This window comes from Mirounga angustirostris, unplaced genomic scaffold (genome assembly GCF_029215605.1).
Source record: "Mirounga angustirostris isolate CCGP_5_RB_7025 unplaced genomic scaffold, mMirAng1.0.hap1 SCAF_5, whole genome shotgun sequence".
Lineage (NCBI taxonomy): Eukaryota > Metazoa > Chordata > Mammalia > Carnivora > Phocidae > Mirounga > Mirounga angustirostris.
Window position 1 is genome coordinate 169205028 of NW_026991713.1, and position 288358 is coordinate 169493385.

A 288358-nucleotide genomic window follows, 5' to 3' on the forward strand; every position below is an offset into this window, starting at 1 on the left:
ATCCAACAGTACATTAAAAGGATTATTCACCATGACCAAGTGGGATTTATCCCTGGGCTGCAAGGTTGGTTCAACATCCGCAAATCAATCAATGTGATACAGTACATTAACAAAGGAAAGAACAAGAATCATATGATCCTCTCAATAGATGCAGAAAAAGCTTTTGACAAAGTACAGCATCCTTTCTTGATCAAAACTCTTCAGAGTATAGGGATAGAGGGTACATACCTCAATATCATAAAAGCCATCTATGAAAAACCTACAGCAAATATTATTCTCAATGGGGAAAAACTGAGAGCTTTCCCCCTAAGGTCAGGAACGCGGCAGGGATGTCCACTATCACCACTGCTATTCAACATAGTATTGGAAGTCCTAGCCACAGCAATCAGACAACAAAAAGAAATCAAAGGCATCCAAATTGGCAAAGAAGAAGTCAAACTCTCACTCTTTGCAGATGATATGATACTTTATGTGGAAAACCCAAAAGACTCCACCCCAAAACTGCTAGAACTCATACAGGAATTCAGTAAAGTGGCAGGATATAAAATCAATGCACAGAAGTCAGTGGCATTCCTATACACCAACAACAAGACAGAAGAAAGAGAAATTAAGGAGTCGATCCCATTTACAATTGCACCCAAAACCATAAGATACCTAGGAATAAATCTAACCAAAGAGACAAAGGATCTGTACTCAGAAAACTATAAAATACTCATGAAAGAAATTGAGGAAGACACAAAGAAATGGAAAAACGTTCCATGCTCATGGATTGGAAGAACAAATATTGTGAAGATGTCAATGCTACCTAGAGCAATCTACACATTCAATGCAATCCCCATCAAAATACCATCCACTTTTTTCAAAGAAATGGAACAAATAATCCTAAAATTTGTATGGAACCAGAAAAGACCCCGCATAGCCAGAGGAATATTGAAAAAGAAAAGCAAAGCCGGTGGCATCACAATTCCGGACTTCAAGCTCTATTACAAAGCTGTCATCATCAAGACAGCATGGTACTGGCACAAAAACAGACACATAGATCAATGGAACAGAATAGAGAGCCCAGAAATGGACCCTCAACTCTATGGTCAACTAATCTTCGACAAAGCAGGAAAGAATGTCCAATGGAACAAAGACAGTCTCTTCAACAAATGGTGTTGGGAAAATTGGATAGACACATGCAGAAGAATGAAACTGGACCACTTCCTTACACCACACACAAAAATAGACTCCAAATGGTTGAAAGACCTCAATGTGAGACAGGAGTCCATCAAAATCCTAAAGGAGAACACAGGCAACAACCTCTTTGACCTCAGCCGAAGCAACTTCTTCCTAGAAACATCGCCAAAGGCAAGGGAAGCAAGGGCAAAAATGAACTATTGGGACTTCATCAAGATAAAAAGCTTTTGCAAAGCAAAGGAAACAGTCAACAAAACCAAAAGACAACCGACAGAATGGGAGAAGATATTTGCAAATGACATATCAGATAAAGGGCTAGTATCCAAAATCTATAAAGAACTCATCAAACTCAACACCCAAAGAACAAAGAATCCAATTAAGAAATGGGCAGAAGACATGAACAGACATTTTTCCAAAGAAGACATCCAAATGGCCAACAGACACATGAAAAAGTGCTCAATATCACTCGGCATCAGGGAAATCCAAATCAAAACCTCAATGAGATATCACCTCACACCAGTCAGAATGGCTAAAATTAACAAGTCAGGAAACGACAGATGTTGGCGGGGATGCGGAGAAAGGGGAACCCTCCTACACTGTTGGTGGGAATGCAAACTGGTGCAGCCACTCTGGAAAACTGTATGGAGGTTCCTCAAAAAGTTGAAAATAGAGCTACCATATGATCCAGCAATTGCACTACTGGGTATTTACCCCAAAGATACAAAAGTAGGGATCCGAAGGGGTACGTGCACCCCGATGTTTATAGCAGCAATGTCCACAATAGCCAAACTGTGGAAAGAGCCAAGATGTCCATCGACAGATGAATGGATAAAGAAGATGTGGTATATATATACAATGGAATATTATGCAGCCATCAAAAGGAATGAGATCTTGCCATTTGCAACGACGTGGATGGAACTGGAGGGTATTATGTTGAGTGAAATAAGTCAAACAGAGAAAGACATGTATCATATGATCTCACTGATATGAGGAATTCTTAATCGCAGGAAACAAACTGAGTGTTGTTGGAGTGGGGGGTGGGATGGGAGGGATGGGGGGACTGGGTGATAGACAATGGGGAGTGTATGTGCTCTGGTAAGCGCTGTGAATTGTGCAAGACTGTTGAATCTCAGATCTGTACCTCTGAAACAAATAATGCAATATATGTTAAGAAAAAAAAAAAAGAAGAAGAAGAAGAAGGTAGCGGGAGGGGAAGAATGAAGTGGGGGAAATCGGAGGGGTAGACGAACCATGAGAGATGATGGACTCTGAAAAACAAACAGGGTTCTAGAGGGGAGGGGGGTGGGAGGATGGGTTAGCCTGGTGGTGGGTATTTAGGAGGGCACATTCTGCATGGAGCACTGGGTGTTGTGCACAAACAATGAATCATGGAACACTTCATCTAAAACTAATGTTGTAATGTAAGGGGATTAACATAAGAATAAAAAAAATTAAAAAAAAAAAAATACGTCTGCCAACTCTTCCATGGTCTTCTGATTTCCCTCCCCCTGAATATGGATTGTATATGTCTGGCACAGAAAACACACAATTGACACTAAGTGACTTCCCAGGCCAGATTCAAAAAGTCAATATAGTCTCTACCTGTCTCTCTCTCTTTCTCTGAGGATATTTATCCTTGAAACACAGCCACCATGTTTTGAGGAAGCCTGGGCCATATGTAGAGGTCACGTATAGGTGTGTTCAGCCCACAGCCATCACCAGCCACCAGTAGGTGAGTGAGCAGCCTCTTGATGATCCCAGCCCCAACCCTCCCGCCGCTCCCCACCACCCCCCCGGGGGATGGGGGACACCAACTGGGACAGCCACAAGCTGTCCCTGCCAAGCCTGGCATACATAGCAGATTCAAGAGCAAAACAAATGTTATTGCTTCAGTCCCTGAGTCTTGGGATTGTTGGTTACATAACAATGGATAATTGGAAAAAGATGCTTCATTCTCATTGTGTACGCAGGTCACCCTGGAAACCCCATCTTGGAATAAAGTGGGATGCTAGCAAGGGAAACAGGGTATGATGGCAGGGGAAGCCTTCATGTCCCTCTCCAAGGATCTCATCCTGTACTGTGATCTTCTTGGGGGCTTTGGGATCTTATCCTCTACAACCTGACTTGAGCTCCAAACTATCGTGCCACCTTAAAACCATATGTGTTCTCCCCTTCATGAATAGCATCTATGTGTTCAAACAAAATGAGCATCTAAATCACACAAACCTTTCCTTTCAAATGGGGAAAGGGGTCACTTTTTTTACTAGGTCTCAATTCTAAGGTGTTGTAAATGAAAAAGCAAATAAGCAAGCAAACTTTCTAGAAATGGCGACTCTCTCCAGGCCATCTTCTCTTTAAGTTAGGAAAAAGCAGGGGGTGAGGTCAAGTCCATTCTGTTAACAAGACTTTAACTTAGCCCTTAAAGAAGGTGGGGTTCATTTCTAGGAAAAAAGAAAAAGAAAGAAAGTGGAGTGCAGGCAGGGCAGGCTTCTCTGCCCTCTGCTTCTTAGCAACTGTAATTAACTCTCTTCTGTCTGACTATCAGGCTTTTCAGAGACAGGATGAGAGGAGAAGGCAGGCTGCCAGTCTATGCTCAGGACAGAAGGAAGGGGTCTTAGTAATTCAAAAGCCCTCAGCGGTCCCAGAGAGAAAGTTATAAGAAGGAGAAGGCTTCCTGGAGCCTGAGGCTCAGTGGAAAAGAAGCAGCCAACTCTCCATAATATAAACATGCAGGATATGTAATCCTCAGTCGAGCCTCCCTGCCTGTTAGTGATTCTTCAAGTTTCCCCTTGACTCATTTGAAGTAATTGGCACATTGTTTGCAAGCTCATGTTGGCCAGACTATGGGTTCCTCCAAAGTGGAGATAATAGCCTGTCTGTGTCATGTCCCCTTCTCCCAGCACAGAACCCAACACAGATCTACATAGACATGTGTAATAGTTAATTTTAGGCATCAACTTGGCTGAGCCTCAGGATACCTAGACATTTGATCAGCATTATTCTGGGCATGTCTGGGAGGGTGTTTCTGATTGAGATGAACACTTGAATCAGGGGATTTTGAGAAAAGCAGACAGGCCTCCCCAGTGTGGGTGGGCCTCATCTAAGCAGTTGAGGACTTAAGCAAACAAAAAAGCTGACCATCCACAAGAAAGAAAGAACTCCTCCTTGCTTGACTGCCTTGAGCTGAGACATTGGTTCTTCCCTGCCTTTGGACTCAAACTGAAATATTGGCTCTTTCTGGGTCTTGACCCAGACAGACTAGAAGTACACTGTCTACTCTCTTGGGCCTCTAGTTGGCCAACTACAGATATTGGGACTTGTCAGCTTCCATAATCACATGAGCCAATGCCTTATTCTATCTATCTATCAGTCTATCTATCTATCTATCCTATTGGATAGGATAGATTCTGTTTCTCCTGAAAACTCTAACACAACAAGAAATTAAGGTTTGCTAAAAAAAAAGGGGGTGGGGGGAGGGATGAACAAAGAAATGAATGAATGAACACAAATCAAACTTCTAATCATGTACAGTGTGGTTCTAATTTAATCTTTAAATCTCACAGAAATGGAACTTAATTGGAAGGTTAGTTTAGGGTTTGACTTGAATTGGGATATAACTGGGTAAGGAGCATTCAGAGAGGAAGAAAAAAGAAATCAGAATAACTTGAGTTAAATTATTCTGTACTGTTGGATTAAATGTCCAGAACAGATTCATACTGGTTCCTGAAACTCAGAGGTTCTGAGAATGTTCCAAATGAGAACAACCCTGAGACATACTCGGGCAAACACCGCACATACAAGATGCCATTTGCAGAAAGCATGGAATAGAGCCATATGCCCAGATATATTTCTGTCTTTGTGTATTTCTGAGATTCAAAGAGGCAACTGTGGACTCCCTCCTTGACCAAATTTTTGGGGAGCTCCTTTGAGCTCTCTTTTCCTTCACCTACCTTCCTTGGCCCACTGAGCCCAGTTCAGCCAGAATCCCCACGCCCTTGTTACTAACCAAGTTCATCCTAGTCATTTTCCACAGGCTGCCTGTCATAAGTCCCCAGCTGCCCTTACCATATTTGGTGTTGAGTTCAATCTCTCTCCCTATTGCAATAGTCTTGAATAAAGTCTTCCTTGCCTATTTAACTCTGGCCAGTATAGTTTTTCTTTGATGCAACCCAGAGTATTGGGCAGAACATTGGCCAGGAAATCATATGTGGTCAGTGTTGGCACGGACCCCTCAACAACTGACCAGCACAAGAGAGTAGCTGGCTTGAGATGCAGGATGGCATCTCAGCTAAGAGATGAGCTAAAGTCTTGGAGACCTACAAATGGGGATCTGATTCCCTCCTTGCTACGGTCTGAGTGTTGTGCCTCCCCCAAATTCATATGTTGAAGTCCTAATTCCCATCATGATGGCATTAGGAGGTGGGGACCCTGGAAGGTGATTAGGTCGTGAGGGTGGAGTCCTCATAAATTGCATTAGTTCCCTTATAAAAGAGACCCCAGTGAGCTCCCTTGACCCTTTTGCCAATGAGAAGACAGCCATTTACAAACCAAGAAGGGGGTTCTCAGCAGACACCGAATCTGCTGGTACTTTGACTTGGGACTTCCTGCCTCCAGAACCATGAGAAATAAATTTCCATTGTTTATAAGGCACCCAGACCATGGTACTTTTTTAGGGCAGCCCAAACGGACAAAGATGCTTCTCCTCTTACTGCCCCCTCTGGCTTTCAGCATGTTACTTATCTCTCTGGGTTTCTGTTTTCTCACCTGTAAAACAGATACAATGATAGTACCTCTGTAGGGTTTTTATGAGAAGATAAGTTAATATTTGTAAATATTAGAACATTGTCTTGCACATATCAGAGTTATATTTTTAATTAGCCACCTCTCAGCACTGGTCTTTTCCAAAAAGTGGGATGGGAGGTGGGGAAGGGGCAGACTTTATTCCTCTGTGTTGTATCATTGTTATAATGAGTATATATTATGATAAGGATGGGAGGAAGGAAGGAAGGAAGGAAGGAAGGAAGGAAGGAAGGAAGGAAGGAAGGAAGGAAGGAAGGACAGGAGGGAGGACAGAACACATTTGAACGTCAATCCTCAGCTACTCTATGAAGACATATCACTTTCCACCTGCCCTTTCGACCAGAGAGGAAGTTTGTCCCATCTGAATGGAAGTTTCAGCCCTTAAATGAATTTGGCGAGTGTCTGAATGATAGTGCCCAGTCTCCCTCTCTTGTAAATCAAAGCCAGGGAATAATTCTAACGGTGCATAAACAGAAAATATGAAAATTAATGCTTGCAGGAACCTTATTTAATTTTCCTGTAAGCCGATTTCCTTGACATTTATGCTGTATGTTTTGTGCAGTTGTGTGGGGCTCCCCTCCTTTATATTTTGTTTTCTGTTTTCTTTTTCCTTTTGGCTGTTTCATCAAGTCTAGTTATATGTACATTTATCTCTAAAATGACCTTCCTTTCTTGAAACGCATGTCCTTCTGTTTGTAATAAAAGGTCATAAACTTGTCGGGCCCATCAAAGCCATTACTAAGGCAATACACTACAGGATTGCAATTATTAACCTCTGGATAAACAGGCAGGCAGGGAAGATGGATGGAGAAGGATAAGGCTTGTGTTTATACACATTTATCTTTAGTAATTAGCCATCTGGGGGAAACCGCAAATACAGGCAACAGAAATTGATTTATCTTCAAATAATAAGTTTTGCTTTACAACAAGGTCTAAAAGTGGATCCTCTCAAGTGCTAATTTTGTATGTCACTTGCATGCTTTAAGGATGAAAGTAGTAATTACCAGGGCTTTCATATGCAAAAGGAAGGTGCTGAGGATTGGGCTGGCTTCATGGAGGAGAAAAAAGGATATGTTTCCCAGAGGCTTGCCAGTTAACGGAGGCTTTCTTAGGTTCTTAAAGGCTGGTCACTAGAGGGCTGTATCTCCCCGGAGGTCCAGGGCCATCCAAGCCCCATCAGCTGCAGACTCATGGTCTGGAGCTGGAGGATCACTGGCTCCTTGAGGGCTCCTCTGGCCATGAGCTAACCTTTCCCCAGGGATGCTAAGGTTCATGGCCAGGAGAGTGGCCAAGTCAACACCTGCGCCAAGTGAGACAGGGTTCTTCAGCAGACCAAGCCAGAGATGGAGGGATCAAGATGCCCTGTGTCTTGTTTCCACTGCTGGCTCAATACCTAAGGGCTTAGTAGCTACATTTGCAACCCGGCCAAAGGCCCTTCTGTTCCAGAAAGTAACAGCCCAGACCAGAGGGATATTTGTCTGGGTGATTTCACTTTCCTTCATCATTAACCCTCAGGGAAGCGCCTGTTTTTAATTAGCTGTGGTTCAAAACCATCCATCCAGGCTTGCACGTGGCACCCTCTGAATTTATTCAAAGACAAAGGAAAACAGAGTGGAATACTCTGGAGAGGCCCCGTCGACATCCATCTGCTGCAGCTGTGCGTTCTCCCATTAAACTCTTCTCATAAATAGCACTGGACCCCGCAGTCTTTCACCAAATGTTTTTTGAACTGTTTTTATTAATAACAAATTGGAATTAGTTGCTGTCTGAAATCGGCCCTGCATGATCCCACCTGTGAACCCCTTCGGCAAGAGGTAGAGCCACCCTACACCTAACACCTGTCCACTTGCTATGTGTGATGCGGGGCGCTGCCCCCAACCAACCACCTCTCGGTGGTTGACTACGATGGAGCTGACTCAAGTGGTCGTAAGAGGATGGGCTGTACCCCCAGGGGCCAGGTGCAAATCTCACCTCTGCCCCTTGGTCTTACTTTGCTAATGTAAAATGGAGATGTTACCAGTTCCTATCCCATAGCACTGTTGTAGGTGATGAAGCTAGATTATGGGCAGGACTTCTCTACCCACCGCCACAGACAACCCAGTCCTAAGACTCCGGCCCATTGAGCTCTGCAATGTGCTCACTGTGAGATACAAGGAAGGACCATGTTTCTGAGCTCCAATTATGATGATAAGAATGTGATTTTTTTTATTAAGGTATAATTGACATACAATATTCTATTAGCTTCAGGTGTATATCACAGTGACTTGATATTTTTACACATTATGAAATGATCCCCACGGTAAGTCTAGTTACCATCTGTCACCATACAAAGTTATTGCAATATTATTGACTATATTCCCTATGGTATAATTACATTTAATGAAAAATAAATAAAATACTTATAGAAAGCTCTCAGCCAGTACTTCCCTTCTTCTCCTGGTAACAGAAACTTGAAGTTATCATGGGCTTATGGCTGCCCAGCTACATAATTCCCAGCTGTTACTCAATTATCACCAGTGGGGGCACATGGGTGGCTCTGTTGGTTGATCATCCAACTCTTGGTTTCAGGCTCAGGTCATAATCTCAGGGTCATTAGATCGAGCCCCACGTCAGGCTCCATACTCAGCATGGAGTCTGCTTGAAATTCTTTCCCCTCCCTCCCTCCCCTTCTGCTCATCCCCCTCCACTTGCAAGTGCTCTCTCTCTAAAATAAATAAATAAAATATCTTTTTAAAAATTATCAATGAAACATGACCTGAAGTGCCACATCACCACCTGAAAAAGAAATCATTGTCCTTCACAGACTCTCCCCTTCCAGGGACTGGAACATGGTGACCCAACTTTGGTCACGCTGGTGAGCACCATATTTGAGGGGATTGCCGAGCACAAGAGAGAAGGAGCTAAAGACCCTGTATGACTTCACGAGGCAGAGCTCCTTGCTCTCCCTCTCCCACCCACTTACTTCAGGACTGTTATTTGAGAAACAGAAAAAAACCTCATTTCTCTCTTCTTTTTTTTTTTTTTAAGATTTTTATTTATTTATTTGACAGAGAGCGACACAGCGAGAGAGGGAACACAAGCGGGGGAGTGGGAGAGGGAGAAGCAGGCTTCCCGCAGAGCAGGGAGCCCAATGCGGGGCTCGATCCCAGGACCCTGGGATCATGACCCGAGCTTAAGGCAGACACTTAACGACTGAGCCACCCAGGCGCCCCTCATTTCTCTCTTCTTGAAGTCATGGTAGTTCTGGGCTTCTCTGTTACAACTGCTTGGTTCGTATTTTGACTAATACATGGGCAAGGATGGTCAGCAGAGGAAATGGTCTGTGGGACCCCACCCTCCAGCCGCTTTAATTATCCCCAGAGGAAATGTCCCTCCCTTACTCCTTTCACTTCCCATCACCCACTTGTCATCATGCTTCATTCTCTTCCTTTATGGTATCATAAAGTCAGTTGATTTCACTCAAAAATGTGTTCTACTTATGCACAAACATTTCTTATTTGTCCTCTTCTTTCTTCTCGTTTCCTTCATTGCTATCCCTGCTCAGCTTAAAGTCAATTTCTCTGGCTCATTTGCTTTTTCTTTCTTTTTCTTTCTTTTCCTACATCTCATTCATACTGACTGCCTTACCCCTTTCCATCACAGTAGCTCATTTTCTGTCTGTTTTATAAGACAAAGCCAGAGGCAATTAAAGCCAATAAGAGTGAAAAACAATGAGGGCAATGCACCCATAATAAGAAATCAAGGAACTGTGTACTGGACACAGCAATAGCTCACAGACTTGTACTGACAGGAAGGCACTGGAAGACCCTCAGATGATAATTTCCTAATAGGACATCAGTGGCCATAGGGAAATGACACCAGGACACAGTCACAGGACAGGCTACATAGGTAATACCTGGAATGAAAACACAGGTCCTTTGACTTCTGGTCAAGTCTGGAGTTCTCCAGCATGTGCCGTGGCTCTGCTAACCCAGACAGTTTCTTCTCATTCTAAGTACTCTTCTGTGGAAACTCACTTCCCCTTAAGACAGAGGTCCAAACAACTTGTTCTATATTGTGCCTTAGACCAGGTCTCAAAACCATGCCAGTCGAGCTATTCTGAACTGGGCAGGGACTTCATTGCCTGTCAGAATATCCACTCTTACCTCTTTTCGACCCCAGCCCTGATTGAGTCCCTAGCTGGTGGAAGTTCTTTGAAGGCTTCTTGACCATCCGCCTTTAGCACAGTGCTGAGAAAATGGTATAAATATAAACTCAATAAAGACTTATCGAGGGACGCCTGGGTGGCTCAGTTGGTTGAGCGACTGCCTTCAGCTCAGGTCATGATCCTGGAGTCCCGGGATCGAGTCCTGCATCGGGCTCCCTGCTCGGCAGGGAGTCTGCTTCTCCCTCTGACCCTCCTCCCTCTCCTGCTCTCTGTCTCTCATTCTCTCTCTCTCAAATAAATAAATAAAATCTTAAAAAAAAAAAAAAGACTTATCGATTGATTTTTAGTTCCTACAGAGAACTTTCCTTGGCTGGTTTCTGTAACTTCCCTGCTTCTCTTGCGCACTTGCCTTCTGCCCCCACCCCAGCCAAGGCCTTTTGAATTCCCACTTCCTGCTGAGTACACAACCAGCAAGTTCTCTTTCCTCCTGACTCATGAACCCCCCTCTTTGCCATCCATGCTACATGACTCAGCACTTTCTCATACAGTCAAGAATCATTGGCTGCTTCCCTTTCATGAAGCCGGCTTCTTCCACTAGGCCATAAGCTGCTTCCCTTTGTGAATGATATGATCAGACATGCCTCTGAGTTGGAACACTAACATGACTTACCAACCGGTCTTAGACATGAGGGACCATTTCCCCACAGTGGTGTCCCCCCTCCACCTCCTGTTTGAAGCTGCTTCACCTTCTCCATGCAGGACACACTCCAAGTAGTGGTCAACTACAAGAGTTCCTACCCATCATCTCTGCCCCACAGAGCCGAGCAGAGCACTCTTCAGTACTCTGAATCCCCTGGTGGTCTACTCCAATGGGTGTCATATTTGTAGCCAGAAATTTTCCTTCCTTACATAATCCTGTATTGAATATTCTCAAAGACCATCTGAAAGGTGGGTCTTCATACCCAGAGGAATGCTCTTTATGACATTTTTACCTCCAAACAGTTGTCAGCCTAAAGCTACACATTTTCTTTGATAAGTACTATTTTTAATTTGCTTTCTTAGGTTAGAGAAATGGGAATGTAAAGGATATAAAGAAGATAGATAGATGATAGATAGATAGATGATAGATAGATAGATAGATAGATAGATAGATAGATAGATAGATAGATAGACAGGCAGAGATAGGTAGGTAGATAGATGATGGATAAATAGATTGATGGATGGATAGGTAGGTAAGTAGGTAGATACATACATACATATCTACATAGGTAGATAAGCAGATAGAAAGGTAGATAGACAGATGGAGGACAGATAGATATGCAAATAGACAGATAGATACATAGATGGGTAGGTAGATAGATAGATAGATAGATAGATAGATAGATAGATAAATAGATAGAAATATCAAGCATTCTAGGCCATCCAGCCATGAAGGCAATGTGAGGAAAACTCCTGACTCTCAGTGAGACCATGTTCCTGCCTTAGGGGCTTAGCTGGCTCCTGACGGGGCCCCGAGCACCACCCCGCTCAACCTTGTGAGGAACTGTTTGCAGAAGCTGAGAACTTGCTGTGATTGCCACAGAGGACAGGGCACATACGAGCCTTTGATTCTACTTCCAGAACAGAAACCTGAGCTTTACTGTCACGCTCACCGCCCCCCAACTCCATACTACACAGGTGGTGAATACCTGCAGCCCCATCTCATGTCCAGCTGCCTAAGTGGGGTCTACAGTGTATCATTCACAATCTGGTCAGGAGAAAGAACCATGCCAGTCATCTGGCAGAGAGAGCCAAGTACTAGCTTTGAATTGGCAACCAAAAGAGCAAGAAGAACATTACAGGTTTTGGCAATGCAAGCAAATACAAAACTATCACCATCACTCAGGCTGGAGGAGCCCAAAGAGGAGGGTGGAATTATTCAGACTTAGAATCTTGAGGGAAAGACCTATGGAGTCAGGTCTTAGCCCCTGGAGAAAGGATGCTGCTCAGCCATTGCTGGTATCTTGGGGGCTGGGGGCTGAGGGGCTGGGGGGGCAGCTCTCTAGAGCTCCTTGTGAGCAGCGCTTCACAGTCAGCTTGAGAACAAGTGTGGCTTGCAGAGGCTGATTGCAAGCATCACAAAGCAGAGTTAAGAAGGTAGAGCTTATTGCTGAGACCCAGCAGCTTCCTAGCTGGCACACCTGGGGAGCCGGCGATTCCTAATCCCCCGCAGCCATTTCCCACAAGGGTTTTTCAAAGTTCTTTGGGATAAGAAAACCAAAAGGTCATCTACTTGGAACACAAAAGTTGAAACCGGAGATAATGAACTTTGCCAAGTTGAACAGATGAGCAGAGAACTAGAAAAAACGAGGTCAAAGAACACAGTGCTGGATTTGGGCAAGAACAGAGTGTGAGGGCACAAGACCATGGCCATGAGTGGGCTCGGGGGGGGTGTGTCTCCCTGCTCCTGACAAATAGACAACTGAGCTGGTTTAGGCAGAGGATCAGAACAGACACCTTTGACTAAGGCCTCAGACCATATCCCTCCTGGGCTCCAGTTCCTTCCTCCATCAAATGAAGACGTTAGCCAAATGAGTCCTTTTAGCACCAACATTTATAACTCCATTTCTTTGTCCTCCAGCACCTGCCCTAGAAAGTAACTGGCAGGTCTGTGTGGTTCTCTGAAGTTTCAATTCTTCCTTCCAGGAGTTATAAATATTCCATGAAACCTGTCTACGTGCAGACACAGGGACCAGGAGGGATCCCTCTGAGAAGTGCCTGGACATGATTTCAAAAAGTAGAAAGTATTAGGAAATAGAGTGAACTCCTTTGCATGACAAAAATGGAGGTTCCCAGAGATTTCAGGGCCTCTGTGAAACTGCTTGATCTGTAGGGGAAGGAGGCAATAAGGGGGTGTGAAGAGAGGAAGTCACATCGCTACATTTAATAATTTTCCTACAAATCCAATAAAGCAGCATCTGTAGAGGACCTCCAGGGTGCTAGGCAGGCAAGGGAGTCAAGGACACAATTTCTGATCTGAAGGACATTGGTATCTAGCTCATTTGCTCATTCAGCAAATGTTTGTTGAGCCCCTGCCCTAGTTAGGAACTGATTTAGTTTGAGAGGACACAAGCGGGACTGACAGTGTTCTGTCTTCCTAGAACTTAGGACTAGTAGGAAAGACATGGGGAATACACTGCAAGGAGATACATATACAAATAAATTAATCCCTAATGGGAAATTCTGATAAGTGGTAATAAGAAAACAAATAGAGGGAAATATATTAGGGCGGAAGGTTGCTTTAAATAAAACCCACAGGGAAGTTCTCGCTGGGAGGAGCTGTTTAATCTGGACACCTGCACGGTAGAAGGCAGGGAGGGTGAAGGGAGACTGTTCCAGGCAGAGCAAGCAACACACACAAGAGGCCAGAAGGTGGGCGCCTGGGTGGCTCAGTTGGTTAAGCGACTGCTTTGGCTCAGGTCATGATCCTGGAGTCCCGGGATCGAGTCCCACATCGGGCTCCCTGCTCAGCAGGGGGTCTGCTTCTCCCTCTGCCCTCTTCCCTCTCGTGCTCTCTGTCTCTCATTCTCTCTCTCTCAAATAAATAAATAAAATCTTTAAAAAAAAAAAAAAAGAGGCCAGAAGGTACACAAAGTTGACCTGTTTGAGGACCTAAAGGAGGCCATTGGCCAGGGCATCATGAGCAAGAGGAGAGAGGGGAATGAGGACAAGCTGAAGAGGAAGGTAGGACCCAGATCAATCTGTTGTGCTTTATATATTAAGGAGATTATACTCAGGCTGCTGGAGGAGAACAGATGGTAGAGGCAGGGAGATCAGCAAGAAGACTGGGCCATAAAAGAGATTTTAGCGGCTCGGATTACAGGGGAGCTGGAGAGAAATGGATGAAATAAAGATAGATTTTGAAAGAAATGAACTTGCCCGTGGGCAGCACGGGGAAACGTGAGAAATCAAAGCAAATTCGAGGTTTCTTCGAGAACAAGGTTCGGGAAGAAGCTACGCATACACGAGGTGGTTATCGAGAGATTTATGTATGTTCAAAATAACAAGACAGATACTGAAGGTAGACAGTGGATAATTGATTTCCACCTGCACAGTGACTGTAGGAAGGGCTGTCCGTTACCAAAACACGGAGGGTTCCAAGGATTGTTTCCTGGCAGATATGAGCGAGGGTGTGGATGAGGATTGGGATGGTTTGGGAGGAGAGAGGGATGTATTCCAGGCATGAACAGAAGTGCAAAGTGATACAGAGGGGATGGTGAGTGAACACGTTTTCCAAGAATGCAGCGTTGAAGCAGGAAGAAATGGGGAAGGCAAATGGAGCTGATGTCCCATGTTGCCCCAGCTTGGAGAAAGTTCGCTTCTACCGGGTGCCATCCGAACACGCTGTCTGCTTGGGAGCTGATGTGCGTCCTAGGCAGTTACAGAGCATGGTGTCCACCCTGAGCTGTCGGGGTGGGCTGAGCAATATCCAGAGGCACAAAGAGGTATCATTCCTGCTGGCCAATCCGTGAGTGATGTTGATGGCTGACCTAGTAAAGGCCAATGAGCAGGGCAGCTAATGTGGATTTGTGGTCAGTGGTTAGAGCTCGCTGAAGTGGACGGCAGGGGTGGGGCCCCCACCGGCTCCCCAGTGCGCAGGCGCGATGCTCCTTCCTCGGGGACTGGGCCATTCCTTACACTGTCTCCTCGTCTATATGGGACTCTAAGGAGTCCGGAGCTGGGTGTCCAACTCTCCTCCCCACCCTCCTCTCCATCTTCAAGGCCAAGAGCTGACAGGCTAACTCCTGTCTTTGTATTTTTTAAATGGCTATAAAAATTGAAAGAAGAAGAATGTTTTGTAACACATGAAAATTATATGAATTGCAATTTCAGCGTCCATAAAATTCTGTGTGAACACAGCCGCTTGCTCATTTACATGTCATCTACGTCTATCTTCACATGATGATGCTACAGTTAAGTACTAGCAACAGTGGCCACAGGGCCTACAGAGCCTAACACATGTACTATCTAGACTTTTACAGAAAAAAAATTTGATGGCCCTTGTTTTAAGCAAAGGACAGCGCTTGCTGAATAAGAGGAAGGTCCGTAAGTGCAAAAGGAAAGTACATCAGAAACTTAGCATCAGAACTGCGCTAAGGAATTATTTGGATTTGATTCATCATTACTAGGAAACTACACGCAGTTCTGAGCTTTGGGTGGCTTGGCAAAATGGTACTTTATGCATGTCAATTTGGATTTATGCACAATGTATTTGGCATCATATCAGAAGGAGGAAAATTTATTTTTTTAAAAAAACCACCTGCTAGAGGGGCACCTGGGTGACTCAGTTGGTTGAGCATCCGACCCTTGATTTTGGCTCAGGTCATGATCTCAGGGTCCTGGGATCAAGCCCCGGGTCGGGCTCCACACTCAACCCAGTTGAGTCTTATTTAAAATTTCAATCTCTGGGGTAAATACCCAGTAGCGCAATTGCTGGGTCATAGGGTAGCTCTATTTTTCACTGTTGAGAAACCTCCACACTGTTTTCCAAAGTGGCTGTACCAACTTGCATTTCCACTAACAGTGTAAGAGGGTTCCCCTTTCTCCACATCCTCTCCAACATTTGATGCTTCTTTCCTTGTCAATTTTTGCCATTCTAACTGGTGTAAGGTGGTATCTCAATGTGGTTTTGATTTGAATTTCCCTGATGGCTAATGATATTGAACATTTTTTCATGTGCCTGTTAGCCATTCGTATGTCTTCTTTGGAGAAGTGTCTGTTCATATCTTCTGCCCATTTTTTGACTTGATTATTTGTTTTTTGGGTGTTGAGTTTGAGAAGTTCTTTATAGATCATGGATACCAGCTCTTTATCTGTAGTGTCCTTTACCCCCAAAGATACAGATGTAGTGAAAAGAATGAGCAATGCACCCCAATGTTCATAGAGCAATGTCCACAATAGCCAAACTATGGAAGGAGCTGAGATGTCCTTCAACGGGCAAATGGATAAAGAAGATGTGGTCCATATGTACAATGGAATATGACTCAGCCATCAGAAAGGATGAATACCCACCATTTGCACTGACATGGATGGAACTGGAGAGGATTATGCTAAGTGAAATAAGTCAAGCAGAGAAAGACAATTATCATATGGTTTCACTTATATGTGGAACATAAGGAATAGCATGGAGGACATTAGGAGAAGGAGGGGAAAAATGAAGGGGGGGAATCAAAGGGGGAGACGAACCATGAGAGACTATGGACTCGAGGAAACAAACTGAAGGTTTGGGGGGGTGGGGAGATGGGTGAGCCCAGTGGTGGGTATTAAGGAGGGCACCTGTTGCATGGAGCACTGGGTGTTATACGCAAACAATGAATCATGGAACACTGCATCAAAAACTAATGATGTACTGTATGGCGATGAGCATAACATAAGAAAATTAAAAAATATATTTTTAAGATTAAAAACTAAATAAAATTTCAACCTCATATCCACTTCAAAGCTTCTCACCTTCCCCCACAGCATGATCTGCTAGTTCTCTCCTCCTCACCTTCTTCCCACTCTGTCTTCAGGCTCTTCTGTGGTTTGGGTGGGACTGGAGGTGGTGTGGGTGGAGATGTGTGGGAAAGGAGCAAAGATCTCTGTGCCTAGGTCTAGTCCTTCCTTGGCCATTGGTGGCTAGCTTGTGATGTCATCTATGGAGCAGGAGTCCAATCATTGGCTTTCTCACAGAGCACAGGTGTGGTTTCACTGGAAGGCCCTTTGCACTCCCCACAATGCACACCTCCCCAGTGTGGGCAATGCACGCTCTACGTGACATCTTATGGTTCTTCCTCAGCTTGTTTCCCCCTCCCTGGTTATCCTGGCCATTTCCCACTGGTCGGGAGACACCCGTGGCCCCTACAATAGCCTTGGGCTTTGCCTCCATGTCCTCTCATGTTGGGGCTTCCTCGTCTTGGCTTCTACTTGTCTACTGGTTCTCTGAGCAATTCCACCTCCCTCATGGGGCCCCAGGAACTCTTGAGGACCTCCTAGACACCTTGCTGGGGGTGTTGGGGGGGGTTCTAAGGACCTGTCCTCAGACTTGACACTCTAGAAACCATCCTTCAGCATTTCAAGTGAGACCCTTTTGTCATGACACATGATTCCAGCACAATAAGGATGGCAGCTGATGGACAGTGATTAATGGTAGTTGGGGAAAGAGGACTGGTTTAAGACCTTGAAATTCCATCAGGCTACCTCCAGGGAAGCAAGGAGCAAATCCCCTTACTTAAGGACCTCCACAAGCTTCTCTGATTGTTTCTACCTCCTGTCTCCCTTCTCGCCAGTGTTTCAACTATTAGAGGAGACAAGAGGTAATTCTGGGGAGTAGGGGGGTTGGGTAATGAATGCTTACCTTTTTCTTCCTCTTTCTCTTCCTTGGTAGAATCCCTTTCTGCTTTCCCTTCCTATCCAGCTGGGTGTTCCCTTACATCCTTCCCTCCTCCTCTTTTTCTCTGGCTTTATGGTCTAGTGTTAATGGTGTCAAGTTGAAAAGGATAATACCAGATTTACCAAGACAGGATTTCAAAACGTATCATCCCATGATAGTGCTATCTAAGGCTAGCTTTCTACACCAGTGCCGTCAGAAAGAAATGTGGAAAATGGGGGGCAGCAGGTTGTAGATCAAGGAAATAAGCTAGGACCAGGGGAACCGGGATAGACCTGAGGCCAGACTTGGGAACAGGTGCCTGAGGAGTGGGACAAGGTGGAGGACAGGACTAAGTGCTAATCCTCAGGGCAAGGTGGAGGCAGCAAGAATCTGCATTGTGAGGTATATTCAGGGCATGACAGGGCCTTCAAGTGAGTTATCCAAGCCCTAAAATGTCAGGCACATGGAGAAGGTTAAAGCAAGAACTAATACAAGAATGCAAAGAAATGAACCATGCAGTGGGAACCTCAAGAACGGTGTCCCTGTAATGCTCATCCAACATTGACTGTGTGCCTCTGGTTGTACCTGATTAGCCTCCATATTTACCCATTACAATCCTGGAGTCTAGATAAGCAGGATGATGGAGTTGGTGTGAAATGCCCTTTCTGCTGGGAGAACAAAGCATTCATGTGCCAGGAGCTGCCTGGGTTCTGCATGTGAGCATGGTGGGGGTAATGGCCCAACCTCCAGCTGAGCCATTGGGCCATCCTGCTCTTCCTCCTTACATCACTGTGCCTTGCATCCCATCTGTCCATGGCCTCCTTCCAGGGCTTCTCTGCTCTTACTCAGTCTTTGGCTTGGCTCAGGCACCTACCCTGGCCCAAAACCCCACCTCTAATCCAAGTCTTCTCCACAAAGATAGTCTGTTCTAACACCAGGTGTTGAACCCAGAGTCATCAAAAAAAGAAAAACAAAAGTCAAATCTCAATTGGCAAACTCCACAGAAGAATGTAGAGGGAATACATAACACATTTTAGGAAGATTCATATTTAAAATGATTTTCTCTTTTGATTTGGACTTTATTTATCTAATTCAGTTGAGTGGAATACCTCTTTCCACGGCCACCTGAACTAAATGAGTTGTTTCTGTGGTTGGAAGAAAACATACACAGGCACCAAGTATTTGAAAAATTATAAAGTTGTTAGCTTTGCCCCACATGGAGAACATTTATTTTCTCTAGACGTTTCAGCCAAGTTTATCCCAAATCCAAAGAATGACTTAATTTGTAACTAGAAAAAATGTAAAAATTTTTATCAGAAAGAACTCTCCATGTAGCAAAAACCACATTCTCTTAAGGATATTAATATACCCCCTCCGGGGGCCCTCTAACATCTTTAGCAGCATCTTCTGATTGCTGTCAAATACTTATTAACCACACTTTTTCTTGAAGGGCTATTCTTGGATATGATTTTGTCCAATTATTTTGAGAAAAGTATTAGATTTGCCTCTCGGTACTTTTTTCCCTGAGTGGAGATTAGGGAACTGCATTGGGAAATAATATTGATTTATCCAAATGGATTTGTTTTGCAAGGTGAAAATAATCCCATAATAGTGCCGTGTAAATATGGATGAACAATTGACCATATAATTAACTACCCATACTTTTTGCTGCATCTGGTTTGTTACTAAATGTGTCTTCTGATAAATCCTCATTATAACTCAGTGCATTGTGCAGTAGGCAAGGAGTTCTCAGGATGCTCCTTTTGCATTTCCTTCAAAATCAGAAAGACATCAGGAAATGAAGATAGTGGAAGAGAGCATCTCCGTATCCCAGGGACCCATTCCACTGTGCCACCTTTCAGTCCGTGTGGAAGCTCCTTGCTCTGCCAGGCATTTCAGTTGACCTCTACCAATCTCATCTTGTTTCGCTGTGCGTTCTGTCCAACCACCTCCTCCTCTCTGCTGATTTATAGCACCAATTATGGACCAGTAACACTCTTCAGACCCAGGATGTGGGAGACCTAACAAGGGCTTTGAAATCAGATCTGAATTTAAATCTTATAATTATTACCTTCTGACTGTATGACCTTTGGCAAATGTAGTGTCCCCCAAAGTAGGAACCTCATTCCCCTCGTAGATTTGTGCCTCCTAACCCCACTGGTAAGGTCAGTTTGTCCTTTATTATCGATATTAACTTCGAGCAATTGATTTAAGGTGGAACCCATCAGGTTTCTCCACTTTCTATAAAGTGAATTATTTTTCCTGGTTAATTAATTCATAGACGTTAAGGGATACTTTGAGACTTTGTAAATATCTCGTTTCCCCATCAAACTTAGAGCTTACTTTTAGCATCCATTAATTTGTAACTAAATTAAGTTATTATTCCAACGATTTTCCATCTCATTCTTTCTATATGTATTAGTTGGGTTTGTACTGTAAGAAAGAGCTTTATCTTGTTTGTTTATTATCATTGTGGGTTGGTGGATTCTGATTTTATTCAATTCGCTGCTCCTTCTGTCCCAGATTCGGCCAGTGGGAGTTCCTTCTGGCTGGCACCTGTGTCCTCATCGCTTTTTGAAAAACTTCTTTTTTTTTTCCCTTACCCTCTTGTGCCAGGAGTTCCTCCTGTACTTTTCTTGCTCTGGGTCTGGAATCAGATACTTCTCTCAAGGTCCAGCTGTATGAGTATGAAAACCTTGAGCTTCCCTTCTTCTAGGTAATCACCTCTTCCTCAAGCCCTACATGTTCTTCTCCAGGAAGGCAAGTGAGTCCCATCAACTGTGGACCAGACAGCTGAAGTTTGATCAGAATTTGGCCACTTGGGAGCTGCGCGACTTTGGGCAAGCCCCTACATGCTGCGTTTGACTTCCTCATCTAAGAAATGAGAGTAGGAATAACTCCATGGTGTCGCTAAAGGTAATAGAGAGAATATTTTTTGAAGCATTGAGATGCAGCTTTTAGCTTTGAAAGGGCTTTGACAATCTCAGGGGCTGGGTGGCTCAGTCGGTTAAGTGCCCAACTCTTGATTTAGGCTCAGGTCATGATCCCAGGGTCGTGAGATCGAGCCTCGCATCAGGCTCTTGCTGAGTGTGGAGCCTGCTTAAGATTCTCTCTCCCTCTAAAAAACATAAAAAGGTAAATTAAAGGGCTCTGATGATTTCAGTACATGCACCAATAAGGAATGCCTTGAATGCTTCTTGGCTATAGATCTCAATGAGTTTCTCTGCTCACAATCAGTCCAGCCATTTACAAATGTGATATTTTCTTAAAACTTTTTCTGTATTCACTACACGAGATATTTGCTGATACATAGGGAGTCAGACAACTTTGACAAATGTGCTAGATAAGGCACGCAGGTCAACGACGACACTCCCTCTTTGTCATTTGCTATCTGATGCTACAGCGGGATAAGCTCAACCCTTGGCAAGATCCAGGTTGCTCAAGAATACTGGCATATTTACCGCCCCAAGCACCCCCAACCTTTCGGTTGTTTTCTTTCATATTAGGAATGTCCACACTGAGGAGTCAGGGACTTCACATAGAACCTGTGAGTCCTCCACTCCCTCCCATGCAGGGAGTCCCTGCAGGGAGTCCTGAGATCCTTCCACATGATGACTAAGGCAGGAGCAGGCTCCAGGCACCTGCAGGAAAGCGGGGACCGGCTTTCCTTTACAGACATGGGGATAGTGTCTTACCAGGGTGGTGCATTAGGCAGAACCCACTCAGAGCCGGGCAGAGTTGGGGTCAAGCCCTGCACCCCCTCTTATCTCAAGCATCCCTCAGTTCCCTAATCTATAAAATGGGAATATTTGCTGTGTGACGGGGCTTCCCAGATTTGAAACGGTTAAGTTCTTGGCACAAAGTAAATGTACAACAAATGAAGCTAAGACTGTTCTCATCTGATGAGAAACAAATGTCTTGAAGAAAGAAAGCTCTGCCCTTTTATATTGATCTACTCAAAATGCCATCGTATCTATAAATGCAAACGAGAAGCTAAGTGTTCTAGCAGTGGCAAGACATCGAGGTCAACCCCAATAATCGATGAAGAACCCAAGTTGGCCAAAGAAGCCCCCCTTATCTTTGCCCTTTGGTTTTCCAAATCGCCAGTGCAGATCCTTCTGTTTCCTCATTCAGGTGTTCTGGAGTTGGCACCAAAAAATAAAATAAAATAAAATAGAAGTGTAATAAAACAATTCTTTGAGACAAGTTTAGAGAGAAGCTTTCCCAGAAGACAGGATCCTGGCTTGGAGTCACATAAAGTGTGTGCTTTGTCAATAACACAAGGAGCAAAGGCATGAATGAATTTTATTTTGTTGGACAAGCAGTTCGGAATACAGATAAGGCCAGGCGAGCCGCTAAACTCTTAAATAAATGTTTTAGCACTATCTAGAAAGAAAGACTGCAATTGATTCCAATCTTTTGTGACAGAAAATCAGTTCGTTTAAAACTCCCGGGGCAGCAAACAGTAACAAAAATGTCCTGTTTCTAATAAGAGTCGGAAAGGGTTGCAAAATAAAACATTGTCAGTGGAAACCTACAGGCTGCAATTAACATGCACAAAATTTCCCCAGATGCCTTCCTTCTCCGTCCCTCATGTCTCAAAGAAAGGGGGGAAAAAAAAAACAAGCTTACTGTGATTTGTAATTTTATAAAACGATATTTTCTAATTATCCATAGGGCCTTTCAATATTTCCAAAGACACAGAAGAGAGATTTTAATCTCAAACAAGGCCAAGTTGGATTGCAAGGATCGTACTAACATCCCAGCCGTGATTGCTACTGAGGTTTTAGGATGTGAGAGGATTTTATTTTATTTAAACAGCTTAACACTTTCTAAGATCTGTGTATACCCAACATCTGCTGGATTTGGGGTTCTCTGAGCGAGCGTGCATCAGAGCACCTGGAGAACTCATAAAAATGCAGATGTCTGGGCTCTGCCCCCAGAATTTGACTCAGGAGGTCTGGGTGCGGCTTGAGAAGTTGCATTTCTTGCAAGTTTCCAGGTGATGCTGAGGCTGCTGGTCTTAGGGAAGCCACTTCGAGAACCACCACAGCAGCATTAAGAATCACAGGCTACTTTCACTGAAAAGGATAAGAATTGACCACCAGAAACAATAATGTAGAAGACAGGATAATGTTTCTTTCATTACCAGCTTCTATATTGGATCGTCCTTTTTGTTCCTTAGGATAGAGTTGAACTATCTCATCCAATGTCTTATAAGTGCGGTTATTGGTTTTCTAAGAGCCTGTCCACCTGCTCTCTAGACTCTCTGGTCCCCAGGGACCACACCGACGGCTTTGACATCCAGCATCTAACCATGCCTCAGCCCTGCTCAAACACCCTCAGTGGTTGGGTATTGCCTGTGGAATACGATGAAGGCTCCCAAGCATGACACTCAAAGCTATCCTCCATCAAGACCCGACACCTTGCTGGGCTCACTTCCCTTCTGACCTTCCCACCAACTTACAGAAGCTGCCATGCCCCTGCTAGATGGAGGCTCAACATGCCCCCGGCTAGCGCTTAACCTCGCCAAGCCCGAGTATCAGAGTAAGTAGGTGAATAAAACTGTACCAAATCCAAAGCAGGGTGTTTGTCACAAACTATCCCAACTTAAATCCTTTGAACGCTTATTCACTCAGATCTACATGTTCCAGAATAGGGCCACAGACAGCAGCTCCGTGTGGGGTCCCGGGTTCCAAAGATGAGATGGTTGGCTGTCCCTTCCTAAACATCTCCCTTTGAGAAGCCTCCCTGCCACCATGTGCTGACTCTCTTGCCGTGGCAAGTGATAAATCTAGCTTTGTTCCTTGCAGGGACATTCCTAGTTGTCTTTGGCTGTTGGCCAACACCAGTAGGTAGGGTTATTCTTGCTCAAATGGAATAAAATAAATCAGAGTAAGGTGTGATTGTCACAATGGGATGGTAATGTGATTGGTTAGGAGTCCATGCACACAGTCAGTTATAGATTTAAAGTTTCTTGAGTGACAAAGGTATGGCGATGTACAGAGATGTACCCACCGCTTGTTCCCAGATGGAGATAGAGTGCCCCACACGCCAGCATTCCCACGAGAATCAGACCTGTAGATCATACCACTTACTCTGTGTGAGGATTCGCAGTTGGGAAGAACTTTCTATGCCCTCTTGAACTCCTGAGCTCCTTCCCACCTGATCACCTAACAGTGGCAGATATGCACCTATTAGCCTGCCTGCCCCCCATATGCAAGTCACTGAAGCCTCCCCTCCCCAGATCCTGAATAATTATTGAGGGTGAGTGAAGCAGAAGCCAGTTTCCCAGGCATAGCCTTCCCCAGCACACTCTGGGTTCTGAGCTATGTGAGGTCCATTCCTATAATATACCAAATCCTTAGTACAATGCCTAGCACATAGTAGAAGCTCAATAAATTTTGTTACCACTCCTCATCCTAAAATCCCACCATCTTCTAAGAGCCACTCAATTGGCATCTCATGAAATGAAACCTCCATCCCCACCCCAAAAGCACACAGGAAACTCTCCCTTCTTGAGAGTTAATTGCAGACACCCAATGCTGAGTGGATGGCTCCCATACCCCATTTCACTCTCTGGGGACTTGACTTCCACCATGACTGCTAACCCCTTGACTCAAGACCCTGCCTCACCCATGTTTGCACTTCACATTGTGCCTGACATGGACCCTGCAGCTCAGAGACCCTAGTCATTTTATGGCAGACATTGTTGTGTAATTTTAGAGCCCAAATGCGATGCCTTGAGTTATGCATTCAGTTAACCAGAAGCAGTTTACTACCTTTATCCTAAATAGAATCCACTAAAACCAACAAGGACAGATTTCATAAAATCAAAAATTGGGCAGGCGTTCCCCTTTCCCTCTCAACAGGCTTCTCAAATACTCGCAGTTGCATGAGCTTTTTATACCTTTTATTTTTTTTTACGTAGAAATAAACTAGTGGGTTCCTCTAGCCTTGAAAATAAATTTGCTGAAGGCTTAAATCCACTGACCCTAATAAATTTCTTTTCTCCAAGGAGTGATATTCATAGTGGAGATAATTGCTGATAACCCTAAGTGATTCACTTCTGTACAACGTCTGGAAGGTGGTAGTAGGTGATATTTCAATTTTTGCAAACCCAGGACTAAGATCACAGAATGGTTTTATTTTTTCAAGTGTTCCTCTGTGTCAAGCCATGGGTCAAATGCCATATTCTGGCACTCCAAATAAAATTTAAATCACGGGCATTAATTATTGTAACAAGATGCAGATGGGGCACCTGGGTGGCTCAGATGGTTAAGCGTCTGCCTTCGGCTCAGGTCATGATCCCAGGGTCCTGGGATGGAGTCCCGCATCGGGCTCCCTGCTAGGCGGGGAGCCTGCTTCTCCCTCTGCCTCTGCCTCTCTCTCTTTCTCTCTCTCTGACTCTCATGTAAAAAAAACAAAACAAAACAAAAAAAACAAAAAAAACAAGATGCAGATGTTAATTTCCTGAAACGGTTTAAGGCTTTCACTTCACAAAGTTCAGAGCTGTGTTATAGAAGAAGGAGCTCAACATTCGGTGTTAGGAGATGACAGTCCCCAGCAATGAAAGCATAGACAAGTGACTTATTTTTCCATCCCTTCAAAATAGAGGGGATAATAATAGGCACCTCACATGGTTCTTCTAGGAATTAAATACCCTGAGAATGCTTACTAAGCTGTAGAGCACTTCATAAAAGTGAATTACTGTTGAAGCTATTCATAGAGACATCATATGTCAGAGCAGGAGAGGTGCTCAGAGACCATCTCATCCAGAACATGGTGGTTACACTAGAGGAAATTGAGCCCAGGGTGGCAGTTACTTGTTTGAGAGTACAAGGGTCAAAAGACTATCTTATCCCTCTTTCCACAACAGAAATGAACACAAAGCTAACTCACCAGAAGCCAAATATTCATCCTTTACTAATATTTCTAATCCAGGGACACTGTTTGGGGTTCAATGCTGTATCCCCCCCAAAAATATGTTGGAGTCCTTAACCCCAGTCCCTTAGGATGTGATGTTACCTGGAGACAGGGTCTTTATAGAAGTGATCAAGTTGAGATGAGGTCATTAGAATGAGCCCTAATCTCAACAACTAGTGTCTTTATGAAAATGGGAGGTTGGCCACAGAGACAGGCACACATGCATAGAGAAGGACACGTGAACATGAAGGCAGAGACAGGGTGATGTGTCAATGAGCCAAGGAATGCCAAAGATAGTCAGCAAACCACCAGAACCTAGGAGAGAGACATGGAACAGACTCTCCCTCACTGCCCTCAGAAAGAAACAACCCTGTGGACACTTTGACCTCAGACTTCCAGCCTCCAGAACTGTAAGACTACAAATGTCTCTTTTCTAAGCCACTCAGTTGGTGGTACTTTTTTATAGCAACCCTTGCAAACTAATATAAACACCATGTTCTTTAATGCATGAACTTGATATAAATGTTCATTGCACTTGGGGCGTTTTGAAAAAAAGCTTTATCTCCAAAACAAATTTTAATACCCTTCCTCTCATTTTATCTTCACAAGATGCCTATGAGGTAAATAGTACTAATATTCCAGCTTTATAGATATTTCTCATATGAATCATTTATATTCTGCTGCATACAGAACATATTTGGAGGGGACAAAATAAAGGTTTTATTACAAGTAAAACACAAAGTAATTCTTAAATTAAAAAATAAAGAAAAACCTAACTTCACAAAAGAAATGGGGTAGGGATTAAATCATGAGGACAGATATATAGCATCAGAAAAATCGCAAGAACTGATCACAGGTGACAGATTTCAGTTCCAGGAATTAAGGCCAAAGGGGAAAGAACAAAGTGTTATAATAATAACTATAGCCCAAAGTAGCATTTCAGTTCTTTTTGAAGATTTATTTATTTATTTGAGAGAGAGAGGAGGGACAGAGACAGAGAGAGAAACAGACTCCCCACTTGAACGTGGAGCCCAACATGGGGCTAGATCTCACAAACCTGAGATCACGACCTAAGCCAAAATCAAGAGTCAGATGCTCAACAACTGAGCTACCCAGGCACCCCTCAGCTCTTTTTGGATTATCTTATTTACTTCTCATAAGATCTTTGCACTCCATGTTATTAAGATCCCCATTTTACAGATAAAGAAACTGAGAACTAGATTATGTAGTTTTCCCAAGACCATAGAACTAGTAAGTGGTGGCTCCTAGATTACTCAGGCTAACTCCAGTGTAATGGCTGGACTGTCCTCTTAATGGTGGTGTTATGGCACTTCCATGGGCAAGACAAGGTTCTTCTAACTTGACCCTGAGTTAAATGGGTCATGAGTCCTTATATAAGGGACATGGAACACCACCAAGAATAAAGCCAATCACAGTCCTACCTAAAACGCCCAGATATTTTACCTTAATTTATCTACAGCAAACACTCACTGAACACCTGCCACGTGTTTGGTGCGTTGTGGGTATTCAACACAATGTGTCAACTGTAAAAGGCAGAATGATCACAAGTGTGCTGTACAGGGGCTATCAGGAGGTAAATGAACATGTCCTCTTTCCCAAGAGAGTAAGAAAGAAAAACAGGAAGAAAGTAATTTGGCCGCAGTGGACTGAGTGCATTCATAAATGCATGTGCTAAGAACAGGGGTGTCTTGGGCGCCTGGGTGGCTTAGTTGGTTGGGCAACTGCCTTCGGCTCAGGTCATGATCCTGGAGTCCCGGGATCGAGTCCCGCATCGGGCTCCCTGCTCGGCAGGGAGTCTGCTTCTCCCTCTGACCCTCCTCCCTCTCATGCTCTCTGTCTCTCATTCTCTCTCTCAAATAAATAAATAAAATCTTTAAAAAAAATTATAAAATATTCCATATCCAGACAGAATATATATAATGCAAAAGGATTAAGAAAAAAATAAAATGACCATCCATGTACTTACCACCGAGCTTAAGAAACAGATTATTACTGGGCGCCTGGGTGGCTCAGTTGGTTAAGCAACTGCCTTCGGCTCAGGTCATGATCCTGGAGTCCCGGGATCGAGTCCCGCATCGGGCTCCCTGCTCGGCGGGGAGTCTGCTTCTCCCTCTGACCCTCCCCCCTCTCATGTACTCTCTCTCATTCTCACTCTCTCAAATAAATAAATAAATCTTTAAAAAAAAAAAAAAAAGAACAGGAGTGTCTCGAAGGACAGGATGACCCATTAAAACCACCGAAGAGGGCTGGGTTCAGAAGACGAGCAGGTGTTCAACTGTGAGCTTTCAGAAGGTGGCACAGTCGAGGAGGAGGGAAGAGAATGAGAAGATGCCTGGAGAGAGAAGAAATACAGCAAGGATGGGACACCTAATGATAGCAGCCAGTGGAAATTAAGGGGGGGCCGGAGACGCCAACTGAAGGCAGGCAGGGTCATACCAAGAAGGGTTTTCTATGACATACAGCTACCTAAACATTCCTGAGGATGATTTTCCGTAAATTCTCTGGAAAAAAAAAAAAAAGAAGTGGCAGAATTCAGTCCTCCTGCTGATTAGCTTCCTATCACTGCCATAACAAATCATCAACTTAGTGACATACAACAATATGAATTTATTATCTGACCAATCTTGAGGTCAGGAATCCAACATGGGTCTCCCTGGGCTAAAGTCACAGTGTCCTCAAGGTTGCATTCCTTTCTGGAGGCTTTAGGGGAGAACCCATCCCCTTGTCTTCTCCAGTTCTTGAGGCTGTTCATATTCTTTGGCTCGTAGCCCCTTCTCCCATTGTCAAAGAAGGCAACATCAGGCCAAGTCCTGCTCCCGTTTTCACCTCTTTTGTTCTCTCTCTCTGCTTCCCTTTTCCACATTTAAGGACCCCTGTGATTACATTGGACCCACTCAGATAACCCAAGAGAATCTCTGCAGCTCAAGGTCAACTGGTTGGCAACCTTAATTCTATCTGCACCCTTCGCCATGCAACGTAACGTAGCTGCAGGTTCTGGGGATTTGGATAATAGACATCTTCCAGGGGGAGGGGGGTATTATTCTGCATACAGCACCTGCTAAATCTCAGAAAAGGAATTTTTGTCTCTCTGGGTCATGTTCCAGAGATCTCCCAGTTCTAGTGAAATCAATCCATTTTGCCTTTCATGGGGCACATGTTTTGCCTCTAAAGTTGTTAGTTGGCTAATTACTGCCAAGATCTTAAAAAATCCGCATGGCAGTGTGCTTTTTGAGAAAACGTCCCTAGAAGGAATTTCTAAGCCAGCTCTTTTTACATGCTATAAACCAGGGACACAATAACTGGTTAGTCACAGACTCAGTCCTACCAGTTTTGCTGAATAAACAGTTTATTTCAATGCACAAAGCTATCCCACACATCAGCCATCTGTAACTCCAAAGTGATGCAGTTTTATGGGAACTCAATTTGGATTTGCCCACCAAGGTCAGTGTTCTCCAGCCAAGGCAAAAGAATGGAGAAAATGACGTCCCAAAGGTTCTTACTTATCAGCAAACATCTTCACTTCTAATCCAGAACAACACTGCATCTGACCAATTGAATGATTTCCTTTTCGATTTGCTATCAATTCGCTTTAACAGTCCCAGTGAATTCCAAGAGAAAAAAACCTGTAATTTAATCTTTACTAAGATACCAGACAACATGTTAGTGATACTAATACTGGAATTAGAAATTTGGATTTCTCTTTCTTCTCTAGGATGGGTGCCAATTGGCTGGCAAGTAGACCTGGCAGGCAGAGGTGCCCAGCTCAGGCAAGGTAACTTGACAAAGAGAAGAGATGGCCTTTAAATGCAGAACTTAGGGCGCCTGAGTGGCTCAGTCATTAAGCGTCTGCCTTCGGCTCAGGTCATGATCCTGGGGTCCTGGGATCGAGTCCCACATCAGGCTCCCTGCTCGGCGGGAAGCCTGCTCTCCCTCTCCCGCTCCCACTGCTTGTGTTCCTGCTCTCGCTCTCTGTCTCTGTCAAATAAATAAATAAAATCTTTAAAAAATAATAAAAAAATAAAAATAAATAAATGCAGAACTTAGGCGGTGCCTGGGTGGCTCAGTGGGTTAAGCACACGACTCTTGATTTCGGCTGAGATCATGATCTCAGGGTCCTGAGATCTAGCCCTGCAACAGGCTCCGTGCTTAGTGGGGAGTCTGCTTGAAGATTCTCTCTCTCTCCCTCTCCCTCTGCCCCTCCACTCATTCACACGTGCACACGCGCACTCTCTCAAATAAATAAATAGACCTTTTTATAAAAATAAATGCAGAACTTCGTCCCACACACTCAAGATTAAGGGCAAGTTTATGTGCAGGGAGATAGTATAATGATATAAAAAAAGAGTACATCAGAAGGATGGAAATAAATCTCTGATTACCTTAGATTCAGCTTTCATTATAATTCAACTTGAAGTCAGAAGCTATGAGAATTTTTTTTGGCAAACATTTTAGTGAAATTTAGTAAGCTTTGGAATGTGAGCGCTTTTAAGAGATCCAAGTACTGAATTAATAACTTGTTAGATACATTACAGAGATTTGGTGCATATTTACATAACATTCACCATAAAGTTTACCTTAAATCTCTACCTATTCTCTATCATGTCACCATAAAGGTGAGCATATAAATTCATTGGTTAAGAAGAGTAGGATTTTCCTGCAATATTAAAATGTTGGTTTTAATATTCCCAAAGACTTTTGATTTATGGCCTTTATCAGCGTATGAATGTTTGTTGTAGGCGACTTCAATTGTTGAGATAATTGTCTGTTCTCTCGAAGTTGTAAACTGTATTTACCATAAGGGGTCAATCTGCTCATCAGCCTTGTGATAATTAATTTACCAACCATGACCTGGCTGACCTAGCTCTAATTAACTCTACCAGTAAGAACAATGGTGCAAATCTTCTAAAAATTAGAGAATGGCAAAAGGCCATCATCCTTGCAAATAATTATTTTACATGTAAAATAAAGTGACTCTTTATTTTATGGTGGTTCTCAGACTCTTGTATATTAAAACCATCTGGGGAGGATTTAAGAAAACAAAGTCCAGGGTGCCTGGGTGGTTCAGTCGGTTAAGTGTCTGACTACGGCTCAGGTCACGATCTCAGAGTCCTGGGAAGAGTCCTGGGTCAGGCTCCATGCTTAGCAGGGAGTCTGCTTGTCCCTCTGCCCTCCCCCTACTCGTGCTCACTTTCTCTCTCTCTCAAATAGTAAATAAAATCTTAAAAAAGAAAGAAAGAGAGAGAAAGAAAGAAAAGAAGAAAGAAAAAGAAAGAAAGAGAGAAGGAAGGAAAGAAAGAAAGAAAGAAAGAAAGAAAGAAAGAAAGAAAGAAAGAAAGGAAGGAAGAAAGAAAGAAAGAAGAGAGAGAGAAAAGAAAGTCTAGGTTACAGCCCAGAGCAAGTTTTCAGAATCTTCAGGTGGGCTTCAGGTATAGCTAGTGGTAAATCTCCCCAGGTGATTCCAATATGCACCAAGTTTGACTGGTATGTGAACATCAATATCAACTGTTATTGTTATTAAGCATGTTAGATCCAGAATCCTGGGCCACACCTCATTTCTACTGAAACAAAATCTGCATTTAACCACATCCTCAGGTGGTTCTTTTTTTTTTTAAGATTTTATTTATTTATTTTAGAGATAGAGACCATGAGCAGGGGGAGGAGAAGAGGGAGAAGGACAAGCAGACTCCATGCTGAGCCCAACATGGGGTTCGATCCTACGACCCTGAGATCATGATTGAGCTGAAATCAAGAGTTGACACCTAACCAACTGAGCCACCCAGGCATCCCCCAGATCGTTCTTAAGCACATAAAAATTTGAGGAGCACTGAACTTTGCCCCAATGCAGACTCTCAACTGAGCAAGAATACCTGAAACCTAGCAATGAATCTGATGCTAATCAGTTATGCAGGTTTGACCAATTCATTGACCCTCCTTGAGCCTTAGTTCTTGACGTGTGAAATGATGAGATTGGGATTGGGCAAGATCACATCTAATGTTTTGTGCACCCCTGAAATTCTAGGATCTTATTAAGTCACTCGGCTGCTCTGTATTCTATGTGCGTATAGACTGCTCCACCATTTTCAACTCAGGGCATTTAGATGTACCAGCCTATTCACCCATTGGCACATGAGCTAGTTGGGAGGCATTTCCTTCTAATGGTATCTGGGCATACACTATGGAGTTTTCATGGAGCCACAGGTGATTTTCTGGAACAAGACCATGGAATTTTCAACATAATGTGCTTTCCTTGCGGGCACACTTTCAAATAAAAGTGATAACATTCAAATATTATGGCTTGATTAAGGATATGATTGTCCCCACAGAGCTTCTTTATACAATCTCTCTCCTTCCTTATCATTTCAGTCTTGCTATTTCAAAAGGTGCCTCCCAGAAGCATCACTAGTGTGTTGTCTTGGAGACACAGTCTGGCTTCAGAAGATGCCCTCCCTGAGCCCACCCCTTCCCCAGCTGCCCTTGGCAGTAAACACTGCAAGAAAATGAGACTCAAGAGAGCCAGATTTTTGTCTTGGACTTGCCATTGTCTGGCTACGTGACCTTGAGAACTTGACTGACAATATCTGTACCTCTTTCCCCCTCTACAATCAGATTAGAGTACATGGACTCCTTTTCTAACATATTGAATCTGTGCTTATTCTCTATGTATACCGCCCCATATATATATATGGAATTATACATATATATACACATATATACATATATATGTATAATTCCTTATGATTCCTGTTTTCAGAATGGGCAGAGGACCAAGTTGATTTTCTAGGTAGAATTTAGACTCCTTAGGTTTTGCCTGTGGTTTGCAGAACCTCCTGTCTCTTCCAAAATTTAAAGAAGATGATAGTATCTTGATTCCGGGACACAGGCTAATTTAAGCAGAAAAGGAATTAATTGGAAAGCTGTTTAGTGTTCCCACAATGAAGACCTCAGGAAGCCTCCAGTGTTGACGGAGGGGGGGCAGTCTGACAGTGTGACAGGAGCAGGTGTCCCAGGAATGTGAACTATATGCTCATGCAACTGACCTTTGCCTTTAGGACCTACTTGGGCTTGGTCTCAAATACCACTGAACGGTGAATGCTCTTTAATCAATCAGGATAATCAGTGCTAGCTGCTATTGCAAAGAGCTCCCAAACCTTGGTAGTTTTATGCAACAATAGTGTATTTCTCATTCACATTCCAGTCTGAAGTGGGTTGGATGCCTCTCTTCCCATTAATGTCACACGGATCTGGGCACCTCCCATTTACAGCACAACCCATGTTGGAGTCCTTTACTCCCAGCCCCATCGACAGCGGAAATACACACATGGAATGTGATATTGTTACATCTTACCGCGCACATTGCTTCCACCCCCTACATGGCTCTAACCTAACTAAAAAGCGCTGTCAAATATAATCTACTTGATGCTCAAAAAAAAAAAAAAGAAGAAGAAGAAGAAGGAGAGGGAAGCATCTGGGCACAGCGCTTCTGAACATGCCTAATTTGTGGCTAAGTGGATTAGTTAATACCCAGTTCATTATGGGCAATTGAGGTCACATCATCGCTCAAAGCCTCATGGGCAAGAATTCAGTGTCCACTCAAGAACCATTAACAAGTTAAGAACTGTTTTCTCCAAATGTTAATTGATGGAAAGGACACAGCCTCCTCTGGTTTCTCTTATCTAATTGCCACAGACTGTATAAGGACCTTCAAGTTTATAAAGGAACAAAGACAGCTGTTCGCACTTCATCCAAGAAAACGTTCTCTTGTTCTGAATCCCATTTTAAACCCTGTAACTTTGGGGACTGAGTGGTAAAAGGCAGGACCCACACACTCAAATATAGCATTCTCTCTCTTTCTCTTAGCAGGAAGGGGCTCACCATAAACCACCCCAAATTTCTGGCCAGTGGCAAGCTCCAGTATTCTGTAGATTTATCTCACATCTTGCGAAATACGTGTCTTAACCCAGACATAATAATTTATTTTGCCCTGTTTATGTGTCAGACACAGTTCTAACTACATATATTAACTCCTTCAAGCATTGCAAAAACCCAGTGAGGACCTGTCTGTGGTGATTGCCATTTTACAGATGAGGATACTGAGAATCAGGGAGCTTAAGGTAACTTGCCAAATTCCCACACTGAGGTTCAAGTGTGGGTGGTGGCATTCCAACCGGCACTCACTCTACTCTACTCTTTCCCTAAAGTAGCTAGTGCATTTGCTCTTTCCCATGCTCTGGTCCCATTCATCAACATATTGAAATAGAATGGCTTTGTTTGGGGAGGTTTTTCTGTTTGTTTTATTTTTATTCTTTTTTGGTCTTGTAGAATTAGAATGATAAGGTTGCCACTACCTGAGATGAGGAAGGAGGATAAGTCAAAAACTTACTTCTGAACATATGAAATTTGAGATCCTTATAAGACATCCAAGTAGAGATACCAAGCGGACAGTTGGATATACCAGGCTGGATTTTGGGGAGATTGCTCAGTTAGATTTGGGATAGTTAGCATGTAGGTAGTATTTAAAATCATGAGACTCAGGACACCTGGGTGGCGCAGACAGTTAAGCGTCCAACCTGGTTTCGGCTCAGATCATGATCTCAGGGTCATGAGATGGAGCCCCGGGATGGGCTCTGGGCTCAGCATGGAGTCCGCTTGAGATTCTCTCCCTGTCCCTCTACCCCTCGCCCTGCCCATGCTCTCTCTAAATAAATAAGTAAAATCTTTAAAAAAGAATAAAATAAGATAAAATCATGAGACTCAATAAAATGCTGACATAAGACGATGTCGAGGTTAAGACAGTGAAGGTGTATGGCTGTCACTGCCAAATTAATACAACTTCCGTCCTTATTAAGAACAAAATCATCAAGTACAGATTCATATTGATTTCCAGGAGCTATATTAATTTGTTCCAGGAAAGAAACCATATCTAAATTAGCAGCTTTCATTGGAGTCACACTGATTACATTTATGATAGTCTAGCATCATTCTCTACAAGCCCTCACCAAAAGCCCACATGGAATAGAAAATTAAATAGATACACCAAATAAATATTTCCTTTGCATCTAATAGACTTTTGATAGTGACACCAATCTCCATGATACTCATAACAATGTTTTGTGCTAAACTCTTTTAGGGGCACCTGGGTGACTCAGTCATTAAGTGTCTGACTTCAACTCAGTTCATGATATCAGGGTCCTGGGATTGAGCCCCATGTTGGGCTCTGTACTCAATGGGGAGTCTGCTTCTCCCTGTCCCTCTGCTCCTTCCAACACTCATCCTCTCTCTCAAATAAATAAATAAAATCTTTAAAAGTAAATAAACTCTTTTAGCATGCAGAGTGAGATTTTGGGACTTCTACTTGGTGTTCCTACTATGAAAGTCTTTCCATCAAAGACCCACAAGACAATAAAGGAATTCTGATAACTCTTGAGTCTTTCTTCTAACTAAATATTCAGAAACTGAGAAATTAACCATGGGATGAGTTTGGGATCCCACAAATTTCATCTGTGGAGTAGATTTGGGTAAAATCTCTACTGATGACACAATTCTGGTAGGTTGGTATTGGATTGGTATAAAATGGTATTCTGAGTCCTCAGAAAGCATCCAGTAATCCCCCCTGGAGAGGGATATGTTCATTTCCTCAGGTCACCACGGCCTTAGGAATAACCATTAACTGCTTTGCAAAAAGCTGAAATACAAATTCACAGTATTTACTTGTTAGGTTACCCCATGGGTTTCAAGGGCATCTGCCCCTATTTCAAGGGACTCTGCCTCTCTGGACTGACCCCTGTGTGAGAAGTTAGTAGGAAATTTTATTATAACCCTATCGTGGTGACTTAAGTCAAGCTTCTGCTCAAGAAATCTGGAGGAGTGGTTCTTTTTTGGTCTTTTGGCTAATACAGATTAAGTCCCTTGGCTGGTTTTCTCTTCAGTTGCCCACTGACGAAGACCTCTGCCATCAGACCTTTCTGAACACCGCAAAGCCCTATTGTCTGGTGCAATAACCACCACCATTTTGCCTCTGGACGTTAAGTGCTGTTGCTGGTCTACCCCAATCCTAGATCCTCCATTTCCCCATTCCCTATTGGATCAGGAAGTTCAATTTAATTGTAACATTTCACCCCAGCATCCTCAACCTACTAAACTTTTTTCAAAATTGTTAGGATTCCCCTTACCAATGTATGTCAGAAGATCTTAATGAGGAAGCTTTATTGTGGGTCTTAAAAACTATGGCCGGAAGTGAAAGACTAAATCTCACATCATAAATACCTTCCAGCATGTATTTCTCCCAAAGAAATATATTTCTGCACTGTACCAAGTCATTCCCTGTGTCTTAACTATCTAGGATAGGCTAAATTTAGATTTAGGTAAGCAAAGTACTAGACTTACTCCCAGATGCTCAAGCTGGTACACTGAATATGGAATCACTAAGGACACTTAACATAAATTCAACCTAATCTGAAAATATGACCCCACCTTGGTTGATGGCCCTCAGAGTTCACATATTTTGCCACTACTAATTAGCAAAATTCTACTTGATGTGTAAGCCTTGTCCTCCTGATTTTGATTTTGTAGTGGACCCCTAGGAACTCTCTGGGAATGTAAGGTATGGGAAACTTGACTTCCTGCGATGAGTAGTCATGGGGACTGTCTGCTGCTCCTGACCGGGGCCACATGAGAGTCCTGGTGAGGACAGATTTTTAGGATCAAACACTGAGTGCAGTTTTCTGAGAGTCTAACCTGATGGTTGCAAAAGATAAGAGATTCTTTGAACATGATAATCACAAAAACTAGGTGTTCAGCCCACAACTTGAGTAGAAAATTTAGGAATCTGATATTATTATTCTTTCTTTATTTTGTCATATTAGAAGCAGCCACTACCTTGAAACCTTTGAATCCTTCATGCTTCCTCTATTGCATTTGAACAATTCACTACTCCCCAAATCCTGACCCCTGATGGACACTTGGTTTCAGGTAGCCACACACAATAATTTTTATCAGATTCATTGATGTATAGTTGACATGTGACAAACTGCGCATATCCAAAGTGTACAATTTGATAAGTTTTGAAATACGATAAAACCATCACTACAATCCAGATAATGAGTATATCCATCATCCCCAAAAGTTTTAAATAAATGTTTGAATTTGTAAGGAACTACCTACCTATTTTCCACAAGGGTGGTCCCATTTTACATTCCCCACTCCCCACCCTGCCCCACAGAATGTGAACATTCCAAGTCTTCTACCTGCCTGCCAACAAAGAATTTGATAATTAACAACTCAAGATGAACATAGCTCCAGACCTGCAAAGACTAGAAAATACAACTAATTGGGGCACCTGGGTGGCTCAGTTGTTAAGCGGCTGCCTTCGGCTCAGGTCATGATCCCAGGGTCCTGGGATAGAGCCCCGCATCAGGCTCCCTGCTCCGCGGAAGGCCTGCTTCTCCCTCTCCCTCTGCCCCTGCTTGTGTTCCCTCTCTCGCTGTGTTTCTCTCTCTGTCAAATAAATTTAAAAAAAGAAAAAAAAATACAACTAATCTCTGGGAATATAATACAATAATTATTTTTTTAAAGGGAGGCAAGGCAGAGAGTAGGTGGTTTATGAAGAAAGGAAAAGAGGTGGTAAAGATCTTTTCTGGGTCTCATTTTACCATGATCTGTGTCAGTTTTCCAGAGTTCATATTTGGAATACGCAAGTGGGCAAAGATTTCTCTTTAAGAGGTTAGTTACCACTCTATATTTCAACATACCTGGGAGTAGAGTCCTTATGTTTGCTGCCTACTTTCTCAGACACTGGCACTGACAATACCCCAGGCTTCTTGCAAGTTTTAAAAATTGGCGTTGGCAACCATATCACCAGATCTCAATGAAAATGGCTTTCTTCTCCAGTTTTATATTCAAAAGCTCTTGGTTTCAATCTCTTTGCTAAGACTTGTGCTCCAAGCATCTCAGTACTGAAATTAGCATAAGCTTTGTCTAGTGGTTTCTTGTGAGCAGGATTTTTTTCTGTCCTGTGTTACGCTAGCCATTGTCACTGCCTCTTAATATGGAATTGCTTGGGACAAGTGAATCTGCCTCTTCAGAAATATCTGCCCCTGTTCACACATTTCTTAGCTACAAAATCCCTCTCAGGGGTCTTTGAACTTAAGCTGAAGTCTGTACCACTAAGGGCTGGGTGAGTGCCATTTCTCTCTCCTGGAGTCTTCAAAGGGAGAGAGGAGGAAGGAAGGAAGGAAGGAAGGAAGGAAGGAAGGAAGGAAGGAAGGAAGGAAGGAAGGAAGGAAGGGAGGGAGGGAGGAAACAGAACATCACAGGCCTTGAGTAATATTTACTAGTCTTGTAAAAAATCTAGAGATTTTTTTTCAGCTGCTCTCATTAACTCTTAGAAAGCTCAGCTGAATTTCTAACAATTTAACGTATCTAAAATTTGCTTTTTCTCCCTCTATTGTACATAGGGTGAGCTTGGTTTAATGAATCCAAATGCCCTTTTCATTCCTTTACCTTTGCTCTTCATCCTGGATATTTGTGTATGTGTGTTTTAAATTAAATTTATAGTAAAACTGACATTGTGTAGCCAAACTCATTCAGTGCTATGAATTTTTTTTATGTCTATATTTGTGTAACTACCACATCCAGGACATAGAACAGTTCCAACACCCAAAAAAGTAGAGTTCACCGTCATGCTGTCCCTTCACACTCATGCCTACCCACCACAATTACCCACCCCACCCCACCCCACCCCAATGACTGATCTGCTCTCTCTTGCTATAGTTTGCCTTGTCTAGGCTGTCATTTCAGTGAAATCATATGGTATGGAGCATTAGAGATTGGCTTCTTTGGGTAAGCATAATGTCTTTGAGATTTATCTACATTGTTGCACTTATCAATAGTTCATTCATTTTCATTACTGAGTAATACTCCAGTGCATGGATTTGTCACAGTTTGTTTCTCCATAAACCCACTGAAGCTTATCTGGGTTGTTTCTGGGTTCTGGTGATTATGAATATGGCTGCTATAAACACCAGAGGACAAGTTTTGTGCAAAGACACAGTGGATTTCTCTAGGGTCAATACCTGAGAGTGGGACCACTGTATTATATAGGAAATGTATGTCTCTGTTTATTGAGATCTTCTTTGATGCCTTGGATAGCATATATCTCATGATGAGATGAGTGCCCTCTAAGAAGAGCAAGAGACACCAGGATCCATTCTCTCTTCTCCATGTGAGAACACAGAAGGAAGGCAGCTGGGTACTGTAAGCAGAAAGAACTCTCACCAGAACCCAACCATGCTGGCACCCTGATCTTGGACAGCCTCCAGACAGCGAGAAATAAATTTTTTCACGTAAACCACTCAGTCTGTGGTATTTTTATTATAGCAGCTCAAGCTGACTAAGACACAGAGATTAGCCCTTCCACAGTGAGAATTCTCTCTTGGCCCTACATGCCACTCAAAATACCTAGAAGAGAACAGACTTTGGCACAGGTGAAATGGTACTGTCTCTTGGGTTGGAATGAAGCTCACTAATTCACAGTGCAATCGACAGTTTAGAGTGCTGTCTGAGAAAAATAATAACCACCAGATATTTCCAAACTACCAGCTTCTAAAATGATGCAACCCTTGCCTCAGCCTTGTCTGCAGCAGATCAAAGCCAAAGTGCATTAACATGTATATCATGGCCTCCATGGATCAGCTTTGATGGGTCCAAGGGGTCTGCATTTCTTAAGGTCTGCTCTGCCTGTATAATAACATCAGTCGTTTTCCTCTGAACACAGCATACAATGAGCTGCAAGGTCAATTCCCCCCACATTAGCCCTGCTTGCTCCAGACGAAGGTGGAAAGCCCTCAACTCTAGTCAAGCTGACTACTCACTCCATTTACCATACTCCTATTTATTTCACAAATGTCTTAGTCCCATGACTTAGGATATTGGGTTGTTTTGAAAGCCCATGATCGGTATCATTTTGGAAGGGATTTTTCTTTGTTTTTTCCCCTTCCAGATTCCAGAACCAATTGAGAGCCAAACCCAAGAATTAGGCAGCTGAAGATCAAAATATTTTTCTTTATTACTGACAAAGCTGTTAGGCTAAACATGCCTCCTCCCTTGGTGAGGACAGAGAGGGTAGGAGTGAGCTGTAAAGTGAGGGGATGCAGAGGGACCAAGACAAGACTGCCGGGCTATCCACCAGAGCAGGATAAAAATGGATGTGCCTTTTCCCATGACAGTAATGTGTCTTGCCCTGGCTTCTGGCGGGAGAGTAGGGGGACAGAAAGTTTCTGATCCACCCTCTATGGCATCCACAAAGAGAAATAGGATTCTATCCCCTTGTAAGACTCACAATGGAAACGTATTTAGAAAAACTAAACAGAACAGGGCAAAATGTCAACCGCAGAAAGTCAGTTGTCCACCCCAAGGAAGAACATGTTTCAAGTCCTCTTCAAAGTATGTCTTCTTCATCCTAAATATGCTCTTTTGATAAATTCCTCTCTGTGTCTTTGCATTTGTATGTCCTGACTTCTGCTCTGAACTGCTGCCTGACCCAGGTGGTGGTCCACAGCTCAATGCAGGTCAAAGCTAGCAATGAGTATCCTGGCCCTTATTACACACAAATAGAGGATACTTGGAAGAAAGCCTTCCAAGATGTAATATTAATCACACAGGGCTCTAATATTAAAATAGAGCTAGCAGTGGGTGGGACAAAAACTTCCAACTTTTTCTCTCTTCCATTCACTGCTAGGGAAGTGGCATTATCTTAAGCTAAGGTGGCTTCGACTGGCCAAACATCTGTTTAATAGTTTATTTTTTGTCCTTTTATTTCTCAAATTGTCCTTCTATCTGCAGCATTCCCCAGATAAGACCCTGGGCCAGAGACTTAAAAGCTTCATTTGACTTACTTTTTTAAGGCACATGCCAAGTTCACCTACAGTTTTATGCATTTTCAGGATAGAACAAAGGCTCCTGAAGGTGGTCACCAAAAAAAACCTCTAACAGGGCTTTTGCTATAAGGTTCATGTGACAAGAAGAGAATTAAACTTATCTTATTTTTGCTTGGAAAACCCTGTGAAAGTCTCTCCCTCAGATTTAGGCTTGAACTAAAAGTTGTCTGACTCCCAATAATTAATGCCAAGATTTAGAGGGCCAGTGAGGGCACCTGGGTGGCTCAGTCTGTTAAGCATCTGCCTTCGGCTCAGGTCATGATCCCAGGGTCCTGGGACCAAGTCCCTCATCAGGCTCTCTGCTCAGCGGGGAGTATGCTTCTCTTTCTCCTTCTGCCCCTCCCCCTTGCTTGTGCACGCTCTCCCTCTCGCTTTCTCTCTCTCACTCTCTCTCAAATAAATAAATAAAATCTTAAAAAAAAAAAAAAAAGGCCAGTGAGCTTTGTCTTAAGGGTCCAGGAATACTCGGGGGTTCTTGATGAGATTGATTATAACTCAGTCCTAGTGCCCTGCCCCTCACTCTGGACATTGTGTTCCTTGTACTGCCTTCCCCATCTGGCTCAAAGAAAAGTAGGTCAGGAAGTCAAATTTGCAGGGCCACATTACAATGAAGATAGTACTGCTACCAGGAATGGTAGACCAACTTTTGGTTATGGTAAATTTTACAAGTTGGATAACAACATATTTTTTGGAAGTACTAGAGAGCAAAGAATTTCCTGGTCAAGGGGAGACAGACTTTGCATTTGGGGCTACTTTTCCCTTGAGCACCTTTGTCAATTCCTAAAGGAAAGCTGAGAAGATATATTGTGCTTTTGAGAGACTCCAGGCACAAGGGACAGGGATTGGAGTATAGGACCCCCTCCCGTCTCCCTGCCCTGGGGGGCTGACTGGCTTATTTTGGTTTGAAATCCTCAAACGAATTTACAGTAGTCCCCCTTATCCACTGTTTTGCTTTCTAGGCTTTGAGTTACCCACAGTCACCCGTGGTCCAGAGTCAGATGATCCTCCTGACTACCATGAGAGGGTCAATAGTAGCCTCACGCTATGTCATGATGCCTACGTCACTCACCTCACTTCACCTCATCACGTGTTTTATCATCTCACATCATTACAAGAAAGGCAGGTACATACCACAAGATACTTTGAGAAAGAGACCACGTTCACGTAAATTTTATGACAGTATATTGTTATAATTGCTCTATTCTATTGTTAGTTGTTGTTGATTTTACTTTGCCTAAAAATAAGTGAAGCTTTATCCTACGTGTGTACATATAGGAAAAAACAGAGTATAAATATACGGTTTGGTACTATCTTGGGTTTCAGACATCCACTGGGGGTCTTAGAACATAACCCCCAGGGATAAGGGGGGACAAGTGTATCTCAGTCCTGGAATTTGGTGATCACTGACTTTAGGGTGAAGCACAAGAACAATGCCATGTAACTCAGAAGCAGGGTAAATGGAATTCATGTATCTTCCCATGGTCCAGGGAGGAAGTAAAAGTACCTAATCTCTTGGGCAACTATTAGAAGAGTAAAAGAGAATATCTCTTCCAAGGTTATTGGGTTTAGAGTTTTGGGGTAGTTTGTTTCTCAGCAATAGACAACAAGAACAATGCCTTCTCAAAAGTCCTTTTCTGTGTCGTATTCTTTTGCTAGGGCTGCCATCATGAAACACCACAGACTGGGTGGTTTAAACACAGAAATTTCTTTCTCACAGCTCTGGAGGCTAAAGGCCAATGTCAAGATGTTGGTGGGCTTGGTTTCTCCTGAGGCTTCCCTCCTTGGCTTGCCAATGGCCATCTTCTTGATATGTTCTCACCTGGTCTTTTTCTCTGTATACACATTCACCCCCAGTATCTTTCCTTTCTCTCTTTTTTTAAGATTTTATTTTATTCATTTTAGAGAGAGAAAGTGTGAGTGGGGAGGGCAGAGGGAGAGCGAGAAAGAACCTGAAGCAGACTCCGTGCTGAGCACAGAGCCTGATGCAGGGCTCCATCCCACGATGGTGAGATCATGACCTGAGCCAAAACCAAGAGTTGGATGCTCAACTGACCGAGCCACCCAGGTCTCCACCCCTGGTATCTTTCCATGTGTACAAATTCCCTCTCCTTATTAGGACATCAATTAGATTAGATAAGGACCCACCCCTAATGGTTTTATTTTAACTTACTCACCTCTTTATAGACGTTCTCTCCAAATATGATTACATTCTGATGTACTGGGTATTAGGATTTCAGTGTACGAATTTGAGGGACATACAATTCATCCTATACCATGTAGTTTAAGCGGAGATTCAAGATGGAGTAAAACAATATGCGTGCATTTGAGGTACCATTTTTTTTCCCGAGGAGTCCACTGGTTTGTTTTTCAGCATTATGAACTCAGTGCCCATGTGTCCGTGGTTTCAAAACAACAAATAAAAATATAATAAGCCCCTTTAAAATGGCTTTTAAGCCCAGTTCATTTTATCCTTTATATAGAATGGAGCATCTGTTTAATGAACACCAAGCAGAAGGCAGGAAATATGGTATACAAGATGAAAAGGGAAGTTTGCCCATAAATCATGTTAGTAGAACCAGTTTTTTAAACAATGCATAAGGGGCAAATAATGTTTATAGTCATTCTGGAATCACAGATTTGGGAAAATTGCCCAGTAAAAGCACTGCAAATCTCAGTTCCCCTATCAGGAAATAAGGGGCCCTCCAGGTGATTGTATGTGATTCCTAGTAGGCCAATTTATGAGCACTATCACTAAAGTCAATTATTTGATGTTACGTGTTTGTATTTCTGTTTCAGTTGCCCATGTCTACAAATAAACCACCCCAAGACTTAGTGGCTTAAAGCATTAATGATCACTTAATATCTTTCAGTTGTGTGGGTTCACTGGGAAGTTCTTCTGCTGGTCTGGCTTGTACTCTCTTATGTGATTGCAGTCAGATGGTCACTAGGCTTGGAATCATCTGGGGGCTTGACTGGGATAGCCCTTCCTCTCCATAGGGCTCTCCTAATGGTCTGAACTCTTTAAGTTAGCTAAAACTTCAATATGTCAGTTCAGAGATCCCCAAAATTGCAGATACAGAAGTTGCCTGAGCTCAGATATCACAGAACATGACTTCTACTGCCTTCAGTTGGTAAAACAAGCCATTGGTCAGTGTTAATTCAATACAGGAGGAGACCGCACTAGGGTGTGGCCACCAGGAGCTGCCATCTTTGGAAACTGGGTGCCATAGATTCCCTCTGGATATATCGGGTAAGTTACTTCTCTGAGCTTGGACATGGCAATAGCCTCCCTGCTTCTACACTTGCCCTTCTTCAGTCTGTTCTCCTCTGAAGGCAGTGGTTTTTTTATAACAATTTTATTATGATGTAATTTGCGTACCATAATATTGACCCTTTTAGAGTATGCAATTCACTGGTTTTTAGTATGTGAACAGACTGGTGCAACCATCACCACTGTCTCATTGTAGATCAATTTCATCTACCCTAAAAGAAACAGCATACCCATTAGCTGTCACTCCCCAACCCTCTCCAAAGTCTGACAACCTCTCCCTCCCTGCCTCGATGAATTTGCCCATATCGAACATTTCAGATAAATGGAATTATACATAAGTGCTCTTTTGTGTGCTGGCCTCTTTCACTTAGTATAATGTTTTCAAGGTTCGTCCATGTTATAGCATATACCAGTACTTCATTCTTTTAAATGGCTGAATTAATCTACTCTATGGACAGACCACATTTTGTTCATCCATTAATCAGTTGATGGACAGTTATGTTGTTTTCACTTTTGAGCCATTATGAATAATGCTGCTCTGAATATTCGTGAACAAATTTTTGTGTGAACATATGTCTTCATTTCTCTTGGGTATACACCCAGGAGTAGAATTGCTGGGTCATATGTTAATTCTATGTGTAGCTTTTTGAGGAACTGCCAAGCTGTTTTCTCTAGCAGCTGCACCATTTCACATTCCCACCAGCAATGTATAAGGGTTCCAATTTCTCCATATCCTGCCCAACACTTGTTATTTTCTGCCATTTCCTTTCTCGAATGACTAACGATATTGAGCATCTTTTCATGGGCTTATTGGCCAATGTATATCTTCTTTGGAGAAATGTCTATTCGGGTTCTTTGTCCATATTTTAATTGTGTTATTTGTCTTTATTGTGGAATTTTAAGAGTTCTTTATGTATTTTGGATATAAATCCTTTATCAAATGTATAACTTGGAATTCTTTTTTCCATTTGTGTGGCTGTCTTTTCATTTTCCTGATGGTGTCCTTTGAAGCACAAATGTTTTCTTTTGTTGTTTTTGATGTTATATCTAAGAAACCATTGCCTAACCCAAGGTCACAAAAATTTAATCCTATGTTTTCTTTGAGAGATTTTAGTATAATCTCTTATATTTAAGTCTATATTCCCTCCCACTAATTTTTGTGCATAGTGTAGAGATCTAGCTTCATTATTTCATAAATGGACATCCAATTTTCCCACCACCATTTGTTGAAAAAATGATTATTTCCCTTGTTGGATGGTCTTGGCACCCTTGGTGAGTTTATTTTTGAATGTTCAGTTCTACTCCATTCATCTATGTTTTTATGCTAGTACTGCATTTCTTATTGATATAAATTTATAGTAGTTTTGAAATAAGGAAGTGAGCCCTCCAACTTTGATCTTCTTCTTGGAGATTTGTTTTGTTTTGTTCTAGAATGGGTCCTTTACATTTCCATATGAACTTTAGGTTCAGTCTGTTAATCTATGCAGAAATGGAAGCTGGAATTTTGATAGGAATTATATTGAATCTGTAGATCAGTTTGGGGAGTACTGTCATCTTAGTAATATTACATCTTTCAAGCCATGGATATGGGATTTCTCTCTACTTATTTAGGTCTTTTTAAATTTCTTCCAACTGTGTTCTGTTATTTTCAGTGAACAAGTCTTGAACCTCTGTAATAAAGAATCTGACTCCATTTTTTTGATGTTTGACCATTGACAGCTTATAAACCTTATGCTGTCCTCTCTCCCTTCTGTCCCACATCTATCTGATCAAGGTGATGAGAAAACCTTTATTTCCTTTAGTTCTGGTGGAAAGCTCAAACCATGTGCAGGAATACTCACCCTACTTCTACTCCTAAGCACTATGAAAATTCAACCCAGACCCCTTTCCCAGCTCTAAAGCCATTTTCAGACCAGCTTGGGTAACTTGCTTTGTTCTTCCTGGAAAGCTTCATTGTGTGAACCTTTGCATAATCTCTGGTGCCTATGTGGCATCATCAGTCTTAGCATCTGAACCAGATTTTGGATGGGGGACCCATCCTGCCTCTGCAGAGTGCTCGCAACTTCATTGGTCCAGTTGATTTCTAAATATATTGTATGCTATTAAAAATGCAATTGTTTTCTAATTTCATTTTCAGATATTTCACTGTTAGCAGAGAAAAATAAAATGATTTTTGCACATTGGTCTTATATCCTACAATATACTCATGAACTCATTTATTAGTTGTCATAGTTTTTGAGTGGATTCTCTAGGATTTTCTATATAAAAGATTATGTCATCTGCAAATAGAAATAGTTTTACTTCTTCTTTTTCAAAATGGGTGTCTTTTACTTTTTCTTGTCTAATTATCCTGGCTACAACTTCTAGTGCAATGTTGAGTAGAGTGGCAAGAGCAGAACATCCTTGTCTTTTACTGATCTTAGAGGGAAAGCATCCAATCTTTCCCCTTTAGGTAGAATGTTACCTTTGGGGTTTTTACAGATGTCCTTTATCAGGTGCAGCAAGTTCTCTTCCATTCCTGCTTTGTTGAATGTTCTCAATGATAAAAGGATGGTAGATTTTGTCAAATGATTTTTCTGCATCTATTGAGATGATCATATGGGTTTTTAAAATTTTATACATATGGTATATTGCATTATATAATATATTACATTATATAGTACATTACATAATTTTGGAAGTTAAACCAACTTAGCTACTTGGGAAAAATCCCACTTGGTCATAATGTATAATTATTTATGTATATACAGATGTAGTTTGCTAAATTTGGGGGGAGATTTTTGCATCCATATTCATAAGAGCTATTGGTCTGTTGTTCTCTTTTCTTGTGATGTCTTTAGTTTTGCTGTCAGGGTAATAGCAGCCTCACAGAAAGAGTCAGGAAGAGACCCCTCTTCTTCTTTTCTTTGGAAAAGTTTATGGAAGATTAGTGATTTTTTTGTTTTGTTTTGTTTTTGTTTGTAATGTTTAGTAGAGTTCACCATCTGGTCCTTGACTTTTCTTTGCAGGAAGTTTTTCTTATTACGGTCTCAATCTCTTTGCTTGCTATAGGTCTATTGAAATGTCCTAAGTTTCTATTTCTTCTTGAGTCAGTTTTGGTACATGGCCTTTCCAGGAATTTGTCCCTTTCCTCTAGGTCATATAATTGATTAGCACACAATTGTTCATCATATTACCTTATAGGCCTTCTTTATTTCTGTAAGGTTGGTAATGATGTCCCCATCTTATTACCAGTTTTAGTAATTTGAGCTTTCCCTTTTTTATTATAGTCAATCCAGCTAAATGTTTGTCCATTTTGCTGATCTTTTCAAAGAACCAACTTTTTATTTTGTTGCTTTCTCTATTGTTTTTCTATTCTTTATTTCATTTACTTCTGCTGTAGATTATTAATTAGATATCTGTATTGCTTTTTTTTTTTTTTTTTAAAGTAGACTCCATGCAGTGTGGAGCCCAGTGCAGGGCTTGAACTCATGACCCTGAAATCAAGGCCTGAGCTGAGATCAAGAACAGACACTTAACCAACTGAGCCACCTAGGCATCCCTGTATTTGATTTTTTATGTAAGCATTTACAGCTATAAATTTTCCTCTAGTCACTGCTTTTGGCACAAGCTACAATTTCAGATATGTTGTACTATCATTTTCATTTATCTCAAAGTATCTTCTGATTTCCCCCTGTGACTTCTTTAATATGTTTGGTTACTTAGTTATTTAATTTCCACATATTTGTGAATTTCTCAAATTTCCTTCTGTTATTGATTTCTAATTTCATTTATTGTGGTTGGAGAACATACTTTGTATGATTCCAACCCTTTAAAAATTGTTTAGACTTGTTTTATGCCCTAACATACAGCCTATCCTGAGAATGTTCTCTATGCCTTGAGAAGAATGAGTATTCTGGTGTTGTTAGGTAGAAAGTTCTAGATAGCTGAGATGATTGTTCAGGTTTTCTCTTTTTTTGTTGATCTTCTGTCTAGTTGTTTTATCCATTATCAAAAGTGAGGCATTCAGATCTCCCACTCTTATTGTTAAAATATCTATCTTTCCCTCTAATTCTCTCAGTTCTGGCTTCATGTATTTGGGGTTCTATTGTTAGGTGAATGAATGTTTGTAAGTGCTATATCTTCCTGATGGGTTGAACTTTTAATAATTATAAAATGTCCTTGTTTGGGCACCTGGGTGGCTCAGTCGTTAAGCAGCTGCCTTCGGCTCGGGTCGTGATCCCAGAGTCCTGGGATCGAGTCCCACATCGGGCTCCCTGCTCAGCGGGGAGCCTGCTTCTCCCTCTCCCACTCCCCCTGCTGTGTTCCTGCTCTCGCTGTCTCTGTCTCTGTCAAATAAATAAATAAAATCTTTAAAAAATAAATAAATAAATAAATAAATAAATAAAATTAAATTAAATTAAATTAAATTAAATTAAATTAAATTAAGTTAAATTAAATTAAAATGTCCTTGTTTGTCTCTAGCAACAATTTTTGTCTTAAAATCTGTTTTATCTGATATCAGTATAACCATCCCAGCCCTCTTTGGTTACTGTTTATGTGGTATATCTTTTTCCATCCTTTTGCTTTCAACCTATTTGTATCTTTGAATCTAAAATGTGTTTCTTGACAGTAGACAAGTTGCTACCATGGGCTGGGGAGTAGGAGAAATAAGGGGAGGTTGGTAAAAGGGTACAAACTTTCAGCTATAAGATAAATAAGATATAAAGATCTAATATAAAACATGGTGATTATTGTTGATAAGATTGCATTGTATAATTGAAAATTGCTGGAGGAGAATTTAAATGTTCTGAAAAAGAAAGAAAGAGAGAGAGATATGTTTTAATTAACTAGATGAAGGGAGTCATTTCACAATGTATACGCAAATCAAATTGCCACCATGTACACTTTAAATATCTTACAATTTTATTTGTCAATTATGCCTCAATAAAGCTGAAATTTACAATTTTATTTGTCAATTATACTTCAATAAAGCTGAAATTTAAAAAAATAATAATAAAGTATGTCTCTTATAGATAGCATATAGTAGGATCATAGTTTTAATCCATTCAGGGCAGTGATTTTTCTCTGTTTTTGACAATATCTGCAGTACCTAAGAGAGTATCAGGCACTTAATAGGAGCTCAATGGATTTCTTTTGAATGAATGAGTCTTTATATGTGAAATGGGGTGACATGTCCTTTTCTCACTGCTTTCCAGTTATGGGGGTCATCATCACTGCAGTTGTCTCTTTAAAATCTTAACATTGCGGGGAGAGGAAGTTGCCTGGGTGGCTCTGTTGGGTAAGCATCCAACTCTTGATTTTGGTTCAGGTCGTGATCTCAGGGTCATGGGATCAAGCCCTGCCTTGGTCTCTGTGCTCGGTGTGGAACCTGCTTGTCCCTCTCCCTCTGCCTCTTCCCCCCCATCTCTCTCTCTCAGATAAATAAATAAACCCTTTAAAAATAAATAAATAAAATAAAATCTTAACATGGTATGTAAATGTAAGAAAATGTAAGAAAATGGTGAAATCTTGTTCAACCTTAAGCCCGAGACCAAGTTCCAGAACTCTGCTGAATCATGTTTATCAGGCAGAATAGATATGTTTAAAATCTAACAGATACAGAAGTTATGCCTGGACTTGTCCCTCACTCCCCAACTGGCCCCAGGTAAACTCAGTCATCCATCTTTCTTCTTCCCTTAGGTGTACTTTCTCTGATTTTTCTTTTCTTCTATGAAGCCAGGTTCAGAATTACTACAAGGATATGTCCTTAACAAGCTCCAAGCCAGTCCCCAACAAGGAATTCTGATTCTTACTCTCATGCCTACTGTAGTGTATTTCATTATCCTGAAGATTAGAATAGGAACCAAGGCACTGGGAGAGACCCAACTTGGGTCTTGATCCAAAATCACAAGTTCCAGCTTAGTTTTTCAGAAATTCTCTCAAAGGGTGTTGAGCACTACCCTCACCAAGAAGTTAGTTCTAGAATGCTTTAGCACCCCTTACTGGTTCTCCCAACTCTCCTTTTGACTCTGTAAATAATCACCTCATTAAATGCTCCTTAGAAAGTCTGTAGAGGGTGTTCCTGCCTGGACCCTGGATGAAAAAGCCCCAGCTCCAAATCTCACTTGATTTTCTCCTTTTGCCCCTCAGGTCTGGTCAAATGCTGTCTCAGTATTGCTGTTCTCTGGGTGTCTCATTAGCTCTTATCACTCCCTCAATCTTGTTTATAGTCCTTGGTTTATATATGGAATTTTATCTCCCTATGACTTTCCTATACTGACCATGAGACCAGGATCATCACAGAAGCAATCCATTCCAGGCTTTCTCTGCTGCTTGAAATCTGGCCAAGAGATGACTTCACCACCACTTCTTACCTAATAGCTATTGGAAGAACAAATGTATCAATGTTCCTCTTATAGCAAGACACCTGGAAATAGCGGTCCCTACTCACAGTCTGTAATTTTTCCTCATCCTAAACCCTGCCTGCCAACCAGGTGTTCACTCCCACCATCTCACAGACCCTTCTTTTGTCAACATCACCAATGACCTCCATGTTGCTAACCACATAGACTAATTCTGTCATTTTCTGACTTGACCATCATCAGGATTTAACAGATATGGTCACCCCCTCCTCCTCAAAAGACTTTTCCATGTATAACTTCTAAACAATGGAGTGCCCCAGGGCTCAGTCCTTCAACTTCTTTTCTTCTCCAATTATATTTATTCCCTCAGTGGTCTTATCCAGTCTCATGGGGTATATACCATCTGCATGGTATATAGCTCCAGCCTGGAGTTCCAGTTGCCTATATCTACCTTCTCAACACTCCCATTTAGGTCTCTAATTGACATCTCAAGCCAAACTCCTCATTTTCCCTATTTCAGTAAGTGGCAAATCCACTTCATATGCTTGGACTAAAAAACTAGGACATCATCTTTGGCTCTGCGGTCTCTCCTACCCCAAAACTAATCCATCAGCAAATCTCCTCACATCTACCTTCAAAATATATTCAGAATCTGACCACTTCTCACTACTCTGGTGCAAGTCATCAGCATACAAAAATGCTCTTGCAAAAAAGAAAAAAGAAAGTCCTTTTTCACAGTGTCCCTCTGGCTAACATGGTTAGTTCTGTCTCATTTTTTTAGTCTCAGATCTCTTTAGGGAAGTCTCCAGTGGCCCACCCATCTAAGTCTCCATTGGCCTACTCCATTGACCCATCCATCTAAGGTTGCCTTGACTTCTCCTCTCACTTCTTTGGCCATTACAACATTTTATTGCCTTCCTCTTTCTTATCACTCTGTAAAAATTATATTTTCTATGTTTATGAGTTTGTTTTCTTCTTCATTCCTCTAACTGTATGTACACCTTCTAGACTGAAGTGCCCAGAGCCTAGCACAGCACCCACCATATGGTGACCATCAATAAAAATTTATTGAGTTATCAAATGAATGATCTTTAAGGCCCTCTTGTACTCAAAAATGCTATAATTAGTGTAATAATGTGTACTTGGTGATTTTCTTAAACCTTATGGTGCAGTTGTGGGAAGGACATGATATAATAATATGATAAAAAGTAGTCTGTAAGCTATGAAACATTATCTAAATAGAAGGAGATGTTTTTGTTAATAAGTATTGAAGGCTTCCTAAAATGAGTGTCTTTTCTGAAGAAGCAGGACCCTTATTTATAGCATTTTCCTGGCCAAGACAATCTCACAAAGTGTCACAATGTGGGCACCCTAGATTAAGGGCAATGGTTGCTTTGGCTTTACTGTGTGAGCTAGGAATGTCAAAGCATATATAAAACACTTAGCATGGGGGAGCCCCTACTAAATGGAACTGTAAGCTTCCTTTGCTTTGCCAGTGGTCCCCAAAGTGTGCTGAGCAACTCCCCAGGAGCCCTATAACCACATATTCCAATGTCAAATGCATGGAGAAATTGTCTTAGTTCAAACTTTTTTACCTAGGCATCTAAGGTCTCCATTTTTTTGTGCGCATCTTGGGTAAAAGAGAAAATGCATGTGCATAGTATAAAGTATGATTGTATGTGGCTTTTTTCTTCTGTTTCTAATTTTAAGAAAAGCTCCTCTTTTATAGGCTAACTCTGGGTAAGGCTGAGGCAACAATAAAAGGGAGAAATGCTTTCTTTTGTTTTAAAATTTTTACTCTGTTTAGCCTTAGAATTTTCCAGACCTTTCCAGTAAACACGTGTGCCCAGTGAGACATTTTAGATGTGGTTTCGTCATACCCCTTGGGCCCTGTCCAACCATCCATCCACCCACATTCTCTCTCCTGGTCCATTGACCACACTCCATATGCTAAACATCTCAGTAGCATCCACACACCTCTCTCTCTTCACCCCTCCAGCAAAACTGGTAAAGGAGAGCAAGAGAATGTGAGCACCTTGATACAAGATTCATCCTTGGTGTCATGTATTTTGACTCAGGGGCAAATATGGTGAACAGTAAATTATATCCAGCCATCCAGTAGGATTTCAGCCATGATAGCTCTCTGAGAAGACAAAGATTTTGAGGCAAAGGGTGATGAAGGGGGTGTGTGTTTCTTCCTCACTTGTGAAAGCTAAAGCTATTTTTTTTCTTAAATCTCAGTCTTTACCCACAGGTATCTGGAGCAATCCCTGCCATCTCATAAGCCATACACTTAGTCCTGCAAAGCACCTTTTCCCAAAATGTGTTCCAGGGACCATGAGAGATACAAGGTGGTCTCTTATAGAAAGGATTCATGGTCAAATAAGCTAGATGCTCTGCATATCATAGACTCTTGCAGGAGATAATCAATGTGCATTAGCATAGAGAAGCCTCTGAGACTTCCTGCAAAGGAAAAAAATCACCTAATTTCTTTAATTCTGTATTTCCTCAATTTATTTGTATCACAGAAGCCTTTTTTCAAATGATACTTATCACCTCTTAGAACCAGTGTCTATGGAATACCTTTTGGGAAACACTGTTGTAGGCTGATTCTTGGATTTGTGAACAAATCCAATTAACCTTATTTCAGACCTTGAGAATCTGAGGAAGAGCTAATGGGTGTTGCTTTTTTTTTTTTTTTTTTTTTTTTACCAAATTGTTTCTTGCAGAGTGACTCTGCACCAAATTATACCAGAAGGGCAAATGCTCCCATAAACAACAGAGCAGAAACCTTCACCAAAGCCTCAACACTCATGTTGAAGAAACATGATGTTCTTAACATTAGAATTGCAGATATTTTCTCTCAAGTGCATCCCAACCATATAACTTTACACTTAGGGAAGCACCTCTCGGTGAACTACATAACAGTTTCCAAATTCAGTTACAGAATTAATCACTTTCTCTATTTTAAAGGGGGAGATTTTTAAGAAAGCAAAGGTGTTTATTTTGAAAACAAATATGAAATCAAATGTCCTCGGAAAGGAAATAATTGAGAGGAGCTCTAAAGTCTGAGTAGAAGATAATAGATGAAGGGGAGAAGGACATTCTGGGAGGAGAAACGTGTACAAAGGTAAAAATGTGGGCAGTGCAGCCAGCTATGTTTGGAATGGGAATGAGGCTGTAAAGGAGGCAGATGCTAAACCATGGAAGGTTCTTTGTGCTAAGTTAGTAGATTCAGACACTTTGCTATAAAGCAAGGGATATTTTTGAGGAATATTTTCAGAGTGGGATGTGACCTGACTTACATTTTAAAGCCATCACTCTGCTGTCTGGTAAATGGAAGGTTGGGATGGAAGAGATGCCAACTGAAATAAGGAAGACAAGTGAGGAAGCTACTGCACTAATCCATGCACTAGTCCATGGCAAGAAATGACAAAGGCTTAAATTTAAAAGGTGGCAGAAAGGATATGGAGAGGAAGTGACAGATATGAATGATGATGAGGAGTAATTAACTGGCAGAGGGATGAGGAGATGTGTACTAACTCCAGTGAATGATGACCATATTGGCTCATCTTTCTGTCTGTGGGTCACTGTAAGATCTGTGAACTGAGGGCTAGGAGATCCAATGTTTGTTCCCATGTTGCCATTGCTTACTTCTTTGAGCTTGACCATTCACTTCTCTAGGTTCAGTTTATTTGGCAAAGTAAGATAGAGGGGCTGATTCCCAAGCCTAATATCCTGGGAATTCATTCTATTTTAATTATGGCCTCCATAAAGTTAAAAATCATCATACACTTTCCATGATCTGCCTTATCTATATATTGCTCTGATTCTCTATTGCTCCCTAAAAACCTAACAACCACCCCAAAATATAGTGGCATAAAGCAATTTATTATTATTTCTCATGGTTCTATAGGTTGACTGGGCTGAGTAGGGGATTCTCACTTGGTTTTCTCAAGCCGAGGCTGTAGTCATCTGAAGCCTCAGCTAGGATGAATATCCAAGATGGCGCCTCACATGGCTGGCAATCAGTGCTGGCCATCAACTGGCAGCTCAGGAAGAGCTAGCTGCCGGTGTGCCTACACATGACCACTCTATGTGGCTTGGGCTTAATACAGAATGGTAAGGAGGTCCCAAAAGAAGCATCAAGAGCAAATTTTCCAGGAGACCCAGGCAAACACTCCAAGCCTTTGAAGTCCTAGAATGCCATATTGGTTGCATTTCTTTGGTCAAGCAAGTCACTATAACCAGCCTAAATCTAAGGGGAGAAGAATTAGACTCCACTTACTGTTGACAAAATGGCAAAGTCACAGTATAAAAGAACATGTGAGAAGTGAAATATTGTTGCTATTTTTAGAAAATCTAATCTATCATATAGGTATTTGAAAACATTCCCAATTTTTCCTATTACCTTCATAAGAGTATAGACCTTTGCTTTTTTAAAAAATCATCTGTATATGTCCCCCCCTTCCCTTTGTTCACTATCCACTCCCTGTCCCACTCTATGTCAAGAAGAATGTCTTACATGTGCCAGAGAGTTAATGGATTTTGTTTGTCAGTGGATTTTGTTTCTTTCAGGAGAACAAAGAGCAAATACGTTCTCATAAAATTATTTTAGGTGTGTAGACAAACCCTTATCTCAATATTTGGACCTGTAACTATAGGTCAAGTCTTATTATTTTGTTCCCTCTATCTGATATAACCCTCTTTATACATCTGCCACCAGAAATCTACCCCCTGCAATGCCTTGACATAACACCTACTGTTTATTAATATTAGTATGTACCAAGGAGTGTACAAAGTGTTTTATCTAAATTACTTCCTTGGAGCTATTGGATGACTCCCAAAAAGATTATATTCTCACTGAGGACCAGAACTCATCTGATTCTGGTATTTGTATGTTGGTTTGAACCACACTATTGGGGGCGGGGGGGACCTGAAGACCATTTACTGCAACTTTTCAAATCTCTTAATGTCCTTCCAGGTTGTGTCATTGAACATTTGCTTGTCTTACTGTGAGCATGCAAAAATACTATTTTGGGTTCTGTTTTTTCATTTGGAAACATATACACTGCTGTGTATGGTGACCAGCTACTAAGATGGATCCAGTGAATCTGCCTGCTAGTATTTGTGCACTGGTGTAGTCTCTTCTTCATTGTCTCATAGTTTGTGTGATCAATAGAGTATGGAAGAATGACAGTGTGTGACTTCTAAGGCTAGGTCATAAGAGGCACTGTGGCCTCTAACCTGGCCTATTGGGCCACTCACCCCAGGGAAATCCAGCAACCATGTTGCAAGGAGAGCCAAGTAGCCCTATGGAGAAACCCACATAGAAAAGAATCAAGCCCACCTGCCAATGGCATCACTAACTTGTCAGTCATGTGAGTGAGCCACCTTGAAAGTAGACCCTTCAACCCCAGTCAGATCTGGGGAGTCTTAAAAAATAGCCAGGTTGAGCCACACCCTGGAGACTCTGAGCATCCCAGGAGGTCTGCCTGGTAGAGGAAGTGGGCCCCCCTCAGAGAGAGTCCACGTGAGTATATCATGAGAACAGGAGCCAGACAGATGCATTTGATGTTCCCAGAGACCATGGCCTGAATCAGGAGGGAGTCCAGTGTTGGAGGTTCTCAAATAAATTCTTTCTGAGAAAGAAGCAGAGTTTGGTCATCCGCTCTACAGAAAGCACCAGCAACAGAATCATTAGGACTATTCTTTCTCCTACTCCCTCCCCCAAGGTAGTCTAAAAACACACCCAACACTGCATTTGGGAAAAGGGTCTTTGTATATGTGATTAAGTTAAGGATCTTGAGATGGGAGAGTATCCTGGATAATCCAGATAGCCCTAAATGCCATGACCTGTGTCCTCATAAGAAGGGGACAGGGACAGAGGAACAATTACACACAGAAGAGGCAAAGGCAGTATGACCACAGAGGTAGCCAGAAGCCAAAGAACACAGCCTCAGAAGCTGACAAAGACAAGGATCAGATTCTGCCCCAGACCTTTGCAGGGAATATGGCTCTGCTGACACTTTGATTTCAGACTTTGGGTCTCCAGAACTGTGAAAGAATAAATATGCATTGTTTTAAACCACTAAGCCTGTGGTAATTTGTTACAGCAGCCACAGGAAACTAATACACTCCCCCTGGCCAACCCTGGATGGGTCATAATTTTTAACAACGTAGAGTCAGAGTCAGAGTAGAAGGGGACAAGCAACATAGTAGCTCTTACATCACAGTGTCCTGCCGCCTTTCAAGCCTAGCTCAGGCCTGTGCTGGGAGAAGGAGACAATTTCATGGCCTTCACATTGTGAGGATTTGAAATCTGACATAAGGAAGTTTTTATTTGGGACAGACTAGACTTTTTAGATACCTAAAGGTAAGGCTGAAACATGCAAGTGCAAATCCATGAAATTGATTGGCCAACAATATTATCCATGGGCAGGCAGAAGGAAGGAAGTAGGATGACTGATAGTTAAATAATAATAGCAATAAGATAGATAGATAGATAGATAGATGATAGATAGATAGATAGATAGATAGATAGATAGATAGATAGATGATAGATAGATAGATAGATGATAGATAGATAGATAGATAGATAGATGATAGATAGATAGATAGATGATAGATAGATAGATAGATAGATGATAGATAGATAGATAGATGATAGATAGATAGATAGATAGATAGATAGATGATAGATAGATAGATAGATAGATGATAGATAGATAGATAGATAGATAGATAGATAGATAGATGATAGATAGATAGATAGATAGATGATAGATAGATAGATAGATAGATAGATGATAGATAGATAGATAGATAGATAGATAGATAGATGATAGATAGATAGATAGATAGATGATAGATAGATAGATAGATAGATGATAGATAGATAGATAGATAGATAGATGATAGATAGATAGATAGATAGATGATAGATGATAGATAGATAGATAGATAGATGATAGATAGATAGATAGATAGATGATAGATAGATAGATAGATAGATGATAGATAGATAGATAGATAGATAGATAGATAGATAGATAGATGATAGATAGATAGATAGATAGATCGATCGATCGATCCCATGTCAGTACCTGGGATGCAAGCACCTAAATGCAAGAATGGCAGAAATACGGTGTATGGGTTGACAACATAGAGCGGAGGCCAATGCCCCTGTGCTGTCCCAAGAGTGACTACCTCTGTCCATGAGCTGCATCCGTTGGACCCATCATGAAAAAAAAGATGGCAATAGCTTTCATTTGAGCACCTAATCCACACTAGTCCTATCATTAGTTCTAATCCTCACAATCACCATGCAAGGTGGATATTTCATCCCATTTTACAGATGACGAAATGGTGGGTCTACTTGCTTAAGTATACTTACATGGCAGGTGAGGAACAAAGCTCTGGAGCCCTTGCTGTCCTGCTCCTGACACCAAAACATGTGGTCCCTTGTCCATTCTATAGTCTAACCCCATGTGCCTCTGGGTCTACAGGTGACTTTATATACAGGTGAGTCTGCAATAAAATTTATATTATAGGAGCCAGCACTCAAGAATTAGAAACCTGCCCTATGGAATATGCCCTTAATTAGGCCAGCACCTGTTATTTACTGACGTGGTTTATTTTCTCAGCAACATGCATGAGTTCAGGAAAGCATCTTTGCAAATATTCTATGAAATAGACTGATTGCTGCTAAGTAGGTTCTCTTAACATGAAAGAGGGAAATGACTGACCTCTTTTGAGTTCTGATAAAGTATGGTGGTGGGGAAAATATGTGCAATGAAGCACAAAATTGGTTTTATGGTCAGCTTTGCTGGAGAGGTGGCGTAAGGCCTGGGGCATTTTGGGAAGGGTGGGGGTTTTATGCAGAATGAGTGGAACTCTAGGTCAGCGGGGGTCCATTCTATGGATGCCCGGTTGTTCCATCTTGGCCAAATGGCTTCATCTTCTCACACAATCACACGATCCTGAAATTTGGGGGTACACCTCTTTTTCCATTCTTTTTTATCCTCCTTATAAAATTCAGGCTTGTTAACGGACCTCCTAAATACCTTAGATCTTTTCTCTCCAGGCCCTCTGGAGCTGCCCTGGCTCAGGCTTCCTTCATCCTTCACCTGGACCTTGTAATGCATCACCTTCCAACCCACAGGGCTGCCTCCAGCACCTCACCCTCCCCTCCTCATGCACCTGTCCCTCCATCAAGGAAGCAGTTCTCAAACTGAGGTAAAGAAGAACCACCCAGAAAGCTTGTCTCAGTCAGTTTGGGCTACCATAACAAAATACCATAAGCCAAGTAGCTTAGACAACAGGGACGTATTACTCACATTTCTGGAGGCTAAAAGTCTAAAATCAAGGTACCAGCATGGTCAGTTTCTGATGAGAACTCTCTTCCTGGCTTGAAGTCGGCCACCTTCTGTGTCCTTACTTGTCTATTCTTATGAGGGCACTAATCTCGTGATGGGGCTCCACCCTTATGATCTCATCTAACCCTAATATCTCTCAAAGGCTTTACTTCCAAATACCATCCTATCAGAGATCAGGACTTTAACATGAATTTCAGGGTGGGGTGGGGGACACGATTCAGTTCATAGTAGCTCATGAAACTGTTGATGTCTGGATCCCATACCGGAAAATATGATTCATTAGGCCTGTGGTGGGTTTAGGAACCCACATTTTATCAAGTATCCTATTATAACTGGAAACATGAGGTCTGCAGACAAGAGTTCTTAAAAAGCACACTTCAGCTTCTCACCTGGGCTCTCTTCTGCAATCACCTTGGAGCTTTGAAAAATCATCAGTGCTAGGCCCTGCCCCAGATCAATTAAATAAGGATCTCTGGGTGTGGGGTCAGGACAACAACATTTCTTCAAAGGTCTCACTAAGTGATTTCAGGGGGGAGATGCATCACTCTGGTCCAAGACTTCACAAAGAATGAGATCACAAAGGTCAACTGATTGTGCCCTCACTCTGTCTAACACACTTCAATGACACCCCATCACTGACAGCAGTGGTTTTCAAATGGTGGGTCATGACTTAACAGTGAGACTCCAAATCACAGTAGGTTGCCAGCAGCTTTTTTTTTTTAATGGAAGGATAAAAAAAAAATTTTTTTTTAAATTAAGTGCATAGAGTGGAGCAAAAGTAACTATCATTTTGTGAAACATGGCGTCACTTTATTGTTAAATCATTGCACCTGCTATTTCTTCTGCCTTCTGTCCACCTGATATTCATCCTTCAGAACATGACTGAGGCATCTCATTTGTCTGAAGCCTTCCCTCTCCCCTGCACTCAGTCATCGTTCCCTCCATGCTTATGTAGGTCTTCTCATGCCACTCTAATATACACTTCTCATCGTAACCACTTAGGGATATGGCCGTTTCTTTCTTTGGGAGACCGCCTTTGAAGGTAAGAACTGGGTCCTGCACATTTTATATGCTCAACCCAAAGCTCATCATCTAATGCTGATCAGTTAATGCTTCCAGTATTAGGGTTCTCCAGAGAAACAGAACAAATAGGAGATTATAATAGGAGATATTAAATCTATTGAAAAATACCACTCAATTTTTAGAATGAAGATAGATATAGATAGATGGTAGACAGATAAATCTCTTAGTGATTCTGTCTCTCTAGAGAACTCTAGAGAAATATAGATATAGACATAAAAATACACTTATTAGTACCTTATTATTAGTTCTGTTTCTCTAGAGAACTCTCACTAATACAACAGGGTATACTTGTTTTGTTCACTGATGAGTCCCAAGTGGCACCTCATATGTGGTCAGTGAATGTGCTAAGTGATTATATGAATTAAGAAAATTTAAGTTATGGGCGCCTGGGTGGCTCAGTTGGTTAAGCAACTGCCTTCGGCTCAGGTCATGATCCTGGAGTCCCGGGATCAAGTCCCGCATCGGGCTCCCTGCTCAGCGAGGAGCCTGCTTCTCCCTCTGACCCTCCCCGCTCTCATGTACTCTCTCTCATTCTCGCTCTCTCAAATAAATAAATAAATCTTTTAAAAAAAAGAAAGAAAATTTAAGTTATACTTGTTGCAGTCTTGGACAGCTTGTTAGAAGTCTCTGAGCTCCTGTCTCCTGAGCTGTAAATGACTTTAATTCTTCCTATTGAGGACAAAAGCAGGTGATGCATATAAGTATGGTGCCCAGCACACACAGAAGTGATTAGTTTTATGGTTGATATTTCTGTCACTGTTAATCTACCAGTGGTCAGTCTTAATTTCACAGCCCAGACACCATGATGGTTCCTTCTTTTTCAGCCACTCTCCCTTAGTCACGTTTTTTAAAAAGATTTTATTTATTTATTTGACAGAGAGAGACACAATGAGAGAGGGAACATAGCAGGGGGAGTGGGAGAGGGAGAAGCAGGCTCCCCGCGGAGCAGGGAACCCGATGCGGGGCTCGATCCCAGGACCCTGGGATCATGACCTGAGCCGAAGGCAGACACTTAACGACTGAGCCATCCAGGCGCCCCTCTCCCTTAGTCACTTATCAAAAAGAAACAATACTTAATGGTGTAACTACAATTCACCTAATGACTGCTTTATAGCCTCTGTACTATTTTACTTGAAAGCTTTATTTCCAAATGTAGATTCAATAAATGAATTTCAGGTGCATCACTGAAATGATACAGAGAGAAGTCCTGAAAGTCTTCTAGAGATATGGGAAATAGGCATTAATAATGAAGTATCTCATTATTACTAAATATTGGTAAAAAAAATTTTATTAACGCTATTCTTATTAACTGGTTGATGTGTTTTAGTCTGGTAAAGGAAAAAATTTTACAAAGGCTCATTGAGGTCCTCTTTCCTATATCCTTATTTTTCTGAAAGGATATATTTATTTGATCATGAATTTTTCTACCACAATTTCTAGGATCCTAACCTCTGCAGTTGAACAGGAATTACTATATTAACTTTTTGAAAAAGAGATATCAACAGAATTCAGAGACTGATATATGAAACCCGAATGCCAAGTCACTAATTTTTTCAAAGATTTATCTATTTATAAGAGCGAAAAAGAGAGAGAGAACGAGTGGGAGGAGGAGCAGAGGGAGAGAATCCCTAAGCAGACTCCTCACTGAGCATGGAGCCCGATGCCAGGCTGGACCCCACAACCCATGAGATTACGACCTGAGCCAAAACCAAGATTCAGATGATCAATTGACTAAGTCACCCAGGGGCCCCCCGATTCACTAATTTTTAGAGAGGAAATAGTGAGCCTCACATTATCATCATTGTCTCCTACTAAAGAAAAACTCAAACATTGTCTCCTAAAGAAAAAGCAATGTTGATTTGCTTTATAGTCTTGGGTCTTTTTGCTCTAATAATTATAGTGGGAGCTAGACTTAGCAACTCACGTATGTGCACACACACATTCTTCTTTTCAGCTACTATTCCTCTCCCTTCCAACACACACACCCTTGGTATTTTGAGTGACTTACCTCTCTAATGGTTAGTCAGTTTTACTTGCTGTCACATGTACTTTTCAAAAGTAACATTCCTTTTCAAGAGTTCTCACTCCTATCTAGTCGATGGTGTTCTGAATTATGCCCTCCGGGCCTTTCAGCAGAAAGGGCTCTTGGTGAAAAAATGCTAGAGTTTTTAGATCTCAGAATGTCTTTGTGCAGCTTTCACAAATGAATGACAGTTTGACTGGATACTGCAGTCGAGGTCTTACCCTGATCCCTTCAGAATACTCAAGATGTCAACCCAGTGACTTTTGCAATTGACTGGAGTGGAGAATTTACTTCTTACCCTTCCCCCTGCTTGGAAAATGTTCCCCAAGAAGTTTAAATGTTTTGATGGTTTTCACTTATTAACTTTAACTAGAAAAAAGTAAGCTTCTAAAAACTCTCCAGGCTTGTTTCTTTCTTTAAGTTCTGAGAAGCTTTATTTGTGTCTACCATCGATTACCGTAAATTCAACATGATTTCAATTAACTGGCCAACAAGGTAATTTTTGGAAACTTAACAAGTGCATTCTAAAGTCGATCTGGAAAAGTGAATGTAAAGAAAAGCTCAAAGATGGAGATTAATCAAGACAAGAATCTCCCTTCCAGTGATCAACATATCCTAAAAGGTACATGAAGTAGAAGGTAATGTTTCAAGAATAGACAAATAGGTCAGTGAACTGGAAAAGACAGTTCACAGACAGACCCATGTGTATGGAGGAATTAAGTAAATGTACATTATGGAGAAAGAAAAAATATTCAACAAAGGATTTGGGGGGGATTTAAAAATGTCTTGAAACCTCCCCCATATACCACACACACTTAAAAAAATATTCTGAATAGGGGCGCCTGGGTGGCTCAGTCGTTAAGCATCTGCCTTCGGCTCAGGTCATGATCCCGGGGTCCTGGGATCGAGCCCCGCTTCGGGCTCCCCGCTCTTTGGGAAGCCTGCTTCTCCCTCTCCCACTCCCCCTGCTTGTGTTCCCTCTCTCGCTGTGTCTCTCTCTGTTAAATAAATAAATAAATTCTTAAAAAAAAAATATTCGGAATAGATTGAAGACAAAAACATTAAAAAATATTGATGTAATGTATGGGGATTAACATAAGAATAAAAAAACTAAAAAAAAACATTAAAAAATAAATAGGTAGTATAATATTGTTGTGTATTCTTTTTTTTTTTTTTAAAGATTTTATTTATTTATTTGACAGAGAGAGGCACAGCGAGAGAGGGAACACAAGCAGGGGGAGTGGGAGAGGGAGAAGCAGGCTTCCCGCTGAGCAGGGAACCCAATGCGGGGCTCGATCCCAGGACCCCGGGATCATGACCTGAGCTGAAGGCAGCCACCCAACCGACTGAGCCACCCAGGTGCCCTGTATTTTTCTATATAAGAATTTAAAATTCCCTAGGAAAGACACCCCAAACTCAAAGAACAGATTTGGAGAAGGCATATAATAGGCAGCATATAATACACAAACGATTAACATTCACAGCATCACGTTCTTTAATATAGTTGAAATAGATCTGGGGAAGGAAAAGAAGATAAACTCAGGAGCTGAATCTACCATCTTGATATAGAAATATGGTTAAAACTGTTGATGACGTCCTCAAAGAAGGAGTGGACTTGGCTTAGGGAAAGGGGACTATAATCCTTACTAAGCATCTGTGGACAGCCAGTGTCCATCACCTTCACCACTACAGTATTCTGACATGCCCAAGTAGTCCAGATTTCTAAGAACTGAGCTCAGTGGGGTTTCCTGCAATGGTTCCTATTTCAATGTACCCACTGCTCCAAACAGAGCTATGTTCAAGTTCCTAGACCCAAGTTCTAGAAGAAGATATTAAGGTTACTATCTATTTTCTCAACCAGACCCTTTTTAATCTAGCCTCAACTAAGTAGATGTACCTCTGCCTTAGCCTTTTTCCATGACCATGGCCCTGTTTTCCCTGTTCCATAGTCTCAAACTCAATTGCAAGGTGTCTTTGTTTGATTCTCTTAGTTATCTTTCTTTGAGGACCTCTGGACTTGATTTTCCTCTACCCAGAACCCTCTTTCCTGTTTTCCTTGTCCGGGTAACTCTTACTCATCAGACCTATGCTTATTTGTCTTCTTCAGAAACCATATGTGTCTTCATTCACCATGATTTACCCAGTGCCTAAGATAGTTCCTGGCATATGTGAGGTGTCAATAAATATTTCTTGAATAATATAATATAATATAATATAATATAATATAATATAATATAATATAATATATAAAAATGTTACAAGTCTGTAAGGAAGAAATGCATAGAACCCAGTACAAAAATGGCCAGGGCCTATGATCTACTCATAGGAAATAAAATATGAATCAGGTATAAGGAATCAGGTGCTGCCATATGTTATAAATAAAAGTTCTATGTCAGGATAACTTTGGAGGGAGAGATTTTGGTACTGTCAAAGTAAAAACCGTACACACCCTTTGGTCCAGCAATTCTACTTCTCCATGTGAATATGCTTTCATGTGCACAAAGGTATTCATTCTACCATTGTATAAAATAGCCAAGAATTCAAAATGGTTCTGGAATCCATCCAAGGAGGAACCGTAAGTATGACAAGTCTAATTTCTAGGTCACAGCACAGGTGATTTTCTTTAAAGATGTGAATTCAGAAACTCAGTCTATCTCTAAGTTGTGGCTCTACCATCTTAGAGTCCTCTGCTTCCACTATATGGGTGGAAGATGGCATGAGATATTTGATGACCGGCCTGGAAGTGACCTCCATCACTTGTGCACACGTTCCATTGACAAGAACTTAGTCACATGATCTCATCTCAATGCAAGAGGATCTGCTTTCTTCCCATGTACACAGGAGAAAAAATGAAAAAGTTAATCTGGAAATAGTTTCAAGGTCATTTGCTAAAGTGCCAAATGTAAACTTCAGAAAAGCATGAAGGGAATGATTTCCTATTTTTGAAATTGCAATGGGTACGTTCTGACCCTTATGTAATATTCAACATTGTTATAAGTGTAACAGGATATTGAATCGGATTTTTCCTGTGACCCCAGAATGAATAATCAAGGATCAAAATTATAGTCAAAGTGGCTTTAACATTCCCATATTCTAAAGAGAACTGTACCCAAGTACCATCTTGCCACCCTAGTCATCCAGAATCCACTCGAATATAGTTTAAATAAGGAGGAGAGTGGGGAAAGAGAGTCGTTGGCATCTTGAGAGGAGCAGTAGTTATGCCAAGAAGCTTTTCCTTCTTTCCCTGGGATTACTCCAGTGGAGGAACTCCCAGAGCTGCTGGGTGCCCTCTAAAATTGGATCTTGGCATCTCATGTTCCAGCCATGTGCATGTTGAGCTGAAGAACTCACATGTCATTCAGGTGCTCTCATCAGAACAAAGAGAAGCATGTTGAGGAGTCCTTGGAGAGCTTGTCATGAGTCCCTAGATTTTGGGGGGCCATGTAAAATGAAGATATTCCTCTTCCAGAGATTTCTCAGGGCAAGAGACTCACAAGCACAAAAGAAAACTGTAGAGCAGTGTACCTGGAAGAAAAGGGTGGGCAGATGGAGAGAGTCATCCACACTCCAGCTATCTCATCTTGAGATGAGAACTCCATTTATGAGACTAGTGGTTACACCAGCAGTTGTAACCAGAAAAAGTCTGAAATCTACTTGCATCTATCCTACTTGCATTGAGATGAGATCATGTGACTAAGTTCTTGTCAATGGAACGTGTGCACAAGTGATGGAGGTCACTTCCAGGCCGGTCATCAAATATCTCATGCCATCTTCCACCCATATAGTGGAAGCAGAGGACTCTAAGATGGTAGAGCCACAACTTAGAGATAGACTGAGTTTCTGAATTCACATCTTTAAAGAAAATCACCTGTGCTGTGACCTAGAAATTAGACTTGTCATATTTACGGTTCCTCCTTGGATGGATTCCAGAACCATTTTGAATTCTTGGCTATTTTATACAATGGTAGAATGAATACCTTTGTGCACATGAAAGCATATTCACATGCAGAAGTAGAATCACTCCATCCAGGAAGACCTCCCTGGATCCTGCAGCACCTCACAAGGGAGCCCCATGGTTGGAGGAGAGGACAGAAGCGGTAGGACTGCCCTGTGGTTGCCAGGACAGCAAGACAATATCTTGTAGAAGAGGTTGGATGCTCAGATGGCTGGAGGGCAAAAGGAGATGCCCATTTGGGAGTCCATGGTGAAATCTGTCTTCAGGTGAAGTTGAACATGGCCTCAAGAGAACCCCATTTATGAGACTAGTGGTTACACCAGCAGTTGTAACCAGAAAAAGTCTGAAATCTACTAATTACTTCCTCAATCTTCTTTTCCTTCCCTTAACCAAGTGGGGGATGTGGGTCATAAGGGAAAATGGGGGAGGTGGCTTATCTCAGGGCTAGACTATTCTTCTCCAATTTCTGCCCACTCTGAACCATTAGAGGCACAAGGGGAGAATTTAGAATTGAAGTCAAGTTTGAGGTTGAAGTTTTGAAGTAGACTGGATGTTCCATAATCAAAACTGACTAAGAAGTTATTGGATTTGCCTGAGATGCTCTTTAAAGACAAGAATGGGTGATTTGACAGCTCATGGTTGATTAGAAACAGTTTCATCTTTACACCCCACTGAAGCATACCCCCTCCACAATGAAGTAAACTTTAATTACTTTTTGAATTAAAAGAATGGAGTTAAAAACCTATATTTTGGTGATGTTGTCTGCTTATTAAATTTATCTGGAGTTGAGTAACTATTTTTAATCTCTCTCTCTCTCTCTTTTTTTTTTAACTTTGGAGCATTCTTTGTTTATATCCTTGATTATTAATTCTGCCCCATTTGCTTTGTCTTCTTCTCTTTTTATAATTCTCTCTGTGACAGGTTGGAGTTCCCTGTTCTATCTGCTACCCCCATCACTTTCCATTCTTTTTCTGTTAATTTTTTACATGATGTCTTTTTCTTGCCTCTGACTTTTATATGGCTAATATGATTTTCTGCCACATCAGTTCCATCTTTTACTGCTTCAAAAATGATCTGATTTGGGTTATTGCACTTTTCATCATAGATTGATTCTGTATATTAATGCAACACCTCTAGTAGATTCCCGAACATTTAAAGCACTTCTTGAATTATAACTGAGAGGTCTATTTTACAGGTTAGGATTACTTGGATCTGAATCCCAACTGCCACTTGAAGAGCGTGTGACCTTATAATCACGGGGCAAAGATAAACCAGATAATTGTGAATTCAGTGGAATATGTCCCATCATAGCAGGAAGAAACTGGCAGGTTGCATTTAAAGGGCCAGAGGTGGGGAGGAACCATATACAGGTTCGATGTGATGGAAGTGGGGGTGTCTGGGTTTGTGTGCTAAGACATGAGGTCAAAAGGGGTTAAATCATGGGGTGCCTGAGTTGCTCAGTCGGTTAAGCATCTCTTGATTTTGGCTCAGGTCATGATCTCAGGGTTGTGAGATTGAGCCCCGTGTTGGGCTCTGCACTGGGCATGGAGCGGGCTTGGGGTTCTCTCTTTCCATCTCCCTCTTCCCCTCCACTACCCTCTCTAAAAAAATGGGGGTGGTGTTAGATCATGACTCACTTGTATGCTTGAATTGGGTATCCAGGATACTATCCTGCAGACATGTACTTCTTAAGTACACACTCCCAGAACTATGGCATAGTGTGTAGGGGAACAGGAAACCTCAGGAGATCCTTGCCACACTTCCCTGGATGGTCAATATTAATTCATGTAAGGGAAACACTATCTAATTTAATGTATTTTATTTTATTATTTTATTTTTTAGAAAGGAAGAAATGAAACTGTCTTTTATTTAAGTTTATTTATTTAAGTAATCTCTACACCCAATGTGGGGCTCAAACTCGTGACCCCGAGATCAAGAGCTGCATGCACTTCCGACTGAGCCAGACAGCCACCCCAAAACTGTCTTTATTTGTAGAAAACACAATTGTTTACATGGAACAACCTAAAGAATACTAATACTGATACTAATAAAAACTACTAGAACTATTCAGCAAAGTCACAGGAACACAGGGTGATATACAGAAAAATAGGTATTTCTGTATACTAACAGCAAACTATTGGACAATGAAAGAGTTTAAAATTCTATTGACAGTAATATCAAAAGACCTAACCACTTTTTAAAATATATATTCTTTTTCCATTAAAGTATAGTTAACACACAGTGTTATATGAATCTCAGGTGTACAATATAGTGATTCACCAATTCTATACATTACTTGGTGCTCATCGAGATCAGTGTCCTCTTAATCCCCTTTATCTATTTCACCCTTACTGAGCATTTACCCAAAGAAAATGAGAACTCTAATTCGAAAAAATATGTGCACCCCTATATTTATTGCAGCATTACTATCTACAATAGCCAGGAGATGGAAGCAACCCAAGTGTCCATCCATAGATGAATGGATAAAGATGTGGTGTGGTGTATACACACATGCTATGGAATATTACTTGGTCATTAAAAATAACGAGATCTTGCCATTTGTAACCGCATGGATGGAGCTGGAGGGTATAAGGCTAAGTGAAAAAAGTCAGCCAGAGTAAGACAAATACCACATGATCTCACTCATATGTGGAATTTAAGAAACAAAACAAAAGAACAAAGAAAAAAAGAGGCAAACAAACAAAACAATCAGACTCTTAAGTACAGAGAACAAACTGGCGGTGGCCAGAGGGGAGGTGGCTGGGAGAAAAATACCATTTTAAATTAAAACAAACATACACTACGGTAGAGAATGCAAAATCAAAATAAAATTCTAAGGTATGCCTAGAATCTATGCAAGTAGATGTTACCTTTAGTGGCCCCTCTGGGACCACATTGACTCTTAGATGCCTTTTGGGACAGCAGGTAGGAAAAGCCATCTATCTGCTCCCTGACAACCTCTAAGTGTAGACTCTACTGGTTGGAAGAAAGGCTTCTTCTCAATCCCTTCCCACAGAAGCCTTGAGGGGCCACACATCCCCCTCCCCCTCCAAGCAAGGGAAAGTGCTCTGATGAGGTGGTCTTACTGTAAAAACATCCCAGCTCTTCAGAAACCACTGTCCCAAACAGAGATAAACTAAAGACAGTGCTCCCCACAAACACTGATGTATTTTCCATTTATGCAGTCCAGAGCGCAGTGGTCGGCACTGTCCTCCGCCTCCAGTGATTAATGGCCTGGCCCCAGCTAGGGTCCAAAAAGAAAGAGCCAGAGGAAGCAGATGCAATGGGTTTTATATTATCATGACTGCAACAAACTCATTCTGTGGTGTCAGTGCTGACTGCAGGGTTCTGATTATGAAATATGATGCATGTTGAATTTAATGACTTTCTGTGCCCTTCTGGTGAGTTCACTGCTTTCCAATGTCATTTTCTCTTCTCATCTGAGTGGTAATAAAAGGAATATCATTGACTGTGGTAGCTTGTAACCACTGTGTGTTTTACAATAAATTTCATTTCAGGACCTTTCTCCCCAGGAGAGAAGTGCATGGCCAGACGGATTATTGTGAGGCAGGCTCTGGGATCCTGGTCCCCAGGATGATAGGGAATGAGATGGAGCTGCCCTTTTGTAGGGAATTATTCCCTAAGAACACTCATTTTTCAAGCAATTATATACCAACGGTCAGTTTGGACCAGGGGGAAAATGACAAAACACAGACTCTAAAGCAAAAATGACTATCACCCAACCAAAATCAATGCAGAATGGACAGGTCTAATCTCTTAATATGTTCAGGAAAGGGAAGGGGAGAAGGTCAGCTCAGAACTGGGAAGACAGTCCCACAAGCCCTGTTCTTTCTGTGTATGTTCAAGCTGACCTTTTGTCATTATCCCATGGAAAAGTCATCTCCACGTAGGAATAATAAGAAGAAAAGTAATATTTAATGAGAGACAACTGTGTACCAGACCCATGCCAGGCACTCGAAGGCACAATGTCACCTACTCTCACAGTGCTCTTGGGAATCACGTCTTATCACCCCCAATTTGTAAATAAAGAAATATGGGCTAGACATAATTCCCAGGGTCACAGAGCCAGGGTCCAGCTCCAGCTCATCTGATTCCCAGAAGTGGGTCCCCTGGACCAGAAGCACCAACCTCATGTAGGAGTTTGCTAGAGACACAGAACCTCAGATTCCCACCCAGTCATGCATATGGACATGTGAGAAGCATGCCATGGGTACCAAGTAATGAAGCTGGACGGCAGACCAAAAGTTTCCTGACCCTTGGGCCAACCAGGACAAACTTACCTCTTCGCTGTGAGAGGGTCTTCCGGGCAATGTTGCATTAACCATCAGGATCTTCATTGCACTGCTTGTCCAGCTGAGAGTGGCATTGTTGGGGACAGTGCTCCTCACACTTCAGAGGGTCCGGCAATTTCCTGGGTAGCTGGTTTAAGGACAGACTCCTTAGCTCTGCATTGTGTGAGCCAGGTTCTCCAGACAAACAGAACTAACAGGATGTGCATACATACAGAAAGAGATTTATTTGAAGGAATAGGCTCATGCAATTAGGGAAGCTGATAAGTCCAAAATCTGCAGGGCCAGCCACCAGGCTGAAAACCAGAGAAGAGCAGATGTTGTGGTTCAAGTTCAAAGGCAGAATCTTCTGGCAGAATCCCCTCTTGCTCAGGGGAGGTCAGTCTTCATTCTGGTAAAGGCTTCCCTTGATTGGATGATGCCCACCCACATTAGGGAGGTCACGCTGCTTTACTCGAAGTGCCCTGATTACATCTCATCCAAAAGCACCCTCAGAAACATCCAGAAGAACGTTTGACCCCGTGTCTGGGCAGTATAACCCTACCAAGTTGAGACATAGAATTAACCATGACATGTATTGCCACGGTAGCTGCAGAAATCTGCAAGTGTGAAAAAGTGACACTGTACCAGCATTTGGGCTTGATACCAGACTATCATTATTGATTTAGTAATTATTTAAATTATTCACATATTAAAGGATTACTTAATAACTATCACAGTTATGAAGAGCAAGAGTTATCAGGGCGAAGGGTACACAAGACCGCACTGTACTATCTTTGCAACTTTCTGTGCATCTAAAGTTATTTCCAATTTTTTTTTTTAATAATTTTTTTAAATACTACAGATCCCTGCTCATTTGCAACTGCTCCTTGCCCTTTCTTTGCGTAAGGATTCTGGTCCACTTGATCTGTTAGTAATTCAGATGCAGGGAGGCTGGGCTGCTGTTGACCACATTGTGAGAATGGTCTCCATGGGTGACATGATTTCCCCTGGGGAGGGTCGGGGGGTACTGTGGTTCAATCTATGTGACCAGGAGCTACGTGATAGCACTTTTCCCACCTTAGAGAAAAATGTTAAGAATGGCTGATTAGTGGGGCGCCTGGGTGGCTCAGTTGGTTAAGCGACTGCCTTCAGCTCAGGTCATGATCCTGGAGTCCCAGGATCGAGTCCCGCATCGGGCTCCCTGCTCGGCGGGGAGTCTGCTTCTCCCTCTGACCCTCCCCCCTCTCCTCTCATGAGCGCTCTCTCTCTCAAATAAATAAATAAAATCTTTAAAAAAAAAAAAAAAGAATGGCTGATTAGGAGGGAATTTGGTGCTGAAATTGAAGCAATAATCCTTCATGATTTTTGGCTTATGGTGTCGTTCAGTGTTAGATAACGAAGGGGCAGTAGAGGTCATCTGTCCCAAGTACCCATAGGGCAGATGAAGAAAAGACTCAGCCCCTTCAGCCACGTCCCAGTTTGAGTCACCTGTCCAGGCACTCACATGGATAACAGCAAAGTCCGGACAACAAACAGAGTTCTGGGATTCTCAGGGCCCAAGCCAGCCAATTACAACTTCAGTTATAGGTTTTATAGGACTTCCCACACCTGGACGTGCTTTATTCTCTCAGAAATCCTCCACCCACCATAGGGAGGCAGCCACTAACAAGGCCATTTACACATGCAGAGACTGAGGTTGGGGGCAGCTTTCCCAAAGCTTCTCCATGAGACAGTGGACTTGGCTGGGTGCTCTATCTGCCCCCAGAAAGTGAACTAACAAAACTTAAATCCCGCAGCCCCAGACTTACTAACTCCAAGACCATCCCCAAATATGAAGTGCAGACATCCCAGGGCATTGTGCTAACTCTGCCAGGAAAATCCTCAGCCCCATTAGTGTTCTAACCCTACCCCAGGCTCTAGTTGTGTTCACTGGGGGGGAAATCTCATTGTGGTTCCAGTTTGCTCATTTTAAAGGGAGAGCCCTTGGACTCAAAAGTTAAAGATTTGGGGCTTGTTTTGTTTTTTTTCCCCTCAATCTGCTCTGTACAGCCTGGGCTTTGGAAATGTTCACAGATCAAGATAATTGCCAGTAATTTTCTGGTATTTGCCAAAATATCCGTGCTTGTATGATAAAGATACAGGTGACAGAAAGCAAATTTCATCAAGTTGCCATCCCAGCAACTTGGGGACACTTTACCCCAAGCCCTATCCCTTCTTCCCCACACTTAAGTCATTATAGATTCCAGTGGATTCTACTTTTAATATGTGCCTGAAATGCATGCTTACCTCTGGATCCCTGTAGCCCCTGCCAGAGCTCAGGACCCTCCTCATTGTCTGCATTTTTACCTGTGGCTAAAATACAGTCTCACCATGTTCTAATTCCACATCCAAACCACTGCCAGAGTGATTTTTTGCTATAGTATCACTCCCCTACTTAAACTCATTCATCCCTTCAAAAGGGAATCAGAATACCCTAGCTGGAATTCCAGGTCATCCTTGGACTGGCATCTCCAACCTCATTGCTCTGGTTAACTCCTGGTTATCCCTTTAAACCTGGTATTCATACCCCTAGGAAGACTTTGTGTTCCCCCTAAGACTGAGTTAGTAAGTTGTACTGTATTCCATAGCATCCTGTAGATTCCATTGGCATCCATGCCTCCCCCTATCCTCCAGGTGGTAAGTTCTCTGGGGGAGGCCATTCATCCATACGTCAATAGAGTCATGTACAAGGTCAAAACTGCATTGGCTATGCCAGCTATCCCATCATAAGAAAATGGAACAACGTCTTGACATGGAAATTGCCAAGGGATTCAAATAAGAACATGACGGGGTAAGAGATAGGCAGGCATTCAACAACTATTCACAAGTGACCCCCCACCCATATCAACCTTCATGCTGGGAGATGGAAGTAAAATGATAACACCACCACCTCTGACAAATTCTTGCCCAAACTCCAACTTGAATCACACCAAGCCTCAGAAATAGCTACCAGTTTGCAAGACATTGAGGAGACAGAATAACTTTAACAACACCACTGGGATGCAGTTAGAGAAGTCTGGAATGCAGAAAATTCTAGAGGGCAAATGACTTGGATTAGCCATAGAATAAATTGCAGAAAGAGGGAAAGAGGGAACCTATAGATGAAAAAAAGCTTCAAAGACCTATCAATCAAACACAATCCATGGCCCTTGAGTAGATCTTGCTCAACAAGCCAACTGTATAAAAGATATTTATGAGAAAATCGGAGTTTATTCATTGAAAGGATATTTTATAACCTTAAAAAACAACTGTTAATTTTGTAAGATGCCACATTGGCATTATGGTTATGTATTTTTAAAAATACGCATATATACTGACACATTTGTAGGTATCGGGGAGGGCAGTATAGATGAAAAATGATTGGCCGTAAACTAATGATCACTGAAGCTGGGGAATGGATATTTGAGGTTCGTTGCTATTCTTTCTACTCTTGTATGTTTGAGTTTTTGCAGAACAAGTTAAAAACAGTGAACACAAAAGATGCCCCTGTTAGCATGTTATTTACAATTACAATAACAGACACTAATAAATAATTACAAATGAGTTATTTACAGTTGGGATAAGGCCAGAGATACTTACAACCTGTGATGTATTAGTATTGAATTCCATTTAAGGGCTATAGAAAATGCTTTCTCGGGGTGCCTAGGTCGCTCAGTCATTAAGCGTCTGCCTTCAGCTCAGGTCATGATCGTAGGGGATTGAGCCCCACATCGGGCTCCTGCTCAGCAGGAAGCCTGCTTCTCCCTCTCCCACTCCCCCTGCTTGTGTTCCCTCTCTTGCTGTGTCTCTGTCAAATAAATAAATAAAATCTTAAAAAAAAAGAAAAAAAGAAAAATTTCTTCTGCTAAGATATTCAAAAAAAAGAAAATGCTTTCTCAACATTTTGTTTTGCTAAGATCAGCAGTATACAGAGGTCAGGGCTAAAGCTCTTCCCATTCATTGTCAAAATCCATGTGGGCATGTCCATAAAGATTTGGTTTTCTTTCCAAGGTTTGGGGTAAAATCTAGGGTCAGCAAGTGCCAGGAGTCCGGGTATAATATAGGTCCCAAAGCCTATGTTTGGAAGGGATTCAGCGACTTGTAAAAACTGATTGCAATGCATCCCAATTATTATTGCTTGTGTGATATTTTACAAGCAAAATCTTACTGAGCCTACCTAACTACTGAGATTTAAGAATGGTCTGACTGAATACATTAGAGTGAATTCGTAACAGTATTCCCCGTGCCTCGCATTTCTCTTGAAGCCTATAGTGGGTGACAAGAAGGGGGAGGCTTACAACTGATTTGCTGGATCTGTTTAAACCTCCTCTATCCCCCATTTATCTCTGCCTCTGCCCCTTGTCATCCATGTACCTAGATGGCACTTATGGCCATCACAAGCTGTTGTCATGCCAAGTTGTGATTTCATAGGCATTTTCTTTTCCTCATTCACTCTGCTGGAGAATAAATTTTAATAAGGACAAGGAGAGACGAGGAACTTTTGAACAGGGGATCTGCCTCTCTGTTGCACAGACGTGAGATTGATGCCACAAACATTTCTATTAGGAATGACGGAACGGCAAAGATTGCCAAAGTCAAGGTGGTCATGTATAAAGCAACTACAATCTGCAATAACAAATACATATGAGAGGGATGCTAAATATCATTAAATTATATAATTTAGAGATTAAATATGGTCTCTTCTTGCTTCTTTCTAATAAACTCTATCTGATCCCATTTTTACCAAAAAATAGAAGTTTAAAAAAATGACAACTCCTATTAAAAGATAAAATACAATATTTGCAAATTAGGTTGGCCATATGTCTTTACTTCCCTTAAAATAACAATTTATTACATCTTTGACTTCATTACTCACCATGAGGCATGTGTTTATGAATATCATCACAAAACATAAAAATCTAAAGTACTGTTTCCTTCCTTGGGTAGGGGGAGTACATCATCAGATCTGGTGTGCATTAAGCACACAGAGTTGCTCATGGTCCAGTAAACCTAAGCGTCAGCAGAAGAAAGTTTGAGAGGCAAAAAGCAACAGTTACAAAATACTCTGCTGCAGAAGGAGAGCTGCCCTGACTCACCGCACTTCTACAAACCAACATCCAGGGCGTGGCAGCGAGCAGAGTGCATTTAAAACTATAACACTTAGGGGTGCCTGGGTGGCTCAGTCAGTTAAGCATCTGCCCTTGGCTCAGGTCATGATCCCAGTGTCCTGGGATCAAGCCCCGAGTCAGGCTCCCTGCTTGGTGGGAAGCCTGCTTCTCCCTCTCCCTCTGCCCGCCACTCCTTCTGCTTGTGTTCTCTCTCTGTCAAGTAAATAAAATCTTTTTAAAAAGTAAAAATAAATAAAACTGTAGCACTGCTTGGTAAATGGCACCTTGCAGACATCCTAGGTTTGTGGAGAGAAAGTTCTGGGCTGAAAGACGTCAGTGGAAGGGAACGACATTTAAAGACACAGTAAAATCAGAAATACATACTAACATGAAAATCTATGGAAGCAAGTGAGGAGAAACACTGAAGATAATTCGGGTCAGAGAAAATTGGAAAAGGAATCAAAATTATAACAGGTATTTACTGAAGTCCAACCCACAAAATGGAGGAAGCAAAAACTGCTTCAGTGGCAAAAGACTTTCGCTCCCCAGTTGCCTGATGCACATTGAATTGTTCTAAAAGCAGAGTGTGTAAGAAATCCATTTGTTTTTCCTCCTACCCTATCTCCTTGCACCATCCATCAAACCTCTTTGCTGTTCAGTCACTCCTAATAGACACATTTGTGGCAATAATCTCACTTCTGTTCAACATAGAGGTAGATCCTCTGTTCAAAGGCTCCTCATCTCTCTTTCTCCTTATTAAAATGTATTCCTAAGTTGAGTGAACAAGAAAAGGACATGCCTCTCACCCAACTTCCTTCTACCTCAGGGCCTTTGCACTTGCTGCCCCCTTTTCTTGGATGGATACACCTTCCTTTTGCATGGCTGGCTTCTTCTCACCCTTCAGGCCATCAGACCCTCCCTGTTTCCTGTGTCATCCTATATCCCCACATCATTTCTTTCACAACACTTACCAGAATTTTGTCATGTTTAATTCACTTTGAATTGCCTGTCTCCCTCACCATACTCCATGAGAGCAGAACAGTTCAATCTTAATACATAAAATGACTTTAGTATCCAGTTCAGGAGAAAAAAAAGTTTGCTGAAAGAATAAATGAATGGTCCTCATTCAGTTGACTCCTACAAGAAAGAGAGAGAGGGAAGCCTACATAATTAATATGACTACACAGGTAAGACTCAGAGGAGCTCTGATTTGATTTATTTATTTTTGAGAGAGGGGCAGAGGAGGGAGGAGGGGCAGAGGGATAATCTTAAACCGGCTTCATGCCCAGTGCAGAGCTCAATCTCTTGACCCTAAGATCATGACCTGAGCCAAAATCAAGAGTCGGAGGCTTCACTGACTGAGCCAACCTGGAGCCCCAGGAAACTGTTCCTTTTACATTAGGGGCAATGGTGACTAGGAAATGTTATGTCTCTTGTAAATGTAATTTTGGGATTATCTTAAATATCTTTCTTTAAATCTATTTCTTCTTGACTACTAACAGTGAAACCCAAAAGAAACACCAAGAGAGGTCATGTGTCTAGTTTAGAGATAATCTAAATTATGTGCCTATTCCAAGAACACTATGGTGGGGGCGGGGAGGGTGGATGTCAAAGATAAAAAATGAGTGCTTTGAACAGAGGAGACCAGACTAAGTCAATTCATAGGCTCCAGAGGGAGTGAAGAAATATGCCAATTAAATGTTTGTAAATAAACGAATAATGTTGGACCTATCCATCAGTGACTCTCTATTAAATAACAGCTACACTTCTCAACATGAGTGACACCAAAGAAGAAAATGAGATCAACTCTCTTCTCAACGAATATATAGCTAGTTATAGCAAGAAGAGAAATAGGTAGCAAACACCAAAAAACAATCCAAGGTACTATGGAACTAAGTGGAAAATGGGTGTTAGTAAAAACACCTGCCACTGTGGGGAGGGGCAATTGGAAATGGTTACATGGAAGTCATGCCAATTACCCTAAGTCTGGGTCAAAGAGTAAGTTTGGGAAAGCAGAGAAAAGTAAGAGGCATTTCCAGGACAAGAAATGTGCAAACACAGCCACACATATGGTAGTTTTGCAGAGCTGGTGGGAAGGATTTGGGTGGGAGGAAATCGGACTAAAGAAGCTGGAAGAGCTTCCACTGACCAGATGGAGTTGAGGGGGTTTTGGAATATAGGTGAGGTTTGGTGGGGTGGGGTCCAGAGCCGACGACCAAGAAAGAATTCTTGAGATGGCTTTGGTGCAAAATGGTGGTTTAATAAAGCACAGGGACAGGACCCGTGGGCAGAAAGAGCTGCTGCACTGGGTTTGTGAGGGGTGGCTGATTATATACTATGGGGTTGGGGGAGGTAAGGAAAAGGGAGGTTTTCAAAAGGATTTTCCTATGTTAAAGAAGACGCTCAGGATACTGGAGGCCTCGCCATTGTCAAGTTAAGGTTGTTTTTCCCTCTAGCAAGGCATTAACATTAAGATAGTTGGGAGCTTCCTGGAGGAACATTACACTCTGCCTGCTTCAACTATCTGTCAATGGACTGCAGGTTATAAGGACATTTAATTGTATCTACATTTCCTTCTGGAAGCTAGGTTATTGATAGAAATGCTTTGTTCTTGTAGATTGCTAAGACATTTGTAAACTGAGGGAGACTCAGGTCTTGTAGGATTGTGATCTCTATAAGTTAAGTATTGTTTTTCCTTTCCTTAGCTTTAGGGCAGCCAGGAGTGCATGAGGAATGTCATATATATCCCTTGGGGGGGGGGTGTTGTGGGGTGTCAGCTTCTGCTTTGTCCTCAGCTTGCCTTCTGTTCCCTCACCATTTCCCCCCTGAACAATTTTGACCCTTAAATCTTTAAGGTTGTTGAAGGTGGCAGGTCTCTTTTTCTGTAACATCTTCCTGCTGAATAGGGGCGTAGCGATGTCCCTACCTATGGGTCAATATTGGTCAGTTGGGGAATGTATAGGGGAGTTAAGAAAGGGGAGGCAACTGGATCCAACACGGTCAACATAGATGAACCTCCTTGAGTAGAAAGGATTATCTATCAGCTGGAAGTTATGGCAGTGAAGGAGTCTTGACCCTAGGAAAGGAGACACTGGAAAAAGACAAAATAAGGTTAATATTGTAACTGAGAAAGAGAAGTCTGAATAAAAGACCTTTGATAGTTGACCTTTGATAATTTTTCTCCAGCGCAAGAGTTTAAAGCAAAGAATGTCTGGATTAGGAGAAATCTTGAAGTTCATCTATGCTAACACTTGAGTCTCTTCTACAACTTCCTCTCCTCTCATCTCACTATTTCTAGAATGTGGACAAAAGAAAAAGGATAGATGTAACTCTTAAAACTCTGGAGAAAGCCTCAGGAGAAAGATCTCCTGGCTAAAGCTACGATCCCAATAACCTCGGAAAAACAAATTACAAATCAGATTTAGGAATCATTTCTTCCAACAGTTTAATTTTACAAGTAAGCTGGCTTTCACAAGGACTCCCAAAGGCCACACAGCTGGCAGAGCTCCCCCCTGGACCCAGGTGTTCCGTCACCCAACCCAGCTCTCTCCCTTGACCAAGACTTCCCTGGCTCTGTTTTGTGCGTACTCCATTTCTCTTGCTATGCATGAAAAATGCTAATAACCTTCTCTCTCCAAACATCCTTTCCCCAAGGAATAATAGATCCTGGGAAGAGAGAGGTTTGCCATCTTGGAGGGACATTATCATTTTTATACAAATGCTAAAACAGTTCTGAGCTCTCAGCCTGGACTAAACTACCTTCATCTGGACTAAACTACCTTACCTGTGTCTCACACCTGGGGGAGCTTGGTTTAGAAAAAAAAAAAAATCGAGTGGGATCCATTTCAAGTGTTCTATCTTAAGCCTCTCAGTTCGCACTCAATTTGTTTTATCACATAGTGATAGGAATTAAAGGCCTTCACTACAGTTTAGGCAGCTTGCCAATACCTATTTTATAGCAATAAAATATGTACAAATTAAAGAATCTCATGTGGAAAATTCATTCAACAGCCTCAAAAGCCAAATGAATGGTAATTACTTTGAACACAATGTGGCAGCAATCAAGCACGATTGGATCATGCTTTTAAATGTACGTCTACGTTTTAAGAACTAAGATAATTATGAATTATGAAAATAACTAACAGAGACAATGGCATAGCAAAGCTGTTGTTTATGAAACATGAAAGGGACATTTTCAGAGGAGTAGGGGGAAGGAGTCATTCTCTGCACCTGCCAGGGAATATTGAATATGACACAGTGAAAAGTACAAAACCGGGATGGGCTTCTCCTCCCGGCTCTCTCACATGGGGATTGCTACTGCTGAGCTCCAGGGTTTGCCAAGGATGAAAGCGAGGGTGGGGGAACATCGAAGTTTCCAGACCCACTTCCCACACAGTGTGGGATTCAATACACATCCATCATTGCACTCATCACAGTTTTAATAACACCGGGTTATGCCTAGAAACACAGATGAAAATGTTCTCTGGATGATCATTTGCCAAACCCCTTTCTCTAAATACAATTATTCTGAGAAACATCTCTTAGAATGGAGAGAGATGAGACAGGGCTTCTTTTGCCAGTCTCCTAAGACGTAGATCCTAAGGAAGTCACTTAACCTCTCTGCTCCTCAATTTTCCCAATTTGAATGTTATGGGTTTGGCCAATGGACCCCCGATGCATCAGATGTCTGTGTTACAGGTAGTTGGTGTCCCCTGGAGCAGTGAAGGACGTGGCCATGGGCAGTGAGCCAGGGAGACTTTGAGGGGCAGAGCATACCAGGAGCGGGAAGGAACAAGGTCACAAGACATGGGTGTGTCTGAAGCACTTGAGGAAGAGTGAAGAGGCCAGAGTGGCTGGGGTGAATGAGGGAAAGAACAAGAGATGAGATCAGGGATCAAGGCCAGATCACGTTGAGCCTTGAAAGCTATTGTATGTTGGTTTTTACCCTGAGCAAAATGGGAAGTTTGATTGGATCATGAGCACAGGAATTGTGTGATCTGACTTCATGTTTTCCCAGGATCCATCTGACTTGTGGAGTGAGAATAGATGGGAGGGGAGTAAAAGGAGAAACGGGGAGGCCAGTTAGGAGTCTGTGATAATCCAGGTAAGAAACCAAGTTACCAAGGCAATAGTTTTGCAGATGGTGATAAATGGTCAGATTCTCGATTCTACTGGGGAAGGCAAGGGGAGGGGCACTGGGTAAGATTTGGGGCTAAGTCCTACCTACCGGTCATATGACTGAGAATCCAAATAACCTCCAAGATTAATGTCATTCCCCATGGCTACAGATGTTGGTGATTCAGTCCTGAATTCACAGCCCTGACATCTTTCGCTTGAATTTCTAACTTTCCAATCAACCTTCAAGTGCCTGCACATTAGTCAGGTTCAGTTTCAGTATTTTGAATTTCTCTACCAATAACAAGAGCCCACTCTCAGACGACAAATGGCTTATCACGGAATTTTACTGAAACAATGTAAAAGAGACTATCTTTTCAGAGACCTGCTGTCGTAGGCTGGGTTCTCTCAAGAAAGCAAACCCTGAGATGGGGGCTGGTTGCAGGCAGTTTATTTTGGGGACGTGATCCCGGGGAACGGGAGTGAAATCTTGAAAAGTCAGAGAAGGAAGTGGTATCCATCAGGGTTCTCTGAAGAAATAGAATCCACCTATCGCTTATCTATCTATCCGTCAAGAGATTTATTTTAAGGAATTGGCTGGTGCAATTGTGGGGCTGGCAAGTCTGAAACCCATAAGACAGGCCAACGGGATGGAAAGTTGGACAGGATTTGCTACTGCAGTTTTGAGGAAGAACTTCTTCTTTGGGAAACCAATTTCAACCAATTAGATGAGGCCCACCCACATGACCAAGGGCAACTGTTTTTACTGTTTTTACTTAAAGTCAACTAAGTATAGATGTTAACCACATCCACAAAATACTTCCACAGCAACACCTGGATTAATGTTTGATTACATAATGGGGTATCATAACCTAGCCAAGTTGGCACAGAAGACCAAAAATCACAGAAGTTATGGCAGAATATTTGCAAAAAATATTCTCCATTATTTCCTTCACTGTATCTATGTTCTTCTGCAATGAGACGTTGTGGCTCCTCTCATCAAAGAGCTTGAGTGTATTTTCGCCATCCCTTGAATCTGGACTAACCTCAGAATTGGGTTTGACCAACTGAATGTGTGAGAAGTGACATTGTGCCAGTTCTAGCCTAGACATCAACAGGTTTTGTACTCTTCCTTCCTGTTCTCTTTGGGAATCCGTAACCTCCATGTGAAGAAGCCCAGGATGGCCGGCTGGAGGACAAAAAACCACAATGACATCCCAGCAAAGGCCACTCCAGAATATCCCAGATGTGTGAGCAAGCCCAGCTGAGATCAGCCCAGCCTGGCCCAGTTAATCAGAATTATCCAACTGATGCATAGATTTAGAGCCAGATGAGTGGGTTTTTTTTTTTTAAGATTTTATTTATTTATTTGAGGGAGAGAGAGAGAGCACAAGTTTGGAGGAGTGGCAGAGGGAGAGAGAGAAGAAGAACAGGGAGCCCAGTGTGGGGCTCAATCCTAGGACCCTGGGATCATGACCTGAGCTGAAAGCAGACACTTAACCAATTGAGCCACCCAGGCAGCCCCCAAATGAATGGTTTTTTATCTTAAATGAGCAAAGTTTGGAATGGTTTGTTATATGGCAAAAGCTACCTAATACAAAAAGCAAGTCAAGGCAAGGGTGAGTTATCCAGCCAGTCACTGCTATGGGAAATTGGAGGTCAATCCTACTGGAACCCTCTGAGGAGCTGTGTAGAATGATCTCCGGGACTGTTTATCTGAGAGTCACTGGTCCACTTCCTCCATGGTCAAGGATTGCTCCATAGGATGTTAGTGTACTCACTTTCAGACTGCACATGCATCAGTATGTACAGGATCCCCGCATGGGTCCCATGCTGCAGCATCAAAGAAGCCCTTGATCAGAAAATAAGACACACGGGGCACACCTGAGTCAAGGTACTATATGTTTACATATTTTGGCAAGTTGGATTTCTGTAACAATGGTTGGAGCAAAAGATGGGCTTAGGGGATGTGAAGTGGGGCACATGGGATGCCTGGTGGAGTCCATTGTTTGCATGACTATGATCTGTTCAAGCTCACCATTAAGTTTGAGCCAGAATTGTTCAAGGTGATGAATGGCTGATAGCAATCTCCACAAAGCACATCTTATAGCAGATTAATGGACTAAACTAAGATCTCTGCTACTACAATTGGCCTTGAGGGCACAATAGATACTCATATCTCTTACCTACTACTCTTCTAGATCTTCTTCACTTTGGCCAACACTTAAGCAAGTCTAGGATGCTTACTAATGGGTGACCCAGATCTTCTGCAAAGGGTCTGGGTTCTAATTTGCTTGGCCTTTCCTGAACTGTGTTGTTGCACTTGCCCATTTCTAGTTATCCTTGGGCATGGAAGCACCAAGAGGAACCTTACTGATTACTTTCTATCCTGGTTGTGTAGCCACATCCCAAATTCCTCATGGTAATCAGGAAAATTATCTCTCCTAAAATAATAACTCCTTTCTTTGTCTACTGGGTCCCACAACTGAAGAGGCCAATATGACCAGGTAGAAGTCATAGTCCCAAGTTCAACGGAATTCTTCCCATGTCCCCTGGTGGAAGGCTTCCCTCCTTGGAGACTAAGACCTCTATTCCAGCAGGGCCTAAGGTTTCAGGCGTAAGAAGAATACATCTTTTTTAGGTGTGTTACTAGTTGTGGTGGTGAGAGGAACCAGACCTACTTCCACTGCTTAGTTCCCGACCAAGAATTGGATTGTAGTTTATATGACATATTGGCTATCGGTTCAATGCATATAATGCATCCTGCAGGACAAGTGCCCCAACCCCAGGATTTTTGGAGGAGGATTTTTGCCTCCTGAGCTGGCTCATTTACTGAGACTTTAAGACACCATTCCCTTAGTACATTGTGGCTGCTTTGGGTTGGTGTGGTCTATGATAGGACCAGTAGATCCTGTGGTTACGCACTCTTAGTCACACCTCTTTGGTCACAAAATAGCTCCCTTGAAGCCATGTGGTGGATGATCCCATGTCAGTAAATCAGCCATTTTTATGGTAGCACTGGCTACCATACTGGAACCAAACACAGGGAAGATAGACCATATCTGGAATGAGTGACAATTCAAATAAAGATAAAAAGCCCTCATCTGTAGGATGGAAGACCAACTTAACAACCTGCCACCAAATGGCTGGTTGGTCTCCTAATGGATGGCACCATGATGAATGCTCAGTCAATCTATGCTGCTAGTGAGTTGGGTATTCAGCAATGGCAGTAGCTAGATCAGTCTTGGGCCCATGTATAACCTCCATCCCTTCTTCCATGACCATTGTTTTAACCCATTATACAGACAGCAAAGTAGCCTGGGAGAGAGAATGGCCAACCTCCATCAGTGAACCATCCTATCTACCTGGTCACTGAGTGCTGTGTAGAATATGCTCTCTGGTGAGCATTAAAACAAAACACAAAAATCAGCCCACTTTGTGTTTGTTCCAATTAGTTTACCCACTTGTCTCTGCCTTAAACTTCCTTTTCTCTGCTCTTTCAGTCTTGTCCCCTTTCATGCCTCTGACCAACCAGACAAGCCATTCACCTCTGCCAGGAGGACAAGGACAGTGACAAAGTGCACTAGTCACAGCTCTGCCCCCTTGGAAGTATCTGCTTTATGTCTTTCAGGGATGCTCTGGTGTGTGACCATCCATTTCCATGATCATGAATGTATTCAGTATTATCATTCATATATTCATACATGTTAACACAACATGTAATTATACATGTTTATGTATAATTATATAGCTATATTGATTATAATTTATTGATCTATGAAATACACTATACATAATGTGTATAATTTATGATATGCATGTTATATAATTATATAGTATGTTATAGTATGTCATAATTATATAATTACATACAACTATATATTATATATATTACTATATATTTACATATAACATTAGCATGTTAAATGTATTAACCCATCGCTGAACCATGGCTGAATTTCTCCTCTATCAGCTGATCAGATGGAACACCATGAATCCATTAGTATAAGTTCAAGGAGAAGCATTAGTCCTAGAGAGGTACTTAACATCCAAGTCTAGACCATCTGTTCGTGTTTCTTATTTGTGCCCTTGGGAATTGTTCAGACCTAGTTCTAAATGTCCCATTTCCATCATACAATAAGCTGTTGCTTTGCCTACTCAATTATGACTCAAATATATTTGAGGATCCCTAGCTAACAGTGGGCAACTTTGTCCTCATAGTCCCATGACGGCCCATGGGTGTTCAGTCTCTCCTAAGGCACACCATGCCAGGAGATGATTTTTCAAACAGCAAGCAGTTCTCTGCCACAGAAGGCATGGCCTCGCTTCAGAATGCTTTGGAGTCCAAGGGGTCTGCACTCTGACTCTCCAGTTTAGATTTGTGGGTATCTCTAATAGCATCAGACCTGCTGGGGGATACGGCCTTAGCAGCAAGATATCTGTCCACACAGCCTAGTCCTGCTGCAGAATTCATCTCTTTTCTTGGCCCAGCTCCTCTTACGATTTGTCCCAGTGCATATATGCCAAGTCTTGCAATTCTTCGGGTGAGTATGTCATTTCCTTCCAGAGTTGGGAGGGGGGTGGCTGCATCCTACTGTAGCCTGCCCCTTGTTATTTTTCTGGAGTCAATGGCAGGATGAAGGGATGGGTCATGAGGTGAATGAGCCTCATCTTGCAAAGTGACTGCTTCATGTGAGCTCTTTGCAGACCTCCAGACAAGGAGAAATTGTTCTTCTCTATCAAGGGAGAGAACTACTTCTGCTGACCTGACAGATCAGGAAAACCCAGTTTCAAGATTCTCAGGCCACCAACAAAAGTCCCCATCCCTGCTCTCAGGGTACCAATACTTCATTAGTAAGGCCCTCATTTGCTGGGAGAGACTTATCAAGGCTCTGCATCCAGTTTTTTTCTATCTTGGTTCTCCTGAAAATTGAATCCTGAGCCTCATTTTCAGCACAGATTGTTCAGTAACTAAGAGACATGAGAGCTCTTCCACGGAGCTTCCACAGAGACTTTCTGACATCCACAATGTGCCCTGAGTCTTCATTCTGTTTCTTCGAGGCTTCGAAATCTGTTAACAGGAGGCAGCCAACTCCAGAAGCTCTGTCCTGACTGTTGTCCCATACACGTCAAACTCCCCTGCTTGAGTTAAGCCCATGCTTCACTTGCCACACACCTCCTCTTGATCCACCATCACTGGGAATCTCAGTCACCGTGAGACTTTTGCAGACCAGGGGTCTCAACACCCCACTTTCCCAGCAGTGGGGTCTGCCTTGCCATCTGATGGATTAGTGAGAGGTCCAATTTCCAAATCCCATCCTAAGAGTGTGCTTTCTAGGGATGATTCTGGTCTCAGTTGTTGTGCATGCATTCCTCCAGAGAGCACATCCTCATATGGCCGATGTCCAGGTAAGGTTTGGTTTGGTTTGGGTTTGAAGGGACTCAGAAGTAGAGGACTGGAAAAGTACCTCAAGAAAGCAGGGAAAGCAGCTAGGGAGGTATGTTCATGAGCTGGTCACTTCAGAGGGCACCTAGACCTTGGTCCCTCTGAGAGCCTCTTGGTCACATAACATGTCCACCAGTCGGGCAGAGGAGGGGAGCATTGACCCAACAGTGGACTTGTATCTCCCATCAACAGGGGCTGGCCCAGAGGACAATAATTCCCTCACATTTGGAATCTGAGCATGTTTGATCCTGGGAAGTTTCCCACAGGTATTCCACTCCATGGACTCTGAGAAAATCTGAAACAGAAAGATTGATTCATAGTTCAGTTGAGACAAGGAGTTGTCAGACCACCTATGTGTGGAGCTAGATTTTGGCAGCAATGGCTAAGGTAAATGTGGGCCAAGAGGGGTGAGGTGAGACACATCTACTCTGTGTGAATGGAGTGTAGAAGAAAGACCATGATCTTCTCAGAGCCTCTACTTTCACATATGCAAAATGGGGTTGTCAATCAATATCTTCCTACTATGGGCAACCAGGCTCAATCCCATGGGAGCCCCTAGGAAAACCATATGAATTCACCTCATAAGTTTCCCATTGAGCGATGTGGAAGTTGGACTGTGTATTCACCAACCTCCTTCACTCATAGGCTGAGAGTTGCTCCTAGGGACTCCTGACTCTTCCAGCATGTTCATGAACTCAAGAGCCGAGCATAGTCTTATAGCAGGAGAACCCTCTCAGGCAGAGAGATACCTAGCCAATGGTGGTCCACCAACAGGTAAGTGACCTCCAGTGTGGGCCAAGCACTGGGCCCCAGCAATGTTTCTACGAGTATCTCTGCCTCTTCAAACACTGGGGGGGCAGGGCAAGGGGCCGGGTCAATTGGGATGGTTGGTTCTCAGAAATCACTGTGTCTTCCAAATCCTTTATTAATAACCCCCAACATCAGTGAGCATCTTGTAAAACTCTCTTCCCATAAAGACATCTCTGGAGCACCCCTCGAGTGTGTCACAATTTTGTTTTTGAACACATGCATACCCTCTTCATTCTCCCACTCCTGGGCCAGCAGAAGTTTTGAGATTTCATAAAACTACCACCTGAAGCTTTTGTGGAGGGAGCTACAAAGTCAATGCTCTGATTGCCGAGAAAGAACAGACATGCTGTACAGACATTATCTTAGAGCCATTACAAAAGATCTCTTCCTGCTTTATTAAAAGTGGCAGACAATGCCAAAGCACTGGAGCGCAGGGCCAAGGAGCTTGCAAGGGCAATCCGCGCTCCGTTCAGTGCTAATAGGCGACAAGTTCTGATATTCCAGGAATTTCTAATTTGTGCCTGCTTTCACGTTCCCAGAGCAGATACCCAAATTGATTCTGCCTACTTCAGGCTCAATGTGTGAAAGCGCTGACTGACAGAAACACCTAAGGGTAATGCGTCTGCCAAGTGATTGGTTAAACAGCTATTCATTTTGAAATATATCTTCGAGAAGCAGAATAACAGAGGGCCACTGTAGTGTGCGGCCCATTAATTATAGAGTTGACAAGAAAATTACCCTTCAGATCAACATTAGGAGACTCGGCTGGATGGGGGTTTGGGGACGGAGGGAGAACAACATTCAACAGGGTTACCCACACAGCACGCTGAGGAACCCCCCCACCTAGGGGAGGAGTGCGTTGGGATCTATAGCGGAATAAGCATTGGTGTGAATCCTGTCTGGGTGATTTAGGGGAATTTATCAAACCCGCTTAAGCCTCGTGGTCCCTCGCCCTAGAACGGGGATGACCAGAGCAGCCTCAAGGGCAGCTATGCAGAGCAAATGAGAATCCAGGTGAAGCACCTGAGCTGTGAGGATGCTTGCTCAGCACGCATCTGCTTCCTTCCACCCCCATGGTTGCTCCGCACTTTCTGTACCTGCTCCTTCAGCCAGACCCAGCAGCTCGCCCAGAGCCCTGGGGCCTAGCGGGGGGCATTAGGAGTACCTGCCCCTCTAGAAAGTGGGGTCTGGACACTATCTGCTGCTCTGTAGCCTGGGTCTGAATTTCTGGAGGGAACTGAGTGTTGGTGTCCATGAGCCATCGGATTACAGCTTCTCACCCCTATCAACCAGCCAGGCTGCCTGGCCCATCTCGGAGTTCCCGGCTGCCTCCTGGGTCTGACCCCTCCCCCCTCCCTCCAGGACTGCTCCTGGGTGTGAAACCCAGTTCCTCCCATCCACAGGGGCTCTAGATCTAGGTGGATCTAAGACAAGGAAATTGGAAGGAAGCATAACGAAAAGAGCCAGTGACAAGAGTACAAGCTCTTACCCCCCACCGCCCCCGGGGCTGCAAGGACAGGAGGAGGAGTGGGCTTACCAGAACCCAGAAAGAGAGAGAGGGCTGATTGACTGGACCGTGGCATTTTGTGCAGCGATGCGGGCAGGCTGTGGCAACCTCGCAGGAAGGGAGCTAGGAGATTCAAGTCCTGAGCCCCCTGCCCCTGCCACCAGGGGCTGAGCTCAACCAGAATACAGAGGCTGAGGAAGCCTGTGGCTGCGGTCCAAACAGGTCATCCTCTGGGGCACAGAGAGAGCAGGGCAGAGGAGAGGGGAGCAGTGACTGGAAGGCAGGCAACACTCAGTCCCACACCACACCTGGATGTGACTTTGAGCCTCGACTGGTCACATTGAACCTGAGGCTGTCAGGATCCCTGGGAAATAATGGACCTTCCTTGGATGCTGCCACAGGTTCTCTCAGCCCCACTTGTGCCTCCAGTGGCTACTTTGGTGAGCACTTTTATTTGAGCCGATGTCCCCCAGCTTCAAGCAGATACAATGACACAGCTCTTTGCTGTCATCACCAGTGTGTACCCCTCACTTCCTGGTTGATACTGGCCTGAGGCCACAGCATGGGACACCTGCAGGAATCCTCTTCAGTCCCTTCACCCAGGCAGATGATATTGCTCCCTGCTCAAGATTTTAAGCTCCCAGACCTGATGATCAGAACTCCCTAAATGCCCCAACCGATCCAATCTATAGTAACTGGCATCCAGGCAGGAAACAGGTGACATACTCAAACTGGGAAATCTGAAGAGTTGCATAAAGGATTTATTTGCACAGGTACCAGCTGTTCCTGTCCCTAGATCTGGGGATCAAGCACCATCTTCCATGGTGGCAGCCAACTCCATCACTCAACCTTGAGCTTGTTTTCCATCCTTCTGCATGAGTCCCTCACTCCTATTCCATGCCAACATTGCCCAGATAAACTACCTGCACTCAAGCCTTTGTCTTCAAATCTGTTTCTCAGGTCGGGAAGTACCCAAACTAAAAGGCATTGGTTCTCAAGTGTGATTCTAGGGCTTCCAGAAAGTCCAGCCATTTTGGAACCCATTAGTTCTTCTGTTAGTTCTCAGAGCCCACCTCTCTCTCTACCCTCATGCTCTTGGGAGCACCTGGGATGCATGGTCATTCTCTGACTGCTGTGCTCTGACCTATCCCTGAAATAGCCCTTCTGTCTCATCCCCAGCTCTTGGATCCATCTTTCTGCCCCAGCTCCTGGAAACCATCATGTACATACTCTCCTTGCCCCCTGGGAACCAAGAGAGGTTCTGTCTGGGTTGGAGGCAACAGGTGACTTAGGAGACTATGGGAAGGCCTGTCAAAAGACAGTAACAGTGGGATGATGGGAGATAAAGGGAGTTGAGGAATATCAAGGAGGTGGAAGACTAGGATTTCATGATTGCAGAGGGCATGGGAAAGACAAAGGCAACAGTGGGTCCATGTTCCCTTCTTCCTTGGGCAGCTGGGTCGATGGAGTACCATTTGTGAGACCCTAGCCTATGAGAGAATTTCCTAGCTAGAAGGTTCTAGTAATTCCAGTCATCCTAGATTCTCTCCCTGCCAAATGTTCACCTCTTTATATATCCTCTACATATATGCAGCCAGGTTCCCTCTGACAGTTTGGTTATAGAACTCTATTTATAGGCTAAAATTTATTCTCTTTCAATTGAACAAACCCAAATTAGAATTTTAAAAATTCAGCTTTGCCAAGAAACCTGTAACACACCAACTTATAATGAAGACTTGGAGGAGTTACAGCGTAGCTTGCCTGGAAGTCTGCTAGGCATGAAGCTCCTTGCTTTCTCTTCTGGGCACTGCAGAGGACTTTATTGTTGCCTCTTAGTTTTCTGGAATTAGGCGATTACCTCATCTTTGGCCTTCTGAGTCCCGAGAAGATGGGACATACCAGCCTCGTTCATGGCCCTAATCCAACCACGGGTGGTGCCCACACCCAGACCTACCATGATAGCCAGAGCCTAAGAGGGGGAAGGTCAATCTGGATGTGTTCAAATATACACTCTGGAACTGCTTATGGGAAAAGCTCATGGCAAAGGCAACAAAGACAAAATCCTGGATGATCATTGCAAACAAGGGTGAAGCAAAATGGAAGCAGCCCGTGCAGCTGGGAAAGCAACCTCCCAAAGCTGCTGAGTGGACAGCTTGGGAGACGAGAGGAGGGGTGAAGGTGTCCAAGAATAGATTGGGTGGCGAGGGGAAGGATCGTTCTTAGGACAGATGTCAGGTTCCAGTGGCAAATGTCTTTTCCATGCAATATTCTGGAAAAGCCCATGAGTGAATATTGGTTCATCCTATTTGAGAAGAATGAAACCTTTCAAAATTAGCAGGAGAGCGAGGCTTGTTTACTGAGTGCTGACTACGGACCAGGCATTGTGCAAGACGCTGGAGTGGCACGTTTTATTCAATCCTCATCAACCTTAAAGTAAAGGATATCTCCCCCATGTATCAAGCAAGGAAATTAGAGCCTGAAGAAATCAAATTACTTTGCTGGCCGAGCTAGGATGTAAGCTTCCTGGTTTCTAAAGCCCCTGTGATTTCTATTAGTGCATTCTAATTTTTCTAGATGGATTTTGCTTCTGTCTGCCTCTTGTAATGCTGAAGGGCTATTCTCTGTCACACAGTGGCTTGTCCTGGGGATGAGAAATCTGGCTCTCAAGAATGAAAGCAAGAGACAGTGAGGAAACTGGGACTGAATGGGACAAGAGCTAAGCCCAGACCCACCTCGGACCTCTGTGGGGTCCAGGGTAAGAGAACAAATGGAGGCCTCGTGCCACTCAGAAAAAATATTAACAAGTTATAAGCCAAGCTAACAGAGTGCTCAATAATAAAATGGGTTCTCTCACGCATTTGTTTTTTGACAAATAGACCTTCACAGCAACCTGAAGAGCCACACAGGAATGTAGAATTCTTGGCTTTTGCTCTGTTCCGTGCTCAGTGTGGCACTGTGGAACCCTTCGCCCCCTAACCCCCTCCCCTGGCTCCCTTCTTTCCATCCCAAGTTGTATCCCGCTGTGCAACAGGCCTCACACACTCATACATGTCCAAACTCTTCCCACACCCCACGTGGAGAACTACCTCTGGCTAAGCCTCAAGCCCAGAGAGGTGCAGCATGTAGGGGAGAAACCCACGAAGGCCCTGGAAACAGGTTCATAACTGGTGGGGCAAAAAAAAATTCTTGCATCTCAAGTATCTGGAGAAAGGTCTAGAGGGGAAAGGTATGGGTTCTAGGTGGGCACATCCCCTTGGCCTGGTAGTTTCTTGCCCCAAGGGGATGCCCTGGCTGGAAGATCACCTTAGTGGGACTCTCTAAAATGTGTGAGCCAGGGCGGAAGCCACTCGCCGGGGTCTAAGACCAGTACTGCCTGGATTATCCAATATGCACAGCAGCACAAAAGGATCAATGAGCTCCAGGATGGTTCAGGCAGGAGCTCCACAAAGGGGTTCAAACCAGCAGGCAGGGCAGGTTGCCAAACAAGGACAAAAAGCGGTCCCTCCCCTCGTAGTGGGACCATTCTGGGATCAGGAAACAAGAGAGAGGAGGTTTCAGCCCCTGCAGTGAGCGGCAGTCTAAGACCAGGGCAGGCATACTTTAGAGCTCCAGTCCCAGGGCAGACTGAAGGGTAGATGGAGAAAGGCAGAACTCCCTTATTTCTGCATAAACCCACACAGCCAGGCCAGCGTCAGGCAGTACCAGAAGGACAGGAAACAGCAAGCAGCAGGCCCCTGTCACCCTGGCAGGCCTGAGACTGCTGGTCAACTTTCACCCTGGCTGGGGCTGGCTCAGAAACACACGGAGTCTGGTCCCCAGTGTGGAAGACACCGAGATTCTAATCAGGGGAGACAGGGAAAGCAGGAGCTGATCATTTCCCCATTAAGAGAGACAGACAGCGCATGCTGGGAGAAGGGCAGGGATGGAGGCTTCTCCTGCCTGCTGACTGGGACTCCCCCAAAGTCAGTTTCAACCGAGGGAAAAAGAGTGTGCTGCCCATGGCCAGTCTAGAGATCTACCATGGAAGCTTCTGGATGCTCTATTAGATCTGAAATCACTGACTGGGGGGCTGGGAGAGTAAGGGGTCAGCAGTTTTGTTTAAAGGATGGTCTTCGTTGTTCATGTGTTGGGGACCCACAGGACTCTGGTACTCCTACTATGTACACCCTCTCCCTAAACACATGTTCATTTTTAAAAAGAAAACAATTTCTGCTAGCATTTCATTCCATAGGTATTTACCTTTGGCTGTTTATTTGGGATAAGAAAGCCTCTCTTTGGATTGTTGTACAAATTTTTAAAAATTAGATAACATCACTATTTTGGTCTTCCTCGAACCTAGGATTCAAGTATTGTCAGAGAAAGAGCATGAGATTCGGACTTAAGGGAGCTCAAGTCATAGCTCTGGCTTTACTGTGAAACTACGTTATATGTTCACAAATGTTATTTAATTCCTTTGGCCTCAGCTTCCTGGTTTATCAAGAGCAATAGTAAAAAACAAACAAACAAAAAGACACATATTGGACTTACCCAACTCAAAGGAGGTTTGAGGCTCCCATGAGATAAAGTGGAAACCAAAGAATGTTCAAGGTAACATGATGTTGTGCCAAGAACATTACTTTAGGATGAGACAGACCAGAGATTGAATTTTGGCTTTGCCATTTACTAACGTGTAATCCTGGGCAAGTTTCCTAAGAAACTTGGCTTTTGGTTTCTTCGTCTGTAAAATGCTAGTCATGATACTTATTTCAAAGGGTCTCATAAAGATTTTGGTGAGATAATTGTGGAAGAAACTAATGCAGTCCTTTCCATATGGTAGATCCTTAAAAATATAAATTGCCTTTGTTATTTATAGAATAAAACACTATTCTAATAGTGGGGTCTAATTAAGCCTGAATAATTGACTTGGACCATTTCTCTTTCCAATCCCTCTAAAATAAAACTAAAGGAAAGAAAAGTTATCAAATCCAAGGATGCTATAATAATTGGAGGAGACCTCTGGATGCCACTTTCAATGACGGATGGAACACCTAGGCCAGAGAAGACTTGAACCACACAATAAACCAACCATACCTAACTGACATCTATAGGCCACTCTTCCCACCAACAGCAGAAAGCAATTCTCAAGTGCACAAGGAACATTCTCCAGGAAAGACCATGTGTCAAGCACAAAACAAGTCGAAATAAACTAAAAAAGACTGAAAGCATACAAAGTATCTTCTCTGACTGTAATGGAATGAAACTAGAAATTAACAGCAGAAAGAAACTGAAAATTCACAAATATGTGAAAACTAACACATGGATCTAAGAGCAAATCACAAGGGAAATTGGGAAATAATTAGAGATGAATGGAAACAAAACAAAAAAATACAATATATTAAAACTAATGGGTTGCAGTACATGTAGTGAGTACACAGAGGGAAATAGCTATCAATGCTACATTTAAAAATCGATACGCTAACTTTACAACATCAGAAACTAGAGAAAGAGGAGCAAAATAAACCCAACACTAGCAGAAGGAAGGAAATAATCAATAGAGCAGAGATGAGTAAAATCAAGAATAGGAAAACAACAGAGAGAATTGGTGAAACCCAAAGTCGATTCTTTCAAAAGATTAACAAAGCTGACAAATGCTTAGCTAGCCTGACAAAGAGAACGAGAGAGAGAAGATGCAAATATCCAAATCCAAAGATGAAAGAAGGGACATTACTACTGATCTTATGGAAATAAGAAGTATGATAGACAATGCTATCAGCAATTATACATCAACAAATTGGGTACCTGAGATGAAATGGACAGGTTCCTAGAAACATACAAATGATCTAAACTGACTTAACAAGAAATAGAGAATTTCAATAGATCTATAAAAAGAGATTGAATCAGTAGTAGTCAAAAGCAATTCCACTCCTAGGGCACGTTCTGCATGGAGCACTGGGTGTTATGCACAAACAATGAATCATGGAACACTTCATCTAAAACTAATGATGTAATGTATGGGGATTAACATAAGAATAAAAAAAAAAAGCAATTCCACTCCTAGATAATATCCAAAAGAGTTGGAAACAGGGACTCAAACAGGTATTGTGTGCCAATACTCATTGCAGCTTTATTCACAGCAGTCAAAAAGTGGAAGCCACGTGAATGAATGGATGAACAAAAAAGTGGTCTATCCACAATGAAGTATCACTCAACCATAAAAAGGAACAAAGTTCTATTGCACACTACAACAGTGATGGACCCTGAAAACATTATACTAAGTGAAATAAACCAGCCACAAAATGACAAATATTGTATGATTCCCACTAATGCAAAGTAACCAAAACAGGCAAACCCATAGGGACAAACTTGTGAAGATAGACAAATTCATGAGGAATTCTTGCTTCATGGGTACAGAGTTTTTGTTTGGGATGATGAAAATTTTTGGAAACAGTTGATGGGGATGGTTGCACAACATCATGATGCCATCGATGATGCTGAGTTGTACAATTAAAATGGTTAAAATGGCAAGTTGTATGTGAGGCATATTTCATCACAATCAAAAATCAAGAAGAAAAAAAAAAAAAACAAGGACAAGGAGAATTTAGAGGAAACATGTCTAGACAGAAGAGTTCAACAGCTTTCTGGAAGAACGGAGGGGATGGCATAATAATGAAAATACCAAGATGAAATAAACTCAGGATCCTCAAAGGAGAATACTGGGGAAAATGAGCTGACTGATCATCCTTTGGAGCTCTGAGTAGGCTCAGCAGCAGGTGCAAAGAAGGCAGCTACCAGGTGTGGGGCTGATGATAGCTAGGTTGGTTGAAATTCAGTGCACAGAGCAGGTACCTTCCCAAACTTACTGTGGATAAGTAACTATTTCTCCAAACAGAAAACAGAAAGCTTATTCTCTGGAGGAACCAAAATAGAGTAATTCCAAATTTAGGGGCATGACATAGGGTGGAGAACATGAATGAAATGTAGGACTAAAAGTGGGAAATTAAGTGAAAGTCCACAAAATAAATATGGGTCACCAAGCCTCTATTTCCTGGCCTTCTCACTGCCCCCCTACAACTAGCCAATGGTACTCAAGACTAAAGATTAGAGGACTCTTCTCTTGAGACACAGAATAGCCTCAGAGACAAGAAGTCAACATACTAACATTTGAGAGGAGTCATCACAGCTTGATCCCCCAACTCAGAATCCCCCAACCACAGGATTTCATTCAGCTCTTTAAAATCACTTTTAAATATGCATGGGATTTTAAGGATCTCCAAACTACTAATTATTAATTAAACATGAAAGAGGGACAACAAAGCACACAAGCAGATTAAAATGGAACCTGAAGGAAATGAAAATAAAGCTAAATACAAAAAATTGTCCCCAAAATCTGTCTTCAGAGGGAGAAAAGAAGATACAGCAGTCATGAAAGGAGTACAGGAAGCTATGAAAAAGGAACAGTCAGAAAGCAAGAAAGATCTCTTATGAAGTATATTTATTAACATTAAAATTTTACAAAGAATTTTACCATTTGCTCACTGACCTTGAAACTACGACTACCCTCAGGTCATTTTGGAGTCCTTGTGTCAAAGAGACTAGTAAACAAAAGAGTAACTCCATGTGAAGTCATAATTAACCCTAATTACCGAGAGGCTCTAGAGTTAGAGAGAGAGAGAGGGAGAAGTATATCTGGAACTCAAGGGATTCACTGGGGCATTCCTCACAGATGTCATGCCCGGTGAGCATGGCAAATTGATAAGGACATGTTTAGTGATCAATAACAGAACCAAGAAAGGCAAAGCAACTCAGGGCTCAGACCCCTCAGGAATAATGATCTAGGTCAACCCAACAACAATCAACCTAAACCAAGTGGAATTTCGGCTAATGGTGAGGGAAATCTCAAAAGGATGATGTAGGAGAAAGATGATAAACATTAAACATGATCCTCAGAGTACTGCCGCAGTGGAACCTATAGGTTATTAGAGTTATAATTTAAAAAAAAAATTGTATTATGTCTTTTTGAAACTGGCCAGCTGCCATCTTAAAGAAGATCATGTGATGAATTGGGCTTAATGAAGGGCTTGAATAGATCTGGATGGTGCAAGAATAGGCTGTATCCACTACTTCTGTGCATCATTGCCAAACTTTCAGTCCTAACTCTCGTTCCAGCTGCTACTGGGGCAACCACTTCTGAACAGTGGGCTTCCGGAGTGCACCTGGATAGCCCCTCACCCCAACTGCACACCACATACCCCTCGCTTCCTATCCTCCGGCTCCTCTGATGCCATGGCATGAAATGGCTATGGGAACCATGGTGTTTACATATGCACAACCAGCAAATAAAGAGGAATAAATTCCACAAGGACACCCGTAACCAATGAAAGATGGGAGCTGATGGATGGATTCATGTTTCTCCCTTTTGTCCTCCATATAAACTCCACACGAGGTTCTGGCAAGATGGAGCACCAGTCCCTCATAGCATTGGCCAACCCAACAGCGTATCTTGATATTGTCTTTCCTTGGGTCATTATTCCACTCTCCCTATCCCTCACTCTTGTTCCCTGGAACAGTCTCAACCACCTAAACGTATATTTTTGTCTCAGCCTCTGCTTTGAGAGAAAATCCAACTTAATACAAATCCAGAATATCTTACCCAGCCAATGAGCAAAAAATATAAAACTATAATGAAGACATTTTCAGACATGTGATGGCAAGAGAAAGAAAGAAGGAAGGAAGAAAGGGAGGAAGAGTAGGAGGGAGGGAAGAAAGAAAGAAGGAAGGAAACAAAGAAACAAAGAGTTCTAGCCAGTCAAGAAAGGGGGGAAAGAAAAAAAGTCTTAGGATCTGGGAAAACTAAATCCAATACAAAAACTTCACCAAGGGAATTTCCAGGATAACATCATGCAGCCAATTCAGAGAACAGGCACTGAAGATTGAACTTTCAGGAGAGATAACTCAAAAGGGGGAAAAACAATTGAGAGATTTCACATGTGTGAGCATTTGACGAGATTGACAGGTCTGATGGTAACGTTCAAAGATGTATATAGAAAACAATGTAAATGAAAAATAAAGTTAATTATTTATTCCCCCACATTTCTAAGAAAGGAAATGTAAGCATAGTAAAAGTATGGCCCACTTGTGAACAATATTTAGACAGCCATAATAATATAAATGTTGTGATTGATTTTTCTAAACAGGTAGCTGAATCGGTAGGCTAGGGAAGGAAAGTTTTGTGTGCAGGGAGGAAGCATGAAAAAGATCTAATTCATCATTTACCGCAAGAATTAAAAAAAACAACAGAACATATTTAAACTAATAAATCAACAAGAAGCAGTAAAAAACACATGTATTCAGTGAATGCACCCGTGTCCACAACTGGGAGCGCGCTCAGTCCGTGATGAGGGTATAAACACGAGATGCTTTTATTTTTCTCCTCTGATCTCTGCCTTCAACTGCGCTATATTGAATTTCATCTTCCCTTCACTTAATAACCTCTTGGCCAGGCCCCACAGCTTTCTGATCCTTTTAAGAAAGGTGTGAAATGTCCAATCCACCTTCCTTCATTTCAACACTGCAATCTCAGATCCTGTTGAAAGCTCTCCTTCTCCCCCATCTTGGGCTGAGGCTCAGCCAAAGAACTCAATGCATGTTGGCCATTTCAGCCCCCTCCTGTTTGGTCAGGAAGTGGGGATCGGAGTAAAGGGGCAAACATCTCTATGTCGACCTGATATTGCTAATGTCACCTCCTAGTTAACCCTGGCTCATCTTAGTGCTCAACCACATGGCAAGATTTTTGGTGCTGATTTCCCTCCTAGAGCACCCATATGACTTTTTTGAAGGGCCTTCCGGAACCTTCCCCAGGTTTACCTCTTCGGACCCCACCTAACCACACATCCTGGCCTCTCGCTGCAACTATCCCTCCCAGCAGAGTGTCAACAAAATGGCTCAAGCTTGGCTAACTTCCCCAGCACCCCCTTGGTCTGTAAGAAATCCTGCATCCTTACCATGATTTCGCCAAGGCAAAAGCCTTTGAGAGTTTTTGGTGTTCTGCCCATCGAGGCTGGAGTGGAAAAGGAACAGCAAGGCCATTGAGAGGTCAAGACCTCTCAAGAGCCAGACCACCTGAGATAGAAACCCATCTCTGCCGTCGGTCAGAATGGCTTCCCCTGCCTAATCCTTAGTGACCTCATCTGTAAAACAGCAGGATTTCTTAAGGTCGCTACGATAGTTAAATGAGTCAATGGATCTAAGGAGTTTAAAACAGGACCTGGGACAAGCATTATCTGTTCTGATTATTTCTGCCACATGTTAGTAAGAGCTTGGGAGATTAGTCTCGCCATCCTGTCAATTCTCATTAGACTGTGGGAGTTCTTAGCACCTGTTATTTTCAGCTTTGAAGCCATAGCTGCAATTTGGGGATGAAAGCAAAAATCTATTTATCGTCCAGCTATACGTATTATTCAGAAATATGGAGATAAATACTGGAAGAAGTAGCTAAAAGAATGGACAGTGATTGCCTCTAGAGAGCAAGATAGGGGGTTGATAAAGCCCTGCAGAGGACTGAAGTGACTTCTACAAGCCCTTTGAGGGCTATTTGGTATTTGAAAAACTAGACGCGTGCATTACCTTGATAAAAATTAACTCTTAATTTTTAAAGAAGGAAACACTCTGAGAGTGTAGAAAAAGAAGTCCGTGTATTAATTAGCATCTCTTTTGTTTTGATCCTATCTTAAGAATGTCATGACAAACTTGGAAAAAATGGTAGCTATCACCCAAGGCTGTCACCAAATCGGGACTGGAAAATTTGTGTGTAAACAGTGCAAAGCAAAAAAACACAAAACCCGTACGTGCCTCTTTAACTCTTTTTTTTCTTTCCTTCTTTTTTCTTTCATAAGCAAAAGGAGCACATCCTCCCATTTTTATTGAACAAAACACTCTAAGACTAAATGTTCAGTAGATCGGTACAGTATTTCTTGATAGACTCTCAGATTTCTGACCAGATCTGGGATTCTATTGTAGTAGCACTGATTGGTTTTAGGCGGTTCATTACTTCATGAGTTACCTGTCACCTTCCTTTTCATGCATGATGGTGTATTCTGTATATTTGATCAGAGACCTTTGGGAAACTGGGTGAGTTCTTCCTATGGCAGGAAGGCCTCCATAACTTTCGTAAATGAATGAATGAATGAATCACTAACTTCTTACTAAACATCCAATGTGTGCGTGCAAGATCAAGGGTTTACAAATGCGAAAGACCCAAGAGACGCTAACAGGCATTTTTTGTCCTTGAGGCCTGTCAGTTAAAGGAGCAATCAGGCTGAATCTGGACCATGTTGCTAGAGCAGTTAGAGCAAAGGGTCGAGAAGTACCCACCCTGGCCAAGGGACCATGGGCTTATTTCATAAGAACAAACACTGGCAACTGGCATTTGCTCAGTACTTCGCTGTTTCCAAATACTTTCCAAAACTCGCCTCACTGTCATAACAGGCCCGTAGGGTAGGTATCATCACCTCCATTTTAGGTACGGAGCATCCTACCCCTGTAGGATCAAGTAGGTCAAGGGGCATGAAGGCATGGGCTCCTGCATGTGGGGGCAGAAAGCAGCTAAGGCAAAGCGGGGCCAGATCCCTGCCTCATTGTCCAGAGCTCTTCCCTTCCGTGCAATCTCTTAGCTGTCCAGGGTGTAGGTACAGAATTACTCCAAGCACCCCAGCCCACCCCAGATGGGTGGAGTGACAGGTTTTGTGGTATAACTTCAGGACACATGTAGTTGAGGTCAGAAGACTCAGCCCCACCTCTAGCACTAATTTGTCATCTGACCTTGGGCTAGTCACTTCTCCTACTCCAGATCTCATGTCTAAGACCAGGGCTTAAGTCAGCAGATCAGGGGCGCCTGAGTGGCTCAGTCGTTAAGCATCTGCCTTCGGCTCAGGTCACGATCCCAGGGTCCTGGGATCGAGTCCCGCATCGGGCTCCCTGCTCGGCGGGAAGCCTGCTTCTCCCTCTCCCACTCGCCCTGCTTGTGTTCCCTCTCTCGCCGTCTCTCTCTCTCTGTCAAATAAATAAATAAAATCTTAAAAAAAAAAAAAAGTCAGCAGCATCAGAGAGGTGCCTTTCAGCATAGAGGATTGGAATCCCATAGAACTCAATCACTGGGAGGCAGCATGGTTTGAAGATTCCAGGAGCTGACAGACCTGGCATGGACTTCTGGCCCTACAACTTTTTTTTTTTTAAAGATTTTTATTTATTCATTTGAGACACAGAGATAGAGAGAGAGAGAGAGAGAGAGAGAGCATGAGCAGGGAAAGAGGCAGAGGGAGAAGCAGGCTCCCCGCTGAGCCAGGAGCCCAATGTGGGGCTCGATCCCAGGACCCTGGGATCATGACCCAAGCCAAAGTCAGATGCTTAACCATCTGAGCCACCCAGGCACCCCATGGCCCTACAACTTTCTGTGTGTATGGCTGTGAGCGACTCACAGGTATTCTTATCTGGAAAATAGAGAGTGTATATGAAAAGCTATATGCTAAGTGCCTGGCTCTTATGAAGTATTAAACAGCGATCACTCCTTCTCCACCCCCATCTGTTTTAGAGCTCATTTTCTGCTCAGGCTTCACATGGCTTAACTCAAAGAAATGGCTCTCTAATGGTGGAATCTGAGGGGCAGTTATAGGCAAAAGGGGAACGCTGTGGGACAGATTCATCCGGTCATGTCCCAAACAGTTGAGTCAAGGTAAGTCCTTGTACCACCCCACAATGGACTGAAGTCATAACCTCCCCATCTTTCCCCTCCGGGTGCCCGGACCCACCCTGGCAGGCAATCCAGACAGAATTGGCTGAGCCACAGCCCCACCCCCTACCTATCCCAGTAAGGTTCATTGTGCTCTGGCTTTGTGCAACCAGCTGCATATCTGAAGATGCCAACTGTCTGTTCCCTCACAGCTGAAGGGAGAATCCAAATGTGGGATGATCACAATCGGAGCGGCTGTGGGATAGCGGGGAGCCCGCTGGTGCTATGTGGGGGCTCACTTACCCAGCCCACCTGAGTGAGCGTGGAAGAAAAGAGCAGCCAGACAGTTCATGTTCTGCTGGACCCTGCAGACTCCACATCAGAGCAATTCATTCTGCTTGTCTGGGACCAGGGATGGAATCTTGTAATCTGCCTCCGGAGCCGGGAAAGTGGCAGAGAAGGACTTCACACCTCAAGCACTCCGCAGTTTGTTTTTCTGTTAAAAATGATAAGTGACTTCAACACATGGAAAAGTACAGAACATGACCAGAACAGCACTGCGCTCGCCACAGAACTTAAACAGGTGTGAACATTTTGCCATGTTTGATTCAGTTTTTTGGGGGTTTTTTTTTGCTAAAGAAATAAGCCATGGCATTCACATCTAAAAATCCCCAACCCCCCTTCTCCTCTCAGAAGTAGCAAATGCCTTAGCTTCCGTATGAAGCATAATTCCTTTGTACGTGCTTTTACTACACTGTGTAAATCTGGAAACAACCCAGATATCCAGCCTCAGTAGATTGAATGGATTCTTTTTACTATATTCACACAAGGGAAATCCAAATGAGCAAGGGGCAGCTAGATACATGATCATGGAAGAATACTCCTAATATAATGTTAAGCAAGAAAAGCAAGGCTAGAAAGAATATGTATAATTTACTTTCATTTAAATAAAGTTCATAAGCAAGCAAAACTAGTTTTTTTTTTTTTTTCTTTAGGGTTATATACACAGGAAGTCAGGCTACTGGTTATCTGTACAAGGACGGAAGGGGCTGGATTGTATTAGAAAGGGATACACGGGTGCTTCTGGGGTGCTGGCTCTTAGATTACACAGTGGTTCACTTTATAACAATTGAATTATAAATAGATATGCATTTTGTGTACTTTCTTCAATGCATGGTTCACAATAAAAGTGTCCAAAATACCCTGCTTTTGTGGGTTTTAAAACTGCACAATAATGATGTTAAATTGTGCACTTTTCCATCAGTTATATGCACTTTTGCAGCCTGTTTTTATTCACATTTATGATCTTCTGCTTTATCCGGTTTGACACATGTCAATCCAATTCATTCCTTTTCATTGCTGCCGAGCGTCAGAAGCATTAGCCACAGGTTAACTTTTCCATTCCCCACCTGAGCACCAGTTAGGTCAGGTCCACGTTTTGTGATTGAAACAGTCCAGTAGAGGATATTTTGTACTTTGCTCCCCACGCACAAATGTGAGGATTTCTACTAGAGTCAAGCGGACTTGAAATTGCTGCATCCTGAGACATTTATATCTTTGACTCTGTTAGAAACTGTCAACTTACTCCTGGAAGTAATTGTAACATTTCACACATTCAGAAGAACTCTGACTCTCTACGACCACCCCATTATTTGGTGTTACCAGACTTCTTAGCCTCTGCATGTATGCTGAGCATGCATTCCCCCACTCCCCCGAGATGCAATCTCTTGCTGTTCTAATTTGCATCTCCCTAATTTTTAGGGACACTGAGCATCTTTTCATGTGTCCTTTGGCATTTCTGGCATTCTCTTTTATGAATGATCTGCTCTTATCCCTTGCCCATTTTCTGTAGAGCTGTTTGTCTTTTTCTAATTGATATGCAGGAGTTCTTTATATATTCTGAGTACTAATCCTTCAATGCTATTATGAATTGCAAAGACCTTCTCCCAGTCTGTGGCATGTCTTTGTACCTCCTTACAAATAATATGGCAAGAAGCTGAGATGAGATGAACCACTTAGTTAAGAAGGGCAGCTTTCTGAGTCAAACTATCTGGTCTCTTATCTTGGTCCAGTCACCTATAAACTAGCCACTTGGCATTGGGAAAATTATATGATTTCTCTGTGCCTTGGCATCCTCGTCTTTAGAATAATATACTTTATGTTATATTCATATAAACATATATATGTTTATGTATATATTCTAATAATTAGAATTAAATGAGATAATATGTGCAAAACACTTGGAACAGAAAGAGACAATTTGAAAAATAGTAGCTATTTTTATGGTGTCTGTTATCACAGACATTTAAAATGTTGATGAAGCCAATTTTATCAGTCTCCTTTTATGATGTTTTCCTTTTCCATCCGATTTAAGATATCCTTTCCTACACCAGGTCATCGAGATTTCCCCCAGATGTTCTTCTAAGGGCTTTATGGTTTTGGTTTTTTTCCATGTAGGTCTTTCATCCGTATAGACTTTATTGGAGGTATTTATGTGTGGTAGGGAAGTAATATGATGTCTCCTTTAGGGCTGGCCATTGGTCCCAGTACAACTTATTGAATGGCTGGGTCTGGCTAAGGGACAATAGAGACACATTTGGTTTAGTTCAATGGGACATATATACATAGTCTACAGTGACTTTCTCTAACCATCCTGGCTTTCAAGAATAATGCCCACTGCACACAGCCAGCTCCCCTGGATCCTGACACAGCATCAGATGCAGGAACAAGGTATGGAACACACGTGTGCAAGGTTTTTCTTACATCAGGCAGGTAATAATGTGAATGGAGCGTTCAGTTCGCATTGATGGCCGATCAAAAGTGGAAATGCTGTCATGTTAGGAATTCACTCAATGATACTGTGCCTACAATTACACACACACCCCACACTTATGTTTTCTGATGAGATTCATGCCAAATTGAATATATTCGAATCTGTGTGTTTGTAGGTCACAGACCTGTCGTGAGACTGCAAACAGCAAGTGCAGCTGTGGGAGTCACGTGTTTCCTGCAGTCCAATTATCAGTAATTAAAGACAAGGTTCCATCTGACTAGGGGAATTAGCTTTCCATCCTCCCTTCGGAAAATACAATGAAAGCACTGTTATACAAAGAGGTGATCAAAAAGTATGCAGCCAAAAAATGTAGAAAAAAATGTATAAGGATTTGTCAAGCCATTTGTTAATGACAATATATTGATATTTTTCTGAGTTTTGTGGGTTTTGTAGTGTTTTTCAGGGCTTTGCAATGTGTAATTTGTCAGATTTCTTGTCTTCTTAAAAGCTTTTACTTTCGGGCGCCTGGGTGGCTCAGTTGGTTAAGCGACTGCCTTCGGCTCAGGTCATGGTCCTGGAGTCCCGGGATCGAGTCCCGCATCAGGCTCCCTGCTCGGCGGGGAGTCTGCTTCTCCCTCTGACCCTCCTCCCTCTCATGCTCTCTGTCTCTCATTCTCTCTGTCTCAAATGAATAAATAAAATCTTTAAAAAAAAAAAAAAAGCTTTTACTTTCACATCTGATTTTGTAATCTTTTCTGAGACACCCCCACCCCCCCACCGCCTAGTGTTTCAACTTCGGGGCTCTCAAAACCTGGATCTGTCCCTGCTAGTACATTCATGTTTTCAAAGAAATTAGATTATTGGAGAGAGTTCTCTTTCTCTGTGGCTTTCCAGATGATAAAACAGAAAACCAGAAAGGTAGATCCATTTGCCTCAGGTCACACAGCAAGGTAGTGGTGGGGTCAGGACCAGAACCTGCGCCTCTGAGATAGATTCTTTGCTTTCTCTCATGAGGTGCCTTGTGCACCATGCTCTCCCCATCCCCTCACTGGCCCCAGGACTACTGCATGGCACCCATTCTAATGGGTTGATTCTGAGTGTGCGTTACAATGTGATCCCATATCTCAGCCCCTGGAGTCAGACTTTCCTCATCCGTTCTCTCTCCCAGAGGAAAGGTTCATGATTTCCTCGGTGTATTTCTCTGCCCCCTCTCAGGAAACGTTCTGTTATTTGTGCTCCCTGACCAACTGACCTTTCCACTCCAGCAGGTCACAAAATACCATGTTCTCTCTCTCCAATGCAAGTGTCATTCGCTTGTCATTCGCTGCTTAAAATACTTCAAAGGCCCCCTGTGGCCACAGAATAAAGCCAGAATTCTCTGGCATGATGTGGGCCAGCTCAGCTTCCCAGCCTAACCTTTGACCACTGCCCATTCATTCATTCACTCACCTGTCAATCAGTCATCTCTATGTCTTTTCCTGAGTTCTCTCTAAAGTTCCCCCAAATATGCCTGCTTTACCCAACATCCGCAGATGGCGAAATGGAGTCTCAGAGAAATCAGGGGACTTGCTCAAGTGTAGTGAACACCCTCAATTTCCTACATAGCACTGATTCCACCTTTTCTTCTTCCCAGAACAATCTTGATCTTGTTAAAGTAACTAGCCTTCATCCACACAGCCGCCGCTCCCAGCTCTAGGTCTGCAGGGATAGCAATTAGTCGAAGCAAAGGTTGACAAACTTTCTGCAAAGAAGCAGAAAGAGAACGTTTCAGGCTTGTGGGCCGCGTGGTATCTGTTGCAAATTCTCAGCCACAGTGTCAAAAAACCACAAATGATACATAAACCCATAGGTGTGTCTGTGCTCCAGTAGAACTTTATTTACGAACACTGACATTTGCATTTCATAATTTCATTTGCCATAAAATATTATTCTTTTGGGGTTTTTTTTCCCCAGCCATTTAAAATGTAAAAACTTCTCTTAGCTCACTGACCATACAAAAGCAGCTGGTGAGCTGGATTCGGTCCTGCAGACTGTGGTTTGCCATCCCCTAATCTAAGCCATTCCGTGTGTGTTCTCTTGGCGATGTCGGGGAAGACACACCACCTAAGGGGACCTGGTCCCAGCCAAAGACTCTTAGAGGGTGAATAACCTTACAGAACTAAGCTTCCAGAGGATTACAGAAGGTGGGGATTGTGGGAGGGATCGAAGCAGGTGCCTCTGTTGCTGTGGTTTTGCCACCCATCCACTAAGATCACAAATCCGAGGCCTCTCACGAAGACTGATTCCCTGGTTCCAGTCTCTAACCAGGGTCCTTAATCTCCCTCCCAAGGCTGCAGTTGGCACAGGTGAAGATTGGCACTCAACTTTGGTACTACATCTCTGGAGTCTTCATTCAGAGATCAGATGGAGTCCTTCTGGGATTTCAGGCTTGGTTCTCTGCCCTCTATAGGAACAGAGAGTGATCTGACCTGCTCCCTCCTGGCCCACTAGGAATGGTGGCCGGCCCCAGGAGACAGGGCCTGGGACTCCTGCAGAAAAGACCCAAATCTTACCAGAAGGAAGAGATAGAGGTGCTTCTGATATACTGTACGATTTTCCAATATTGATTTTGATTCAAGAGACCAATTAAAATTACCTACTCCAATCAGTCGCCATACTTACCTGTTCGATAATGTGTCTAAATTCATTAACCGTTTTTGTTTTACCCATATTTCATCTTAAAGTTTAATTTTATCTACACATCCACTTCATTTTCCTTATGCAAATAATGGTTTTATGACTATATTAGCAATATCGCTCATTACCATCCTTTGCAAAGCCAGGAGGGAATTTGCCACTTTGGAGAATATCCAGTCCTTTTCATTGGAGAGTTTGTGTAAAGGCGACATTGACGAGATCATTTGCAGTCACCAATCAAGTGACAAGCATAACTGTGACACAGAAGCTCTACTCAGGAAAAAGCCCACCGCTGGAAGTGTCCTCTTCACCCTTCCCAGAGCTGAGCTCAGGCTTAAAAAGTCCTGGTGGCAAAAGGAAAAATTTCCTGGGACGCTAGAGTTCACCACTGACATTTCCTTCTTGGTAAAGTGAAAACAGTCAGTGACACCAAAAGTATGTTCAGGAGACATTAAATATTGAACATCTCCAAAGGGCTGGGGGGAGTCCAGTGCATTTCACATGGCAAACTGCCTCCCAAGATCAATCTTTCCATTATCTGGGCACCTTGCTAAAGACCGTTTTCTGGTGCTTTCTGCAAGAATTATTCATTGAAACGTTAGTCTGTCTCTCTCCCCACCCAGTGGGATTCTCCAGAATGTTCTTAGGGAGGGTGGTATTGAGTGAAGACATCACCGCGAGGCCAAAAAGATGACCCAAAATACCAGAATTGGGGAAGAAGAGCTGGAGGGTCTCAGCCTCACAGAGAAAAGGAAAGAACTCACATTTGAGCCCTTGAGAATGTGCCCAGGGTTGTTTCAAATGCTCTGCCTACTCTGTCTCAGGTAAATCACGTCTCAAGACTGCAACCTTGTTAGCATCATCCCAGGCTTATAAAATGAGAAGATTAAGACTCAAGGAAGTATCCAGTGTGATGGATTACAGACCATGTCAGTAAGCACGTGACATGCCATCGTGCGGGATTTCATTAATCCTCGCAAAGGAACTATGAGATGGGTATTAACCCCATTTCACAGATATGAAAACTGAGGCTCGGAGACACAGCTCCAGTCCTCGAAACCCGCAGGTAGCAGAGTTGGACTGTACTTCACACTTGTCTGACTTCCCAAGCCCTGTGCCCTCAGCAGGGACACAATGCTAGACGGTCTGCCTCCAGCCCAGGCCCTCGCCCAGTGCGCAGGAACTGCTCGGTGAGGCCGTGAAGGGACGAAGCCATGGGACACACAGCTGGAGGGCAGAGCGAGTCGGAATGTCAGGAGCCATTATGAGCCGTCAGGCACCTTTGCAAATTGAAAGCATCCTGCTGGTCAGATTTTCTTTTCCCTTTTTCTCTTTTTTAATTTTTATTTTTGGCGTAGAATTAGCAAACTCGTAAATTATTTCAAGTGCATATGTGGGATGATTTGATCCACATAGACACTGGGGAGGGATTCCCCCCACTGAGTTAATTAACACAGACACCACCTCCTCTATTTACCAATTTACCTTTGTGTGTGTGTGTGTGTGAGAGAGAGAGAGAGAGAACATCAGAGCTCTGGTCTCTCAGCCCAGGTCAGATTTTCAGAGTCTGCAAAAGGGCAGCCACCAGAGAGGCCAAGGGAACTGAGGGTGAGGGACCTGAGCGGGCAAAGCCCCCGCAAGGCATTGGCCACAGAGGACAACAAATTCTTCCCCTGCAATTTGCTCTTGTCACCTGTCCTCATGCAGCCTCCCCCGCATTAATCTGCCGGTGACAGTTCAGCCCCGAGCTGACACTCATCCCACGCTCGTGTGACAGGCATTCTGCAAAGCCCTTTCCACACCGTGTCTCCTGTCTCCTCAACAACATTTTTTGGGGGGAGGGTGATGTTGAGAAGGTATTTTCAAGGTAGGTGTGCAGGCCAGAGGGACACCGTCTTGAGTGAGCCTCGTGGCCTGAGCTGCCACTGCCATGGAAACAGAGCTGAAAACACACCCAGTTATCCAACAAAGACATTTTCCAATAAACGCGCCCCTGGCTGTGATTCAAACTGATCTTACGAAGGGAAGAGAAAAGGGCCTGGGGGAGTGGGTGAGCTTGCGTTGTCTGTGAGCTTAGTCTCATGGCTCAGGGCATGATGGACTTCTTGCAAAGAGCTCAGGTTTGCAAGGCTGACAATGCGGTGTGGGTCACGCATAGATGCTCCCTTACACATCCACGTGCACACACACAGTGTCCCCTGTGTGAAGAGCTCGGGACTAAGGTGGGATCTCGTTCCACTCCTGTCTCTGCGGATGTGAGTTTGGACACATCCCTTTCCCGCTACCTCTCTGTATCCTCGCCTTGAGTTGGTCTTCTTGGGAGATGTGAGCGGAGGCTTCCGGTTGGCCCAACAACACTGGGGAAGGGAAAAGGAGCCCTGAGGATATTTGCTGGGCCAGGACCGAGGACGCTACTTATCTGGCAATAGGAAATGAAGGTTTGCCCTGCCCCAAATGCTAATGGGTATCCAGGTTTAAAAAAAAAAAGCTCTTGGCCGTCTGTTCCTGAGGTTCCCCATTCCAGACAAAGTAAGTTCAAGGCTTCTGCGTTCCGCTCAAAGGCTGGAGTAGAGGAGACTTGGCCAGGAGACAGCAGAGGGGCCAACCAGGCCCACAGTGTCAGTACAAGTCCCCCCTGCTGTCTATCAGGCTCTGCCCACCTGTGCCCTCCAGAGCTGGCCCCTCACACCTGTCCTGATCGGCTTCTGCTGGGGGCTCCCACTGCCAGCCTGACCCCACCCAGACCCGGACCCGGACCGGCTCCTTCTCTTTCCTGACAAGGACTGCATGGTCCATGGTGCGTGTGCTTCCTTTGAAATTCCCTAATTATGCGAATTTTATAACTGTAGCTCCTATAAGAGTCTGTGTTGCTCATGGTAAAATGAGGCTGGCAAGATGTTCTGGAATCGTACTCAGAGGGGTGAGTGGAGGTCCTTCCCTGTGACACTCCCACACGGGAACATGAAAGTCTCTCTCCCTTCCCGTTGTATTGCATCAGGTGTGGAAGCTAAGACTTGAGGGCAGCGGGGGCAGGGCCCTGAGGTCATACACATCCAGCAGGTCAGGGTAACATTCTCGGCTCCATGGAACACGTGAGTGTGTTTGCCATTCCCGCGCTAGGGGGTCAGTCCTTTCCAACCTCGAAAGTGAGGTCCAGCCTAAAGCAGGAAGAAAGTCACAAAACAATCCGCCAGGCAGCGGTGACGGGGCACCCCTCATCTGGGGAGGACGAGCCCGAGAGGAGGGCAAGGGCGAAGGGGTCCCACCCAGGCCGGGTAGTCTGCCTCTGGGACAAGCAAGTTGTCTAGAACTGGATCAGCAGGCTACTCAAGTCAAGGTTCTCACTGACAAGACCCACTTTGTTCTGGTATCAAACGCCGCCTGATAATGGACACCGGGGCTCGCAGGGTCAAGGTTGGAGGCTCTGTGGCCATGGCATTCTAGAACAGATCCTGCTACCTACAAACCACTCCTCCGCTACATGCTGGGGACCCCAATCCCGGGCCCTATTCAGCTGCCTTGGAATGCCGGACACCCTTTCCCACCCTCACCATGAATCAATTCTGCAAAAAGCCTCCTCCCTCGGGTCACCGCCTGCTCCAGAGCTCTTGGGCAATCACCTCTGGTCTGCATCACGGTGCCCTAGTTGTGAGGGAGACTGGGAAAAAAGGAATCCTGGCTTCTGTCTCGGGAGGCAAGACTCAAAAGCTTGGAAAGATCCTGACATAACAAGGGTGTTCAAAAGATGCCTGGACAGCCCAGGATGCATATCTAGCCTGGGGACTCATGTGGACGGTGTCGGGGGCACACAGCCCAGGACGCACGTCTAGCCTGGGGACTCACATGGACGGCGTGGAGGGCACAACACAATTAGGACAGGGGGCCAGGTCGGGCGGCTTCCTGTTCTCTTCGTTCAGCGGTCCCTGCCCAACACCATGGCCACTTTAAACGGACTAGTTTCTGGGGTCCCCTGTCGCTTCCCACTGGCCCCTGTCCACAGAACCACCCTTTGGGACTGTGGCTCTTATCTTCCAAGCACAGACATCCGCCACCTTCTTAGGCTGAAACTGAGGTGAAATTCACATCACAGAGAACAAACCACTATGAAGTGTTTATTCATTGATCTGTAACACATTCACATTGTGGTGCAACCATCACCCCCAAAGGAGACCCCGGATCACTCACTTGTCACTCTGCCCCACTCCCCCATCTTCTGCTGGCCTCTGGCAACCACTAATCAGCTTTCTGTCTCTATGGGTTTAGCTACTGGGGATATTTCATGTAAGTGGAATCACACACTAGGGGCCCTTTAGCTTCTGGCCTCTATCACTTGAGGTAATGTTTTGGAGGCCCATCCATGTTGTAGTAGCCATTTGTGTGTTGATACATTGTATCAGCTTCCTGGGGTTGCTTTAAAAAGCATTGCAGGCAGTCGGACCATGGGCCAAAGCCAAAATGCATGGTTTCACAGCTCTGGAAAGCAAAGCAGCAAGCTGGAAGTCCAGGTGTGAGCAGGGGTGGTTTCTTTTGAGGGTGGGGAGGAGAATCTGATCCAGGCCTCTCTCCCTGGCTTGCAAATGGCCATACTCGCCCTGTGTCTTCATATCAGCTCCTTCTCTGTGTGTCTCTCTCTGTGTCCAAATCTCCCCTCTTTATAAGGACACCAGTCACACAGGATTACACCCCATCCTAATGACCTCCTTTTAACTTGGTTCCCCCTTTAAAGACCCTGTGTCCAAATACAGTCACATTCTGAGGTGCTGAGGGTTAGGACTCAAAACATACGAATTTTGGGAGGACGTCATTCAACCCATGACACATTTGTTCACTGAAGATTAGGGGAAACAAAGACTCTCCAAATATTGTTAGCACAGAGAAGTCTGGTAGATTTGCATCCTGTGATGGCTTGAACTTGGCTTTTGGTCATTATCAGAAGCCTGACACTCTCTCCATTGTCCTGTGCTCTTGAGGTCAGTCACCTGTCTACGTCTTGGAGTTCCTTTTCAGATCACAACAGGGGAACAGAGTTCTCTGTGAAAGGCTCATTCTTCTGGCTCTTGGGTGCCACCTCTTGCACACAAAGAATATGCTTTTATATTTCAAGGGCCTTCAGACACCTGCTAGGGCAGCATGCCCACTTCAGCCCCCACCAACCCCAGGACCATTGCATATGCCCTAACTCTTGACTTTCCCTCCCTCTCTCCCAATCTTCAGAGGCCTGATCTACCACCAAGTCATAATGGGGGTTAACAAGTTTAATCAAATCAACTAATCTTTGATGTTGGTTGGCCCTTCCAAGAAAACTGGAGGTCTTTCCCCAGATAAAATGTTCGTAAAGAACATGATAATGCCAGGGATCCTGGGGCCTGGAGGGAGGTGCGGCATCAAGTCCTGGCAGCTGGTCCTCCCACATCCCCCTTGCCAGGATAACGTGATGTACACATCTCTTTCTTTTTCTTTCTCTTCTGCAAGCACTGGAGTCAGACTGGCTGAATGATAAGGGACCTCGGTCCAGTGGAAGAGACCAGGGACCCCACCTTGTAAGACACGACTTACAGTTAAATTATCAGCACTTGTGTATTGCACCTTGCTTACCTAGGATTGGAAATTTGGAATGTGACATGTAGTATAAAATCAGTATGTGGATATTTTGTTTTGTTTTGTTTTTTTTAAAGATTTATTTATTTATTTGAGAGAGCGAGAATGAGAGAGAATACATGAGAGGGGGGAGGGTCAGAGGGAGAAGCAGACTCCCTGCCGAGCAGGGAGCCCGATGCGGGACTCGATCCCGGGACTCCAGGATCATGACCTGAGCCAAAGGCAGTTGCTTAACCAACTGAGCCACCCAGGCGCCCATATTTTGTTTTTTGATACACTCTGATATGAGGGAATCTGAAATGTTTTATCAAAATAAAGCTTAAAATCTTACTTTAAAAAAAAATGGTATGTGAGTGGCCAGCCATGTTCCACTCCCTGGCCTTAGTCTACCCATTTGCTAAATGGGGCTAATTCTACCCATCCTACTCATCTTACCAGGCACTTGGGATAATGAATGAGATATCACTCAAAACATAAAAGGCAATGCAAATATGAAGGGTTTTTTTTTTCCCTCCCCTACTGTTGATTCATTTCGTACTGGAAAAAAAAAAAAAATATATATATATATATATATCTCCAACATAGCTTCACACAGAGGTGGGGCCTCAGGGAATGTTCTCTGAGCTCACCAGCCTTTTCTGACCTCACCCAAACAATTTTTCCTGCTTCCATGGAAGAAAATCCAACGCTTCATTGAGTGAATTAACCTCAGATGTTAGCAGTGATTTCTTCATAGCTATAGGGAGGCTGCCCGGGTTATGTCAAAGTACAACTCAGCGAGGGAGGCCAAAAGCCAATCTATTGGAAAAGCAATCTGGATTTATCTGAAAAAGAGATTTATCCTTCCAAGAGCAGGGAACAGAGCAAGGGATGGGTGAGAGCTCCCCGATCACTTACTTCTCTTTTAACCTTTGAACTGTGAGTCTGTGTTACATCGTTCCGAGTTCAGAGGGGTTGAGGCCACTTCCATGCAAAACAGTGTACCGTGTACAGTAAAACAGATGAAGTGGAAGAAAGGTGTTCACCAGGACTGCATCGGGCAATTGCCTGTGCTCGTGAGATGAGCCGGCCCTGTTTCCACATGCTTCCATATGCTACATTAACTTTGCCTCCAAGTAAGGTTTTTACTCAGACAGTGAAATAATTGTTCTCCTAACAACATGTGACAACAGGGAAATGCCTGGTATTCATAGTGACACATTCTAATCCATCCTAATGTGTAAAGTGAGTGATCCCTACAGGATGTGGCAAATCTTAAAGGTGCCATCCCTCCCCAATCCGAAGCCGGACTTAATCTGTGTTACACATTAGGGCTCCGATGCTGGAGAGATCATTTACTCTTGCCTGTGTGCGGGAACCGTGAGCACTTCCAACTATACTGATCACGCTGACTACATGAAAGAGGGAAGGTGCTCGAAGGGTTGCAGGGGAAGAGAACCGTTCTGGTTATTGTTCCCCTATAACTTCCTCCCGCACACTTTCCATCTGGTTTGACTGGCGAGTAGCCCACTTGCTCTTCTCAAAACTCGCTTTGCCAGTGGATAATACTCTGGGGAGCTCATCTGCAGTCTGGTCAAGATGTGGGGATGCCACTGGTCCAAGCCAGGACATTTGAACTCATCTAAGGAAAGGGAAAGAGAATAGTTTCAAGATGTCTTACATTGTGCAAGGGCGGGGCGGGGGGGGTTCCCATTTCCGGCCCTTCTGACAACCATGTGATGTAGATTGGGTTCCAGCCTGTGCGAACAGTGAACACTGGGTTCCATCCTGGCCTCTGAAGGGCCAGTGACCACAGCTCCCTGGGCCCTGCGCTCAGATGGTCAGCTCTGGGTGGGACCTGGGAGTCTGCATTTGTAGCAAGTTCCCAGGTCATGCTGCTGTTGCCATGGGGTGACAAGCTCTCACAGGGATTACTGTCTCCATTTTGTGTTGGAAGGCATGGAGACACAGGACCCCATCATAAGCCTGATAACCTGCACCCCCTGCTCCGGCCCCAGAGAATCTGGCTTCTCCTCAGCTACAGGCCTCAAGTTCTTCCTTGGCAGTCCAAAATTTCTCTTCTAGATGGAGGAAGCAGAAATCAGATGGGGACCACGACATCTGTCTCTCTCCCATCCATCTTCAGCACTGCTGAAGCAGGGGCCCTGCCTGTCTTTGACCCTTCATCTGCTCTAATTATCATCTAAAAACCCCTCTTGCATTTTCCTCTGCTTCTCTGGCAGCTCCTGATATGTGGGGCTTTGGCTTCCATGACATTTCACCTGCAGATCCACCCTGATTCACGTGCCGTCATTTCCCTCTTCTGGACGTACTGGTTTTACACCTGAGCTCAGCAGACGGTTTTCTTACAAAGGTCCCCCTTACCGCCTCTTCGGAGCTTCGGAAAATTGTGCATTCAGTGCTCAGGCGCCCTGCTGAAGCCATTCAACCTCTCATAACGGTACTGATGATTTTTCTGAGCCTTTTGATACCCAGTAGGGCCTGTACTGCCTCCCTCCTCGCCTTGGTTGCCACAAACACACGCTGTTCCTCTTTATCCTCAGGACTCCCTGTCTCCTCTGTCTCACCTACCAAGTCTGTGCTGTCGGTTGGGGTCGAGCCCAGAGTAGCAATTTCCTCTCACTGCCCTTTCTAGCCTCTGGGAAACGATATTGGCCGACCCGTCAAAATATGTCAGAGCCTTTGGATTTTATCTGAGGGACCTCCCGGTTGATGTCAGTGTGGGCTGGAAATATATTCGGTCACTCCTGCATTTTGACTCTGGGCCAGCTGGGGCATTCCTGTGCCTCTGATCTCCTCTCCCCAATTCCTTCCAGAATGCTTCCACCCACACAAGGGAACATGCAACCAGAGAGAGGTGACCTGGGTGCATACAGCCACTCCAACTTCCCCAGATAGAATTAATGTCTTTCTATTTAAAAAGTCACTTGGGGGACGCCTGGGTGGCTCAGTTGGTTAAGCATCTGCCTTTGGCTCAGGTCATGATCTTAGGGTCCTGGGATCGACCCCAGCATCAGGCTCCCTGCTCAGCATGGAATCTGCTTGTCCCTCTGCCCCTCCCTCCTCATGCTCTCTCTCTCTCTCTCCCCTACAGAAAGATAAATAAAATCTTAAAAAAAAAAAAAAAGTAACTTGGTGAAATTTTAAAATTATAATTCTGAGAAATTAAATATAATAGATATTCCATATAGTACACTGGGTTGTAGCGTTTTTCCCTAGTGAGTCTTGTAAAACACCACCTCCCACTAGATACTCATGAGCCATTTTCCCTTCCAAGACTCTATTGTCTGCATAACGGAATCTACTGCACGATGCTCAGAACCACAAGCTTTTATGTTATTGGTTTTTTCCCTAATCAAATTAAGGTAGGTTTTGAAGACTCTTGGCAAGATTGCTTAGACACAGATGTCAGCTCTTAATAGGCCCCTGCTCTTCCATAGGGTCATACTGGAGTTGTACCCACGACCTACAGTGGAACACCCTGACCTGCAAAACAAGCCCCCCACCCCAAGAGGGTCCTGGGCCCTCAGCTGTGACCCCCCCAACCTCTCAACCCAAGGTCTTCTGCCTGGGGAGTGTTCCGAGAGCCCTGGCCCCTGAGTCGGCGATGGGAGGAGGGTACCTGATGTCCCCAGTCATTGGGGTGGATAGGAGATCAAGCTGCCCATACATTCTGGGGCATGCTCTGGTCCACTGTGGTTGCCTCTGAGACACTCTTGGTCCAAATACACATGGTATTGCTCAGGCCAGAACACAGAGGCCCCAAGACTCAGAATACCCATGTGCCAGGCTTCACAGGTCCTTCTTTTGGGTGCCTGTGACCTTGGTGTTTGAGATCAATCCCTAAGCATCCCTGTGCTACAGCTTTGAGGCTCCTTTCCACCTTGAAGTGCCACGTGGGAACACCCCCTTTACATCCTCCATTGATCTCACAAACCACTCTGTTCCTGACTTCAGATATCCCCACTCTTCAGGCTCCATTTTTGTGACAATCCAGCTGTGTTCTTCTATGAGCCAAAAAATAGGAGACTTAAGATAAGAGTTTACTCCTTGGAGCAAGCCCAGAGCATCAAGTCACAAAGCTCAACTTGCCCTCTTAAGAAGGAAGGGACGGGGAGCCCTCTCTTTCTTCAATAACCGCCCCCCCAAAATGAGGCAGCATCACTATCTCATTCTGTGTGCCAGGATCCTGGGCTTCTGCCTAAACACCACCATCCCCCCACCGACCCCGGCACCAGCCACCTTCCAGCCAGTCCCTGGATGACATCCATGCAGAGAGAAAGGGATATCAGGTCATGCCAATGTTCAGCGTCTCTGAGCCATGGCTGGGGGCATGCATATTATGCACCAAGCCCTGGGACAGAGGTCTTGTCCACTACCCCTTTCTGGCATTCCACCTGGGGGAGCCTTCCCTTACACCGCTCCCGCCTCAACCCAAGGCAACCATCTATGTGGCTAAGGGGTGATGAAGAGCTATTCTTATCTGATCCAACCCACATCCAAATTCTTTACCCTCCCCTTAGCACAGCCAAGCAAACTTCCAGGCCTGTAGTTGATTCCAATTCCCTTTTGTAATGGAGTTATTCATATTAATCTCTCATGCTTGTGAAAATTAATGAGGGGAAATCTCATTTAGAACAGAGTTGGGAGGCCAGCAGGAGGAGCTCCCATGCACTGCCACTCAAGGTCAACTGCAAAGCCAACAGGAAGAGACTACTTTCAAGCTGAGGCTACTTTACCACCCCAGCAGGAGGAAGAAAGGCTTTCTCCTCTCCCAGCAACAGCCCAGCCAATGACAGACTGTCACCACTCAGCCAATGAGAAACCACTACACTCTGAGCTCCCTGTTTCCTCCAATGGACTTGTTTTAACAAGCCTCCTCAACGTCCCTCTCTTCTATAAAAAAGCCGGCCTCTGGTTTGTTGGATGGACTTGCCTGTGGTTTTTCCATAGCTTGTTCGTCTCTGATTGCAGTTCTTTGCTATTCTCAAATATACCCATTTTTGCTGGTAACCTAACTTTTTCAGGTTAGCATGCTGTCTGAATATCCATGAAGTCATGCCCTAACACCAGATCTTCCGTTCCTTAGGAGGGAATGTGACCAGCTCTTCCTTCATCCCTCCCTGCCCTACACAGGCACGCACACAGAAGATGTGTAGAAGACATGCAATAACTATTTTGATTTTCATTCTATTATCTGACAATAATCCACGTTTGTGCCTAGGAAGGTCCTACTTGTTCCTACCTCCCGGAACAATGACCATACACTCTGGGGTTGTGCCACACCTTGCATGTTCTGGGTCTTTTCTCTTCTTTCCTCCTCATCAGGTCAGTGCTTTAGCTCTTTGCTTACCTGCCCCTGAAAGAATCGGAATGAGTGTCACATGGCCCCATGGAAGAGTGCCTCACAATTAGAACTCACCAGGGGTGTGGAGAGAAGAGAATTGGAGCAAAAGCTGCATGCAGGTCCTGGGGAGTGACTGCTGAATGGGTGCAGAGTTTCAGTTTTGCAAGAAGGGACGTCTGGAGATGGATGGTGATGGCTACCCAACAGTATGAATGCACTCAAGACCGAGGAACTGCATGCTTAAAATGGTTAACGTGGTGAGTTTTATGTTACGTATATTTTACCCCAATAAAATTAATAAATAAGGCTCTGGGAAGATTTCTCAGCGTGACAACCCAGCCCTGCCCCCAGACGTGGGGGCTGGGAGCAAGAAATGCTCCATCGTGAAACGTTTTAATAAAGGATGCTAAATTATATGCTGCTGGTATTAATAGCAATCAGGCTCATAGAACATGGGATCTAATGGCTCATAAATGAGATGCAAGTTCATTTTTCCAGACCCACTGTAATAAACTAATTATTTTGGAACTCTCCAATTATGCATTTTTCAAAAAGCCGAATTGCATTAAAAACATGTTATGGCTTTATAGATCTTGTCTGTAGGGAGAGGAGGAGATCCATCTGTTCTACAAGTGCCCAGGGAGAGGGAGACAGACAGAGAGACAGACAGTCACAGGCGATGGATAAAGGATAAGCAAGCTGCCACATGACAAATGTAGTGAAGGAAGACAAAGAGCTGTCAGTTTCCTCATCAATTACGGCCGGCCACTAACCCAGGAGAGAGCAAATTGCCACAACCATCAGAGGTGGCTCTGTTAGAATTATGGGGCTTGAGATCTCCACTGATTTATTCAGTGCCTGGGGTACAGAAGGGTGTCTGTTGCTTTGGGATTAAGATTTCTCTGCTCAAAGCTCAGGGATAGCCTGTCGATGTCAGAAACACTCTAGCTCTGTATCTCTAGGTAGGAGTGGGTGTGTGACACCCCAGAGGACGTTGACATGCCCCCCGAGGCCCAGGGTGGAGCTCCAGGGAGGGGGCTGACATGCCACAAACTCTCAGATGAGGAAAGGGAGGGCCTCTAAGGGATGAAACGTTCCCAAGCATTTCTGAAGGGCCCACATGCCCACCTGGTTACCTGCATGGCCAGTTGGCTTTAAATCCCAGCTCTGCTGCTCTCATTCCACGGGACTGCCTCCCATATTGCTTTGCCATTGGGGTGAGAGGTGGGGTGGCTTGAGGTTTATTCTTTTTATAGGAAATATTCTATGCTCTTTGTAGAGTAACGGATATGACCACTTCACAACCATAGGATGCATAAGGTTGGTCCCATTGCTTTTATTTTTTTCCAGGGAATAACTGAGCCTCTTCACGTTTAACTGGCAGGACACCTCTTTTTTCCTCTTGAGGCTTCTCTCCCTCCAAATTGTCCAGAATGGGAGAATCTGATTTCTGCACTCAGGAGGAATTTGTACTGGAGTCTCTGCCTTATCTCCTTCTCTCCTTGCACGCATCCGTGGGTTGGGGCTGGTGGCCCCTGCGTGGTGCCTGATTGAGAGCAGAAACTGCCACCAAAGTTGTTGAGCAACCATTTCAATTTCACCGGGAAGAAGGTTCTTTCCATGGCCAAGAGCCCTGAATGTGGGCACCCAGGGGCATCGACCCTGTTGCTCCCTTCTCTAGTTCCCACACTTCAGTGGCTCTCAGGACTTGTCATTCTCCACCCTCGAAACCAGTGTTGGATTCTCTAGTGTTTCTCCCACTCCTCAGGAAGAAGCCCAGTCATGGAGTCAAAGGCAATCTTTCTAAAGGAGAATCCTTCAATGAAGCTAAGGGGCCCACAGAATCTTCTGGAAACCAGGAGGTATGGGCAATTTGCTGACATCACACTCTAGGAGAGAGGAAAACCCCATGAATTCTGTGTCGGTTGGACAGAGCACACCCACCCCATCCACAGATCACCAACATTCTGCCAAATGTCCTTCTTCGCTTTTTCTCTGTCCCCTATGTAGAGCTTGTGCCAAAACCTCGTTTCTCCGATTCCAAAATACACATTTTTCTGTTTTCATAAGATGTTAACATTTCTAAAATTCAGATGTGTATGTTTAATTGATCCATGCAGACATTCTCTGAAATTATTATCACATCCATACATTGTTTTCATGAGAGGAATTAGGGGAATAAATCAAATAAATATTTTCAAGCACATGAATAAATATTTACTTCACTTCACCAAATTGGGACCATAACACTCATATATAGTTTGCATCCCACTTTCCTTTACTTGTTATTATATCATGAACATATTTATTATCACTAAATATTCTTCAAACTCATGATATCAGGACTTCTATTCAAAACAAACTATTATACAGATGTGTCTCAGTTTAATTGCCCACTTGCCTGTTGTTGGACATTAAAATTGATTTTTTTCAGAATCTATGTTATGAATATTCTTATATATGTCCCTCTTGGTAAATATTGTCGAAATACTGCCCAAAGACCTTTTATTTCTTTTCAGGCACACGACTTTACTTCTTTCTCTACATCTGTGCCAGCTTTGTGTATTATCATTTAAAAACAACAATTTTGATAATTTAATAGCCCAGAACTACCTGATTTCCATTTGCACTTCAGTCATTATGAGGATGGTTGCAGACTGTTTTCTTTTTTTTTAATTTAAATTCAATTAATTAATACATAGTGTACTATGAGTTTAGTGATTCATCAGTTGCACACCCAGTGCTCATTACATTAGACTGTTTTCCAACCCAACGTATCCCCTCCTTTGTAAGCTGCCAGGTCTTGCCCTTTGTCCATTGACCTTTTCATATCCTAGTGCTTTTCTTAACACAGGTGCGAATATGTACAAAGAAGCCCCCTGACGTACCACCATCGTAAATGAATAAACAGGCAGTTAGAAGTAAGGGTGGTGAATTCTATCTCCCGCAGCAGGATGGCCCCTAGCATGCTGAGACTGATCCCGTATCTCTAGCAGCCCAATAAATATTCAATGAATGAATTAATTAAAAGTAATAACAACGGTCTTCTAATGTCATATTGACGGCAAGTATTTTCCAGTTTATTTGCCTTTAAATATGTTTACCTTCACACACATAGGCTCTTTCTCATCTCCCCTTGTACCACTTCTACTCGGTGGATGTCTTCCCCATCCACAGCTGCGTTCCGTGGTCAACTTCATTTTCAGCTCGCTTTCCCACTCTTCGCTGTTTTACGTTTTTCTTTCTCGTATTCTGAATGGAAGCCAAGCAGCTGGACGGGCCCCAACGATGGCTCTTTTGAACCAAATGCTTAGGTAAACAGTCCCCTGCACCAGGAAGGGCACCTGAGGAGGTGGTTTTTATTGACCTGCATGTTTTCTGGCATCTGCTGCCTGCTGGACTTCTAGAGAGAATAATTTTTTTTTTCTTTTGAGAATCCTATTTTATTTATTTTTTTGAATTTTATTTTATTATGTTATGTTAATCACCATACATTACATCATTAGTTTTTGATGCAGTGTTCCATGATTCATTGTTTGCGTATAACACCCAGTGCTCCATTCAATACGTGCCCTCTTTAATACCCATCACCAGGCTAACCCATCCCCCCCACCTGCCTCCCCTCTAGAATCCTCAGTCTGTTTCTCAGAGTCCATAGTCTAGAGAGAGTAATTTTTAACAGCAGGCTGAGCTCCCTCTGCCCGGAAGGATGTTATAAACACCAGTCCTCGGCTCGCGGTATGAGGCTTCCCATGAAATCAGTTCATTTTTCTTCCCCCATCTGAGAAGCAAGCCAAAAGGGGCTTTATTTACAAAGGTTAAACATTCCTTTAATCGGATTGCTGGCATTTAAGCCCGGAGCTCCCTCCCCCGCCCCTCAGTCCTTCTCCTCCATACCTGGAGAAGTGCCTAACAGAAATGTCCAGGGAAAATTTCATTTTAATGAAGAGGAGATGAGACAGGTCCCTTTGGAGACTTACATTACACTTGAAGCTACTACAAACTAATGCATTGAATCGCAGAAGGGTCCCCAGCCACCTGGTTGTGGAGCAGAAGAAACGTGAGAACTCTCTAAAGTGGGGAGGAGCAGGATTTGGAACATGCCTGTCCTGTTCTCCAAGAAGCGTTGTTTCGTGTACTGAGAAAAAGATTCTTTTCCAATGCACGCACAGCATCTGACCATCCGAAATCGGTCACAAGGTCTTGTGTGGACATAGAGAACACCCACAGGAGACAGAACCAAATTTCAGTCCACGCCCGGCCACTGGCTAGCAAGTAGCAACAGGCATGCCACACCCTCACCAGACCTTGGGTAACACCGTGAAAGTGAGTCCTATGTCCCCTCCCATCTCTGACACTCTGTGCCTCCTGTCTGCCTATCTCAGTCAAGCTGATAGTGTCCATGGAGGGTCAGGGATGATGTAGGCAGAGGAAGGGCACAGGATAAATCAAGAGATGTGCACCGTTATGTATGTCCTCTATGAGACTATTGTGTCCACTCAAAAAGTCAAGAGCCTAAATCCCTTGTGTCCATGCTAACTGTAAGGGGTACAGCTCTTTCATATTGGGGTCAGCTGTTGATTCTTTAGGATGAAGGAAGAGGAACAAAGCCTAAAGAAATTTTGCCTCAGAAGAAAATTAAAACAAAACACACGGTCATCTGGGTGGCTCAGTCGGTTAGGCGACCGACTCTTGGTTTCGGCTCAGGTCATGATCTCAAGGTCATGAGATCGAGCCCCATGCCAGGCTCCACACTCTGTGGGGAGTCTGCTTGGGATTCTCTCTCTCTCCCTTTCCCTCAAGCCCCTCCTCCCTTACTCTCTTAATTGATTAATTAATTAGCCACAAAAGAATACATGCTTAGTAAGCACTGGTTTGGGTCAGGCACGTATGTACACATAATATTGCCCATATTCTACAGATGTAGAAACTATATTCTCCTCCCTCCCGATGGACTTTATGCTTCGTGGAGGCTAGATCTCTTCCATCGTTGAGTTCAAATGTGCTCCCTACATCCATCAGGATCCTAACAGTGACAGAAGGCAAGATCTGCTGGGGTTTTGAAGAGACTTTAATGAAGAGCTTCTTTGGAGAGGTGTGGGCAGTGTTAGGACACCAGCCAAGGATGTTGGGGCAACACCACTGGGCTTAAAAAAGCAAGAGGAAGAAGAGCATTATGTGAGGCTAGCTGAGATCTTGAGTTGGTCACAGAAGAGTAGCCATAGAGGAGAATAGAGCAGGGTGGAAAGACAAGGAAGAATGCCTGTGCATCTCACCACACACGCTCCCATTCCCTGCCTGTGCCTTCCGTTCACCAGATATAACAGGCAGGCCCATGGCCCAGGAGACCTGGTGAGAGATCACCCTGCCTTCCAGAGGCATCAGCATTCTGGGACACAGAGCTGAGCAGAGATAGGCATGGAAAAAACCCGGAGGCAAAGTGAGAAGAATCAACACACTTCAATCTTTTCACTACGTGTCTCAGCCTTAACCCCACCCTGTACTCCAAAGGTCACTTAAGAACAGCAAGGGCAATGCAAGATGGTAGACCAGAATTGACTACCCCAAGAACCAGTTTCACTTCTCATTCAAAGCATCTCAATTATACCCAATTATTTTAAGAGTTGTCTTAAAGCCTTATTGCTTAGGAGCTTATCAGCAATATGCCACTGGGCTGACTTTAAATAGATAAAATGTAACCTAAAAGGCCTGCCACATTTATTTCCCATCTGCAGATTTTCTAACACCTTCACTTTGCTCATCTCCCTGTCCCCCCAGATTTTCAATGGCCTCACAGAAACTTGGCTGGCTAGATCCCATCCCCAAACGTGTGTCATGGACAAACACCATGAAATAGCTTCATTATGGCCATATTTGCGTATCTTTCCACTCTCCCTTCAAGTCTATTGGCCCAAGGTCCACAATTCTACTTTATCTCTCTCCATCACCTCCAGCTCATCCCCATACCCATTCCTATTTTCCCAGTGTAGATCTTGAATGTTATGGAGAAGGCAATCCGACTCACATCGTGGACTCAGAACTGTGAAAAATGCAAAAGACCGTCTTGTCTAACTGCCCATCTGAAACATGGGTCTCCCATGCAAGAGCATCCCTTGCTTGAGCTCCAGCAGTTCTACACTGTGATTTCTCCATTGAGATTCATCAGAAGTACTATAGACCTTCCCTGTATGCCCCAGATAATTAGAATAGCAGATGTAGACAAGGTTATAAGGTCCAGCTGTCTAAGCATTACAGTCTAGACCTGTTTCAGAGACTCCTCCTCCTTGGGGCCCCACTTGAAACTGACAATCAAGTGGGTTACCTAGTGAATGGGTCAGAATAGCTTCCCCAAACGTGTCATAGATAATCTCCAAAAGCCAAAAAGGCCCATTAAGTGTGTATCTCTTTCTTCTTCCTGGTGAGCAATGTAACATGCAGCAAGTTACCTCTCACTTGAAAAAATATATATACCGACCACTCCTGGACCACTTGAAACCTAGAAACTTTATGTGGCAGATCCCTGAATTTTCATGGGATTTATCTTCCATCCTCTGACATATGGGTGTTGTACTGAGGCAGTGGTGGTCAAACTTCCCCATGCACTAAAATCACACCAAGAGTGCTTCTTAAAACCCAGATGGCTACATCTACTCCAAGAGATTTGGATCAAATAGTTCTGAGATGTAGTCTGATAATTGGCTTTTCTAGCAAGTTCCCCGGTGCTGCTGCCCGGGACCACACTTCGAGGGTCAACATACTAACCCATCAAAGGTGCCTATTGATTCTTAGTCACCAGATCCTGTTAGCCCAATCTCACCAATGTAAAGCACAAATGTGACGTTCTGGCGTGTATCAAAACAATCAGGATTCCTCCAGATGGCTAGGTCAGTGAACAGAAGCATCAACACCGGTCCGAGGTAAAAGCATGAAGGTATGCTGTTATCCCCATCATGTGAAGGCAATTAACTTATTTTTACTGACAAGGCTAGAAAAATAAAACTTTTGTAGGTCAATAGGCTTTTGTAGGCTGTGTACCAGATGCAGGGTGGAAGAGAAGGGGAAATATATTGATTCGCTCCAGTAACAGTACTATATCTGAAACACCCACTTCGATTGGAATTTCCACCTTGTTGTGTTAATGATAAAACCCTGTCAGTCTCCCATATCCACACACCTTCTACACAGGCCAAAGACGAATTACTACCCTGCACCTGTCAAATCTTTTATGATGGCAGTAACCTCTGCTACACCCCCCAACATTACAATGTTATATGCATTTAGTGGTATGTAACATTATCACACCATGCATCATATAGATGTTATATGTAATAATATATACTATATAATGTGATTATATAAACATACATATACATTCCATACATATGCATATATATTAAATTGTATATTACAATGATTGTTTGTGTATATATATTACCAATCAGAATATGCTCTTCTGTGCCTGGCTCCTGGCTTCTTTTGTTTACATGATCATAATATTGATCCAACACTTATATATATAGCTATTATATATAGTTATATATGCAAATATATAATAGTATAAATAAGTATCATATACAGTTTTATGTATATACATATACAATTTATTCTTTTTATTGTTGAATAATATATGATAAACCACAATTATTACAACTATTTTCCTATAGATGAACATTTGGGTTATTATAAATTTTGGCTATTATGAAAAAATGCTGCCATGAATATTCTTAAATTTCGTATATATATATGAAGTTGGAAAAATTAAGCTACGGTGATAAAAATCAGCAGTGGCTGCCTCTGGGATTTGGGGATTGATGGGCAGGAGGCATAAGAAACTTTCCCGGAGGTGATAACATGAAATTCATTAAGCTGTATCCTCAATATTTATGCATTTCACTATATATAAATTTTACTTGAATTTTTAAAAATATAAACATAAAAAGGATTAAAAATGGGATAAAGACAAGGCCACTACTTTCTTATTTGTCGCATTTGCATGAGCTAGATGAAGTGTTCCCTCTGGGAAGATGTAAGCCTGTGGGCATATGGCTTAACTATGAGTGAACAGTGCCTTTGTACAAATTAGCAAAAAAAGATCTCTTCCTTCTGGTGATGGCTGAGCATGGCTTGGATTTAAGTTCCCACTCGCTCGACCTACACACCTGTATGCAGCAACCCTGGGTAAAAGAGTGGTAAATGCATGTGCCTGATGGCCCATAATTTCTGCCATGAGGGCATCAATACCAGGGTGCAAACACCTCAACTCACAGTGGTCATCTGGTTGTGTGGCCAGAGGCCTGGCTGCAGATGATGAGCACCCCTCGGTCATCCTCTCTTAAAGCCCAATTCTGGTGCCCTGGACCAGATGACTCTCATCTTCAGGCTTATGGATAATATTAGCACATAGCTAATATCTAGACATCATTTGGCCCCACAATTTATAGAAACTAAAAGGAGAAGAATAGACCTTTTGATTGGTCTCTGTCTCTTCTTATCCTAGAATTTATCATTTCTATTTTATAAAAAAGTGTTTTTTTAGTCCAGCTCAACAAGGAGAGACAGCCCATCATTTGGTACATGCTAATATTTGCAACACGTATTTCAACCGACAAAATATCGAGTGTTTTGTTTTATCTTAGGGGGCAAAAAATCTCCCCTTAATTTGATCCAATGTATTCATCTCACAAACCACACCAAAGCTTACAAAGTCCTACCTCTGGGCATGGAAAGAGTCAGAACAGCTGACTCTTTCAGAACAGCTGAAAGAGTAAATAGTTGCTGAAAGAACAACACATAATTTGAAGTTTTTCCCGCATTCTATTATTATTATTCTATTATAGTGATATAAAGGGAAGCTCATATTAGTAGAATTACAGTCAACCAATCATTTGCAGAAGATAAAGTGGCAAGTTGGAAATGAGTCAAGCACTCATATATTATGTGGCAAACCTAATTCCATGTTAACCGAATTGTGTATCTATGTTAAATTACTCTATCGTGTGTTTGTTTCCCACTTTGGGGCTTTCCTTGTAACAGAAGGTAGAACAGGCTGGTTGAACAATCCACTCAGTGACCGTGGTAATTCTCATGCAGCCCACCTACCTACTGCTTTCAATTATTACCTCGTCCTTGAAATTTACATCAACTATTTCCCAGTTCTTATTGATCTTGATGTTATCACTAAATAATTAACTGCTTTGGGTAGGACACTTCTAAATTTCCTCCTTTGCTCGATGTTTTAAGGGCTCATCTTGTGACTCCACTGCCTTGATGTGGGATAGCTGGCTGGATTGAAGGAATCTGGCTCGTTGATTGATCCTGAATGGTGATGACAAGTTTGGTTCTAGCAAGGGGCATTTAACATCTGTGCTCTACGATGTTCAATGTGGCCAGGAAGGACAATTCTTCAAAATAGAAACCCTAAACCTAAGACATACATCAAGACAGATGGTTGAGGGTGTATGGTAGGACAAGTAGACAGTTCATGCATCAGTGCCTCAGTGGACCTGAATTTCTTCATCAATACAATGGATGGGAAAGTTGGCCCCTCACTGCTTCCTCTTCAATAAAATTTCAGTGAATCAAACATTTCTCTCTCAGACCCAATCCTGAATCGACTCAATTCTTATTTATAAAACTTATTCATCTCAAATATAAAATTAATGCATGCTCACTTTAGGAAAAAAAAGTCAAGGAAGAAAAATAAACAAAAATTTTAAATCATCCACTACCCCAAATTAATTACTGTTAATCATTTTGTATAGTTTTCTTTCAGGTACTTAAAACATTTTTTTATTGATTCCTTCTCTAAATATTGTTTGATACCTTTTGATTCCTAATTAATATATTCTGAATATCTTTGTTGTCTATAAATGTTTCCTAAATCATTATTTACTTGCATTGTCCAATCATAGAATGTAGAACTTATTTAATCAGTCTGTATTATGGAATACTCATCTGCTTTCAATTTTTTTGGAAATATAAATAACACTGAAATGTAAATGTCTATAATAAAGGTTTTTCATATAGCTTTAATTATTTCCTTAAAAACAAAAATCTAGAAATGAAATTCTGGATCTGCATCTGTATGTATATATATATATATTTTTTTAATTTTATTATGTTATGTTAGTCACCATACAATACATCATTAGTTTTTGATGTGGTGATCCACGATCCATTGTTTGCGTATAACACCTAGTGCTCCATGCAGTACGTGCCCTCCTTAATACCCATCACTGGGCTAACCAATCCCCCCTCCCCCATCCCCTCTAAAACCCTGTTTGTTTCTCAGAGTCCATAGTCTCTCATGGTTCATCTCTCCCTCCGATTCCCCCCTTTCATTTTTCCTTTCCTTCTCCTAATGTCCTCCATGGTATTCATGTTCCACAAATAAGTGAAACCATATGATAATTGACTTTCTCTGCTTGACTTATTTCACTTAGCATAATCTCCTCCAGTCCCATCCATGTTGATGTAAAAGTTGGGTATTCATCCTTTCTGATGGCTGAGTAATATTCCATTGTATATATGGACCACATCTTCTTTATCCATTCATCTGTTGAAGGGCATCTAGGCTCTTTCAGTTTGGCTATTGCGGACATTGCTGCTATGCATCTGTATATTTTTAAGACATTTAAATATTCTATCAAATTACCATCTAGAAAGATTACACTCCCAGCATTGGGTTGAACTGCCCAGATACATCTAGTCTCACAATCTTAGAGTGTGACCATGTGAATTTTTAAATCTTTGCCAAATTGATGAAAAGAAAAGAGCATCTCAATGCTTTATTTTGCAGCCTTTGATTATAAATAATGTTGGGCATTTTTTTCATATGTTGATTTGAGAGCATTGTTCTGTTAAGAACAATTTCATTGCATTTATTCTCTATTTTGTTTTATTCTCCTTCTTAATAAACAGTTCTGTTCCCCAAGCTGCTATAAAACACCTTTTTTCCCTTTGTAGTAAGTGCTTTATTTTCATATCCTTAATTAAAGAAGAGACAGAAACAAGACGTGAATCAGTGTGGTCCTCACAGGCAAACTGGGCCAACTGTGTGTGTTTCAGTTCCTTGGAAGTCAAGCTGCTAGAAGGCTGGTGGTCTCTGGGAAGGGGCGCTGGCCCAAGGAACCTCCGAGGCAATCCTGATTCCTCAACTTCCCCACAACTGTTCTTCCAGAAGCCCACAGTGACCTCTTAATTGTCAGATCCCAAATCTCCTTCCCTAGCTTCTTAGACCCTCTGCAGAAATTGCTCTCCACTGTTCTCAATCAGCCTTCCTTCTCTTGGCTTCTCTGAGATTGATCACCTCTGCTTTTCCAGATATTGCCTTAATTACTCTTTCTCCACCTGCTCCACCAGCTCCTCTGTTCATTCACCCCACACTTCTCTCCTCCCACCTGCATGTGTTTCCTAGGGCTACTTGGACAAAGTACCATGAACCAGGTGGCGGTCCCAGTTCTTGGAGGCTAGAAGTTCAAAATCAAAGGGTTGGCATGGCCAGACTCCATCTCATGGCCCTAAGGAAGAATCCTTCCCTGCCTGTTCTAGTTTTTGGTGTTTGAGGCATTCCTTGGTATTCTCTGGCCGGTAGCTTCATCCCTACAGTCACATGTCCATGTCAAGGCACATCATCTTCCCCATGTGTGTCTCTCTGTGTCCAAATTTCCCCCTTTTCTAATGACGTATTGGATTTGAGATAAGTAAGTGCTGATGCAAATTCAATAATTCCTAAAACTCCCAGAAATAGAGAAACTAACCCAAATGCTTTGCAAATTCAGAATTTGGGTATTTCTTTGATAAATAAGTCACTTAATATTATTGGTTTAATAAAACAGCTATGTCTTCTGAGTTACCACATGTATGTGGCCAATGTGCAGAATGAAAGTTTTAAGTATGGAATTTTCAACAACACTTCTGTTTTATAAAATCTGTCATAAAACAGTTTTCAGAACCTTTTCGGTAAATCACAACTGAATTGTAGAAAGTCTATGAAAAATTGTGAAAAAGGAATCTTTTCTCATAAGTTCGACCCAGCTATGACTGGATGGACTTATCTATAAGGTTTTTTTTGTATGAACTTTAGTATCAATACTGATGTAAAACTAGAGTTTGGTTTTCTATCTGTTAAAACAACCAAGTTTTCTTGGACTATTGGTCTGCTCTTAATAAGAGATTGTAGGAGGTTTTCCTTTACCTTTTGTGTAATCTGCTTTGAAAACAAAGATTCTGTGTCTCATCAGAATGATCTCCTGTGTTCATGTTGACTTTACCATGTCCTTGCGTATATAAAAAGAACAGTATTCTCACTTTTAAAAAAGTTTTTTTTTTTTAATTACAATGTTACCACCTATAGTTACTTTGGAAACCTTTTATTGTTACTTTGGTGAACTAAGTAGCTATATATTGTTTCACAGTGACCTATGATTCTATTTAGTGAAGAGTTCAAGCCTTTTGGTATTTCCAACAACTTTTCCGAAATCAAATCCTAAGTGAAATCTTCTTGCTTTCCAACTGAGTTTGATATTTCCCAGAGGGTCCCTGGAAAACCTAAAAGGCTTTCTTTTTGCACCTCATAAAATGAGAAATGTAAAAAAATAATTGAGTTTATTTAATATGTTCAATTGCATGATAAACATTGTCAAATAAGAACTGCTTATCCTTCCCTAGGTTATATTTATATGGGTAAATGCTATTAATATAAGTATTTCAGAGATTGTATCAAGTTCCTAAAAATATGTCAGTGTCCTCGTTCTCTGTTTGTCCTGATGGTGTTTTGCCTGGTATTAGACAAAAATAAATATAATACCATCAATCATAAATCTGGTTATTATTTTAAACCATGGCCTGTCACAGAAACAACCAAATTTCCTTATCAGTCATGTCATTTTTATCATGAACTCTCATCAGATCTTTAATCGTGGACATTTTAAGTCTTTTGTCATCCACAAGAGTTTTGTGTTTTACTCTGATTCTTCTTCAAAAGCATCTGCAATCAGCTATAGGCCAGAGTGCTTCACCTTCATCAAAAAACAACTAGCTCAGAGACCCATGGAAAGGACTGTGAGATATTCTGGGGTCCAGGCATTGTGAGATAACTAAGATTATACCACTGGGTTGAGTAAGGATTTCCAGAACTCTGGTGGACAAGCAGAAGTGGTTCATAAGATGGCTAACCTACGATCAAGCAGAAAAAGAATTAATTACATGGGATTGAAAGAACCAGTAAAGCATGATTATGATTTCTCTATGGCTTTTGTTTGCTTTGTTTTTGTTCCTTTAATGTTCTATTTTGTGAATATAAGGAACTCTTTTCCCTTTTCTCTGGAACTATCTAAAACTCACAGAGACTTAGCTGATTCTTGTTTTGTAAACAGAAATGAAACATCTATCCTTTTCTCCTTGCCTGATCCCTCCAGAATTTTGAAACTCTTATTGTGTATTCTTATTTTCAGGGCAATACAATTATTTATATGAGTTCAATAAGAATCTGTCTTCCTTGTAACTGAACATGACTGGAAACATTGGTTTTGTAACCAAGGCTTTGACTGCAGTGTTATACTTGAGAATGATGTGTACAGAATCAGATGGGACCAGACAGTTTTAAAGAACTAAGATTGACTTTGAAAATTCAGCCAATGCTTACAAAGTTCTTCTGGGGAAACTGGCCTGATATCGAGCTTACAGAGTTCCCAGCCTCACAGGTGAGCAAGGAAGGTCACTTCCTGGCCAGCATAGGAAATTAAGGATATTTTGAGACCTTGAGAAAATAAATGAACCCAAATGCATAGGTCCTGTATGTGAGGTCTGATGGTGAATTCTTGGCTTGGCCTCCTAACTTCAAGAGGCTTCTAGAAATCTAATCTGAAATTTCTTATGGAAAGTCCCAGCAAACTAAACCTTAAAATATCTATGTGGTCAATTACCACTCTTGTTGCACTTATGTAAATTATCAGGCCAAATCTAATGAGACCAGACTTATTCTGTCAACAAGAATAACTTTACTTTGGTTACCTTTGATCAGAAAGGGGGGTGACAGTAAAACAAAATTTTAGGCTTCAGTGGAAAATCATAGCACATCCTTGTGGGTTATTAGAGTCCGGATCTCCATTTCTGATGACTGGCTCCTCATGGCAGAAGCAGGTGAGCTACAAAGGTCTATTGTCTCCACCCTCTCCACTGTGCAGTAAAATGGACACTCATTGAACAAAGCATCAACCTTGGCCCTTTTCAGAATCTGGACCCATCTTTATCTTGTCCATGTCATGCTCTTCCTATTTCTCTGTTCTTTTATTTACCTAGTCCCAGATTCTGGACGTATGTCCTGTTGCCAGGCCAATACTTGTCTCTTGACATGATGAAAACTTGACATCTTTTGACCCACTCACATATGCACTAAGGGAGGCCTAACCAGTTTATATGACTTCTCTTATTTATTTGAAAAAAATTAAAAGTCACCGGATTTTTCTAAGAGACAGACAGAAAGGATGCGTTTGTGGGCCCACCAGAAACTCACCTCATCTGAGATGACATTTAGCAGAGGTGCTGGAATATGTTCAATTCACTCAGGATGTTGTATAGAATCAGCCGGATGACACATGCTTTTTGGTGAGTATTTTGTTCCCTTCCCAAAATAGACACAGGCTTTGGAGAAGCCCCAAAGTCCTTCTTCTTGGCTCCAACCCCACACTTTCCACCTGCCTACTCTGTCACCTTTAGACCTTAAAAACAAAACAAAACAAAACAAAACAAAAAACCCTAAAGCATAATGACTAATTCCTGGTTGCAGTCAATCTTAACCTTTTAAAGATTAAGTTTCATATACATTCTCAAGCGCCAGAGTTTTTGCAAGCATCATAGGAAAGATGAGAAGGTATATACTAATTTTTAAGCATAAACAAGTTTGGGGGCTGAAAAAAAATCTTTCCAAAGTTATCACAAATTTGTCCACCCCCAAAACTGTGTGACTGGGAAAAATTACCTCTTTTACATTGTCACAGTATGTGAGAATATCTAGCCCTGGTTGGGTGTTATGGAATATTTCTTATAGTGGATGGTACCCCACCCTATGTTGCATGTTCTGCTCAACATTGCACTCCAGAAAGAATGGAAATGGTATGCACCCTCAGCTGTAGGAAAGAACAATTTCATACTTTGATTCAGATTAGGCCGCATGCATATACAGAATTCAAGAAACACTGTGTGGTAGCATGCTTTTTGAAAACTTTGCCTTAGTGAGTCCCATCAGGTTCTAGACTAGACGTTAGTGCCACTACAAGGCTAACAGGGTTGAAATGGGGGAGTGTCTAGGAGCCATGCACAGGCCAGAGGGAACCAGGGTATAAGGGGACTCAGGAGGTAGTTCATATAGTCATTGTTTTCCAAATAAAGCGTTTCAAAGATTTGATGTGGTTTCATTTGGGGAAGGGGATGCGTTTTTTAGTTCAGTAAGTTTGAAACATACTAAGTTACATAAAGATGCAGAGGCCTGGCAGAAAGGTTTTTATTCTCCTTTTATTTCCTATTATAAAAGAAAATTTGCATTGGACCTATTAAACAGACAAGGAAGACTTTATTAGAGACTATTGCAAATAGGGGAGAGAAATTGAACTCCACTCTGAAAACAACAAGGAAAGCTGAGGGATTCTAGCTAAAAGGCAGGGTAGGAGAAAGGATGAAAGGTTACCAAGAGGAATTGGGTTAGGTATGGAGGGTGGAGAGGAGAGGTATAAATTGAATACCACGGGTGGGGGGGAGGGGTGCTTAGCTGGGTATCGAGGTTCAGAGAACTCTTGCTAAAATTGTCCTCAGCAGACCAAGAACTAAGCCTAATCCAGGACAGAGCTCAGAGGAGCCTGACCAATGTTAAGTCAAGAAGGGAGTCCTAGTCACTATAAACCATAATGCCAAGTAATATCCAGCTCCACATACAAAGCCTCTCCTTATACCTGAAGGTGAGAGTTAATTATCTGAATGGTCTGAGGCATGAGGCTGATCTTTAGGAGAGAATAACAGAGAGATGCTTATCATCTGCACTAATTACTAATTTTGTAGGCACTAAATTCAGGATAGAGTCTCCCCCCGGGGAAGAAGGAAGGGGGACAATGTGTTCCAGGAGCATTTTGAAAAGCTTCAATAATTTTGCTTTAATTTTTCATCTCTATGGGGGATACATGAATACATATTAAATTATTCTCTATACCTCATATGTTTGGCATATTTCATCATTTTACAAATTAGGATAACACAGTGTTGTTTAAGGGCAATTATAAGGGCTAAGCACAAGGTGAAGTAAATAAAATAGGCCTGGAAACCAGAAAATGCTATAGAGAAGTGATGGTAATCTATTTGGAGCTGGATAGATACTTTGGAGTTTACTAGATAGATAAAGGGAAAGAAGATGTCCCAGCCCTGTGAATGGCCAGAGTATGCATGAAGCAAAGTACACAAAGTATCCAGAAATAGCAGAAAAATCTCTCCTTTTTCTTCACAGCTTTCTAAAATAGAACCATATACTTTTAGTGGAAAGGGACCATGCTTTACCTCTTTGTATCCACAGCACCTATCCCAATGTCTGTTAGTCGATATCTGTGGAATAGCATTGATTGTAGGATTTAGCATGGCACACAGTAGCTACTCAACAAATCAATCCATTGATTCAAAGCAATACAAAACAATGGGAATCTGGGATACAACCTGAAAACCACAGAGCCAGAAAACATAAGACACAGAGGCCATCTTGCCAAATCCCTCCTTTCCCAGATGAAGAACAGGAAGCCCTATGAGGTTAAGTGGCCTACCTCAAGCTACAGATCACATCAGAGGCACAGCCGGGCTGAGACTAAGGCTACGGATTCACTTCATATGCTGTTTCCCCTAAAACACGTGCTCTGGCCTCCCTACACACCATGTGACCAAGATGGAGTCAGTAAATGGTTTTGTCCCAAATGCTCACGCTAGAAATGTTGATTCCAAGAAGATTCCATGAGCCTGAATTATACTTCTTTCCAGTGTGAAGGAGGCCAGTAAGGGGACCCTGTTGTCAAGGAGTCCTGTTCAGAGCTCGGTGGGAGGGTGTGGGATGTACCTTTGAGCCTGTCTCTCCCATTCTTGTTGCTCTGTTTTTGTAATACCAAAAAATTACAGTGTACCAGATTCTGTCAACTGCTGTTGCTTACCAGATTCCCTTAAAAGTATGTAACATTTTTAAACCATTGTTTTTAAAAAGCCACTTTAAAACATGACATTTATTAGTCTTTATATTAAGATAAACTATAAAGTTATCCCCAATATAGATGTTACCCTTTGATTTAGATTCCAACTTGAGTAAATGAGGCAAGGAACATTAAAAGCGGAGCGGCTTTTAGGACCCACTGGGTAATGCTAGAATTTGTGGCAAGCTAAAAACCGGCAGAACATATGTGATCCAGTCCTGGTTAATCACATTTGGGGCCCAATTAAACCTTTCCCACCTTGCTCCAGTTTCTACCTGGGCCCCGGTGAAGGGACCACGGCAGATGAAATTGCCGTCTGCAGAAGGAAATTCCAGCTGAGGCTGGTGAGGACAGGTTCACTGCTCATTAACCGGGCTCTTTGCAGATTCTGAAGGACAAGGAAGAACCAAGCCAGGGTGAAGCCCATGATAGGAGACTCAAGCCCCCAAGAGATGCTCTGTGTTCTGTCTTCCTGCGAACCAGAACCTTCACCTCCCGCTGAGCATGTGGCAAGGGTCCTCACGCCTGGAAGGGCAGACAAGCTCTATGGGTCCATGAGTTGGGATAAGGAATAACTTGAGCCTTTTTTAGGGAACCATGTCATTCTTCTATGATCTTTATTAAGTCCAGTTGCCACCATACCACCGATGTGTGGAAATCTGTGCCACCTTCTCAATAGATGAATGGATAAAAAGATACTGTGCGTGCGCACACACACACACATGGGAACATTTCTCAGCCACAAAAAAGAATGACATCTCGCCATTTGCAACAACATGGATGGATCTGGAAGGTATGAAGCTAAGTGAAATAAGCCAGTCAGAGAAAGACAAATACCACACGATCTCACTCCTACGAGGAATTTAAGAAACAGAACAAACATACAAGAAGACAAATGCAAAGGCAGACTCTAAAATACAGAGAGAAAACGTGATTGCCAGAGGGGAGTGGGATGCGAGAAATAGATAAAGGGAACAAGAGTACATTTACCATGGTGAACCCTGAGAAACGTACAGAATGGTTGAATCACTATATTGTCCACCTGAAACTAATATAAAGCTGGATGTTAATTATAGTTGAATAAAAATTGTTAATTAAATAATTTTTTTTTATTTTAAAAAAGTCTGCGGTACCTTTTTCTTTCAAATTTATTGAGAGGGGCATCCAGAATATTGACCTCGGTCTCCTTTGGAGTGACTTTCTGAGGTTACCACACTCAAAGAGTCTGGGTAAGGATTACTTAATGCTTCTTCCCTTGGAGGAAGTGATCCCTTTGGTCAAGCTGATGTACCTTTAAAGTGTTTGGTTTAGGGCGCCTGGGTGACTCAGTTGGTTAAGCGACTGCCTTCGGCTCAGGTCATGATCCTGGAGTCCCGGGATCGAGTCCCGCATCAGGCTCCCTGCTCGGCGGGGAGTCTGCTTCTCCCTCTGACCCTCCTCCCTCTCATGCTCTCTGTCTCTCATTCTCTCTGTCTCAAATAAATAAATAAAATCTTTTTTTTAAAAAAAAAGTGTTTGGTTTAATAAGACAGGGATGAGGGGATGTCTGCAGGGGTGCCAGAGGAAAGATCCATCAGGACTGAGAGCAAGAGAGTCATTATCAAGAGGTATGCTTCTCTATGGGGCCCATGAGCTTTAGCTAGGGGTGCCCCTTGAGAAAGAAACAGAGCATAGGAGAGAAGAAACATCTGCTACCAGGCTGTCCACAGGAGTTGGTGCAAAACAGGGGAGCTCGAGGGAAAATGGACCTGGGGTCCCCTGAGCAGAGCCACTGGTGACCGCATGACAGCCCTCCTCTCTTCTCCTCTAGTTCAGACCCATTCAAACTGAATCAGGAAGAGCTCATCAGCCATCGGAGGCCCCTGTCTGTCAGGATGGCCCTCGAGGCTCAGCTTCCCACAGCACCTCTGCATCTGAGGCCCATCCGTTTCTCGCTGGGTGACTCACAACCAGATGAATGCCTTTTCTTCGTTCATTCCTTCAATAGATCTCTATCGAGACCCTTCTGTGCTGCCACAGCCTCATCCGAAGCCCTGGGGCTTTGAAAAAAGTCCTCGCCCTCAAGGAAATTACATCCTGCTTGGGGTGGGAGCTAGATCATATGCGGATAAATAAGTAATAATCCTGGATAGTGAAAACCTGTAGAGAGAAATACATACGGTGGCATGATGGGGAACAACTCAGGGAGGGTTGGCCTTTTTTATGGTGAAAGTCAGAGCAAGCCATATCGAGGAAGGAACTCTGGAGCGGAGAATTAAGGCATGAAAAAGGAGTAGTCATGTGAAAAACGAAGGTCAGGGCCCTAGGCACAGAGATCCACAGATTGAGATCTGCACATGTGGGAGAGTGTGATGGGCACACACAAAGGAGCCCGGGTGGCTGGAGCAAAGTGAGCAAGGGCAAGAGAGGGCTGGAGACGGGGCCGGAAGCTTCTGAGCCGGGCGGGCACGCAGTCTGCAGTTACATATAAGTGTGGGCAAAGCCAGGGCACGGTTTTAAGCAGAGCACTGATGTGATCCAGCTTCGATTCCAAGAGCCTCATTCCATGTGAACAGTGGGTGGGCAGGGACGAGATTAGGGACAGAGAAGCCAGTTCGGAGGCCACTGTGGTAAACGATCTCAGACGTGGTGGGATTCGGGCGAGCGTGATGGCAGCCAAGGGGGAGATGAGCAGCTGCAGGGGAAATGTGTTACGGAGGCAGATCAGGGCTAATTGGGTGTGTGGATGAGGGAAGGAGGGATTTGGGCTTTGAGCAGTTGAAGAGCTGGTGGTGGCATCCACTGAGATGGGGGGCATCAGGCGAGTCACCCACAGATGTAGGCATTTGTGGGTGCAGAAAGAGGTGGGACGTGTGGGTGGTTTTCCTGAAGGGAGGTCTTCCTTTAGACAGGTTGAGTTTGAGATGTCCTAGGCATGCCACTGAAATGTCAAGCAGGCATCTGGCCGTCCATCCAGAGTTTGGGGAGATATCCAGCTCCGCTCCCTGTGTCTGCATTCGTATTCTGTTAGCCTCCCTCAAAGGAGACAGAAAGGTGTCACAAACAGGATCTCAGCCTGCCAACAAAGAAATGGGGATTTGAAATCTCCTTTGGACCAGGGATTTCATCCCTCTGAAGTCCTCTTGTTTTGGAGATCCAAAAGGTTAGGTCGTAACAGGCACACAACACATGTTAGCTTCTTTCTCTTCCCTCTTCTTGCCCACGCCACTGCCCCCACCCCCAGCTCCCCCAGTTACTACCCAGGTCTGGGGGCTTCCTGGTTCCGAAAAGTTTCCAAATGAGGCTGGGGTTTTGTTCTTAAATAGGGAGTCATTTGCCAGATCTTGACTGCTCATGGAAACCGCTTTCGAATCCCCAAAACCTTAGCTTAGAGCCACTTGCTGGCTGAAGGAAATCCCCTGTAGATACTCACGTGCTTCTTGGCTTTGAGGCTGCAGCTGAGTTAGCACCCGAGCCCCTGACCCACCCAAATGGATGTGTCTCCTGCTAGGTCTGGACCCTTCCCTACTCTGCCCTGTATTCTTGGCCTGAACGATCTTGCCTTCCTCACTCCTCTCAAGATAACTGCAAGAGGTTGCTGACTCGTCTCCCTGTCTGTGCTCTCCACCAGACGTATCTGTTGTGAAACAGAGCACTATCTATGTCACTATGTTTCCTTCCACAGAAACATCCACCGGCTCCATTCTGCTCACAAAAATAAACACAGGGTCACCCTGGCATCTTAAGCAATGCGCAAATGTCTCTGGCTTACCTTTATGAACTTCTCTTGGTCCCCTACTTTACATATATATCCATATTTTCTCTGTGACATTCTCCAACTCTTTGCCTCAGGACCCCTTTGTATTTTTAAAAATTACTGAGGACCCCAAGACACTTTTGTTTATGTGAGCTATAACTTTAATTGGTAACTACATTATACAGTGCAACCAGCAACATTGGAATTTTTGTTTTAAGATTTATTTATTTATTTATTTGGGGCGGGGGGGACAGAAGGAGAGGGAGAGAGAGAATCCCAAGCAGACTCCCCTCTGAGCACAGAGTCGGACACAGGGCTCCATCCCAGGACCCAGAGACCATGACTTGAGCCGGTATTAAGAGTCAGACGCTCAACTGAGTGAGCCTCCCAGGTTCCCCCGACATTGGAATTTTTGCAAATTTCTAGTATCTGGCTTAATGAAAGACTACTAAGTCTCCATATCTGCTTCTTCACTCCAATGTTATTTGGTTTAAATTACACGTAGAAAATCCAGCTTCCCCGGGGGAAATCGGAGGGGTAGACGAACCATGAGAGACGATGGACTCTGAAAAACAAACAGGGTTCTAGAGGGGAGGGGGGTGGGAGGATGGGTTAGCCTGGTGGTGGGTATTGAGGAGGGCACATTCTGCATGGAGCACTGGGTGTTGTGCACAAACAATGAATCATGGAACACTTCATCTAAAACTAATGTTGTAATGTAAGGGGATTAACATAAGAATAAAAAAATTAAAAACAAACAAAAAAAAAAGAAAATCCAGCTTCCCACAAACATGCAAGTGGAAAAAGACAGGCCTTCAGGGACCTCCAGAAAGGGTCTTGGAGACCAAGAGGAATCAGTGGACCCACCTTAAGAGCCAGGGTTCCGGGTAAACCAGGCTCTTCCCAATTCTCTGAATAAGCCCCTGAATTCCCTGCTTCCGTGCGGAGCCCACTCCTGTGATCTCTCCTCTTCCTTATTAACCTGTCAAAAGCTTAGTCTAGACCCAGGTCAGATGTTTTTACAACCGACTGAAGAAGCCACAAGGCCCATGAAGAGCCAGCAGAGCCACGTTAGGTAGGCATGGCACTTGGGACGATGCCCCCAGAGTGTCCCCCTGGAGGGCTGACATTCTCTCTGCACTCCCGCCCCACCAACTTCCCATGCCAGAGCAGGTGGTGTGAGCAGCTGTCTCTGAGGGCTTCTAGAAAATTGTCTTAGTCTGCTAGGGCTGCCATAACAAAATGCCACAGATTGGGTCACTTAAACAACAAATGTTTATTTTCTCGCAGTCCTGGAGTCTGGAAGTCTGAGGTCAAGGTGTGGGCAGGGTTGTTTTCTTCTGACGCCCATCTCCTTGGTTTGCAGGTGTCCACCTTCTCGCTGTGTCCTCACATGACCTTTTCTTGGTGTGTGCACACCCCTGGTGTCTCTTCCTCTTCTTATAAGGACAGCAGTCCTGTTGGGTTAGGCACCCCACGCTTATGACCTCATGTAACCTGATTACCTCTTTAAAAGCTCCATCGCCAAGCACAGGCATCCTGGGGATTAGGGTTTCCACCTCTGAGCTTGGGGCGGGGGACATAATCCAGTCTGCTCAAAGCAGCCATCTCTCACCATCACCCTCCTCTGTGTCTCAAAATTATTTTCAGCAATAATTTACAAAACCAAATGAGAATAAGGTGTGGGAAAAAAATTCTGACAGTAAAAATTTTCTTTTGGTGATCCTTGTATATTTAACCAAAACAGTAAAAAGTATAAAACATATCACAATATGAAAAGGGGAAGAGGGGGTGCCTGGGTGGCTCAGTCGTTAAGCGTCTGCCTTCGGCTCAGGTCATGATCCCAGGGTCCTGGGATCGAGCCCCGCATCGGGCTCCCTGCTCGGCGGGAAGCCTGCTTCTCCCTCTCCGCCTCCCCCTGCTTGTGTTCCTGCTCTCACTGTCTCTCTCTCTGTCAAATAAATAAATAAAATCTTAAAAAAAAAGAAAAGAAAAGGGGGAAGAGGAATGTGCTGACATGCTTTAATTATATTAACATGTTTTTCGTTAAAAGAGGGGGAAAAAACCTGAAGACATACCTGGAATGAAGGACTGAAGTAATAAATTTTGTTTCTTCATCTTTGTAATCACCCAGCACCTTTTATTTCAAATCATTAGATTTAAACAATTCAATTGTCTTCTTTTCTTTTAATTCCAGTGTAGTTAATATACAGTGTAATATTCGTTTCAGGTGTATAATATAGTGATTCAACTCTTCCATACAACACCCGTTTCCCATCGTGACAAGTGCGCTCCTGAATCCCCATCACGTGTTTCCCCTGTCCCATTCATCCACCTCCCCTCCAGTAACCATCAGTGTATTCTCTGTAGTTAAGAGTCTGTTTCTTGGTTTTCCTCTCTTTCTCTTTTTTCCCCCTTTGCTCATTTGTTTTGTTTCTTAAATTCCACATATGAGTGAGATCATATGGATTTGTCTTTCTCTGACTGACTTACTTCACTTAGCCTCATACTCTCTAGATCCATCCACGTCATTGCAAGTGGCAAGATTTCATTCTTTCTTTATGGCTGACTAATACTTAATTCTTATTTCAAATAATTTTTACTTAAATCCCTAGACTGAAATGGTTTAAGCAATCCCTGTTGAAATGCAGGGATATGTAATAGGGAGGAATGAACTTCACTGGAAGCAAGTTCAAATGATTGCCAAACCCATGAGAAAGTCCCTTTCAGGAGCAATGTGTGCAATTGATTTCATGTGTTTTGAGACATTCTCTGATATGACTGGCCATTCTCTGATATGACTTCCATTTAGAGATAATCTTCAATAGAAGATGAACAATAGTGATAGGCTAACTTGCAGCTTATGTCTATATTATGTATTACATTGTTACAGCTCAGAAGTTACTGAAACAATGGGTTCAAACTTAGATGCTACAAAAGATTTTGGGGGAGGAGCATTTTGTCACTGACATTATTTAGACTTGCCCATGCATTGCAATACTAAGAAGCCGACCTACTTTTAGTCCGTTTTATTGCTGTTGTTAAATTACCAACTTTTAGCCTGTTTTATTACTGTTGTTAAATTCTCTATGGACAATAAGTTTCCTTATTGCTTTCACTCAAGGTGGACCTCCCACTGCCCTGTCCTTGATGCACCTCCATCTGCCCCTTAGTTCATCCCAAGTGTAAGCAGAGATCCGCCTGTGCCCCAAAGGAGCCTCAGACAGGGGTGCGTCTGGGTGCACATAGGAGGTTGTGGGGTCTGAGAGAACGCAGGTGTCTCTTCATGCACACTGGCATTGCAGAAGGGAGGGGTACACACAGGGTGTTATCCGTTCTTCCTGGCCAGATCCACAGGCTAAGGTGTGAGCACGATGCAGAGGGACTGTGGACAGAAGCTTAAGAGGGTATTCCACCGGCGACATGGCCAACCACAAGAGTTCAATCGCGTTGTTACTGAGGTCCCAGGTGAAGAGTGGAACCCAAGGAGGAGTACGTGCTCCCCCCTGAGCACAGAGCCCCCGGCTGCTGCGGCACTTCAAGGCATCTTTGGCAGCGCCCAGAAGCAGCGTCCTCTGCACAGAAAGGGTGTCTCCTGGGGAATGCCAACATCTGTAGCAACGACAAGATTCCTTCTGTGGAGTTCACGGAGAATGATGATGGAGAACGTTCACAAGTGCTCCTTCCAGGCTCCAGGGGTAAGTTTTGCTGGGAACTAAGGAAAGACTCAAGAGAAATGCGGGTTCGGCTCCATTTCTGCATCAGGCGTAGTTCTTGGCTTTCCCAGAGTCACTTCAAGTGTTTCCTCCAAATGCACCTGCTCAGTACGAGGTATGAGACAGGGAGTGTGTCTTTAAGTTGGGGAGAAGAGCACGCCTGGCTCCAGAGCACAAGGCTTAAGGTCATGGAGCACCAGTGCAGACAGCAAGGTCTCTGGAGCTGCCCAGACCTCCAGGGCTGGTCCTGTGCCATCCATATGCCCCTTCCACTTCCAGACCGCTCCTTGCCAGGAGAAGGAACTGCCCGCATTCACTCCTGTTCTGGAAGCCCCGCTCTGCTGCCTTAGGGACCACCTTGCCCACACCCCCCCAGCTTTGCTCCTGCTCTAGTTCTCATTTCATGCCCGGCTCATTTCCACCCCAACCCTGCTTCTCAACCCTGCTAGAAACCAACAATTCTTTCCCATCTGATGCACCAAATCAGAGCTGCCAGCACCCTGAACTTCACTAACTAGGGTAACCTAACCAGAAAAGCTCTTCCACCTTGCCCCGGAGAGAAAGGCTTTTTCTAGGAGGCTCCTAGAAACTGCCAACTGCCTCCAGGTCCTCTGGCTCCTTTCTTGTGGCTCTGTCCTATTCCTGTAGCATAACTGACAAAGTTATGGGGCTTGGAGAGATCGGTTCTGGCATATCCTGCTCCCTGAGTAGCCTTCAGCAAGCTGGTAACCCTGTGGGACCCTCAGTTTCCTCCAGTTTCTAACTGTGATGACCCTGTCCTCCCCACCCGTCTGCCAGGAGAGTGGACAAGACCGTGCACGTCTAGGGCCTGGTGCAGGGTTGCGGTGCATAGCTCCTGGGCCAGGACACGTGCCCCCTGTGCTCACGCTCACTGGCAGGGGGCCAAGCTGGCCCTAGCTTTCCTTTCTGTCTGCCAGGGCACCTCTGGGCTCCTGCTCAAAGCACACATCTGGATCTTGGACTCCTGTCATCATCATTCCCTTATCCGGTCAGGAAACATTGCCTGGGCCCCAGCCATGTGACCAGGCAAGCATTTGGGCACCAGTGTCCCAGCAAAGAGTGACACACGGTCCTAATTCTCAGAAAGCTTACCCTCTGGCAGCGGAAGACAGATGTGGAAGTGGAACCAGGGGCCCTGATGGAAGCACGTGTTAGCAGCCCCCATCCCCCGCAGCAACCCTTCTGGGTCTAACCCCCCTCTGCCACTCTCTAGTCCCGGGCATGCGCAGTAACCTCCTGAGTCTCAGCTTACCCCTATTTAAAGTGGGGGTGCTCTCAGTTTACAAAATCATGCAAGTTCCTAACAGCAGCCTGCAGTGAGGGTTGAATCTAGCTCTAATTTGTTCCAAAACAAGCCCTGAAGGGTTTCTCAGTTCCAAGCAATCAGTTAAAATATCTGAAAGAACCATTTCCCCTAAAACAAAACACAACACAACAAAACACATAAGCTCCACTGGAAAACCATGTTAGCATTTGCTCAGGGTGGCTTGCTGGAGGCTCCCCAGCCTGCTCCCTTCCCGGAGGTGCTGGGAGGAGGGGCGCTCCTTTGTAGACCCAGCTCCAGGCAGCCTGCGCTCAGGGCTGTGTGCTTGGAACAAATTGTTCTGTTTGAATCCAGTGACTCCACCTAAACATCCTGATATATGAGCTCCCAAAGCTTTCCGCTCCTTCTGGGCAGGGAGCAGGGAGGAGGTTGAAGGAATAAAATCACCTCTAATCGGGGATTACAGATTCCCAGGGCTTCTTAACAGTGGGGCCTTCAACATACAGAGAAACAGGAAGGAAAGACGCTGGGTACCTCCATTCCGAGAAGAGGGGAAATGGCCATGCCCTTCTGAGCAAAGCAAGCAGAGGGACACCTGGTCCCTCTCCAGAGGTGGGAAATACTAAGGAGGGGAAGAAGGGGTCACTTCCCGAGTGCTTTTCTACATTCTGGGCAGCCAAGCCCTTCCAACACACCTCATTTAAAATTCACAGTATCCCAGAAGGCGAGTCTTATGTGGGTTGTCCCAAGTTATATAGATATAAGTGAAGGAACCAGGATTCCAAAACCAAAAGCCTTTATTTTCACCCTAGTTCCCACTGTCTCCTCATGAGGTCTCAGAGAGAGAGGCAAGGGGTACATCTCATGATGCATTGGGGTCACAGACCGCTGGTTACTCTGGGATATCCCTTCAAACCCCCAAGTGGCTGTAGTCGACCCTTTATTTGACTCGGCAAGGCCACCAACCTAGCACATCAGACCTTGGGGTCATCACCTTTGGTCCCCTCCATTTACGAGAGGAGGTGCCACCTCTGTTCACCAGAAACTGCCCACTCCCCCCACCCCACCCCCACAGCCTTATATGTCACCTCCTCCCTGTGCTTTAAAGTAATCAGATGTATCTATTAATTAGTCATCATTATTGACTTGACACCCTGCTGTCATTTAAATAAACTCAGTGAAATTAATGAGGCCTCTAATAATAGGCAGTCTTCTCGTGCTAGTTATTTTCTGGAGAACAAATTCATTGTTAACATAAATAGCAATATTAATCACACCAAAGATCAATATTTGTGCGGGATGTGAGCTCTGGAGCTTAAGAGAAAGGACACTCCAGCACGTGGATGTTGGGAGAAGTCCTGAGACTGGCCGGAGGAGAAGGTGGGCTTGCCTAAGGGTGGGGGTGAGGTGAACGGTCCCCAAATGCAGGAAAGAGTGTGTGCAAGAACTGGAGGTGACAGTGGGACGCCGGGTGCCTTCAGCTCAGATCATGATCCCAGGGTCCTGGGATCGAGTCCCGCATCGGGCTCCTTGCTCAGCAGGGAGCCTGCTTCTCCCTCTGCCTGCAGCTCCCCCTGCTTGTACTCTCGCTCACTCTCTCTCGCCTATGCTCTCTCTAGCAAATAAATAAATAAAATCAAAAAAAAAAAAGAACTGGAGGTGACAGTAACTGAAGTTATCTCGCATGCTTCTGTGGTCCAAGCACTAATTCAAATTCAGAGACACTAAAGAGCCTGCATTGTCTTTGCTGCCCCTCCTCCCCGCTGCCACTGCATGAACTGACCCCTTTGTCCCCGTAGACCCCACCATCCAATAAAGCCGTCTCAGTGAGCACCTTCTCTCCACACGCCCTCCCCACACTCTGCTCACGGCTGTGCTTCTGTTTATGCTCCCACCATCCTGAGGGGGCTGCCCCCATCCAGTCAGCCCCTCCAATCCAGCCTCCATACCAGAGCCCAGACCATTGTTCCCCTGTGAAGGCGCTTTCCAGTGGTTCCCACCACCTAGAGTACTGCCCGAGTTCTAGAAGTTTCTAGAATGCAAGTTCCTTTCCTGGAGTTCAAACCTTCCAAATCATAATTGTCATTATCTCCCCAACCCCCATCTCACATGCTCAACATGGTAGGAACTCTGCCCCCACCTAGCATTTCAGCTATGGCACACCCCCTGGGGGACCCTTCCTGCGCCCCTGTTTAGAGCCCCTCCTCTGCTCCATGACTCCTGGGCTTCCTGCTTTACGGTTCCATCATCCTGATCATAATTTTCAACTTATGAGTCTTTCTTAGTCCCTGAACTCAACGTCTTGGGGCGTGGCATTTGTCTGATTCATTTCAGGCTCCACAAAGCCCAGTGGTCCATAAATGTTTGATGAAGGAGAAGGAGATGTTTGATGTGGGAGAGACTGAGGAATCAGCAAGCAGATGAACAGGGACAGGATCTCAGTTACAAATCCAAAGCTAGGGTGAGGGGCGGGGGGGCACATGGTGCTGCCTATGAGGGTCTTGGAGGCAGTTTACTTTTTTCAATAAGTGGACTGATTGCAGACTAAGGATGCTATAAAGAAGGGGTCGAGAGAAACAGGCAAAAGCGGACACTCCTGCATCCAGAAGAGCAAGTACTACTTTTTTTATTAAAAGATTTTATTTGTTTATTTGAGAGAGAGAGCAAGCACAAGCAGGGGGAGTGGCAGAGGGAGAGGGAGAAGCAGGCTCCCCATTGAGTGGAGAGCCAGACATGGGGCTCTATCCAAAGACCCTGAAATCATAACCTGAGAGAAGGCAGATGCCTAACCGACTGAGCCACCCAGGTGCCCCCGGCAAGTACTACCATTGCTGGCTTGGGATGGAGCTTGAGGGCATGTGGAAAAATTACCAACTGCATTTGACTCAAGGTTTCAAGCTCTTCATGAAAGGGGAATCCAAAAGGGTGAAAGTAAGCGAACCTGAGCTGTGTCCAGAAGATATATTTCTGGAGTTCCCAATGGGTGAGCAATGGCGATTACCATTGAGGGAAGGACAGCCAGGTTCCCTGCAACCCTCCAGAGGAGCCTTGCTGAAAGTTTAGCCTCTTCTTCTCTGAGGGATGTTGGGACACTCATGGAGGGGGGTGTTTTTCTGCTGAGCAAATCACGTGTGCATGCATGAATTGTCATGTCTCCTAGGAAATGTGTAGCTCTTCCCATGTATACTGGGAGATTCTAGGCTCCAAGCACGGAACACTGGGGAGGCTTAAGGTCTCCCCAGGATGCAGAGAGGTGGGGGATCCCATTGCCCAGCACTGAGCAAGCTCTGAAGCCACATACACATCAGCACTTCTCAGAGATTCATGGGAAGGTGCCTGGCCTGGTAACTATGGGGTACTCTTTCCTCAACATCCAAAGACAGACTACTAAGCCCCTGCCATGTACCAGGCGCTGAACTAAGGGCTACACCTTGAAAAGCGCTTCTTACTCTGATGAGGTTTTTTTTTTAAGATTTTATTTATTTATTTACCAGAGAGAGAGAAAGAAAGAGAGAGAGAGAGCAGAAGCAGGGGGAGTGGCAGAGGGAGAGGCAGGCTCCCCGCTGAGTGGGGAGCCGATGTGGAGCTCGATCCCAGGACCCTGGGATCATGACCTGAGCTGAAGGCAGACACTTAACGACTAAGCCACACAGGCGTCCCCTCTGATAAGTTTCTAAAATGTATCAGTTCACCTTCGATGAGATCTCAGGAAGCATGACTTGAGAAAGAACCAAAGAGTTGGTGTGCTGGTCTGGAATGTTCTCTCTTAAAGAACTGGCAGCCTCTCTTCTCCTTCACAGGAAGCGGGCTAATACGAGACCAGGGATTCTTTTCCAGCACAAAAAGGAAAGCGTGTGAGCTAATACTTTATTTGAGTTGAGAATCCAAAATCTCTCCCCCCAAGTAGAAGGCTTAATGCCCCAGGGAAATGAAATTGCATCAATATTCAAAGATGGCACAGTATTTCCTCAAGTTTCATAATGGTACTAAAGTAAGCTATGCAACCAATTAATTAGCAAGAGGCATGTGATAATAATGGAGTAAAAGTTCATCTCTTACTGCAATTGATTACAAAAGAGGATTTTCACAAATAGAGGGATGAACTCCCACATTCACCATATGGATCTTTCCTAAGGACCTAGATTGGCAAGGGCTGTTCTTGCCCGGCATGACACCACAACTTCATCCCCCATGAATCCAACGTGAAATGAAACTCTTCTGGTATGTTGGTGTACCAAGACATGGTATTTCAAGTCCAAGGTGGTGTTCTTATGCAATGGAATACATCTCAGGGAGCATGTGTAATGTATAACATAAATCCTTCCACTGAAATATCATTCGCTCAGAATTCTTTAGGGGTGCTATCCATTTGGTTTGGATCACTATGAATCTTCTCAAGCCTAGAGTCTCTTAAAAATTATGAGGGGTGGGGCGCCTGGGTGGCTCAGTCGTTAAGCATCTGCCTTCGGCTCAGGTCATGATCCCAGGGTCCTGGGATCGAGCCCCGCATCGGGCTCCCTGCTGAGCGGGAAGCCTGCTTCTCCTTCTCCCACTCCCCCTGCTTGTGTTCTTGCTCTCGCTATGTCTCTCTCTGTCAAAAAATAAATAAAATCTTTAAAAAACAAATTATGAAGGGTGCAAGACTTGCCCCTCATCTCCACCAGCATCTAACTGGTGGAGAGGAGACACGACTGAGAAGAGGAAGCAAACAACCAGCTTTAGGAAAGTGCTCCATAACCTCAAAGTTCAAGGCAAAGTTGAACTGAGACAGCTTAGATAGGATAGGGCATCCAATCACTGCCTATCTTAGCAGGGATGGTGATGAAAGGAGGAAAACTCATATCTGGGCGAATCGTTGAGGTCACTACTACTACAGTGTGTAGAACACTGCTCAGAATTGTTCTCCCAAGATCAACCTGGAAGTATGTATCTTTTGGCTTCTAGACTCATTGGTTGGGAGTTGCCCCACGCCCAGGCTGGGCATATATGCTTGATGAGTGAGGTCTTACTGATTATCACAGATGTCAGACATCAAAATGAAAAACCATCCTGGGCACTTTCGGTAAGCTGCCATCAGTCCAAGGTTGAAGCCCAGTCAGGAACTTTCCACCACAGCTGTGGCTAAAACTGAGTGGGAGGACAAGAAGGTGTGAATGGAGACACTAGAGGTGTGTGACCACATTCCAGAGGGGAACAATGGAGCCCACCAGCTAGGTTCATTTTTCTAGCCCCATCAACACACCAGATTCTAAGTGAATAATGAGAAACCACAGAGTCCAGAACTGGAAGGCTCAGTGGATGTCACGTGGCCTGGCCCCATCTGCTTGTAGATGGGGAGACTGAGAGCCAGATATGATTTGCAGTGAGGTCATATAAGGAGCTCATTGGACAGGAACACAGAGGTCGCCAAATTCAAACCACGCTTTCCAACATACCTTGTTTCCTGACTGAGGGAATAAATGTTGAATGGGCAAATGGCTTGCTACTTACCATTTATTCTAAGCAAACTGCAGACAGCTTTCCTCTACCTGGATGCAACATTTCCAGCAAGGAGATTCAACCTACAGTATTTTTTAGATCTGGGTAATGACTGTAATAACAAGCATGTTGGTTTGCGAGGGGTGCCGTAACAAAGTACCACAAGCTGAGTGGCTTAAACAGAAATGTATTGTCTCATACTTCTGAAGCCTAGAAGCCTGAGATCAAGGCACTGGCAGGGTCACGCTCCCTCTCAAGGCCCAGGGAAGGATCTCTTCCAGGCCACTCTCCAAGTTTCTAGTAGTCTCAGATATTCCTTGGTTTGTGGCGACATAATCTCATGTTCACATTGCTTTCTTCCTGTGTGTGTGATCTGCTTCAGGACCTCCCTTTTTCATTAGGGCCCTGGTCGTTTTGTTCAGGGGCCCACCCTACTCCAATATGACTTCATCTTCACTAATTACGTCTGTGATGACCGTGTTTCCAAACAAGGTCACATTTTTTTAGGACTCAACATAGGCATTTGGGTGGGGGAGGAACACAATTCAACCCATAACAAGGAGGGGATTCATATGCAAGTATTTATTAGTATATGTGCCAAGTGTGTGAGGAATTCAAAGGGAAGGAAAACATTTCCCCCTCACAGGAAGGGTTCACGATCTACTTGGAGAGGCAGATTGTAGTACCTTTAAAAGTACAGAGAGCAATCAAGTTCTGACTTGTGCGTGGGTAGCAGCCCTTCATTTCCACTCTTATGATTTCTCTGTGAGGATGCTTTTGTACCCCAGTGCTACAAAAGAGGAAACTGAAGCTCAGAGAGGCAAGAGGTTCACAGAAAGGTGGAGCCTCTGGATTCAAACCCTCATCTGTCAGACTTGAGCCCAGCACCTTTTTCCTTGTGCCCCAGTGATGCTCCATCAGTGTGGGAAAGGAGAATCAGGAGCTATGTCCTTAACATTTAGCATTTACATTCAGAAAAAGTGCTAGAGGTGACAGCATCCCCTTTTGGTTGTTAGGCCACAAAGTTCTCCTAAAATTCTAAATCAAGGACAGAATATGAGGTGTATTAGTCCACCAGGGCTGCCACAAAGAAATTCCACAGACTGGGCAGCTTACACTATGGAAATTTATTTTCTCATAAATTTCTCATAATTTATTCTGGGGGCTGGAAGTCTGAGACCAAGATGTTGGCAGAGTTGGTTCCTTCTGAGGCCTCTCTCTGTGGCATGCTGATGGCTGCCTTCTCCGTGTCCTCACATGGCCTTTCCTCTATGAACACACATCCTTGGTGTCCCTTTGAGCATCCAAATTTCCTTTTCTTATAAGGACACCAGTCAGATTGGATTAGGGCCCACCCTAATGACCTCATTTTAACTGAATCACCTTTTAAATGCCCTGTCTCCAAATACAGTCAAATTCTGAGGTGCTAGGGGTTAAGGTTCCAACATATAAATTTTGAGGGGACACAATTTAGCCCCAAAATGACGGGGAGTGGCTAGAATTCTCTGCCTCATCCAACAAAGTATCAATCAATTCTAAAAGGAAAAGTACTAGGCTTGGTATCTGCCTTGGGGTTCAATCACAGTCAAGGTGGGAAATGAGTGCTCAGTCCTCCCTGAACCACTAGGCTCCCTTTCTCTCCTGGAAGCCCCCCAAGACAGAGCTACCACTCTTCTGCAGGCCCCATCAGGACACAAACCTGGGAGTAATCCACCACTCTGGGGTTGACCCACAGTCGATGGCATCAGGATAGCCTTTCTGTCCATCACCTGTAAGAACTAGGGTCTCCTTCTGTTGCTGACATGAAATCTCAACCAGACTCATCAGTTAGTCATTCGGTCATTCATCCAACATTTACTAAGCACTTACCGTGTTCTAGGTCCTGTGGATAATTGTAGAGGAAAGCTGTACTTAATGCCAGGCACGATTGTAAGAACTTGACATACACAGTCTCATATTATCCTCACAATGGACTTGAAAAGTAGACACTATTCTTGTGCCCAGTATATACTTTAGAAAATTGAGGCATAGAAAGAATAAACAGCTTGCCTAAGTCATACAATTAATAAGAGGTTAACAAGTGAAGCTAGGTCTAAGTGGGCAGGTTCTGAAAGAATTCTAGAAGTGGGAACAATTGGTGTGACTGGTCTTTTATAAGCTTCCTGGATACAGGATGGGAGGGAAGGCACAGAAAAGTCAACTCACCTCTCTGAATAAGCCTTTCAACATTAGAAAATGTCACTCAGAATTCTGGTTAGACCTTGGACCTTGGACACCAGCAAGGTCCTTAGACTCCTGAGAGTCATGATCTCAGAGCTCAGGTCGGGGAAACAAACTGCACAGGTGACCTGACGCACCTTTCAAGATTTTAGGTGTTGGAGCCAACGTCTATCCTCCCGGTACAGAGGGAGAGCCTACTCTTGAGATCTCTCTGCTTACTCTTTTCTTCTGGGTTGTGTTTTAGACAAAGCATTTTCTGCAATTAGGTAACTGTAACTGAATCCTATTTCCTTTACCATTAATCTTTTATAAACTGTGAAATTATCAAGCCTCCCCATGACCAACCTGAGAAACGCGCCATCTCTCACTACCGTTTACAGAAAGTCTTTGCTTGGACATGCTCTACTGATAGCACTTGAGCAATTTTGATGAATGTTTCTCCCCTGCTCATTACAAGAATGCTAATCTTCTGATATCTCCCTCTGTGTACATTCATTAAAGGACTCCAAGCTCTCCATGCTGTGGCAGAGGTGAAATTCAGCCCTGTGTTTGCTGATGTTACAGTGCTCTCCTCGCATGGCATTATCTGATGATGTGGCATTAAAGAATTAGGTCAAATAATCTGGATAAACCTTCGGGATTAAAGAATCTGTGGTTGTCTCACTGACCAATATTTTGAAAATCTAGTTATAATCAGGTACACACAGTGTACTCATTGTTCATTCATTCCAGAAATTGTAATGTGCACTTACCAAGAGCTCAGGAACTCTTCTAGGCACTGAAGGAACAGAGACCTGGCTTTCCAGGAACCGGTGGTAGAGGGAGGAAAATAAGAAGGAAAACACACTAATCACGACAATATCATGGGATAAGTGATATGGAAGCCAGAGGAGGGAGTGACAAGCTCTGCCCACAGCCAGAATGGATTTCACAAACAAGATGACAACTGACATTGAAGGATGAGAAAAGAGTTCACTGGGAGCAACATGGTGTGGTTCTGAGAAGTCCTTTCAAGTAAAGGAAAGAGCGCGTACAAAAGGGCAGAACGTGGTGTGCTTAGAGAAGATTTATCCACCTGACACAGAGTGGGCACAGCAGAAGCTGTGCTGTAGAGGCCCCCAAGGGACAGATCCTGCTTGGCTTGAATACCAGGACAAAGAGTTGGTCTTGACATTGTAGGCCACTCACTTCAAACCCTGTTTCATGAAGCCAAAGCCCCTTTAGCCACTTCGGGGAACAAGGACTGCCAAGGAGAACAGTAAGTAGAGTATGAGTTCTCCACCCCTCAAATGAGGACATGGATGTGGTTATAGGGATAGGAAACAAATCAGATTCAAGAAGCATTTGCAAAGTAGATGCATTAGTCAAGATTTTCCAGAGAAACAGAACCAACAGGATATATACATAAAGAATTTTGTGATAAAGAATTACAGGGATTGGCTCCCATAATTATGGAAGCTGAGAAGTTCCAAGATCTGCAGTTGGCTAGCTGGAGACCCAAGAAAGTTGATGTTGTAGTTCCAGTCTGAAAGCTGGCAGACTCAAGATCCAAGAGTTCCCAGTCCCAAGGCAGGAAGAGACCAATGTCTCAGTTCAAGCAGTCAAGGAAGAGGAGTCTCCTCTAACTTGAAAGAGGGTCAGCCTTTGGGTTCTTTGCAGGCCTTCAATAGATTGGCTAAGTCCACCCACATTAGGGAGAACAACCAGCTTTACTCAGTCTACCCATGAAATGTTAATCTCATCCAAAAACATCCTCACAGAAGCACCCGGAATAATGTTTGGCCAACTATCTGGGCATCCCATGACCCAGTCAAGTTGACACATAGAATAAACCCTCACGGTAGAATTAACAAAACTTGGACTCAAAAGCAAAAGTTTTGGCGATCAATGACTATGAGTTAACACAGCATGTAGTAATACAAAAAACCAGAAAGCTGGAGGGAGCAGCCATCCCCTCTCACTCTCTTTAGGGACCAAGGCTGGCTCCCATAGGTCTTACCAGTACCCTCTACAACCCACTTTTGAAGGAACTTCAGTAAATGTCTTTTTAATTTTTCTTTCAAGCAAAAGAACCTGGCCAGAAACCAGCCTGGCTTCACCCACCAAGAGATCCAGAAACCTGCTTAATAAGGCTCCAGCCTCATCAGTTGACTGACACAAACATCTAGACACCTATGAGCCCCCTCTGGGACTAGAGTCACTGTGTGTGCCTATCAGGGAATCAAGGATCTTCATGAAGCCCATTGACCAACCTGGACTGGGTACCTGAGCCCCCTCTCTTCCTGCCAAAAGTATCAAGGTATCTGTGGAGTGGGACACAGTCTGCCCAGCTCCCCCCAAGTCAACCACACCTGCCTGTCTCCTGGCTAAGGTTGTGGTGCCTTTCACTTCGGGACAGTGCTCAGTAGCAGGGACAACAAAAAGCATGTTGAATTGACAAACCCTCTCAAGTGTGCTGAGGGCTTCCAGTCACTGCCCCTGGTTCACAGTCCCCTTTCTGGAATGTCCCCTGTATCTCTGGAGCTTTCAGTGCTCCTGTCTCAAAATGGATCTTAGCAAGCTTCCCAGCCCCTCAGACCCCTGCCATTCTCTGGGCCACCTGATGGTCCATCCTCCATCACCAAGTTGTTTTATCCCTTATCCCTGGCACAGGGCAGAGAGGCAGGCACGTGTGAACTAGGGGCCATTGGGGGACCCTTTCCAAGTAGAGCATTTGCTCTTCAGTGACTCCCCATTCTGGGCTTCTACCCTGCACAAGAATGTGCTGAGGATGTATCTTGGGAGATAGCCTCTTTGTGCCCATGCCTGAATGTTTCTGGGGTTTGCTGCATGACTGCAATCAAAATGCTACCTCCCCATAGGTAACTAACAGCTCCTTATCTCCCAGCTCCACACAATTTACTTAGGATGAAATCTGATGCTCCAAATCCACCCTGTGCTATTTTCTTTCTTTTGCCTCACAGTGAATTTGTTCAGCAAGAAATCACTCTTTAAGATGTGTTGATATCTCTCCCTTGCCTTCTGATTCTGGAGTGTGAGTCTGCAGAATTCCTGGAGGGTGTGGTTTTCCTCTCGGGCCCAAAGGCTGCCACAGCACCCACTAGGAACGCTTGAAGGCTTGTCGACCTCCTCCTTCAAGCACCATACGGTACAAAGAGACTTGCCCCTGGAGTCAACAAACCCTCAGCCATGGACTCATGTGACAGATATTTATTAAGGGTTAACCGTGTGACTTGGCACTGTCCTGAGTGTTAAGCATTCGTTCGTGAACAAGATAAGCATCCTTCCTGCGATTACGGAACATACGTTAAAGTTCCTTTAATGTCTTTTATTTTTTATTTTTTTATTTTTTTAAATTTTATTTATTTATTTGCCAGAGAGAGACACAGCGAGAGAGGGAACACAAGCAGGGGGAGCGGGAGAGGGAGAAGCAGGCTTCCCGCGGAGCAGGGAGCCCGACGCGGGGCTCGATCCCAGGACCCCGGGATCATGACCTGAGCCGAAGGCAGACGCCCAACGACTGAGCCACCCAGGCACCCCAGAGTTCCTTTAATGTCTTTTAGCTGTGTGACCTTGACCAACGTGCTTGATCTCTCTGAGCCTGATTCCTCTTCTGGTATAGAGGGATAATGATGCTAGCTTCCTGGAGTGTTGAACTGAGTAATCCATGGGACGAGTCAAGGGACAGTCTCCAGGACAGTCTAGGCATTCAAAAACCATTCATTGACATGGAGAGATTTTCCGTCTTGACCTAAAATTTCTGGGAACACCCTCGAGTTGATGGGAACAGCCTTCTGGCACAATCGGATTCAAACTGGAGGTTTGTGATCCAGTCTGAAAACATTCAAAGTATAAAAATTCACAAACTATGTCAGAAAAGCAAATATAAACCTCTTTATGTGGTTCCCTGCTTAATTTATTTTCAACTTTGTCTTAAGTGATATTTCTCGCCGATGTATGTGAAATGGAAAATATCTAGCTAGAGTTAAAATTCCCGGTGAATGCTCCAGATTCATAAATCAGCTCCCGTGGGGGCTCCAGAGCAGGTTGGTGGTATGCTACTGCCCTCATGTGTAGCAAGCTTGGCTAGCAAGGACCTGGGAACTGAGCAGACATTAAGATGGGTTTTTTTTGTTGTTTCTTCTATTATTTTTTTTTTTTAGCAAGAACACTTAAGAAGGACAAAATGGACTCTCAAAAATCCTCTTTATTCAAGATCAAATAGAATAAAATCCAATTAAGTCAGTGCAGCTGTCAAGCTATTTAACCAACTCCAACAGTACATCTTTCTTCTCCCTACCCCTAGGCTCTTTCCCCCCCTGCCCCGCCCCCAACATGCATTGGACACCAGGCTCCATTTACAGGGAATGGATCCATCAACTCCAGAGATAGAGAAAAATCCCCTGATATCATGCATGGCTCACACATGCTCCGAGTGGCAAGCTGATGTGGTGAGTCCTCCAGGATTCGTAGTCTGCCCAGCAGAATCTCTGGGGCACAGTTGTTCAGGTCGTCTGGGTTCTTTTCTCCACACACAAGGCACCTCTCATGTCCACCTGCTGCAAGCCAGCCCAGTGGATCTCTGTGCTGTTTATTTCAAGAAACATTTACTGAACAATGGCTTATAACTCTGCCAGAAGCCCAAGATCTTAGGAGCCTATAATCTAAAGGGAGAAACTGAGGGGCAAACTGACATAGTGCGTGGGAACCGGATAGAAGGAATCACAGCTACCGCAGGGACCACCCCCAGTGGAAGTGGGAAATGCCTCCAGGAAGATGGCAAAGCTGTACCTTCCAAGAAGAAATCAGTTGTCCACCAAAGAAGCAGGTAAATGGGATTGCAGGCAGAGCTTGCATTTTACATGCAGTGTCCAGGCGAGAAAGAGCATAGCATGCTGGGGAAACTGAATGTGATTCAGCATGATTGGAACACAGGGGGTATTCAGGCAAATGGGAATGTTACAGAGGTGATCACGGAGCCCCTGCATGCCAGACTAAAGACATGGACAAAAAGGATGGACCACAAAGGGTTACAGAGGAGAGCAGGGAAGTCTGATTGTCATCAGGGTTGTAAGGGGCAGGTCAATGGAAGAAGGAGGTCAGGAAGCAGAAGCAGCCCAACAAAAGGCTGTGACAATAGTCTAGACAAAAAAAAAAAAAAAAAAACAAGCCCAAGTTTAAATTAAAGATCAGAAGACATGATCAGAGAATTATAACAAAGAAAATCTGTAGGTCTTATGGGTTGTGTAGCCAACCCCCATTGTCTTCCCTAATAGTTTTGATTGGGACAAATGAGGGACTAACTCCTTGTTTTCACCCTGGCCTTGTCTGGTTCCCAATCACTGCAAGAACTGTCTCTGCTGTTGCCTCGTTCCATTTTTCACATCCCAGGCCAGGTCACCAAGGCCACCGTTGCCTGTCCCTTTCACCACTTGCACCTCTGCCAGGAAGATGTTGTGGGGAAAATTTCACCAGCTTGGGATCTGCTGGGTAGCTCAAAGGAGGGAATTATGGCTCTGGGGATTGTGAAGCCTTCCAGCATGACAGCAGCTAGCTTAACCTGGGCTCGGGCCCAGACGCCTGCCTCTTCTCTGGGTTTTATCAGCTGATTAGTCTATTGAATACTCAAGCCTCCTACTTAGAGTTCCTGGGTTTTTATCAGCTTTGTGTTATATGGGGTGCTCAGAGGCATCATCTACAGAGACAAAATGAGGAGGTAGGAAGAGTTAAATCCTAGTGCTCTGTGCAATCTGGACAAGCCACTTAATCTCTTAGAGCCTAAGTCCTATCCATCTGTCCAATGAGATGAAAACCAATTGGTTTTTCCATGGGACAACTGTGAGGAAAGAATGAGGTCATATAAGCGGGAGTGCAAAGCACTGAACAGGTGGTTATGAAGGTTTCCATCCAAGTGGAAGTATGTGGAGACCAAGACAGGGGGGCCTGGCCCTCCCCCCACACAAAAAGACGACTACACTGCATAAGACCACATCCAGAAGGCATGGGATTTGTGTTTGGGTGTCACAGCTGATCCCTGGTACTTTAACCAATAAATAACAATTGAGAACACCCAGGTGTCTTTCCTCATGTTTCCTAACAATAGAGTTTGCATAACCAAGAAAACAGTAGCTTTCAGATATTAAAGTGCATCTGGGCACTAAAGAATATTACCCACTGGATATCAATGAGCAATAAAAATTAAATGATTTTTTTCTCATAGTTTTGAAAATTTCACTGTCCAAGGGATTAAAAAATTGAGTCATTTACAATTAGTCTCAACAGCATGGATGGATCCCATGCATGAATCTGACCAAAAGAAGGTAGATACCAGAGTACATATCTATGGTTCTATCCTAAGTCAACACCAAGTGTCTCCAAATGATAGTGCTGACATTTTATCTATCACTTTGTCTCTACTAATATCCCTTTGCCTGACCACTGACAGAGCACAGCTCTGTGTGATTTCCCTTTCATTACGGTGTGAATCAAAGGTAGCAGAAAACATCCATGTAAGTAGCAGCCCTCCCAAGAAAGCCATGTTTCATTGGAGAGACCCCAAGTGCTGTTTAAGACAAATCCAACAGATACTTTCCCTTGGGACTGGTGTTTGATTTCAAGGGTATTAGTGGGAGTTGCTATAGGCCTCTCTTCTGCATCAAATCTCCTTTGACCAGTACTCAGAGGGATTGCCACAAGCGATGTTTCTAAAATGAGGTTCTTAATGTACAGGTCATGCCCTGAGGGCTCTGGTAGCCCAGTGGGAGGGCCAGCCACATAGCAGCTCTGGGAAGGAAGACAGGATCAGAGATGCAGGAATGGAGTGGGTTGGGAAAAGGGTCTACCTTGAGCAGGCTGAAGCATCCCAGCTGGAGGGAAGACAGGAACCATGGTTTATGGAGAGGTCAAGGCCGTAGCCATAAAGCTGGGGCTAAGCCTAAAGCCTCAGGGAAAGGGCAAAGCCAAAACTGGGGAAGTAAAGGTCAAATCAGAAGTCAGGAGGATGAAGGACAGTGGGCAGAAGAAGGCAATGCCAGCAATGGAGGTGTGGGCAGCTCAGAATCAAGAGTCTGAATAGGAGGAGCAGAAGACTCACTCTCTTAATGATGCCTCGTGTGGCAGTGGGTAAATTAAAAAAAAAAAATAGAATAGGACGTTGAAAGAGCAGGTCACCTAGACTTACAAAATAAGTATCCAAGCAACTGTTTCCATCAAGTGTTTTTTTCTCTCTGTTCCTCTGAACCAAATCAACCCCCAAGTAATTGGGGGTCACCAATGATGAGCCTGGCTTTGTGGGATATGGAGCAGTGGGACCTGGACCTGTCCTCACTGAGAGAAGAGCATTCTGAGAAACACTACAAGCGTCACAGGATGCAGGCAAAGGGTGCCCATTTAAGGGAGGCTTCCAACAGTCTGGGGAACTTGAACTTGTCCATGAACTGGGGACTCTAGTGACCCTACTTAGATAGGCATACCACCAGCCAGAGTATATGAACCCTAGCTGCACCTGGGACCCTATACTGCCATTTGCTCTAAAACGCAAGTGCTTCCAAAAGCACTTGGCTAGATTCTTAAATGCAAGTCGCATATTTCCTGGAAGATGGTATCTCTTGAGTGATTTATTCAAGGGCAGTACCTGAGTGCAATTAATCATAAAAGCCAGAGACTGGGGAGGTATTCAGACGAGATCGGGCACGTTCAGGGTGGTATGGCCGTAGACCTGGGGAGGTATTCAGAAGAGCACCCATCCAACAGAGCAAATGTGGGCCCAATCAGAACGGAGGTCCATACACGTATACCCGACATAAATATATATATAAGAAGAGTGCCATGATAGAATTCTAGGACATCAGAGCTGGAAACTATCATAAAGACCTTCTTACCTCTTCACCCAAGTCCCCCCGGTCAGGGGCTCTCATTTTACCAGGGTCTGCTCTGCCACGGACATTGGGTTTACCCAAGAGCTCTGCTCATCAGGTTTGCTTTGGTACAACTGGAGGATTTTTGTGTTTTGCCTACAGGCAGCGAGTAATATAATTAGGAAACATAATTATATAGAAGCATCTTAGTTTAAATTCTATTTATTGAAAGCAAGCTGATCTGCCTCTCCTTCCAAAGAGAAATCTTGGTGCCAGACACGGACACTTACCATATCCCGGATGGGATGGGAAAGCCGGTCTAGCGTTGTGTGCCTGGGACTTAATGTTCTGTTGAGGACCATCTCCAGAGAGTCACCAGGGTCCCTGTGCTGGAGTTGAGAGTTGAAATTCTGGGTTTCCATGAAAACACTTCATCTAGCAAGAGCATCTAATATTAAGCTGGCTGGAAAATCAGAGTATGAAAAAGCACGAGGGGAATAGGGAATGAATTCTGGACTCAGAAAGTTGTCATTACCCCAGCGTGCCATGAAGACCAGCACCATGAGGGGAGAAGCCGTGACTGACAGCACAGTCCAAATCCCAGCCACAGACGAGCATGAATCCAGCTTGGAATGCGATCCTAGGCCTCAAACCTGGGGACCTGCACATCTCAGGGTAAGGCTCTGCAGTGGTGCCCGGAGAGCAGGCTTGGGGTCATGGTTCCTTGCTATGGAAGATCAAGGCTCTGCCCTCCTCTGTCTTGGTCTCGTCTGCCTGGTGGTGGCCAAGTCTCCAAGCTAGTCTGACCACACACCAAAGATGTTCATTCAAAGGCTCCTGCTGCCCATTCAAAGACGAAGTAAGCGCTGATGTCTGTTACCCCTGGACACATCACTTACTCTAGGACACTGAGAGCAGTCAAGACGGCCCCTGCTCCCAAGGAGCTTACAATGCAGTCAGGGTAAGAGAACATGCAACAGTGTCAGGTGACAAGGCCAGGCTGAGAAGAAGCTGCTGGGATGTGGAGGAAGACCCACAGATCTGACTGGCAGCATCGTTACACCAATGTTTTGGTACTGATCAATGGCATGTTTTTTTAGGGTCCTATAGCTTGGCAGGGAAGAAACACAGTAACAGAAGAATCAAACGCATAAAGGTTTGAGAGTAGAAAGTCGTGACTCTGATCATGGCCCTTGGACCTCCGAACCATGTGACTGTGGGCAAGTCACTTCACATCTTCGAGCTTCAGCCTCATCAGGTACATTAGACACAACACCCCCCATCTCTTGGATCCCACCCCCCCAGTGATGACTAAATGAGATCACAGACCCAAAGGACCTCGCACCATTCCTGGAAAATACACTCGGCCATTCCTGGAAAAATATACTCAACAAATATTTGCTCTTAAGAATCTTATTTCTCAGCAGAAAAAAGCTACCTGAGCAAACAACTGCTTTTCAGAATTAAAGCACTAAAAAGAGTAGCAAAATGACCAAATGGGACAGACCCCAGATTTAACCCAGATAAGTCGATTTACCGAGTGATCCAATTCTGATTCAAACCAAAAAGCTGATCTAATACTCCTTGCCCTGGTCAGACCCTAAATGAATACCAATGTATTATTCATCACACCTGAGCCAAAGCCAGACTGTATTCACTAAAGCCAAATTAATGTTTGCTCTGGTGGTGGTCCTGGAATTCAGGTCAGTAGAGATGCGAACATCATGGCAACATGTTGGAGCCCCGGGCAGAGTTCTTTGATCCTGAAGCCACTTCAAGTACAGGAACCTGATTTTCTCTCATGTGTGAGGAGTTTAAGAAACTCACTCCCTGTCTCACACCAGCAGGGAACTTCCTAAATAGTTCCTTTCTGAATGGAGCACACTCTTTAAAAGGACCTTCTAGGAAGCCCAGATTTTCAAGGGGCTGGGAGGGTTCCAGGCTTCACTTTCAGAGACCGGCATTAGCTCTCGATAATGGCAGGGTTTTTAATGAATAGTCAAGGGCTTTTCTTTGAAGAAGAGCCGGCTGGTTAGTATTTTGCCTCTCTGTATTGCCTTAAGCGACAACCACCATCGGGGTGACCATATATTTTGTCGTGGAACCTGGGACAGTTGAGTATAAAAGGAGCACTGTTAATAATTCAGGTAGGACCACCCCCAAAACTCACATGGTCACCCTATAATATGCTCATGGTATATCTTCTATGGTTATCAGTTCATTTATCTGAGACATTGCAGAGAAGTGTCTACACCCCTCCCCAAATTTTCCTAGTGACTACATCCAGCCTCATTTAAGAACTATATTTTTAACATCTTGTCTACAGCGACACTCTCTCAAATACTCAATTCCCTTCTCACATACACACTTTCTTTTTGTGCTCATATTGCATCCGTTTATATAATAATCAAATTGTGTGGCATACACACAACAGACTTTTTTTTAAAGATTTATTTATTTGAGTGGGAGGGGAGCAGAAGCAGGGGGAGGAGCAGAAGGAGAAGCAGGCTCCCCGATGAGCAGGGAACCTGACACGGGACTCGATCCCAGGACCCTGGGATCATGACCTGAGCTGAAGGCAGATGCTTCACCAACTGAGCCACCCAGGCACCCCGAACTAACACTAATAGGACATTCAACTGTTGAGGGTAGTGATGTGTGGCTCAGCAAGCAGCCTAGTAGCTGTAAGAGGTCATGATGTGCTTCCCAGGGTGAGAGGCAGTAAGCCGGTGGCTGAGTTCAAGTCCCAGCTTTGCCACTTATTAGCTGTACGAACTTGGGCAAGTACCTAAAAAAAAAATCTCTGTTCCTCAGTTTCCCCATCTACAAGACGGGGTTACAATAGCATCTACTTCATATTGTTGTTGTGAGGACCAAATGACTGAGGAGAAGTAAAGTATTTAGAATATGCTTAGAATGTAGCAAGTGCTGTCTTTGCTATTATCATTTCATTGGTCAAGTAGTTGAAGGAGTTTTGCTCTATGTGGCAAAAAATAAATAAATAAAAATTTTAAAAGTCTATGTTGTCCAGAAATATACATATAGAATATAGGGAGGCAGCCTTGAATTCAGAGCTAAGTCATTCTATCAACAGAGACTGAGAGAGGCCCACCCTCATCATCAGTTGGGAGAGGTCAGAACATCTAGAAATGGCGCTTGGATGGGGACTCCATTAAGAATTTGGGGACTACCTAAAGAAGGGCACTCTAGCTCAAGGATTCATCTCGCACTAAGCTCGAGTGACTCAAGAGATCCTGCCATCTTCAAAAATGGTTGCAGTTGTGGGAGAAAGCCTCCAGAGCAGCTCTGGTTACGGGGAGAGAGTTCCCGGGGGGAGTCTATTTAGCAAGGAGGGCAGGTCACGGCCATACAGGCACCCAGCCTAGAAGCCAACAAAACTACCCCAACCTGAAACCTGAGTAACACATTTGAATCCAAATGTACAAGAACAGTCCAGGTCTCTGTGCAAGCTGTCCATCACATCTGGTTGTTAGCATGTTTACAGCAGGATGTAAACTGATGTTCAATTACCCACGGAACTTTATCATTAAAATAGAACTTTAAAATATGCATGTAGAATTTAAAAAAAATAGCTTGCACTAACGAAACCAATTCTTAAAAGTCTGAAACAGGGCTTTGCCAGGTTTTCAAAGCCATCTGTTTTCAAAGCCTACCTTCCACCTTGTTTACCACAGTCTGTCTGCTGTTTTAACAACCTCCAGTGGGATTTCACACGCCTCATTATGCAAAATCACTGCTTATGCATTCACTCTGCCACTTGCCTAACTAATCTCAACTCATAACACCTTTCTGAGGAAGATCCCCAGTCTGAAGTTCTCCTACAGGGCTGTAGATCAAGAACAGCGGTAGGGAGTGTTGAAGCAAGACAAAATGCATCCTCCTGTGTATTACTGTTAGGAGACAGGCTTGATCTGAGACCTGACTTGAGGTGAGAAGCAAAAAAAACCCACTAATGATTATAATATAAATTCGAATCTCTCTATTCCAAAAAATCAAAACAAAACAAAACAAAAACCAGGGTGGGGGGAATATTTTGCATCGGCTACCAGTTAAAAAGGCAAGTATGATTCACTTCTCATCTACTGCTTCCCTCCTATAAATTACCTACTCAAATATTTTTCATGTCTTCCTCTGCATAGGCTTTGGGGCTTTCATCTCTTGGTTCAAAATAGTCAGGAGCCTTCAAATCCTAGCTCTTCTGTTTCTCAGCTGGATGACTGTAGGCGAGACACTTAGGATGGCTAAGAGCCGTTCAGCCATTGTCTAAATGGTGAACCAGGAAGATAGGCATCAGTGGTAGAACCAGTCATGTTAAATGGCCATCAGAGCAAAGCCTGGATTTCCCAAGGATGGATGAGAGTGTCCACACACCTTCAGAGGTCTAACCTGGGCTAGGCTCCCACACCAGAGGCACACAGGGTGAAGTAATGAGTGATAACTATGTGAAGTACGTTGGTTCTTGGTCTAGAGTAGGGATTCTCAACACTGGCTGCACATAAGCATCATCTGGACAGTCCTACGTTCTCATTCAGTGCAGAGTGAGGTCTGAGGGCCAGCATTTGTTTTTGTAAAAACTTCCATATGAAAGAATAGCAAGATACAATAAATGACACAAATCTTCAATGTACAGCACCATACAATTTTTCGGAAAGTGAACTTAGCCGTGGAACCACGGCTAGTTCAGCCTAGTGGAAGATCTAGAACAGCGTCAGCCCTCCCAAAAGCTTGCATCCTGTACTTTCCCAACCCTTGATCCCTGCCCTGCAGGTAGCCACTATGCTGATTTCCATCATCACAAAATTGCCTGCTGTCAAACATCGTAGAAATGGAATCATATGGTCTATTTTCTTCATTATGAATAATGTTGCAATGAGCCTTCCCGTACCTGTCGCCTGGTGCCCCCCTTGTAGATGCGGATTTCTTGGATGGATAGAACGAGGACTGGAATCGCTGGGTCATAGCATATATGTGGGTTCATCTCCAGGAGCAAATGCCAGTTTTCCAAAGGAATGAAACCAATTCCTTTCCCACAAGCAGCGCATGACAATCTAACTGCTCCACATCCTCACAGTCTTAGAACTGTTGGTGTAGAGTGGTACCATATTTTGAGTTTAATTTGCATTTCCCCGATGACATGATGTGGAACACACTGCCTACGCTCACTGGTGTTTGGATATGTTCTCTTGTGAAGAGCCTCTTTTGTTCAACTTTTAAAATGGGGTGCCAGGGAAGCCTGGGTGGCTCAGTCGGTTGAGCATCTGCCTTCGGTTCAGGTCATGCTCTTAGGGTCCTGGGGTCGAGCCCTAAATAGGCTCCCTGCTCAGCAGGGAGTCTGCTTATCCCTCTCCCTCTGCCCTCCCCACCCCCTCTCCTGTGCGCACATGCTCTCAAATACATAAATAAAATCTTTTTAAAAATTGGAGTACAAGTGTCTTTATATAGATTTATCATTCAATAAGTATTTGTTATATGAGTCTTTTGGGATATACTTATGGCATATGTCTTTCCTCACTCCCTGGTTTGCCTTTTTGCTTCCTTAATTCATGTCTCTTGATGATCAGAACCTCTTAATTTTAGTGAACCCTAATCCATACATCCTTTTCTTTGTGGCAAGTGTTTTTTGAGACTTACATAATTTTTGCCTACCCCAAAGCTACGAAGATGCTCCTGTATTACCTTCCATAAGTGATGTGCTTCTCCTTTTACATTTAACTTTCTGATCCAGCTAAAATGGATTTGGGGATATTGTTTGAGGTAAGGGTCAAGGTTCATTTTTCTGAGAGAGATACCTAACTGACCCAGTTTTTGAAAAACCAGTCTTGTCCACTCCCTTATAGCGGCAGTCAGTATTTCTTTCAACGTTCATGGTGGGAAAGCTGATTTTAATATGCTTTCAAGGGGAGATTTACTGCTCTAGAGCATAGAAAAATCAGAAGTCCTCAAGTGTGAAGCAAAACTGCAACTAGATGTAGACTTCTGGAAAAACTGCCAATATCTTTGAGTGTAAGTTTAGGGAAAATTGACACTTCAGGGCTGAGTTGAGAAGTTGAAATATCCACAAAACAAAGCAGCAACAACACCCGGAAATGACTGAGCTCAGAGCCCAGCCCTGACTCTTTCTAGATTCCTCTCCAAGGGTCCATAAGAAAATGATGACCACAGAGCTAGTTCCAGGCCAGGAGATACTTGATGGTGAAGCAGAAGAATGCTTTTTGACTGCTCCCAGGAGCAGCAAGGCAGCCTAGCGAAAAGAGAAGGGGGTGTATCCCAACCCACAAATCTTGTTTCTCCTGATCATTGGTTCTTAGGAACTCAATGAGGCAAGAACTGCTCCTCTTTCCCAGGAAAGAAAACCAAGAGCTGGGCAGATTGAAGAATTTGTCCGAAGTCACCAGCAACCTGGACATGAGCCAGAGCCAGAGTGGGTCATGGAAAACAAGGTCCCAAAAGAGGCCGTGTCTCCAAGCCTTCAGAACAAAGCTCCATTCTTGGAGGTATAACTTTCCTTCCCAAGGCTCACTGAGGAGACTTTAGTAATTAATTACTAGTTGCAAACTGGTAAATTGGAGTTAATTATCTGGACAGATCTAATTGCAGCTCCAACTTTGTTGAAATTAAATAAAACCACCACTTTAAAGTGCACAAAGACTTTTAAAGTCATCACTCAAGGGCATCTGAATATATCCAGCAGAGACTGGGAGTTCACTGGGGCCCTGAAGTTGAAGAATTGGTCTATAACATACCTGTCCTTGGTGTACCCACCTCTGACTCACCCACCTTCTGGGAAGGAAAGAGCAACTCCTCCTTTCTGCCTCTGTCCCATGGTAGGTCCAATTCAAGCCCAAAGGGCTGGCATAATCTGGTGGGTTCTTCCCCATTGCTCCCATTTCCACCCCCACCTGGAACACAATCCTGTTTGGGACCATTGGCTCTCACTCCAACAGAGGCTCTTCAGGAAGGCACCCACCTCAATAGCCTCAGCAACTGAGGGACACACAGCTTCCAGGAGGGTGTGCTGAGTCTGGCTGAGGCCTGGAGGAAGAACAGGAGTAAGCCAGATAAAGGATATAAAGGCACCCACACAGAGGAAAGGGGACATGCAAAGCGCTGAAGGCAAAGAGTCTGGAGCACATGAGAATCACAGCTTATCCAGTGTGGTTGCAGATGAACGAGCTGTGCATGCCACGAGGCTGGAGAGTTTGCTCAGGAAGAGGGAGAAACATGTAGACCATCCAGAAGAGTTAAGATCCCAAAGAACGTTCTGACTCTAAGAATGTATTGAAACAGTGCAACATTGGAGGACTTCTCACCGTAGGAGAAAGTTGTGTAGTTGTTAATGCTCTTGGTTGGGAATCAGGACACTTAGTTCTTGTCCCCTGTTGGCCAAAGGCCAGCTGTATGATTTCTCTACTTCCTCCTTTCCTCATCTATAAAATGGGAATGAATGCTTGTCTAACTTCCCTCCCAGGAGAACACTGGGAAACACTGATCCTCTTCCTGGCTGAGTTGAGAAAGTCAGACATCCACAAAACAAAGCAGAGTTGAATGGCAGTACCAACCCCCAAGAACAGTGACTGAGCCTGGAGCCTGGCCCTGATTGTCCGCAGATTCCTCTCCAAGGGCCCGTAAGCAAATGGCAGCCATGGCACCAGTTCCAGGCCCAGGAGATGCTCAGTGGCAAAGCAGGTGAATCCTTTCCAACAGCAACCAGAAATAGGGTCTAAGATGAGGTTGTGCACATACACCTGGAATTCCCCCAACACTACATCCCAGACACCTAAAGCTTGAACGTAGCTTGTATTTGAAGCCATAGACCACCCATCAGATCCTGCCTTCCCTATCACACCCTTGAGAATCACCATGGCCAAACCCACAAGCCCCCCAACCCCAAAGTCCATCCTAGCAAAGCATGGAGTCCATCACTGGCTTCACCTTCTGTCAGGTGTGGAGTCACTCTGCTGATGGATCTGTCCAGATAATGGAGGGGATCCAAGCCTACCCATGTTTCCCCCTGCTCCCATCCCCAGTGGGTTGGCCCACACCACGTAACCGGTCTCTGGATTCCATCTCTGTTTAAACTCTGACTTACCACTGAGGCTGTGGCCTGCTAAAACTCGACCCACTTGTCTGGCATCATTTCTACTGTGTCTGTCCCAACTCTTGAGAAGGACCTCAAACCTGCCACCAAAGGCTAAGCCAATGGCATTGCCCTCAGTCAAGATGGAGCCAGATCTGACCTCTGCCCAGTAACCAGAGCCCTGCAAGGGTCAGTTCAGCCTATGCAGGGACATGTGCCAAACTCAGATGGGCAGTGAGATAGAGAAGTGGGGAGGGGAGGGAGAGCCCACTATGAGGAGCAGGATTCCTTATCCAATTGCTGTGTGACTTTGAGCAAGACACTTAACATGTCTGAGCTCCTATTTCCTCTCCTTATAAGAGACCCTTGTTTGCTTAAAATTCCCTGAACACAATCATTTGGTGCCTTGCACGCAGGGAGAACAAAGATGTGGAACAGAGCAGAGGGAATCCCTAGGGTCCAGACTCACCTCTTATCACTCTGCAGTGAGGGTGTCTTGGGTGGACAGGGCAGCAGCAGTGACCATGCAGCCTCGGGACCGACAAAGAGAGACACCGAGCTGACGCCTACCTCGAAATGGCTCACGGTGCGGCCACCACCATCTGAGCACCTCATGTCCAAAATGCCAGCAGTGTGGGGGGAAAAAAAAAAAGTACTCTGGCCTGGACCCTAGCACCCCTGGGTTCTGTTCCCCAAGTCCCCACAGCAATGGGTGCAGGTGTCTCTGCCCGTGAGTCTCACCCAGCACCCCCCCCCCCCACTGCCCTAGGTCTTAGTTCCAAAAGCTCCTTTCCCTTGAGGTTGTCCCAGTGTGTGGTTTCCTGAGTCCTACACCAGCGGAGGCCCAACCATATTCAAACACCAGCAAGAAGTAAGCTGTGGTCTTGAAATCTGATAGGCTTCAGAGAGACTCTTTAGACCAGGAAAAAGACACCCCCCTAGGGAAATTGCCTGTGGTTAGCCAGAAGTCAGAAAGCTGGATTTGCAAGTCCCAAGCAGCCCTTTGGGACCGGGGAAAGAATTGGAGTGAACCAAACCCAGCATCAGAACAAAATAAGACCCAGAAGGAGAAGCTCAGCCAAGATCAAGAGCTGCCCCCATTTGTCTGTGAGCCACTGGGGAGGCCGGGCACTCTGGAGAAGGCCCTGTCTGGCTAGTGGGTCCCTCCTTCCTGCTGACCCCAGCCAGGTGCCTGCTAGGCATTGTCCCACGCCAGGCACCATGGAAGCATCAGGCAGGGTCCCTGCTCCTGGGGATACAACAGTCTGCTAGGCGAAGGTTGGACCAGGTAGTTCTGCCCAAAGTACAGGGAGAAAAGTCAATGCTGACCAAATGAGCTGGGAACTGACAACGCCCCCAGAAGGACAAACTATCCTGCCCTCCAAGGTGGGAAAAGCTACAGAGAAGAAGTGATTTTTTGAGCCAATAATAGGATTTCAGGAGGCAAGAAAGAACATTTCAAGCAGAAAAGAAAGGAACAAAGTGGCAGAGATGTGAAGTGGGCATCGGGGAAGGGGGCAGCCAGGGCTGGCCATGCACGGGAGGGTCCAGGGTAGGGAGGCTCGGAAGACCAGGAAAGGAGGCAGCAAATGCCACGCGCAGGAGTGCGGACGCTCCTTCAACCTTGAAAGGTCGGAAGCAGGAGAGCTGCTTTGAGAACAGCCAACCGGACCGCCGAGAGCAGAGTGGAGGGTAGATTGGGACACCAGGAGCTCCAGGCACGGAGACCCCACCCCCCAGCCAGGACAGGCGTGGAGAGGAGACCACAGATCCAAAAGGCAACTCAGAGCCGAGATGTCCGGCCTGGTTGGTGGAGTCGGGTGGGGCACAGAGGAGCTGAACTCAGAGGCTTTTATGCCCCAGCCCTGCACCCAGAGGCAGCCGCGCTGTGGGGGACCAAGCACAGCCAGCCTGGAGCCGACACTCAGGATGGGGGCAGCTGTTCACTTAGCTTCTCCCGAGGCTCGTTGCTGCCACTCAAGGCAGCTCAAACTGGCACTCAGAGATCTGGCAGCTGGCTGCCTAGCAACCTGGCTCCTCAGCACTGAACCTGCCACACACGTGCCCACAGTCACCCGCACGCATGCACGCACGCACAGTCACACATGCACCCATGCACACACGCACGTGTGCACACGTGCACATGCCCACGCTGTTGCACGCTCGTGCGTGCACACACACATGCACACCATCACACAGGCTTGCACACAGACGTGGGTACATGTACGCGTGCACGGTCACGCACATAGGCGATGGGCACACGCGCACACACACACATGCACACCGTCACACAGGCTTGCACGCAGACGTGAGTACATGTACGTGTGCACGGTCATGCACATAGGCGATGGGCACATGCACGCACACACACACGTGCACAGTCATGCACATAGGCGATGGGCACACGCACACACACACACGCATGCATGGTCACGCACATAGGCGATGGGCACACGCGCACACACACACACATGCACACCATCACACAGGCTTGCACGCAGACGTGGGTACATGTACGCATGCACAGTCACGCACATAGGCGATGGGCACACACACGCACACACATGCGTGCACGGTCATGCACATAGGCGATGGACACACGCACACACACACGCGTGCACGGTCACGCACATAGGCGATGGGCACACGCGCACACACACACACATGCACACCGTCACACAGGCTTGCACGCAGATGTGGGTACATATACGTGTGCACGGTCACGCACATAGGCGATGGGCACACGCGCACACACACACATGCACACCGTCACACAGGCTTGCACGCAGACGTGAGTACATGTACGTGTGCACGGTCACGCACATAGGCGATGGGCACACGCGCGCACACACACACACGCACACCGTCACACAGGCTTGCACGCAGACGTGGGTACATGTACGCGTGCACGGTCACGCACATAGGCGATGGGCACACGCGCGCACACACACACACGCACACCGTCACACAGGCTTGCACACAGACGTGGGTACATGTACGCGTGCACGGTCACGCACATAGGCGATGGGCACACGCACACGCGCACACACACACACATACACAGGCCGCTCTCCACGGGAGGCAAGCTCATCTCCCACCTTTGCCCACCCAGGGCCCTTCCCTCCTCCTCCCTGCAAAGCCCCCGCCCCGCCCGGTTCTGCCTCAAGCTCCCTCCTCCACGAAGCCATTCCTGACTGCCCCACGCAAAGCCCTGTCGCTGTTGGAGCCTCACGACATCTGTGTCACGACATACCTCTTGCAATGTCATCTAGACAATTATAATAAGAGTAATGAAGGCGAATACACATTGATAGATCCAACAAAGGAAACTAAATGCTGATGGGGGCCGGGGGTGTCTCTGGGGGAGGAGGTTCTATTCTATCCCATTCACTGGGGTTTGGACCCAAAGCTGATGACCGGGCATGCATAGCAGCCCAAACCGTGGGCCCTGGGCTCAGGGCTACACAGCCTGGCAGGAAGGACAGATGATTAAATGTGGGGTCATAGACACAGACCGGGACAATGCTCTGAAGTAGGGCAAGGGTCCTGGGAGCTCGGGGGCAGAGGAGGGGTATGAGGAAGGCCTCCAAAAGCAGAGAAAAAGGACGGAATCCCTGGCCCAGCACTTTGGGGGTCCTCCCTAGATTTGCAGAACCAGGTGGGAAGCACACTCCAGCTAGAGGCCCAGGCTCAGCCGGAAGCAGGACAGCCCCAGGCAGCATGCCCCTGGGGACCGGGGTGAGACCACCTCCCCGGCTCTAGTTTGGGATCCGCAGGGCGGCATCGGGCACCTGAACAGAGAGAGAAGTATATAGGTATAGCAGTGCCCAGGGCTCAGGGAAGGAGTGCTGAGAACACTGGTGGCCACTGCAGAGGGGGCCGAGTGGGAGGGGTGACCACCTGGGGACTCCACGGGAGGTAGAAGGGGCTTGTGGAGGGGACGCAGGCTCTGTGATGAAGCCAGTAGGCCTGAAAAGGCAGCAGGTCTTGCCTCCCTTCCCACGTGACCCAACCCCGGGGAACGCATCCTTTCCTCCCTCGACAGCTCCCGCTGAGCCCCTGGTGTGCCTGCACCCCCACACCCAGCCTCTGTCCAGAGGGCTGACAAGTACCACAACACCAAGACTATTGGAGACTGTTGCAAAGCCAAGAGCAATTTTTCAAGCTGATTTAATTTGTCCTTGGTCCTTGCATTCTGAGGCCTCTGGATTAAAGACGGGGTAACTTGTCACATCCGGTCTGCCCGATCCTGGGGTAACTGAAATCAGCCCAGGTGGACCCTGAGCCCCCTGCGACAGTAGCCAATTCCCACATCCCAGGGCCCCTGCCATTTCCCAGGGAACATTACATTGCTCCAGGAGCAATTCCCTGAGAGATGGATCAACCCATATTCTAACAGGTGAGGGGTTCTAGAAAGACAGGCTCCTCTTCTGTCTGTTGCTCAAAGATGGCCTTGCAGTTTACCGGCGATGAGGAATCTGACAGATTCTTTCGTCTCAGCTCTGCCCCTTCCTGCCTGTGCAACCTTGGGCAGGCTACATAACCTCTCTGAACCTCTGTGTCTTCACCTGTAAAATAGGGCTAAACGTAACAAGGCCATCAGTATGAAAAGTGATAGCGATGTGAGGTGCTCAGGTCTGTGTCCTACACATGGCAGGCATTCTCAAAAATTACTCCTCTTCCTTCTTTTTGTGTTCCTGCTGCCACTGGCTCAGGGGTGGTGAGGTGTGAAGGAACAAGCCCAGGCTTTCAAGCTGCATTTCCCTGAGTTCAACCCCAGCTCTACCATGTGTAAATCACCCTGACTTTCAGAGCCTCAGTTTTGGAAATGGGAAAATGGGTGCAATAATAGAGAAACCACCAGGCCAAGGTGAGAAGTCCATGTAAGGCACCTAACACTGGGCCTAGAGCACAGCAATGCTCAGCCATGCATGCCCTTCCCCTTGCTGGGTGGAGATGACAATGGCCATCAGAGTGGGCTCTTCCCAGGTCAAGAGCAACAGGATTTCTTTCTTGCAAGAGCCAAAACAGGTCTGACCAGGAGCTCTCTCCATCCTGCACTCAGGGTGACCTAGAAACTTGTCCAGCTTCCGCCATGAGTGGCTTGATCCAAATTCTCCCTGCCCCTTCACAAAAGTATAGCAAAAGTATAACCACGAGCTATGGCTAGTGTTAACAATACAATGATTAAGATATGAGGTTCCAAATGGACAGCTTTTAAATGCTTCCACTAAAAGGCTGCAGACAAGATCAATCCTTGCAATTTGCCATCTGTGAAATGTCTCTACTAGCCACCATTTTGGGGGTTCTTCCACCAGATACTGTGTGAGGCAGATTGGTGGCAAACGTGATTTTGCACTTTTCCTATCAAGAGGTGGAATCTATTCCTCCACCTCTTGAATGTCTTGCTTTGGCCAACAGAATGTGGTAGAAGTGACATGATGCCAGTTGCCAAAGCCAGGCATGCCTCTCCTGCTGTTTTTGGGCACCTGCCATGTGAATAAGCCCAAGCTAGCTAGCTTGCTGGTGGCTGAGAGGCATCCAATAACTCCAGCTGCCCACCAGCCACTTGCCAGACATGTCAATGAGGCGATCTGAGGTGGCCAATCCTCAGCCCATTCACCAGCTCAATACAGACACATGAGCCAACGCAGCCAAGATCAGCCACGCCTGGCCCAAAGAGCAGAATTCCCAGCTGATGCATTGACCTGTGAGCAACAATAAATGCCTTTTTTTTTAAGCTCCTGAGTTTGGGGCACTTTGTTACATAGCAATAGCTTACTGATACACCACACTAAGTCATTTGATGATCTCATTTTATCTTTATTATCATAACTCCATGAGCTAGGAATTCCTATCCCAGTGGTACAGTAGAGGAAAGTGGGCTTTATGAGGCTTTAGCAGACTTGTAAGAATTGGGGTAGAAATTGGTAGAGCCATAAATAAACCCCTCGTTCGCTTGACTTAATAGGCTGTGTTCTTTTTACTAGGGCAACTTCTCTCTTTCCCCCTTTTAAGAATAACAGATGGTTACTTACAAGGATTGGAGAGGCCCAAGCTAGGGTGATTGCTCTCATGATGGGGCAAATCATACCACATAGCTGATGTTCCTGGCCCTCGTTTAAAACTCTCGTGGAATTTGGGGGCAGGTGTTTTTTTTTAATCTGTAAGTGTGACTTCCCATCAAGAATCTCAGCCCTTTCCAGCAAGTCTAAGATCTGTAGCTTTGACCTTCTCTTGCTTGTTAATTAGGGTATTGGAGGGAAAACAAAGAAACCACGTGTATGGGCATAAGGAGAGCTTTCAAAAATAAGCACTCCTTAAGACCACTTGACTGAAAAATTTCATTAATTCATTAATTAAGATATGCAGCATGAGAATTTCAGGGAAAACAACAAATACCATCTGTACTGTGTAGGGGCCAAATTTTTCTTGTAGCCCCTAAGACCCGGTAATGAGCACATGCTCTGAATTATTCTCCAAATTAACTGCTTTGTGGGAGAAGAGCGGTATTGGCAATCCAATTACGCATCAAACAGTGTTCAGAAAGCTGCATCTGTGAGGCTTAGGAGTGATCTCCTTGGACCAAAGTTATAGGGAGGTGGGTTATATATAGCCAAACATAAGAAGCTTCCTTCCAAAAGTCCGAAGTGTCTTGGGATGGGATGCGCTGCCTCATGAGGTGGTGAGCCCACCAGCACCAGGGGTGTGCAAGCTGAGCCTGAGTCTGGCTGCAGGAATTGATTTTCTGTGGCAAAGGAGAAGCTGGGGGTTAGATGTATTGCTGACTCTGGCCACTTCCAATTGTGAGATTCTATTTCATGATATCTGAAAGGTGAGCCCTTTACCTACAGAGGATTGTTTGCTTAACTATGTCATTAGAATGTTAGTGGAAAGAGACCGTCTGAACATCTTCAGTGGTCAGAGCAGCAAGGCTGCTACCAGGTGTCTGGTAATAGATACCATAAATGACTTTCTAGCAGGATGGCTGGGTTCAATGGATCATTAAAATTCAAGGCGTTTTCCCACTTGGTTTAAAATTTCCAGCTTTGATAGCTCAAATTGGTGGCCTAGCGGGAGGCATTTCAAAAGCAAATTGTGACTGATGATGTTATTTTGGTCTCCGTTGGACTGGCACTTTGGGTGACCGTGAGGCATCAGGCAAGAAACCTCTTCTGACACCTTACAAAATGTTTAGATTAATCAAATTTTAAGGCTGGCTCCTGGGTGGGGAGGATGGAGCCTGCAGGAGTGGCTGTAACATTTTACCATATCTGGGTTGATCACAGAGCGTGATGCATCTGCTTTTCCCGCAATTACAGACATTGAATCAGACAAGTGCTGCCTCGGTATGTTTAATTGGTAAAAATACTCTAATTAGATTTTTAATAGATGCCTTCTGACAGCAGAAACAACAAAGATGATTGATTTTTCTCGTGAAATCTTTGGAGGGAAAAATCTCCTACTTTCAAATTTGTTTAGAAGCCATTTCTCTGAAGCCCCTTCAGTTAACATTTGGGCTCTAGCAAGCCTCTCAAGTGCAGAGTGTGTTTCAGATATTAATGGGGGTCTAAATCTGTGTTCTTTCTCAGCTCAACCTTTTGCGCTCAAAATTCATGAGTGTATATTGATTTAGGCAGCCTTCCCAGGACCCTTGTACCACTGGGCTCTTTTGTTCAATGTTAATATGCCCCAACTTATCAATTATTCACTTGCTAAGTGAAAGCAATATAAATCTAGCATTCTGAGCAAAAAGAACTGTTCTTCCCATTCCCTAAAAATACGATGGCAGCAGAAGTGGGTGACTTCGCCAGACTAACGCTTGATTTAGTGGGTAACGATGCCTGTGGGTCCTACTGTGTTTTCTTCTCTTCCATCCGAGGTGCAAGAGCAGTAAAACCAAAATTAGCAAACACGCACCCTCTCGAACAAGTTTTTCACGTTATACTTTGAGGAGGAAAAAAGAAAGAACAGGAAAAGAAGATTAGTGTCAGAGATTTCACATAAAGGGAAAAATCAGGGATCATCCTAAAATGGAGGTCTCTTTGCTGCATTTTAACATCGTCCACCTCTGCTCCCCTAACATGGCCGTGACCCTGGGCCATGTTGATGATAGTCATCAGAGCTACGGTACATACAGGACCCACCTCTGCACCTATCCCTCCCCACCCTGGCAACTCTACAAGACAGGGAGTGATACATTTTGCAGATGAAGTTGAGACACGAAAAGGAAAACTGGTTGAGTGGAAATCACACAACCCAGTTAAAGATGGAGTAAGAACTTGAATCCAGTTTGATTGACTCAGACTGCGTGCATGTAATCACCTTGATATGCTACCCCTCAGCTCAGCTCAGTCAAGGTCACGCAGCTAGCTGCGGTCAATACCAGGGTTTACCTGTGGGGCTGACAAATTCCAAAACATCCACTTGACCCGCTTCTCACCTTGATATCCCACTGATATTCTCGGATCCCTCTGAGACTCATCCATGTTCTCAATTCAAAGAGCAACATTCAGTAACAGTTAAGATACTTCTCAACTCAGTTATGTATCAGATGGGATAGTCATGTTGGCTTCATTCCATAGTTACAGAATTAAAGCAGGTAATAGTATGTATATAAATGACCAAACACATAATAAACCTTCCATAAAAGCTGGTTCCATTTCCCTTCTCCCTTGACTCCTTCCCTTTCCCAGCCCTGGTAGGACAGAGAACTTAGATATGCTGGAATATGTGCAGCATGACTTAGAACTACAAAGAGTTTCTGGTTAATTAACTCTCAGTTAATCAGATAATTCTATTAACCACAGCACCGCCATTCCCCTGAGCAATTGGTTAATTGAAGTTTTATTGTATACAAAGCATTACAGAGTGTCATCCAGTAACACTACTTCTAGAAGAAACAGAGGCAAATGACGATATGATCTTTGAGTCAGCCTCCAACTCAGCCATCTCTTTCCCCTCCAACCCCTACCTGTCCTGGGACCCTTGTTCAATTCATTTGCTAGACACTATGGCCAACAGTACCAGAACCCCTGCCCCATTCAAGATGAACGGCAGCTGGGTGTTCATCCCACCAGCTCCCGCCACAGTCCTGTGCATGTGCTCTAGGGCAATGCAATGGGTGGGGAGTAGGGACTCTAATCTTTATTTGATGTATGAATCAGGGTTCTCTACAGACACAGAACCAATAGGATATAGTTATATTGAAAGAGAAGTATTATAAGCGATTGGCTAATGCAGTCATAGAGGCTAAGATGTCCCATCTGCTGTCCAAAAGCTGGAGGCCCAGGAAGGCTGGTGGTGTGGTTCTGGTCCAAACCCAAAGGCCTGAGAACCAGGGGAGCCAATGGTATAAGTCCCAGTCCAAGTTCAAAGGCCTGAGAACCAGGAGCACTAATGTCCAAGGGCAGAAGATAGATGTGGCAGCCCAAGCAGAGCGTAAATTCACCCTTCTTCTGCCTTTTCTCTTCTATTCAGGCCCTCAGTGAATTGGGTGATGCCCACCTGCACTGAGTGAGGGTGACTTCTCACTCAGTCTACCGATTCAAATGCTAATCCTCCTGAAACACCCTCACAGACACACCCAGAAATGTTTTACCAGCTAACTGGGCATCCGATAGCCCAGCCAACTTGATACACCCAATTGACCATCACACTTCCCCTCTTCATCTTATTGACTCACTATCCAATATTGCTTTTCCACATTTCTTCCCTCCTAAAAGCTCCTCTCTCTTAAGAGGCTTCTTGGAAAAGGAGGATGCATCCAACAAAAGGAACCCTATCATTGACTTGCCATTCACCCAGTCCATCCATCCAGAATAGTCTTGTTGTACACCTGTGGTCCCAGCAGAATTAAGATTACGGCTCCCCCACTTTCACTGTCTAAGGGTTCAGAGAATTTTCTCCATTCTTTAAAGTTGCCTTCTCTACCTGTACTCAAAACCCCACCCATCCTATCCTATTTTGACCTGTTCTTCCTCAAGTATTTCCTTTCTCAACATCTTGAAAAGGACGCATTTTCTGAGAACATTTGAGCATTAAATAAGTCAACAAGGACCCTTCCTTTCAAGGACCTATTTCTGCTTTCAACTATGATCAATTCTGCCATTTTCAAGGCATTAATTAAGACCTGCTTGTGCCAGGCACGGTAAAAGAGGCTTACATATACATTATCTCATGTGGACTTTGGAAAAATTACCTTTCTCTTGACCCTTCCCTTTTCTGGTTCTTAGCCAATCACCTTCCTCACTCATTAAAAAATACTTCAGATGTGTTGTCTATTTCTTTGCCTCTGGTTTCTATCTAATTCCTCATTTCCAATAACAACAGGCCTTCCACCCAAACACTGTTGAAATGCTCTTTTCAAGGCAACCAAGGACACCTTGCGAAATCTAAACAACCTCACTAGTTCTGAACTTATCAGGCCTCCATAACATTTGACCCTTTGAGCATTTGCTCATTCATGGAAATAAGCATGTTACTTAGTCACTAGGAATGTTACTCGAGCTTTCTAATGCTCCAATGTCCTCAGAAAATGTGTCCTTTTCTAAGAGAAGGACAATGACGGAGGATCCAGTAAAGTGGTACATTGGAAAGACTTAAGCCAGTACAAAGTACATGGCAAATGCCCCACACATGTTAACTACCAGCATTGCTAATGGCAGTAATAACAGGTGAGGCCTCAGGTGCCTACAGATGGGTACGTGCAATCCTCATTTCAGAAAGCAGACTGTCCATGCTCTAAAAAAGAACAGTCAAGCTTAAAATGGATCCCTGGAAGAACTCTAAAAAAAACAGCTCTGTGGGAATTTAGAAAGCAAGCAAAACTGATGAACACAGGGGAAGGGAAGGAAAAATAAAATAAGAGGAAAACAGAGAGGGAGGCAAACCAAAAGAGACTCTTAGCTACAGGAAATAAGCTGAGGGTTGCTGGAGGGGAGGTGGGTGGGGGGATGGGGTAACTGGGTGATGGGCATTAAGGAGGACGCTTGAAGTAATGAGCCCTGGGTGTTGTATGCAACTGATGAATCACTGAATTCTACCTCTGAAACTAATAATACAGGATATGTTAATTAAATCAAATTTAACTTTTTAGAAAAAGCAAGCAACAATCCTTAGGGACAAGAGGAGACTCTTTAAAAAAACGAATCATGCTGGATTCTCTGCCTTTCCTTTTTAACTACATTACCAAACCAGCTAATGAGGGAAATGCTGTACCAAAGAGTCTTGACTGGAGGAAGTCTTTGGACAATGGCTCTCATAATTGTACTGTTATGATTTGGGCAAGAAGAAGCTTTCCTGTGACTTTGCCATAAAGCTTTAAAGCGTTTAGTGTTTGAATTCGTGAACTGTTGCATGGGTAAAATTTGCATCTACGTTTGCCGATGCAGTGAGGAGGAGAGATCCAGAATGACGTCAGTGGACTGGCACTAGGAAGGTCTGAAGAGGCTGGAAATAGTAATAAATCATAATGTGATGAAATTGAGAGGGAATAAAAGTTAACTCCTGCACCGGAGTCCAAAACCCAACATCACAAATATAGAGCAGACGTGGCATAGCATAGAAATGATGTGTGTGGAAAAGTCTTGGGTCGTAGCTATAAAGATGCTAGCAGCCCGGAACTGCCAGGGCATCTTTATCACCAAGCAAGGAGACCCCACCTGAAACTCAAGCTCACCTGCAAGAAGCAGAAAGGTGATGATGAGAGAGATGTCTGATGCAGCTGGAGCAGGAATCCAGCTGTGCCTGAAGCAGACACAGTCCCTGGCCTGTTAAGAAAGCCAATACATTTCTTTACTTTTTTTCTCAAACTATTATGAATGGACTCTCTGAAAAACTTGCTGCTGGAAGAGCCCTGATTAAAATAATAGTGAACATTCATTGACTGTTTATCTATGCTTCTTCACCTCCCAGCTTTGTTAGCCCAGGCAATCAGATCTTTCCAGCCTCGGTTCTTCATCTATAAAATGGGAATATATTCATTCTCCGGAACAAATTACCACACACTTAGCAGTTTCAGAAGAACTTATTATTAGCTTATGGTTCTGTAGGTTGGGAGTCCAGGCACAGCGTGGCTGGACTCTCTGCTCGGGGTCTTCAACAAAGCCAAAATCAAGGGGTCAGGGGCTGCGTTCTCATCCGGAGCTCAAGGTTCACTGCCAGGCTCATGCACGTGGTCAGCAAATCCAGTTCCTTGCTGCTCTGGGACTGAGGTTCCCATCTTCCTCCCGGCTCCCAGCCAAGGGTCGCTCTTGGCCACCAGAGAACCTGCTCAGATTCTTGCCACAAGGTTCCTCCATCTTCAAACCAGCAAAAGTCCTTTCCTTACACCACCTCCCCTCCTGCTCTGCATCTCTGAATTCCTCTGTCTCTGACCTCTGAAGCCAGACTTTTTTTTTTAATTTTTAATGTGCTCATCCGATTAAATCAGTCCCACCCTGATCATCTCCTTTTCTTAAAGCCTACTGTGCTAGGTAACATATTTAATCATGAGAACGCAATCTATCATATTCACAGTCCTGGGGATTATGCAGTGTGTCTACACTGGGATATGGATCTTGGGGGACCCTCTTAGAGCTCTGCCTAACACCAGGAATCATAATAACATTTAGTTTGCACGGATTGTTATAAGATTTGAGATAAGGTGTTCTGAGCCCTGAGCATAGTGCCAATCATGTAGTAAGCATTCAATGTCCTCAGTGTCACTTTTCTTGGCAGACGTATGAGTCCAAGATGTCCTGATCCCTGGAATTTCTTTTCAGAGACAACCTTGGCTGGCACCTCCAGCTGAAATCCACCCTCTCCCCACATCGGAGCTTGGCTTTCCACCCACCACCCTCCAACCCCACTCCACCGTGTTCCAGTCATGGATGCCCAGGGAGCACCAGTGCATTGAACCCCCACTCTGGAAGCCCATGATGATGTTTCTGCTGGAATGCCAAGACAGCAATTCCTGCTGGTCTCCTCTGAACTCAGCACAAAGCTTGCTGTGGGGATTACATTGATAGATCAGTATCTCCCCCAAATGCCTTCAGAAACACAGTGTGAATACTGGATCTGCCAATGTTAATAACACACTACAATCCTGTCCTTTAAAAAAAAAAAAAAAAACTGGCTTCTGAAGGCAGATAAAGACAATCTAATTGAAAACATCATGAAAGCATCATGTCCTACTCTCTAAGTATGAGCTATAGCATCAATATTTAGTAACAAAATTCTGTTTTGTTTTATACCCCTCCCCCTAAATTATTTATAGGAAAAACATCAACATGCCTGCCACTTCCAGCCTGATGAGTTTTTCTTGATAAACCCTGGACTAGGGAATCAAGGAGCCTGGATGCTATTTCTGGCTTTGCAGGCAACTCTCAAAGTGACCTCAAGCAGCTCTTTTTATCTCTGGACTTCAGGTTCTTCCTCTGTGGGGGAGGCAATACAGATCAGTGATCCCTGAGGCTCCTTAAACCCTAGAATCACAGGAAATAATCCTGGAATACTGTCTACACCCTTCCCTCTCTGGGTAACCTTAGTGCCCATAGCTCACAGCATAGCGTACAACTGTCCTATGACCATGTCTCCCCAGGTGCGGGATGTGTTCCCGGATGCATGATGTCTCTCCAGGTGGACCCTGTGGTCCAGCAGGCTACTGACTGTTGTACACTTAGTTCACGTCCCTCTCGCATATTCATTATGTGCCAACTCTGGGTCATAGATTGTGCTAGGTCCGGAGGATACAATGATGGATGAGACACAGTCTCCTCCCACAAGTACGTCACAGTTCAATAAAAATCTGGCTGTAAGCATGTGATTGCCATCCAGCTTTGGACACGAGTTTTAGAGGACAATGCCGGCACAGAGCTCAGGGACAAGGTATGGAGGACAGTAAAGAGAGGAGGAGGATATGACATGGCATCTTGAGGGACAGAGAGAAGGTGGCAAATGCACAGGGCAAGGGAGAACATTCTGGGCTATCTGGAAGGTGCAAAGCATTGGGGACAATTGGGGGACAGAGCTCGAAGAAGAAGGCAGGGTGGCAGATGACAGAGAGGCAGGCAGGATCCATGTCTGGGGGGCTTCATATAACAAGCCAAGAATCTCAGGTTGGGTCTTGCAGACACCGGGGAGCCCTTATAAGGACTTAAGATGGAGGAGTCACAAGGGAAGATTGATATTTTTTAGAAAAATTGTCTGGCAGACAATACCCACTGCATTGCATGTCTCTAGAGAGCGCCTTTCACATCATATCCTGGGTCAGTGGTGTCCCCAAAACTCCCCCGCATATGATATGAACAGGGCCCCTGGAGTCGAGGAGCTCAGCAGGTCTGCAGACCACAGTGACAGGTGTGGCCTGGAGTGGACAAGACTGAAGCAGAGAGAAGTCAGAGGTCTGCTGCCATGGCCTAAGAGACAGAGAGGACAAATTCAGGACCACAGCAATGACAGCACGCTACTTCTTCCATAACCCAAAGCACCAGACTCAGTAATTAATACTCGATTAGAGTAACCAAGTGGCTTAAAAACAAAGCAATAATACCCCCAACTTGTACACTCAGCAGTAAAGGCATCGGCTAAGTGGTTAGAAATGTAACTGCTCTCCTCTGCTCTGCAGACCCTAGGAACCCCATGTGCCCCGACGAAGGACCTCCAAGCCGGTCTGGAAGCTCTCATGGGACCTGCAGCCCTGGAGCACCCAGGACTGAAGATCAGACCTCCCTCATCCTGAAATACTTCCTTCTTCTGTTGAGCCCTAAAAGCCCTGGGTTTGGATGGAGGAAGAGCCAGAGTCAAAGGGCTGGCCTGACCATAAATCAAAACCAGGTTTCCTTTGAAGTTCATTTACTCCCAAAGGAGGTAAATCAAGAGGAATGGGAGTGCCTGGAAGGATAGTGTGACAACATTGCACACACACACACACACACACACAAATTCAATCAGGAAACCAGCCCAGAAAGCCTCATCTTTAAAGATCTCTCCAACAAATGGCATCATGCCCATTTTCCATTATGACCCAGCACTACACGGTAATTGAAAGGATGCCCACGGAGCAGATGACCATAAAGCACCAACCCTTCTCCACTGGTAATTATATGATCAAATTATGAAGGCCTCTGAGCCAACATCTCAGCTTTGGAAGACCCATTGATCCCTACTGGAGGGAGGAAGAAAGGGACCCTGGCTAGTGCCACTCGCTACATGGGGAAGGGACTCACTTCTCCCTTCTCTACATTCCCTTTGAAGTATCAGAGGCAGACGATTCTCTCTGACGTGTTGAGTGTGGGCATTTTCCAGATCTGCATTGCTAGTTGTTTTGCAACAGCTTTGCAAAGATGAGCCCTTGCAGAGGAAAAACAACACAGGGAGAATCCTGAGCTATAGGTTCATATTGTTACCTTCATGGAATCAACGCGTATAATAGAGACGGTGTCCAGTCCTGGAGTGATTTCTTCTGCACCCATGGATATGTTTAGATCTCCAAAATCTGTGAATGCAAATTGAGGTCATGTTTCCACTAATGTCCAAATGATAATGATGTGGAGCTCTACCTACCCATGCAGGCTTTAGGAGCCCCTCACGTGTGTGCACCCTGAGTATTTGGGGGAGACCCGAGCTGTGACCCTGGGGTAGCAGAGAACCCAGAAGGTTTCCACTGAGGTGAACCCAGAAGGAGCAAAGCCTCTCGCATATCATGTCTAGGCTCCCCTTGGGGACAATCAGACAATCAAGAGCTATTGTCCAATAAGGAGGTAAGAAATAGCTTTTGATTTAAAACCAAGTATGAGAAGCTGCCCTCTGGGTACCTCCCTTCCTCTAAAGAGAATGTGTGCAAGCAGGCCTCTATGTTTTGAAGGTCAGGTAGGCAATCAAGCTCTTTTGTTTGATAAAGGACCCGAGATGAGCCTCTTTATGTTCAAGACACTCTGAAGAAGGAAAGCAGTAGCCAGGGAAGATGGTGGACAGGACTGGTTAAAGTGCTGGGTCCTGCATGGCATCACCTGTCAGTGGCCCAGGAAAAGCTGGAGCTTAAATCTATGAGAGAAATTAGTATGGTAAGTGGCATCATGCTCATGCCCAGAATAGAAGTCAGAACCCAAGAGCTAACCCAATACCAAGCTCACAGGCATGGCTTGTGTGGGAGGGCACGCATGCCCCCATGAGGGTTAGAAGGCGGTGGCCCCGTAACCTCTGTGGCCACCACATGAGTCAGCATTTCAGACAGTTGTGCATGGTGTCTCCAAAGGACACATTTCCCTGGTTGCTCCTTGAGTTGAGCGCTGAGCCTCAAGCTCTGTGCCCTTAGAATATTCTAGAATGTGCTGGTAAACCCAGCCAGAAGATAGGGATGGCCACCACTGACGCATGAACATGACTTAGCAAGTCTTTTCACTCCTGTCCCATGGCTGTTTTCCAACCAGATCTACTGCCTTCCAGCAGTGTGGTTCCAGCCACACTTAACTACTCACCGTTCCCAGACAACCCACATACATCCACACTGTGCTTCCCTCTGCTCACAAGGTCCTTTCCCCTCTCCACTGAGTGATACTATATTCATCCTCCAAGGCCCAGCTTAGATGCCACCTCCTCTGTGGCGTCTCCTGGACAGACTGAGTTAAGCCAGGGGACACTGGCCAAACATGTTCATTTACAGAAAAGAAGGTGGCGGAAGATGCATGGGGCAGGACAGTGATGGAGGGGTGTGCCGGCTTAGGCAGGAGAGGATGAACCAGCACAGAGGTGTAGACATAGGCTCCTTGAAAGAACATTTTCAAGGATTACTCTAAAGAGATTACCACAAGAACAACACTTTGCTTACTCCCTGTCCCTGGAAGATTCAGAAGCCATGACATCAAGTGCCCTCAAATCATGGTGCCCAATGCAGGTCAATGCTTTCAGAGTCTCCCTTTCCCCCAATACACCTGGACAGAACAGGCTGCTCTTGACCTTCCCACTAAAGGAAAGCATCCACTTCGGGCCCAGCATCACCCTCCATGGGCTGACCTGCTCCAGGCCTTGACCTGTGTCATCCTGTCCCCATCTGATGACTGTTCATCTCACCTTGACCTTTAAGGCTGCATGCATTCTTTGTATCTTGACTTGCCTTCCAGTTACAGTTTTATTGTATTGGGTTTGTTTGGTTCTTTTCTCTCTTCCTTGGCTCAAAATGTGTGTGGATAGCTTTTTTTTTTTTCTTTTAATTGTGGTAGAATGCACAAAGCATAAACTCACCATTTTAATCATTTTAAAGTGTACGATTCAGTGGTACCAAGTATATCTGTAGGATTGTGCAACCATTACTGCTTCTCGTTCCAGAACTTTCTCATCACCTCAGATGGAAACCTTGTGCCCACCAAGCAATTACTCTCATTCCCCTTCTCTCTCAGCTCCTGGCAACCACTAACTTGCTTTCTGTCTCTATGGATTAACATTCCGTATTAATGGAATAACACAATGTGTAATGCTTTGCAACTGGCTTCTTTCACTTACCATAACATTTCCAAAGTTCATCCATGCTGGAGCATGGCTAAATACTTTGTTCCTTTTCACGGCTGGACAATCTTCCATTGTGTGGATAGATCACATTTTGTTTATCCATTCATTCATGGATGGATATTCGGGCTGTCTCCATCTTTCTGGCAAGTGTGAAGAGGGCCACTCTGACCATTCATGAACATCTATTTTCAACTCTTTTAGGTATATATCTGGAAGCAGAATTGCTGGGTCACATGGTAATTTTATGTTTAATTTATTGAAGAACCACCAAACTGGTTTTGTGGATAACTTAAAAGTCACGCCTTCCCCACTCAATCTATTCCAGAGGATCCTCCTTCCATGTGCTGGCTCAAGGGCAGCAGGTAGAATTTAGAGAACAAACCAAGATTTGCCCTGATTTATTGGAGAATGCCTTGGGCTTTCCCCAGTCTTTCTACCTTTGGGTGAGAGGGGCCAGATACTGCCAAATCGGCATGTGGCTCCAGGTTCTCCACAGCAGAGGCAGAGAGAGAGCTGGAGGGTCACATGGGCTTTCACAAGTCAAGCCTGGTGGAGCATGCTTGACTTCCTCTGGAATCCTATGTGGCCAGAACTCAATCACGTGATCTCAATCTACCCACAAGGAAGAAGGGAAAGTGTTTTCTTCCTGCATATTGGGGAAGAGGAAAATGAATCAGGGCTTGATGAACATAGCCATGTTTCTCCAGAATGGCTGGAGGGCATTCATGGTGTGAGCCATGGAGTGTTGTGGAAAAGCAGTAGGAGGCCTGAAAGGAGGGTCAGCGGAACGGATGTGGGGGGGTAACGGGGTTGGACGATGAATGGGAATAGCATCACTCCAAGTGACCAGGAGGCAGAAGAGAGGCTCACACCAGGCCCCAGAGCACCCCTTCCAAGACGGGTCCAAGCCCAAAGTTGTTTCATAGCGTTGCAGAGCTGGGAAGAGCCAAAAACCTCCTCTTATCCAATCCTGACATTTTACAGAAGAGGAAACTGAGGCACAGAATGGGGAAGTGACTTGACTCCCTGAAGGCCCAGGAAGACAGGTCACTGGTCAGTCATCTTGCTGAGTAGAACTGCTAATGTTTGAGAGAAAGAGAGAGAGAGAGAGAGAGATGGTCACGTACAGAGCAAGAGCTCCTCTGAGCCACCTCGGCTGAAACAGAGACATACTCTGGACACCTCGGGGACACGCAAGGCAACCAGTTACTCTCGTGGTCCCCAGAAGCCTGGGCGGCATTTGAAACTCAGAGCCATCTGTCCTGGGAGACCACGCCGCCACTTACGCTGCTTTGACTCCTGATTGTCGCCCCCCATTCACTCCAATCCTGTTGACAACCTGTCTCTGACGGGCCCCCGACTATTCCGCAGGGCATCAAGTTCAAGAAAAACTGACCTGACAGGTTAAAGCAAAACAAGAGGAACAGAACAATTGCCAAACAGCCCCCTGAATATATTAACAGAGTTCAATAATGCAAAATACCCTTCTTAATAGCAAGGGCCGTAGCGTATGATTATTACAATATGACAAAACCAGCTGTCAGGGTTGGGTCAGCCGACCGAGGCAAGAAGCACTTGATTGCAGAGTGGACCTGACTTGCCAGTCGCAAATACGTTCCACCTCTCATGAGGTGTGAGCAGTAGTTGTTCTGCCTTTCAGCTCAGACAGTAACCTTAATGGGGTTAATTAATGGAACATTTTCAAAGTCCCCCTGTAATTTTTTTTTTTTTACTGCCGTTGTAAAATACACCGTAGTAACCTTTCCTGCTTTTGTAATTACTGGTTTGTGAAATTCCAATTATTTCCTCTTTATGAACGATCACCTTTAAAGGAAGTTTCCCTGGTCATTGTTATGTGGCTTTTGGTTTGATAACAGAAATTATAAACCACCATAGCCTACTATTACAGGCCATAAAATCCTTGTCACGTAATGTTGCGTGTAATTACATACTGCCTTAAATCGCTCATCTCTCCATTGTCAGCCTGCATTGTGATTATCTGTTTATATGTCTGTTTCCTCCACTAGATTTGGAACATTCAAGGGCAGGCACCTGCAATATGTAATTCATCTCTGAGTCCCTAGCATCGAGCATAGGTCTGCCCCCTCCCTAGATTCCTTTTTCTTGAGTAGATGTGTGGTTAGATAGGAATCAGACATACCATTCAGAATGCTTCGCTTCTTTCAATCAGAAAGCACTTCCTCCCTCAAACAATTTTTCTATGCATAATACTGGTTTGTTTGATTCCTTTTTCTTTCAACCAAATCTGAAGGAAATGATCCTAAATGTTAAAAATCCTTATCTCTGAATAGCAAGACAAATAGCGGGTTTTATTTCCTTCTTCATATCATTTTGTGTTTTCCAAATTCTCTCCAATGAATATAGAGTTCTTTCCAATCTGAACATATTTAATGAAGGTAGCCTTTAAGTTTTAATTCAATAAATGTGCCAAGTGCAGTGAGTGAAGCCTAGGGTAGACCACCCTCTTAGTGGGTGGGTCCATTCACATAATCAATGTTACTATCAGTGCTAACTGCCGGGACCACCTTGAAACAGTCATATCAGGGCTCTGACCCTGTTTCCTCATCTCCAGAATCGGGGTAGTGAATGCCAGGATCTCTGAAGTTATCTCCAGATCCCCAATTTTATGGTGTAAATAACTAACTTTCCATAAGAAGTGATCCACATCACTAGTGAGACACGGATAAAATCATCTGAGAATGTCAAAGATGGTGATATTACCGCTAGCTGGGAGATCAGTCTGAGCGTCATGGGGAAAGCGAGACTAGGGCTGGATCTGGAAGCGCAGGTGGGATGTTAAGGTGCAGTGAGGAGAGCGGAAGGGCCTCAAGGAGAAGTTGCAAAAGCAGAGGCAGGGGGAGGGGTTCTCTGCAAGGGGCAGAAGGAAAAAGTGAACGGGGCACATGTAGAGAAGCTTTGGGCATGAGGCTGACAAGGTAGTAACCCTCGAGATGGCAGAGCTCAGAATAGGGTTGACCTTGAACACCAAACACAAATATGAACCGTATGGGTCCACCTGTATGAGGATTGTTTACAGTACTACAAAGGTATTCTCTCTTCCTTGTGATGTTCTTGATAACATGTTCATCTCTCGAGCTTATTTTATTGTAAGAATGCCGTATCGAATACATACAACGTACAAAATATGTGTACATACAACGTGCAGAATATGTGTTCATCGACTGTTTCTGTGATTGCTAAGACTTCCAGTCAACACTGGGCCATTGGTCCTTAAGTTTTGGGGAATCTGAACTTACACATGGATTTTCTGCTGTGCAAGGGGTTAGCGCCCCTTAACCCCCCACATTGTTCAAGGGTCAACTGTCTATGACTAAATCTTTGCCTGAAATAAAGCCAAAGCATGGCTGCCATGATGTGGCTTGGGTCACAGTAGAAGCCACTTAGCTCCCCAAAATGGGGACTGACGTCCCAGCATCACCGCTAAGGGGGTTGGAGTATGGAATCACAATGGATGATAGAAGCAGACCTGCATTATCATATTTTAAAAATCTTAAAAATGTATAAATATGCATCCCTTCCTTGGAACCTGAGTTCCAAATTGCCATTTTATTTACTAGAAGCGCAACAAGAACTTTAGAGACAATTCCAAGCAACAGGAACCCAGAATCCTTCCCAATTTATACACTCTTCCCCAAAATTTTACAGTTGCTTTGCCTGCACTCAATTTGATAGCAGTTTTTTTGTTTTTGTTTTTTTTTTAAGCAATTTGCCGTTATTAAGTCTTCCCTGGGCATTCGACTTAATTTCCATGGCAATGACAACTCTGTTAATTTCATACTCACATTCCATCAGTACTGCAATATTTACCTAATTCTGTAATTGCTATAACAAATATATTTTGCATGAACAGGTTCGGGACAAGCGTAATTGTCTGGTTGGAATAGTTGTGAGCCCCGGGGGGCACAAGGGCACTAGGCAGTGAGTGTTACGGAGGGGAAGAAGAGTGTTGGTTAGCACAGCAAGATGGGTAAGTAGAAGTCAGTTGGGAACACAGTGAGCCGATAAATGTGTAAGACCCAGCTCTGGGTGGGGAGCTGACTTGTAATGTTTGCAGATTTCTGTGCTGTCAATCCTTTCAACGTGACGTCACTGAGTGTGGAGTTGAAAAGAAATATGTACAATCAGCCCTCGTGACCTATAAACGCCAACTCCAGGACGCACTGGTGAAGAGCATACCTTTGACCATAGTGATGACAAATCTCTCCAATTGGACCACGAAGCAAGTGCACGCTCTCAAGGATTTCCAAGTGAATGCCTTCAGATAGGTTACGTTTTTCCTAGTAGCGAGGAAATATTTTCATAAAATAAACTTTCAGCAATTGCACTTGGTTTCTCCTCTGCTGTGTCTGTGTCTTTCTCTGCTCGCCATCATCGTGCTGATACCTGCAACCCACCCTTGGGCTGGGAAGCCTCCTGAGTCACCTGCATCATTCATATGACACCAGACTCAGAACGGATCCCCAGGAGGTGGGGGACAAGAAACACTGGGATGGACCAGCACAGGGCAGGCTGGATGTGCAAAGGTGGACAGACAGTTGGAGAAGAAGCTGGGAAGGAAGGGAATGGAGTCTCATAGAGACTAATGGTTGCGACCCCTGCAAATTCATGTGTAGAAATCTACCCCGTAATCGGATAGTATTAAGAGGTGGGGCCTTTGGGAGGTGATTAGGCCATGAGGGTAGAGCCCTCAAAAATGAGATTAGTGCCCTTATAAAAAAGGGCTGAGAGCTCCCTCCCCGTTCCCACCACGTGAGGACACAGTGAGGAGACAGCCTTGTGTGAACCAGGAAGCGGGCTCTCACCAGACAAATCTGCCAGCGCCTTGATCGTGAACTTCCCAGAGTCCAGAACTGTGAGAAATAAATGTTTGTTGTTTAAACCACCCAGATTATGATCCTCTTGTTATAGTACCTTGAAAGAGTCTGATGCCTAGGAAGAAAGGAGCCACGAAGTCTCTGCCACACAAGTCCAGGAGTTGGGTGCTCACTGCCCTCCCACCCCACATTGTGCCAGTCTCTGTGGTCCCAAGCCTCATGTAGGCAGCCCCTCCAGAGATAGCTGGCATTTACTCTCTAGGATTGGTCAAAGACATTATTCTGCACTAGAGGTCAGCAGCCCAGGGCTCCGTCCTACAGAGTAAGCAACCCTAACTGAGCACCCACCAAGAGCTCGGCATTCACTGGGCAAAGATTTGGCCCCAGCTCTGCAGCCCCCAGCCTGCTCAAGTGGTGAGTAAGCAGATTGCAGTTCTTCAGTGGTGCTCAACATCTCCCACGTTATATGCCACCTACTACTCCATCAAAGAACTTGGGTCTCCAATCAAGTGAAACCCCAAACCCACATTTTCCTGAGGAGGAAATTAATGTGTTTACAAATATTCTATGGTAGCTGTCATTCACGGAGCTAAGGACTCCAACCACACGGTACTTTTTGTTGATGCTTTACAGCACAAGTAAACAAAGCAGCAATTCCATTAGTAATCAGTGATTGTTACAAATCTGGTGAGTATAAATATTATTATGGCAATTATCGTAAAATGCGTGAGTTAAAAAGAAATTGTCATAGATGTGGAGGTAGGGACTGTTGAGGGTATGAGAATTCTTAGAAATCCTCACGAAGACTCTAGGGTCTGTTGTCCACCGGCTACCTGTGTAAGCACCTGCTTGATAACCACCAAAGACTGGATGGTCTCGAGGAACCTTCTCAGGCATCTTGGCCATTTCTGCAGATTCTGATTCTCTAGAACTTGACCCTCTCTAGTATGTCACCAGCTTCCCTCAGCAGTAAGTACCCCACCCCATCCCCTCCTCAGGAGATCTCCCTCCACAGGAGGGTGGCTGAGCAGGTCTCCTGCCACAAACTGGGGGCGGCGCTTCTCCTACCAGAGACCCCTTCCTGTTAAAGCTATCACTGGCATGACCACAGCCCTGTCTAGTCCTAGGCTCCAAAGCAGGTCCTCTTCCCATTCTCAGAGCCCCACTGGGACCCAGACACCTGCCACTGGAGCCCCTTTCCAGCCCTATGCCCCTTCCCTTTGGTCCCAGGTTGTCCTCATGTTCTTTCCATTTCCCTAAAGAAGTCCCAGGAAATTAGACTCCTTCTGTCCCTGCGACTCAGATCTTCCTCCTGCACAAAGCATGGGGGTCAGCATCTCCAGGGGCTGTGGGAGAACAGAAGGCAAAAGGACCAAGGGACCCAAGGAAATATGATACTGGGGGAGCAGCAGTTACTACTTCCAGAATGTTATGCCACCACACTTTGAGATGTCCCTGGGGTGGGAGTGGGTGATGAGACCCCAAAAACATGTTCAAATGGGTCATAACCCACCTGTGAAGGAGAGGGGTCCAGGCAGCCCTCCCCTCCCCCTCTGCCCTTCATGAGGTTGAGCAGATAGGGAGAGAGCATCAGCAGCAGGGACACAAACCTCAAAGAGGCCTCTCAAAGGACTCTCCTCCTCGGGCCCCACACTTCAGGAACAAACCCAGACACCTTTCTGTTTTGAGAACAATACCAATTAATCTTCTCAGCAGGGAAAGTGCCATCTAGTTCCAGCCTGAGAAGAAAGGGGCTCTAAGCCTCTATAGGAAGAACTACAGGAAGAAAGCAGGGGCTCTCATCACAGACCCCTGGGATTCCAAGATGGGGAAGACAGTGGGGAAGATGGGGGGACCTGGCCCAGGGCCTTGGCTGCCTGAAGGCCTGGCCTGGCTCCCTGAAATCCCTGTGATCTCCCACATTCTCCCTCCCTCCCTCCCTTCATGCTGCTGGGTGACTAATACCCAGACCACACTGGGTGACTAATAAACATCAGACACTTATTTCTCACAGGTCTGGAGACTGCAAGTCTGAGATCAGGGTGACAGCATGGTCAGGTGAGAGTCCTCTTGCGGGTGACAGACTTCTCGCTGTGTCCTCACATGGTGGAAGGGGGAGGGAGGGAGCTCCCAGAAGTCTCTTTTATCAGGGCACAAATCCCATTCATAAGGGCTTCACCCTCATGGCCTAATCACCTCCCAAAGGCCCCTCCTCCTAATGCCATCGCATGTGGGGGTTAGGATTTCAACATGAATTTGGGGGGCAGACAAACATTCAGACCATAGCCTTCCACCTCTCGCCCCCCAAATTCATGTCCTTCTCACATGCAAGATGCATTCCTTTTATCCCAACAGCCTCAAAAGTCTTAACTTCAGTCCAGTATCAACTTAAAAGTCCAAAGTCTCATTAAGTATCATCAAATCAGGTGTGAATGAGACTGGGGTATGATTCATTCTGAAACAAATTGCCCTCCTGCCGGGAACATGTGAAATCAAATACATTTTATGTTTCCGAAGTACAATAAGTGGAGTAGGCATAAGACAGACATTATCATTCCAAAAGAAATAGGAGAGAAGGAAGGGGTGATAGGTCCCAAGCAAGTCCAAAATCCAAAGTGGTAAACAACATTAAATCTTAAAGCTTGAGAGTAATCTCCTCTAACTCAATGCTTTGTCCTCTGGGGCGAGGGTCCTGCCTTCCGGACACACCAGAGCGTTCTTCCCTCACCCCCCAACTCCCCCAGCCTCCCACCCCCACCCATCACATGGCTTTATTGAGCACAGCCCACACAGTGGTTCTCCCAGATGGGGATGGTACACTGGTGACTCCACCCACCTGGGGTCACTTGAGTGGCCCTGCCCTCACAGCTCCACTGGACAGGGATCTGGTCCCCAAAGCTTTGGGGGACACTGTCCCCATGACTTTGGGTTGGGCACCATCTGGTCTGTTGGAACCCAGGTGCTGTCCCCCCTTTTTGAAACCAAGGAGGCAGCCCTGATGATCTCTGAATTGCCTTGGGGTCCTTCTTCCCTTGTCTGGAAGAGTATCACATGATCATAAGAGACTAGCTCTATTGTCCTGTCTGTAAAATCTAGGTAGGACAACCTTCCTTCATTCCTCCCTATATCCTCCTTCAGTCCAAATGGGCTGTTTTCCAGCTGGGGTCACTGGTTATGTCTGTAGTTCACACCCTTATCAAAGGGTCCTTGGACATACCCTAAAAGTGTTCTTTTAAGAACATACATTCTCATTTTTTGCAATATGGATAGGCTGAGAATTGTCCAAATGATTCATTTCTGCTTCCCTTTGGATGAACAATTCCATCTTTAAATCATTTCTCTCTTTTCACATTTTATGATAAGCATTCAAGAGAAGGAAGCCAAGCTGCACCTTCTACACTTTGCTTAGAAAAACATTCAGCCAAATAACCAGTTTCATTGCTCACAATTTCTACCTTCCACAAAACACTAGGATGTAAACACGATTCTGCCAAGTCCTCTGTCACGTTATAGCAACAATAGCCCTTTCTCCAGGGTCCAATAGCATGGTCCTCTCTTCCATCTGAGACCTCACCAGAATGGCTGTTACTGTCCGTATTTCTAGGAACATTCTGTTCAGGACCACTTTGGTATTCTCTAAGAAGATTGAGGCTTTCTCTACAGCTCTCCTGTTTTCCTTCTGAGCTCTCACCAGAACTGCCTTTAACAATATGTTCATGGCAATGCAAGCTTTTTCTAGCATGCCCCCCCAAATCCCTCAGTGGGTCTGCCCATGACCCTAGTTCCAAAGCCGCTTCCATATTTATAGGTGTTTGTTGCAGGAGCAACCCACTTCCCGGTACCAATTTCTGCCTCAATACATTCAAGCTGCTATAACAAAATACCCCAGACTGGGTGGCTTGTTAACAACAGAAATCTATTTCTTAGCGTTCTAGAGCCTGGAAGTCCAAGATCATGGTGCCGGCATGGTCGGGTGAGGGACCTCTCCCCGGATACAGACTCCTCCTTATTTTCTCACGTGCTAGAAGGAGCCTTTTTTTATGGGGCGCTAATCCCATCCACAAGGGTCCCACCCTCATGATTTAAGCACCTCTCAAAGGCCTCTCTACTAATACCATCACCTTTAGGGGTTAGGATTTCAATATATGTATTCGGGGAGGACACAACCATTTAGACCATAGCAGAGATGATGGTTTTTTACAATGATGAGTTTTCTCTGATCAGGTCTAGAAAAGCGGTCCCAGCATTGTTCCAAGGGTTCTGCTGTGTGGCAATTGAGTTGAGTCCACACACGCCTGTGGGATAACATATTATCATGAATCGGGCTTTCTAAGGGACATCTGCTAGCCTTTCCAGGAGGTTGAATGGGGACTTGGGAAAATCTGGGGGCTGGAATGGAAGGACTTTGAGATCCCAGTAAATGAGGTGACAAGATATTTAGTCTCTTAGATTTGGGGTCCTGGATTATTCTCATAGACACCTGCTTTTCCTGTATCCCATTTAGAAAAGATGGGAAAGACAAAATAATAAAGAGAGAACAGGTGTGCTCTAGAAAGAAAAAATATAGTGAAAAACTATCATTTATGATAATAGTAACTAATAACTGTTTTATACCTACCAATCTGGCAAAGATAAAAAAATAAACAAATGTCTAATGTGGATGAGAATGCAGTCATAAAGGCATCTTATCTATTGCTTGGTGTGGTCTAGATAAGAGTGGCAGGCAGAATAATGCCCCCCTGCCCCAGATGTCCATGCCCTGATCCCTGGAGTCTGTGGAGGTGTTATGTTACGTGGCGTGGGTGCGTGAAGATTACAGAGGCAATTTCAGTTGCTAATAAACTGACCTTAAAATAAGGAGAGTATCCTGGGTAATCTGGTGGCCATAATACAATCACAAAGGCCTTTAGATGTGGGAGAGAAGAGAAAGTCAAAGTGACATCATGTGAGGACTCAACCCGCAATGTTTGGCTTTGACAGTAGAGGAAGAGGCTATGAACCAAGGAATGTAGATGGCCTCTAAAATCTGAAAAAGGCAAGGAAATGTGTTCTCCCCTGAATTTTCAGGGAGGAACAGAGGCCTGCTGACACCTCGATTCAGCCCTGTGAGATTCATTTTGGACTTCTAACCCGCCATACTTTAGGACAGTAATCTTCTGTTGTTTTAAGTCAGTAATTTGTGGTAGATTTTACAAAAACAATAGGAAATGAATACAATTAGTATAATTTTCATAGAATCTACTTTATATAGCATATTTTAAGAGTCTAAAAATGTTTATGTGATTTGACTCAGTAATTCTATCATTAAGAAACTATCTTGAGGAAAGGCAGCTGGCTCAAAGATGTTCATTGTAGTACTAGTTATAATGGCAAATAATAGAAACAACTTAAACGTCCAGCAATATGAGACATTAAATAAATTGTGATACATTCATATAATGCAGTATTATTCAACCTAAAAAGTAATCTCATGTTGAGAGAATAATTGAGATAAAGAAAAACTTACTCAGAGTAAAATAAGAAAAGAAGGACCCCAAATTCTATATAAAGTAGAATGCATTTCATAAAAACAAACCCATCTACACGTTTGATATAACAAAATGCCCAAACTAGTTGTCTCTGGGCACCAAGATTATGGGTTATTTTTCTTTTGTTTTTTGGGGGTTTTTTATTTTTTCTATTTTCCACATGATCAATAGTAAATATGCCTTATTTTTCTAATGAAAATAAAAATCCAGAAAACAAAAGAAAACTAAGCCAAAATCTCCAGGGGGGTTAACAAGGGTATTTCACCAAAGGAGAAAAAAATACCGGAAGTGATAGAATTCCTTGTGTATCTGTGAATGGACGTAGTTTTGTGTCCTGAGGACAACGATATCGAGGAATCTTGGAACCTCAGAGTCAAAAGGGCTCTTAGGAATCCCTAGGTCCATCCCTAACTCTGGTCTGAATCTCCTCTTTATGAGAAAAAAGCTGAAACAGGTTTCCCTATGAGGAGTACTAGGGTGTGAAGCCCTGTGCCTTGCCACTGGGGCAACCAAGGACCACGACCTACACATTGAGTATGGACATTGATCCATAGAGATAAGACAGAGGAACCATCCTCTCTGGGTGGGCTCAGGTCCAATTGTCCCAATATTCCCAGATATGCCAAGCACATAACAAGTGCTCAATAAATACTGCCTGTGGAATGAGTCACAGTAAAGGGACTGAGGCTGGTTGAGAGCAGGAGCAGAGTCAGCAGTGACTGTGTAGGGATATCCCCCAAGTGGGGTGGCCAGCCCCATGCCCCACAGCACCCAAAGGCATATGACAACCTATGCCTAATATCCTGGAAGGAAACTGGTCTTATAGGTTCAGATGACGTGGAAACTCACCTTTCCTTGGAGTGGGCCAAAGAGGAGTGGGAGATATGAAAAGTGTCTACACTGCCACTTCCCTGCCCTGTTGGGACCCATGACGGTAACTGAGCTGACAAGAGGCAGGCTGCACTGATCACAGGAGTTTGCTGAAGTCTTATTTACACGTGACCAGATCAAGGAAGTTCTTGTCCAATGAGGCGTGAGAATGGCATTGGCACCACCATGCAGGGGCTCAAACTCTGTTCCTTGGGGCCTTCTCATCTCCCTCCTCTTCCTGGCCATGTTTCTTTCTGCACTCAGGCCTTATTCTTTTTTTTTTTTTTAAGATTTATTTGTTTATTTGACAGAAAGCAAGAGAGAGAGAGAGAGAGAGTCTGCGTGTGCTTGTGAGAGAGAGAGAGAGCTGCAGGAGCAGAGGGAGAGGGAGAGAAATCCCCAAGCAGACTCCATGCTGAGCGTGGAGCCCTACTCAGGGCTCAGTCTAACAACCCTGAGATCATGACCTGAGCCAAAATCAAGAGTCAGAGGCCCAACCAACTGAGCCACCCAGGTGCCCCATGGGCCTCATTCTTTTCCTGCGGATAGTCTCTTCCCATGCTGCAGGGAAGATGGCTCCTGGCCACCAAAAAGTCACATCCTTCTAACCCCATGGTCCTAAGGGCCAAAGGCAGTCCTCCCAGCTATAACCAGCAGAAAAATCCTGGGAAGCAACTCTGACTGGCCCAACTGGAATCACATGCTCATGACTGTAACCCATCCCCGTAGCCAGAGGGATGGAGGCCTCCAAGTAGCCAGACCCAGTCAGGTGCTCACTCCTTAAGCAGGGGATGAGATCTTGGCTGGTTCTGCAACTGACAGTGCCTCCAGAGACATTTGGAATTGAGGGGGTGGGAGGCAGTTTCTGGAAGGAAAGGGGGTGTCCTGCAGCCCTAAACAACACATATCTTTGACAAATTCTAATTGTTCTTCCTACCAGTGTCCACCTCCCCTGTCACCATGTCAGCCCCCTATTTTTATATAGGAATCATGCCCGTCTTCTGCACATTCCATCTTTACTGAGTTTCAATCACAGGCCTGTTAATTAGGCCTGTTCCTCACCGTGCTTCGGTGCCTTTGGTTCTGTGACACAGGGCTGTAGGGAAAAGCAGCTAAAGAGGACTAATTAAGACTCAGAGTGTTTTCAATAACGTACATGGAAATGAACAAATTAACAGACGATGCCAAAAAGGCAATATTGCCCCAGTGGGGATTCCGCATATGGAGATAACATTAAGAAGTGGAATAGTCATTGAGAGGAAACTATGAATTATGAGTGGTATTCAGCCCCATTACCTCTGAGGTGTCAGATTATAGCAGGAAAATGTCATAAGATGTTAAGAGACAAAACAAACTGAGGTTCAGAAAGCCCTAGCGGGAGAAGCAGAGTGAAGGAAACAGTGAGAGGCTGAGTTAGAATGGTTTTGCTTGCAGTTAGGGGACAGATCCCAGTGAAAATGGCCTCTTCTTGCCGACCAGTCTTTGCAAATATGTGACACCCTGCTTGGTGAATGAAGACTCCTTTTCTGTCTGCTTGGCTTGGGTAACACTGAGGAAGACAACTCTACACACTCATGAAGGATCCAGTGGGGTCCACTGGGGGTACATTTAAGACAGTGGACTTCAAAATGGCGACCCAGGGCCATCAGCATACAAATCATCTGGAAATTTCTTAGGAATGCAAATTCTCAAGGCCCACTCCAAATCTACTATGGGGTGGGAACCCAGCTAGGTGATTCTGATTCAGGCTCAAGTTCAAGAAACACTGATCTCAGAATTGGGATTCAGGTGAGGGGTGCAGGGGGATCTGATCCAAGCTGTGCCAATTACAGACTGATATGATCCCCTTTGGTGCTTTCATTGGCAAATCCTTCACCAGGTTTCTATGAGAATCCTGTGACATCACTGAATCATTGAAAACAGGAAGAGTGACACAAATATGACCAATTAGAATCATTATTTCAGATACAGATGGTTCAGTTAAGCCTGAGAATCCCGATTTGGAGGTGCCGGGGAGAGATGGTGCAAAGGTAAATAAAGGGTGTGGCATGAAACTTGGGTTTCTGGAAAACATTGCAATTTTACTTTCCAAACAAAGAGTCTTAAAAAAGGTTTGCTGGCTCTCAAACCCCTTTCCCTAGACAGTTTTTTTTTTAATGTTATGTTAATCACCATACATTAAATCATTAGTTTTTGATGTAGTGTTCCATGATTCATTGTTTGCATATAACACCCAGTGCTCCATGCAGAACGTGCCCTCTTTAATACCCATCACCAGGCTGATCCATCCTCCCACACCCCTCCACTCTAGAACCCTCAGTTTGTTTTTCAGAGTCCATAGTCTCTGAGACTATGGACCCTAGACAGCCTTCTGATGAGTTAAGTGTAAAGGTATCAGAAGTAGCTCGTTCTAATTTCCCTTTAAATTCACAGGAGCATAAAGATGAAAAGCACTGGGGCTAGAGACCAGTGATTTGCCAAAGCCCCTCCACAACCAAAATGACTCCAGGTGCTCAGCCCCAAGACATGTGGTTGGATTGTTCATCCAGGCAAAGGCCAAGTCCCCAAGAAGCCAACCACAGCAGAAGATGGGGCCATCCGGTGCCTGCCAAGATGGCAGCCCTAGGACTCCTGGAGAAGGGAGAGGTGGGGTCTGGGCAGATGTAAACTATGTGCTCTCCCCCACACCAGGATGAGAGACTAGTGAGAGGGGAAATGAATATTTTAAAAAATACATGAAAGGGAAAAAAAAAAAAGCCCAAGAGTAGATGTGCAGCTTGGTGGCAGGAGAGGAGAAGGCATGGGCTGGACCTCACTTTCCTTGGATGTTGATGTGTAAGCTTTAGAGATGTCCTAATTGAAACTCTCCTCACAGGACGTTAGAGCGTAAGAGGATTCTGGGACCTCCAAACCCACTATCCCCCTTCTTTTCAGATGAGAGACTGACCCTACAAAGAAAGTTTTGGCTCAGATGCTAGTCCTGGTAGCTTTAGGATTTGAACTCAGGTTTTGAAGCCCCTGGCAGAATGATTGGGATAAGTACCCCAAAGGAAGGGTCTAAGGCATTTTCTGCTTTATCTTTCTCTAGGGGTCAGCTCTGATGGGGGAAGAGCTCAAAGCAAATACTTGTGGGCAAATGTTAAGCATCTTGTGAGCAATATGGCCAAGAAAAAGGATGCTGATTTCACTGTAGTGTCATATTCCAGATCAGTATCTCTGAGATGCACGGAGGGCGTGTCCAGCATAGAAGCATAACAGAGGGTCCTGGTGGGGACTAGTACAAACCTTATGGCTTCCTCACTTCATACTCACTTGTTTTGGTTATTAATAAAAGTGGCTTTCAGATGCATTTGGGTGGTGAAACCTGGGAAACCAGAAGAGCCAATGTAATGAGAGACTCACTGGCATCACCAAGTCTTGGTTGCCCCACATCATTTTGTCATCAGTTTAAGAAATAAATATTTAGGGGCGCCTGGGTGGCTCAGTTGGTTAGGCCACTGCCTTCGGCTCAGGTCATGATCCTGGAGTCCCTGGATCGAGTCCCACATCGGGCTCCCTGCTCTGCAGGGAGTCTGCTTCTCCCTCCGACCCTCCCCCCTCTCATGTGCTCTCTCTCATTCTCTCTCTCTCAAATAAATAAATAAAATCTTTTTAAAAAAAATAAATAAATGAATAAATATTTAGATAAAATTTTAAAGCAAGTAGTGCTTTTCCCTTCCCCATTAAGACCTGACAAGATCTCAATCTCTTCACAGCCCCACCTCCTTCCAAACCTCTGTTCACCTTACATTTCCAGTAGGCTGCTCCTGCTGAGGGGCGGACAGCTTACAACAGCCCTGCCATGGAACGAGGGCAAGATTCAGGTAAGGAGAGGGGTTGGTGCTTCCAAGTCCAAGAGCTGTGATTGAGCTATGGTGACTAGCTACACAGACCTGCATGGGATCACCAGCATGCAAAACAATGACCCACAAGGCCACCTTGGATGAGGAGAGAGATTTGTTTGAACAACCTGCCCCAGAAAGCCCTATGATTGTCAAGTGATTTACCAAAGCTGAATGTGTGTAAGTGAATTTCTGGCTGCCTTTGTTTGAAGGAGGTGATTAGTTTTCCAGACTAATTGCCAGTCTCTTCTCTGACACACAAACATATACACATGTACCGAGTGGTGTCTTAACAAAAGCTTGGCCCATCCATCAGAGCTGAGCCTGTTCTTGGAGGGCTAATTGACCGTGCATAAATTTCCTATTGAAAATTACAGCAAAATACAAAAAATGTAGAAGGGAAGAAGATAGTTTTTGCAATGAATAATTAAACCAAAGGATGCTTCTTCAAGGGAAGATAGGGAATGGAGGAAGAGCTAATAGTCATATTTCCAGTCTTTGTGAGAGATAAATGCAGAGATAGGGATTCAGAAATGTTCCAGACTGGCATTCAAGGCCCTCCCAAATACTGCCCCATTATGGCTTCCTGACATGATGTGAAGCCCATGATCCAGCCATCTTACCTGAAGGTAGAGAGGATGGAAGTATGTTCTAAGAATAGAACACACCTGGTCTGGCTGGATCATGGTTATTTCAAGTAAGATGGAGTAGTCAGGACAGTGCCAAGTGCTCCTGAAAACTCTAGAAAGAAAAGACTGAGAAGGGCTCCTTGGATTTAGCAGGAAGCCAGCCATTGGTGATGTTGGCTCCTACAGTTTCCCCAGAGGGATGAGGTAAAGACCAAGGCAAATTGATTCAAGAAGGAATAAGGATGAGGGAGTACAAACAGTTCTTTCAATAATTTTGGCAACGAAAAGAAAGAAGTATGAGAAATAGAGCAGGAAACTGAAATGGGATCAAAGAAATTGCTTTATGTTTGTTATGGGAGAGACTTGGACAAACTTAACTGATGCTGGGAAGCAGAGAAGGAGAGAATAAGAAAGACGGTTCTGCATAAGCAAGGTTTTCAGGTAGGTGGAAGAGACGGCGTCCAGGGTACCGGTAGAGATATTAATCTTGGCCTGGAAAAGGGACACCCATTCCAATGAATAAGAAGAAGAGGAAAGAAAGGTTCAGATGGAGATGAGATTATAAGCTTGCAGAGGGGAATTTGAAAACATTTGCATCTGATGATCTGTATTTCCTCTCTGAAACACCAAGTGAGAACACCTGCTAAGCAGATGGGTGGAGGTGATGGGTAACAGTGTTTAAAGAATGGCTAGGTGTTTATTCTTCCTGAAGGGAGAAAACACGGATGATCTGCATCCCTAATGCCTAGCATGATCATGAGACAGAGTAAATGTTTGTGAATTGCATGTTGCCCTCATTGGGTTGGAATTCCTGAGAGTCTCAAGATAGGATCCTAATAGGAGTTAGATAAGTCTACAATGGCCCATCCTTGTCACAACCAAGTTTTCCCTGGGGGTAAAATTGAGCCTGGACAGTTGGAAAGTATAAACCCCATGAGGTGGCCAAAGCATCTCCTTCCAGCAGGTATCTGAGGGCAAGATGAGGGAGATTAATCCCTCTCACAGTAACTGGGTAGGGGATAGCTGGATGAGAGCCACCCATCATAAGGCAGGAGAGCTAGAGAAGCAGTCTTTTCAAGGGTGAACAAGACCTGCCAGTATGCCCAGGATTCATGTCCTCCTACCAAATTATGGGCTTCGTTGTGAAGACTTGTGCAATGCTCAGCCAACCCTCTGCACCATTCTTGCTCAAGCATCTAGTTAATTGTTCAAGTACAGCCCCTCAGTATAACCCAATTTAAGTTTATCCAATCTTCATAAATGAAATGCATAACCTCCACAAAATTAATGGTACATGGTCTTATAGGGCCCCTCCTCTAAAATATCCACCCAACAAATCACAAGACTGAGACCCTCAGCTCAACTCTTTCATCAGGAGGAAATCCTAGGTGAAACAGTGGTATTACTAATCTTTGCTCTATGCTCTTTCTTCTTGTTCACAGGTGGGCTAAGCAAATTTTAAGACTTGAGCACCCTAAATATATCCATCATAAAACCAGCATTTTATTTCATGAACCAAAGCCACTAATGGCTCAAACTATGTAGACACTACAGAGATCTAGTATTACTGCTGTCCTGCCAGGCATGAGCCACAGCATCACCACTAGAATCCAGCGGTGTGGAATGGAGCCTTGATAGGAAATGAAGAGCAGTGCTGGGCTCTCTTTTGGACCCAGATACAAATACGTGATTTAGCTTTAGTGACCGTGATACGTGCTCTCCTAGCAGAGCAGCAAGGATACACATCCTCATCTATATAAGTGCATGGCTTTATCACTGCAGACACAACTGGGCCATCCAGAAACAACTGAAATCAGAAAATTGGCATCCGCAGCACGGTTAATGGGAACTCTACAAAGCAAAATGGATTGACCTAAATAACTCTGTCCAACAAGCCAATTCACTTGGTTATCAGAGAATACAATACAATGTGCAACTCAACCCTTCTCGGGTCCCAACCAGAAGACCAGCTTGCACAAAACTGCATAGTTGACAGAAGCCAGTGTTCTTTTGTGGCACAAGTGACTGACACCTGCTCTGAAATGTGCCAGGCCAAGACCATTCGGTAGGACTCTCAGTTATCAGCAATATACTTGTCCAGGCCCTACAACTGACACAAACTTCTTTGAGAGGAAAAATAAATATCTGCACCATCCAGCACTACTCCCAAGCAGTGAGATGGCTGCCCTCGGGATGATAACAAACTCAGGATGCTTCTGTAAATAAAAGCCAGAAGTCTTCATGTCCAGTATTACGATAGCATTGTTGGATCTAATTGACCTGTCTAAAAACTGGGGGGGAGAAAATCCATGGACCAAATCTCCCCATCCCTCCAAATACACCTAAGTACACAGACTTAAAATTTTCTTTCTAAGAGATTTATGAGCTCCCTGAAGCTCTTCTTTGAACCCCCAGGGTAGCTTAACCAGGGGAAAAACTCTTGCTAAGAAAGCATATAAATTTTGCTTTAATGAACAGATCATATCCACACAGCTCGCGTTTAGCAGAAAATGCAATCCATCAGCTGGTCAACATGTGAGAAAAGCAGTCCTAGGTATTGGTCAGCTTTTCCTAGGTTGCTGTAGTAACAAGCAACCCCTGAGTGGCTCAGTGCTTTCAGCAACACAGATTCCTCCTTGCTCTTGCTCCTTGTGCTTCATGAGTCAGCTGCTTCCTGTTCCTGCCTTTATCCATTCCAGACCCCAGGCTGAGGGTGCAGTCCAGCTCTGGACACAATGATCTTATTGTAGAGGTAAAAGAACGGTGACTGGACTTTGCAATGTTCTTTAAAGCCTCTGCTCGAATGCAGATACATCCCTTCTGTTCATATTCCATTGCCCTTAGTGGGTAACATGGTCAGGCCTGCTGTTGATGGGGTGGGAGATAGTCTCCTCTCACAGGGCATGGGGACAGGGGGTGCCATGGAATGTAATCCAGAGGGGTTGGGCCCAGTAGAGCAGGGCAGCAGATATTGTGATGCAGTCATCTAGTCTACCATACATGGGGACCTGTCGATCTGTCTCACAAGCTCCAGCTTTGATCCAAGGCAAGAAACAGAAGGAAAGCAAATCCTACTCCCTTAACTGACACCCATCCAAACCCTTTCCCTGAATGGGAAGTTAATGCCATAGCCTTTGGGTCTGAGAGTCAATGTCAAGGACGGGAAGAAATTTGACTATTGAAGACACTGTCTGTTAGCTAGTGGGTGTCCTGGAATAAGCGACCTCTTGGCCTGAAAATTTCCTCTTACACGTTGTAGTTTGTGGCTGGGATAAAACTGAGTGCTTCCTAGAAAATTGATTTGTTCCTTTCTATCAGGTGACAAGATCATGGAAGTAGTTCAGATTTTCTTCTGGCCTCACTTACCAAAATGCATAAGACTTAAATGTGTAGCTTCATGGTTCTGCTTGGATTATGTCCTCTCATTTTCTGCTCTCTACAACTTCATTAAAAATATATTTTAAACATTATTTATTCCAAATAAGTTAAAATAAAAAGTATTTATTAATTATTTATCTAAATTATTTCTTTAATTATCAGTATTTTTGAAGCTTTTTTTGTTGTTGGAAAGTGAGCATACTTAATACAGAAATTTAAGAAGACAACAGAAAGCAAAAAGAAGAATTATTTATAACATTCCCTCTCCCCCTGCACAAAGATGACCCTGATAACATTTCAATGTATTCCTTCCAATATTACATGTATATCTATTTTCATATAAACATGTATAAGATACATTTTATTATTTATATTTTTATATTTAAATATATATTTATAAACATATATAATTTATATTTTTATAGTTAAATATATATTTATAAACATAATATATATTTTATGTTTAAATATATATTTAAAATAATATATATATATTTTTTTAACATGGAGAAAAAAATTTATTATAGAGATTAGACCTGACACAACAAAGAGAATTGGTGAATGTCTATTTTATCCAACAAAGATAAATTCCTAGATGGCATTATGTAAGCTGACTTAGTTTTATGTTTGCCTTATTTTTCCATATTGCTTTTTTTTTTATTCTTATGTTAATCCCCATACATTACATCATTAGTTTTAGATGAAGTGTTCCATGATTCATTGTTTGTGCACAAGACCCAGTGCTCCATGCAGAATGTGCCCTCCTCGATACCCACCACCAGGCTAACCCATCCTCCCACCCCCCTCCCCTCTAGAACCCTCAGTTTGTTTTTCAGAGTCCATCGTCTCTCATGGTTCGTCTACCCCTCCGATTTCCCCCGCTTCATTCTTCCCCTCCCGCTACCTTCTTCTTCTTCTTCTTCTTTTTTAAAATAATATATTTTATATTTAAATATATATTATATATTATATATAATATATATTTATATTTATATATTTATATATTTAAATAATACTTAAATATAATAATATATATTTAATATATTTAAATATATATATTAAGAGACTAAAATCACCTCCATTTCTCTTTTCCCCCCAATTCTCCAAAAGAGATTGGGGGCTATTACGGCCCTCCAGGATCCAGATATAATTGAGTCTTTACCAAACAGCAATTTTAAAGCCTTCACTGGCTATTTGTGTGGCTGAGGAAATAGCCACTCAGTGCTAAGTGAAGCTGCTTTTTATGTGCTTTTGTATTATTCATCTTGACATAGTGTTTTATAATATTAATAAAGTCTCACTTTACGCTCAACACTATAAATAACAGCAGGCCACCAAACTGAAGAAAAAAAAAAAAAACACCACAAAACATGTCATGAAGAATTGCCCAAGTTCAAAGTTGGTGGGCCAGGAAGAGTATGACTGTGCACCTGTTGCTTGGAGGACACGTTGGCTGGAAAACAGTGACACCCCCCCCCGACTCTCACCCCCGCCACCCTGTGTGTGCATGAGAACTTCTGGTAGTCTGATGGCTCTCATACTATTATCCCAACATTTACTAGTGTTGTGATTTAAAATGCCTTTTATGTCGTGTAACAACATCACTCAAGCATTCCTAAGTCAGCATACAAGTGCCAGGACAAAAATACACATCCCCGAATCAATAACTCAGCAGTGGAAGTTAAAGGTAATAAAGCAGCATGGGGTGTTGCGCTGTTGATTTAGGAGACGCTCAGCAGACTTGGAGGCACATGTGTACCGCAAGATGGGGACAGCAATGCGCCCCGCGAGCTGTTTGTAAAAGCCAAACATTGGATGGCACCCAGATGTCCATCAGCAGTGGGCTGGTAACTAAATTACTGAGTGTTCCCACAAGGGAGCTCTGTGCAGCTACAGGGCAGACGGGCCCCAGCTGCATACTCCAGCACAGCAAAGCATTGAGCAAAAGAAGCTGGACCCGCAATCAAATACATACTCTACCACTTCCCTTATGTAAAGTTCAAGGAAAGGGACAAGATCAAACCAGAGCACCTGGGGATGCATGTTTGGGTGGTGAAAATATGCAGAAAAGCAAGCGATTCCTAATAAAAAATCAAGGTGGTGTTTCTGTGAGGGAGGAGGCTGTGGTGGGTGGGGGGTGGGTGCAAAAGTTCCAGTTACCCCGGTGTCTACCTTGGGAGGAACTTTAAGTTGTATATCTTTGTTTGTGCATTGTGCTGTGCCTGTGTTATATCCTACCTTGTAGAAGGTTCTGGAAACCAGTGTGGCAGGGTTATATCCCGAATTGCCAATGTGCTTGTTCCCTGTGAATATCCTTCTCTCACTTTGACACTGGGTTGGGCAGGGGGGGCGGGGGTTGTCTTCCACAGCCTACTGTAAAGCGAGAACATAGATTCAAGGTGCCAGGGGAGGAAGATGGATCTTAAGACCAGTCTCTCCCCTGCCAGAGATGAGATAAAATGGAGCTGGGGGTGGAGGAGGGGAAGAAGTATCTGGGAATAGGCCTGAGCTGCAGGAGGGGTCCTCCTTAGCAGAGGTCCAAGAGGCAGAATAGAAGGATCCAGACTGCCCTTGAAGGGTGGTCTTCACTACACACACAATTCACACACACAAACCCATCACCCACAGAAGACATCCCGCTGACAAGGGTCCAGGATTTTGTAAGAAGATCTAGTGCACTCCCCTCAACAGAGGGGGAGGTACCCGTAAAGCCCATGTGGAGATGGGGACAAAAGGGAGACTGACCAAGGCGGACTCAAATGGAAGCAATGGGAATGTCCCCCCAACAGGAGCCATGGAGAACCACCTACCTCACAGTTACAGACATTTTGCCCCGTAAGTGCCAAAAATGATACCACTATAAACAGGGGCAATTAGCCCTGCATCTCCACCTCATGGTTTTTATGGACACAATTTGAAACCTTAGACCTAGCTTATTTTTAACATTGTCTCCTTCCCAGGGCACCTGGGTGGCTCAGTCGGTTAAGCTGACAACTCTTGGCTCTTGATTTTGGCTCAGGTCATGATCCCAGGGTCATGAGATCAAGTCCTGGGTTGGGCTCTGCACTCAGCATGGAGTCTGCTCGTCTCCCTCTCCCTCGGCCCTCCCCCTGCTCGTGTGCACGTGTTCTCCCTCTCTCTCTCTCTCTCTCTCTCTAAAATAAATAAATAGATCTTCAAAAAACAAAACAAAATTTAAAAAAATTTCTCTTTCCCAAACTAATGATGGTATTTGCATTCTGCTTTCAAAATATATTTACAACAGTTATTGACACTTCACTCTGTGTTTAAATGACTTTAGTGCTGGCTGTCATTTTCTTGGTGCCCACTTCGGTAATTTGTAGATTCTTGATCATCATACATGCTCTGTGTTGCTGGCACACGTCTTTGGTAGCTTTCTGAGCACATGTTGGTGGGTGGTGGTATCCCTGAGTCATTGCCCATCTGGGGATGCCTCCCTCATGACTTCACACATGAGCATAATTGCAACCATGACTCCTTTTTCCATCAGAACTGTGTTGTGATTTGACCCTGTTGTCTCCTATTTAATGCTGCAAAAGTAAGCTTAAGTTTTTATTTTTTTGTGGTTAGCTTGCTCTTTCCAGAGAATGCACAGGTGATTATTTGCCCTCAGAGTTCAAGAATTTCACCAGACTGTTCCTAGGTGTTGAGCTGCTTTCATTTTTCTGCCTGGGGCTTCATGGTGTTTTGATCTGCAGATATAGGTGGTTCTCCAGCTCAGAACTGTTTTGTCCTGTTACTTCTTTAGATGTCACTCCTATTCTGATCGGTGCTCTGATCTCTCACGCAGTGACATGGGTTTTCAGAACTCTGAGGCTCCACTGTCTGTCCCCCAAGCCGTCCTCGCCTCAATGAGCTGTATATTTTCCTCTGTATATTTTTGTCAGAGGGAAATTCCAGCCACCCTACACAACATAAGGGGAGAGGTATTCTTGGCCCAATACAAGGAGAGAGGTGTTACTTTCTGCCCCAAGTACAGACTGTTAGAATATGAGCAATGCATGAATCAGCATGGCTGGGCAGACAGTCAGAGACTCCTGAACAGCCCCTGTTCTAGAACTCATGCATATGCATTGTACATCTGACATCTGACCTCCAAAGCACAGTCCAGAAAAAAATTAGGAGCGTGTTCTCTGCTGGAGAAACATCACCCAGATGCCCCATTTCTGATGCTGGCAATTACCACCAGCTCCTTTGTGGGGGGCGCCCCAGATAGGGACGGCCCTGACTACTTACCTGTTGGCCAACAAGGCAAGTGATGCATACAACTGCCCCTCCAAATCCTGCAAACAAGAAATGAGTAGAAAAGGCAGTTTGGGCCGGATTTTAGGATTGACCTCCAAATCATGGGAATTAGAGTCATTCCAGGGAATTGAAATCATGTCTATCACTCCAAAGACTGGAGAGGTTTAAGGGCAAATACATTTTTAATTTTTATCATTTTCCGAGACACCCTACAATTGTCTCTTATCTCTTTAAGTGTCCCCTGGTTGCAGAGTTTCTATCATTAGGAAGCTCTGTCACCCAATGCCCTCAGCACAGCAAATGCCAGGCTTCAGATTTGGCCACACTGGTTGTAAGCTTCTGAAATTTAAATGATTTTTAACTGTCCTCTTTATCCATAAAAGCATCTCATATCCTCTCTGGGAGAGGATATGGTATAAATTATACAGATCTCTACAACCTAAATGCCTTCATTTCACAAGCTTGTCAATACAAATGTCTTCACATTAATGTCAGCACTTAAATCTTAGTACTTAAATCTTGATAGAGTTAAGTTCTCACCGATTCACGTGGAAAATCTAGTCTCTTGATGAATTAGATGGGTGTTTTAGCCTATGCTCTCCCAAAAGGCAGAGCTTGAGGCAAGGGCTTACGTGCAGGTATCTTATCGTAGGAAGTAATTCCAAGGAATAGGAGTATAATCCAGAGGCAGTGAAATAGATGGAAGCAATGTCAAACCATGACTGGGATTTTAAGATGGCCAAGAGCTGCAGGAAACTGGGGGTGACCTCCAGAGCTCAGCCACATAGAATGTACCTCAGAACTGTTGCTCCTAGGATGAAAAAGGATAGCATTTATTTTTTTTTTAAGATTTATTTATTTATTTTAGAGAGAGAGCTAGCATGAGTGGGAGGGGCAGAAGGAGAGATAGGAAGAGTCCCAAGCAGACTCTACGCTGAGTGCAGAGCCCGACGCCGGGCTCGATCCCACAACCCTGAGATCATGATCTGAGCCAAAACCAAGAGTCAGACACTTAACTGACTGCGCCACCCAGGCACCCCAAGGGTAGCATTTATATGTCAGCTCCTATGCCCCAGTCAAGCATTGTCCCATGGAGGTTGGTCCCTCACACTACTAGGATCGCCCAGGTGCACATGTTAGAATGGCTACGTGGCTCCTCCAGGCTTCCCAAGAGAGAGGAGCTTGGGGGAAGAAGGCAAGAGATGCCTGGTACAGCCAAGGAGAGGTACTGCCAAGTTATACCTGCAGGCAGCTGATTACCATGGCAACAGCCAGACTAAAATGCAGGCAGAGAGGATGTGAAGTAAAGCACAAGATGGGTCGGGCTCGTGGTGTCAGCTGGGGTCATGATCTCAGGATCCTGGGGTCTTGCCCCAAGTCAGGCTCTGTGCTCCACGCTGCATCTTCCTGGGATTCTTTCCCTCTTCCTCTCCCTCCCCCTCTGACCCTCCCCCTACATGCATGCATGTGCATACTCTTTCTCTCTCTCTCAAATTAATTAATTATTTAATTAAAAGAGATAGAGATGGAGAGAGGCAATCTAGTTAATAAAGTTAGATGAATGGAACATTTTCAAAATAAATATAAATTTAATATAAATATAAAAGTACTCTTCTGAACACTTTTACACTTAGAAGCTCTTTTAATGCTTGCTGAAAATATGGGAAGTAGGTATCATCCCCATTCCATAGATTAGGAAGGCAAATTTCAGAGAAGTTATGCTCTCAGGATTAAGCACTAGCAAGTAGATCAGCGAAGGCTCAGATTCAGGAACATCTGACGCTAAACCAGCTACATCCAACTACATACTCCAAACGCTCAGTATTTTGGATTTTAACTTTCATCCAATCTATCAACTTCATTATTTTAACCAACAAATGGGCTTGAATACTTTTTGTGTGTGTTTGGCTGGTTGGTTTTATTTTAACTTTTGTGAAAGTTTCAGACTTTCTTTCCAATTAGTTGGTGATTGATGTTACATCGCCAAGATGCAAATGAATATATAAGCATGGTAGGGGTGGCTAAGCTGATATAAGCTAACCCCACCCTTGGCAAAACAAGTAGGAATCTGCATACAACGTAGGTATAAAAATGTAATGCCGAAGTGGGCTCAAAACTAAGAAGGTGAAATCCTCAACTGCCAAATAGAATGAAAAAAAATAAAGATAGGATGGAAAATCAAGCTGACTCCATGGAGAACCACTTGGTTTCTTCCCCAGATTATAGGTCTCAGTGGCTTGGGTTCTAATTCCTATGTGGGGGCAGGGAACATGTGTTCAGACCTGAGAAAAGTCAGCAACTAAAACCAAACTCTGTCCATAAAGTCCAGAGATTCAAAAAACTGCCTCATCCTTTAATAGGAAATAGCTGAATTCCATCTACCTTCCTAGGGAGGCTATAGGGAGTTTACTGTCTATCGAAACATTTGAAAAGAAAATTACCTATTAAATATCCAAATCTCAGACAAGTTCCTCATAACACTGTTAAATTAAATTATATTATTTGAAAAATAGAGGAACTACAAGCCAAATGTTTAATGTACAAACTTTTGCCAGTCAGAGGACCCCCTGAATGGCATCAAACTGAAAAAATATATATATAACCACTCCAGGGGGGAGAATTTGCAACCCATGGCACAAAGACTTCCCACAGAAGTAAGTCATCCCTGACTGATATAAACTGACAATACAGAATTGCCAAAGTAGGAGAAAAATGAACCACACTGAGGATTAGTCAGCAAATCTATCTTTAGGGAGATCTGGCTCCTAGGAACTGCATAGAATGGAAGAAGAAAGAGAATGTGGAATAGGTAGATTTAAAATGACCAGAGTTAATAGCTTCAAAAGAGAGAACAGATCAGTATGAAAAAGGAAGAGGCAGATTTGGAAAGGAGCAAATAGAACTTCTAGAAAAAGAAAGTGGAAAGGAAAAATTTTAAGTATTTAAAGCTCAGTGGATGCCTTCAACAGAATTAGGGAAAAAAAAAGTTGTAGTGATAGTTGGTGAACTGGAAGATAGATTTAAAGAAATCACCAGAATGCACTAAAAAATAGAGGGATGGAAAATATGAAAGGTAGATTAAGAGCCACAGAGGATAACATACAAGAATTAACAATGAACAAACATGTCTTTGGAGTTCCACAAGGCAAGAATGGGGGGGAGGGGGGAGCAATACTCCAAGAATTTGCCACTGAAAATTTTCTAGAATTAATGTGAGTTTTTAGATTGAAGTTCCAACATCCAGAAAGACTTTTCAAAAGAGAAAAACCCTTACAAAAATCAGAAAAAAGGAAAACTACGTGAATCTGATTAATAAACAGTACAGTCTTCTCATCAACAATAGCAGATGCCAAAAGACCATGGAATAATAGTTTTAAAGGGCTGAGGATAAACAATTCTTAGCATAGGATTCTGCATCCAGATGAGCTATTTTTAAGAATGAAGGGAACAATGGGGCGCCTGGGTGGCTCAGTTGTTAAGCGTCTGCCTTCAGCTCAGGTCATGATCCCAGGGTCCTGGGATCGAGCCCCGCATCGGGCTCCCTGCTCGGCAGGAAGCCTGCTTCTCCCTCTCCCACTCCCCCTGCTTGTGTTCCTGCTCTCGCTGTCTCTCTCTCTGTCAAATAAATAAATAAAATCTTTAAAAAAAAACAAAAAAACAATAAGTCCTTCCTGTGGCTTATGTTGAAAGAACAGTTTTCAATTTCATAGATGTTCATTTTTATACAGATATGAAGCCTACTTTCTAGATTCTAATCTCTAAAGAGAATTTCTATGATCGACACAAATAAGTGGTAAACCAAAATCATGGATGTTTTCCAAGGATTCTAAGTACGTCTGTATGCTATTAGAAAATTTGTTTGCCATCCAAACCAGGTCCATGCTGCAAAGTTTCTAACATGCAAATTACTCTAAGACGTAGAGGCTTAAAGCAATGATAACACTTATGTTGCTCAAAGCTCTGTAACTGGGCAGGGCTAACTGGAAATAGCTTGTCTCTGCCTCACTGAGTGTCAGCCAGTGGCTTGAAGACTGGGAGCTGGAGTCAACTGAAGGTTCATTTACTCATGTCCAGTGGTCGAGAATAGCCATTGGCTAAGACTTCAGCAGAGGCTTTGGGCTGAAACATTTACATATGGCCTCCCCTTGCTGCCTGGGCTTCCTCATAACATGGTGGCTGGGTCCAATGACCAGAATCTCAAGAAATCCAGGCCCACATTGCCTTTTATGACCTAGTTTTTGAAGTCCTATAACATCATTTTCCCCACATTCTATTGGTCAAGGTAATCACGAAGTTCAGGGACCAGAAATATTACAATGTCCATTTTCAGAAAATACAACATAGACAGACATACAGAGTTTTGTGGCCATACAGTCCTCCCCAACTTAACAATTTTATGAAAAGACATCTGTGGATGTGTGTGTGTGTGTGTGTGTCCTCAAAGCTGCCCTGAGTTAACCATGGTTTTCAGTTACTGTTATGTTTTCTTTTTAATTTTAAATTAAAATTTCACAGCTAGTCCATAATTATCAATTTAGTTTGCTCTAGGTTATTTGCTTCACTTACATTAATCATGTTTTATATCAATGTTTTGGTATGTAGTTTTATAATAATTAGAAATTAAGATGTGCATGTGATATTTCCAATATGAAGCATCAATAACTGTATGGATATTCACCCCAAATATACTCCATAATGAATTATGTGCGGCCCAAGAATTCACACTCTTTAAATAACCTGCATTATACTCTCAACTGTAATTAAAGGACTTTAAATTTCCTTAATATTAATAAGCATTTTATAAAGTAAATGTATAAGCTCATCCTGAAACTTACTTATTTAGCTCTTTGTATAATTACCAGAGTGAGTTATTTTCTTATTTGAAAGTGGGAATGGGAGGGAGTAGGACAACAGTATTTTTCCTCCACAAGAAGTTCAACAAGGTCCCTTGAACTAATCTAAAGTTGTATAACTCATTCCTTCATTCACTCATTTATTCATTCAAGACAGCAATGTGTTGAGGAAGGTGAAAGAGAGACGAGAACCAAGGATGACCTCAAGGTTTCAGGCTTGGGCAGCTGAGTGAACAGTGGTGTTTTTCCTAAGATGGGAAAACAGCAGGAGGGGCAGATATTAACGTCTCCAGGACTCTGACCTCGTTTGTATAGTGGGAATTACCTATGTGTTCCGCCAATCCTCCTAGCAGGGTCTCATTTAAATCTCAGGATCTCTTTGCGCTGATGAGGTGCCAACACCTATAGTTTAGATGAGTCTATCTCTCTATACTGGCTTTGTGTTATCAACAGCTAAGAGACTCCCTTCACCAATCAGTGGTACAACCAGGGAATCATAAAGACAGCATGGAGAACACCACTGATTCTCCACTTAATCCAACAAGAATAAAACATTTAAAAACACTTATACACGACAGCGTGTACTACTGCTAGATTTTGTGAATGGGACATGCAATCTTACTTCATTTTGCAATAATAAGAATGGGCTACACTGATCCAACCTCTTGTCCACCAATTCAACAGAAGGATGCAAAAATATTGTAAATCAGAGAAGGAAAGGGAATGGTTGATGGTAACTTGACAGCACTGGACCTGTGTCCTTAGGCTCCCAAGCACCTACCTTCAACCTGCAAAAGAAATCACGAAGAAAAGAGTTCAAATTCCTATACAAACATGTGTGTTCCTGGCGTCCACCTTCCCACTTGCTTACCTTAAGACCTCAGTCCACCAATTCCATTAACTCCATCAAATCCATTGATTCTACCTTTTTTGTTGTTGTTGTTATCTATCACCTTTCTCGAGTCCTCACTTTGCTCTTTACACAGTTTAGGTTCTGTATGTCCCTCGTTCTAATGGCCCCTTTACATACACCTCTGCTGCTCACCCCTCACGGCAAGATGATCAACTGGCCGACCCCATCCCTCATTGAAGCCAACCACTCACCTCCTCTGTGCCCCCACTCAGGAAGCCGAACTCCACTGGAAGAGAAATCCTACAATCATGCTGACTGGTCTCCCTTTAAATTTGTGACCACAGCTCTCAAACCAGTGCTCCCCACTGGCCAACAACCATGCCCTATTACCCTAGTAATCTCGCTTTCTCACTTCCTCAGATGCTATCCCAACTTCTCTGTTGTCAAACCTCCAAGACACCTCCCATCCAGCTGGGCTGAGAGCATCATCTTGTTCTTCTTCGAAAAAATAGGAATGATCAGAGGAGAATGATTTCCCTCTCCTGTTATCAAATCCAGCTGTCTCCTGGCATTCATGCCCAAATACTCTGCCTTTTATCCAGTTACATGGGATGAATTGTCCCTGAGCCTGTCAAAGGCCACTTGAGCTCTACATTCTCTCCTTTTTCACCCATACAGGGACCTTATTACTACAATTATCTCTTATCTTTCTATAACTTCAATGGATTCCTCTATTCTGAATCAAAGAAATGTGCCCTATCCAGAGGCCACTTTGCCCTCTAATTCCTAGAAGGCCCATTCTCAGCTCCCCTTCATGGTAAAATTGATCAAAAATATTTTCTAAACTTACTGGATCTTCTTCCTCATCTCTCATTCTCCCTTAAGTCCATGAAAAGGATCTTCATGTAACTTAGTCCTATCCCATTTTTTAGGCAAAGAAACTGAGACCCATTTATACTTCCCTGTGTAAGATTCCCACAGCTCATCCATGGTAAAGTCAAGACCAGAGCTCTTATCTCTGAACTTCTGTTCCTTTCAGGATGTCCCCCCCACACACACCTTTGATCTCACTGCTTAGCCTATTGACTTTACTTTATTCAGAGCTGTCCAGCTCACATTTCCCTGAAACAGACCCAGGAAAGCGAGTCACTCATGTCTTCAGCTCTCTCCCAGTCCATGCCCAAGTTGAGTCTTCCCATCACCTCTGCAAGGGTTCAACAGGTATCTGTGCACTCGAGAGAGGCAGAAGTGTGAGTGTGCCAATCACATGATCTTCAACATCCCTTGTTTCCCCAAACTCAAATTGAGTAAATCATATCAGCAATTTAACTCTTAATCAAGAGGCCCTTGAGTCTGACTTCGGAGACTTACTTTTATGGCTCCTCATGTGTCAGGTAGGAAAATGAAGAATGTCTTACTTGCTCCACAGTGATGCTCACACGCAGTAAATCACAGAGGCTTGGCAGTGAAATGAGACTATATTTCAGGAAGCCAAATGCGAAGGGAGGGATGTGGTATAGCCAAGGCAGGGAGGGAGCAGGAGGCAAAGCCCAGAAGCTCAGGTGTTTGGGAAGCATGTATTCTGGAAACCAGGCTGATGCTAAGCAAGGAGGAGGTGCTCCACTCTGGTTCTTTCATAGTACCAGGACTCAAGAAATGGAAACAGCTTCCACAAACCAACTGAAGAAGAGAGGCTTCAATTCCACCAACCAGAGGAAGGAATCCAGCCAATTCCTGCCTTTTCAGTCTGCTAGGGCCCCATTTACTCTGTTATTCTTCATACAGTTGGGATTACCTTGTCCAGTGAAGCACCTGTTCCAGGTGTACCCGAAGATGATGTCCTCTGACACTTGCACTCTTTGCCCTCTTTGTCCCTCTGCTTTCAGCCTCCACCCCTAGTTTGCATTAGCAGCTTCTGGCCTCATTTTATTTTGGTTACCAGGATAAGTAACCTTCTTTCTGGTGATTGGCTTCACGCTCAACCCTGAAAGCCCTTCTGATTTGCTTGATCAACCCAAAAAAAATCCTCTGTCTTTTCTAGTTCTTCCATTTCTCCTTGACTTTGTCAGAATTGGGGAGTGGAGGGAGAGAGGAGTCCCTACAGAAGAGGGGATCCTGGCAGCTTAGTCCTACAAAGCAGCAAACTTTTTCTGTTAAGGGTCAGGTAGTCATTATTTCAGGCTTTGTGAGCCATACGGTCTCTGTCTCAGCTGCTCAACTCTGCCATTGTAGCTCCAAGGCGGCCATAGACAATATGTAAATGAACGGGTATGGCTATGTTCCAATAAAACTTTATTTATCAAATTAGATTGGTTCCACAGACCTTAGTTCACTGACCCCCTGATGTAAATGCTTACTTAGCACATTGCTCAGTGCAGAGTAGAAACCTGTTATCTGTCTGCATCTTTCTTTCTCTGGAGCCCTGTCATTATCCAAATGACTGTATAGGCATGTAACCCTTAGACAGGTAAGTTGCCTGGAAGTCTAAAGTTACCAACTCACCAAGAGACAACAGGAAGGCAAAAGTAGACACAGCGCTCTGTCTTCCAGAAACCACACTGCTTTTAGCACCCTAAAAGACTACTGGAATTCCCTGCTGATGAAGCAAAACTAAGTTTATTAACCTATTGCAATCAGAGATACCATCAACTTGACAGAGCCTCGGAAGCAAGCAGAAGGAAGAAATTAGAGGCAGATATTTATAAGGTTTGGAGGCCTAGCTAAAGTGACTTGAGGAGGGTCTTTCAATGCAGGGATCTGATTGGCACTGTGCAAAATTCATTTTGTAACAGTGCAGGAGTGATGGACACAGCAAAGTGAGGGTCTTGAAGCAAGTCTGGATAAGTGTACGGTTATTTGATCATTGAGCTATTTGCCCAGATGAGCAAACTATTGCCCAAATAAATTGGTTTGGGGAAACTTTCTGCTCCAAACAGTGAAGTTATTTATTGGTTTATAGTCTTATCTTTCTGGGCAAGAGTTTCCTGGAACAATTTAATGAAGTCATATTGACACACAGGTAATCTCAGTTCTCAGTCCTGATAGTTGAGCTCTGTGTATATAGGTGATCTCAGTCCTCAACAGGGAACCAGAGCACAGCCCTGCCCCCATGGTAGCTAGGAATCCACATGTGTCCTTAAGAACATAGCACGGGTTGATATCACCTTTATGTTCACCAGGCTTTGAACAAACCAGGCTTATCGATATACAGAGAATACAGTGAAGCTCTCTCAGGAACAACCATCCTCCTTTTGCCTAAGATGCAGGCCCGGCATTCTGAAGACAAGTGCTACCCTTGAGCACCCTGCAACATCCCCAGCCTTGATCCAGGACATGCAGAATATTTCCATGAACACTTGAAAGGCAGCCTGTGCTAAGTTCTTTAAAGATACATGCCTTCAGACACCATCATGCAGAGAAGCCTGGTAATCCTGAGCAATAGAACTCTTGTAAGCACTAACACTTGACACTAAAGTAGGTGGAGCCTTGGGATTTCCATTCACTGTGTCTTTTTGGTTGCCTCTGGCCCCAGCTATTAAATGGCAATGCTGGAATATAGAAGTTTAACCATGAATGTATTTGGAAAACACCCAGATGAGTATGCATAGTTTGTTAAGAATCAATAAGATAATGAATCATAACTCTGCCACTTATCTTTAAATGGGCTCTCCCTTCTTGGTCTTGTTATAATTTCTTCATGCCTCATTCTCCCTTTTAAAGGTCAACAGATGGAAGCAGGATGAGTAGAGAAGGAAGATCAAACCTATCTAAGCCTGCATTGAAGGAAAACTAAGATGCTCTTGACACCTCAAACTCTGAATGCATTTTCTTCCAAAAATCTGAGTAATGATAGTGTTATGACTAATAATAGTTATTGGAATAATTGGGGAAATTCAAGTCTAGAATATGAATTAATATTTCTTTCTTGGGTGTGATAATGGTACTGTGGTTATGCAAGAGGATTTAATTACTCCTAGGAAATATATGCTGATTTACTGATTGATTAAGTTGCATTATGTCTACAACTTCATATCTCACTTTCGGCAAAGCAAACAAAAAGAAATATTCTATTTAAAAATATGAAGCAAATGCAATAAAATAATATCAATTGTTGCATTTAGGTAAAGAATATAGCATATAAGTGATTACTGAACTATTTTTCCAACTCTTGTCAATTTAAGATGTTTCAAATGCAAAGTTGGAAACAAATAATGGTCATAGGCATTGCCGTAGGAAGAAGGAGTCTGCCATGAATGGGTCTTCTTTCCTCCTACCAAGAAGTTGGACGTAAGATTAAACACTAAGAGTTAAGCTATGAAGTCATCCAGAGTAAATCGGACAAGAGCTTTGCAAAATCACATTATTTTTTTTCAGATTTTATTTTTAAGTAATTTCCACACCCAACATGGGGCTTAAACTCACAACTCTGAGATCAAGAGTCACATGCTCCACTGACTGAGCCAGCCAGGTGCCCTATAAAATCTTACTGGAACGAAGTGGCTCTCAGCCCCAAGTAAGACTAGACTGAAGATCTTAACAACTCTAAACACAGAATAAGGTCATTTATGGAAGTGTAGATAAGAAAGAAACAGAAAAACAAATGCTGGCAGTACCCACCCAAGCTCTGTCCAGACGACAGGACACCTTGTCAGATGGGCTTTGAAAGTGACAGTCCCACTGGCAAGGAAGTCCCCTATTACAGACATGGATTCAGCAAGCTGACAGGCCCTGAGACTATTAAACTTCCAAAATCACATAATTAAAAACCCCTTTGCTTATATTCCATGCTCAATAGGAAGCCTCCTGATTATTATGTGGCTTCCCACAGAGCTTGCCTCCAGGGACAGAATGTGCTGCAGGAGGTCTTAAGTGCCCATCCCTCAACGGTTACATTTCTCATGATAGATTTTAAAATTGGCATCCTGATTTTACACATCAGGCTGTGCTCTCTGAATGAGTCCTTTCCTGCGAGATGGATCCACAAATGATGTGCAAATAAATTAGAATTCTGAACATGTGAGACTGAAAATAGATTTCTTGTACTAAAGTATAATTGACATACAATATTATGTTAGTTTCATGGATACAACATAGTGATTCAACATTTGTATACATTGCAAACTGATCACCACAATAAGTCTAGTTACCATGTGTCACCATATCTACTGCGAGGTTATTATTCAGAAGGGGAGAGATTTAAAGTTTGCCAGACAAGCGAAAGCAAATGGAATTCATCACCATTAAACTGGTCTGACAAAAAATATTAAAGTGACCTCTTTAAGCTGAAAAGAAACGACATTAATTAATGATAAGAAAACATGAAAGTAAAAATCTCACTGGAAAAGGTAGATACATAGTAAAGATAGTGGATTAATCACTTACAAAGCTGTTTGAAGGTCTAAAGACAAAAGTAGTAAAATTAACTAAAACTATAGCAATTAGTTTTATATGTAAAATAAAAAGATGTAAAATGTGACATCAAAAACAGAAAAGAGGGGCGCCTGGGTGGCTCAGTCATTAGGTGTCTGCCTTCAGCTCAGGTCATGATCCCAGGGTCCTGGGTTCGAGCCCCACATCAGGCTCCCTGCTCAGTGGGAAGCCTGCTTCTCCCTCTCCCACTCCCCCTGCTTGTGTTCCCTCTCTCGCTGTGTCTCTCTCTGTCAAATAAATAAAATCTTAAAAAAAAAAAAAAAAACAGAAAAGAGGCAGTAAAAATTCAAATATAAGTATATATATTCAAATTTAAGTTATCAACTTAAAACAAACAATTATATACATAGGGTGTTATATGTAAACTTCATAGTAACCACAAAGCAAAAACTTATGGTAAGTAAATACACAGAAGAAAATGAGAAAATAATCTAAATATAACACTAAAGAAAGTTATAAACCACAAGGGAAGAGAGCAAGAGAAAAAGAAAGGAATAGAGAGGAACTACAAAAAAATAGCCAGAAAACAATTAACAAAGTGAAAATAATTACATACTTGTTAATAATTACTTTAAATGTAAGTGAACTAAATTGTCCAATCAAACGACATCACGTGGGGCGCCTGGGTGGCTCAGTCGTTAAGCGTCTGCCTTTGGCTCAGGTCATAATCCCAGCGTCCTGGGATCGAGCCCCGCATCGGGCTCCCTGCTCCGCGGGAAGCCTGCTTCTCCCTCTCCCACTCCCCCTGCTTGTGTTCCCTCTCTCTCTGTGTCTCTCTCTCTGTCAAAAGACATAGCGTGGCTGAATGGATTAAAAAACCAGACTCCTCTGTATGCTGCCTACAAAAGACTCACTTCAGAAGTAAAGACACACATGGACTGAAAGTAAGCGGATGGAAAAAAAATATTTCATGCAAATAGAAACAAAAAGAAAGTTGGTATAGCTATACTCATACAGATGAAACAGACTTTAAAACAAATACTGTAATAAAAGACAAAAACATAATGATAAAGGGGCCAATCCAACAAGAAGATATACCATTTGTAAACACCCAAGACAGGAGCACCTAAACATATAAAGCAAACATTAACAGACCAAAGGGGAAAATCGACAGCAATACAATGAAAGTAGGGGACTTTAACACCCCACTTACATCAATGGACAGATCATCCAGACAGAAAGTCAATAAGAAAACATCAGCCTTAAATGACACATTAGACCAGATGGACTTAAGAGATATATACAGAACATTCCATCCAAAAGCAGCAGAATATATATTCTTCTCAAGTGCACATGAAACATTCTCCAGAATAGATGCCGCATTAGACCACAAAAGAAGTCTCAATAAATACAAAAAGACTGAAATCACTTCAGCGCTGTGGATTGTGTAAGACTGATGAATCACAGACCTGTACCTCTGAAACAAATAATACATTATATGTCAAAAAAAAAAAAAAAAAAGAAGAAGATAGTAGGAGGGGAAGAATGAAGGGTGGGATATCGAGGGAGGAGATGAACCATGAGAGACCATGGACTCTGAAAAACAAACTGAGGGTTCTAGAGGGGAGGAGGGTGGGAGGATGGGTTAGCCTGGTGATGGGTATTAAAGAGGGCACGTATTGCACGGAGCACTGGGTGTTATACGCAAACAATGAATCATGGAACGCTACATCAAAAACTAATGATGTAATGTATGGTGACTAACATAACATAATAAAATAAAATTTTAAAAAAATAATAAAATAAAATTAAAAAGGACTGAAATCACATGAAGCAACTTTTCTAACCACAATGGTATGAAACTGGAAATCAATTATGAGAAAAAAACTGGAAAAACCATAGCAATGTGGAGATTATACATGATACTGACCAACCAATGGGTTATCAAAGAAATCAAAGGAGAAATTTAAAAAGAAAATTAGAGACAAATGAAAATAGAAATACCAAAATCTGTATGATGCAGCAAAAGAGGTTATAAGAGGGAGGTTCATAGTAATAGAAGCCTACCTCAAGAAACAAGAAAAATCTCAAATAAACTATCTAACTTTATACCTAAAGGAACTAGAAAAAGAAGAATGAATGAAACCCAAAGTTAGTAGAAGGAAGGAAATAATAAAGAGCAGAGCAGAAATAAATGAGATATAGACTAAAATGGCAATGGAAAAAAATTAGATCAATGAAACTAAGAGCTAGTTTTTTGGAAGATAAACAAAACTGACAAAACTTGAGCTAGACTCACAAAAAAATAGAAAGAGGGCTCAAATAAATATGATCAGAAACTGAAGGGTATTATGCTAAGTGAAATAAGTCAAGCAGAGAAAGACAATTATCATATGGTTTTACTCATATGTGGAACATAAGGAATAGTGTGGAGGACCACAGGGAAAGGGAGGGAAAACTGAATGGGAAGAAATCAGAGAGGGAGTCAAACCATGAGAGACTCTGGACTCTGGGAAATAAACTGAGGGTTATAGAAGGGAGGGGAGGTGGGAGAATGGGGTAACTGGGTGATGGACATTAGGGAGGGCACATGTGATGAGCACTGGGTGTTATACACAACTAAAGTCTATCTAGATTAAGGATACAAACCTAAGAAGTAAACCTTAAAATCATCAGAAGAAAATATTGGAATCAAATTTTACGACCTACAGTAAAGAAATCTTTCTATAAACTATTTTCTTAACAGAAAGCAATCATACATTAAATAGATCAAAATTTAAGTTTTCTTAAGTGATAAAATGATAAAAGATACTTCGGGCAAAAATTAAACGCAACAGATTGGGAGAAAATGTTTGCAATCTGTATAACCAATGAAAATGACCCTCCAGAGTTTCTGTAAATCATTAAGAAAAAGATAAACCAAACAAATACAAAAGGGGGGGGGGGCGCCAAGCATAAGAAAATGCAATTCACAAAGGGGAAATGACCCTGAATGAGTAGCCAATGAATGAATCAAGGTGTCCTCATTCTCATCCTCACTAGTGATCAGGGAAATGCAAATTAAAGCAAAGAGATAAAATTGCACAATGTCCAATGTTGGTGACAACGTGGTGCAATGGTTAAGTGGACACTTTCACCCTGGCTACAGAGCCTACAATAGAATACGATCCCTTGGGAAAGCAATTTGGCAAAGTCTAGCAAAATGCAAACCTCGTACTTCACTTCTAAGATTACACTAGAGAGACTTTCTCATGCCCACTCAAGGATTCTTTTTAGCAACCTTGTTCATAACAGCAGTAAGCCAGAAAGAATCTGAATGCTCATCAAAAATGGAATGTCTAGATAAATCTTGGCATTAATCTTGGTACCCTGCGTATTACTGCTAAAAGTGCTCGCAAGAATGATCTAAATTGATATATGTTAATATGGGTAATTACCAAACCCAAAGAATGAATGAATAGGGAGAGCTACTAAAAACCCAACTATGAGTGGAAAAGAGTTGCAGAAGGTATACAAAATGTGTACATTTTCATGACGCTTGCATAAACTTAAAAACATGGAATCAATCCCTATACAGTTGATGGATAAACACAAAGTGAGAGCATACCCTCCAAAGTATGATAGTGTTTGCTTCTGGGGAAGAGGGATATTATATCAGGGAGAGGCACATATGGGACTTCAAATTTCCCTTTTGTGTTTTAAAACAGGGGCACCTGGGTGGCTCAGTCAGTTAAGGGTCTGCCTGCCTTCAGCTCAGGTCATGATGCTGGGGTCCTGGAATCGAGCCCCATATCAGGCTCCGTGCTCAGCAGGGAGTCTGCTTCTCCCTCTCCCTCTGCCTCCTGCTCATGCTCTCTCTCACTCTCTCTGTCTCAAATAAAGAAATAAAATCTTTAAAAACAAAACAAAACAAAACATCTACAGCAATTAAGATAAAGCCTGTCTTTGTTCATTGTGGGTAGTGGGTGCATTGTTGTTATCTGTTGAATTGTTTTCTATATTTTCTTAATCTTAATTCTTACAAATTTAAAAAAAAGCAAGAAGGAACCTTTTATTTATTTTTTTTATAAAAGATTTTATTTATTTATTTGAGAGAGAGAATGAGAGACAGAGAGCATGAGAAGGAGGAAGGTCAGAGGGAGAAGCAGACTCCCTGCTGAGCAGGGAGCCCGATGCGGGACTCGATTCCAGGACTCCAGGATCATAACCTGAGCTGAAGGCAGTCGCTTAACCAACTGAGCCACCCAGGTGCCCCAAGAAGGAACCTTTTAAATATATGCTTGACTATTTTTAAAAGTCTTTTTCTAAAGATTTGCCTTTTTTTTTTTTTAAGATTTTATTTATTTATTTGACAGAGAGAGACAGTGAGAGAGGGAACACAAGCAGGCAGAGTGGGAGAGGGAGAAGCAGGCTCCCTGCTGAACAGAGAGCCCGATGCAGGGCTCGATCCCAGGACCCTGGGATCATGACCTGAGCCAAAGGCAGACGCTTAACGACTGAGCCACCCAGGCGCCCCTAAAGATTTGCTTCTTAAGCTTCATCAATATAGAATAAGTACAAAGATGCCAAATAAGCAAAATCCTCCTATGACCCTCAGATGATCTGTTCAGCCTTTGTTTTATCAAAATAAATCATGTGGCTCAACTTCTCTTGTTGGGAATTCAGAAAATTGCCTGAGAAAACCTGCCTTCTCCCTCCCACCAAAAGAGCAATTTAGTTCATTAAGTAAAAATGGGATATGTGACAGGAAACAGAATAGATCGCAGGGATGACAAGTTAAGATGTCCTGATGAACTGTTGTTTCATCCCAGACAGCTCACTCAACTCTTGTTTTGTGTTAGAAAGGGGGTTCCGATAAATTATTCAGGATAAAGCAGCTGAGCTTTCCAGAAACGGCTGCACGTTGGATACAGTCTCAGACATAATCATACATAGCGTCCCTCATGCAGGTGGCATTGCGGCCAGCATCTAGTTGGTGCCTTGACCAGGCCTGGGGTAAAAGCCTGTTTAAATGCAATCAATATTCACAAGGTAAGAAGACAAGGGATGCACAGATCAGGAAAGGCTAGGTATAGATTTCCACTTACAAGTTGACACGGAGCTAAGGATTCACCCCAGATCAACAAGTGTGGGGTGAAATGTGCCCTTTGAGAGCCTGGACTTCTCACCAGGCCCAAATCCCCTGTCCACCCCCTATCACCCCACCTTACCCCTACCCCTACCCCCTACCCCCTCTCTCCCATGCTCCCCAAGAGGCAACAGGCCAGGAAAAAAGATTTACTGGGGGCGAGGAGATGTGGTCAATTCACACAGGTCCAGAGGGGAAAGAGCCTGTCAATGTTGAAACCGAACAAAAAATCTTTTTTAAAAAGTCAATGGCCAGAATGATTTCTCTTCTCTCTGTCTCTCCCTGCAAAGAGCCAACAGTGAAATCTCTGTGGCATTTCCAAACCCTCAGAATCTTAGGTACGATTGACATGACATAGAGTAAACCCCGTGACATCTCCGGCAGTGGCTTAGGATTTAAGAATTCTAGCCCCAGCTTTGCCATTGACCATGGAGGCCCCTAACCTGGGGCATCTCTCTGGGACTCAGTCTTTCTACCCATAAAATGGAATGATAATGCTCACCTTACCTTCTCTAATGTGGTTTGAGGATCTTTCAGTCAATGTATATATTGGAAGGATTTAAAAAGATCTGAGGCAAATATAGCGCAATAAGAATTTTTAAAAAAAGAAATGTTAATTAAACACATTCTTCTTGCTTTAAAAGTCTGGAGGGTTGAAGCAAAAACAAAGACACAAAATGTGTTCTCAAAAAAAAAAAAAATACTCTTAAATATAAGCCATCTGACTAGCGAAGCCCTAGATCTGTGACCAAATGCTTTGATCAAGGAAGAAATTAGGGTGACTTGGGAGGGAAGGCTTGCCCAAAAACAAATAGGATCTTCTTGAGCCTGGTGTTTGATAGGTTGCAATCTTCGCTGGATAACTAAAAAAAATCCAAACTGCAACAACTAAGAACAAAATCAAAATGTAACACCCATTTTTAAATATAATTAATAAATAAATATAACCGATCAATAGAGTTAAATGAATAAGTAGAATTGCTGAAAGATGTAACTGGCTGAATTGTTGTAAAGATGCTCAATAAATGTCGGTCAAGTGAATGAATGTTATAATTCAGGAATGCATCCTGATGCCGAGAACGACCTTAAAGATGACAAAGGTTGTCAGAACCTCCAATAAAGCACAGGAGGACCCATTATCCTTACCAGATCTAAAACCACACAGAATTGCACTCAAAATAACAACATAATTTAAAAAAAAAAAAAAAAAGAAAAGAATCCACAAAAAAAAAAAAAATACCATATGCAGAGTTTAAAGCATTAAATCGGTTAGGTTTCCCACCTCCGGCCTTCACATTTCTGTTCTGTCAACAAGATCAGAGACTTCCCCTCCATAGTAGGCTGAATGGTGGCCCACAAAAAGATATATCCATGTCTTTATCCCCAAAACCTGTGAATAATATCACCTGATACGGAAAAAAAAAAAAAAAGAATATTATCTTAAATGCCAAGGGATGTAATTAAGTTAAGGATATAAAGAGGAAGCATTTACCCTGGATTATTTGGGTGGGCCTTTAAAGCAATCACACATATCCTTAAAAATGCAAGAAGTAGGGTGAGTTTCAAGACAGACACAGAACAGGAGGCCATGTGACTATGGGTGCAAAGAACAGAAATGATGTGGGTACAAGTCAAGGACCACCCAGAGCCACCAGAAGCTAGAAGAGGCCAAGAAGGATTCTGCCCCAGAGCCTGTGAAGGGAGCATGGCCCTACTGATGACCTGATTTGAGACTTCTCACCTCCAGAACTGTGATAGAATAAACTCTCGTTATGGAAGCCACCCCATTAGTGGATCTTTGTTTTAGCAGCTGCTAGAAACTAATACACTCTCCTTTCACTAACCTGCTTTTATCCCTTCTCTGCACTCATGAGAAAGGCCACCCACCTAGTTGCCCAGCTGCAAAGATCTCTTTGCCTTGTCCGCAGGTCAGAGACAGCTATCTGGACGCTCGCAGTCCATGGGCCCAACTCCGTCCCTGCACCTCTGACTGCCTCCAGACATGCCACACCTAGGAGACAAGTAAAGCGAGCACGGGGAATGGGTGGGGCCTGCATGTCAGACCTCTACAGATGTTTCAGTGACTCCAGCTTCCAGTCCTCCTGCTGTTTGGAATTCTGTGGAAGAGAGTGTTGGCTCTAGCTGGCTGGCTGGCAGTGTGTCTATCATTCTCAGCCTGCTGTTTCTCAAGCAGAGTGTAAAACCCGGGCCTCTTACAAGACTGACACGCACAAGCACTCCAAGCAGGACAGCTTGGCGACAGCTCTCCCCGAGCATGGATGCCCACCAGGAAAAGATGCTGTGGAAATGCCTACAGGCCCCACATGACGGTGATGCGAATTGCGATTCCAGCCGTGGCCAGGGAAACAGCTTCACAAATCCCAGACTGACGCTTATTGCAAGTCTCAGGCAAATGGGGCTGAAGGCCCTGGCTACTGCCTTAAGTGACAGAACCATTCTCTCCGTACGTGCTGACCATGCGTGGGTGCACTTGTCTTGCATGGAACAAGCCCAGTCTTAGTAATTTCACAGATACAGAAACTGAGGTATGAAATATTATCTCTAGTGGTTTATTTATTATTTCATACCCACCCTTTTTCTTGATAGTCTAAAACCATCTTAAAAGAATGGAAGAAACAGGGGAGCTTAGCTGGCTCAGTTGGTAAAGCATGCGACTTTTGATCTCAGAGTCATGAGTTCAAGCCCCACGTTGGGCATAGAGCTTACTTTAAAAAATAAGAATAATAAAAGAATAGGAAAATAATGCCAAGGGTGGAGGTGAGTGGGGGAAATAATAAATAAATACAAAAATACAAATACAAAAGAGGGGGACAATGGGTATGAGGTTGAAAACATCAAAACGGCCCCCACACTCATGGTAATAAGCCAATGAGTGTCATAAATAATGTAAACAGGGAAGCCTAAGCAGTTAGCAATGTCAGGGAGATGAAAAAAAAAATACTCAGGAAAAGGATAATTTTCTTTATACTAACATGGAGTGGACACAGTCTTGTGTAATGGAGGCATCCTCAAGAGCATCTCCACCATGGTCAATACAAGGAGCACCATGGGCACTTTTCTCTCCTGACGGTCCATACAGGACCTCAGGATCTCCTCCCTCCCAGAAGAACAGACAGAGAAGATAGCCCTGTGCCCTTGGCTGAGACCCTCCAAGGAAATTGCCAGATCAAGGTTTCAGTGGTTAGAGTGACAGCCCTGCCTGCCACCTGCAGAAACTATCTGATGACTCCACACACAAGACAGCCATGCCCAATGTCACTGCCTAGCAGGTGCAGATGTGAACAGCAGAGCTCCCTGGTCTCCTAGCCAGCCACCCTCTCTGAGCCTCCCTAACTTTGGTCCATCCTCTGCAGCCTCCTTTTACAACCACTGGATGGCTTCCTGTCCAAGTTCAAAATCCTTTATAGCCCGACTTCAGCCTCTTATCTCCCATTACCCTCTGCATCTCATCCCTTACACCAGCCACACAGAACTGATCTCCTTTCAACCAGACATACCCTGCTCTTAGGTCTCAGGGCCTTTGCACATACTATTGCTTCTGCCTCAAATTCCCTTCTCTTTGACCAACCTCAAGACACAAATCCACATAGCATCTTCTGTGCTTCCTCCCCTCTGGGTTCCCACTGCATATCATTCATGCTCTGGTACCACCCTAATCACAATATGTTATAAATTCATTGTTTGTCAAGGATGAGAGTATGTCTCATGTTTCTAGTTTCTGTAGGGAAGCCTGGCACAAGGCTCAGCACAAATCCAGTCAACAAGTACTTTTGGGTGAACTAGAATTTGAGGAGTACGTTATCACTTACAAAGGACTTCCCCACTCAGTCTCTAATGGGGCTTCAGATGGCACCTAGCTGTCCTGGTCCTGAGTCTGTCCTGGTCCTGAGACTGTCACTTTCAGATCTCGGTGACGTTTGGAGGGTCCAAACCATTCCACTGATCAATAAATGCTGAGTCTACTTTATCTCACTATGTGTTTGTGACTGAACTAATCAATGTGGGGGATTCAAAAGCAAGATCTTGCTTCAAAAGATTTGCATTCTAGGACTCACATAAGCAAAATAGTGACAGAAAGCTACTTGGCAAATCACTTTAAAAAAAGGTAGGAGCAGTGCTTTGAAAATTTCAAGTTCTGATACATCAGCAGTTGTGAAATCAATGTGTACAATTTGTGAGTCATGACTAAAATTTAGAAATAAAATGGAATGGGATGTGAGCAGACAGGACAGATAAGGTCGTATAGCATTGCATATAGCCTAGACTACACAATATCAGACCAAGAGCATCAGAGGTGGTAAGAGTTAAGTATTACATGAGTGTTTTGAGTCACAGTACAGTGTTTCTAACTAAGGGTCATGGCCAAAACATTGGAAAGCCACTGTCTTAGAACCTGGAGATAGCAGGAAATCAGGCAATGAGAGAGCTGGCCAAAGTGCCTGATACCAGAAATTTGCTCCCACACAGAATGGAGAAGAATGGAAAAAAGAGCGAAATAGGGAGTGATGTATAATCAGAGGTTAGAAAAAGTGCCCTGATGATGAGTTGTCAAAAGACATTTTAGGAATGAAATGCCTAATGTTCAATTAGAGGTTGTCTTGCAGAGGGGTACCTGGGTGGCTCAGTCATTTAAGCACCTGTCTTTGGCTCAGGTCATGATCCCAGGGTGCTGGGATCGAAACCCGTGTTGGGCTCACTGCTCAGCAGAGAGCCTGCTTCTCCCTCTCCCTCTGCCCCTCCCCCTGCTTGTGCTCGCTCCCTCACTCACTCACTCTCACACACACAAAAAAATAAAAATCTTAAAAAAAAAAAAGAGGTATCTTGCAAAAACAAGAAAGACTTCTGAAGTCTACTAACACATACTCAGCCCCGCTTTCACCGAAATACACCCATAAGCCCATTCTGCAAACAGCAGGTGATCTCTGTTTAAACATTACCATTGATTCAGGCTAATTATACGTAGAACAGAGACAGCAAGACAGCCGACAAGATGATCCAACCCCTACATCAAGGGAGAGGAGCTACAGCCAAAGAAGAGCATAACAATGTAAGCCTTCTGGGAATTTGCACGGATCTTGCAAGGACATCATACTGCCATGGGGTACAAATGGGGATCTGGTCCTCTTCTCTAGGCCTCAAGGGCCTGGAGACCCCAGTCAACACCCACGTCTTCTGTGAACGTTCACACTGTCTGGTGGTGAAGAGTGCAATCGGATTACCAGGAGAGATAGCTAAAGGACATGCTGCTCAATCCAGCCAGATGTCCCTCTATCCCCTCCTCCAGAAGCCATCCAGAAGCTACCATATAGCTGCAGAGATGGAGGTGACACTGTTCCTACAGCTACCCTCTCCCCATCCATCAGAGCTCTGAGGCCACACCGAACAAGTCTGGTATTATACCCTTTCCAAATCCCAAGTGCACATTCTCCGTGCCCTGCCTTTGGTCTAATCTTCTGACCCACAGGGCACAAATTCCCCAAGCTTTCCCTGGAAGACATGGCTGTTTTTCCCCCTCCTCAGCTGGTCACCTCGACCAAACACACTTTACCTCACCCATGCCTCCTCTGCATTGCTCTAGCTGTGGGTGATTGTGCGCAGTATCCAGAAACCTCAGCCATGGTTTCAGATGCAGTATTTGTATTAAGGCAGTCTGAGTTCCCAGGAATAATTGTGGTTGTTGGCAATCACTGAGTTTGTCTAATTAAGCCTGGAGAAAGTAAAAAATGTATGCATATCTTGTCCAGCTGCCCCATGGCTTTCAAAGCACGAGTACTTCTTGCTAATTCAATATAAAGAGTCTGTGTTTCCTCGACAGATCCTGACAACAGAAAATGTGATTTCCTGCAGCTTATTCATATAACAAAGTTCCACCACAACAAAACAATTCAATGTTCCTGTGGTTATAATAGTGTTGTTGCTATTTTCACCCAATAACCAGTCTCGTGGAACTTTCTCCTTGGTCTACATTTTCGACATCGTGATAATGATTGCCATTCAGCTTTGCGTAACAGAAAGAGAATGGGGTATAAGTGTGGCTGCCTGGGCTCAGTGCCTAGCTCCATCATTAACCAGCTTTATGAACTTTACAAGTGACTTCCCCTTGACCTTGATCTCTCAGTGCCTCAGTTTCATCAACTCTGAGGGGAGGACAATAAAAGAAATCATTAGCAGTTGTGAGGGTCACAATGCAATGGTGTTCAGTACAGGATGAGTGTCCCATAAGCAGAATGGCAAGTGAATCTATTGCCCAAGTTGGGATGATGTGGAGAATGAAAGAGAACACCATTAAAAGTTATGTGGAGACGTGGGATCAACTGGGATGTATGGTCTACCCATCAACATGCATCCGCCATGATGATGGTGATGACATTCTCCATACCTGAGCCTTCATTTCTCAGTCTACTAAACACTGGTAATGATATCTGTGCTTTAGGGTTTTCAAGAGGATTAAAGAAAATCTACATTAAGCGCCTGGCACAGAGTAGTCAATCAATAAACAGCAACTAAATATTATTTTTATGGCTACCAGCCCAAAATTCATTTCCTTCCTGATGTGCCCCTTCTGACTATCCTGTGCCCCAGTGGCTTGATATACAAGTATAAACAGTTAATAACTGAAGAGAATGGAACATTGTGCGGTGAGAGTCAATCTGACTCCCTTCTTGGCTCCAGCTGATGAATATAAACGATTTGAAAATTAAAAAGCCATTAGGCTATTAAAAATAGCTTCTAAGAACAATCTCTCAATAAATTATTTTCATGCTTAAAAACTCAACTGGAAAGAATATAAATGCTAATACAGGCCATCTGAAAAGTCAATAGCCAGATATAATGGTCAATTTCTCTAATATTATTGTCTAATTAAGCAATTTTGCTTCAGTCAAGATTGCATTTCACTGAGTCACTGTAGTCTAAAAGTGATGTAGAACCGATTTCTTTCAAGCCAAGGAGAAAAGAAATAAAACTTGAGTCCAAGAAGGAACAGATTCTGATTTATGTTCTGTGCTCAACTGGCTGACTTTCCAAAGTACAAAGCAAGAGCTAAAAGGAGCCTGCCAAATGGGCCAGGTGCTCAGCTAGAGACTCAGATACCTGGGCTCCAGAAGGTAACAGCCCACTGCAGGTGATGGGAGATGCTGTCTTCATGGCCTCACCTACAGAAGCAAGGGGTACTGGGTAGTCTCTCTCTTCAGTGAAGGGGAGTTTCACTCTTCAGGCTTTGGGGGGCTTTTAAAAATCCCAGTGCCCAAACCACTCCCCAGACCAATCAATTCAGAATCACTGGGAGTGGGACACCAGCTGCAGTATTTTTTAAAGCCCTCCAGGAGATTCCAATGTGTACTCAAGGTGAAGAAACCCTGTTCTGGATGGTTCCTGAAGCATCTATAAGCACTAGCCAGGTGGTCTAAGATTCCTTAGAAACACCTTTCCAGTTCAGGGCCTCAGTTCTCCCCATATGTCCACTGACACCATGGAGGATCCTGGGGGAATCCACCCAGGAAGAAAACTGCAACATGAAAGATGGATATTCCTGGTGCTGACAGCAAAATTCACTTGGGAAAGATGATTCATTTTACACATCAACCTCATTGGGCCACAGAGTGCAAAAATATTTAGTCATTGTATGGGGATTAACATAAGAATAAAAAAAAATATTTAGTCAAACGTTACCCTGGGTGTTTCTGGGAAGGTGTTTTTAGATGAGATTAATGTTGAAATCAGTAGACTGAGTAAAGCAGATTGTCCTTCCTAATGTGGATGGGCCTTGCCCAATCAGTTGAAGGCCTACATAGACCAGAAATGCTGACCCTCCCCCAGGAAAAGAAGAATTTCCCATGCCTGAGTGCCTTTGAACTGGGACTTCGGCTTTTTCCTGACTTTGAACTTGAACTATCAACTCTACTTGGAACTCAAGCCTGCTAGCTTTCAGACTGGAATTATACCACCAGCTCTCCTGGAGTTTTAGTTTACCTACTAACCCTGCAGATCTTGGGACTTTTCAGCCTCCATGATGACTTGAACCAATTCCTTATAATGAGTCTCTTTACAGAGATGGAGATAAATAGGTAGGTAGGTAGGTAGATAGATAGATAGATAGATAGATAGATAGATAGATAGATAGATAGATAGATAGAATCATATACACATACATCTTATTGGGTCTATTTCCCTGGAGAATGCTGACTGATACAGTGAATTTGCTCCTTGTTGCTATTCCCCCAAGTATTCACCTCCCTAAAAACTGCAGCCTGCCCCTGAACCAGTGGTATAACTAGCAATGCAGGTGTGAAAAGAAGCTTCCAACATGGCCCCCAATGATCCCCAACTGCTGGTGTTCATGCCCTTGGGTTGTTCCCTCCCACACTGTATCAGAGATGTTTCGTGTGACCAAAAGCATCAGGCAGACCCAATGGTGTGTCACTTCCTAGGCCAGGTCCTAAAAGGCACTGTGGCTTCCACTTTGCTCTCTCTTGGATTGGTCACTCTAGAAGAAGCCAGCTGCCCTGTCGTGAGGACATGCAAGCAGCCCCACAAGAGATGCGTGTGGCTGGTAATCAAGACCTCTGTTCAACAGACAGCAAGGAGGTGAGGCCTCCTGCTAAGAGCCAGTTAAGCCTTCAGATGACCAGGATGAATGGCATCGGCTTCTCCCCCACTCTCCAAGCTCACCTCCCACAGCAAAGAATGCTGTCATCAGTCTCCTTACAAGATGTCTTGAGTTCATCCGTGTCTCTCCTCCCACATTCATGCCCTGGTTATGTTTCAGTGGGTCTACTTCCAACTCGTCTCCCTGCCTCCACTTTTATGCCCCTCCCAGCTGTTCTCCACAAAGCAGCCAGAGGGAATTTTCTAGAACAGAGATTATATCAAAGGTTCCCAAACTTTCTCAGTCCACGTCAATCTCAGTGACCCACTAAGTTTTTTGACAGCATCCCTAGTGCAAAAAGAACACCTAAGAGTCCTGTTTGGTTAGAGTCAAACAAAATATTTATGTCCTAAGAAGGTAGTAGTTATCTGAAAAAATAACACACATAATTTGAAAGAAAAAATTAATATTTTTGTATCGTTCCTAAATAACCACAGTCACTCCCTAGTGGTATGTGTGCACCTGTTGGGCACTGCACAACCTTAGAATCCTCAGTCCCTAGAATCAGCTTAGACCTTGCCATCTTCATTTCCTGTTTCGTGTTGATTTGGGCTTTTTATCACAGCAACTAGCTACCCTGATGATAGGGTTACGTGTGGTCCCCTGGATTTAATCACACTACCCAATTCTATAGTGAATAATATTTACATAATCATACTATTGCAAATGCTGCCTGTGAATTCCCAGGGTATTTTTATCAGCCTTCGGTCAAAGCCTAGAAGACTTTTCTATGGTTTCAGCAGAGAATATAAGTGCTATACACCCACAAATGCTGAAGTGATGTCGGGGGAAGGGTAGGACAGGGCAGCAGAACCAACTACCTAAATTGATGGATCAAAAATTCTTGCAGAGTATTTCATTCAGGCTGATGTTGGAAACCAACAGAATAACTAAAAGCTGAAAGTCAGCTGGGTCTGCAGTTTGAGCCTAAAAATGGAGGTGGGTAAGTAAAATTTTCAAAATTCAAAATTTTCAAAATCTTACTTCAAAAAAAGTAAGATTTTCACTTTTGGGTTCTGTACCCTCTTCCTTTTTATATCTGTCGAAACCACTTTTAACCACATGAATGTTACTTTTATAAGGAAAACAAAATATTGTCTCTCCATTCAGTTAGGGTTTTAATACCCCCTTTTCTACAAGTCTGCCTTCTATCCATCCTCCCTCCTGACAAACCAACTTAGTGTGACTTTTTTTTAAGATTTTATTTATTTATTTGAGAGAGAGAGAGAGAGAGCATGAGCAGGGGGAGGGCAGAGGGAGAAGCAGGCTCCCCACTGAGCAAGGAATCCAACCCAACGCGGGGCTGGATCCCAGGACCCTAAGAGCATGACCTGAGCTGAAGGCAGACACTTAAGCGACTGAGCCACCCAGGTGCCCCTAGTGTGACTTTTTACTTCTGTCAGGCATGGTGTTTGACTGCAAGATTTCACTAATATCCAGTAGCACATTGCTTGTCCTTTTCAGGTAAATTTCTCATATGTTTCCTCCATCCAGCACTCTGCAAATACCAGTTCATCCAACCCATAGATCCTAGGAAACAGACTATGTTAAGTCTTGTTTTTATGTACATCCTGTCTCTGTGCACAAGTTAGGGCCACCCAGAGAAGACACTCTATAACTAGTTGTTTTCTGACCCCCAAGTCCATTTTGCTACAAAAATGAGAGGCTGAATATTAGCCTCAAGAGAATGGGGCATTTACTTGTCTTCTTCACTGGATTGGATTCTCCTTGAGGGCAGTGCTTGATTTTTATACATTCTCAAGTTATTAGAGACTGAGAGATACCGACAGACAAAATTACTCAGTACATGAGTGGAATGGACAAACTGGTGAATGAGTGAGGTCAGCAGGCTGGAGGGAGAGTCCTCTAGAATCAAAATTCCAGGTCCTGCAGAAATTATGGTAATAAGCTTGCTCTGAATTCTATTTTTCATTAACCTTTACATTAAACACTTAACTATTTTGTCTGTACCTACCATGTGTTCAAAACCTACAGTATTTGAAAGAGATGTTTGCTAGAGACCTTCGTACATTTATCAAAAGTCCTCCTCTGGATCTGAGTTTGTCTAGAGAAGAAGAAAGTTCTAGATTTCTTTTCTTTTTTCGTTTTTTTCAACTTGCCTCAGTAATGACACCTAAAATTTCAGGAGCAGCCAGGATATCTCTCTCTCTCTCTCATGCACACACACACACACACACACACACACACACACACACATACAACCCATCTTTCAGCCTCTTGAATCCCATTGAAAATCCTGAGGATCTGTGAGACTTTATGAAAGATTCCCTTTATGTGACACATCTTTAAGATCTTCTTTGAGATGGCCCCCAACCCTTGAAATACTTCAGGCTGAAAGCTGTTACCTGTGTTGAGTGGAGCACTGTCTACCTCTCAAAGGCCTTTTGACTCTCCAAGGAGTATTCACATTGCCTTAGGAGCTAAGAAAACCTCCAATTACTGGTAAATGCTATTAGAAGATGACAAGATGATGAAAATATACCAGTAGCTATTACTATATTATCCCAAATATATTTCCCCTGCCAGTCCCAAGGTTTGCAAACAACATCCCATCCTGTGTCTGTCAGATATTGCCTTTCATAGCCTCAGCAAAAGGACCAGTAAGCAGGTCACCGGCTGCCATCATTTATCAAACATCTACACATGTCAGAAGCTGTACTACACATATGTAAAGAACCTAAGACAGTGATCAAACAGTAAATGTCGCCCAAGGACCAGGGATTACCCCTTTGGAGAGTCTATGGATGGGCAGCAGAACCCAGCGTTGCTGTCAGATGGCCAGGCACTCACTGGAGGCTCTGCCCACCTCCTCGTCTTCCACACTGGAAGAATCAGGTGTGGGATGTCCAACATCTGTTCATAATCTTGAGCTGGAGGACAGGATTGCAGGTGTGGGGGGAGGAAGCCTCCTCCAGCCAGGTGAGCAGACATGCATGTACTTGGAAGAAAGATGAATGAGGTTCAGCTCTTTTCCAATGCAGGGTCAAGCAACGACATCCAATTCATACAGATCCATGTACCACGAGGGATCGGAAATTCCCACTCTAGTTAACTCGTTCCCAAGCCCCATCGTCTGCATTAGTGGGACCACACTGTTCACCTCACAAGGTTCTCCAAATGGCCACACCTTGACCAGCAGAGAGGACCCTCCATGCCTGGCAGCCCCCATGCTCTTTCCCCCTTCAGGCTTCTTCCCCAAAATTCCCCATGTCCTCATCTGCTGGGGATGCCATCATTTCTACTCTGTTGGATAGCGAGAAAAGAACATTTGAGCCCTGGGAGAAGGGAAGAGGGAGGCAGAGGAGAACCTCAGAGAAGAGGTTTCTTTTGGTTAGAACTTCAGGTTGAATATCTTTAAAAAAAAAAAAAATAGATAAGTTGTCCTGTAAAGATTTATCCTTAGATGGGGACAATCCAGAGAGACAATGGACAGAGAAGTCCACCCCAAACATATACACATGGTTGTTGTTGTTGTTGCGTGCCTTACATATATTATCTCATTTAACCCACAAAACAACTGCATTGTCACCCCTATTTCACAGATGAGGAAACCACACTCAGAGAGTTTGCTGGATCATTCTGTTGTCAATTATGTTGATTATGTTTCCCGTAACTCCCTTCTCCACAGGGTTCTGAGTTAGAGATGCCATAGAGGAAGCTGAGAATGGCAGGGACAGAACTGAAGTGACACAGGGGCTCTTTAAAGGAGTTCAAGGTCAGGTAGGATGCCACACAGAAACAGAGGTGCCCAGTGGGTTCTAGCTTATTCTTCCTCTCCTCCATTCCAGGCCCAGCTTTTCTGCCAAAGTGCCAGCCCTGCAGACCAGCAGTGGCCCTGCCCACCACCAGATGTTTGGCTGCAGACCCACAGAGGTAGCAGCTTCCTGTAAACCTCTGTAGGAGCTCCCCTTTCCTGTCCCATTTCAGCAGCTGGATTTGCCCAGCCTCCTCATTACCAGGGTTTCAGAAAGTCAGTTAGTGATTTCTCAGATCTTGCAACTTGCTCCTAGATCTAAAGTCTAATTCCCATGTTATATCCCTATTCCAGATAAATCTAGTTCTGCTTCCCGGACTGAACTCTGGCCAGTAAAAAGAGATTATATAACATTCAAAGGCCACCAACCTAGGAAGTAGTAGAATGAGAAGCCAGGCAGGTATGAAAGCAGTGGTCAGCACTGAGGGTGGGACCAGAAGTGGAGAAGCTCATCTAGCCCGAGGGGTTGGACCCAAGGAAGCCCCTGGGGCTTCAGGCGTGGTGTCCAATCAATGACAAGCTTCAGATCCTAGAGCATCCCATCTAGTGGTGGCATCTAGTGTCCAGAGCGAGTGGGTGAGACCCTCAGTCTTGGATAATCATCCTGTCCACCAGGAGACCCCATCAATGTCCAGGTAATAAGATACATCCTTCCTCTCACTTCTTTTCCAAGAAAAAGATAGATCCCCTGTCAAAATTCAGCAGGCAGCTATCAGAAGCCACCACCTCCATTTGGAACTAAAATATGAGGCACAGGAGCTGGACTTTAAGAAAAGGAAGCTACCAAACACCAGGTCTGCTTTCTGAGCCCCAGCCTGGAGTCATCTGTGACCATTAGTGACCTGACTGCTCTGATGAAGCTTGTCTCAGGAACGAAGGAGCCCTTGGGAGGAAGCCTCAGTGACAGCTTCTAGAAGGGCAGGCCTGGGGAAGGGTGGCATGAGATGGGCAGACACCCTAGGAGGTCCCAAAAGGAGCCCCCTGAGCAACACAGCACCATAGCTGAGAGCTTGGAACACAGAGACAGAGCAGGAGGAAACAAGACACTCTTTACTCATGGTATCAAAACACTCATGCACGAGTGGGAAAGGACTCAAAGTTTGCTGTAGATGGCATCCTGTGTTCAATGTCGGACCATAAAGTCTCAAGTAGGAAAGTCTAAGCAAGCTGCCCAGTTTTGCAGATGAAACCTTTAAATGCTCATGCTCTTCCTCCTTCACGGTGCCCACCTAGAAAGCAGCCTCCTCTCACCTGTCCTGCGTTCACTCAACAACCAGGATCAACCCATCTAGTTGATGGATAAGAGCAAAGACTCTATCACCATGGTCGATGGGCTTAAAATCCCAGCAAGGCCACTTCCTCTTGAGCCTGTTTTCCTTCTCCATAAGATGGGGATAAAAGCAATATCTAGGGGCGCCTGGGTGGCTCAGTTGGTTAAGCGACTGCCTTCGGCTCAGGTCATGATCCTGGAGTCCCGGGATCGAGTCCCGCATCGGGCTCCCTGCTTGGCAGGGAGCCTGCTTCTCCCTCTGACCCTCCTCCCTCTCATGCTCTCTGTATCTCATTCTCTCTGTCTCAAATAAATAAATAAAATCTTTAAAAAAAAAAAAAAAGCGCAATATCTATCTCAGAGCTGACCTGAAGAGTTCAGTGACTTCATAGTGTGACTGGCTAAGAATACACAAGGCTCACTATAAGGGCTTAATTAACGCTAACTCTTATTAAGCACTTACTGTTTTCCTGGCAAAGCTGCAACAAAATCTTGACCCCCATCGAGGACTGGTGGGAATGTAACGGGCATCATGTCTTCCCATACAATGGGCTGGACTCCATTATGGGTGGAATTCTGTCCCCACCAAAATAAGATATGTTGAAATCCTAACTGCCAGGACCTCAGAATGTGACCTTTTTTAGAAAAAAGGTCTTTAACATGTATCATATGATCTCACTGATATGAGGAATTCTTAATCGCAGGAATCAAACAGGGTTGTTGGAGTGGGGGGGGGTGGGAGGGATGGGGTGACTGGGTGATAGACACTGGGGAGGGTATGTGCTCTGGTAAGCGCTGTGAATTGTGCAAGACTGTTGAATCTCAGCTCTGTACCTCTGAAACAAATAATGCAATATATGTTAAAAAAAAAAAGAAGAAGAAGAAGAAGAAGGTAGCGGGAGGGGAAGAATGAAGCGGGGGAAATCGGAGGGGTAGACGAACCATGAGAGATGATGGACTCTGAAAAACAAACAGGGCTCTAGAGGGGAGGGGGGTGGGAGGATGGGTTAGCCTGGTGGTGGGTATTGAGGAGGGCACGTTCTGCATGGAGCACTGGGTGTTATGCACAAACAATGAATCATGGAACACTTCATCTAGAACTAATGATGTAATGTATGGGGATTAACATAAGAATAAAAAAAAAAAGAAAGAAAAAAGGTCTTTAAAAAGGTAATCCGAGGATTGCTGGCAAACACCAGGAGCCAGGAGAGTCAAGGAAGGATTCTCCCCCGAGACTTCAGAGAGAGCACGGCCCTGCCAACACCATCGTTTGGGGCTTTCAGCCTCCAGAACTGTAAAACAAAACATTGCTGTTGTTCGAAGCCCCCCAATTTTGGGTCCTCTGTTTGGCAGCCCTAGGGAACTAACATAGACTCAGGTCTCAACTCTCGGCCAGAGCTGCCTGGGCTCTGGAGCAGCGAGGGGCCCATGTCCCCCCTGTCACAGGGATGAGGAAGCAAACGAAGTCAATCAGCAAAGAGAGCAAGAAGAAGAACATAGACAGCCCCCAAAAAAGCAAGACTTGGAGAAAGCCAATTCTGATTGCTATTTCATTCTCCATTTGGTCTTTTCTTGAGGGCCGACTAAGTTCCTTCTCTGAGCTCTGAGAGCACCTATGTCCCTGTAATGGATTTTCCTTTAGGTCTTAATCTAGCTCAGGTGGGTGCTTAGTAGTTGCAACCAAAGGGACCTTAAAAATGCAATGGCCACAGCTTCAGCATCATAAATGCCACCTCCAAGACAGGGTGGACAGAGTGCGAGTACCAAGAACGTGCAGAGGACAGGGGGTGGTCCCTCCACAGGCCAGCAGAGGGAGGCTTTCCAGAGAGGTGACCATTCCCTTGGACTTCAAGGGATACCAGAGGTGACACACAGAGGAAGCGTGTCAGGCAGCGTGACCACATTTTAGAGTCTTGTGTTTCTGCAGGATTAACCCTGAGCTGGTTGATACTGGGAAAGTGTTCATCATTCTTGAGCTGAAAAGCAATCAGAGTAGAAATAAAGCCACTGCCCAGTTGCCATGTTAAACTGAGCCAGGCATTGAGGAGCTGTCCCACGTCCTCTGGTTTACAGAAGGCAGCCCCCAAGTTCTCTGCCTACTGAGACCACATCTATTGATCCCAGAGCAAATTGACTCCCCTGCCTGTGTATCGCAATTCAGATGCAGACACTGAACGATGTTACCTTCCAATCCAAGATCAGCATTCGAGCTGCACAAATATTTGCTTTGTTCCTCAGCACTCCACCTATTAAGCCAAAGTAGAGAGGAAAATCACATTACGGCAGGCGGAATGAACAAGATGCTGCAGTTAGTGGACACCTCAAGGGATGTGAGGGATCACGCGACAGGTCTCACCGTCAAACAATAGATATTTCCTTCTCACCCCCAGGATAGGACAATGCAGGATGTTGCTTTAAAGTCAACGTGTCTTGTGATCCAACAGACCCTTGATGCAAGTTCCCTCCTGTAAAGAAGCAACCTGTTCTTTTCCTGGCCCAGGATCTCCGTAACCCCTTGTGCCCTGCTCTCAAATTCTTCCTCTGTCTTATATCCTCTGCTTCCCATTCCTCTTTCCCTACTTCTCTGTTCTGTTTTTCTCTCGGTCCATCTTAGTTGGGGGTCTGGCAGGAACGCAGCCTCCTGTTAAAAGAGGAAAAGGAAACAATGCAAGTGTTGTCCATCTGCTGGTGCCATCAGGGGAAGACGAAGCCAAGATGCACGGGGTTTAATTCCATCCCAGGGTCAGTCTTGCTGCTGACGGTCCTGTTGGCCCCTGGCCAGGGCGTCCTGTGTCCTCGCCGGGCTGAGCCAGGTATAATGGGGAGATTAAGAGCCCAGTCCCGGGCAGAGCTTCTCAGGCAGTCTGATGGCTCTCATTAGTGTTGAACTGCAGGAAATGATCCAGTCCCCCCACCATGTGCACATGCTGGAGGGTAGGGGAAGAGGAGCCATTCGGGAAATCACTGCTCCCTGCAATCGGGAGCACCATCAAAGCTCTCTGCTTGTGGCCTGGCAGCCTCCACAGATTCACTGACATCTATTCCATGCTACGCCTAAGAGCTGTCGAGATGAACAAGACGCTGGCCAGGCCTTGGGGAAGCTCTAAGTCTGGAAATAGCCTCGCAGACAGGGCCCCCCTTGGGGACGGATCAGGTGGGCAGAACATGCCATGCCACACAGAGGTGGGCCGGAAGGTGCACGGGAGTGAAGCAGGTGAGGGAGGAGAACAGGATTCCAGCAGGGAAAAAAGGCATGAGAAATAAAGAAGCATGAATACACGGATGAAATGCTGGAACAAAGCAAGGAACTCAGAGCTCATTCCCTGGCCCGGGGAGCCTGAACCAGACTAGCCTGGGAGAGAACGAAGCCAGACCTGTGTCCTTACACCTTGTCCGCTGGGTGTTAAATTATCTCTGACCACGAACGTTTTTGTGATAAAACAGATATAACATAACATGTACCATCTTAACCATTTCTAAGCACATGGGTCAGTGGCACTAAGTACATGTGCCTAAGTCACTAAGTCACACTGTCCTACAGCCTACCCCCCACTTCTGTCTCTAGAACTTTCTCTCTTCCCCAGCTGAAACTCATATCCACTGAACACTGACTCCCCTTCTCCCCTCACCCCACCAGGCCTTGGCTGCCAGCATTCTGCTCTCCATGTCTGTGAACCTGACTCTTCTGGGCACCTCATACAAGTGGAATCATGCAGTATTTGTCTTTCTGGGAGTGGCTTATTCCCACTTAACATGATGTCCTCATGGTTCATCCATGTTGTCACAAAATATAGAATTTCCTTCTTGTTCAAGACTGAAAAATATCTGTAAAAATGTTTATACAGTGAGCATGGAACTTTTACAACTCCAGTAAGTGGAAGTAAATAAAATAGGCATGAACACCACAAAAAATTAAATTTTTTTTGAAAAGAGCCTTTTGTTCCCCATGATAGAAAATCCAGCCCAAACTGACTGAGGCAGAGAGGGGGGCTTTGTGGGCTCATTGACTGAGGAGTCCAGGACATGGCTGGCCTCAGGCATGGCTGGATGCTAATGCTCGGCCCTATTATCACAATCTGGCCTGGCAGGGGCCAAGCTCTGTGCCGGGTGCTGCGAATAGCGGAGGGATTAATAAGCATTATTCCAGCCCTAGTAGAACTTGTCACCTCTCCCAACAGCTGCGCCCATGGCAGACCTCTCCAAGTGACCCTTGTATTGTATATGCTGAGCTTGGCTGGGCCCTTGGGTCTGTCTTCACACAGGGCTCCAGAAAACTACCACTTCCTGGTGGTACTGGTTCATGAGATAAATCCACCCACCATTATTCCCCTAGAGCATAGTTAGGATAATTACGGCCAACACTAAATCGCGGCTCACTGTGTGTACTGGGGGTTGACCACACTAACTCACTTAATCCCCAGAATTGTCCCATGAAGTAGGGACTCTATCACTAACCCCATTTTACAGATGGGGAAACAGAGGCACGGAGAGATTAAGTGAGCTGTCCGAGGATCTGAGCAGATTGTTGAATCCACATCCAAACCCAGACTGGCTGGCGACCCTGTGCGGTGTCACCTGGGGGGCCAGCTAACCCCCACCCTCCCCCACTGAATCCCCATCCCACCTTCAAACCACCACAGAAACACGGACCATGATGACAGGATTCTAGAGGGAATGACAGCATTTTCTGAAGTGCTTTAGCTTTTTATCCAAACTCAAAGAGAGGAGCTAAAATGAATTAAATTATAATTGGACAATATGGGTTTTTGAATTGTAATTGTTATAATTAATTTACCATCAATATAATGCAAGGAGTTAAAAATAATGGATTGAAAATGGCTGAAAACCCATTGAAAATGTAATATGTACAAGTGAAATACTCGTCTTACATATGAAGTACTTAACCAAATATGACATACTCTAATAAATCTCTCTCTTATTCATTACAGCTGCATATGCTACAGTTCACAGTCAAGCTTATCTATGGAGCATAAGAGCTGGTACACTTCCTCTTTAATCCCTCTCAAGACCCCCTTTTGGCATCAGAATAAATTTCACAACAGCACATTCTTTTAAAACCTCTGCTTCTCATGCTTGGATGCTCGTCCTCGCAGGCCCTTAATTCAGGGCCCACTTCAATGGAATCATGAGCGTCACAGGCTCTAGAAACGTCGGCCAGGGGTAGCCATTTCGGGAGTTGATGCACTCAAGAGCCCTGTTCTGGCATCAGGCAGAGCTGGGTTCAAATCTCCGCTTGGCCACCCATAGCTGGGAGTCTTAGCCTCTCTGAACCTTGGTTTGTTTATTTTTTTAATGGACAAGGAAACTACCTTCTCAAAGGATTGTGGTAAAAAAAATTTAGAGAGAATTATGAGTAGATCATGAGCACAGTCCTCGGCACATGGGAAGCACTATGATCTGTGTTGAAAAGTTCGAGTATTGTCATCTACATGGATGCATACTAAAACAAAATGCAAAATCTTCACGAAGTTTTTGAATGAGTCCCAGTCCCCTCCCCTCCCCAAAGGCCACCATTCAAGTGCCAGCATATGAAAGGGGGTAGTCACGTGGACCCCACAGGACGGGCGTCAGGATCACTGTTATCATGCGGTATTCACTGGTACCCTTCCAGGTGCCAGGAACTGTCCACATAAACTATGACTAAGATGAGGTGCTTGTCTTCAGAGACCTCAAGGTGCAGCTTGGATGGATAGCTAACTGCCTGCACGAGCCACGGTGAGGGGCATCTGTGTGGCAGTGTCTTCCGGGAAACCCTGAGCCTCTTCAACCAGTCAGAGGTCCCCACCTCATACTTCCTCAGTGATGTCCTGGGTCCGACTTTCCGGTCCAGTCAGACCAGGGAGACAGCTGGAGTGATGCAGCAGAGGGCAGAAAGTAAAGCAGGGCTTCAGGGAAACCACTGAGCAGGCTGGGAAGTAGAGAACATGCTGGAACCCTGGGAGCTGGAGGGATGACACCCTGTGCAAACTAAAATCAACATCTGGTGGGAAGAGGCAAGTCAGAGCTGGAAAAGAAAGCCATGCCTGATTCCCGGGCGCTCCAAACACAAGGCTGATGGTGGCCAAACTAGCTGCAGGCCCCATCTGCTGGAGCGTTGCATATAGCTCAATACCAACTGCTAAATCCCCAAAATGGAGGTCACAGCAAGAGACACTCTCTGCTGCCAATGACCCAAAATTGGGTCAAAACCTTCCCCAAATTGGAACTGCAGACGGAGAAGCCCAGTTCTGGGCTCTTTCCCTAGAGAGAGGGGGAAGGAGGAAAAATTCAGGGCCATTTCCTGAGCCTGTGAGGACCACATGCCCAGAGAGTTGTGCGAATGACAGCATTGGAGAGTGATGACCACTGCTTTTTTCTTTCAGTTTTACCACCAGTCAGGGAGATTCTGCTTCACTCTGAACAAATCCGCATTAAGATGAGAGAGATGTCTAGACACATTTAATCCAGAAAATCCCTCTTTCTGAAAGGAAATCACTCTCTACATGGTAGGGATATCAAAAGGCAGTTATAAGGTGACATTAAAAAGCATGGATTGGGGCATCAGACAGATCTATGCTCAAAACCCAAGTGTGGTTCTTACAAAGTACCTTGGTTCCGAGCAAGTCGGAATGTCTCTGAGTCAGTTTTTCTAACAGCAAATGGGGATAATCATACGGATCTCACAGGATTGTTGTTTGGATTATAATTTCATTCAGTATTCACTGAGACCCTTCCAGGTGCCAGGAATTGTGCTGGAACCCACACAAAGCAATGAATAATACGAGGTTCTTGCCTTGGGAGAGCCACATCCTAGCATAGGATGGATGATGTCAAAGAGCCATGATGTGGCATGTCTGTCATATGCACTGGAGTCTATGTAGTGGACTCAATAAACACAGGGCAAAATCAACAGAGATGGAGGGCAGAGGAGGTAGGGGAGAGTCCATGAAAGAAAGTGCTGAGCTAGTCTCAATGGATGAGTCTGAGCCTTCTGGTAGACCAGATGCCACTGGCATTCCAGGGAGAAGCATCTGGAAGGATGAAGCCATGTGGCAAGACTTGAAATGGCAAGGGCCATGGGAGGAGGGCAGTGGAAGGGGAAGGGTGGGCCCAGACCCAGCTGAGGAGGGTCACATATGCTCAACTAAGGAGTCTGTGCTTTCCTTCCCCATTGTGATTCTTCCAGCTCTATCTTGTCTTATTCAAAAAGGCTTTGACAGAGCCAAGTGTGAACTCTATCCCAACGTTCTTGAAGAGTCATATTGAAGCAACATGATTCTTCATGAAGTTCGTCAAAGTGTCTGCAATTAGTAAGTGTTCAACACACCCTGGTTTCCTTCTACGCCCTAAGATAAGAATCCTTCCATTTTCTGGAGTATATATCTTGTGCTGTAATACTTTGACATCACCTGCAGAGGTCAAGGGTAGAGCAAGGGGTCAAAGGGGCTTTGAGCTTAAATGGAGCCATCGTCAAAGGCAGAGGAAAGAGAAGCAAGAAGACCAACGAAGCTGCTGCACAAGGAGCCCCTGAAATGCTGTAGCTTCCAGAAGACAGAAGGGCATCTCTCTCCTACATAACTGTCCGGGAAGCATAGACAGGATCAGCTCCATGAGGTCAGCAGGGACCCAGGTCTTTATCTTCAGTCTTGGTTTTGTGAAGTTGCTGCTTTTCCACACATGCATTTGGCCATCGGACAGGAAATTGGGGACATCCAGGGTTGGTGGTACTCCCACTCACATCCAATTGGCCTGAACTTAGTTGCATGATGTATACTGAGTTTGAAGTCCTACCAGGCTGTCCAAGCAACAGCTAGAAATGCAGGACTTGAGTTCAGGAAGGCCCTGGTCTTCCCACAAAATGCTGTGTTGGTTCATAAAATCAGTGTCATCAAAGAATAGTAAGACAACCCCAGGTTACAATCACTATTCGGCTGGCTGCTTGTGGCGGCGAGACCTTCAGTAATTCACACACTTATCTTCCCTGAGACTATTTACTCATCTGTGAAAATAGCTTGTAATGATGATGGAAATATGAATAAAATACACAAAGCACCTGGCTGGTGGTAAGTCTAATGAGCACTTCCTTGTGCTTGTGAACAGAGGTGATCAAGCTGAAGTTTCTGAGGGATTTCACTGATCAGCGTTCACGGAAAGGATCTGGGGGTTCACTAGAGTCTATCGGGGGAACTTCCTTAAAGCTGGAGGTTGCAGGAGGAGGTCAAGATCACAAGCAGACGAATGTCACAGAAGCAAGTAAGATGCTCCATGTTTCAAGCAGCATCCCTGAGCACCAGTACAGCCCAGGAGACTGGGCTCACTCAGCTCAGGAGACAGCATGGCAGGAGGGCAAAGGGCCAACTTTGGAGGTCGAAAGTATGGGTTTACTACCAATTCCGCCATCCAGTGATTGAGGAGCCTTGGGAGAGACACTGGATCTCTCTGAACTCCAATTTCTTTACTAATAAATGACAATAATGACACCGCTGAGGAGGGTGGGATTTGTGCCCTCATAGGAAGAGAGGAGAGCCTGCTCACTCGCTCTCCCCCGCTCCCCATGTGAGGACACAGCGAGAAGGTGGCCATCTGCTAGCCAGGAAGAGAGCCCTCACCAAGGACCAAATCTGCCGGCACTCTGCCCTTGGACTTGCATCCTCCAGAACTGTCAGAGATAAATGTCTGTTGTCGAAGCCACCCGGTCTACGGTACTTTGTTTTAGCAGCCCAAGCTAAGACACATACCTGGTTGGGCTACTGGACAGGTTGCAGAAAAGGTAAGGTGCCTAAGTCAGGACTGGCACATAGGAGGTACATGGTATAGAGTAAACTGATTATCGTAGCCCAGGTATTTCCATCATCATTTTTATCTCACAAGCCCTGCCCTCAAGGAGTTTAGGGTGGGCTTAGGGGAAACAGATACATAACTCAGCATTTGGGGGGGGTAATACAAGCGTGCTCAAGTACTTTGACTGCCCTGGGGCTTTTAGAAATAAGGAGATCTTCCCCTGAGAAGAAAGCTAAACTCACACCTAGAGCCACATACCTCATACATTCTTCTGCTGCACCAGGAGCCCCCATAAGGCTGATCCTGGAGACGGTGGGGGGCTGGGGGGGGCAGGCAGGGGTAGAGCTGCGAAATGCATCCTGCCCCTCAGCTCTGGCAACTAGCTGAGTACAGCTCCTGGCAAACACAGCAGGCATGGAAACGCATGCCGCCTCCGAGTTGTGGTACACATTGGCATCCTTCTGGGTATACAAGCTGTCCCCTCTGCTGATGCCAGAAAGACTGCCGAGGCAATGTCATATGGAAATGTGTGTACCCCCACCCCCCCGCCTGGCAAAAAGTTAACTGTGCTTTATTTCACTTCGGGTCCATATGCCACCTCAATTTCTGATCAGAGGTATTACAAATTACAGTATGTCTCCACAGAACATTAAAGGAGGCTCATTTCTCTCTCTGTGTCAACACATTAGTTTCAATTGTTTGAGAGAACGTGCTAGATAGCGTTCTCTTCGTTCACAGATAATTTCTTTTCTGCGCTCCCCAGTGACAGGACCCCTGGTTAAGATGTTCACCTCCCCTCTCTACCTCTCGCCCCTACATAATTTAATCTGCCCTGGGGGCAGGCAGGTTGTTTTGCAATCAAAGTGTGCGATTTAACAATTGGAAGAGAGATTAATTAAGGAAGAAAGGATTTTCTCCCTTTCTTTCTTGTGGGTTCAAAAGCTCCTTTAATAAGAGGAATCAACAGACATCAAAATAAAGGAGTGGAAAGTAAGTCCCACATCCCCCCACCGCCCCCCACCGCTGCATGCCCCCAGGTCTCTGCAATCTGCCCTGAGGCCCTGGGGTGTGGGCAGTCTTTCCCGCATGTTGCCCCCAGCAGATGCCCTCGGAGAAATCAAAATCAATCGGGCGCCCCTGCAGGGCCAAGATGGACAGAAGGAAATTTAAAGGGGATTTTTATAAACTTCATCAATACCAGCACAAAACAGAAGCAGGACAGCTTTATTGATTTAAACATTAGAATAACATGTGCTTTCTTTGCATTTTCCCAGAAGTGATAATGTTGCTTATTTTTAATCTAGATTGAAATCTCCGAGAGTTTCCACAAGCCCCTTGTGGTGATTACCAAAGATTAGTAATAACATGTCTAATTAGTGTAGAAAGACATAAAAATCAATGGCAGTGTGAAATGTTATCCTGACTGACGGCGCTCGGAGGAGAGCCCGCGTGCGTCCCCGGGGACAGGCAGCGCCTGGGGGCCCCCTGCTCAGACCCAGGTCCAGGGCGGGGGGCGGGCTTACACCCAACCCCAAGGAGGCAGAGGGCTTCGCAGAGGCTTTCTGAGTTCCCAGATACCCTGTCTTTGAGCTTCTGATGTCTTTGTCAGAGGAAATAATAAAAAAGAGAGGATGACTGCCTGGCAGGTGAGCCAAGCCAACCAGTGCCCAGATTCTCAGCTCTGCCTTTTAGGGAAATTCAACTATATTTGCCAAGCGCTCCCAGGGAACAAAGGGAGGGAAGACCCAGCCCCTGGTGGCCAAGAAGCCCTGACCCACTGCAGGGGGGTGGGGGGTGCCCTATGGCTGCTGGAACCGCATGTGCCCCCCTCTCAAACCTGGCACTCAGGAGGCAATTCTCAAAAGGTTTGTGTGGTTTTATCCGGGCAGGAGGTGAGGGTTCCCTTTTCATCCCACACAAGACAGCCATGCCTCCACCCACTGTCTAGCTCATCCTCTGAGACCCTCTCCCTCCTACTCTGATGGCCTTCCTCCCTACCCTCCCTAAGATCCAAGGTAACCCAGGCTCTGAAGACTCCCTGAAGACTCCCTTGGTTTGTGCTTTACCATATGGGGGGGGGGGGTGCCTAGGAGTCCGAGTGAGAGAGACAAAAGGAGGGAAAGACATCGGGACCCCCAGATATAAATACATGATTGTAGATTACACAGAGATACAGGTCACCATTCAAGTCCCACTAACAAGTAACAACACAGGGTCCTAAGTGGTATAATGAAGTGCCAGAGACATGGATGAAGGAGGGGTTAATTCTGCCTCCCAGGTGGGATACGGAAAACAGGTGAGCTTGGAGATGGGTCTGGAAGAATGCAGAGGGAGGAAATGGAGGTAGGGCTCTGACAAGCCCACGCACAGAGGCGAACTCATCAAAGTAAAGGGAGAAGACAGTGAGGGATCCATGACCTCACCCCACCACCATCTCCCTCCGACCCACCTCTCCTCCAGGATCGCCAAAGGCCAACCCAGTGGGCAGTGTTCAGTCTTTATTTGGTTGCCTCATGTTGCTGCATTTGACCCCATGGGCCACTCTCTTCTAGAAACATCTTTGTCCTTGATTTCTGTGGCTCCATGATCTCTTGGGTTCCAACTACATCTCTGTCTCCTCGTCTGGGTCTTTCTGTTATTGATAATCCCTATGGCTCCATTCAGAGTGCTCAACATTCTCTACCTTCTCGCTTTGGATGGAGTCGTGCAGACACACGGGCTTTACCTCCATCTTTATCCTGATAAGCACCCAGTCTCCCTCACCAGCCCATCCTTCCCCCCTCATCTCCTGACCCACATGTCCAACTCTCTGCCTCACATTTCATCCGGGATGTCCCACAGACAGGCATCACCCACTCCAAGTGTCCAGAACCAAACTCACTTCTCCCCCCAAATAAGACCTCTGCTAAGGCTTCCTGCATCAACAGTGCCGTCCAGCCGGCTGCCCGGCCAGGTCCCACCACAGCCCTGTGTCACCCCGGCACCCCGTCCCTCCAGCTTCCTCCACGGTGTCTGCCAAATGCTCTTCTCTCCAGCCCCATATGAGCTTGGTCCAGGACCTCTTTGCTATTTGCCCAAACCCCAGCAAGAGCCTCCTACAGGTCTCACTGTCCCTCCCACTGTCCCCTCCTGGGAGGCCCCCACACTGCTGAAGAGTTATCCCCAAAACACAGATGCAACTGCATTATTCTTCCTTTTCCAACATGTTCTGAGGCTCCCGGTTGCCTTCGAGGTAAGGTAAAAACTCCTCCGCCCAGTACAGAAGGTTCTAGACCACCGACCTTTTGCAACTGCTTCCGTCCCAAACATCATCACTCCAGCCACTAATACATTAAACTGGGTCATTAATTCATCATTTTTGTAAACTGAGAGCCGACCATGTCCCAGGCACTGGGAACACTATGGACACAGCAGAGGAGTCCTTGCCCTCCCGGAGCTCAGAGACCAGCACGGAGATGCAGAGGAATGAAAGGTAACAATACGGAACGAGGTAAACCACAAAGGAGGTTCTGGGAGCCAGGAGTGGACACACAGGGGGCTCAGAGTCAGCCTTGGGGTCTGCTAAGCCACATGTCCTTCCTCTCCCCACCCCCTACCCCCCCCACACACACACACAGCCAGTACCTTTTGTCTTCCAGGACTCAACTCAAGTGCTGTCTCCTGCGGTTGACTCAGTTCACAACCTCTTCCTTCTGTGCACCCATGGTACCCTATCCTTATAAGCCCTCATCCCCCTCGATTTGCCTTATGGCCTCTCTGTCTAGCTTTGCAATCAAGAACTGTGTCTTTCTCTTTTAGAAATCAATAGAATCCAGCACGGAGTCCTGCCCAAAGCAGGCACTTGATACCTATTTGTCAAGAAAAGTGATTAAATCAAGGGTCCCAGAGTTCAATTTTTTCTCTTGTCTAATGAGAGAGGGGGGCAGAAAATCATACGGTAATTGCTAACCCCTCCCAGAAAGGATTAGGTGCAGACACCTTGGAATCACTTGGCAAGGATCCTTTGGAGCCTTCAGCCCTGACAGTCTCCCCTTGGAGTAGAAAAGAGGACAAGGAGCTCCACTGCCTGGAGTGCTTTGAAGGTGAAGATCCATAGAGAGAAGGTAGAGGGTCCATGAGCTATGAGAAGCTTGCACCAATCCCAAACCAGCGTTCCCAGGATGAGATGGGCTCTAGAAGGGGACATGTGGATGTGAGCTGAAAGGGCTGAGCTATCATGAAAGACGACCCTGGGGGACCAAGCCTGGAGCGCCTTCAGCCAAACTGGGGATGGGGGGCAAGGCTCATTCTCAGAAATTCCCAGAGGTCTCTGCCAAGATTTGGATGGACCCAGCCTGGGAGAGTATGCAGGACAGAGTGCCAACAGCGACACCATGTGGCCACAAGAAGCAACTGCAGGCTCCGAATGGCTCCTGAATGTAGCTGTGGACTGAAACCAACCTTACTTTGGATGGTGATGCTTGAAAAAGCCAAGATTGGGACAAGCTTCCAGAGAGAGGTACTAACTTCCTGGAAATAAGGCGTGTTGGCTCTTATGCAATCGTTTGGGGAAACAAGACCTAAGTTTTCATTTGCACTTAATGAGTGGGGAAATACTTGGGCTGGTTAGCGAAGGGTAGGGGTGTGAAGCCAGGAAGGTAGCCGAGGTTACCTGGCAAGGGCAGTGAATGTCCTTGTGTCACGTTTATTTATTTTTGAACCTTGAACTTTGCCTACCCTAAATGTCAGCATCTTACGCAAGCACAGTGCAATGATCTAAATTAGGGAATTGAAGCTGAAGCGATACTATGAATTAATCCACAGACCTCATTCAGACGTCCCCGACTGTTTGGCTGATGTTCTTACCCCGATCCAGCACCTCTCCAGGACCCCACACTGCATTTAGCTGTTATGTCTCCTCTCGCCTTCTCCAGCCTCACCTTTGTCCCGGCTTTGTCTTTCATGACTTTGACATTTGGGAAGAGTACTGGCCAGCTATTTTATATATAATAAAAATATATATTTTATATATTTTTTCTGGGGTCCCCTCCTGTCTACACTCAGCAGGAAAATCACAGAAGCAAAATTGTGCCCTTCTCAGCACCTCAGATCAGCACCTGATGTCACGTTGTGTCTCAATTGCTAATGATCTTAACTCTGGTCACTTGACAAAGTGGGACCAGCTGATGTCTCTACCATAAGGCTACTCTTTTTCCCTTTGTAATTGGTAAGTATCTTGGAGGGAAGTACTTTGAGACTGTGTGAATATGCTGTTTTTCTCAGCATACTTTTGCCCGTTCGTTTGACCATCCTTTGGTGACTTTTGCCTGAAATAGTTATCACTACGGTGTCCCATCCTTTCATCTACATTCAATAATTAGAATTCTTACTATCAGGAAACACTTCCCCTGCTCTTCAGTTTATTTAATATTTACTACCATATGCCAGTGTGGACTCCTGGATAGTGGTTTTATTCTATGTATTACAATCCATTACTATCATTATTTTGTTGCTCGACCTCAGATTTGGTCACCGGGAGCTCCTTCAAGCTGTCTCCTATGTCCTTTGAACACAGTCCTATCGTTCCTTTAAAAACAATTTCTTACTTGTTGGCACCAAGAGTTCCAGGCTCATCTTGTACTTTCTCTGCCCCAGCCCCGGAACCAGCCACACACTCACACCTTCACATCCATGAATGCAGCCATCAAAACTGGTGTGAAAGCACCCTGAAAACATTTACTTGCTCAATAAATTACTGGTGATTGTGTAAAAGAGAATTTGTGGCATCTATCCATTGGTTCAGGAAAAATGCGCCAAGGACTTAAACCCCATGCTGGGCCCTGTGCTGGTTGTCGAAGACAGAGATTAACTGAGCCTCAATCTCCCCTACAAGAGTTCAGAAGCAAATGGGAAGACAGGAAAACCAGCAGAGTCTGGGAATGGCATGCTGCCGAAGCAGAGACACCAAAGACGATGGACATAACATCTCAAGGGAGATCCAAGACACATGCAGAGTGTAACAAAGAGCTGTCTGAACTTTTTAAAGATTTTATTTGTTTGTTTATGTGAGAGAGGAAGGGAAGGAGAGTGCACGCACGCATGGGCATGAACAGGGGAGAGGCAGAAGGGGAGGGAGAGGGAGAGAATCTCAAGCAGACTCTGAGCAGAGCGCAGAACCCGACATGGGGCTCAATTCCACAACCCCGAAACCAAGAGTTGGAACCAAGAGTCGGACGCTCAACCAACTGCACCACCCAGGTGCCCCTGAATTTGATTATTAACAACTCCAACCTCCCCCATATCAAGGGTTAAGGGTTGGAGCTTAGGGAAGATTCTTGAAGACTGCTACTTTGGAGAAAGCTGTGCTTAGTCCCAACCCTAACCCGGCCTCCATGGGGATGGAACAGTCTCCTAAACCAAGCCTGGTGTCACCGACTTCAAGAATGGGAAATTAAGAAAGGGTTTAGAGCCAGCTCTTGATGGGCTGCGAGCCCCCCTCTGAAAGCTCAGAGTGGGGGGCCACATAGCTTCAACAGAAGCCCCCAAAATACTTGATACGTATTCCCTAAATTAGAAGACATAAAGGGTTGGTGTCTGTGTCCTACATGAGAAATATAAAGCATGAGAGATGAGCTAGCTGGGTGCTAAGAGAAAGACCCTAGCATTCGGGTCCTTCCTCTCCCAGGGTGTCGGGACAAAGCATACATGTGTATCTCCCATTAGACCAGGATGTAGACCCTGTCCGATGTGGCCATTTGGAGATACAATGGACCTCAGCAGAGAGAAGCTGGAGATGCCCCTGAAAGTATAGGGGCCAGCAAAGAGTAAGCAACAGGTCCCAGGAGAATACATCACTCACATCAAGGGAATCACTGATGAGAGGTCCTCAGAACGGGGTGAGGGTCTCTGAAGAAACAAAACTCCACGAAAGTAACCCCAAGAGAAAGAGCCCCTTCCATCCCCTCGGGGGCAGAAAATGTGACGTTACGGCCTCCAGGATGTCCCGTTCCACTTACCTCCTCCCCTTCCTCAGACCCCAAGCCTGTAGGGGTCAGACCAGGCAGTAGAACCATTGGGAGAAGGAGGAGAAGCAGCAAGGAGACGGGAAACAGAGGTGCTACGCCCAGCCCCGTCCCTGAATCTCCTGCCCGCACCAGGCTCGACATGGGCTTGTGGGACTCAATACCATCAGTCAGGTGGGGACTGTTGACTATCACGTGGGGCTAGGATGCTGCTTTCTAATTCCCGTGAACGTGAGAGCCTTTCTTCCCGACCAGGACCTGACCCAGGGGCAGGCGAAGGGGTAGCCCCATGGAGCAGGCAAAAGGGCTCAAGTCATGATCTCAGGGTCGTGGGATCGAGCCCGGCTTCAGGCTCTGTGCTGAGTGGGGAGTCTGCTTGTCCCCTCTCTCTCAAATAAATAAACAAAATCTTTAAGAATAGAAGAAGCAGCTAAGGAGGAGGAAGTGATATGCACAGGCTGTGGACCCGCACTCTGGGCAAGACCTCTCATCTATGTCGTCTTATTTAATCTGTGCCTGGAACCTGAGAAATGTGGTCAGATACCAGATAAAGCTGAATAAAAGAAAACCATTTGTCTCAGCAGATGCTTGCACACCAGAAATCTTCATTTGTTGCTCGGCTGATAGGGAAGGAAGAACAAAAGCCTCAGAACCCCTGGATTCAATCAGCTTTTCTTTTCTTTTTTTTTTTTTCTTTGGGAGCACTTTTCACCACCTGGCAATATTTCTCTTGTTAAGTCGGGATTTGTGCTTTTAAAGCTTTATAAAATGTGCGGCTCGGGCTCCATTCTCCTGGCAGGCGGCCTGTTCCCAGGGCCCACGGTGCCCAGCAGCCTTTCTCTGGCTGATGTCACCACTCGGGGAGGTGGTCCTGTCGCCTGCGCCCCGAAAGCATTCCCCGCAAACCAAGCAAGCAAAAGGCTCCTGAAGAGCAGATGTTTCTGTTTAAGGCTGATAGGAACTGCATTTTTCTCCCCGTCAGTTCTCAAGTGCAAGAGGCAGCTGTTTGCCAGAAACACAGACCCAGATCGTAATGAGGTTCATGGCTGAGCCAGGCCTTGGAGAGGGAGGCCTAACCGATACCAGGACGAAGTTATTAACAAACCCGGGAGAAAGCTGGCCGTGGGCCATTTTGAGATCATCTGGAGAAATGTCTCGTCTAGGACGCAGTTTGAGATTTTAAAAAGCATCATCAATGGGAATTGCTGATTTAGTCTGATTTCTACCAGGGATCTTTACTCAGCTTAAAGAAAGGGCTGCCAATTTTTTCAGCCTATCGGTTTTTAGCCCAGAGCCCACGACCCAAAGCCCACGGAGCACGGTGCACCGTGCAAATTGTACCTTGCATCCCCAGAATGCTAACCTAAGGTCTGTTATGAAGCTGGGTGGGGAGGCGTGCGTGCCCACGGGACAGTGTGACCGTCACCCCAGTTCATGACCACGCCCATGGGTTGCCACCTGCTGATTGTTGCAACTGTGGGGAAACCAGGCATGCTTACACCTCCACCCACGAGAACGCTCTTTCTGATGAAGTGTTTCCCATCCTCAGAATATGCACAGAATCGGTACTGCCTTTGCAGAAATCCTGGGATATGCGGATAACCAAAGCAACTTGGCTAATTCGGATTCAAGCCCTTGCAAGTTTCTGCTGTGATCGTCTCAGTAGCAGGAGACAAATGTTTAAGAACAAGAGCCTGATGTGGGTTCGGAGTGGAAAAATTAAAATTGAGAAAATTCAAGGCATTGACTTCGATTTTTCTACAAATTGGAAAACGGCTGCAATTATTCTTTAAATAGACAGTTATAGAAACAAAACTTTCATTTTACTACGAAAACCCCGCAGACTTAGAATAAAATCCATCTGGGGAAAAAAAGACGTTAATTTAAAATTCTCTGCAAAATAGAACAGCTTAACATTAGAACCTCTCCTATGTGCACGTTTTGATAAGGGAGAGAGAATGTAACCGTAGAAAATAAAGGGCATTGCATTTATTGAGTGATTAATATGGATCGGGAGCTCTCATACCCCATTTCATCCACTCCACCATGAAAGAGGATGATATTTTATGCAAGTTTTGCTGATGTAGCGCTGAGGCTCAGACGGGTTAACTAATTTGCTGAAGAGGATACATAGTAAAGAGGTTCAGGGGTTTTTCTTCTCTTTTTAATTACATTTTTGTTTCTAAATATGCTTGCATGAGTGATAGATATGAAAACACTGATACAGAGAAGTTAGCCCGGTATATACTACCTGTATTCCTCTGCATACGTGTGTGGGCACACACACTCATATCCACATTTAAAACAGAGTCATGTCATACACAACGATTGTACGTCTGCTTTCTCGTTGTACGGGTTCTAATTGTGATGCCCTGACTTCTGCACGGTTTTTCATTGTCCCATAATCCTCTGCTGCACCACTGTACAAAATTATAGTTAACCGTTCCTCCACTGGATAATCAGATTATTTCTAATTTTTCTTTTTTTTTTTTAAGATTTTATTTATTTATTTGAGACAGAGAGAATGAGAGAGAGAGAGCACATGAGAGGGGGGAGGGTCAGAGGGAGAAGCAGACTCCCTGCTGAGCAGGGAGCCCGATGCGGGGCTCGATCCAGGGACTCCAGGATCATGACCTGAGCCGAAGGCAGTCGCTTAACCAACTGAGCCACCCAGGCGCCTTCTAATTTCTTTCTATTAGAAACAATGTTGCAATAAGTATCCTTGCAAACAAATCTTTGCCTGTACCCAGGGCTGTTCTTGAGGGTAAATGTCTACAAATGGAATTTTTCAAGGTCAAAAAACAAGCACGGTTTTAAGGCTTTTATATTTATTATGAAATCACACTCCAAAAAGGATGTACCAGGTTAAATCAGTGTATGCAATGCCCCTTTTTCTCAACTTCTAAGACTAGCACTGTCTTTTTCAAAAAATGCTGATTTTTTAGCAGAAAATGACATCCTGTTTAAATGTTTCTTTAATTAGGAATGATACTGAGGTGTTTTCATGTTTCTTGGTCTCTTGCATTTCCTCTTTCGTGAATTGTTGTTTATGTCTTTTGCCCATTTTTTAATGAGGGCTGTCACCCTCTATTTTATTGATTTGTAAACACTCTTGATATATTAAGATTATCACACTTTTTTTCTGTCATATATGTTGCAAATAAATGCTCCAGTTCATGTTATGTTATTTTTTCTAGTTTATGGTAGTAATTTGCCAAACTAAAATTTTTAATTTTTAGGTGGTCAAATGTACCAGTCGTTCACTAAAATTCTGTCCCAGACTGGAACATAAAAGTCAACATACATATTACTCTAGAGCTCTCATGGTTGTTGTTGTTGTTTTTTTTAATAAAATCTTTTCACACATCCTGAAATTTAATTTCCAAACTGTTAGTAACCCATTGACCAAAATCACTCCCCTCGCTTTATTGTACACTAAATTGTTATGCATACTTGGGCCTGTTTGGGCCTTTACAATCTGGTCCTTTGATTTACTTGGCTCTGAGTCAGACCACTTGCTTGAATCGTTGTGGGTTTATAGTGGGTTTTCAGATCCAGTCACTGGAAGCTACTTGTTTATTGACCACAGAACCTGGGTTTTTCTGGAAATACCCCATCTGGGGGCTCAGGGAGAGAGGGTTGTCGCCATGTTGGTGTTGGGAAGAAAAGCTCTTACAGAAACATATCACATATCACCACTCTCCAGCTGTCACCAAAGCTGGTCTTGCTGAGGAAGGTGAAACAAACAGAAGATTCAATGCATTGCAGATACCAGATTAAGGCTACGCTTGTGGCAAGTTGGAAGACTCATCCCACCTTGAAAACACGAATGGAAGTTAATGGGGGGCTACCATGTGCTCAGAATTATGCGAGGCTCTGGGGACGTGGAGATGAGTAAGACACGATACCTGGTCACACAGTCGTGACTGTAGAGGAAATCAGACACGCTGACCTCACCTCATGGCTATGCCTCTCCCCAGCCTCCCTCAGCCGGGGGCCCAGCCCGGAGCTCAGGATCGGTTCTGCCTTGGCTTCGGATGAGGCAGAAATTACCTAAGCAGTGCACCTGCCTTCCCTCCGGTGTGTTTGAGGCTCAGTCAGTTTCCTACTTTCCCCTAAGTGCTAAAGGATTTTAGTTTCGCATCCTAACTGTTAACATGGATCATGCACAACAGATAAAAACACAATGGCAAATAGAAAAAAAAATTTTTTTAATTAAAATTAAAAGAATAAATAAATCAAGTTCCCTATGAGCCTTTCCCAGGGAAAAACAGTACCGTTTTTTCCTGAAGTTTGCAGCTCTGTACCCTGCAGTGTTGGACTCCAAATTCACCATTGCTGACTCTGCCATACCAAGATCCAGGCTCCTGCCCTGAGGACCTCCAGGTCATTCCATGTAGTTCAGTCTCCAGGTTTCTTCTTTCATCCTCATATAGGTACTTTTCCCAAATACCTTCTTGGATGAATCTGGTGATCATATGAACCAATCTTTTTGTTGATGAGGGAGGCTTCAGGAAAGCTTATTTGAAAGGTCTGACTCGACTGGAATGCCCCTTTGACTCTTCGCCACTTCTTTTTGTTCCTCCCTGGAACATGGATGTAGTTGCTGGGACTGCAGCAGCTATCTTATGATTATGAGGCAATAAGCTTGAGGGCAGGGGCGCCTGGGTTGCTCAGTCGGTTATGCATCTGATTCTTGATTTCGGCTCAAGTCATGATCTCAGTATTGTGAGATCGAGCCCTGGGTTAGGCTCTGTGCTGGACATGGAGCCTGCTTAAGATTCTCTCTCTCCCTCGGCCCTTCCCCTACTCCACCCCCCCACTCCTGCTTGAGTGTAAAAGTCTGCAAAGAATAACGGAGCAGAGGAATGAGACCTCGGGTCCCTAATATTGCTGAGCTAACCATAGCATCCCTGGGCCACCTACCCCAGATTTCTGAGTGAGAAATATAAATCCTTATTTATTTAATCTATCAATAATACAATTTCTGTTATGTATATCCCCAAACCCATTCCTAATATGATCCTCATGCTGGATTTTCATTCTGGGAACATGACTGATTTCTTGGTGGGTCTACCCACCTCTCAGGGCAGACTGCGGTCTGGCCTAACTTTTATTTATTGAGATCGAATTCCCATGAAATAAAATTAATCATTAACTATTTTATTTTTTAAAAAAAGATTTTATTTATTTATTTGAGAGAGAGAGAATGAGAGACAGAGAGCACGAGAGGGAAGAGGGCAGAGGGAGAAGCAGACCCCCTGCTGAGCAGGGAGCCCGATGTGGGACTCGATCCCGGGACTCCAGGATCATGACCTGAGCCGAAGGCAGTCGCTTAACCAACTGAGCCACCCAGGCGCCCAACCATTAACTATTTTAAAGGGTATAATCCAGCATCATTGAGTACATTCACAATGTTGCAAGATCATCATTTTTGTCTGGTTTTAAGGGGTTCTCATCACCCCAAAAAGAAACTCCACACCCATCAGCAGTCACTCCTCACTCCTTTCCTGCCCCCCACCCCCACCCACTGCCCTGCACCCGCCCTGCCACCCCGGCAACTCCTAGTCTGCTTTTTGTCTCTATGGATTTTGCCTATTCTGGACATTTCATATAAATAAAATCATATAATATGTGTCCTTTTGTGTTTGGCTCCTTTCACTTGGCATCACGTTTTCAAGGTTCATCGGTGTTTTAAGGTCTGTCAGTCCTCATTCCTTTCAATGGGTAAATAATACTCCATCGCATGGAGGAACCACACTGCTTAACTATTCGCCAGTTGATGGACACTTAGGCTGTTTTCACCCTTTGGCTATGGTGGAAAATGCTATTTACGTACCAGTTTCTGTTTGAACGTCTGTTTTCAGTTATTTTTAGTATGTAGGTAGGAGTAGAATTGTCGAGTCCTGTGGTAATTTTATGTCTAACTTTGTGAGGAAAGGTCACCTAACTTGGAAGCTCTTTTCCTTATAAAATCCCGGAGGATGCCCCCAAATGCCAAACCAGGGACTCGAGCACTGCTGTCCAGGGACCAGTCTGCCCAAGGGCTGCATGCACCGTCTAGTCGGAGATTTTCCCTCCACCATACTCCCTGCACAAGTAGCCCAGCCAGGATGGCAGCCTGAACCCCGGGCTGACCACAGTCCACTGTCTTGACTGGTGTTCCTGTCCCTCGGAAGCCCAGGGTCCTCTAGACTAGACTGTCGACCCCGCCCCGGGCACAGGAGAGAGGGCATTCAGGCATGAGAGAAAAACCAGAGGAGGATGAGTGAGTGTTCTAACTCTGCCAGGGAAGTGAGCTCTGATGGAGGTGTTAGGGGTGAGAGTGAGAGCCGGAGAGGGCCAGCCTGGCAGCATGTGGAGCTAAGAGAGATGGAAGATGAGGTTCTGGGGGAAAGCCGAGATGGCCAGCTATGTAGCTAGAGCGCCCAGCTTGAGTGCCATGCACTCTGAGCTGGACCCAGAGGCAGGAGGCAAGGGTGAGGCAGAGGGGAGAACTGTGTGTCAGATACTGGACTGAGTCCCCAAATGTGGGGACACTTTTGAGGGTCTGCGACTCCCAAGGGTGAGGTGTCCTGCTGAAGGCCCCGTATCACTCAGACCACGTGCCTTTGTCATGCCCCCAAGTGAGTCTCGACCTAAAACGATGCTTAAATCCACCACTGGCACCCCGCCCTTACTAAATTGTGTTGGAGGCTCTAAAAAAAAGTCCAAATCCCAGTCAATCTTTGCAATGAAAGGTGCACATAAAAGCAGTAATATGTTTGTGCTCTGAGTGGATACACCAGTGCATTTTTCATATTACAGATTCAAGAGTTGCGGGCACAGATCTTTGCTTTATGTAATTTATAAGCACTAGGAAAGTGTGGGAATTTAGAAAAGGTTGCACACATTTATGTATTAACTCAAAGTGGTGAAAAATGAAAAACCCAAAGTTTCATCTTCTCTTTGTTTCCAAGGAGACTAACAGTTTTGTATCACAGCGTCCTATTAGTCTTTAAGTAAGAGAAACAGACACACACTTTCCCTGCCCCCATGGAGAAATAAAGCTCATTATTCATCCGGAAGAGGATGTGGTCTCCAATTCATGGAGTAACAGAATCACAGAGCAAGGAGGGTGCTGGGAAGCCACCTGATCCAATCAGCCCATTTTGCAAGTAGGGAACCTGGCCCCCCGCAAAGTCGGGGGACTGTTCAAGGCCATAGGCACTAGGCTGGCGTTGAGTGAGGACAAGAGCTTGGGTCTTTTTCCGTCATGCCACCTCCCTTCCCGCAGCTCAAGAAGGGATTCCAAACAAAGACAGGGAATGACTATTGTCTACCAGTAAACCAGAGGCTCCTTCCTGCTCTGGCCTGCGTTCACAACAGAGCCACCAAAACAGTTTGAAAGCTCCATGCACAGAGTTCACGTGCCAAATCGTGTCTTCCCATCAGAGCTCTGATTTTCTTCTTCCCAGTGTTGTTATCACCCATCTTCTTCAGAGGTGTCCGGGCATGAGTGCTCGTGAGGCTGGGGGGCTGGCCGCACTGAGGAGTCTGAGACTCAAGGCGGATGGGTTAAGGCTTCAATAAAAATAGTACAAATGAAAGCTACTCTTTCGAGGGAGTTGACGTTACACCTGACACATCACCCGAATCTCCAGCAGACCGGAGCAACGGATGTGATCGTGATCCCCAGGGCTCATCTGGGGCAACTGAGGCACAGAGAGAGAAATACTCGTCCACAGCTATGTAATTAATAATCAGCAAGCTGGGGGGCGCCTGGGTGGCTCAGTCGGTTAAGCGTCTGCCTTCAGCTCAGGTCGTGATCCCAGGGTCCTGGGATCGAGCCCCGCATCGGGCTCCCTGCTCAGCGGGGAGCCTGCTTCTCCCTCTCCCTCTTCCCTTCTCCCCACTCATGCTCTCTCTCTCTCTCTAATAAATAAATAAAATGTATTTAAAAAATAATAATCAGCGAGCTGGGATCCCAACCCAGGCCCTCTGGCCCCCCAGCTGTAATGTAAGAGAGTGAGATGTGCCATTGACTGATTTACCCACTTCCCACCCCGTGGTCTCCACTACAGCAGAGCTGTCCCACCAACGCTAAGAGGACACGTCCCAACCCCTGACTTAGGCCTTTTTGAAGAGGCAAGAAAGCTTGGCTGACAATGGTTGAACCCACATGCGGAGGGGATACCACGTGTTATGTTACATTAAAGGCAGAATCAGACTCAATCGAGTTAAAGACGTGTGCACAAGACACCAGGCTAATCCTGCCCTCTCTCCTCTCCCCTTTCCAGTGAGCTCTTGGGTGCCTGGAAAGAACCAAGAGTCAGACAACTATAGATCCAAAATCAGGCTCCAGCCAGGGACATATGCAGAGTGGGACCCTGCCATTCACTCCAATTCGTCTCTCCCATGACGCCCCCGAGCTGCATGGGGGTTGGAGGGTCATCTACCTTCCTTGTGTTACCCATGCCTGTGGCTCATTTATCAGGTGTCCCCAGCTTTCCTTGCTCCAAGCCCAACTAAGCTGTGAGCTCCCTTCTTGCATTAGGAGTGTGTGATGATTTGCATAATCACTTTATAGCTTTGCTTATTTACAGGCTCAAAACATACCCTAAAACGCTGACTCTTTATTCAAAGCATGGCCAAGGAGACTGCTTCTGCCCAAGGCAGTCTGCATAATGGTTCTGCTAGTCACCGTTCCTTCAGGAGGGGCTTTTCTCTGGGTGTGGAACCCTGCGCTTGTTGCCTTCCTTCTGCAGCTCTGGGCTCCACCCCCGTGCACCAGGGAGTATTTCCAACCGGATATCCTGACAAGGTAATGTTTAACCTCGCTACCACCACTCACTCCCCACGCTCTGAGCCCTGGAGGTGTAAATACTGAATTACATCGCGCCTCCTCCTCGTGGCTTGCCATAGCATGTGCATGCACACTCACGTGCATATACAACAAGACCCTCTTAGCCTCTGTGGTTGAGAACTCATGGGAATCGAGCCCCATCTAATGCACGGCCCTTCCTCTGGATGTGTCTGCGGAGACAAATATCGTTTTCATGTGCCATGCAAATTTCACAGTGAAGAAGCTGTGATTGGGTGGAGCACCTCAAATTAATGGTTTGGGACATAGCCCTTCCATATGCTGACAATAATTGGCCAGATATCCTGCCTGAGGCTCTGTAAGTACAGTGGAGGTGTTGCAAACTCAATCCCTGGCTATTCCTGCTTCCGTTCACAGAGCTCTGAATGAAGTACAAAGGAGGGACACTCTTGCAATTCCTTTTCACTCCTTCTCCCTCTGGAAAGACTGGTGCTCACTGTCCCTGCCTTCTCGACCACATCACTCCCTTCTTCCTCTCTCCCATATTCCTGGCTCCCATCTCTCTGAAAACATAAATAATCCTGCCCCCGTTTTAAGTAGTAAGTCCCACCAGGGTAGCTCCGGCTCTTCTGTCCAGAGATGTTGTCCGAGGTCTGAACTGACTCCCTCCAGACTTTAACGATGGCTGACATTTATGAGCACCTACTCACTGAATGCATCGTGGAAAACACTGTACACAGAATCTGCCAGTCAGTGCTCACCACGGTCCTGCAGGTAAGTGTTCTTGCGGCAAACTCCTTCACAGATCAAGGCACGGAGTCTTGGAGAGGCCACAGAAGGTTCCAAGGGGTTACAAGGCTGGTAAGGAGCCTGACCTCAGTGTCCACGCTCTTAAACCACTTGGCCTTCTGGGGTGGGTTCCCTGTGCACCCCCCACCCCGACCTCAGACAACTAATTGCATTAGTAAATGGTTTCGTGCCTATCTTTCCCTCCTTCCATTTGAGGTCAAGAACCTCTTAATCCTGAAACAAATAATGCAATATATGTTAAGAAAAAAAAAAAGAAGAAGAAGAAGAAGGAGGTAGCGGGAGGGGAAGAATGAAGCGGGGGAAATCGGAGGGGTAGACGAACCATGAGAGACGATGGACTCTGAAAAACAAACTGAGGGTTCTAGAGGGGAGGGGGGTGGGAGGATGGGTTAGCCTGGTGATGGGTATTAAAGAGGGCACGTTCTGCATGGAGCACTGGGTGTTATGCACAAACAATGAATCATGGAACACTACATCTAAAACTAATGATGTAATGTATGGGGATTAACATAAGGAATAAAAATAAATAAATAAATAACCCGTTTTTACTGCTTTAAAAAAAAAAAAGAACCTCTTAATCACCGCCGAATATTCAATATTTGATATTGAACTGCGTATATAGTGAGTGCTCAGTAAATAGATATACAATGAGTGACTATTATATAAGACAAATGAGAGAGAAACTGGCTATCCCTAAGACACCCAGAGCTGAAGGGCTGATGATCCCAGCCATATCGATTTACAGCCTGGAGTCAAGTGGACACAATACCACAGACAGAGGAGGAGGAGAGGAGGAAGAAGAAGGAGAAGAAAGAAAGAAATTCGGAAGAATGAAACAGGAAGACCCTGTCTTTCCAATGACATCATTCGGCTCATAGCTCTGGGAGCTAAGGTTTACAGCCGCAGGACCCAAAGCTGCTGTCTTTCTGGGAAGCTGTGAGTTCCCTGGGTGGTCAGAATGGAATCAGGGGCCAGGACATCGAGACAGATGCAGCCAAGGGCCTTTGGAAGCGTAGGAAGCGACGTAGCTCGTGAGAAATGGGGCTCTGTCCTCTTTAGTCTTCGTGCTTCTTTCCCAGAAAGGTCTCACTCTTGCAGAGTCTCAGGATATGCCTTTCAGAGGCTAAAATCTGTCTGATCACGTGCTACTTTTTGCAGAAAATATCACCCCTAAAGGAAGGAGCAGAAGTCCAATACAGTTTGGATGAAACAAGGTTGGAAACGAGAAAGTCAATGCCGAAATCAATCCCTCCGTGATCCTGAAGCCGTGGCCAAGCATTCTGCAAAAGAGTGAAGAAGCAGGAGAGTTCAGACCACCTCCACAGAGACACAGCACCCTCGCTTCATCCCAGGGGCTCCGGCGGATCTGAGATGAGGCACAGTCCACAGGGAGTACCGGACGCTTCCTCTTCCAGGAAGCAACGGGCTTTCAGGGCTGTGGGAGGAAAATCATCACAGCCCAGCTCCACAGCCCAAGGCCCCATGACAGCAAATTCCTCCTTCTCCTTTCCCCTCCGTGCCACTTGGGTTCTTCTAAAGCGTGTTAAATCGCATGTCTTATTTTGTAAGGAATTAAACAGAGCACTCAGTTCCTCCCTCGGCTCAGCTGGGTCTTGAGATCACAAAAGACAACCAAGTTGTCCCCCAGAGTTTGGAAACTGATAGGATCACAAAAGTTGCAGTGCCGTCGAATAAGAGTTGTTACAACCGTTTTTACATAGGGTTGAGGAAACCCGGGAGAGTAAGCCACTAACTCTGCCTTGGGGAAAGCAGAGAAGGCTCCCTGGAGGAGGTGGCATCTGAGCAGCGTCCTGCTGTGGACAAGGGCAGGAAAGGGTGTCCCAAGAAGAGCAAACAGTAAGGCAAAGCCACAGAGACATAACAGCATGATCTCTACCCAAGGAGACACGCATGGGTCCAGTGTGGCTGGATGGTGGAGAGATGGAAAAAGATAGATGTAGATTTTTTTTAAATATTTATTTATTGGGGCGCCTGGGTGGCTCAGTTGGTTAAGCGACTGCCTTCGGCTCAGGTCATGATCCTGGAGTCCCGGGATCGAGTCCCGCATTGGGCTCCCTGCTCAGCGGGGAGCCTGCTTCTCCCTCTGACCCTCCCCCCTCTCATGTGCTCTCTCTCTCTCTCATTCTCTCTTTCTCTAAATAAATAAAATCTTTAAAATAAAATACATAGGGCGCCTGGGTGGCTCAGTTGGTTAGGCGACTGCCTTCGGCTCAGGTCATGATCCTGGAGTCCCGGGATCGAGTCCCGCATCGGGCTCCCTGCTCGTCAGGGAGTCTGCTTCTCCCTCTGACCCTCCTCCATCTCATGCTCTCTGTCTCTCATTCTCTCTCTCTCAAATAAATAACAAAATCTTTAAAAAAAAAAAAGATTTATTTATTTATCTTAGAGACAGAGAGAGCGAGCGTGAACAGGGGGAGGGGCAGAAGGAGAGAATCTCAAGCAGACTCTCTGCTGAGCTCAGAGCCCTACTCCGGGCTCCATCTCAAGACCCTGAGATCATCACCTGAGCCGAAATCAAGAGTCGGATGCTTAACCAACAGAGCCACCCAGGCGCCCCTAGATATAGATTTTTAAGGGGTGGGCATGTCATGTGGTCCGGTGACCTGGTTGGTCATATAGGCAGTGACTAACTTTGCCGACATGTCAGACTGACCATGAATCTGATTCTTATTGGAATCACACTGTTACAGATTCTTAGCATCTTGAGGGCTGAGCTTTTTGAGAAAATCAGAACAACCCATGCATTTTACAGATTAAGAAATTTAGGAACAAAGAGGATAAGTGACTTGCCAAGAGGTCACAGGATGATTTAGGATGGAGCCAATGACCTTGAGTTGCTGGCTATTAACTCAGGCAGGAACACAGGTCAACTGTACATGTGATATCGCTAATTACAAATGTATTGTTGGACATGGAAGTTTTGCTCCCAAAGATAAGCCGCGGTACGATTATGAGTGGTTTCTTTTTTTTTTTTTAAGATTTTATTTATTTATTTGACAGAGAGAGACACAGTGAGAGAGAGAGCACAAGCAGGGGGAGTGGGAGAGGGAGAAGCAGGCTTCCCGCTGAGCAGGGAGCCCGATGCGGGGCTCGATCCCAGGACCCTGGGATCATGACCCGAGCCGAAGGCAGATGCTTAATGACTGAGCCACCCAGGTGCCCCTTATGAGTGGTTTCTAGTACACTCTTACACTTCTCTCTATTTGCCAAAAAAGTTCTGCAATGAATATGCATTCTTTCTGCAATCAAAAAAGTACGTATTTGTAAGGGAGAGAAAAACGTCTTCTTAGTACTTTAGTCACTCAAAGGCTTTGGTTGTGGCTCAGGGCAGACCTGCCCTAACATGGATTTAACATAACAGGGACGAGCATTTGGAACAGGTCCCCACTAAGTGAGAAGAAGAGCCAGAAATCAAGCTTTTGTGTATTTATCTCCACTTGGACAGTTGAGACCTTACAATTTAAGACACATTCTTTGGCTTCTAGTTCACGTCCTTCTAAACTAAGGACTACTAAGGACTACTAAGGAATTCCCTTAGTAGCTCTCAGAAAACGTACAAATTCCCACCTGGGTACTTATGCTATGAAAATAATCAGCGATGTGCGAGGGGATTCAGCATAGGTCACCCCAGCATGGTGCCTGGTGACCCATTTCTGGTGATGGGAATAAAGAAGGAAGGAAAGGAGCAGGGAAAGGAAAAGATCGGAAATCGCCTAAAATAACTAAATGTCTACTAATAAAAGATCGGTTAAACGATTATACATAAATATATTTATATAAACCGTATAGTTACGTTCTATTTTTGTCTATATATGCACACATAAATATATATATGATGTAATAATATATATAATAATACACATATGTATTATACACATCATATTATTACGTGTATAATTACATTATTATTATAATAATGTTACATTATTATGTAATTATATTATGTAACTATGTGTAATTATATTATGTAAGTATTACATGTGTAATAATGTAATAATATATAATAATGTAATAATATATATAATATACATATATATGACATAATATATATTACATGTATAATTACATTATTATTACAATATAATAATTATTACATTATTATGTAATTATATTATGTAATTATTACATCTATAATAATGTAATAATATATAATAATGTAATAATATATATAATAATACACATATATATATGACATCATAAAAGCAGATCGCAAACACTGTGTGAATTTGTTTTCAAGAATGCCTGTGTGTGGGGTGCCTGGGTGGCTCAGTTGGTTAGGCGGCTGCCTTCGGCTCAGGTCATGATCCTGGAGTCCCAGGATCGAGTCCCGCATCGGGCTCCTTGCTCAGCAGGGAGTCTGCTTCTCCCATTGACCCTCCCCCCTCTCATGCTCTCTCTATCTCATTCTCTCTCAAATAAATAAATAAAATCTTTTTAAAAAAAAAAAGAATGCCTGTGTGCAACGACGTGGATGGAACTGGAGGGTATTATGTTGAGCGAAATAAGTCAAACAGAGAAAGACATGTATCATATGACCTCACTGATATGAGGAATTCTTAATGGCAGGAAACAAACTGAGGGTTGCTGGAGTGGGCAGTAGGATGGGAGGGATGGGGTGACTGGGTGATAGACACTGGGGAGGGTATGTACTCTGGTAAGCGCTGTGAATTGTGCAAGACTGTTGAATCTCAGATCTGTACCTCTGAAACAAATAATGCAATATATGTTAAGGAAAAAAAAGAAGAAGAAGGTAGCGGAAGGGGAAGAATGAAGCGGGGGAAATCAGAGGGGTAGATGAACCATGAGAGACGATGGACTCTGAAAAACAAACTGAGGGTTCTAGAGGGGAGGGGGGTGGGAGGATGGGTTAGCCTGGTGGTGGGTATTGAGGAGGGCACATTCTGCATGGAGCACTGGGTGTTATGCACAAACAATGAATCATGGAACACTACATCTCAAACTAATGATGTAATGTATGGGGATTAACATAAGGAAAAAAAAAAAGAATGCCTGTGTGCATATGGGCTCGTGTGCTCAGACATGGGGAGCGCCGTGCCGTCATCATTTCTGGGTACTGGACTTACAAGGGATCTTCATGTCCTTCCTCATATTTCTGCATTCCACAAGTTTCTGCAATAGATTCACTGCTTCTATCATCAGAAAATTCACAAAATGTACTCTGAAAGAGCACTGTTCAGGCTACTCCAAAAAATGTCAACAGACATTAAAATTAACTCTTTCTGTGCACCTGCCATGGGCTAGGCACTGTGCTGTGTGCTGGGGACACAGGAAAGAATCAGATACGGCTCTGAAGTCTTTGAGCCCAGAGACCAGTGGCGGAGACAAAGTTAGATAAATACAATGCAACATGAAGTATTGCACAGGATGATAAAAAACAGGGCTGCGGAAATGCAGGGGGAGAAGCATTCACTCCCCCCACTGCGGAAGGTGAGCAAAGGCATCACGAAGTGGGTATTTGTGCTGGGCTCTGATGAGAGAAGAGGAGTTCGTTAGGAGACTAGGGTCAAAGCAGGGCATTCTCCATAAGCCTGAGCAGCGTGGACAAGGGGACAACAGCAGGGCAGGATCAGTGTCAAGGAACAAGGAGGGCTGCAACGAGGGAAAGTCTTGGATGGCCGCTAACAATTCTGAATTCCAGCCCGTAAGAAACGAGGAGCCCATAGCAGATTTGGGGAAAGATTACTTCAGGGACCATACTGAGGACGGCCGAAAGCAAACTCAGGGGAGAAAAACTTAGTTAGCCAAATCGTTGTTTAACAGTTAGCTGTCTTTGGTAATTTTTTCCCTTTAGGATGGTGAGATTTGGGTCATTTCCTTTTCTTCCACTTATATGCTCCACCTTGTTGCTAAATTCATTTCATAATTTAAAATTCTGGGGCGGGGGGGGCACCTGGGTGGCTCAGTCAGTTAAGCGTCTGCCTTCAGCTCAGGTTGTGATCCCAGGGTCCTGGGATGGAACCCCACATAGGGCTCTTTGCTCAGCAGGGAGTCTGCTTCTCCCTCTCCCTCTGCCCTTCCCCCTGCTCATTTTCTCTCTCTCTCTCTTTCTCTCTCCTTCAAATAAATAAATAAAATATTTTTTAAAAAATCAGGTTGGAAATACCCCAACAAGACTTCCCATCAACCAGAACATTAAAAACGTATTCCCCGGAGGAAATCCCAGCTTCCTCTCGATCTGTTTCCAGGTGTCTGGCCATGCATCTTCCACAAAGGTGTGGACACCCTGGGCGTACAGATCCGGAGCCTCCTTTTTCCACCTCCCATGAGTGTTTCCCTGTGTTGTCATCTGCTCTCCGAAGCTCTCCTTCAAATGGCTCCTTAATGGTCCAGGAGCAGATGTTCCAGAGCAACTTAACCGCCCCCCCCACTGTTGGATTTGCAGTTTGCTTCAGCTGCGCTAAAATAAAGCTTCCGTGAACCTCTTTCTGTGTCAACTTATTGCCTTGGAATTCGTTACTAGAAATGAGAATCTGTGCTAAGGGTGAAGAGAATCAATCCCCAAGGAGGGAGAGAATAGGAACATTTTTCAGACTCTTCATACATATTGCCAAATTGCTTTTGTGCGTGGGGTGATTCAATTCACACTCCAAGCGGAATATGGTTTTTAGCAGTTCCTCTTTTTCATCTCGACTGGCCTGGATTTTGGTTCTGTAACTGTCAACCAGGGGCCAGGCCCCCTTCACGTCTGGCGCCCTCAGTTTCTTCGACGGAGGGAGAGGTTTCGAAGCTACACTGTGGGTTTTTGCTCCCAATGACTAATAAATTTGGAATTAAAAGAGTCTGTGCTATTATCGTGAGCCATATTCGGCCACCCCTCCTTGGCTCCATTTTTTTTTTCAAGGTGAGGTCAGGCAGGAGAAACATCGTCGCAACATTTCCCCCACGCACCCACACACAAATCTCATTTTCTGCCGGATTTAAAATGCAATCGTTACGGAGTGGCACCTACCATTCAAGTCAACATGACGCCCTCACCCAGAAGTCTGGTCACCGTTATATATAATTTATGAATCCAACCCAGAAGCTGGGCAAAGAGAAAATGAATACAGGCTCTAAGTGTCTGCAGTAATGAAATCACTTCTCGGGCTCGCGGAACAACGAGGATATGCTCATTTTCATCTCTCGATCTCTTCCCAAATTTGTTACCCCAGTGACTGACGCTCTATTTACAATTTCCTTCCCTCGCTCGCTCTCACGTTATCCAATAAATGCCACGGCCTTTCGCCGTGCTGTGTGCTTATTTTCCAATTACTGTGGGTAAACAGGGATGAGCAGGCCATTGCACGGAAGCGTTTAAATCACTTGATTTGGTCCTGAGCAAAAAAAATTTCGGAGATGGAGACATACACACCAAGGCCAGGGTCTCGAAATCACAGGTGTTGGGAGAAGCGGCCGGAACGGGCCCTCTCTCTCTCTGATGGAGAAGGGTTTCCGCTGGGACCTCTCTGGGCCCCAGGAGTGACTTCACTGGCCAAAAAAGACATGTTTCCAAGTGTGTCAGAAGGAATGCCTTCATTTGTTTCAATTCTGAGCTAGTACCCATCAGCCTCTTTCAATCTCCATTAGCAGGTTGGAAATTTATTTAGAAAGACGACAGGTACTATTTGGGGGATTAATGACCACTGATTTATGACTATTGAGCAGCATTTCAATAATCGGAGGCAGAGTACTTGCTGGTGGTCGCAGCCAGCTCTCCTCGCCTTTACGGTCTACAGCAATCACTCAAAGCCAGTTAAATGATGCTGATTTATGACCTTAACCTTCAGGGTCCACTCCATTTGCTCTCTCAGTGTGTAAATTCTAAAAATGCAATTCCCTCCACCTCCAGAGAGCCAATTTAAGTCAACATTATGCATGAACCGAGAATGCGGGAATTCTCGGATCTCTTATTCCACTCATTAAATTTGCACCGAACATCTTGCAATTAAAATTTCATATAGATTTCTCCTTATGATTGACAATTGGCTTTGATGAAATGAGTTCAAATTTGGCCTCTCGGAAGACTCAGAGGGAGAGAGATGGGTCTGGACATTGTTTCAAGAGAAGTGATGACGGGGCACTCAGACTTTGATTAGCATCTCTTTTTTTTCTTTTTTTTTTTTTTTTTTTTGACAGAGAGAGACACAGCAAGAGAGGGAACACAAGCAGGGGGAGTGGGAGAGGGAGAAGCAGGCTTCCTGCCGAGCAGGGAGCCCGATGCGGGGCTCGATCCCAGGACCCTGGGATCATGACCCGAGCCGAAGGCAGACACTCAACCACTGAGCCACCTAGGTGCCCCTTTGATTAGCATCTTGAACAGACTCGTCGGTGCCTCTACCGCATAGTGAAGCCGGGCCAAGGATGAGAAGCAAAGCCAGCCTGCTTGGAAAACGCTGCTCGTTTTGTTTGGCGATGATGAAACAAGAGACTTGCAGGCTCTTGCATGTTTCAGACACAGAACCTGGTCTCCTGAAGGGGAAAGATTCCCCAGCACGGCAGAGACAAGGGTGCTCCTGAATCTCTCGTCCATGGGCCTCCCTTGCCATGTGACCATGGGACCAGATTCTGGCCAATGGAAAATTAAAGAAAGCGGTGACTGCCACCTCCAGGCTGGCCCATAAAATCTCTCCACAACCGGTCCTCACGCTCCCCACCCCACTGAACGGACAGCGGTGTGAGTGAGGAAGAAGCGTATTGAGTTAAGCCACCAAAATTCAGGCATTGCTTTAGCAATGACACGACTTTAACACATCCAGGGGGGACTGTGGGGATCCGTAAGCCTAGCCTTGACTAAGACACCCAAGGGCACACAGTCGGTCAGTGAAGGAATAAAAGCCAGGGACCCAGGCCTTCAGATGGAGGGTTCGGAGCCTTTCCACTCCATTCAAAGTGCCTTGGGGTTTCACTGAGAATTGGAATTTAGAATATACACATTTAAGGTGTTAGGATGGGGCCTGAGCTGGGATTTGGAAAAGTGACTCCCCTCCCCCATGCATCAATTTAAATGGATCTATATGCACCAGGTGGTTGTTTTGTTTCGTTGGGGGATGTGTGCCCATTTTCCTGCAGGCAAGGGCATTTCCACAGTAGGAGGACAATCCTATCCAGTGCTAACGGGCACTGTACAAGGATATTAGAGGGGCCGGCATTATTGTTCCCATTTTACAGAAGAGGAGGCTGAGGCTGAGAGGCAACTCACCCAAGACTCACAGCTGGCTGGTGGGAGAGCTGAGCTTAAACTGGTTTGTCCAACACCGTCTTCTAATAAATAGGCAATTAAGTGATTGTTGCTAACTGTGTCATTCCTGACCCTGAGACAGAAGAAGTGCACAGCAGTGCCCCTGAGGCTGTCTGCAAGAGCCCCGTATCCGTCCTTGCCCGGGGTGAGCGAGCCTGGAAGGGAACACACCACCCCTGTGAGCTGCTTCTGGCAGAGATAGGCGTAAGCCATCCGGGCCTCTAAGGAGATTATTAAACAACCTTTGTCAAAGTGCAATAATTTTTCCCATCTGAAGTTCTTTGTGGACTCAGAGGGGCAGAGAGGGTGTGTATGTGTGTGTGCATGTGTGTATATATAAGCGACAGAAAGAGACACAGCTCTGGACTGATCAACAGAGACAGAAGGCACCTCCATTTTCAGAGTATCATTTCGGACCAATTCTTAAAATTGCAACATGCCTCCTTCAGTTGGGGTTGGATACACTGAGCTCTGAGCACCCAATATCGGAGCATCTTGGAAACAACTGTGAGTGGTCTCCCCGATGTGGGGCTCCCCCCTCCAATCTCCGCAGCGTTTCTTATGCTTGTCCCAGCCCTGCTCAGTTCTAGCTGGTAGCACATCATACCATATTCGGTCTGCATATGCAGATCGGGAAGGCAGCGCAATTCTAAGTGTGTTCCCAACAGGCAGGATTTCTGCTTTACAGATACTCTACGTAGTAGATGCTCAACAAATATTTGTTGACCGAAAAGTTCCCATTCCAGAAGGGAAATCCAGCATGCAAACAGATAGGTTTTGATTTGCACAGTTACCCCCGTGGAAGAAGCAGCGACAATGCACAAGAGCGGACCACACGGACACGTACACCCGTGTTCACAGCAGTGTTATTCACAAGAGCTGCCAAGCGCCGTCAGCAGACGAATGGATCGACAAAATGGGCTCGATCCATGCAATGGACTATTACTCAGCCGTTAAAAGGAAGGACATTCTGACACCTGCTACAACATGGATGACTCCTGAGGACATCATGCTTGGTGAAAGAAGCCAGACACAAGAGGACAAATACTGTATGATTCCTCTTACGTGAAATATCTAGAAGAGGCAGGTTCATAGAGACAGAAAGTAGATTTGACCTTACCAAGGGCTCAGGGAAGGGAGGAATGGAGAGTTACTGCTTTAACGGCACAGAATTTCTGTTTGGGGTGATGAAAAATTTTGCACCTAGATCGTGGCGATGTTCATGCAACACTGTGGGTATAATTAATGTCACCGAATTATACGCTTGAAAATGGTTAAGATGGCAAATTTTATGTTTTGTATATTTGGTCACAATAAAAAAAAAAAAACTCAAAAAGAGATTCAGGGATTGATGAATACATTGGCAATTGTAGAGTCCGAGAATTTAAAAAAAAAAAAAAAAGTAGACCACAGTGAAAAAGAGTCAAGTCACCCCAGGGTGCCAGAGAGGGCTTCTAGGAGGAGGTGATAACCGAATGTGCTGCCAAAGGAATAGGTCTATGCAAACAAGAGAGGGAAGGTCATTCCAGGAGCAGGAATAGCACGAGAAGAGTTTTGCTTCTTCCAATTCCTGGTAATGAGATATAAGCAACCTTTTGAACCCTAAGCAGCCCTTTATTACACCCCCCTCAAGGGCTCCCAAGCTCCAGGAGGAGGACCACCTACATCCCCAGGGACTCCATCTGCATTCCTGCCCCCCACTCAGGATCTGCAAGACTCCCTTCCCTCTCCCCCCACTTCCTCCTCCTCCTCCTCCATGAAGCCCCTCTCCTTGGCCCAGCCAGCATCGACTCCCCCTGCCCTGAATGCTGTTGAACTCCCAAGCCGTTCCACACATTCTAAGAACTTAATTACACACTGCTTTGTATTACTTCTTTTTTTTTTAAGATTTTATTTATTTATTTGACAGAGAGAGACACAGCGAGAGAGGGAACACAAGCAGGGGGAGCGGGAGAGGGAGAAGCAGGCTTCCCACGGAGCAGGGAGCCCGATGCGGGGCTCGATCCCAGGACCCTGGGACCATGACCTGAGCCGAAGGCAGACGCTTAACGACGGAGCCACCCAGGTGCCCCTGCTTTGTATTACTTCTTAATTCCGGGTCCCCAAAGCCATTCTGTAGTTTACTAATCCCCTGAAATGCTCCGTGAACAAGAGTTTCCATGGTCAGATAATGTAGGGAAATGTAGCAAACGATCTCTCCCTCTTGCACAGCGTAAATGCACATGAGCTATTCAAAGACGGAGAAACCCAGCAATGTTTAACTTTGTTTGGTCCGGTGTGCTTTGTGAAATGCTTTGTCCACACGATTCTCTCTTCTCTGAACACTAGTTAATATCTTTGCTGTACTTGAGCTCCTCGGGACCTCATTAGGGAAATTCTGCCCCGAGAGATTCACAAACCAAAACCTTGTCTTCCCAAGAAGAATGTAGGCTCGTGGAGGGTAGGATCTACATTTGCAATTTCTGTCCTCCCATCCCCTCCCAGTGCCCAACTCAGCACCTCATGGTGCATCCTGAAGGAGCCTGTTGCCTTGACAACCAGCGTTGAGTTGCTATTTCAGGACTTTCTCCCCATCTTTGGAGCTCCAGGAAAGCAGCAAATGCCATAAGGCATTAGTCTGAGTGTACAGCATTTTCGGCAAAGTGGCGTTAATAATGTTCAGCGCATCTCATCAGCCGGGGCTCCCCAAGACAGGCAGGACGAGATGCTCCCAGTGACAGATCACCCAAGCCGCCAACTCAAGAGCCCACTGCCAATGGTAGCACTTGGTTCTCTTTTATTTTCCCAGCTCATTTGGAAAGTGGGAAGTGGCGCTGCATTGTTTACGCCTCGTTCCTGGGGATAATATGACCCATCCGGTGAGTACCTCCAATCTCTGCCACACCATCTGTTTTGTCTTCGCCAAGAGCTCTCCTGTGCTCGTTGGAGCACTTTACAGGGATGCAGAGGCCCAAGGGTGTTCTTTGTGCCTCTAATTATGAGGAGAGCGTGACTGCCACCTGGTTCCAGGGAAGGAGCACAGACGAGGCTTCCTCCCTCCTCAGCTAGGTGCCAGGCGCAGCTCCCCCCGTCTGGACCCTTCCCTGCTCCCCTCCACTCCGCAGCGAGCCCAGGGCTCTGCCTGGCATGGAGAGCAGCCGAAAGCTCTTTCCTGGCAGCCCCAATCTGCCACCAAAGCTCGAAGAAACACACTTGTCCTGAGTGAAGGAGTTATCCATGGCCGGGTGGCTGGAAATGGTCAGAGGGGCAAGCTGCACTGTGACAGATAAGCAATGTTCGCCATGGACTTTTATCATGGGTTATGCTTATTTCCCCCATGACATTCCTGGTGTCCACACACCACTGGTGCCCTTTACCTGCGGCTTCATAACAAACTGTCCCAAGACTTAGTGGCTTCGATCATCATCACGCACTTGGCTCAGAAATCTTCAGTTTGGGCAGGGGCGGCTCATCTCTGCTCCCCGTGGTGTAAACTGGGGCAGCTCCCTGGGACCAGAGGCCCCAACTCCGAGATGGCACACTGGCAGGCTGGTGTGTTGCTCTGTCGGCTGCAGGCTGGTGGCTCCGCTGGGCTCTCATCTGAGATCCTTGCTTCTTTTCCTCGTGGGCTTTCTTAGCTCTCCATGGAGCTGCTTACGATTACTCCTAGCGTGGCGGCTCAGAGCGGCTCCGGGGATTCCAGAAACAAGGAGTAAAGCTGCCAGTCTCTTGAGATCTGGGCTTGGAGACTGGCACAGCATTCCTTCCGCCATATTCTATGTGGTCAAGCAATGATGGAGATCTCCCAGATATAACGGGAGGTGCCATAGCCCCATTTCTCAATGGGAAGAATTTCAAAGAATATGTGGTCATTTCTGTGCATCCCGTAGATAAGACACCAGCTAAGCTTACCAAAACCCTGCTCTTTGGGGGCTGAATTGACCAATCCTGCCTTAGCCTGGGAACCCCAAAGCACCCCACCCAGAGACCCTAATAAAAACATAGGTCCTGGTCCTATCTCTCCCTCTGCCTGCACCCTGCCTTGAACTCCCCGTATTGTGGCCCCTCGAGGCATGTCCTGTACCTCCTCCAGGACCTGGGGGAAAGAGACTTTTCTATTTTCTATTTTCTATTTCCATTTTGTTGAACCAAGCTCCACCATCCAACACCCTGGGGCTCTCCTTAACAAGCGTTACTTTAACAAAGGCACAACACCATCTCAGAAGGAAGGAAGGACTATCATCTATGAAGAGTCCACTATGGGTCACTCACCATGGCTGAGTCTTTCAAAACATCATTTCATTCCTATGTCTACTGCCGATTAGTCTGGCAGTAGAGATTTCTCCCTCATGTTACAGATGAGGAGACTGAGCTCTGCAAATTGAAGCAACTTCCCAGCTGTGGGTGGAGTCAGATCTATTTTGTTTCCAAGGCTCTGCTCATCGTACTTTGTCCAGGAGATGCCTAAGTTCTGCCTGAGCCAGAGCATCTTTTGGTTCACCTTAGGGGTCTCCCCCACGCAGAGCCCCTGAGAGCCTTTCTGAGAGGTGGCTTGGTCCACACTGCAGGTGTCAGGGTCACTCCATGGCCTACCCCCTCCCTTCACCCCTGCCGTTCACTGTTCTGAGATGCTAGTTGCTGATCTCCCGTGGGGATGCTGGCGCCACCACATCCTGGAATCCAGCAGGCCTAGAGCAGGTTCTCCCTGCCCTAGGACTCCACCTCTCCCCAGGGCCTGGTACTTGGCCTGCTTCAGGGCCCCCACTTGGCCCTCAAGCTCTACTCCTCTGGCTGGAGCCCTGCCTTGAACTCTAGGCTTCCTGGAGACCCTGAGACACTACCCAGCTCTCCCCAGTATGCTTCCGGGTGGGATCCCTGATGCGTGCTTCCCGTACCCTCAGCACCTGGCTGGGGTCCTTCCACAAATGCTCAAGATGCCCATAAGCCCCATGATGAAGACCTGGAGACCTGGTACGCCACCTCCTGCTTGAAACCTCCCACCATCCAGACTCACTGCAAGCCTACAGCCATCCCCGTGATCTCTGTACCTGTCCCAACCATACTTGTACTCCCTCAACCATACTTCTGTTGCTCTCACCTGTGTGAGATCTTTTGTCTCTTCTGCAGAGTCTGGCTAATGCTCCCAGTCCCCAGCCGATCAATATGACCACCCATCCTAGTGTCAGGGATGCCTCAAGGGATGGAAGATGGCAGGGAGGGGTGGGGGCCAGCCCATCAGAACTGTGGAAGCATGTCTGAGCAGGACAACACACAACCTGCAGCCTCTACCTCACTGGATGACCCACTAGACTCCCAATAGACACCTCATTCCATCCTTGTTCTTCCTCTCTTGGGTTTTTACCCTCTCCTTATTTATGATTCATCATATTTGATTTAGAAGAACCCTTCTGTCTCTTGCATCTTATGCCCCACACCCCTCAATGGCACGTCCTCCTGTACCATCCCCTTCTGAGCCAAAACTTTTGGAGGGAACCTCTACACTCAGTGCTTCTGGTTCTCAGCCTTCTAGGTCCTCCTCAGGCCACCCAAGTTGACCTCCCTCCACGTCACTGAAACACTTATCAAGTCCCAATGGCTACTCGATGTTAAAGTGGGTGGATGCTCTTCCATCCATCTGGTCATTCTAGAATTCCCAGGCAGTGATGAGCCTCCCTCTGGCTCTAAACCTCTCCCCCTTTGGCTGCTAGGACGTGACACCCCACCTTGCTTCCACCTCTCCCCCTTCATCCCTCTTTCTTTGCCCACCAATGCCTTGTTCACATTGCTCACTCCCCAGCCTCCTTCTCTTCCCGCTCTTACACTCTCCCTTACCCAAACCCCGAGTGCTAACAGCTTGTCATCCACACTCCTACCCTGAGTGCCCCCCAAAGTTCCAAACCCAGATGCCATACCCCCGGGGACACTTACAGTCAACATGTTTCCAACTGAATTCATCATCTTTCCCCAAACACCTGTCTCTGGGGCTGCCCCACAATCTCTCCAGCTGCCCAAGCCAGAGCTCCTGACCCGTCCCCCAAACCCGACCTCTCACACCCACATCCCTCCAGACACCAGGTCCAGCCAACGTGACCTCCTTTCTCAAGAATCTGGCCTCCAGACTCTGTCTTCATGGTCATAGCCTTTGTTCTAAGCATTGTCGTCTTTGGGGCCAGATTTCTGTAAGAACCCCATAGTATTCTTTATCCATCATTGCCAGGGATCTCTTCTAATTTTTTTTTAATTTGAGTATAGTTGACATACGATATCTCATTAGTTCCATAGACACAATAAAATGATTCAGAAACTCTACACAATCTGCTGTGTTCCAGTATGATCATCCTGCACTCAGCTTAAATTCACCCCTGGCTCTAGGATAGGCTTTGGGCAAAGTGTCAATGACCTCCATGACCTGGACCCTGAGCTTCTCTCCAGCCTCACCTTTGTCCCCCAAGCTCACCCCACCCCTCCCGCTTGGCCTCCAGCCCCCCTGACAGCCTTGCCATTTGCTCCGGGTGTCCACCTTCTTCATTCCTGCTGTGGCTTTTACCCGAAAGGTCCTCTCTGTCACCTTGCTCCCACGCATTTTCTCAGACTTGTGATGAAGACAGTGGCTCCCCCAGGAAGCCTTCCCTGGCCAGCACCCAGGCCGTCTGCATTTCCTCTGCCCTGGCTGGGTCCTGCTGAGCTGCCACCTGTTTAGGGATGCATCCCTCCAAGGAGAAGGATTCCTGAGGGCAGAACCAGCCCCGTGCCCAGGAGCACACCCGAGGACATTCAGTAAGGGTCGGAAGGAAGCGTGGGGGAAGAAGCACACGGAGCAGGGAATCACAAACAGCCCTGTAGTACAGCAGGGCGCTTGCCACGGAGACCCGGCAGTGGGCAGATGTTGCTAGTGTCTCTTCTAATTCCAACAATCCAGTGTTGGCTCTCCTGTGTTTTCCTTTTGTCTGTCATTTTTCCCGAATGTCCCTGTGGCAAGGAAGGGATGGAGGGGAAGATGTAACAGAAACTGTTGAACATCCCTTTCCCCCGGGGATGTCGGCTGCAGAATGCTCTTGTCACTCTCAGTCTGGGGCTGTTTGCTCTAGTTCAGCAGATCTGGGGGGCAGCGGCCTTGAAGGACAGCCGGGGGGCAGATCACTAATCCTCCTTCCTGGGCGATGAGCATTTCTCTCTTCCAATTAATCTCTCTCTTCCCGCCTCTCCTCCCCTCCCCACACGAATGGGAACCACAAATTCCTTTCCAGTCTGTCATTGGCCCTGTTGGAGGCAGGATGCCCATATGTATTTTGGGCGTCCTTGAATCAAAGTTGTCAGGGCAGGTGCCGTCCACCCGTGAGTCACCCGTCTTCGCAGGATTCCCAAGAAGCAGGGATCCGTAGACCTGTGTACAAGTGAGCTGGATTTCTGGGAGGTTGTGCCTCTGGTTCAAGTCACAGGATTAATGGGTGGGCAGGGCAGAAGCCCAAGTGAGTTTATTTCTAGAGCCCCACACGCTCCAGTTTACCCCCTAAGTTATCCCTCGTGTCTCCGAACCAACTCAGCGTCCTTCAGCCTGAGTTCAATGAGGTCACTTTAATCACAATACCAAATGACTACCACTCTTCATCTCCACTGGTTTACTTGGGGTCCCATACTTAACCCCCTAACAGTATTTCCAAAATAATCCTGAGGGTTCCCAGGGGGATGGGGTACTAGAAGAAGATCACCACCAGTAAATATCCAAATACATCGGATGCCACCAAGCCCAACTGTTTACATGTGACTCGGTAACACTGTGTAGTCCAGAGCAGGACTACATTGAAGGAAGTCAGACAGGCATCTGAGTTCCAACTCTGGTGTTCCCTGGTACAAATCACAGCTCACTGGACTTTAGTTTCCTTCCTCGAACAATGGTTGGGTGTGGATAGAGTAACAGCATCCCTTTACGGGGCAGGTGTAGGGAATGAAAATCAAGTTTGCAAAAGATGAAACTGTTCCTTGAACACAGTATGTACCAAGTAAATGAGAACTCTTGGTTTTTTAAATTATTATCACCTTCATTGTTTCTATCAAAGGACAGGAAAGCAGGAGAAGGGGCGAGGATTTTTTTTCCAATATATAAAGTAATCAGCCCAGGTGTGACAATGAGTTGGATATAAAGCCATTACCAAAATACCCTGCATTGACTGCCCTTTGTTAAAACAATATTCTTCAAAAGCAGCAGTTGCTCATACATTGGTTGGGATTTGTGGATATGCTGAGAGCTTCCCGCCCCTCATCTGGCTGAAATCTGACACTCAAGGGTGTAGCAGGGAGTTGTTGGCATTGCTTCTGTACCCCTGGGCCTTCCTCACCTGCAGGGAGAACCCCCAGGTCCCACAGCACCTGAGTCCCAGCCCACCTCCACCTGCGTTTTCTCTCTAGCACAGCCAAAAACAATCACATGCGATGCTGTTTCTTCCTTTCCTTTGGAACCTCCTGCCACTCGCCCTTCCTTGCTCATGCCACTCCCCCCATGCCAGCAAGTATCTCATTCACCCAAGGAACCTGAAAACTGATGATTCTCGCAAGGCCCCTAATACAGACTAAATCAGAGTCTCGTGGGAAGGACTCCAGATCTGGCCTTTACAAGTTCCCTATGGTCTCCTGAGCCTCCCCCACCCGAAGTTTGGAGGTCACGTCTCTAAACCCTGCCCATCATTCGAAAAATCAGCTTAAAGGTCTCCTCCTTCAGGAAGCCCTCCCTGATTGCTACAGTGAACTCTCCCTTTTCTACATCAGAGAATAGGTAGTCTTAGCAGGAAATTTGTGTCATGATTGATTACTCACGTCTGCCATTAAAGGAGGAATAGGTGACGAATATCTCTTATGCCACACCTCTGTTATTCCTGGATTAGGTGATGGCTATGGCCCCTTGAAGCCTGGTCTAAAACATGTGTGTGTGTGTGTGTGTGTGTGTGTGTGTGTGTGTGTGTGTGACAGAGACAGAGACAGAGAAGGAGACTACTACTTTACCTCCCCTACGGGAGCAGAGCATGAATCTTGCCATGAATGAATCTTGCATGCCATCAACGGTCACTCTATTACTGTAGAATCATTTCTCCCTGTCTTACAAACGTCTGGGCCTTTTGAACTCTCCCCTGGAATACAAAAATCCCCCACAGGTGTCGTAATCTGACCTTTTCTCAGTTGATGCCCGTAATAGCCAGTTAAGTGAGGGGCTCAACTCATTAGCATATAAACGTAAAATGGATTTTATTTTTTCTCATTAGTGCTACGACGGTGAGCCTCCCTTCCTCCCGGGCTGTAGGTTGCTCTTTCTGAACAACATGGAATTCGATTTCATAATTTCCAATTCAGCTCCATTTAATAAAATAATCCTGTTCCTTAGTAAGGTGTTCCCATTCATTCTACAGTGTCACCCCTGAATCTGTGATACCTTCTTCTCTTTCTCTCCCTTCCCACTGCCAGCTGAGGCTGGACACCCAGGAGGCTTGGGGTGGGAGGGGTTTTGTTCTCTCAGACGGGCCACCACCCAGTCTCTTGCGTCTGGGGTTCACATGTCAGCAGGTGGCCAGGGGGGATAGTTGGTATCCCCGTGATGGCTTAGATGCAGATGTCCACTTGAGCATGGGGGAGCTCACCATCGCCAAGCTGAACAGCAGGACTGCCTCTGCCCTCCCCACCCCACCTCCAGTGCTCCCTCTCCCCTCCCCTTCCCTCCCTCCCTCCCCCTGCCCTAGTGCACCAGGAGGCTCTACCAGCCAGCAGCTGGATGGATGAAGCCACATTCCAGCCTCTGGCATGTGGAAAATACTCCAAGCATCCCAACCACATGGGAAAACATCGTGAAGGCCAGAAGATTTCGAGACATATTCCCTTGGGGAGTGATTGCTTCTTCCCACAAACTCCTAGTTCTCCCGAAAGGCTCTGTCTGGGCGGTTCCCACTCAGCTTCTTCAGTGGCTAGAGGCTGGAGAGGGAGTGAAGCTGGTTCTGCTGAGTGGGAAGCTCTCAGCAACACCAGGGCCCAGTAGAGGGCTCCATGGCCACGGGTCCCTGGACTCAGAATTTGGGATACTAATGAAGCACCTTTTATTCTCATCTGTGGTCTTAATAGGCAATTTCTGGAAATAAGAATCATCCCTCCGAGCAGACCTTATTGAAGGGGGTGGGGAGTGATGACAGGGAGGAATGTTGGAGGTGGGGGAAGCCAAGGGACAAGGACAGCATCTCAGAGGAGGCTGGTGGTGGTGGCCGAAGCCAAGGTGACCCCAGCCTGGGCCCCGGTATCTGGGGCTCTCTAACATGAGCTAGCATCTACAGCAGAGAACTGTAGGAATGTCATTCTCCTCAGTTAGCTGCCTTGGACTTGCCTCTCAGCGACGGCTGATACAGTGGGGGTGCAGTGGGGAGAAAGGCAGCCTTAAACCTGAGCCTGAGGCCCTTCTGGTCGCACTCTCCCTGATGGTCCTCGGTGCTCTGGGCTCAGTCTTATCCCCCCAAAATCCACATGTGGAAGCCCAAACCCTCAGAACCTCAGAATGTCACTAATTTGGAGGTAAGGCCTTTAAAGAGGTGGTTAAGTTGAATGAGGTCAGTAAGGTGGGCCCTAATCCAGTATGACTGGTGTCACTCATAGAAAAGGGAATTTGGACATACAAAGGGACACCAGGGATGCATGTGCGCAGAGGGAAAGCCACATGAGGACACGGTGGGAAGGTGGCCATCCACCAGCCAGAGAGAGGTCTCGGGAGACACCAGCCCTGCCCACACCTTGATCTTGGACTTCCAGCCTCCAGGACTGTGAAAAACAAATGTCTGTTGCTTAAGCCCCCATCCGTGGTCCTTTGTTATGGCAGCCTGAGCCAACTAAGACATTCAGGAATGGGCGATGTTTCCAGTTACTTGAACCTATGAGCAGGAAGACCCTACTCCAGCCTCCAGGAAAGTTGGGAAGGGCCAAGAGAGTGGAAAACAACCACAAGGAAGGTTAAGGTAGCTGGTCCAGGGGTCACCCTGCCACATGACATGGCATTGGGGTTGGGAAGACAAAGGCTCTCGTGGGGGGCCACCACCCCACCCCACCCCACTCCATCCAGGACTGGCACTGGGTCTTGGGGCCAGTGCAACCATGAGTGTGTCCATTAGAGAAACTAAATTCTCTCCAACTAACACATCACCACCCTGGCGTGACAAAGGCAGAGAGAAGACTAACCTCTCTCTTAATAGTCCTGAGAAAGTCCTTAAGAGAAAATGCAGACACAACTCCTCTAAAGTATACATTATATTATGTTGTGGTTGGTAATATTATCTTATGGGGTGGTATGGTAGAATATGGGATGGGATGGGATGGGATGGGATAGTGTATGTCACAAGAATCCTATGTCCCAATTGCACTGAGTATCTCTCCATTTCCTCATTTGTCCAGAGAGGTAGTTCTAGTCAAGGTAAATGAACAAAAATCCATACATTTTCTTTATTCTCACAACGTTCCTGTTATAACTGGGTCAGAAACTACAAAATACCTATGAATATGTCTTTGAAGAAAGGTACAAGGCACATGTGAGGAAAATAATATATGTTTATTAAAATACATAAAACAAATTCTGAACAAATGGGAAAATATATATGCAATGTTCCCAAAATTCAGTGTACAATTTTAATGCAATTCTGTGTAGAATTCTGACAAGGGATTTTTGTTTCTGTGTGTGTTTGGGGTTTAGGAATTGTATAAACGTCTTAAAGAATAATCAATCAATTTAGTTTTGATCAAGGCATGGGTAAATCAGTGGAACATGATAGAGAACCCAGAATCAGATGCCTTTGTATTATAAGTCCATTTATGACAAGGATGGCAGTTTAATTCAAAGGAAAGTGAGTAGATTATTCATAAAATGTGCTGGCAAACTTATTATCAGTCCATTAAAAAAAAAGTGAAAACAGTCTATATCATCTCTTGTACCCAAACAAAAACAAGTGGGAATAAAAGGCACAGCATAAGGAATATAGTTAATGATATGGTAATAGTGATGTGTAGGGTCAAAGATTAGTAATCCATCTGAGAAAGGTATTGTTGTACAGATCCTAGACGAAGGTCAATAGCTATGCTATATGAAGAGCTCTTGGATGTAAATGAAAAGCACCACCATATAAAAATGGAGTCGACCATATATTCACAGACAATTAACATGAGCGTGAACCCACATGGCTGAAAAACGTGTGAAAAGATGTGCACATTCTCTGCTAGTCGGAGAGACGCAAATTAAAGCCGCCATGAGATATCACTTTACATTCATCAGAGTGGAAAACACTTGAAAGAGTGATAGCATTCATCGCTAGCAGGGAAGGAGTCTCCTCCGATGTGAGCTGTTTCCGCCTTTGGGAAAAGCCATCTGGGAGCATTTATCACCAAATTAAAAATCAGATATCTCATGGCTAAGCTTCCCCACTCTGAGAAGCCTTGCCACAAAAATAAAGGCAACTGTCTCTTTGTTCCCCAAATAGGCTGATCCTTTCAGGGCCTCATGCCTCTGTGCATCCTGTTTCCTCCGCCATGGATGCTCCTATGGGTTGAACTGTGTCCCCTAAAAATTCCTATGTTGAAATCCTAACCCCGAGTAACTCAGAATGTGACTGCGTTTGGAAATAAGGTCTTTACAGGGGCAATCAAGTTAAAATGAGGTCGGTAGGGTGGACTGTAATCCCATATGACTGGTGTCCTTACAAAACGGGGAAATTTGAACACAGAGACAGACATGGATTGAGAGAAGACAAGGTGGAGATACAGGCAGAACGTCATGTGAAGATTCGCATTATACTTTGAAACTACTAGAAACTACTAGAAGCTAGGAGAGCAGCCTGGAGCTTACTCTTCCCTAGGGCCTTCAGAGAGTGCATGACCCTGAGGACATGCTTGATCTCCAAATTCTATCCTCCAAAATGATGAAAAATCAAATTTCTGTGGTTTAAGCCAGTTTGCGCCACTTCATCATGATAGTCCTAGGAAACAAATACACGTTCCGTCTTATCTGGCTCACGAACTCCAATGCATCCTACGAGATCTATGTAAAATTTTACCTCCTCTGCAGAGGCTTCCCAAATTAATCACCCCTCTCCTCGTCTGGGTCCCAATATTTTGTGCGTGCTCCTCATATAGTACTTACAAATCTGAGTTAAATTATTTAATAATTGGAATTACATTTAAAATATTTCTTCTCTGCTAGACCTCGACTGCCCACCCCCACCCCCCACCCCCCCAAGACATAGGCCGCGTGGATCTACTGTAGTCCAGTGCGGTATTGAGCACAAAGCGGCTTACAACTATTTGCCACACAATGGGAAAAATCTAAAATAAGCCTTCCCCCTCCATCACCTCAAAGCAGGAAGAGACGCAAGTGAACGGCAAGAGGCTCCTGGAACCATAATTCTTCTCTCTTGGCAAGGCTCTTCAATTCTAACAAATTGACTTAATAATGAAAATGTTTTTAATGGGGGCAATATGGCAAAAAGTAATTAACTCCGTAATTGAAATCTAGAACTTTAAAAGTAATTAATGGGCGGGCCAAACTGTCCTTCACAGCAAGAGTGCAGGGGCGAACCAGCCGCAGAAGGACTCTGGGCAGGTATCGTCTGAGCAAAGCACGTCGGCGGGCAGCACGCGCGCACGTCCACATGATGAGTGTTCCCCCTAATCGCTGAGGAGATGCCATCAACCAGGGCTGGCAGGTGCCACTTCGCTCTGTAAGAAGGAACTTTTTTTTTTAATGAGCAAAGATGTTCATCACCATTTCGCACTCGTGCGCTTGGAGGAAGGGGGCGAGGCCCCTCTTTCTGAGTCGATGTGCGTCAAGCCCCCAGAGAATCTGGGGGTCCTGGCATCCTTCCATCATCTTGGAAGCTCTGGGGTTCACTCGACCCCGACTGCGGGGTTTTCTCCGGCTTCTTGCTGGCTGCCTGCCCTCAGTCTCGCTGCAGCCTCCCCTCCCTGCCTGTAAGGAAGCGGCTGCTAAGTGGGGGATCAGTGATAACATATTGCACAACAGCAGATGGCATCTATATTTAGAGGCCCTTCAGAGGAAGGATTAATGCCATTTAGAACACACCACAGGCCAAGAAAACGAGAGTTGAGTGTTCCAAATGAATCCTTAAAAAACCTCCATTTGTCCCCTGTTACCCGCTGAGTTGTAACCTCCCCCCCAAAATTCGTATGATTCATGTGTTGAAATCTTCACCCCCAGGACCTCAGAATGCAACCATATTTAGATATAGGGTCTTTAAAGAGGTGATTAAGTTAAAATGAGGTCCTTAGGGTGGACCCTAATCCAATAGGACAGGTGTCCTTATACGAACAGGAAATTAGGTCTCAGACACACACAGAGGACACAGGGAAAAGATAGCTGTCTGCATGCCAAAAAGAGAGAGCTCAGAAGAGACCAACCTGCCCACACCTCGATCTGGGACACACAGCCTCCAGAACTAGGAGAAAATAAATTTCTGTTGTTTAAACCGCCCGGTCTGTGATACTTCATTTTGGCAGCCAAAGCTGACTAGTGTCCCCCCATGTACAGAGGACAGAGCACCATCTCCTTAGCTTGGTAAGATGGCTCCACCCACCCTCTTGGGTCCCTTCTGCCCCTTCCCAAGCCTCCCCCCACTCCAGGCACTTGACCCTTCACCCTGTTACCCCAAACACACCATGACCTTTCATGCCACGGGGACTTAGCACATGACCTTCTCTCTATGGGGATCACTTGCTTGGCCCTCCTCTTGAAAAATCCAGCTCACCTTCCAGACTCAATTGAAATGCCCCCTCCCCAGAGAGGACCACACCGTATCTCTCACCCCCACTCACACGAGAATCAGCAGCTTCTGCTCTGCATTCTTCTTACTCTCCCTTCATGCCTGCAGGCTGGCCGGAGCTCCCTGGGGAGCCAGACTGTGTCTTTCTCAACTTTGAACTCCTGCTCATAATCATCTCCAGGACGAGGGAACTTCTTTCGAAGGAGTCATGGCGTGAGAAAGAGCAACCAGCAAGTGGCCAGCCAGGCTTTGCCGCCTGAAACAGCCCCACGATGCAGCAAACACAAACAGGACAGAAGCCACATATAAGCCAAATTAGGAACCCTGTGTTCTGGTTCTACTTTTCTGGCACTAACTTGCCATGACTTGCCCTATGACACTGACCTCTCTCTCCATCTGAAGCTGGACTGGCTTCTCCCTCGCTCTGAAAACAATCTAAGTGTTTGTGACTCTAGAGCCTTGGACAAAATAAAAGAAAAAGGACCTTTTGCCCTTCCACTCCCACATTTATTCGCACATTAATGTATTGCTCATGTACTGAGCATGGATAACCTGCCAGGAGAGTTGGAAGTTTTTTGGGGAAGCAACATTTGAGCAGGATCTTGCAGAAGGAGACTTAGAGGGGGGGGGGGAGTGGAACACATTTCCATAGAAATTAAATTTCCCAACTTCAAAGAATCCTTCCAACTCTTAACAATGTTATGCTTTTCCATTCCAAGCACAGAACAGTGCGTCCTTTAAGCGTGAGTTGGCGGGAGGAAGAGGGAATAAGACAGTTTCAGGGGTGGAAACACAGCAGACAAAGGTCAGAAGTGGGAAAGCAAAGCACTCAATGGGGAATGTGAGAGTCACGTTCTGGAAGAAGGGGGTACCCACGGGCAGTGAGGAAGAGAACACAGTTTGGTTGGGGATGCACTTTGAAAGAGCTTGGAAGTTAACCTCTGGGCAGTCCAGGAAGGTTTCTGACCTACAGAGGGCGAAGCAGTTTTGTGTGTTGGGGAAAAAAAAACTGCTGAAAGATGCTTGGAATTGGAGTGGAGAGGCTGATTCTGGAGGAAAGAACCAGTTTGGAGGCCAAGGAAATGACTCAGGAGACCCATGATGGGTCCTGGTCAGACCCCAAGCTGAGCTGCAAGAGGCGGCCTGGGTTCACCACAATGGTTCTGCTCCCCGTCTGCATCTGGGGATACAATCACGGCAGGCCGGCCCCAGCAGGACTGCCGATCATTTCATTAGATCCCAAATCCCCAGTAGAAATGAAAGAGCTTTAAATTCAATCATCATGAATGGATAAAGAAGATGTGGTATATATATACAATGGAATATTATGCAGCCATCAGAAGGAATGAGATCTTGCCATTTGCAATGACGTGGATGGAACTGGAGGGTATTATGTTGAGCGAAATAAGTCAAACAGAGAAAGACATGTATCATATGACCTCACTGATATGAGGAATTCTTAATCGCAGGAAACAAACGGAGGGTTGCTGGAGTGGGCAGTGGGGTGGGAGGGATGGGGTGACTGGGTGATAGACACTGGGGAGGGTATGTGCTATGGTGAGCGCTGTGAATTGTGCAAGACTGTTGAATCTCAGATCTGTACTTCTGAAACAAATAATGCAATATATGTTAAGGAAAAAAAGAAGAAGAAGAAGAAGATAGCAGGAGGGGAAGAATGAAGGGGG